The sequence below is a fragment of the Xiphophorus maculatus genome, chromosome 10 (assembly GCF_002775205.1).
Source record: "Xiphophorus maculatus strain JP 163 A chromosome 10, X_maculatus-5.0-male, whole genome shotgun sequence".
Classification (NCBI taxonomy): domain Eukaryota; kingdom Metazoa; phylum Chordata; class Actinopteri; order Cyprinodontiformes; family Poeciliidae; genus Xiphophorus; species Xiphophorus maculatus.
Genome location: NC_036452.1, coordinates 9,384,756 through 9,635,584, shown reverse-complemented (window position 1 = coordinate 9,635,584; position 250,829 = coordinate 9,384,756). Strand labels below are relative to the sequence as shown.

General features: G+C 36.6%; 17 protein-coding genes, 1 non-coding gene and 1 pseudogene across 31 annotated transcripts; 9 read left to right on the top strand and 10 right to left on the bottom strand.

The window, feature by feature from the left end:
• Positions 1-8,816: 8,816 nt before the first annotated feature.
• Positions 8,817-25,109, bottom strand: timp2 (TIMP metallopeptidase inhibitor 2). The gene is made up of 5 exons (XM_005794618.2): positions 24,652-25,109; positions 15,282-15,382; positions 15,092-15,200; positions 12,535-12,659; positions 8,817-11,225 (listed from the first exon to the last, which is right to left on the bottom strand). Exons 1-5 carry the CDS (start codon positions 24,782-24,784, stop codon positions 11,028-11,030), a joined length of 666 nt encoding a protein of 221 aa, XP_005794675.1. The 5' UTR covers positions 24,785-25,109; the 3' UTR covers positions 8,817-11,027.
• Positions 25,110-28,495: 3,386 nt separating this feature from the next.
• On the bottom strand, positions 28,496-43,455 carry sfxn2 (sideroflexin 2). 3 transcript variants are annotated; one of them, XM_005794616.3, is made up of 12 exons: positions 43,043-43,144; positions 40,029-40,255; positions 38,794-38,964; positions 38,610-38,708; positions 37,486-37,561; positions 37,212-37,297; positions 36,314-36,374; positions 34,650-34,716; positions 34,511-34,560; positions 34,378-34,427; positions 34,241-34,288; positions 28,496-29,164 (listed from the first exon to the last, which is right to left on the bottom strand). In XM_005794616.3, the coding sequence occupies exons 1-12, from the start codon at positions 43,142-43,144 to the stop codon at positions 29,065-29,067; spliced, it is 1,137 nt and encodes a 378-aa protein (XP_005794673.2). In that variant the 3' UTR covers positions 28,496-29,064. The 3 variants fall into 3 exon arrangements, with proteins under 3 accessions (XP_005794673.2, XP_023196920.1, XP_023196919.1); XM_023341152.1 differs by lacking the exon at positions 43,043-43,144 and adding an exon at positions 43,267-43,455 and having other exon boundaries at positions 29,065-29,164; XM_023341151.1 differs by lacking the exon at positions 43,043-43,144 and adding an exon at positions 41,837-41,881 and having other exon boundaries at positions 29,065-29,164.
• Positions 43,456-44,634: 1,179 nt separating this feature from the next.
• Positions 44,635-50,026, top strand: LOC102231216 (ADP-ribosylation factor-like protein 3). The gene is made up of 6 exons (XM_005794617.3): positions 44,635-44,730; positions 46,594-46,737; positions 46,818-46,934; positions 47,031-47,081; positions 47,800-47,985; positions 49,122-50,026. Exons 1-6 carry the CDS (start codon positions 44,650-44,652, stop codon positions 49,167-49,169), a joined length of 627 nt encoding a protein of 208 aa, XP_005794674.2. The 5' UTR covers positions 44,635-44,649; the 3' UTR covers positions 49,170-50,026.
• An 11,757-nt stretch (positions 50,027-61,783) lies between these two features.
• On the bottom strand, positions 61,784-77,036 carry trim8 (tripartite motif containing 8). The gene is made up of 5 exons (XM_005794615.2): positions 74,498-77,036; positions 65,754-65,849; positions 64,103-64,368; positions 62,751-62,866; positions 61,784-62,662 (listed from the first exon to the last, which is right to left on the bottom strand). Exons 1-5 carry the CDS (start codon positions 75,101-75,103, stop codon positions 61,959-61,961), a joined length of 1,788 nt encoding a protein of 595 aa, XP_005794672.1. The 5' UTR covers positions 75,104-77,036; the 3' UTR covers positions 61,784-61,958.
• A 3,423-nt stretch (positions 77,037-80,459) lies between these two features.
• Positions 80,460-80,573, bottom strand: LOC111609962. Its single transcript, XR_002753427.1, has one exon. It is a non-coding gene; the product is annotated as a U5 spliceosomal RNA (small nuclear RNA).
• Positions 80,574-91,390: 10,817 nt separating this feature from the next.
• On the bottom strand, positions 91,391-99,099 carry LOC102225672 (alpha-N-acetylgalactosaminide alpha-2,6-sialyltransferase 1-like). Of its 2 annotated transcripts, none has more exons than XM_005794769.2 (9): positions 98,951-99,099; positions 98,580-98,841; positions 97,477-97,639; positions 96,847-97,009; positions 93,891-94,029; positions 93,713-93,801; positions 93,148-93,231; positions 92,442-92,541; positions 91,391-92,331 (listed from the first exon to the last, which is right to left on the bottom strand). In XM_005794769.2, exons 1-9 carry the CDS (start codon positions 99,049-99,051, stop codon positions 92,158-92,160), a joined length of 1,275 nt encoding a protein of 424 aa, XP_005794826.2. In that variant the 5' UTR covers positions 99,052-99,099; the 3' UTR covers positions 91,391-92,157. The 2 variants fall into 2 exon arrangements, with proteins under 2 accessions (XP_005794826.2, XP_023196914.1); XM_023341146.1 differs by having other exon boundaries at positions 91,392-92,331; positions 93,148-93,234.
• A 2,903-nt stretch (positions 99,100-102,002) lies between these two features.
• LOC102225407 (alpha-N-acetylgalactosaminide alpha-2,6-sialyltransferase 1-like) lies at positions 102,003-111,417 on the bottom strand. Its single transcript, XM_014474472.2, has 9 exons — positions 111,105-111,417; positions 110,757-111,009; positions 109,160-109,322; positions 108,537-108,699; positions 106,114-106,252; positions 105,923-106,026; positions 104,020-104,103; positions 103,021-103,120; positions 102,003-102,687 (listed from the first exon to the last, which is right to left on the bottom strand). The coding sequence occupies exons 1-9, from the start codon at positions 111,206-111,208 to the stop codon at positions 102,478-102,480; spliced, it is 1,320 nt and encodes a 439-aa protein (XP_014329958.1). The 5' UTR covers positions 111,209-111,417; the 3' UTR covers positions 102,003-102,477.
• A 1,677-nt stretch (positions 111,418-113,094) lies between these two features.
• LOC102230432 (alpha-N-acetylgalactosaminide alpha-2,6-sialyltransferase 1-like) lies at positions 113,095-120,152 on the bottom strand. Its single transcript, XM_005794614.2, has 9 exons — positions 119,864-120,152; positions 119,497-119,770; positions 119,080-119,242; positions 117,184-117,346; positions 116,069-116,207; positions 115,886-115,989; positions 115,055-115,138; positions 114,620-114,719; positions 113,095-113,619 (listed from the first exon to the last, which is right to left on the bottom strand). The coding sequence occupies exons 1-9, from the start codon at positions 119,995-119,997 to the stop codon at positions 113,425-113,427; spliced, it is 1,356 nt and encodes a 451-aa protein (XP_005794671.2). The 5' UTR covers positions 119,998-120,152; the 3' UTR covers positions 113,095-113,424.
• A 2,576-nt stretch (positions 120,153-122,728) lies between these two features.
• Positions 122,729-131,062, bottom strand: LOC102229976 (matrix-remodeling-associated protein 7-like). Of its 4 annotated transcripts, none has more exons than XM_023341157.1 (5): positions 130,552-131,044; positions 128,251-128,340; positions 128,118-128,151; positions 127,896-128,032; positions 122,729-123,103 (listed from the first exon to the last, which is right to left on the bottom strand). In XM_023341157.1, exons 1-5 carry the CDS (start codon positions 130,810-130,812, stop codon positions 123,029-123,031), a joined length of 597 nt encoding a protein of 198 aa, XP_023196925.1. In that variant the 5' UTR covers positions 130,813-131,044; the 3' UTR covers positions 122,729-123,028. The 4 variants fall into 4 exon arrangements, with proteins under 4 accessions (XP_023196925.1, XP_005794669.1, XP_023196926.1 ...); XM_005794612.3 differs by having other exon boundaries at positions 127,896-128,004; positions 130,552-130,999; XM_023341158.1 differs by lacking the exon at positions 128,251-128,340 and having other exon boundaries at positions 130,552-131,062.
• A 2,577-nt stretch (positions 131,063-133,639) lies between these two features.
• On the bottom strand, positions 133,640-136,895 carry srsf2 (serine and arginine rich splicing factor 2). 3 transcript variants are annotated; one of them, XR_312662.2, is made up of 4 exons: positions 136,321-136,892; positions 135,542-135,914; positions 134,561-134,648; positions 133,640-134,094 (listed from the first exon to the last, which is right to left on the bottom strand). XR_312662.2 is itself a non-coding variant. In XM_023341155.1 (2 exons), the coding sequence occupies exons 1-2, from the start codon at positions 136,674-136,676 to the stop codon at positions 135,566-135,568; spliced, it is 675 nt and encodes a 224-aa protein (XP_023196923.1). In that variant the 5' UTR covers positions 136,677-136,895; the 3' UTR covers positions 133,640-135,565. The 3 variants fall into 3 exon arrangements, 2 of the variants coding, with proteins under 2 accessions (XP_023196923.1, XP_023196922.1); XM_023341155.1 differs by having other exon boundaries at positions 133,640-135,914; positions 136,351-136,895; XM_023341154.1 differs by having other exon boundaries at positions 133,640-135,914; positions 136,321-136,893.
• Positions 136,896-139,524: 2,629 nt separating this feature from the next.
• rnf157 (ring finger protein 157) lies at positions 139,525-165,105 on the top strand. 6 transcript variants are annotated; one of them, XM_023341140.1, is made up of 20 exons: positions 139,526-140,181; positions 143,485-143,603; positions 147,850-147,938; positions 148,856-149,005; positions 149,828-149,945; positions 150,037-150,103; positions 150,197-150,240; positions 151,068-151,115; positions 151,245-151,316; positions 151,451-151,610; positions 151,933-152,045; positions 152,126-152,361; positions 152,974-153,076; positions 153,201-153,309; positions 155,888-156,105; positions 156,193-156,255; positions 156,344-156,392; positions 159,957-160,067; positions 161,829-161,863; positions 163,270-163,357. In XM_023341140.1, exons 1-19 carry the CDS (start codon positions 140,094-140,096, stop codon positions 161,861-161,863), a joined length of 1,992 nt encoding a protein of 663 aa, XP_023196908.1. In that variant the 5' UTR covers positions 139,526-140,093; the 3' UTR covers positions 163,270-163,357. The 6 variants fall into 6 exon arrangements, with proteins under 6 accessions (XP_023196905.1, XP_023196906.1, XP_023196907.1 ...); XM_023341137.1 differs by lacking the exon at positions 161,829-161,863 and having other exon boundaries at positions 139,525-140,181; positions 152,129-152,361; positions 163,270-165,105; XM_023341138.1 differs by lacking the exon at positions 161,829-161,863 and having other exon boundaries at positions 139,525-140,181; positions 155,987-156,105; positions 163,270-165,105.
• Positions 165,106-167,047: 1,942 nt separating this feature from the next.
• Positions 167,048-171,722, top strand: LOC102224890 (5-hydroxytryptamine receptor 3A-like). Its single transcript, XM_023341220.1, has 8 exons — positions 167,048-167,087; positions 168,279-168,436; positions 168,523-168,567; positions 168,683-168,792; positions 170,213-170,382; positions 170,467-170,627; positions 171,226-171,436; positions 171,517-171,722. Exons 1-8 carry the CDS (start codon positions 167,048-167,050, stop codon positions 171,720-171,722), a joined length of 1,101 nt encoding a protein of 366 aa, XP_023196988.1.
• A 3,069-nt stretch (positions 171,723-174,791) lies between these two features.
• Positions 174,792-182,996, top strand: LOC102224624 (5-hydroxytryptamine receptor 3A-like). Its single transcript, XM_023341217.1, has 11 exons — positions 174,792-174,842; positions 175,693-175,850; positions 176,202-176,246; positions 176,384-176,493; positions 177,829-177,998; positions 178,749-178,909; positions 179,764-179,974; positions 180,058-180,216; positions 180,408-180,487; positions 181,163-181,273; positions 182,958-182,996. Exons 1-11 carry the CDS (start codon positions 174,803-174,805, stop codon positions 182,994-182,996), a joined length of 1,284 nt encoding a protein of 427 aa, XP_023196985.1. The 5' UTR covers positions 174,792-174,802.
• On the top strand, positions 182,980-191,589 carry LOC102224376 (5-hydroxytryptamine receptor 3A-like). Its single transcript, XM_014472906.2, has 10 exons — positions 182,980-183,061; positions 183,621-183,781; positions 184,909-184,953; positions 185,060-185,169; positions 186,276-186,445; positions 186,922-187,079; positions 187,664-187,874; positions 187,951-188,091; positions 189,558-189,640; positions 189,732-191,589. The coding sequence occupies exons 1-10, from the start codon at positions 183,025-183,027 to the stop codon at positions 189,975-189,977; spliced, it is 1,362 nt and encodes a 453-aa protein (XP_014328392.1). The 5' UTR covers positions 182,980-183,024; the 3' UTR covers positions 189,978-191,589.
• Positions 191,590-191,697: 108 nt separating this feature from the next.
• Positions 191,698-196,603, top strand: LOC102224117 (5-hydroxytryptamine receptor 3A-like). The gene is made up of 10 exons (XM_023341145.1): positions 191,698-191,802; positions 192,980-193,147; positions 193,332-193,372; positions 194,308-194,417; positions 194,630-194,799; positions 194,915-195,075; positions 195,634-195,844; positions 195,911-196,054; positions 196,133-196,191; positions 196,287-196,603. Exons 1-10 carry the CDS (start codon positions 191,715-191,717, stop codon positions 196,524-196,526), a joined length of 1,392 nt encoding a protein of 463 aa, XP_023196913.1. The 5' UTR covers positions 191,698-191,714; the 3' UTR covers positions 196,527-196,603.
• A 1,088-nt stretch (positions 196,604-197,691) lies between these two features.
• On the bottom strand, positions 197,692-207,393 carry LOC102223859 (5-hydroxytryptamine receptor 3E-like). Its single transcript, XM_023341216.1, has 12 exons — positions 207,357-207,393; positions 205,542-205,622; positions 205,197-205,256; positions 204,399-204,544; positions 203,949-203,993; positions 203,733-203,842; positions 202,500-202,669; positions 201,691-201,851; positions 200,815-201,022; positions 199,917-200,039; positions 199,659-199,732; positions 197,692-199,478 (listed from the first exon to the last, which is right to left on the bottom strand). Exons 1-12 carry the CDS (start codon positions 207,391-207,393, stop codon positions 199,251-199,253), a joined length of 1,443 nt encoding a protein of 480 aa, XP_023196984.1. The 3' UTR covers positions 197,692-199,250.
• A 1,415-nt stretch (positions 207,394-208,808) lies between these two features.
• LOC102223601 (5-hydroxytryptamine receptor 3E-like) lies at positions 208,809-218,051 on the top strand. Its single transcript, XM_023341159.1, has 14 exons — positions 208,809-208,866; positions 210,754-210,825; positions 211,598-211,654; positions 211,851-211,901; positions 212,385-212,456; positions 213,666-213,829; positions 214,230-214,274; positions 214,429-214,538; positions 214,807-214,976; positions 215,118-215,278; positions 216,278-216,488; positions 217,225-217,395; positions 217,494-217,567; positions 217,639-218,051. Exons 1-14 carry the CDS (start codon positions 208,827-208,829, stop codon positions 217,870-217,872), a joined length of 1,632 nt encoding a protein of 543 aa, XP_023196927.1. The 5' UTR covers positions 208,809-208,826; the 3' UTR covers positions 217,873-218,051.
• Positions 218,052-222,862: 4,811 nt separating this feature from the next.
• On the top strand, positions 222,863-229,414 carry LOC102223344 (5-hydroxytryptamine receptor 3A-like; the record flags this gene model as incomplete). Its single annotated transcript, XM_023341215.1, has 11 exons — positions 222,863-222,908; positions 223,546-223,691; positions 224,406-224,450; positions 224,590-224,699; positions 225,981-226,150; positions 226,362-226,522; positions 226,914-227,124; positions 227,462-227,587; positions 227,699-227,772; positions 228,839-228,961; positions 229,367-229,414. Coding segments are annotated over 11 exons (1,260 nt in total), but the record flags the coding sequence as incomplete, so codon positions are not given.
• Positions 229,415-236,769: 7,355 nt separating this feature from the next.
• LOC111609917 lies at positions 236,770-240,174 on the top strand (annotated as a pseudogene).
• The last annotated feature ends 10,655 nt before the right edge of the window (positions 240,175-250,829 follow it).

Here is a 250,829-nt window from a genome sequence, read left to right as displayed (position 1 = left end):
AAAAGAAAAAGATTGTGGAAGCCACTTGAAGTTTGGCATCTACAATCCCATTTCTACAAAGAAAAATGATTTCTTGCTTAATTTGATTAAACAGGTAAAATGTTCAGTTTATGTTAAAGTAGGGAAAAGGTCACTCTTTTTGAAATGATATACTTTTGAGCTGACAATTTTGACAATAATTTTTGATGCTCACATTGAAGGAGTTTGTTCACCAGAACATGATTTTTCTTAATTTTTGCTCTCATTAAATCTATTTAAGCCTCCTCTGGCCTCCTCTCCCTCTCCAGACCTGACCTCTTCCTCTGTTGAACTTTCTGTGCCTCTTATCCTCCCTGCCGTGTTCATCCCTCAGCAGGTTACACTCTGAACAACCAGGATCACCTCTTTGCTTTGTGTGTCTAAATCTGGAAAGAACAAGAGCGCCACTGAAAAGAAAGAGAAAGAGTAGGTGTTGTGATGTAGGCAGCCTCTGTGAACTTTTTACAAGATTAGCATATGGACGGAAAAATTGCCAGTCAGGGTATATATTTTTCCCCCCGTCTGTGCTGGAATAAATCCATGTTTTGTATGGAGGATAAATACCGTCGGGTTAGAGTTGAAGCGCCTGTTGCTGAGGATTTAAATTGTGTTTTATGGAAGTGAACAGCTGAAAATCAGCGGCATTTTATCAGTGGGTGGTAAATGGACCTTTTTTTCTGCAAAGCTTTCCCACTCAGACAGTAAACGCTACATTCACAAACACATTTGCTCCAGCATGCAGGCAGGTTACAGCTTTGAGGGGAGAGGTGTGGGCAAATTCTGAATAAATGCTTTTTATTTAATGTACTAGTTTAAAATGCATCCTGCGAACCACGTCCTGGCTTCGTGTGAGTCACTGCTGGAGGGACTCTGATTGTGATGGCTGTTAAACGCTAATATTGAAGCAACATGAATAATAAAATCAACCCAACAACCTACGTCTATATGTTCTCTTTATCCTTGCAGAGTTGCATCACAGAGCAGCGCACACACCCAACGAGAGAAAAGGCTTGGGGGGGGTTGACACAAGAAAATGTTGCGTCATGTAACATTAAGTTCCTCGAGGTTTTCTGGAGTATGTTTTTTAAAATAACATTCCCAAATGTAATTTAGTTTTTTTTTTCAGCAATTACAAACTATTTCAATAATAGTGATATCAAAGTAAAACTACTACAGAAAATGAGAATTGAGCATGAAATAATTTGGATTTTTTTTTTTTTTGCAGAATACACTGTATAAATATTTTAGAAATATCATAAGTAAGGCTACACATTTTTGGAAACAATAGAACCAGCTGTGGACATTAAATCTACAAAGATTGACACAGCTGAGGTAAATTAAAACACATTTATAGACGTTTTAGTTTAATAAATATATATATATATATATATATATATATATATATATATATATATATATATATATATATATATATATATATATATATATATATATATATCCAAATATATATATATATATATATATATTTGGTCTGTACTGTATATATATATATATATATATATATATATATATATATATATATATATATATACAGTACAGACCAAAAGTTTGGACACACCTTTTAATTCAATGAGTTTCCTTTATTTTCATGACTATTGACATTGTAGATTCACACTGAAGGCATCAAAACTATGAATAACACATGTGGAAATATGCACTAAACAAAAAAGTGTAAAACAACTGAAAATACCCCTTATATTCTAGTTTCTTCAAAGTAGCAATCTTTTGCTGTGATTACTGCTTTGCACACACTCTGCATTTTCTTGATGAGCTTCAAGAGGTAGTCACCCGAAATGGTTTTCACTTCATAGGTGTGTCCTGTCAGGTTAATAAGTGGGATTTCTTGCCTTATAAATAGTCATGAAAATAAAGAAAACCCATTGAGTTAGAAAGGTGTGTCCAAACGTTTGGTCTGTACTGTATATATCCAAGTGTTTTGTCTTTGGCACAACTAGGCAAAGGCAAGCTGTTTTTTTATTAACTAAACCTAAAGAACCTATTTTTACATGTCTAAGTTTTTCTTTAACATCCACTTTTTTAAAAAAAAATTTAATTATAATAAAACAATAACTGAAGTGTTCTTTGGCGATTTTTTTGTTGTTGCTGCAAAATTAGAAAAATCTAGAAAAATTCCAACAAATTTAGGCACATTTTACAGATTTTTTTTAAGATCACCAAAATGTATACGCGGTCTTTTTTCTTGGCTCTATCAGAGCTCCATACAACGTCTGTCTCACAGTCCTTGTGCTTAAACTCCAATACAACATTTTTCTCCAAAAACAAACCATCTATCCCACAAAATAAATAACACAAGCTGAACCAGAAAAAGAAAACTAAAGTTTGAAGCTCTCAACTTGACCCTAAACTAAAAAAAGCTAATTTGATGCATTTAAGGAGATTATTTCTTTCAACTTAAAATTGTTAGTTTAAAAAAAGAAAACATAAAATGAAAACACAAAGACATTACTCGCTTTACACAAAATGAAATAAAATTACTCCTTGACTAAAAACTGAGTCAAAATGGTGACAATGTTCCGCTAAAAGAGACGAAAGTTGTTTAAAATCACTAAGTGAAGGTAATAAATTTATGTTAATTTATTCCACACACAGAGTAAATGTTTGGAAAGCAGTTTTTCCTACTTCCTACACTAGATAATTGGTGGCCTTATTTTTTTTTTTTAATGCATTTTTATCAAACATTTACATCTTCAGTGCAATAGATATCTGCTTTGTTTTTAAGTGTAAAGAGTTGATTCCTCTGCCAACACACAGAGATTAATCACTTTGAATCAGTCATCAGTGCATCACAATGCATCATATTATCAATAATTAATAAAGGCTGCAGACATAACAACAAATAATATTGATTATAAACCCTTTCGTTTCAGTTTAAATGTAAATTTTCAGAAAATGTACAGCTTTACAAACAGCGCCAGAAGATGTGTGTTATATTAGGCAGAATGTTTTGCAGAACATTAAAGTGGACTGGAAGTTAACACAGGAGCCATAATAATGGCTGTCGCAGTCAGAGGACAGATCGAGCCTTCTGAAATTGTGCCCACACTTTCAGAATGACCGTTATCACCATGCAGAGTCACACAGACATATTTTTAGAAAGAACTCAGTTCCCTGGCAACAGATTGAAGTTAGCTTGAAGTCTTTTAAGAAGAAATTCACCTGGGAGTGTCAGAGAACAAGCGGCGCCGTAAATCTCCGACAGGGTTTCAGACACGAACACAAAAACGATCAAATCTGAGCTTTAAATGAGGAGGGAATTGAAAAAAATGTGGAGAATAAACGGCTAAAGAGTGAACTGTTCTCAAAAGCAGAAAAAAAGAGAAGAAAACATCTGGAAAAATAAAATTTTCGGACTCTTTTTGTTGCTTTAACTGCAGAAAATACAGCAAAAATTAAAAAGTAGAAAATTAAGGTGTATTTTAAAACACTTAAGTGCTTTAGGCCAGCACTTTTTGGTATAAATTGAGTGTTATCTTATGTATTTGACCGACAGGAGTCAGTGAAATACCCAACAATTACATAAATATGTTTGTTTTATAATCTTATCCAAGCAAAACCAGTGAAATTCTCACAAACCTCAAAGGGATGATGTGTTTGGGAAACGATGATTTTGTTTTTCCTTTCTGCCTTTCTGTACAAAACACACATGGCCTTACAGAAGCATTAAAACCACTTGTATTTTTTGCTAGGCTACAACATTTAATTCAATTTATTTGATTAGGACAGTGCACATTAATCAACATTACTGCAATTTATGGCTGTCTTAATATGCAGGACTTAGCACAAATACAATAAAACACTAAATAAAACACCTCATTATGCAAATCATAGGAAAGAACACATATTTCTATCAAAACAAGCAAAAAAATAAATACATTTATTACAATTTTAATGTGACAAACCAACATGATGCAGTGTGTAATTGAGGAGTAAAAGGAAAATGGCTTAATTTGGTTTAATACAACTTAAAAATTGAAAAATGTGGTGTGCATTTGTGTTTAATTCCCCTGAGACAACAGCTGTAGTTGTAGAAAGGTGGGGGGGTACGTCTCTACCAGCTTTGCACGTTTATAAACTGATTTAGGTGTAGACTTTGACTAGGCCATCTATGACACGAATATCGTTCAATCGGAACCATTTCGTTGTAGCTCTGGCTAGATGTTTTGGGTTGCTGGGAGATACATTTCCTTTCCTGTCTAATGTCTTTTGCAACTCCTTCCATCCACATGAACAGCATGATGCTGCCTGTGGTGTGCTGAAGGGAATTGTAGTTTTACGTCTCTCTAGTGTTAGAATTTAGGCTAAAAGTACGACATTGGTCTCATCTGAAATCTTTCTTCCACGTGTTTCCTGTGTCCACTGCAACTGGAGATGTACATAAAAATAATGTGAAGGTTTTTGTTGTAATGTAACAAAAGTGAAAAGCTTAAGCGGGTGTAAATACTTCTTCAAGGTACTGTAAATATGTGATCTGTATATAGTAAAATAAAGTTTTACATTTCTTTACACTTTGGTTCACTATTTAGATCAAGAAAAGAAACTTAAAACAGTTTTTGTTTCTTTACATTTTATTTATTTAAGTGATAATTAATCACCACTGCCTTTCTTAATCAATTTATTATAGATATTTTAGATTTAGCAGGTTTTAAGTGGTATAAGAAAACTGATGTGTCGCCTAGAGGCCACTAGGTGGCAGTGAAACTAAAGAAAACAAATCGTTGTTATTTTAACCACCGCCATTCAACCCAAAAATCAAACTGCTCTCATTTAACTTTATGATACAGGATTATAATTGTTGTAATATTTATATTGAATATTAGTTTATTATGATGGTATGGTTGTAATGTTGCAATTCTCGTCAGTTTTAATTTGGTTTTGTAGTTACGTGAGTTGTATAATGTTTTAATTACGATGTGAATCTTTTATTTGTTCTGTTATTCTGTCTTCTTTTCCAGGTCTCCCTAAAATAAAATTGACGATTTTATCTCAAGAGACATAAAATAACAATTAAATGAATAAATAAAATATAGAAAGTCAGAAAAAACATAATAAATTGATCAAACAAAACGTGAAAAACAGACTTTTTTTTTCTGGACAAGTGGGAAGCAAAATATCTGTTCACTAGGTTAATGACAGACCTGCGTCTTGTGCATGGAGCCAACATGGCTGTTACATTTTTCCTATAAAGCAACGCTGGCCCACAACTTTGACTAAGTCTTTAATTTTGGCCCACTGTGTGTTTGAGCTCAACACCCTGCTTGAAACCACCTGTCCGGTTTCTCGCCGTTGGCAAACCAGGATTGCACAGCAGAACGTGCAACATCATCTCCCCATCTATCTGGTTTGCCCAACAGCTTTCAGACACAAGCGTACCAGTAAAAGTTGAATTTATGTTTGAAAAAACGACCCAGAACAAACATAAAAAAATCTTCACATGCTAAAATTACATCCTGTCTGAGATATATTGACATGACCTAAAAATCCCTCCTGACTCAGGGTGATTGTGACAGTCCTGTTTGAAATGATCAAGCAGAGAAGGAACAAAGATGATAAAATCGCCTGATGTGGGCCTAGCCTCTACATTGCTCAAATAGTTTCCATGCTGAGTCGATTGCCACATCTACTGAATTCTCACAGGACACATCTCAGTTCTGCCTGGGCTCCGTCCCACAGTGGGAAACTAAAAGGTCAATTTTAACACCGTGACATAAGATAAATATATAATGTTCAACTTATGTGCACACCCTTCTGTTTTATGAAGGTTTTAATGCAAAACCTTCTTGCTTACAATGTATTTTAATACATAGACACAACTAAAAAACAGGAAACACATTTCATTTGGGATTTTTATTTCTTCTATAAGTTCAGTGGTTCTCTGCTCTGAACACTGTAAAAACACAAAATCTTAGTTCACTTGAAATAAGTCACAACTAACTTATAAGTAAGTTTTCAGCAAGATATCTGAGCTTGTTTAATGTCAAAAATACTACTTCCAAAGGCAGATTATTTAACTAGCACCTTTTCATTAGTATTAAGAAGCTATTGACTTAATCCTTTCATGCATAGTGGTCACTACAGTGGACAGCTATCTAAAAGCCATTTTCTTGTGCTTCCTGTGGATTTTTATGTTATAAATGCACACAGACCACTGAAGTGGACACTAATGCATCATAAAATATACCATCAACTACTGGCCATCAGCTGCAAATGCAAGAAATTATTTTTGTTAAATACAATATGGCCGACAGACAAAAAAGCATGAGAACCGACCCGGTCCCTCCTTCTACTGTAGACGACTCTTGCAAGTAAAAAAAATATTGTGACATCAGATAACCCCTAAGAAACAATACTACTGATGTATTTTTCAAATAACAACTTTGTATTTGGACAAAATTACAATTGATCACATAAAAATAAAAAATAAAATAAAAATTATTTTTACAAAAAAAATTTCCTACCTTTTTTATGCCTTAAGAAAAAAAATTTAAAAAATGGAAAAAAAATTCTGACACAAAGGATCATAATTCATGCATGAGAGGGTTAAAACAAGTTTATATTTTGTGCTGAAAAGTTACTTGTAAGTTTGTCTTATTTCAAGTATACTCTGATATTTGCGTTAGAAACTAGACTAGTCATATTTTATGTTTTTGCACTGAAGTGACAGTTTTAAAAGTTTCACTCATTCCCACTGCAGCTTTCTGAAAATTTGAAGATTCACCGCAGGTTGGAAAGTTTATTCAGTTTAATAGTCAGAGTTTTAAAAAAAATAATCCTAACACTTACTATCTTTAACTGATAAAAATCTACTTAAACTTTCGTGTTGTGCAAATGAGCTGAGAAAAATGTATTTTTCTCTAGAAGTGTGTCTCATCCAGGGATGGATTGTTCAAGATCCTTTTCAAGTTATTTATTTTTATGGTCTTGGGTTCAGGGGTGTCAAATTCATTTTAATTTTGGGACATATCAAAAAGCTGAATGTTCTTAAAGGGCAGGTTTTGCCAGAATGTATTGATAAAACCCGTTGAACTGTTAAAATATTAATAAATAGTTGTTTTGACTTTCAATAAGTGTTTCTTAAAATTAAATAATATTGAAAAGATTTTCACACTGACCAGTCCCTCCCAGGATTTTGTGATTGTTTTTGTGGGTTTTTTGCAATGAAAATCAGGTTTTCTTTAAAAGTTTGAAATATTTTTCAAGAACGTTTATGATATGCGCACTAATGTGACTTTTTATTAATCACCTTATCAATCACTTGACATTAAGTAAGACTGAGGCAGCAGTCACTTACTTAAACCATGTTTTTGATCAATTTTGAGAAAAATTTGTAGTAAAATCAGGAAACAAAAGTGAGGATCTGTTGATTTTATGTGAATTTTGCAGATTTGTGAAAAACTGGAGGGACTTATGGATGTAATTAAGCATCTAGAGGGCCACTTAAAATGTTGTGGCGGGCCAGATTTGGCCCCCAGGCCTCAAGTTTGATACAAGTGGTTTAGAGGGTACAATCTTGGAAGAACCGACCTTGACTCGATGCCGGTTTTTTTTTTAATCATCTATAATATAAGCTGATGAATTCAGTTCAAATATAATTGTATTAATGTGTGGCTGATTGCTGGTTTAATGCCAAGGTGTTTTGGCTGAGAAATTATCGGCTTTTCTATTAATTTTTGCATTTTGTGGTGTGTGAAAGAAACCTAATGTCCTGAAATACTTGTCATCCTCTAAACATTCAGTTTGGTTTTTATCTTTGAACGTCCATGGCCTCGACATCAATCTTTTCTACAAGCTTGACGTCTTTTCATGAGTTTACCTGAACATAACTGTACCTTTTGCATAAAGTTGTAGAAAAATTGTTGAGATGCTTTGAGAATATTTCAGTTTTTGATTTTTCTGAAAATCGTGGGAATTTGGCAGCATAATTGACACTAGTAAATATAAGCCATTTCATATTGTAAATGTTGTTAATTCAATAAAACTGTATATTTTTCAAAATAGAAGCGATACGAAAGCTTACAGGCGAAATGAGAGCGGTGTCGTTGTTATCCCGTGATGTGAGCGGTTCGTTGAGACGCTCTCTTTAAAAAGCTGTGAGACTGAGAAGGGGAATTCTCACTAATGTCAGCTTTTGCTGAGTTTTCTGGGTCAAGTCTGTTATATTTAAGACTCTCTGAAGTTTAGTTCTGCTGACTCTCAGCTTTGTAGTTTTATTGAGGTCTTAAGGCAGATTATTGTTCCCGCACTGACTCACTCTGCTCTGGTAGGATGTTTCATCCTCTTTTCGTTTTGTTGGAAAACTTCAACACCTCTTTTGTGCTGAATTTTGTAGAAGAATAATCGGTCAGCAGAGTAAAAGATAAAGAACTGAGAACACAGTCTTGAGGTACACCTGTGCTCATTTCTTGTTCAAGAAGCAAGCAGAAAATGCTTCGTAAGCAAGCAGCGAGTCTGAGCGCGAGGAGAAGTTTTGAGTACAAGCATTACAAGTTTTGAGAGGAAAGACATGAATTCCTGCTTTCAGACTGAAAATGTGTGCTTTTGGATTATGGCAGAAAAATTCCCCCATAGAAATGCTAATAATGCTAATTTGAGTAAGTATATACTATCTAGCTGCTATACTCTCATTCTTGTAAAGCTTTGACCTGCTTTTAAGCTGAAATTTAAAGAGCAAAGACGCTATTGTATTCTGGTCTGGAATATCTTTTGAATTAAAATAATGAAACAAAAGCAAAATAAAACCCCCACAGACAAGCAGAAGATACTCTTTCAAACTTGTGTTTTTATTTGATAATACTGAATATTCTGTCCTTTGCCTGGACTTACACAAAGCATCAAAAACATGCAAAGTCCTCTAATAAAACAATGTATACTTATTTCTCTACACTTCCGCTAAAAGGACTTGTTAACCGCACTCTCACGTTACTCCAGCGCAAGAGGTCCCTCTGTTTGAAGACAGCTAAAAACAATTGTGGACAATCACACAAAAATCATGACGGCTTTTATAATAACACTGAAAAGTACAAAGTAAATGGAAATAGAAAGAGTTTACTTTTAAATTATGCCTCTAATACTTCATCATACATATATTTTTTTAGTTATTGTAGGTTGAGGTGTATAAAACAGCACTGTAAACTTTGATTAGGTTGCTTTCTAGGACAGCGATAAAGCTTTTATTTAATAATAACTTGAAAGAGAAGTCAGAGCTAACATTAGGCATGTAGAGAATACCATTAAACCGCTGTTTGCATTTACAATCAACAGATAATACAAAGACACTGAAATATCATCTTGCGAGCTCGTCTCAATCCCTCTTTCACACATTCAATCTCCCCCAAGTTGCCCGATACCCAGAACTTTCACACGTCTACGGTTTTATTGTAATATTTTATTTTGTGTTATGACAAACATAGCGAAGATTTGCGTGTGTTCTTTCATCACCAGACAAAATCTTTCATCTGGTGCAGACACAATCTGCGCCAGAGGCGGATTTGGCAGTCTGGGCAAATGACAAATGTCACATCCGCGTGCTCAGGCTCTTGTCTTTACTGAAATTCATCCTCAAAAAGTGCAAATCTAGTTCTAACGCAGTAAATAATAATTATCAAGTAACACCAAAAGTATATGCATAGGTACTGTACAGCTACATAAAGATGAAAAAGAAAGAAGGGGACACAGTATTTAAGATTCGACTGCAGAGTAGTGAAGAGGAGTTGGCTTTAATTTAGATGAGTAATCTTCATCTACGCGCTCTATTTAAGGAAAGCAGGTTGCGGGCGTCTAACGTCACCAGTACTTATGGGGAGAAAATGAGAGAAGTGTAAATAAGAGATATTTAAGTCTTAAAAAAAGAAAGGCAACTTGAAATTTGCTTTGGAATAAAATAGAGAATGAGGTAATAAAAGTTGAAGCAAGATGGAGAGTAAATGATGGGCTGAGGGAGCAGAGAATGATTGACTGCCGCTCTGATGTCGAGTGTTTTTGGACAGGGAGAGCTCTGTCTCAGCAAGAGTTTATTACCTCCTAACGCCAGCCTCAGGAGGAAGTTGCACCGACACTCCACCAGTCTACAGTTGTGTTCAAATTGTCCACTCTGTCATTACTGAGTCCACTATTAGTAATTCGCCCATTTTGTAAAGTAGAATACAGGGAGGTCTGTATAAACCGCCTACGGTTTATGCTAACCGTTAGCATTAGCAAATGTTAACTGTAAATGGATGTTTTAGAATCAGAAACTGATTTCTAGGACCACTGTTGTGTTTTCACTTAAGGTCTTAAAAGACGAATCAAAGCTAATGCTAAGAAGTTACCTTATAGCTGAGTGGTGACCACTAATGTCAGCCTGCTAACTGCTAACAACAGTGTCAGTTATCTATGGGCTGACATGAATAGAACAGGAAATTACTTCAATTATTTTGCTTTCAAGAAAAGTAATCAACTTTTAATAACAAACAGATTGAGTGAAGGCTAATATTAAACATCTGGCCATTAAGTTAACTGAGCCTGACTGCTAGTATCAGTATGCTAGTATGCTAACTGTGCATGAAGTGTGTAAAACAGCGTCGCACTGCTAACGTCAATGCTAATTGTCTGATTTTCCGATTCTATCACCTCAAATTTGGGCCTCTATCTTGCAGGTGATTATTTATGAAATAAATAACTGTAAATACGAATTAGTTTAAAATGAACTTTACATAACGAGTGAGTGAACATTTCCAACACAGCCAAAGTCTCATGATGTCATGTTTTGTTTAATAAAAAAATGCTGCATCCGACGACAACTTTTGAGCCACTTCTGAGTTGTTTAATCATGGGAAACTTTAGCATGAAAAGTGGTCACATCGACAAGAGGCTAAAAGTTATTTTCAGAACAGCAGCTAATTTCTATCACGATAGCTTTACATTTTTAAATAGCCTATTTTTTTATTTATTTCAATTGCCTTGTTTCCGTTTCTCTCTGTCAGGTTACAGACTTAAGGGTCCTCTGCGTCCAGAAACTCCTTCTTGGGTGGGGCAACGCCACGGTACCAAGAGCAGGAGCCATCTGCCCTCTTGACGCAGGCATAGTGGTTGGCCTGGCGTCCATGCACCTGCTTCTCGATCATCAGGTCCGTCCACAGACACTCCTCAGGGGCTGAGATCTCACAGGGCAGAGAGGGACAGCGCACAATCTGCAGAAAAAACACAAGACAAAGTCCCTGTGAACTCTGTGCTAACATGAAACTGAATAATATTAGCAGGAAATTAAAGATATTGGTGATTATTTTTGTTATAAATGTTAAAAATGCTGTGAAGAGATTACTGCCAATTAGTTTATAAAAGTTCTTTGTCTTAAGATGACAAAAATAACAGAATGAAGTGTGATTTTAAACAGAAATGTGCATTTCAGTGCATGGAGTAAAACTTTGGATCAGTTTAGATGAGGAAAAAATGCTCCACTATAAATCAATTCAAAACACTTTAGGTCATACACTTCTGGAAAATTATATGTTGTTTGCAACTTATATTGTTCATTTAATGTCTACCGCTATGGAAATTTGTTTTGCAATTACTCAGAGCCACGTTTATATAATATTTGTAGTGAATAAATCGATAATTATTTTACATTATTGTAAGCTTGTCACCATTTTCTGTGAGCTCTAGCATCTCATCTACTAAAAAATAGAGAAGGTTTTGAGCAGTTTGAATCTCCAAACACTACATGCTATGACAACTGTAATGAGGGATGGCATTTTTAGAGAATGATATAAGCAGTAAAGTCTGGAAATAATGTTTTTCTTAACCTTATTCTTATTCTCCACCCAAATAGTCAAATCAAATACTCTTCAAGGCTTTTGCAGACTTGTTAGAAACTTTACTAAACCACTTAATAAGATGCTGTTATCCCTGTTGCTTGTACATCACTTCCTAACCCAGTTTTTCCTTCCACTTAAATTAAATTAAGATGTTTGGATACGACACTGTGCAAACAGCCAGCTTACTTAATAATGAACTTTATAGCTGCTTACCCTCCCTGTTGAAGCTGTTGATGACTGTCTACTGAACAACTATCAAAGTCAGCAGTCTTCCTTATTATTATGATAACGTAGAATTTTTGTGTTAAAAATATCCTTTTTGCTTGGTCTTATGTAATATTCTAAGAAATGCAATTGAGGGTTTTTATTCATAATCATCAGAACTAAGAGAAAAAAACACTTGAATCATGTCACTGAATTGAAAAGTTGCAGCTTTTGATGGATGTCGAGAACTCCTTAAACAACAATATGTTGTTTTTGCCTAATTTATTAAGATAAAATTAAAAACCAACCACCAAAAGTAACTAACTTTAAAATCCAGTTTGTTGTTGTGATGTCTTGTTTTCACCCAGCCTGCTCGTGTCTGGATTTTCTCTGCAGGAAGCGAATATCTGCTGCCTGTTTTGCTGTTTTGTTTAGTCATGCTGGGAGTTAACCAGACACAGATGGCCCTATGCTGCCTTACCTTGCAGTCACAGCCCATCTGGTAGCGCTGGCTGAGGCTCTTTTTCTGGGTGGCGCTCAAGGAGTCCCAGAGCATGATGTAATCGCACAGGGTCACGTGCATGCGTCCGCCCGCCTCAGCCTTGCCTGGAAAAGAGCGAGTTGTGGCGTGGCGCGTCAAAACAGCACATGTGAGAGAACATTTCAGACGAAACAAGATTAGGCGAAAAACAACAAGCCCTGGATGTTCTCACAGGCTGAACAACAGATAACAGATTCGTTGGTACACCAGATAAAAAGCTGTTGCTTTCCAGACTGGAGCCCGCAGGCATCCACACTTAACGACTGCGCCAGCGTCTGTGCAACCCACACAAGTGGCACTAGACAAAACAAGATATGTGGAGCAAAGTTGGCAGATTTCCTGAGATGTGTGTCCCTTCGTCTTCATCACTGTCTGTCTGTCTGTAAAACACCTCTCAGCATGTTGGAGTCTTCATGTGACTCACAATTCATCGCAAATCTTCCAACTTTTGACCCTTCCACCTAAAAAGAAGATGAATAATTTTCCAAAGATGCCCCACTCAGCAGAAAACTGACTGTTTTTTGCCACTGTTTGAGGCTGCGAAAGGAAACGCTGGCTTCAGCAGTTCCTCCTCTTACAACTCCGTGTAATTAGAGGGGGCGAATGATTGCGGGTGCATCTCTGTCTGAGATGGGGAAACCAGAGCATGAATGACTTCATGATCTGCTGAGTCTCCTCTGCTTCGTCTGCCGCCTCATTCAGATGCTCCTGTTCGTTGAATTCACAACATCAACCTCTCTCAACATGAAAACATTACAGTGTGGTGAAAAAGTGTTCGCTCTCCTGAAGCTTTCTCACATTTTGTCATGTTGCAGCAGCAAACTTCTGTGTATTTTTAGGAATTGGCTGAACACATAGCTGTGCATAAGTGGGAAAGGAAGCAAAAGAGACATGTTTTTTGTTGTTGTTTTGAAATAAAACTCTGAAAAGTCCAGTCATCCAACCAGACTCAACACTTTGTAGCACAATCTTTCTCGGCAATTCTCGCTGCAACATTACAAAAACATAAAATCCTACCAAGTATTTTTGGTCTTGTAGTTTCTACAAGCTCAAAATAAGACAAAACTAACTTATAAGTCAGCAAGATATAGGAGCTTGTTTTAAGTTAGTAATTTCTTTATATTGATGAAAAAGTTCAAGCTGTAAGTGAAATAACATGCCAGTGGAATAAGACCCGTTTACCATATTATAACTGTAAATGTTTGAGCTGCAGATTGTCTACTTTTTAAAAAGGTTTATTATTATAAATGTTGCTTTCGCAGCTCTATCCATTTGATACAGAATATTTTGTCTGTCTTTCCATGTTTAGACAGTCTAAATATCCTCCCCACTAATCCTAATATTTTGTCTCTTTAACAGTTCTCTTAGCTACATTTAGTCTTTCTGAATACTTTCAGAAAGAGCTCTTATAGCAACTTTAGATCACATATGTCAAACTCGAGGCCCAGGGGCCAAATCCTGCCCGCTACAGTTCTGTATGTGGCCCTCTAGACTATAAAGGGCCACTTACATATAATCTTCAAGGTAAACAGTTGTGTTAAATTTGTCATGAATCAAATTAACGCAGATTTTTGATGCACGCTGGCAAATTAAATCAATGTGAAAATATTTTAATTTTAAGAAATACTTTTTGAATGCAGAGTTAATAATTTATTAATATTTTTTAGTTTTAGGTTTGCAGCTGTGTCATGCTCTTTCCATTTTCATGTGATGGATTAAACATCACTCCATGTTCACACAGCTTTATTGTTCCTTGGTCCTCATGATGATCTTTGTTTCTGACTCTACAGAATATTCAAGAGTCCCTGATCCTTTGCATTTAGTTTCAGCCTGAACTTATTTTAAAATAGGGACACTCTCATCTCACTCTAAGGTGCTCAATATCGCCAAGTCTAAAAAGTTAAATTATTTCTATAAAACAGCAGCTATGAATAAAAAATGTAAGAGTGGGTCAAATATTAAGCCCTGCGGAGCTCCGTTTTTTCTTGAGTGATGCATTTCTCGTTAAAGCTACGCTGTGTGTTAACATAGAAATGATAATTACACCCGTTTGCAGTTTTTGAGCTGTTGAGAAATGCACTGTGGAGTAAACAGCTACTCAACCGTTCCCGGAGACTCGAAGTGTCTTACAGCAGACGAGGGCTCACTGGTCTCCACAGAGTTTAGACAGAAACGTATCATTATCCATAATGACATAAAGAGTTTCCTCCCCCAACATGCCCACTAGTCTTTATCTACCCTGTGTTTGTCTGCCTGGTTTAGCACACCTGCATGTCCAAATGTCATCTTTTTTAAAAAATTCCCGTTGCTTTCCAGCCTCTCCTCACTGTCTCCACAAAGTTTCCTAACTTTTGTTTATTACACTGAAGCTGCTGCAATCAAGACAAAGAAATGTTCAAATTAATTTCTACATATAGCTCAGTTTCTGGGTGTTTCTGTGAATTTGCTTTCTGCTTCATTAACACAATAGTTGTGCAACATTATTTAGTATAAATACCTGCGATTAGGTACTCCTTCTTCCCAGCTGCATCCAGGGTGACGCCACACACAGCAGAAACAGGTGCAGTGAAAACCGCCTCAATGTCCTGGTTGGGTCCTTTAAACATCTGAAATATCAACAAGAATATTTAAGAGTAAAACACTAAAACCTTTTCTAACATGTTGGGCATCTGTAGATTCATTTAAACCTTGATTTGTTTGACGTCATATTGGATCCTCTTGATGGGGTTCCCATAGATGTCATTCCCAGAATCGACTTCTCTTTCGCCCACCACTTTTGCACGGATCACTGGAAAACAGAGTCAGATGAAGATTTAACTCAGAAGCATAGATGTGTCTGCACAAGTATGGAATAGGATTTCAAGATTTCTATGTCTGGATAAACGTGGGAAGAGATAAGTGTAGGAAAAACATTTGTATTTCCACCTATTCGATTGTCTAAAAGTGGTGACATTTCCTCCATCCCTCCACATTCATGTCCTTTCTTATCTCATATCGTTTCTTATTTGTGTCACAGAATCCAGCCTTGAGGAAGTCCAGGTGTTTATTTGTTCAGATTTCAACTTGCCAACCCCGGTCCACCAAATAAGAGCTGAGCACAAAGTAAGAAGTGACCTTTTATTCAGAAAAGGTCAAATAAAAACCAGAAATGTTAGAATTTGGGAGTAAAAACATAAGGTGTAGGTATTTCTTCTTGATTTGTCTACCTTGAGATAAATAGTCAACAGTGTTTGTTTATTAAAAATAAAAATGTTCAAACTACTTGAAAATAGATAAACTAAAATCAAAATTAAAGATAGTAACTGGCAGATTTTATGCTTGACCAGCTGCGAGGGCTAATCATGTCATCAAAAGCTGAATTAAAGAAATCGAAATAAAATAAGTTACATATCTTCACCAGTGATTTTACAAAATAAGAAAAGAAGCTAAAAGATTACATCGGCCAGAAAATACCTGACTGGTGCAGCTCTAGCAAAAAAAAAAAGGAAAAGTAATTTTGTAAAGCAGATATTGAAAGAGTATTGATATTGTGCTTATGGAAGAATGATTGCAGCGCAGCTAAGTGTTACATGAAGCTAGAAAATAACCAGCTTAAAACTTTCATCCATTGATTGGTTTGAAATATTTGAGCAAATAATTGTACAGAAACTAAATGATTTCTAGCAATAATATTCAGGGAAAAGTTGAAGCAGCATCACCTTTTCGTCTCATAGAGATAAGATGTATTTTTATGGCATTAATTTTGGAGAATGTTAGCGTTAATCCTGCCCACAGTTCAATCTTTTATTGGTATAATTTCTTGTGAAGCTTCCATCAAATAAAGAACTTAACTCATCTGTTGGCTTTTCACCTGTAAAGCCAAAATAACCCAAACTACAAACTCTGCAGCTATTGCTGTTGTGGCTTAACAGAACCAGATAGCATCAAATGAAGGACACCTCCGCTAGCAGCCTGCATGCATCAGCTAAGGTTACAATCTGGGCTGCAAAATGTCTTACATTAAAGATGGACCTTGGTAACTGAGATGCCTAATGAGCCAACATGTCTCCAATTCATTTATAGTCCAATAAGAAACTTTTTCAACATGAATAATTTTACACTGGAGTGTAAAATCGGAGTCGAACAGAACTCTAATATTCAGTTTCCAAATATAAAATATGCATGAGAAGCTGCGTATTTTTAAACCTGAAGAAATTTAAGCCCTTGAAAGAGTTTCTTTGAAAAACAAATACAAAGTTACATATTTGCTGTGTATTAGATTGAAAAAAAATCTCAAATAAACATAAAAATTCTTAGAAACAAGCATTCACACTCTAACGTGTTCTACTTATAAACCACCATGTTTATAAGTGCAGCTAATTATGGACGCAGTGCAGCCAACGCATCCTCCTCTAAATTACCACCCAAACCTCTGATTCTCAATTCAGGCTAATAACAGAGCCTAAGCACACTCAAACCACAACAACACCCGCTTACAGCAAAACAGGAGCAGGAACCAACGACAGGAACAGATTTGGGGATTAAAAATTTGGACTCACAGGCCGCAGCTCGGAGAATGACTCGGCCATGAGTGTGTGTGTGTATTTTGTGTGTTTTAATGGCTTGACTGACTTCAAGCTTCAGCTATGCTAGGAGCATTTATTTCAGAATGGAAAATATGAGCAATAAGAGTGTGGGTGTACGTGTGTTTGGTGGGGGTGGCTACAATGAGCATGAACAGAGGACGTGCACAGAGATAAAGACACACACTGCTGTTCTCACCCCCCTTTGGCTCAGTTTACTCTATATTCTTGGCGAGCCCTTTGTATTCTGCCGTTAAAGGTGACCTTTTATGCTTCCTTGAACACGTTATGGGCTATACAAAACATGTTTGCTACATTTCTACAAAAATATTCTAAGATAATGAGATTTCAGTCTGGTCAGTTCAGCCTAATTTGATCTCCTTTCACATTGAGCTGTTTTAGGGCCTCGTGTCACTTTAAATCCAAATATGCTGCTGATGGCCGCGCCCCCCCTGCTCAACGTTTACTCTCACACAGGAAAATGGCTGGAAACAAATGCACAATTAAACAAACAAACATCTTTGAAAAGCAGAACTGGAGCCTACTTCACATCCAACAAGAATGCAGCAAGTGGTTTCTTGATGGTACATCAACATGTCTTTTCCAGCAGCCATTGTACAGCGCATACAGCGGTAAAACCAGCTGACCAAACGTGCTGGAGCTCTGGCTGGGTTGCTAGTGCCTGTTGATTGTGACTCAATCAGGAGATTTTTGAAACTGCTCATTATTCAGCACCAAAAAGAATGAACTTATTACCAAAACACTCAAGGGTGGGTGTCTTTTTAAGTACTTGGTCTGTTTGGAGAAGCACTAGAGACCTAAATGGAAGTATTAAAAATGTGCAAAATGTGAATTTTACATAATAGATCCCCCTTAAACACCTCTCTGGGTCTCCTTTCTTTGTTTTTTCATACCAGTTTGTATTCATTGCAACGTCATTGCAATTCTAGCACACGCACATCCACTTTACACATATTCACCACCAAAAAACAAACAGGCTCACATTTTATCAATGTAACTCATCTACTCTGATGATCTTGATTCCATAAAGTCAATCAAGCAATTAAGATTTCGTCTTCAGATATTCTTTGTTTCCCTGGCAGCTTCTCCATGTGGTTTGCCCGACATGCTGCAACAGGACAGCAACATAAAGTGTTGACACAGGAAGCAAAACAATGTATAAATATTCTGCTTTAGAGGAATCAAAATACCCAGAAAAACTTGTACAATTTAGTTACATTTGAAGCTTGTGCAAATGTGCAGCAGCATCAGCTACAGTGGACAAATAAACACAGCCTACACTAATTAATCGCATCATAAACTAAAATAATTGCGATAATTTACATTCTGATGGTTAATATTTGTGGAGAGTGAATTTGTTTACAGAAATAATCCATTTTATTTATGTTTGTGTTTGTAAGAAGATTTTGTTTCTCATTTTATTCACTAATTTTGGTTGTTTAAAATATCTTCCAGTTCCAGTGTTGTGGATTTTTTTTTTTTACTAAATTAAAGTTTACCAGTCTTTGAGAGCATCATTATACCATTTCAATAACATCAGCTATCGCAATAATTATTGGGACGATACATATATCGAGAACTAATCAGATTATGTTTGTGTAAGATCTGGAGAAGCGAAGGATTACCAGTAAGGCGGACGAGTTTGGGCGCCGGTTGATCCTGAAATCGTCTGATCAGTGAGCGTCCTCCAGCAGCCTGGACCCCCCACCCCCTCCATAAACCACTAAGTGACCCACATTTCAGTTGTTCCCTGATCCAGCCAGCTGAGATGACTCCTAATGACTTATACACATGTATCATTTGGAATATGCAATGATTTCCTCTCAAACACACCCACACACCCACCACAGAGCCCCCCACTGATTGTTCAGCAAGTCTGTCAACTTGTTTTTTCGCCGTCCAGTGATCACCAAATCAGCAGAGCGCCTTCTTTGGTCTGATTTAATCAGCTTCAGATGTAAGTGGGTCTTCTACTTCACTTGAACATTAAATAAAAATCCGACTTGCTCTCAGATTGTCGTGCAACATCTGTGTTAAAGCTCTGGATTTATCTTTCTGAACACAAACAGAACTTTATGGAAGGTGTGCGCCCAGTTACATCTGGTTTAAATGACCACAGAGTTTAAGGAAAGAAAATCCTGCTGACAGAAGGAGTAGGCTCTTATCGTATCATTTATAATTTATAAACAAGAATTCTGATTTATTATTGTTACAGTAAATTTAAATTATTTTAAAAACTGACTAAAATGTTAATTTTACTATATTCTGTCCTGTGTTTTTCCACAATAGCATCTAAAAATATTTGTAAATTTAAAAATATGATGATAAATGAAGTATCTATGTGCAGATTAGTGAAATAAATCACACTTTTTTTTTAAGTGTAATGTATCCTGAAGAAGCTTATTTCAAATAGAAATGTTGTTTTTCAAAAGCAGCATTTATGTTTGTGGTGCCATTGGTTGCCTAAAGTTAATAATTAACTGTTTTTTCTACCATTATTTTCATTTCAAAATATCGTCATAAAATCTTAAGTCCATATCGCCCATCCCTAACTGATAGTCAAACACGGTGGAGGTGGTGTGATGCTTTGCGTCTTCAGAAATTGGGTAACTTTCTGTAATGCATTAAAACATCAATTCTGCTGTCAAGCATAAAATAAAGAAGGAAAATGTCCAGCCATCTTCTTACGACATTTATGTCAAGAACAAAATAAGAGTTCAAAAATAAACAATTTTCAAAATGAAAGTTTCGGAGTGGCCTAGTCAAAGTCTGAATTAAATCTTATCAAGGCCCTGTGGCATGTGGCCTGAAACAGTAAAATCCTCTAATGTGGCTAAATTCTTACAAGAAAAGAGGGCTGAAATTTCTCCACGGTGACCAAAAACATTATTTGAAATTCTTTAAAACAGTTTTCACCATCAAGGGTTTTTAGGTTTAGGGTAATTTTTATTTTTAATCAAATCATTTAAAACTTTTATGTTAGATTAACTCTTTCATGTTGTATTTTTACAGGACTTGATGTCTCTCTGAAATTATAAATTTGTTTAATCATTTGAAGCCTTTAGAAATACTTCTTGAGACAAATAGTTCATCGATGAGATTTGTAGCAAATTTTGGTTATTTATCCCCATATTTGATCAAAACACTCAAGTCAAGTCAAAGTTTATTTATAAGGCACATTTACAACAGCCTCAGCTGACCAAACTGCTTCACAACAAACACAACATCACAAGTAGATACATAATAAAATAGAAAAATTAAATTAAGTCTAATAAAAATAATAAGTTAATTATAAAAATGGGAAACTAACAAATAAATAAAATAAAAACCAAAACAATACCAAAATTCAGCTGCAAACTATCAAGAGACATAAACTGGAACTAATTTGATAATTTTCTGAATTTGAGTTGGTTGAAGAAGTCAGCATTTCATTTTTTGTTTCCTCTTAGTGAATAAAACAACATACATGGAGGGTGGATAAAAATGTTAAGCTGAAAATACTGTTTGTTTGCTACTTCTGCTTCTGTGCAGACAGTTTGGTGACTCTGGCCTTCCAGACAATAAACCAGTCTGACTGGGCAGGGCAGTGGGGGGGAAGTCCCCCTCTGTGGCCAAGTGATTTATTTAAAAAGAGGATGTTTGCACTGCTAGTTGTGGAGTGGACGCATGACACGGCAGGACTCTTGATGACTTGCGGTCTGACCTGGAGCATCACTTTGGATGAAAACTGAAGAGGTTACACGCACACACTGAGTCAAACAGCTAAAGCCAGGCCTCGGTTTACTAAAACAAACCTCCACTGTTGTATTTATGCAAATTTCTCCATGATTTTTCCTATTTGAAGTCATCTAAACACCATTCAACCGCATCCCTGCCCTCCTCCATGCCACTGCTGTGCTTTCTGTGGGTGCTTCTGATGGCACGTTGCCGCTTTACCCTCTAAGCTGACGAAAAATTATGCGCCACCAATGAAACTGGGAATTTCTGTGGTTTGGTGGTCTGCATGACCATTAAAAATGTTTTTCTGACTCATACGCAGTTAGAAAAAAAAAACAACACAAGCACACCTATGCACCTCTGCTGCTAGACATCCTGTCTCTGGAGCTGACACCCGGCCGGCGAGAGATTGAGTCACACCTGAAAATAGAGCCTCCGTTTTGTGAAGCACACATACTTCTTGTGTGATTTGAGTTAAAAAGCAGAAAAGCTGAAGCCACAGCAATCCAGTTTTCCAACTTTCTTCAGGATACCATGCATATTTCAACTTCCACTGCCATTTTTTTATTGCCCGTTTTTCCCCCTCCCAGCACTGACAGCCAGATGTCCTACATAGCCAGTGAGTGGGAGCATGGCATGGACACACAGGCCTTCAGTTGTGTTTGGTTTCTGAAAGCCTGCACACGGGTGTGTTGTCCCCATGCAGCACCGGAGCAAAAACATAAGTTGGGAAAACCCCAGAAACATTCCTGCAATTCCTCCCCAGCACCACCCAGAAAAATGCACAGAAGTGGCATTTTAGATATTTTTTTTTTCTAATTGAGAAAAGGTTGTGGTGTTGCATATTCTGCGGTTGAATTTTACCCAGCATTCATACTCTCTCCGTCCCCTTGTCCCCTTCTGACAAGGGGTGCCACGTTGCACCGCAAAACCCAGGCTTCATCCTGGAGCTTTAGAGCTGAGCGCAGTGATGGGGCTGGATTTTCTCCTGTTATATCAGACTAAGATAGTGCACGTAAGGGTAGAAGGGAAAATAAAACCACAGGGGGAAATAATAACACCAACGGAGCAGTGACTGAGTGCAGATGCACTAAAGGCATAAATCTATTTTACTGGGAGCCACATGCTCCAAAGGATCCACTTTGAAAGATGGAAACTAAGTCTAAATGCTTAGAAGGAAAATTTAGAGGAATAAGAAAAGACTAAGGAATCATCCACAGTACTGCTAGTGAAGATCAGACTGCCATGAGAACATATACATCTGAAAGTGTGACTTTAGTATTTTCTGTAAAGGGGGACCTAATATGCATTTTACACATTTTGTTAGTTCCATTTGGGTCTCAACTGCTTCTTAAAACAGCTAAAGTCCTTAAAAAAAACACCCAGCTGCTTTTTGGACTTTAGTTAATGTCTTTGGTGTCTGGAAAACGAGCAGTTTCAAAAACCTTCTGAATGAAATGTCACAAATCAGCAGGCACAAGCCCAGCCCATTACCTAGTAACCCCAGGGAAGCCCAGTCCGTTACCTAGCAACCCCAGCTGAGCCACTGTGTGCAATGTACAATGGCTGCTGGAAAAGACAAGTGCTTTGTTGTTGACTTACCAACCAGAAACTACTTGCTACATTTTTGGGGTGTGAAGGAGGCTCTACTTCTGCTTTTCAAACATATATGGTTGCATAACAGCGCATCTGTTGCAGCCATTGCAAGTGTAAACATGGAAATGGTGGCGTTTCCAGCAGGAGTTTATTTGGATTTAAAGTAACAAGAGGCCCTAAAACAGCTCAATCTGAAAGGAGCTCGATATAAGCAGAACTGACCAGACTGAAATCTCATTATCCAAGAATAAGTTTGTGCAAAAAATTTAGCAAACATATTTTGTATAGCCTATAGATATATTCTAACCTGTTCAAGGAAGCATAATAGGTCACCTTTAGTCAATCTGCAAAGAAACATAATCTTTTCAAGGTTTTCGTGGACATAAGAAAGAAAATATCTGCACTATGTCATATAAATGCCTATATGTGCTTTTACCACCAAATTTCTCTGAGCTACTTCAGTCTTATGTTTTTTTCCCGGGTTGTGGCTTCTAAACTTTGGAACAACCTGCCCTCTGACATTAGACAGTAGGCGCTTCCACTTTTAATATTTATGTTTTCACTGCAGTTTAATACAGTTTGAGTTGCTGTTTTTCCTGATACTTTTACTCCACTTGTGTTCTTGTTGCTGCTTAATATCACTGAGTTTTTATTTTATTGTTTTATTCTTTTCTTTATGCTGTGATAGTTGGTGCAAACTGTGAAGCAATTTGGTCAACTGCTGTTAATTTAAATGGGCTGCACAAATAAATCGGACATAATACATTATATAATACATTTTAGATCTCAAACGTGTAACCACCTCTGACAAAATGATACACCAAAGGTGTCCTTGAACAACCTCGTGATTCGATTGTAGTATTCGATCTTTCACATCATGTTGGCAACATCTGCAAAAAAAAATCCTTAAAATGTTTGCATCTCTTCCCTATTTTCCCACAAATATGGAGAAAACGGGAGATTGTTGTTATTGAAGAAAACAACCAGACCTTGTTGGACATTCCTGCAGCTGCTTCATTGTTAGTTCAGCCTCTATGACCACTTTCCATTTTATCCTATTAATTTTTGATAGGGTTCGATTTTATATTTTCTGAAATTCCTCACGACTCTGGACCTTTTCCTTCCAATACTTTTTGTAAATGCTCATCACCTTCATCTTTACGTTGATTTTAATCCCTTGACGCCTCTCTGCAAACTATGGTTTTTGCTAAGAAATTAGCAAATGAGCTGAAGAAGAAAACAAAGAAAAAAAAGAAAGTTTTTTGGCAAAAAATACTCTTGAAGCTAGACTATAAAATCAGTTGGAAAGAAGGCAACTTTGTTTTTCATAAGCAATTTTCTCTGCAATGTGTTCTCTATGTTTTGTGTTTGGAGCACATTGATGTCATTGCTGATCCTCTACAGTAAATATTCAGTTCGATGACGTTGTGTTCAAAGAAAGACTGTTAATAACAAATCTGTAATTTGGGGAAAAGTTCATTTTCACAAGAACCCGGACTGAAAACTTCGAAGTGTAATCAACGATCAATCTGTTGAAATTAGGAGACTTGTCTGGGCAAATCGGACGCATTTCCATGACGCAAATGGTCCATTTCACCATATCTCAAAGTTAGTCAACTGGATTAAGATCTGGTGTCTGTGGAGGCCGATGGAGTACACTGGGCAGGGCAGCAAAACTGAACCCAAGGGCCCACATCCTCTTAAATCCGGCCGTGGCCTGGGATAGTTTTACATCTAGCAACCCCACTGACTTAGATTTCTGTATAAGTTAAAATTAATATAATCTTTTCTTGGAAATTTGTGTTTATTCCTTATTTAGAGATTACCTCATGCACATTTAAGCATATTTATAACCATTCTTTCTCCCAAAATATTGCTAAACTTTTGCTTTTCAGTTGGCAATTATTGGCTAAATTAAATCTGCGTAGGAATGCAAGTGTCGAGCTGGAATGTGGTGCAAACTGCCTGAGCCATGGCCTTGACTCTCACGGAGCAACACCCCCCCTCATCGTCAGGCTTTCCAGCGGTTTCCACCGGCCAAGGTCGCCCTTTCAAGCCGCCTCGGAGGCTCTGGAGCGCCGCAGCAGCTCCGGACAGCTGCCGGGCACCCTGGTGCAACACGTCAACAACAACAACACAACAACAACAGAGCTGCACTCACCTACATCGGCGTTGCAGAACGCCTGTTGCGGATGCACCGGAGCGCAGCTGCACGCTTCCGCGAGCTCCTCCGCGCGCCACAGCAGCAGCAGCAGCGCGAGCGCAGAAAGGATGCCGTTAACGGAAAACGGCATCTTGGTAAACACTGCAGCGGGGCTTCTTCTTCTTCTTCTTCTTCTTTTTCTTTTTCTTCAGCCTCTTCGTCTCCCTCTGCGCAGCTGCGTTGCGGAGTATTTCCAGAGGCAACACTTCCTCCCTCCGCTGGTTTCACCCGACACGCACGTCGTCAACAACAACAACAACAACCGGGCAGGACCTGCCGGTTCGGCTCCGTAATGACAGAGAGGCTACACGGTGAGACCAGAGACCCGTCCTCACACTGCTGTCAGCAAATGTCTGTCTGCCCGGAGTGTTTTGACTTCAGGGATCGAGGAGGTTCTATAAATCTGCGGCTCCTCCCCGCTCGCTACACGGACCACCGGCAGAGGGCGCTGTTTCCCACATGATGAGAAGAAAAGGTCCCTTTTTCCAACATAACTTGAATCTGACCTACAATATTAACCACTGAATGTGAACAGTTGGGTAGTAACTAGTTACACTTACTCGTATTTTTTTATTACGTTGTACTTACACACTACATTGTGTGTGAATTGGGAGACCGTTATTTTTTGTTTTTAAGCATATGCACTGACTGATGGCACTTTTTAAATTTCGTTGTTCTTGTGACAATGACAATAAAGAGATGTATCTACTTTTCACTTTTAGCTTGAGTAATTTTATTAAGTATCGCTACTCTTACTTGAGTAAAATGTCTGCGTTGTCTACCCATTCGCTGAATGAAGCAGTGAAGAACATTGTGAAAAGTTTGGTGAAAGTTTTATTCAAAAATTGACCAAACACCTGCAGTTTTTGTTACAGTTTCATAAGTTTTTATTGAAAGAAACTGATTTCTTTTGCTTTATTTTTGTTACTTGTATGAGTTATTGTTATTTTATCCTCAAAATACCAAAATTTTGCTCCGACTGATTATGTCATCTTTAAATATCAAATGATTGATAATTTGATTCATTACCAGTACTTCAGTATATGTTTTACCAAATACTTTTTAGCTTTTACTTGTTTCAAAAAGTAAAAAAAAAAAAAAAATCACCTTTTGAAACTTTAGAATAATTCTGAGAATAATCCCAAACATTTCTGATTTTTTAGTGAAAATTGACTTTATATATATATATATATATATACACACACACAATGTGACACCATAGCTCAGTTAATGAAGAATACATTCCTGCCAGCTAAATGAAAATCACCCAAGGCTAGGTTACGCGTAGCAGAAACTTAGTAGCAAAATAATTTTTAAAAAGTGCTTAGCAACCAATTATCCAGCCAACATCACCAACAAATGCGTCCAACAAATGACCTAATAACGCAAAAAGCACAAAAAACACAAAACTATCAAGTTTTATTTGTTTTTCAAACATATAAAATATGTAACAAATAGATAAGTACAGATACAGACGGGTTATTTTAATGTTTTGTACGCTGAACATGCAGCTTTGGCGCTCCCTGGTGGCTTGGAGGTCCTAAGTAGTTGCCATGTTTAACCATAGCAAGAAACTGTCCCTGTTTAAGGCACTTTTACAGGACTTGAATCTTTATTTTTCCAAGTCTAACAGAAACATTTAAACCAAAAGCAACTAAAGTTTAATACCACTCCAAAAACTTTCTTGTAATTCTTGAGTGGTCTTAACAATTTAGTTTCCCTGGATTGTAGAATTGTAGAAAACCTTTGTTGCTTTTCTTCAAATTTTCCTCCAAAACGTTTGTACTTAATTGTAACAGCACACTATTTTAAAACAGGCAAAATGTCCCTTTGAGGACAAAAGAAGTCATTTGTAGGTTAGATAATATGCACAGTATAAATCAAATGAACAGAAATCTAAGAAATAAGAAATAAAATCTAACAAACCCTGATAGATCCTGTAATACACATCGTCATTCATCCGACTGCAAGCCAAGTTTTAGGTTAATACCTCTTTGGGAATTACCTTGTTGGAGCCAAACTGTTAATTTTGAGAATGAAATAGAGTCTGGATTCTCAGCTACTTTTTCAAGTTTTACTTTTGGGCACTCCTGCCAAAGTTTTAGGAGATTCTGTTAGTTTTTTGAGTTCCCAAGGCACTTTTCCGAGATCCAAAGTTCCCTTGCAAGGTCTTAAGACGGAGAGCTCCCTGAATTACTTTGGCAAGGTCCCACAAAGGTTTTACAAGAATCTGAGTTATATTTGCATGCTCCTGCAGATATTTTTGCAATTTCACCAAGTTACTTTTGTGAAATTCTGAGGTACTTTTGTGAGCTCCAGAACAAACATTACAAGATTTGTTGTTATTTTTATGAGATCCAAGCTTATTTTTGCAAGCTTGCTCAACAGGTACTTAAGCAAGATCCTCAGTGAATTTTAAAAGATCTTACAAAACCTTTGCAGGAACTTGCAAAAAGTATTTCATGATCGTGACAAAAGCACCTTTATCTTTCCAGCAGTGACTCAGTAAATAAGGTTAATTTTATACGAAAAGTCCTCTTTATTATATAAAAGGAAAAATTTTCAAATAATGTAGCAGTTTCCACACACTAACATTCCCTTTATGGAGTCAACAGGAGTTAAAGTAAAAAGAAAATAAATTAAAGCAGTAAAAGTTACAAGAGCAGATAAAGCCATAATCAGATTTCCTGTGCATCTTTTTTCCTGAACGAGCATTACATAAATCTGTTTCAGAGATTGATTTCTACATTTTATTATAAGAAACTTACTCACTTAAACAAATAAATACCACATAAGATTACCTTTTTGTAATACTTTGATAAAACTGAACTGCAAAGTAGCTGGACCTGCTCCTATAAACTAATGAGACTTAAAATAGACACCCAGCAGCTTTTTTAGCAGTAAGTTCATGTTTTTTGATGTCTGAAAAAAGAGCCATTTCAAACACCTCCAGATTGCTAAGCATATGTTAAGTCACAGTCAATGGGTGCTGCACCGTTACCTAGCAACCCCAGCAAACTAACCTGTAACCTAGCAACCCATGCAAAGCTCCGGTATGTTTGTTTAAGCTGGTTTTATCGCTGTATGCTCTGTACAGTGGCAGCTGGAAAAGACAAGTGTTTTGTTGTCGGATTACCATTTTGAAATCAAGTGTTGCATTCTTGTTGGTTGTGCAGAAGGCTCTACTTCTGCTTTTCAAAGATGCACAGTTAGTCTCAGAAATGTCTCAATTTTGTAGAAAAAAAACCTTGGAAATTTCAGTGTCAAAAGTTGAACATTTTTGAAACTCAAACATTTTCAAAAAAAAAACTTCTAGAATATTTCTGAGATTACTCAGGCTTTTTTTCTAATATATTTTTGACTTCTCAAACTCAGAAATTAAAAAAAAAACCTTTTTGAAAACTTCTAAGATTAATCTTTTGGTGGAAATGTATGCATTTATTTTCTTTCTACAATGACCCTAATACCATAGTTTGCAGCCATTTTGTTGTGTGAGTGTAAATGTTGAATTTTGGGGCATGGCTAGCAGCAACGTATTTGGATTTAAAGAAACAAGACGCCCTAAAACAGTTCAAAATAGGCAGAACTGACGAGACTGAAATCTCCCCATCTAAGAATGATTTTCTGCAAAAAAAAAAAAAAATTAATAAACATATTTTATTTAGCCCACAGATATATCATAACCTGTTCAAGGAAGTGTAGCATAACAGGTCATCATTTATTAATGTATCTTAGTGCAAGGGGAAAAAAATCACACAAGAGTAGTACTATTTAAGCTTCTGAAAACACCACTCTGAAGCGCTCAGTTTTAAAACTGTGTGGGTTTTATTACAGTTCATGCCGAGTTAAACCGTCAGGTTGGCAACCATTTCAAATGAAACAGCAAATCTCCAGCATTACTCCTTTCTGGCACAAGAGAGCAGCAACTTCCACTAGAATGAGAGACCGTTAAAGACTCATCGTGTTCATAAAGGCATTTTATGGTTCCACAGCGAAGCCAATGCTTCTTAACGTAAAAAAAATAATAACTTGAGTTCGGCAGCGTTGCTCCTGTTGCTCTGTAAAAGGCACAGGGGGATCAGGACACCGGCGGCTCATTTTACAACAAAGAAAAGATCTACGAAGGCAAAGTAACACTGCGTTCCTGAGTTGAAATCGTTTGGTTTCAGAGCAGCTGTCCTCTCTGCAGAGAAGGGATTGGTGACAAAGAAAAGCTGAATACGACGGATAAGAAGCAGACTCTGAAATGAAATAAACCTATAAATTCTTTTAGATCAATGATTAAAAAATGGCGGCATGCTTTGTGAACGCGCTGACTGAAGCAGCCCATGCAGTGTGTGTCAGTAGAAACAGCAACCGGCTCTCTGACCCTCAGAGGCCTTTGTTGAAGTAAACTAGCTGGACTTTGTCTCCGTATTGAGACACGACGGCGTCTCTGAGCTCAGGCTCCAGCTTCGACACGGCCATGGAGCTGCAGGAGGAGAAAAAATACATTTAAAAAATAAAGAAAAAACATGATTAGTTAATGAAAACATACTGTTTAAACTGATTTACAACCATAAAATGTTTTAAATCAATATCAGTATTATAATCACCATTATTATTCATATTGTTGCATCAAAATGATCATTTTATAAATTACTTTCATTATCATTCTTATTATAATCAAAAGTATTGCTACTTATATTAATACATATAATAATATATATCATTTTATAGTAACAACTGATGACAACTTTTACTACATAATCATTGTCCTTATCTCAATTATTATTATTGTTCATATAATTCTAAGTAACAGACATTTGTTATGATTACAATTATTATATTATTTTTCTCATCATCAATATCTAAAATATATTTGTTATTGTTCCTATTATATTATTTATCTATGATATAATTAATAATAATGTTGTTAAAATAATACCTATTATTAATAGTATATTTTTTACATTACTGAAAATTATTATTAGAATAGTATTAACAATATTATTGTTATTAACAACAATACTTAACATAAATTAATAATAATATTATTAACAATATTATTATTAATAATAGTTATAATTATAATAGTAGCTATTATTATTATTTATTTATCTATTAACTTTTTGGTAACACTTTATTTGACGGGTTGTGAATAAGACTGTCATGACACAGTCATAAACATGACATAACACCTGTCATAAACATGACATAACACCTGTCATAAACATGAGTAAGTCTTCATGAATATTTATGACTGTTATCATAAAGTGTCATTCGGTAAATCATGACACTTTTAATACAAAGTTGACATTATTCAAAATGTCTTTGTTACGAAAACTTGACATTAACCAAGACATATTAAACTAGATTAAACTTTAGCTTTAGTAACATAAAGCTACATAATTTTTAAAGTGTTATCAGTAATACTTTTATAACAAATTTATGTCAGATCATGATTTCTTGGTTAATGTCAAGTTTTCATAACAAAGACATTTTGAATAATGGTGTTATGTCATGTTTATGACAGGTGTTATGTCATGTTTATGACAGGTGTTATGTCCTGTTTATGACAGGTGTTATGTCCTGTTTATGACAGGTGTTATGTCCTGTTTATGACAGGTGTTATGTCATGCTTATGACAGGTGTTATGTCATGCTTATGACAGGTGTTATGTCATGTTTATGACAGGTGTTATGTCATGTTTATGACAGGTGTTATGTCCTGTTTATGACAGGTGTTATGTCCTGTTTATGACAGGTGTTATGTCATGCTTATGACAGGTGATATGTCCTGTTTATGACAGGTGTTATGTCATGCTTATGACAGGTGTTATATCCTGTTTATGACAGGTGTTATGTCATGCTTATGACAGGTGATATGTCCTGTTTATGACAGGTGTTATGTCATGCTTATGACAGGTGTTATGTCCTGTTTATGACAGGTGTTATGTCCTGTTTATGACAGGTGTTATGTCATGCTTATGACAGGTGTTATATCCTGTTTATGACAGGTGTTATGTCATGCTTATGACAGGTGTTATGTCATGCTTATGACAGGTGTTATGTCATGCTTATGACAGGTGTTATGACATGTTTATGACAGGTGTTATGACATGTTTATGACAGGTGTTATGTCATGTTTATGACAGGTATTAGGTCATGTTAATGACTGGTGATATGTCCTGTTTATGACAGGTGATAAGTCATGTTTATGACAGGTGTTATGTCATGTTTATGACAGGTGTTATGACATGTTTATGACAGGTGTTATGACATGTTTATGACAGGTGTTAGGTCCTGTTTATGACAGGTGTTAGGTCCTGTTTATGACAGGTGTTAGGTCATGTTTATGACAGGTGTTATGACATGTTTATGACAGGTGTTATGTCATGTTTATGACAGGTGTTATGTCATGTTTATGACAGGTGTTATGTCCTGTTTATGACAGGTGTTATGTCATGTTTATGACAGGTGTTATGACATGTTTATGACAGGTGTTAGGTCCTGTTTATGACAGGTGTTAGGTCCTGTTTATGACAGGTGTTATGTCATGCTTATGACAGGTGTTATGTCCTGTTTATGACAGGTGTTATGTCCTGTTTATGACAGGTGTTATGTCCTGTTTATGACAGGTGTTATGTCATGCTTATGACAGGTGTTATGTCCTGTTTATGACAGGTGTTATGTCCTGTTTATGACAGGTGTTATGTCCTGTTTATGACAGGTGTTATGTCATGCTTATGACAGGTGTTATGTCATGCTTATGACAGGTGTTATGTCCTGTTTATGACAGGTGTTATGTCCTGTTTATGACAGGTGTTATGTCATGCTTATGACAGGTGTTATGTCATGCTTATGACAGGTGTTATGTCATGCTTATGACAGGTGTTATATCCTGTTTATGACAGGTGTTATGTCATGCTTATGACAGGTGTTATGTCATGCTTGTGACAGGTGTTATGACATGTTTATGACAGGTGTTATGTCATGTTTATGACAGGTGTTAGGTCCTGTTTATGACAGGTGTTATGTCATGTTTATGACAGGTATTAGGTCATGTTAATGACTGGTGATATGTCCTGTTTATGACAGGTGATAAGTCATGTTTATGACAGGTGTCATGTCATGTTTATGACAGGTGATAAGTCATGATTATGACAGGTGTCATGTCATGTTTATGACAGGTGTTATGTCATGTTTATGACAGGTGTTATGTCATGTTTATGACAGGTGTTATGACATGTTTATGACAGGTGTTATGACATGTTTATGACAGGTGTTATGTCCTGTTTATGACAGGTGTTATGTCCTGTTTATGACAGGTGTTATGTCCTGTTTATGACAGGTGTTATGTCCTGTTTATGACAGGTGTTATGTCCTGTTTATGACAGGTGTTATGTCCTGTTTATGACAGGTGTTATGTCATGCTTATGACAGGTGTTATGTCCTGTTTATGACAGGTGTTATGTCCTGTTTATGACAGGTGTTATGTCCTGTTTATGACAGGTGTTATGTCATGCTTATGACAGGTGTTATGTCATGCTTATGACAGGTGTTATGTCCTGTTTATGACAGGTGTTATGTCCTGTTTATGACAGGTGTTATGTCATGCTTATGACAGGTGTTATGTCATGCTTATGACAGGTGTTATGTCATGCTTATGACAGGTGTTATATCCTGTTTATGACAGGTGTTATGTCATGCTTGTGACAGGTGTTATGTCATGCTTGTGACAGGTGTTATGTCATGTTTATGACAGGTGTTATGACATGTTTATGACAGGTGTTATGTCATGTTTATGACAGGTGTTAGGTCCTGTTTATGACAGGTGTTATGTCATGTTTATGACAGGTATTAGGTCATGTTAATGACTGGTGATATGTCCTGTTTATGACAGGTGATAAGTCATGTTTATGACAGGTGATAAGTCATGATTATGACAGGTGTCATGTCATGTTTATGACAGGTGTTATGTCATGTTTATGACAGGTGTTATGACATGTTTATGACAGGTGTTATGACATGTTTATGACAGGTGTTAGGTCCTGTTTATGACAGGTGTTAGGTCATGTTTATGACAGGTGTTATGTCCTGTTTATGACAGGTGTTATGTCATGCTTATGACAGGTGTTATGTCATGCTTATGACAGGTGTTATGTCATGTTTATGACAGGTGTTATGTCATGTTTATGACAGGTGTTATGTCATGTTTATGACAGGTGTTATGTCCTGTTTATGACAGGTGTTAGGTCCTGTTTATGACAGGTCTTAGGTCATGTTTATGACAGGTGTTAGGTCCTGTTTATGACAGGTGTTATGTCATGTTTATGACAGGTGTTATGTCATGTTTATGACAGGTGTCATGTCATGTTTATGACAGGTGTCATGACATGTTTATGACAGGTGTCATGACATGTCCATGAGAAGGACTTAAACTTTAATCAGCTGTCAAAGTTTTATTACAGCCGAATTATAAACTCTGCATCACTTCTTTTGTTAGCATGTGTCCCGTAAGATAATCCAAAACATTTTAGCTCGCTGTTTTAAACTATTTGACGCTCACTTCTCTGCTCACAGCTGAGCTCCCCGTTATCATTTCCTCATAGACATTTTATTTCAGCATCTGAAGTCAGATAACCGGGATTTATAGATTTGTTTGCAGGTCATAAAAACCATCTGCTAGCCAGACAGCAGGAGCAGTTTTACGACTGTTTAGTCATCCAAGTAAATCAACATGAATGCAGCGAGAAAAACATCTGGACCGCGCAATAACATTTAGCAGACTTTTTAATTTGTGAGTTTCTTTGCTGGTCTGAAGACTTTAAGATGCAATACAGTTTGAGTGATGGAGAGATCAATTTCAGAGCTTCACAAAATACTGCAGAGAGCATTAAAATAAGTCAAAGTTACAGGTTTGCATACATTAATCAAAGAAGTGTTGGGGGGGGAAGAGGGATTTTATTGAAATTATTCAGACGGTCACAAGGATGAAAGAAAATAGAGAGTGAAAGAGCAAACGAGTGAAACAGTGAGAAAAAAGTGTGAAAGGAAGCAAAAAAGTAAGGGAAAGTGAAAGGACAGTGAAAAAGAATATGCAAAAATGGAAGAAAGGAATAAACTATATATTAGTATACAGATGTTTATATTACTTTTCGATATTTCTATATTCAGCGGGAGTATATTTTGTTTCTGCGCTGCTGTAACAAGTAAATTTCCCCACTCTGGCATTAATAAAGAAATATTTTATTCTATTCTATTCAAAGAAAGAATAAACTAGTCCAGATCTAGAAAATACTGCATTCAGATTTTTTCCCAGATTGCATTAGAAGCCTAAATATTGTCATTAAGTGACAATATTAAAGGAAAATCATGAGACTCAAGACTTTCTACAGCGCTGAACTTGCTTGGCATCTTTAACAGCTCACAGATTGCAATTTTCTCTCCCCATTTCCAACTCGTTTGACTCAATCAGACATAGAGTCAAAAGGGACAGCGAAAACCTGCGTGAGATGAGGCGTTTGAATGTGGCAGCAGGTGAAAGGACGGGATATTTTCATTACCATCGCTGAGGGAACAGGGAGCAGGCCGCCGGCACCATGAAGATCAGACTTTTAAAGGAAAGGAAATATACAAGTCACCACTTAAAAACTGTGGAAGCTATTAAAACTAATGTGACCCTGTGACCTTCTGTACTCACAAGACTCCCACCAGCATGACCTGAATTGGTCCGTGAAGAAACGTGATTCTCTGTTAACGGGCGGAAAGCGACGTGAGGCCGGGCGGACACATTTACCTGACATTAGCACACTGATGGAGACAAACGATCTGACCTGCATGAACTTGTACTTTTCCAGCCTCTGCATGATGATGGGGAGGATGACTAGGAGAGGAAGTAAAGGGAGTCAAAACAGGAAAGGGGAATAAATCTCAACATGATGGTGATAAAGAAGGAGCAACTGTGTTTCATACTCATTCCTGGTGCTGCCATGGTGATCCGGGAGATGACCACCTGAGTGATGCCTTTTACTGCTGCTTTCTGCAGGTGAGAGATGAGATTTCACGGTGAAAAATAGAAATTAAAGGTAACATGTTATGCTTCCCTGAACTGGTTAGGGTAGGTCTATAGGCTACTCAAAATATATTAATCATTTTATATATATTAATCAATATATATATTTTTTTTTTCACAAAATCATTCTTCGATAAGAATCTTGTCACTTTAACTCCACATAAGCTGCTGGTGGCCACGGCAACTCACCGCTGCAAACAGATGCACAGTTATATAGCTATACATGTTTAAAAAGCAGAAGTGGAGCCTCCTGCACAACCAACAAGAATGCAGCAACTGGTTTCCGTATGCCAAGTTATCAATAAAACACTTGTCTTTTCCAGCAGCCATTGTACAGCCCAGGCTGTCACAATAACAAATTTTGCCCGATGATAAATTTTCCCAGTAATTCTTCCGATGGATGATAATTTAGCTGTTTTCACACCATTTTCGAGTAATATATTGATGATAGCATAATAATGCAAGTTTGAGCTTTCAAAGCTCACTTCATTTAAATGTTTTAAGGAACTCTTAACACTGCCACTGGAAGACATTTTAAATGTCCAAAATAAAACATGGCAACCAAAAACAATAAATAAGGACCACGTACAACTGAAACCATAAATGAAACTGATTATAATGTCTTTGTAAATAAATTTGCCCTTGAAAAAATAACTATCAGGATGGAAATGATCAACCTCGTTTCATTTATCATGTGATTAACTGATTCATTTCTTACTGCAAACAGCGGTAAAACCAGCTGAGGAAATGTGCTGTAGCTCTGCTTGGGTTGCTAGGTGTGTTGCTAGGTGACGACCTGGGCTCAGTTGGGGTTGCTAGGTAACAGAGCAATGCTGCTGACTTTTGAAATGGCTAATTTTCTAAACACCAAAAAAGCAGCAACTTATTGCCAAAAAATGTCCGGGTGGTTTTTTTTTAAAGCGCTTTGGCTGATTTTAGAATCAGTTGGGACACAAAATGTGAAACTTACATTTCATCCAGGTATTAATTTTAAATAAATGTGTGGGACAAAGATTTTTTTCTTAGTTTTTCAGTCAATCAGTGGTAGCTAAAGAACAAGAATTGTCCATTTCTGATTTGAAAAAAAAAGGAAAGCAGCAGAATTAATTAGTTTCCCCTGACAATCCTGAAGAGTAAATCTGAACATTTTCCTTTTTCACAAGCCAGCAGGTTTACATGCTACATAAAACAAGGATGCTCAAGTATATAAAAAAGTTCTTAAAATGTGTTATTCTTTTAATCACAATTTTAAAAACTAAACTTTTTCTATGTTAACCCAACATTTATCATCCTTAGTTGAGCTGAAAAACAAAAGTATCTTAGTACAAAAAGAGTAAAAACTTGTGAAGACGTTTTAAAAGTGATCTATGTCAAAATCACAGTTAATTCCAACACGACTCTAATCTGTAAGCAATGGAAAGGCATAACAAAACGATTGAGGTCATTTTTTCTCAAATTCCAAAACAATATTACTATTATGAACTAATAAGTGAAGTCATAAGATTAAACTTAGTTCAAGCCTCTTAAATTCTACAGTTATAAATGTAGGTTATGATGTGCTGACCTTTGAGTGACCCAGTTTGTTGCCGTTTTCATCGGTGACAGCGATGCCATTCAGAATTTCCCTGAGAAATACCAAAAATGGACGAATTTTAGAGACATTCTCAGAATGTGATCCAGTTTTTGACTTCTGTGGTCTGGACTGAAGATGGTAGAGAAAAGCAATGAAGATCAACATGCCGATGAAGCAATAAATTAGTTAAATGGTTTATCAGGACATGCATTGTAGCTTTTAAGTCAGACAGCTAATAAGTAGATGTGTAAAAAGCGTTGATGAGTGTTTCCAGTAAAACAAGATATCCAAGATATTCAACCAGACCACAGGAGCCTTAAATTAGTCCAGAAGCATAATGTGGCCTGATGATGTGTCAAAAACAACTCAGAAATATGAGATTAATCTAGTCCTTTGTCAAAAACACAGAATCTTACCAAGTAGTTTTGGTCAAGTTTGTGGTGTGAATATTTTAGTGCACTTGAAATAAGACAAAACTAACTTGCAGGTAACTATTCAGCAAGATATAGGAGCTTGTTTTAAATAAATTATTGCTTAATATTGATAAAAATGTTCTAGTTCCACTCATAAATGCTTTATGTCATATGTGAAATAATCTCCCAGTGAAACTACTACTTTTTCGGTCAATATTAAAACAAGCCCATATATCTTGCTGAAAGCTGTAATTTTGTTTTGTCTTATTTCTAGCAAACTAAGATATTTGCACCAGAAACCCGACCAAAAATACTTTTTTGGTAATATTTTGTGTTTTTGCAACATGGGTTTTATTTCAAGTAAGGTTTTATTTAGGAAACTTCTTATGCAAATACATTAAAAAGCTTTTGGTTGTATGGCGGCACAATGTAGCAAGGATTTATGGGTAAAGCAAGTTCCACGACGGAGGACTCACTGCTGCCGCATCATGGGAATGTTGACACAGTTGGCTGCTGCCACGGCAGCAAACGGGACCCAGCGAGCCACGAGAGGAGGAGCTTTCTGCAGAACAAATCATCATAAACACCAATGATCTCCCAGGTAATCTACATCACATGATAAAATAACACTGATCTGTTGTAGTTTTAGGACGCCAGCCTGAAAACTGAACCAATCGGACTGCTAGCTTGAGGCGTGATGAGCAGAGGGACCAGTTCGTGCTGAATGAACTCCTCTGTGTGTGTTTGTACCTTTGTGTAAAGGTTGAGTCCAACTGCTGTTGCTAGAGCTGTGCTGGTTGCTGTAACGTAAGCCACTCCGATCTGCCTGAGGAACAGGACAAAAGCTCTTAAAACGGCCTCAACAACACATTTTCAGCCAATTCAAGAATCAAAGTTCGTGAAGCATTTCTGATCGGATGTTTATTGAAGTTAAAAGCTCATTTTGTCCCACAGATACATGCTCACTGCTGATACCAAAGCCTCCTATCTTATGAATAAAGCATTACCTGAAACCTCTTCGAAGACAAAGGTAGCTTTGCCTGTGTCTCATTTGTCTAATTACTTTCAAATTAAATAATCAGTTTAATTTAAGTCTTTAAAATTGCAATGAAACAGTGTTGTGCTTGTCGCCCAGCAGGTAGGTTTTTAGCACCAACAATGTAGCTTTACACTGTACATCATTTTATTTTGTTTCAAGTGTCTCTATAGTATTTTCTACATGAGCAATCTTACTGCAGAGCCAAACAGTTTTCCCTATAAACAGCCAACAGTGCACAGCTGGCCCTGTGTTCACCCACATACGACTGATACAGCCGAGCCGATCTAAACCGAACTGAGCTGGTTGAACCCGGGAGCTGATAACATTTGTAAGTTGAGCTTTAATGTTGAAGTGAAAGCCCAACAAGATCCTTTCTTCTTGTAATTTTCATGTAGGAAAAATAATATTTGGTGAACAGAAATATAATTTCAACAACAAAGTAGTATTTATTAGGTGAATTGTAGAGCAAAAGAAAAAAAATTATGTGGCCAGAAAAGAGCTAATTTCGTCCATAAATCATATTTACGAGAATAAAGTTTGATGTTTTCTAATGTCAAAAAGTTGTAAATATGCAGGAAAAATGTTTTCAATGATTGAAGGCAAAAATCTATAATATTAAAATATGATATGATGACATTATAAAGTCAAAGGTTTGGTAGATGTCAGGAAAACAGATTACAGTTGATGGATGGATGAAAAATGGATGATGGATGGATGGATGGATGATGGATGGATGGATGGATGGATGGATGGATGGATGGATGGATGGATGGATGGATGGATGGATGGATGGATGGATGGATGGATGGATGCGCAGCTTTATTCTGGTTCTCACTTTGGGGAAATGGGCGAGGCGGCGTTGCGGTTGGTGTAGTTGACCAGAGCGTTGAAGGACTGGTTGACCCACTGCCAGAACACCACAGCAGGAACGGTCCTGAAACCAGAGCAGCAGGTTCAGCTTCCGCTTCACAGCAGGAAGGAAAGATACATGGAGGTGGTTCCGGTCCGGTCCCAGCTACCTGTAGAACTGCAGCATGAAGCCCGTGATGGCCATGCCTCCGGGGACCTGGAAGGACATGCGGCCGATGAGGTTCATGCGGTCCCCCGTGTCCGGGTGGAAGGCTGAATCGTACAACTTCTTTGCATAGTACAGCTGCTCCACTGAAGTACCTGGGGGAGTGGATCCTGCCCTGCGCAGAACCACAGAACGATACCACTCAGGTGTAGTGCAGCAGATGATTAAATACTTCAGCAAATCGTTCACATACGGCGACAAGAACCCAACGTGGCACAGATCTTCCCAGAGGCTTGTCTTTTTGAAAAAATAAAAAAAAACATAAGATATTGAAAAATTCAAGATGGCCGCCATGGTCTTCAAGGAAAATTTATTTTTGTACTAAATTTGCTAATGGATGGTCAAACCATACTTAGTTGCACCCACAGAATTGTTTTAATATTTTCCAAGATGGCCACCAACATTTAATGTTTTTTTAAATAAAATTGATGATTAGATGAATGTGTTTGGTGTCAAAGTTTGAACATTTTTCACAAAGAAGTCATATGTATCTTCTTGTTCTTGTGTTTTCTGGTTTTCAAAATGGTCACTGTGGTTGTAATGGAAAATAAATGATGGCACTAAAATCTTTAGCAGTTATTACAAGTGAAGTGCACAGCTGACCAAAACATTAGGCTCACTGACCTCTAATTCGCTAAACAATTAGCGAATTGTTTACCTAAATAATTTGCTAATTGCTTAGCAGAGCTAACGGGGTTAAGCTATTGATTAGTAGAGCTAATGCTAAACTGAAAAACACAAAAATTTGCAGAAGGTAACACTAACCATTGAGACAACTGACTCTCAACCTGTTGCACATCTTCATCTCCTTCCAGTTGACGACAATGTCTTCAGTTTCTAATTTTGCGACATATTATTACTTTAAAATTGCATAAATAGGATGACCAAAGCAGAAAACATCTGATGTGACAAAGATCATCCCAGTCATGGAAATGGGTAACATTTTATGGCAATGATTGGTTAAAAAGGCTCAAAAATGGCAGCCATTTTGAAAAATGGTTGTCATCTTGAAATCCAAGTAGTTAATGGAAAACATGAAGAACAAACAACCTGAAGGGCGAGCATGCAAACTTTTCTGCTTGTGTCAAATAATGATTTCTATAGTAAAGTGCTGCACTGAAAAAAGAGGAAATGCTCCTCCCAGATGTTGCAGGTGGAGTTACCTTCATTTTTTCTCACCTGCAGCTTTCTACTAGAGCTTTGGCTTCATCCAGCCGTGAGTCTGGGAGGACCGCGGTTCTGCAGTCGGTGATGTTAAAGAAGTGCTTCAGCCGCCCCATAAAGGTGGACTGATCCCACCGGGGAGCATCGATGTCGAAGGAGCTCAGAGCCATTTTGTTTGTCAAAGTCAGGCTTCTTGCACCTTGTTCGCCCTGAAGGAGGTCAGCAGGAGCTCCAGACGAAACCTGAGGACCAACAGAATATTCTCTAATGAACAATATTACATATTTTTTACAGTCTGCATAACCATCAAACTTCTGCACTTCTCAGATCTGCTGGAAACATCCAGCGTACTCTCATAGCCCCGAACAAAAACAAACTCCCATTTCCCCTTGAAACAATTTGAAGGCCCAACAGACTTTCACTGGAAATCATTGACCACCTCCTGCTAAATCCTTCCATCGGCAGCCTTTTTGTGTTGCTGCAGCTGCTGCGCTTCATCTTAATCGCCAAGACGAACCAAAACCTGCTGAATAAGCAGTAGAAAATTAAAAACTATCCTCTGTATGTGAAATGAAACCTTAAAGTTTCAGGTTAAAACAGGAAAGAAAGAAAAGCACACATATATATATATATATATATATATATATATATATATATATATATATATATATATATCTATAGTGTCTGACTGAAACTGGATTGTTTCTAAAGCTGTTTGTTCAGAAAGTAGGTTAAAGGGCTGCAGATGCTGGTGGGAAACACAGAGTACAACCAAAGATTCAACTGTTCTGTTCACAGTGTCACAAAACTGATTTAAAGTGCAGATGAAAGGATCAGGAGGGTGCAGCAAAAATTATAAGCAGGGATAATTATCTCTTTAGCATAAACATCGATTATTCACTATATGTGGAACTTGCAATAAGGTCTGTTTTAACAGCATTAGTGATAATTACCCAAATATCCCTCAAAGATGGCCTTTTTTATTAATTATTTAAATTCTGAAGCAAAATAAGCAACAGGATGCAGCAGGGAGCACTTATAAAAGCAAATAAGCCATTTTAAACTTTATAAAAGCAAATAAGCCATTTTAAACTTTATAAAAGCAAATAAGACAAAACAAATAGTATTTTTACTGAGAAAAAAAATCATCCAGAAACAAATAAACCAGATAAAAACAGAAATATGTAGCTGCAACCAACCAACAACCAATATACAAGGTGCCAAATTAAAAAAATAGAAAAATACTTCAACAGTAACGTCAACGTCTTATTTTTCTGGAAAAGGAAAACCTTTGTGTTGATTAGTGATGCCAAATGGTTTAAGATTTTCCCTCTTTTATTTGATTTGGCAGAGATATTTGTTTTTGTAAAGACCCAGCTATGCGTGTACGAGACTTAAACTGTGGAGATTATGCCTTATTTTGGGGCTTTTTATTTCATACCAACATTAAACATAAATAAATGTTTATGTAGCCTTCCAAATGAAATAATCATAGATACAAAAGAAACAATAGTAACAAAACATCGGCATGTGAGCAAGAGAGAAAATGCTGAGTGATTATGATCCCATTAGCATAAACTGGTGACAGAAACGTAAGGAACTAAAATCTCCGATCTCTGACGTCTCATTCTTTAAATTCAAAATCAGACATTGTTGAGTGAGAAATAAAATGTCTGCAAATGGAAACAGTACACTGCTCATGCTATAGTGACAAAAATATTCTGGAGTGATTCTGAAATGTCTGTGAAGCCCTGCCCTGATGTCTGCCTGGTTTCTCCCTGCAACAAATGTCTTTTTCTCACCAAGTTACAATCTCTCCTTACCTGCAGACCCTGCATCATCGTCCCTGCTGCTGGCCTCTGGTCTAATGTCTCCTCCCTGACTTTGTTCTATCTATTGCAACAATAAAAAAAATCCTTAAATATGTGAAAAACTTCTGCACAGAAATGAAAGATGTCTTTTTCTAGCATTAAATAACTAGCAAATGATGGAATATTTTTCAGATGAAAGTAGCTACAGTTCATAATAATCAGGTAAAAGTGAAAAGTATAGCAGAATAAAGCTAATCTCTTGGTTTGCTTGGAAATGTTGCAAAGTTTTTGGCATTTTGCTGGTTTGTTGCTATGATTCTAACATACCAAAACCGACACTGCACATCACCACAGACACACCATCCCCACACATGGTAAACATGGTAGTGGCAGCATTATGTTGAGGGGATGTTTTTCCAGCACATATAAGGAAGCTGGACGGAAATACAACCTCCAAGATAAGTCCTTAGGCTGGAAAGTAGGATGGTGTATTAGGGCCACTGTATATAGAAATAATGACGAGTAAATTTCCACAATAAAGCTCACAAATTTTGAGATTAATCTCAGAAATTGTTTTAGAGAAATCAAGGAAAATTTAGCATTTTAAAAGTGTTTTTTCTAGCAAATTTTCAAAATCTGAAATTTCTTGTTTTTTTTATAGTTGTTTTTTTATATATACATTTTTTTTTAATTAATCTTAAAATTTCTGAGTTTTTGGTTTTTTTCTTGCAAATTTTCCACTTTTCATACTTAGAAACTTCCCTGTCTTTTCAAAAATAATTTCTGAGGTTTCTTTGGCTAAAATTTCTTTTTTTTTTTCTATCTAAAATAGCCACAATACAAGGAAAAAACATTCGAGACTTTAGTAGAGATTTCCAAAGGCTCGCTGTAGTCTATCCAGGTAGATCTAGTTTGCACAGATATACCGCAAATTTACTTGCGTGCATTTTCCACCTCTACAGCTTAGGATTTACTCAGGCTTGACAAACCAGATCTACAGGTCAGAGCACATCCAGCATATCTGGACAAATTTCCAATACTGATTTCAAAGACGTGCATCCAGCTTGGGTTAAATAAAAAACAATCACGTGTTTGGACCGGAATCATTTGGCTTGTGGAGTGTAAAAAGGGATCGTTCAAAGAAACACACCAGACTGAGCAGAAAGTGATGAAACACAGTTACCAGCTCAGTCTGACACCCCGGAACATCCAACATACCTGCGTTGAGATCTCCGCGCGCCACACGGAGCAACCTGGCAGGTAATCACAATTGCTCACGCGATAAGGTGGTAGCGAAACGCGCACGTGGCACGGCGTCATCCAATCAAAAGCTGGGATTGATCCCCCCCTCCACTAACCCACCTCTTGTAAACCGGCGAGAACCAAACCCAACACATGAGGAACAAACCGCAGCCTCAGCTTTACGGCCAGTTAAGAATTACCTCCGTGACGTGTTTTTCCTGCTGCCAGCGTGGGAGAGGAAAACTATGAACATCCACGAGCGAGTGTAGCTCACAATAGCCAAAATGTTGGGGTGTTTATTTGTTTTTTATCTGTAGGACATTTAGCACGCAGCTAAACAAACGTGCTCTTCGTACGTGAAACTGGTGCTGCGTTCAGGTGAAATGGTTTAAAAAAAATTCTATGGCAACAGCGGTGGTACGCTTTCGTCACCGTGCTACGTGGCAAAACTCTACACGAATCCCAAATAGGAAATACTGGAACATAAAACCAGAAACATACAGAGTAGTACAGTATAGGCTTATCGCAACAAATCGCATGATAAATGAAGACGAGATCATTAATTTCCATTTGCATAATTGATCGTTTTTCTCTTTTTTTCCTCCCTCTTTCTACTAAAAATTGGTGCTTTGGTCTCAACTATCCCTTTTTTAAATTTTGTTTCCAGAGACTTTATAATTAATTTTATTTGTTTTTTCTGTTTGCTTTGTTTATTTATTTAGCATATTCTTCCAGTTCCAGTGTTAAATGTTCATTAGAATGTAAAATGTATTTATCTTCTTACATTACTATTCCATTACTATTATATTACTTGGAAATGATCTTAAAACAACAATATTATCCTTTATCGCAATAACTTCTGGGACAATTTATCCTACATCAAAATATGTTCTTGTAACAGCTCTGCATAATGCAATATAAACCGATTTGTCCCTCAGCAAACAGACAGGAATATTCACACAAAGGTAAAAGTAAAAATATATAATGACAAATGTTATACCATAACACTAAATATTCTGTTTTATAGTATAAATAAATAGGCAATAAATGTTACATTTCTCACTTTTGTGTATAAAGTAAGCATACATACAAATGTGGAACTTAGTAGGATTATATGACCAGCTATTTCAAGAGTGAAATACTATCTCATAATTATAACTAAGCTATTATAACTAACTCATATCGATTATCTCATAATTATGAGATGCTATTTATTTTTTATGAGGTAATATTACATAAACATGAGATGTTATGATATAGTATCTCATGCTCTCATTTTGAAATATCATTATTATGAGAGTCTATCTCATAAATCAAGTGATACAAGTGTTTTTCATCGGTGCTGAAAATGGTCTTCCACAATCTTGCAAAGAAGAATGAGCAAATAAATACTGCCTTTGGACACATATACTAAAAGACTTAGCTAGAGTTGCAGTGTAACTCAGACAAAGTCGCTTTTCAGATTTCCAATCACGTAAAATCCCAACAAAATACTCAGAAGTGTGACTACAACGTGACAAAATCTGATACAAATCAATTCAGCGTAACTCTACGATATCTAGACATTTCCCCGAGGACCGTGAATGCAGCACGATCCCAGGAGTACGCACTGTGCGTCTGACGTCACGTTTAGCGGCGTCTCCAGGAGAGAATCCAGCAAGATGGTGAGTTTAATTTATCCCAAAAAACAGGCAATAACTGTTAAATGTCGCCCTTACTTTTGTGTATATTTATAGCACGTAGGTTTTACTTTTGTCAGGAGCTGATTTATCGGTTCTTGGGGTTTGGATCGTGAGGAGAAAACCCAGTCGGAGCCGTCTTGTTGCTCCTTCAGTTACCAGGGGAGATTAGCTCAGCTCGTTAGCTCGGCGCAGCTCCTGTTTGTGTTCCGTTATCTGTGCATCGCTGCGTGGGAACATCCCGCTCCACAGGTTCAGGAAACTCTCAAGGTTAACTGGTGTCGTCATGATCTGATGCGACTGGGGTAGAGTTTATTCAGCTATGAAATAAAAATAAAGTTTTGTTGCAGCTGGCCTGTTGGTGAGGAATCCAGGTGGGTGAAGGGAAGAAGAGTAACAACTCCTCCTGTCCCAAGGCCATAGACGGATTAGTTAAAAAAATAAAAAATAAATAAAACTGGGCCCAGGGCAGAACATTTAAACCAATTCAAAAATACTTTTTTTTTTTTTATCCCAGAGGAAAGTTAATTGTTGTAACTCATATTATCCACGAATCTTAAAAAAGTCTGGATGGTGATGCTGTGGGCTGGAAGGCTCTGGTAGCAGTCAGGCTTGCAACGAATCTGAAGAGGCCTCTGACTTGAGGCTCATTACTGACATGCTAACAGCTCAATATCTGGGCAGCAGACACGATATTCCACGGTAGCATGCCTTGGATGATGCCATTAGTTGTTGGCAAGAACTGTTAATCCACTTCATTTGCTTTTGCCGCTCGTCTTTAAACTTATTTTTAGCTGTAAGGTTAGAAACCCATGATAATCGATGGCAGAGATGCATTCATTCAGCCTCCATTTGTGACTAGGGTTTATAGTTCAGGTATTATTTGAGCTTTAGAAATGTCAACCAGCTGCTCCCAGTTGTAAAAACAATGTATTTGTACCACGGTTACATGTCCAAAAGTAAAACTCCTTTCAGACGCACAGCATCCAAAAATCGAGTCAGTCAAATAATAATAATAATAAGCTTCAACTCATGAAGGGTTTTTTTTCTGGTATATTCGTCTGTCTTATAATTTCAAGGTGAATTTAAGTTTAACAAAAATCGTAATAATTATAATTTCAGCTTGTTAGGTGACCATTTTGAGATATCTGTAAGGTGTGGATAATATTATGAAAACATAATATATGATAATATGACTTGCAGTAAATAAACAAAATAATTTTGAAGTGTTTCATAGCAAACTTGAACTCCAGATAATGAATAGTCTGTCTATCTACTGGGGAAAAATAAAATAAAATGTAATATTTCCATCTCATCCACAGGGTTTCTATTGGCTAAGTCTCTTTACTCTCAAAAACTTTTCAAGGGGGCGTCCTGTGGTGGCGCAGGGGGTTAGCACGCCCCACGTCTGGAGGCCTTAGTCCTCGACGCGGACGTCGCGGGTTCGACTCCCGGTCCCGACGACCTTTGCCGCATGTCTTCCCCCCTCTCCTCACCCTCCTTCCTGTCTGCCTACCGTCGGGGAAAAAAATACGAGTCACTAGCGCCGCAAAAACTCTTCAGAGGAAAAAAAAAAACAAAAAAACTTTTCAAGTGTCACCAAATATATTACAAGCATATAGTACTTTAATTTAAAGTGATATCTGCCAATTTTTCATCAAAAACATCCATTTTCTTTTTGTTAATTTGCTTGTCTACTCGTGGTGATGCTTTATTTCTGTCATTTTGTTATTTTAAACAAATAATTGTGAATTTATGAGTAAATTTGTTGTATGTTCTGTCATTTTCCCTGCTATTATAATCTCTCTATTCCCTTGGAAAAATGAACCTTGCCACTGTTTGCTGCAGGGATTGCTGTCCATCCTTCGTAAGCTAAAAAGCACTCCGGACCAGGAGGTTCGGATACTGCTGCTGGGTCTGGACAACGGGGGGAAGACCACGCTTCTCAAGCAGCTGGCTTCAGAGGACATCAGCCACATCACCCCCACACAGGTAGCGAAGCGCTGAAGACTCCTCCTCTCCCTGCTTTCCGTGCGGATTGGCAGCAGCTCTGTGCTTTGTGCTCCCTGCAGGGATTCAACATTAAGAGCGTACAGTCTCAGGGGTTTAAGCTGAACGTTTGGGACATCGGAGGCCAGCGGAAGATCAGGCCGTACTGGAGGAACTACTTTGAAAACACTGATGTGCTGGTAAGGAGAGCTCCCCCCCTCTGGGAGTTTATATTGTAGTCGCTGAATCAAATAAAGATGTTTGAGTTGATGACCGAAATGTTTTCCTCGTTTCAGATTTACGTTATTGACAGTGCTGACAGAAAGAGGTTTGAGGAAACGGGGCAGGTATGTGCAATAAGCAGATGCATTTCTACACTTTTAACATATTGTTGTAAAATTAAATGAAATTCAAATTTTAACAACCAAAAAGTATATTTTCGCTTTTTTTTTAAACCTTTCTGGTGACACCAAAAATTAGCCACTAATTGGCTCCTGCAATAGCTAATCAAATCATTTGTAATTTTATTGTATTATGCAGGAGATAATAACCTGCTCTTATTTATTTTTGCAATTTGTGTTTAAGTATGCTGCTGTAAAACTTATTTAGGTTTAGTTTGATACCTGGCGTTGTCATGAATTGTTTGTGCACTTTCTATTCCTGAGCACTCTGAAATGTTGTTTCTGTCACCCAAGAAAAACAAAAAACTTTTTGATAAGATGCTGTTTTCATTTTGGCTGCGCTTGTTTATTTATTGAGAAACACCAAAAATAATTGCACAATTATTCCCAATTAAGTGATTTAATCCAATACATTAAGAACATTTCAATAAGAAAACATTCTACTTTGATTCATTTTGATCCCTTTCCTTGAAAGACACATTCATTTGAGCGGATTATGATTTTTTAAATTTATATTATAAAGGAAGTTAGGTTAACAGAAGCCTCTAGTGAGCCACACTATAGCCTCTGTTTTTTGTTGTTTTTACTAGGAGACAGATGGATTCCCTCTGTTTTCCTCGCTTCGTCCGTGTGTCTGATGGACAGATGTGTGTGTTTGTTGCAGGAGCTGGCGGAGCTGTTGGACGAGGAGAAGCTGAGCGGCGTTCCTGTGCTGATCTTTGCAAACAAGCAGGACCTGCTGACGGCGGCTCCAGCCTCGGAGATCGCAGAGGGACTCAATCTGCACACCATCCGCGATCGGATGTGGCAGATCCAGTCCTGCTCCGCTCTCACCGGAGAGGGGATTCAGGTGAGCAGGAAGCCCAACCTCTGGCTCGTCACGAACAATAAACAATGTCTGATGAATTAGAACGTCACCGGAAAGTTAATTTATGTCAGCAATTCACAGCAATATCAACAAAATGGGCATGTAAATCCCAAATTAAAATTTTTAGAAAATGAAAATATTAAACAGTAACATTATCTTTTTTTTAAATACAGAGATGTTGGTCTAGTGAAAGTGATTGTACAGTAGATGCACTCAGCACTTGGTCAGGGCTCCTTTTGCATGAATTACTGGATCAGTGAGACATGGAGGCAATCAGCCTGAGGTGTTGAAATTAAAAAATACTTTATTGATCCTAAGGGGAAGTTAAATGTTGTTGTAACTCATATGAATTCAAATTCTTCAATGAGTTATTGTAAACAGGGATGGATGTTGGCATGAAGGATGTTGTAGCAGTCTGTGTTACAGCGAATTTGAAGAAGCCTCTGACTGAAGACGCTCTGGTTTCCCAAGACAGTTTCATGCAGAGGATGGTCAGGTCGCAGTTGTTGTACATTGTGTTGGGTTTAAGCATTTAATTTCAACACAATTTGTTTGGATTATTTCATTGTAAGGAAAATTTATTATTTCTAATTTCTCAAAAGGTAACTTATGGATCTGTGTAACTGAAATAAATGTTGGTTTATATTTTATGCATTTAATAACGTTAATAAAATTGGGAGATTTTTTTTTGTTAAAGTAGTGTTTTGTTCTTGAATCAATCAGGTGTACAAGGTGTGTGAGAAACATTTTAAAACATAAAATGTTGTTATACTATCACTAGACATTATTTATAACAATCATAAATTATATTATGTAACCGTCTTTTTTTAGGTCATTTGTGTTGTTTTTATCTCCAAAGTGTGGTATTTGGAAAGTTTGAAAAGTCCTTGAATTTTAAGTGTATGAACCCTGCACCGCACTTTTTTCTTCCACTAAACCTTCCGGTATTATGTTTGCCTACATATTAACACCCAGACTATTTCGCCCCCAAACAGATGTGTATTTCAACAAAAATGTATCACTATGTGTGTGTAACTTTATGACTTTCAATATTCTATTCTATTAGATTCACTTGTATTTCGGAGGCTCATCAAACTGTTTCTTCTTCTACTCCTCAGGAGGGCATGAATTGGGTTTGCAAAAGCGTCAACTCCAAGAAGAAATAGCATCTCTTTCACTCCTTCACGACTCAGGATGTGCAGCAGCAGCGTGCGAAACACACACTGACACACACGACACGTCCTGAGCCTCAGTACGGTGGGATTTACCTGTGAATGTACACGCACTACTAATCCGACGTGGACGTTTTCTAACCCCTCCCCCCCCAAAGCATCGCCACATCGCTGATGCGTACGAATCTCCGCGCGTCGTCTGGCTTCCATGAAGAAGAGAGGCGTTAGCCTTCAAAAGGGATCGACCAGCACCACCCGTGTGATTCTTACTGTCGTCTATTTGAAGCGTTTCCATTTATCTGCTGCTTCTTCTTGCAGGATCTTCCAGCACATCTCCATCTCATTCTTATGTATTCTTGGTTTTTTTTTTGTTTTGTTTTTGTTTTAATCATTCCACGGCAGCTCCCAGCCCATTTCCTGCTACTGCTCTGTTTGAAGTGAGGTATATTTTTGTAACTGTTTTATTTATGGTGATGTAGAACGAGAGAATTGCCTGGACTCTCCCCTTTAAAAATGATACTGTGTTAATATGTACAAAAAGACGAATAAATTAATGTGCAAGGAACACTACATTTTTGGATCAGTTGTATATAAATCGGCCCTTTTTTGTCATGTTGTAGAGTATTCTGCATCCTGCTGTACCGTGTAGTCTATAATGTTTGCATTTCTAACATGGCAGAGATAAATGTACTGTCTGGTTCGGTGCGTTTCTATGTACTCCTTGGGTTAGTGAGGGAATTCACTGTTTTAGCATTTTCTTTTTGTTATTCCTGAATGTAATCTGTCCGGTTTGAAAGAAAATGTACGTGGATGTAAAAGAAAAATTAAAGAGGTTTGAACAGTTGGCAGAACAAAATGGCTACCTAAGAATTCAACACATTCACATACAAACGGCATCTCAATAAATCACAAAATGACCAAGTTAATTTCATTTGTTTGAGGTCAGGGAAACCTCAAATTTATTTTTTTCCGTCCATAATAATGAACTTTCAAATAATGCATTTTGTGTTTACTTGTGTTGTCCCTGACTAATATTTAAATTAGTTTGATGTTCTGAAACACACAACTGAATATCCACTGATTATTGGACTGGGCTCCTTTTGCATGAATTACTGCATCAATGCACCGTTGCATGGAAGTAATCAGCCTGCCTGATGGATGGATGGATAATTTATACATAAAAACTCATATAGCTCAATAAGGGGACAAAGATTAACTGATTTACTTCCGATTATTGCAAAAACACAAAATCTTGCTAAGTAATTTTGTCTAGTTTCCAGTGCAAATATCTTAATGCACGTGAAATAAGACAAAACTAACTTAGAAATAACTTTTCAGCACAATATGAGCTTATTTTAATTAAACAATTAAAAATTATTATTTATTTTCTTTTCACATTGCTCTGTCCCTTCAGGACTTCAGGATTGTTTTTAGAATTTTTTTTACAATCAAAATCACAGATTTTGTGTTGGTAATTCATAAATATTTGAGAAGAATTTTTAAATATTTGCGCTTGTATAACAATAAATGTGACTCACGTTCGTCGCCGTATCGCTCATGGAATATAACTTCCTCCTGCAGGAAGCCGTGTAGTAGAAGTGAGAAATACCACCACCTGCAGGTGGGAGTCAATAGCTATGGCGGGCCAGATTTGGCCCACGGGCCTTGACTTTGACACGTCTTCTGGACATTCAAATTTATTTAGATACAGAAGAAGCACATTTAATCTTTGCGCCTGAAAATACACAGCTGTCCATCAGTGATTTCCTGCTTTGTGTCCGCTGGTCGTGCCTGGAAATAATCAGTAACTCTTGAGTTTCAACGCTCCGTTTCTGAGTCTGAGCTGCGGAATAAAAGCTGCGATCTGAGATCAGATTTGATTTGTTCGGACAGGCAGACAGGTGGTGCAGTATTAAGCTGCCTGTGTGAGAGCCTCACGGCCCAGAGGCTGCACAGGACAAGCTGTACAACTCTATTTTTCACCCGCAGATATCTGGAAACAAACACGGGCCTCGTCCACCTGGAAAGACCGCTGCTTCTCCCGAGACCACCCGCACGCTGCAGGGGATGCAGGGGTGAAACATCTGCTGGACGACATCGCAGTCCTGATCCTCCACCCTATGGAGGAATGTAAGGTCCCATAAAGAGCTAGTATTTGTAGCAGGTTTCAGAAAACGTTTATTTTTGTGATTCAGAGATCCTGCACATTTTTATTTCTGTATAAGTTCGAGCTTTCCAGACTAAACTTTCTAGAGTTTTCTGTTATTTTTCTTTTTCTTTTCTTCTTTATTTTTGGTCCTTTGTTGTTATAATAACTATACTTTATTCAATTTTAAAATATACTAGACGGAAGTTTAACATGAATTTATGCCAAATATATTTTACATTGATCGGGATTTAATTATGGAGCCTAAAAAATATACTTGAACGAAAGAAAACAAGAATTCATCAAAGGAATTATGGAGAAAGGAGAAGACAAGGAAGGATAGCAAGAATGGAAAGAAAGGAGGAAAGGAAGGAAGGAAAGGAAATAAAGAAAGACACACAAAGAGAGTAATAAAAACGTTAATAGCATTAAAGAAAGTATAACACAAGGAAGAACAAAGAAGGAAGAATATAAGAAGAGAATAAAATCTGGAAATACAACCATTTTTCCATAATTCTTTTTGTTTCTATCAAGACCTGGAAAATACATTAATATTCAATAAATTAGAACATGCACCTGATGAGTCCTGCTTGTCTGATTAAAATCAGACAACTGACATTAATAACCTTTAAGCAAGTATTAAACATACTTTCTGTTTTTAAATGGTCTGATGTAATATTGACAACTTTATTGCTGTAAGTGGAAAATCATCATAATTAACAAATTAATTCTTTCAAACATCCATCTCTGTTATTAGTCTATATAATATGTTTCACTTAGTGATAAAGTGACATGGCCTCTAATATTATTTTAATATATTGAATTGTTCTGTACTAAAATCATGTTTGTTACTTTTCCAGACTGAGTGAGTCTGAGTACAAATGTGCATGTGTAAATAAGCATATTTAAATAAACATCTGTAATATGATTTGGAGATTTTCCAGGTACTTCTGTTCCCATCCGGTTTGGGAATACCATGGGACTCCCCAGAATGAGCTAGTAAATGTCGCAGACACATGAATGTCTTTACCTGTTATTACTATTAATGCCACAAGTTTTATTGAGTCAAATGTGACCAGATGTTGGGTCACACACCATGACAATGACCTTAGGAACAGCAAAAAATAAAAAAACTAAATAACAGAAGTGGGGTGAAATACTATATTTGATCAGCAAAACATTAACAACAAATTCTACTGTTCTTAAATCCACTTAAATCTATTTATGAATAAACGAGAACATGATTTGGCTTGTCTGAAACATCTGATTTTAAAGCCGTCATGAGAAAGTTTGACTTATGTGGGCTTTTTGCAGAACACAGATATTTTCAGATAATAGAAAGCGGCCCAGTTGAGGACATTTGGAGGTGTTAAATGTCTAACAGAGTGCTCTTGCTGCAGGAACAGTGCACAAAGTGTTTTACTTGGCTTTGCGTTGAATAATACTGAGGCCCTTCGAGGTTTTTGAGCAGCCTCCTCTTCTCGCCTCACAAAGATTGTCATTGTTCAGCCTTCCTCTTCTCTCACACAGACAGAAAGTACGAGTTGTTGTTGTTGCTCCTCGTCGTCTGTGGCTTTCATCCGTCTCACATCATCACTATTATCACCTTTGGACAAAACATAAAGCACTAACAGATTCACATTTAGAAAGGTTTTATAGATTTTATATAACCGGAAGAAATAGCTTTTCAGGTTGGGAGTAGATAGTGTAGCTTACAGTTAGCTTAACATGCTAAGTGGTGAAAGAGTTAGCATGATCTCATTACGAGGGCTACTTAAAAAACCCCAAACTTATTTCACCTACAAAAGCAACAAAGTTATGCTACAGTTCCCTTTCTAATATTATTCAGTCATTTTTATGTTACTTTGACGCAATATGTACAGTTATTTGAGCTGAATGGATGCTAAGACCAGCTTTTGTGATTAGCTAGTAATGCTAGTCAGTATTCATCAGTGTATCCGTGAATTTGGAATAAAATATAGATGGAAAGATTTACCAATATTTTATTCAATAGAGTAACAGTGAAAGCATCCCCAAAACCCAGTATTCACTAACTATGCATCAGAGTGAAGGAGGCTAAATATTAAACACACAACATAGATTTTTTATTTGTATAAGATATGAAAATTGTATCCTTTTTCCTTTTGAGTTGATTTATAAAATAAAATCCCCTTCCACTTTTTTTTTTTTGGCAACCTTTCTCCTGACAGCTAATACAAAATGCAGCTACAAACAGATCATTCACTGCTGACATGGAGGAAAACTTGTAAATAAAATGTTTTAAATTCCATAGGTTATTTAGAACAAGTCTGTATTTGTCTTGTGAGCTCAGCTCAGGAAACGTTATCTTAGTTTCCATCTAAAGGCGGCACGTTAGGTTCGTTTGTAGATCAGTCTGTCATATGAAACAGTTCCAAAAGTTTGTTTTTATTTATTGAAAGCGCCATAAAGAACAAACTGGAACATAATAACTAGATGTCAAAGATTTCTATATATAAAGATATGTTTTGGTGCGTAAAGTCAAGCATTTGTTCTCTGCACAGCTGTATTTTTACTGAGATCAAATTACCCACAAGAATGGACTCTGTTGACTTACTGGTTGACATGTGAAGACTGGATGTTTTAAGAGATATCAGATTTGTTTGAATGTATCATTTTTGTTTAACTTCACAATTACGTGTTACTCTTTGTTGGTCTACCATTTAAAATCAAAATAGAATACCCTGAAACTTGTGCAGTGCAATTACCTTCAAAGTTTTCTCGATTTAATTACAATTTTTGCCAAATTTGGTTTGACTTTGTAATGTTTTGCACATTACAAAAGAACAAATTAGACAAGCTGTTACATTTTAATCCTTATCATCCATCAACTCGTTGAAGAAGACTATTTATGGTTTGAAACCAGATAAACTAAAACAAGTCTTACACTAAACTTACCAAGCTCTTTTTCTCACCATGGAGACAATCAGATATGAATATTTGTGTCCCTGCAAATGTTAGACTGTTTCTATACTACCAATAACTTCAAATATGGAGAGGAAAATAGCTTACAGTGTGACTAAAAAAGATCTGTTGCCTTTTAAGTTTCTGACCAAACCTTTAACTGAAAGAACAAACACTTCTGTGTTTTTTGTTTCAAAGTTGAGTAATTACTTTTCTTTCCCTTTGCTGTGTGAGTAATTTAAAAGACAGCGTGTGTTTGTCACAGATCCATATCTGAGACGTAGGCTTACTGTCTCTCTTGCGGATCAAGCAGCTGTTCAGCAGCTGTGTGCACAAGTGTGAGAAACTGCGTGTGTGTGTGTGCGCGCGTGTGTGTGTGTGTGTGTTTCAGGAGGTAAAAGAGGGAGTGTTTGTTAGTGTGTGTCAGAAAGAGAGAGAGAAAGACAGAAACGCGGCGCTGTAATTTATGCTGCACCTCCGACCCCTCGGCTCTTTGGCTGCCTGTGTCTCTGCTGAGGTTTGCTGACGTGAGAAAAAAAAAAAAATCGCAGCACAAGGGAGTTGTGCTTCATCTCGAGAGGGGAAAGAGGTGGGAGGAACACGAAGGTGGAGCGAGATGCAGAATGACTGAAATGTTTGGTTTTACGTGTATGTCAACCGCGACATGTTGTTAGACGGGAAGGAGACATGGCGCTCAGAAACTGACATGTAAATGAATGCCTGCCGAACAAAACCATGAGATGAAAATCCTATTTTTAAGGTTTGAAGCGCCGGAGGATCGCTTAGGTTTCAGTTGCAACAATACGTTTGGTTTTTGCCATATGAGACTTTTTGAAGTTGTTTTTCAATTAACTTGGCAACCAAATTATTTCACCTCCTGCCTTGCTGGTACTGCAAAAAGTATTTTTTGTCTGTTTTCTGGAGAAAAAAAAAGACAAACTAACTTAAAGGTACATTTTAAAACATATAAGAACATGTTTTAAGTCCACAATTTATTTAATATTGACGAAAAAGTACTAGTTATAAATGAAACAATCAGAAGCCATTATATTTGTCTTATTTCAAGTGTACTAAGACATTTGCACTAAAAACTGGCCCAAAACTATGTGGTAAGATTTTGTGCTTTTGCAGCTAACTAAACAACATTAGCATAGCGTTAATTAAACACATGGTGGCCCTGTTAATGGTGCTGATTGGACAGCAGATGGTGCTGGAAAGTGCACAGATTTTGTGCACTTCTACTTTCCACAGGCTCTGGGTAACAAAGTGGGTTTTTAACTGGTATAAAAATGGTGGGAAGAAGGACAATGCGCGGACGCTAAATGGGGATATTTGACCACAAGGATCTTCTTCCTGCAGTGATGCAGATCCTTTCTTTTTTTTGAGAAAGGATCTTAAAAAGATTAGATCCTTTATTAAACAATCAAAGCAGAAAAACATATAAAATAGTCAATTTATGTCACTTTTAGGTACAATGTGACTGTAGTAAAATCAACTTGTGTCAAATATAAAATATCTAAAGCCATATCTAAAATCACCAATTGGTGATTGAGTAGGATAATCACCAATAAAATCATACTGTGACTTTATTTTTGTAATATCATGACTTTATTCTAATTATTTTGACTTTATTCTCATACGACTTTATTCTTGTAATTTTATTATTTAACTTTTTTTCTTGGCGTGAAACTAATACTCTGTCGTATTTGTAGTATAAACTTGAGAGGTCGGGAAATATTAACCTAAAACTTGAACTGCGATGTAAATAAATGCATGCCTTACCAAAACGGAGGATTCTTAATCCTTGAGGATCATTTAGAAAGCTTCATCTGAGAAGTTAGTTTTTCTTCAAGACTTGCTTTTTAACCATCAACTTGGCAAATAAGAAAAACAAAACAATCACAAGAGGTTTTAAAATACTTATTTGGAAATGGAGTCATAATATCAACAAATTATTCCACTTTTTAAATGTTATTCCTAGTCTGAGACCCTCCTCCACACAAGTGGATCATCCCTGCTGTGTGAATGGGATTGAGGCTCAAAGTGCTGGGTAGGGGAAAGCAGTAATGCAACGGCTTAATCAGGCTGAAGGGAACACACACACACACACACACATACACACACACCCACGCCGACACACACACTGAGTGAGTAGTCATCTCAAGACTTTCCATCCTGTTTTGTCTCTGCAGGCATCCACCCCCATGCACTCCAGAGCCTTCTTTGCACTGAGTGGACACAGAAGTATTAAAGGTTTTGACTAAATGGGTTTTTCCACCATCAACGCGTCCTTTAACATAAACGAACACCCAACAGATCAAGCAGAACAGTGGAGCCAGGCAGATTACTTGCTGAACTAAGAGGGCCACAGTAAAACTTGTGTAACGTTACGGTGCAATTGGGAAAAGTTGTGTTTTTGTAACGACACGGTTTACTTTGGGGGGTTTACAGCACGGAAAGGAGAAAAAATAAATGTTATTTTGTGGGGAATGTTAAATCGGTTTACCTTTAAGGTGTTATTGCCATGTCTACATTCATTTTATGCTCAATTATCTTTTCGATCACGTGTTTGTACTGCAAAGACACAATCTTACAAAAGTGTGTTTGTCTAGTTTTTATTGCAAATATAAAAGTACACTTGAAATAAGACAAAACTAACTTACAAGGAACTTTTCAGCAAGATATAGTAAGTTCTTATGAATAAATAATTGCTTAATGTTGATGAAAAAGTGCAGATTTGTTTTATACATTATAAGTTAAATAATCTGCCAGTAGATTTAGAACTTTTTCTTCAATATTAAGGAATTGTTGAGTTAAAACATGCTCCTTTATCTTGCTGAAAAGTTACTTGTTAGTTTTGTGTTATTTCAAGTAGTAAGATATTTGCACAAGAAACTAGACCAAAAATACTTAAGTTTTAAAGTAAGATTTAGATTTTTTGTAGTGTATTTGGGTTAAACTGTAGAAGTTAAAAAACAAATTGTATTTAAACTCTGTAAGGAAATGAAACCAACACATTTGACCAAAAGGTAAAGTCTTTGAACCTCAATGCGAGTTATTCTGTTGCTTTAAGACTAAGAACAACAAATGTTGAGTTACCAATGCTGTAAGATCCATTCTTGTTTCTCAAATGCTAAATTATGACAGTTTCTGGTTTATTATGCCATAAACTGACCTATAACGTCAGGTGGTGTTAAACTATATTTATGTAATTACATGTAATTTGATGTATTGACACTTCAGTCCCATGTCTGTACAGAAAGTGATCGCATTGATAAACCAGACAGAGTTCCCATTACTGTCGGTGTAACTGGTCAAAGGGCTTAAAAATGTAAAATTCTGGACAATATGAAACAAATGAATCACAATTGGCTTTTCCGTTTCTTTCAAAGTGAATACTAAATATTAAACCACACACTTTTAACAAATAGAGCTTTTTCAGCAGTAACCACAAAAACAACCATCCATAGATGGATGATGGTTTACTGTATGTAATGGCACCTTTTATGTCAAATGAATGCAGTAAAGAAAAATTATTTCACATTTTCAAAAAAAGATTGAATATGCAAAACAGCTAAACTAAAACAGTCTCTCCACTGGAAAAGCCTTTAACCCAGGAATAAGAAACAATTTAACTCTTTAATATAAAGGGAAAGTTTCAATACTTTCCTTTAGCAAATAGCAGCATATTATTTTCTATTTCTGAGCCAAATTAGCCAAATGAAGAATAGCTATGTAGCTATGTAGTGCAGCTAGTGAGTAAAATGCAAACCGATTATGCGACAATTGCAAAATTCTTTAATGCAAAACGTCCTGGAGAAACAGGAGCGCTGACACCTGTAGCAGTCAACGTGACACTGCTGGACAATTACCTGAATGTTGTCAGAATCTTCTTTCGTGTTTTAAAGTTTGTTGTAAATGTTTATTTTCTACTGTGGTGAGTTAAAAGCAGTCGGAGCTTGCCAGAGTGCTTTTAAATCTCTGGATACGGTGCCGGTATATCACATCTCCAAGCTGCTGTACTCAGGCAACATTTCTCCTGACTTTACTCCTCTTTACTGGATAAATAACCACATACATTAATTTACATTAATATACATTAATATATGTCAATTTTATTAACAATTTCAAGCGGCAGACTTCACTATACCGTTGTCCTCGTAGCACCGGTGCTTTTCAGTAACTTTCATTTTGTCTTGAGCTAGCTTGGCGCATACGTCTCGAGTTTGAACATCGACTAACGTGAACTACAAGCCTGAACACAAACGAGAAACTCAGAAACTCTGCTTGAAAAACATTCTTGCGCTGTACGGAAAATTACCATCAGGAATTTGCAAGAAGTGATGAATTTTATCAGTCGTAGATGTCAAAGCAGAACATAACGTCCACATTGACTTGTTGCATTTGTACACCAACTGTATCAACTGCATGTAATGCATAAAAATTTTAAATCACAGTCTAACGCCTCCCTTTCCTACATTGGTCCATTTGTTTTCACTACAAAACAAATGGATGCGAATTTTGAGCAATCTGAAGCATCTTTACAAGCAATTTTTATGTTGTTGTGAGACATAAAAGTTAGCATAAGTGCTAGCCTCTATGTTTAATGTTCAGTTTTTTCTTATAAACTGAGCATAAATCTACATAATGGTAAAATGAACGGCCGTTTGTAGTTCTCTGCTTGTTTGCACCATCCAAAAGAAGTCCCCTAGGGAAGTAAGATAAAGCCACAGCTAGCACTGGTTGGTGGAAATAAATTGTCTGATTGCACAACTCATAGATTCATACCAGGGAAGAACATTTTTTTCCGGGTTAGTCAAGCTATTCCAGATTTACAAGCAATTCTTTCTGGAAACAAGAACTGCCAGTATATGTTAGAATAACTTTAATTCACACAGATTCTAAAATTTTGATAATATTCCCATGACAAGTTGCAGAATGTTTTGTACACTGAAACACAAATGTTACCAAATATTTTTGGTCTAGCTTCTAGTGCAAATATCTTCGCACACTTGAAATAAGATAAAGCTAACCTGCAGCTCCTATATCTTTCCTTATACGAGTGTTTTAAATCAATAATTCCTTATTATTGATGAAAAAGTACTAGTTCCATTGGCAAATTATTTCACTTATAACATTTTCCCATGTGTTCCAATGATGGTGCAATTATATTTCCACTGAAATTATCTTAAATGTATTTTATATAAATTTTCTTAAATTTCTAAAGAGATATAAAGCAAAAAACAAGTATATATTCTCGAGTTTAGATGAAAAACATTATTGTCTTGTGAACTTGATGGTAAAAACACTCATCCAATGTTTGCATGGGCAGTAAATAAGGGTGTATTTATTTTTCCAGAACAAATTGAGGTGTGTAGGTTGATGGTAAATTTGAAAAAAAAAAAGGCCTCTTTTCTATTTCTTTTTTTATGGTTATTTTAATTTCTTTTTACTATTTTAACTATAAATACAACTTAATTTAAATGTCTTGTAATCCAATTTTAACTACAAAAACAAGTGATCGTCCCCAGGAACAAACGACTTTCACAATGAGAAATCAAGGCGTGAAACAGGATGTATTTGAATACTAACACACTTCTTGGTTTGCCGTTTTATGGGATTTATTTACAGTAACAAAAATATAGGATATCACCACTTCTATCCTTTAAATGAGATGATGGGATTTGCACGTGAACAGTTAACAGCAGAGACCAGATTAAATTATTCGTTTATTTGGAACCCATCTCCAAATCACGTCGGCAACTTTTCTTTTTTTTTCCTCTTTTTTTTTAACTTCCCATTTCACAAAATATTTACAAAAAACGATACTTTCCCACCCCCCCACCCCCGCTATAATGTTAGCTGTTGTAACAACTCCTTTATAGGATGATGAATCATTGCTTACATCTCTCATCTTTGTTCTTTTAGAAAAAGTTCATGAAAAACTTCCTCCCGCTGTTTGTTTCTTTCATACAGTCATTTAAAACGGCATACAGTCCCCGCCTTCCCCATTGTTCTGCGTTTGAGTGCTTAAAAAAAACTGAAATTCTTCCTTGCATGCTTTCAGCTGCAAACAGGAAGCCAAGAGCTCATGTGCTTGTTTTTTTTTTGTTTTGTTTTTTTTTTTAGAGGAAGTGACATCTTTGCCCTGCAGGAAGTACAATTACAGCATCGTCAGATCGTCCAGATGCATGATTGGTTTGGTTTGTCCAGTTTCTGTCTCTACATGATTCCTACAGATGTACCAAATAACACAAAGCCATAGTAATCACAAAGAAAGGGGGAAAAAGTCTTCGTAGGTTTTTGTTTGCCCTCTTGTGGCAGCAGGAAGGGAGTTTAAGGAATTAGGGGGCTGCTGGTGCCCCAAAGACGCAGCTCTGTAGGCCCCTCCCCCCCCTCTCCAGTAGCAGGAAGGCGTCCACAAGTGCATTGTGGGTGTTCCATGGAAGAGCGTTTTGCGTTCAAGCTGTGCGACGCATCCCTGAACTTAGCAAATGAAAAGGAAGAAGAAGTGCAGAGTTGATAAAAATCAAAAAGAGACAGAGAGAGCGGGAAGAAGTGGCGGCCATCTTCTCCTCTTTTTAAAAAGGATCAAACAAAGTTGGCTTGTGGACAAAAATAATATATGAACATCATAAGGCAGCTGGGCCTCAGCATAACTGCAGGGGTGATTATATCAAGAGAAACACGAGCTGAAACCAGAAGCCTGTTATCTCCTTTTCCCTTTAGCCTCGGTGAAGAATTGTGTAGAAGAATGAAAACATTATTTCTAATAACAGTTCATTTTCTATCAATTTGATTCCTATTCTATAAATAAAAAGATTAACATCACCCTCTTGTCTCCAGATAAAGTTTTTTCTTTTTTTTTCCCTGTGTAGAAACGCAGAGCCGAGTTGTGCCAAAGTGAGCCGAGTTTGTGTTTTATCTACATGAAACACTGGTTAAAATTAAAGGAACATTAAAACAGATCAACCCTGCCCCCGAATGTGTGTGTGTGTGTGTGTCTTCTATATGTGTGTGCAGATGCAAACACAATTTCATTCACTGCAAAAACAAACTCTTACCAAATATTTTTGGTCTAGTTTCTATTAAAAATTTCTGATTTGTAGCAAACGTTTCGAAAGAATCCTTGTACTGAAAATAAATTTAATGTAGCGAGCCCAAAAAATTTAAAAATTTGAAACTAGATGCCTCTTAACACAGTAAGTGTGCAAAATTCTTTTTAATTTTTGAATCTAAAATGAATAACTTCCCTTTTTTATTAAAGAAATCCCCAATTTTTTTTCCTTTGGTTCATGTGGTAAAAAGTTAGGACACCCCTGTTTTTAAGTCAATAATTCCTTTAATATTGTTGAAAATGTACTTGGCATATTATTTCACTTATAACAAGACATTTTCTCCATGTAATAGTAGAAATAATCTATTGGTGGTATTACTAATTTTTCATTAATATTAAAGGAACAAACTTAAAACAAGTTCCTATATCTTCCTGAAAAGATATTTGCAAGTTAGTTTTGTTTTATTTCAACTTTACTAAAATATTTGCACTAGAAACCAGAGAAAAATACTTGGTCGGATTTTGTTTTTGCAGTGTTCGTGAGCTCAGCCACTATGTGTTGTTTTCAGATTTATAAATCTGTAAAGGTGTGTGCTATTTTGGTGCCTGTCTCTATTTTAAGAGCATAACCGCTGCGTTAACTGGTGACGTAGTGCTTGGTGGACGGTTGCCCGTACAGCCCGTAGAAATCAGCATGTCTGTGCGTCTGTGAGGCGTCTATCCAGTCCCTCACCGCCAGTCCCTGCATGGACGGCCCTCCAGAGGCCAGGCCGGGAGGGGGCGGGTAGTCTTGGGGGCTCACCCAGGGGAAGGAGCCCGAGCGCGGGTAGGGAGGGTGGCTGCGGTGGCCTGACACCGACGGCACTCCGGAGCAGTAGCAGTTATCCATGGTGCAGACCAGGATCTTCCTGCCGCCGTACTGCGGCAGCACGGCCTGCTGGGAGGAGTGGGAGGAGCCGCTGCCCCCCGGCGGGAAGTGGGAGGAGCCGAACACGGAGCCGGAGTGATGGTTGGTCAGGGAGCCGCTACCGCTTCCGGCGCCGCCGCCCTCACCGATGTGGGGTGGCGCACAGGGGCCCAGAGTCTGCTGGTTGGCGGACTGGCCCTCTCCGGAGGCGGAGCCGGACCCCAGGTAGGGCTGCTTGGCTAACGACGAAGAGGAAGAAGAGGAGGAAGATGAGGATGAGTCTTTGAAACCCGGAGTGGCGTTTTTCCCCGTGCTGCCGTTTCCCTCCGGGAAGGCGGTGGAATGTTTCCGTTTCTCCGCCCCGGAGCCGGAGCTCTGGCCACTGGGGAAAGCGGCGACTGTCTGCAGGAATGCCGACGGCGGGGTGAGAGGAACTGAGACAAAACATACAAATTAAAAAGATTAAAAACTTAATCACAGCGATCAGGTTGATTCTCCACGTGCCAATGTTACGCTGCCTACCCTCAAGCGTTCGCTTCAAGCTCTTCTCTCGCTTTGAGATCTCAGAAAGAAACAGCTTAGAGTTCAGATTCCCCACTTTGTAAGGAGGGAGGCTGCTTCCCACGCAGGCCTGAGACCTGCAACAAGGTGACAACAGCAAGAAATCATGATGAAGCATCGCAATAAAGTAGAACATAATCAAAATGTTTGTTTCTGTAATTCACTTCAGAAAGCTAAACTCATTTGTTAAAATTGATTTATGACACACAAAGTGATATCCTTCAAACACTTTTTTCCTGTTAAGGAATTTAGTTACAAAGAAAACTTAAATACTGAATAAGATTATTAAAAAAAATTTTAATACGGAAATGCCGAGTTATTGCCGCATCATCACTGACAAAAAGCTAATTTCTAAAGAAGCTGGCAATTCACAAAGTACTGCATCCAAGAACATTAATGGAAAGTTTAGTAGAAGAAAAAACTAAGATAAATACAATAAAAAAGTGAAGTGCCAGAAAATCCAAATTGCTTAAAGTCCAGTGTGAAATTTTCCACAGAAAGTGATTTGTTTGTGTTTCATTCATGTCCAAAGACAGAGCAGCCAATCAGCCAAACCCTGATTTAATGACTGACTTCACTGCACTTTATTGGGCTACAAACTTTGCCTGTGGCAGAATTGATCAGTATTTTTCATTTTTTTCAAGGAGAAATGATCAAATATGATTTAAAAGCCCAAGCAATAAAAAAACACAACAAAAACAGTGGAATCATCTTTCTACTTTAGCTCAGAAGCTAAAGGTTCAAATCCGATTCTAATTTCAGCAAAATTAGCCATCAATTGTTCTGACTAATCACCCTCACATATTAGGGTGATGACCCTCACATGACACCTTCACATATTATGACGGCCGTCTGCGATCTGGAAGATAAAATCAAGTTCCCTCCTGTGAACTGAACCAGTTCAGGAACTCGTGTGTTCCTGTTTCCAGTAAATTGCTAAACGACACTGCTAAGACAAAATGTGCAATCACCACTGCTGATCTCCTCCATGTCACGCTGCATCGATGCAACAGTTCGCATATGAGCCATATGGCTTAAAAGTAACATTTTTACATTTTTTCATACCAGAATGATTTTTCCTCATTTTGTTTTCTAAAAAAGAAATTACAAATGACAGAAAACATTTCTGAAGGGCGTGCTGTGGTGGCGTAGGAGATAGCGCGACCCACGTTTGGAGGCCTCGAGTCCTCGACGCGGCCGTTGCGAGTTCAATTCCCGGACCCGGCAACATTTGCCGCATGTCTTCCTCCCTGTCCAGGCAAAAAATGAGATGATCTCCTCTAAACCAGATCCAGATGCTTCAGGTCTCTCACCTGTCTGTGAGGATTTTAACGGGTTTTGTGTTCTTCATGAAGCTCAGCTCCTCCGCCTTGCTGAAGGCCGTGTGGATGGAGCTCAGCAGCTTCTGGGCCTCGTGCCGCTGCTCCCCCAGGGCCAGAATCTGCGCCGCGTTCTCCTGGAAGAAGCGAGCCTGTGCCCGGTCCAGGGCCTCCAGCGTGCGGCCGAGGTCCTCCTCCAGGAGCTGATGCATGCGCTGGTACTGCAGGCGCACCTCCTCTTTCAGCTCACACACTCTGTCCTGTGGGCAGTTTAAGAGTGAATTAAAACTGCTGTATGGATATTTCTAGAAAAAAATATATGCTTTTTATTTTTTAAAAATTGTCTCCATTTTGTGAAAGCATAGTACGAGACAGATAACACTGGTCAACAGCCAAAAAAATGTCTGGGGGTTTTTCAACTGTTTTAGGATGATTTTGATGGGCTGAATCCAAAAATCACGTTGGTTTTGCTCAATTGGGTCAACTTTCTGGACTAAATGCATATTAGTTTGGGATGCAGTCATGACGGCTGATTTCTGTTAGACTGAAGAGAGACATTTCTGCTGCTCAGCATACGAGGCGTTTGAAGAAACAGAAGCTCATGCCCTGAATTTTGCACAGTAAAGACGCAATGTTTAATTTACATTTGCTTACCATTACCTGTGTTTATTACTCAACTTACAGAAAGTTTGTATCATTTAATTAATATACTTTGGTATAAAACATTTTTTTCCTCCTAAAACCTTTCTTGGATGAGAAATCTTAACAGAAATGAACTGATAATGTCACAAAAATGTCATCAATTTAGTCAGAAGATCAGATTTTTTCTAAACCAAATTAGAATAAAAACCAGACATGACTGAGAAAAATGGGTGTCAATTTTGGATTCAGTGGTGAAAAACAGTCTTAAATCAGTGGAAAAAACATAGAAAACCTCCAAAAAATATTTTTTAGTAGCCCAATGTTATCCCTGAGCTAATATTGCCGTCTACTGAAATGCACAGCTCCCGATCAAAAACAACCAATCAGAGCCAGGAGTCAGGTCTTAGCGCTGTCAATCAACCTAATGTACTCGCTGATAAAAATGCTATTGGCGGAGAAATAACTTACAGTTACAGGAAAACCAGTTATCTGCCGTTATTGGCTAGTTGGTCATGCTAACTAGCTTTAGCATTAAAACCTACCTTCTCGCTTTCATTGTGAGAAGGCAGAGGAGCTAGATTTTGTTCACAGATTATCTGTCTCATTCCATACTCAGGGTTTCCCTCAGTTTATTATTAGCCTGGCGGGCCACCAAGCTTGACTTGTGCCCCCACCAGGCTTAACATTGCTTATTTGTTTAAGTTTTTTTTTTTAAATGTTTGCATTTTGTAAGACTTTATAGTTGGTGTTCAGACATTAACCTTCCAGTCTTCCAAAAATGCATGACTATCAAGTGATATATTCAAATCTCCTGTCAACTTTAAACATTTTTTAACTCAAAAACATGGCTGCCGGCTGGATGATTGACCTAGTGTCCCGAGCTCCGGGACACTACCGCAAGTCTTATACTGTATGTCAAATTTGCAAAAATATATATTGTTTATAAATGTTGCATACTGCAGCTTTACAGCTAAAATGTGTGAATAAAGTCCTTCATACTTACCTCCACTGTACACTTGTCAGAGTCAAGTTTGCAGAGCTGCTCTTCTATCTCCTGCACTCGCTCCTCCACGCGCTCCTGCTGTCTCAGCAGGTTTTGCTGGAAAAAAACAAAAAAAAGCCAAGAAAAAAGGGAAGTTATAACCTCCAGTTAGCCACAAGCATTCGCTCACCATACCAGAGATACTGGAACTCCTGGAGCTGGCTAATTTAGTCTCCATCCAACATGCAATCCCTGCTAGGGAGGAAAGGAGGGGGGTGCTGCCATGGCAACCAGCAGCTATTTAGTGTTTGCATTAGAGAATGAGGACCGAAGTTGGGGGAGCTGGAGGCAGAGAGCAGAGATAGATAAATGGTCAGTAAAAAGCTCCGGCAGCTCTGCTCTCCCCTTGGTGCACCTCCGCCTCTTCCTCCTCCTACTCCTCCTCTTCCTCCCCCGTCCAGCACTTTCCTCCTAAAAGACATTAGATCACCAACTGGAAGCTGCTCCATGAGCCGTGGCAATGTTTTAGCAACAGCACCTGTTATTTCTGGGAGGAGGATGGCATGTGAGCAGCGGCAGACGGCTGCTCAGCCAAACTATCTCCCTGCACGGCAAAAACAAAAACATCTTTTCAAGTATTTCTGATCCAATTTCAAGTGCAAATATCTTAGCAAGTCTGAAATAACACAAAACTAACATACAGATAACTTTTTAAGCAAGATACAGGAGTTTTTTCTAAGCCAATAACTCCTTAATTTTGATTTTTTTAAAAGTACTAGTTTCACTGGCAGATTATTTCATTTATAACTAGTACTTTTTCAAAATTTTAAAAGTTACTTTTAAGTTAGTAAATTTGAAATAAGACAAAACTAAGATGTTGTGTTTTTGCAGTGTGTTCAGCTTTAGCTGCAAATACACTAGACATAGGTGCTTATTATTATTATTATTATTATTAGGACTGGACAGTCTGGCTTACAAATAAAATCTTTGATTTTATTAAAAGATAAAAATTTATTTATTGTCCAGCACTAAGTATTGTTTTATTTCAATAATTATTATTACTATTATTAATATCATCATTATTTATTTTTAATGATATGTGATGATGTGCAACATTAAATGGCAGGAAAAAAACTGATCTTTAAAGTAACTATTTGGACCTGTTCAACTCATGGTGTCCAAAGTGTGGGCTGGGGGCCATTTGTGGCCCTCAAGGTGATTTTTTTAAGCCCCTTATGCTACTCTTATAGGGTACTGAATTTAATCAATAAGTTAACTAAATGCTTTGTATCTTTAATATTTGTGGTAGCAAGTAAAACTTAATAAGCATGTGCACAGAGTCACCAATAACAGAACTTTTTATGGTTCATTATCATTAAAAATTACATGAATAACAAAGAGGAGTTTCCAAAAGAATAAATTAGGCATATAAGTCTTATTATTGTCTGAATCTTCTTGCATTAGAAATACTATTAGTATTACTGTTTTATTCGTTTAGCTTTATACTTTCATATCGGAGCAAGATTTAGCAACCCAGAACCAGAATCAAACATGGAGAACCAACATTTAGCTTTGTACTTTACAACTCTAGAACAAACTTAGACAGTACCATCTACTTAGCAACCCAGAACAACTGGAGCCAACATTTAGTTTTATAATCAAACATGGAGAACCAACCAAAATTTAGCTTTATACTTTTAATATTGGAGCAAGACACAGAGAAACTCGCGTTAGTTTACTTAGCAACCCAGAACAGGAATCAAACATGGAGAACCAACATTTAGCTTTATACAAATCTAGAACTTAACCCAAAACAACGTTTAGTTTTATATCCAGAACAAACTTAAGATCCAGAGAAACCTCTATTAGTTCATAAATTACGCACTACTTTTGTACTTTTCTCTTTTTTGCTGTTACCCTCATCTTTTGGTCTTTCTTTTGATTTTGTTGTTTTGTTTGTATTTCCTTGTAATTCGTGTAAAGCACTTTGAACTGCCTTGTTGCTGAAAATGTGCTACATAAATACAGTTACCTTACCTTATCATAACTTATGAAAATACTTCTCTTTATTCAAAACTGCTCATCTATAAACATTCTGCAATCCTTATCGATTTAGTATTGGGGATAATCTGCAAACTTAAATATCCTCACAAGTAAAACAGAAAACATGCATTAATTTCGCAGCTAAGCCTAAAGAGAGAGAGAGAGTGAATCCTAAATGATCAGCTGCTCCCTCCAGCTGAAGGTTTCTTCACATGCCATCATCATCCTCAGCACAGAGGCATTCCAGCACAAAGCAGCTGATTTCACCATTACTGATCAGCTGCTTTAGAGGCTGATAGAAAGGAAAAGCTGCACAGTGTCGGGTCTCGGCGGCACATGGTCGGGAATCGCTGCCCTACATAGCTCTGTTACATGCACAGTTGGTCGGATCCAGGACGGTGACCTGGTTGTGCTGACTGATTGAGTTAGGCTCTGAGCAGAAGTCAGCGCAGGACCAGGAGGAAGAAGAGGAGGAGGGGGAGGGGGCGTGTCTAGCTACATGTATGGGATACCTTTGGGGGAGGGAAGCAGAGGTTAAAAAACAGAGGAAGGGTGCTCTTCAGCTGTCATTTCACTACAGAGCCCCTTCCATCAGCGCAGGAGAGGAGGGCTAGGGGGAAGGTCGGGTCTGGCTTTGGGTGGCTGCTGGATGGCGAGAGGGAGGTGAAAGAGGTTTGGGGGCTGACAGAGGTGGAGAGCAGGGCGAGGGAGGGGCTGCAGGGCGGTGAGTGCACCACCACCATCATCATCATCAACATGAGGACAAAATGGCAAATATCTAAATATACGGATGAACTGTTCCTGGTCCTACAACGGCTGACTAAAGTCACATAATTATAAATTTCTGATAAATATTGAGTCATTAAATATTATTACTATTACTTTGTTCTTAGTTATGTATGCACGTTTGCTTTTTGTCCTACTGATTTCTTGTTTTCAAAAACATGTTTGAAATAAATAAATAAATAATTACTTTTAATGTAATATTTACATTATATTAAAATTAGGACCAGGACTTTAAAGTGTCAATTTCAATCAATTAATTACAAAGATTTTAGCGTGTTAAAAATTTTAACACAATCACATTTGTTTTTTTTCTGCACCTAAAAGTCTTGAGCTGGAACCTTTCTTGTGTGTTTCTAGTACGTCCATAAATGTGACGTACTAGCATCTGCAAACAAATTTATGGATGACAAAACTGCTTTACTTGGACCATTTTATTTGCTTCAAAAAATGTTATTGTTGTGTTCAAGTTGTGCTAAAAGGAATTAGCCAATCACCAAAGTCATTAAAGCCTAAAATACCATGCCAATGCTAAACATGTTGCTGCAGCAGAGACGCCCCAACACTGTCGTCAGCAGTGCAGTGCACAGCACTCTTAGTATAAAGACCATGACAGTCTGGATAGATTTTAAGGTTTAAAATTTCAGAAAGTTATTCTGTCATTATTTATTTCAAACAGACAAAAAGTAAAAACAATAAAAAATTTATTGAAACAAATTATCATGCCCAACTGGCAAGCAATTTTACATTATCTGTTCGAATTTAAATCTTCAAACGTCAGATAAACTTAAATTATTTCCACATTACATTACATGACACTTAAATCTCATATTCTCAACCTTAAATGTACAATTATTTATACATTTTGATCCTTGGGTCACCCATTCTATGCAACATATTTCCCAATGATGCATTAACAGTTTTTTAAGCTGGTTTATATTTGTACTTTTTCTGTACTGTCAGTTTTCTTATTTCTACAGCATTTCAGTGCAATACAGTGCAAATAACATCTCAATATCAGAGTGTGCAATATCTATATCACAAACTTGCCTTTTACATGCTAATGTAATATTTAACCAGGTGGACAAAGTTTTACAGCAGAAGATGCTCCAATTGGACAAAGAAAGAAAATAGCAACTGATATTGGCATTGCAATAATTACCAGTATTGTGCAGCAATATATAGATTTTTCAAAACATTAGTCTTGGTTAAAACATGAGCTGTAGCTCAAAAAAAGTCTTGATCTCTAAGGAATTTATCTGGGAAACAAGAACAACACCTACATAACATTATTAGAGATGGAAAGCCACTATATATTAATCTCTGCAACAGCACCAATAACCTGATTATTTTTTTATGTGCAACCAAATATAAAATTGCTTGTCAGACCTGTTTTAACCATCTGGTATAAATTGTATAACCTGGATCAATTCAGCACAAGTTAGAATATTTAAAACTTAATCAGGGCCATTCGTGCTCAGTGTTATGTCTGCATTTATCTGAAAACATAAGAATGGAAACATGCAGGTTTTTTCCTGGTTTAGCACCTTTTAGTTGTTTTCCCTGTAAGTTTTAACTGCCTTTTAACACTAGAAATCAAAATCAAGATGTTAGTTTTAAAAGTTTATTGGGAAAAAAAAGGTTGATGGGGTTTTATATAGCAGGTATTTTAGACAAATAAATGTAGGGCATTTCAGAAATGGCAATAAAAAAGTAAAAGCAACACCACATTTAAACAACAAATGGCTTCCTAACCAAGGTTTATATTTAAAAACTAATCCATTAATCTCTTGGATTTGGAAGGCTGAGAACTTTGCTGAAGTTTGTTTTTACAAATGTTTTATTACTCACAATTCAAACCGCATGAAAAACACCAGATTGCAAACATAAACAAAAAAGTGATGGGTAGGGATCCACCGATCACAAATTGGTGGCCAAATTCTGTAAAGCCGTAACCTGCTGATACTAATTTTCCTTTTTAAAAGCTATAACAGCAGCTTTGAAAATATATTTGTTCCAGTCTTTCTAGCAGTAATTATTTATATTGGGAGCAGAGATTATATGTTAAAACAAGGAAAATGATAAAAGTGTAGATTTTAAGCCAATAACATTTAAGATGTTAATGCTGTTAGGGGTTAGAATTGTTAACATTATTAAAAACAGACCAACAAAGCTTTAGTTTAACAAAAGCTGTCAATATTTCCAAGTTCAGAGTATTCAATGCAGAAAGTTGAAAAAGATAAAACATAACACCTTTGCTGTTTCGCCTTCCCTCAGGAGCAACTTCCACACCGAAGTGTGTTGTTTCTATTAGCCCGACCTGGTAGCCTATAAGGGTTGTGCAATCATTGAACATAAAAAATATACCCTCAAAATTTCCATTTTTAAAATTATTTTTTAATAAATATCCAAAGGTAGAAAACACCAAAAGTAGTAGGGTTGAAACGATTAATTGTGATGAATCAATTATTGATATATACTGTCAACTAATTTAGTAATTGGTTAATTGTGGTTAACTGAAGTATAAAGATTCAAAAAAGTCCAATTACTGAAAGAACACAAAGCCAAAACTATTAAAAATACCCCAAAACATACATTTTCCACTTACGACACAAAATTATCTTGGTTTTGGCTTCACCTGGTTCAAATTCTGTAAAACAAAATGTATGCACCTTTTGCTGTCCATGTATCAGTTAATCAAAAACAATAAACAGATCAATGCTACACTAAGTTTTTTTATGCGTTGATGTTAGAAGTTTTTTTTTTTGCTTTGCTACAAATGTTTAAGTGTTCACTAAAAAAAATGTTTGTTAGGCAATAAAATCTTCATTTTCTAATTTTAAAAAAGGAATTGATTTGTTTATTTGCATCTTTTAATGTTTTTCTAATATTGTATAAAGAAAGCTTGAATAAAAAATCTGTAGATTGTGCTCTTCTTTTTCTTATCCAATAGATAGATTCATTGATAATTACAATAACCAGCAGTTACAGCTCTAAAAAGTAGTTTCTATACATTTCTTGTTTCTTGGGGTAAAACTGTAATATTGCGTGTTAGTAAAAGTAGAAGATTCTGTTCAGTTTTTAATAGTTCCACCCGACGGCCATGTCACGGACCCTCAGAGGATATTTAACTGTACATACAGCTGAGTCATAGCATTACCAACAGGAAAGGCAGCCTTGTATGTCATGGTTGACACCTAAAAATGTTTGGTGAACTATATGAGTCAGCGAGCAGTGACGCCTTCGTGTTTCTCCTCTCGGCCAAACTGTATTGTCACACCTTATTTAAACGTTTTTAAAACCGGCGAGAGCAACCGGTGTGACCCCTGCGCGAACCAGAGGTGGTGAGCACACCAGACCCCTCCCCCAGAAACCGAATAGGTTGAAAACAACAACAAAAAAGAGAAAAGTCCGCAGAGGCAAGTGATGAATCACTTTAATCCCTCTTTCCTTCGACTTCTCTCCAACTGCCCCCCCCTCGTCTCGACAACTGGTGATCCCTGTGCTCGGATGCACCTGTGCTGGGGAGATAAGGCCCTCTGAGGGGCCCTCATTGTTCCTCCCTCCACCGCATTGTTTGCCATTCCAACAGATGAGAATGGAGGCTTGGAAAGGGCCGCAACTGAAAACATGCCGGATAAGAGTGGAAGCACTCAAAATGCACGCATTTCATAAAAACATGAACATCTTATTTTGATTTTTTTTTTTTTCCCCCCCCCATCAGATTTTCATCCCAAATTTCTCCAGTCAAGTAATTTTAAACGACAGCGAGAGATCACATGTTGATGTTAAGAATATAAGGTAGATGTAAAGGACACTCTTTTGGTTAGTGAAGCGGCATTATCAAAACACTTGAACTTTCCTTTTTGATAACCGATAATCTGACAAACTCCAACAAGTCAGATCTGGAAAATTTACAAGTGGATGCCAGTTTGAATTTTTGGTCGTTTCTGGATTTAACTGGATATGAAAAGGAGTCGATTGCCACAGAATATTTTAGGGATGTTTCATAGGTGCTATGGCAAGTGATGATTTAAGGTTTTTTTATGATCTAATCAGTTAGCTGTCAGGAAGTGGTGTCATTTGGCTCCAATGCCTAAAATTGACTCCCAGGAGGTTGCTTGTGTTTATTTTTGGCCTGATTAGGGTCATATTTGTCATATTTTGCAAGAGCTAACTCGCCCAAATGGGCGTTAAAGCCATAAATAATGGAAATTGGGTGTAATATATGTCTTTCAGACAAACACATGAGATCAAATTTAAAAACAAAAGAGATTTGACTTTTGATCATTTGTTTAGAATTCAAAAGAAAACTTGAAAAACAAAAAAAATTAAATTCTAGATAATTATTTAGTGAGTAGGAGGTAGAGGTGTGAATTAGGGAAAAGAGAAACCGACCAATAGTCTGTTTAACTGCTTATAGCGGTGCAATGATTGGCTGATACCGATTTCTGTTTTTGTTTTTTTAGTGCTGACTGGCCAGCTCACAGTTTTTCTCCCATAAGGATTATAAACTGTTTTCTAGTCCAAAATGTGCTGCAGGCTCTTTGATGCAGCCATTTTTAATCCAACAAAAAATACAGAGATTCAATGGTCATTCCCATCGTTACACAAATAATTAAAAAATGCTTGAAACATATTTCAGAACCTAAGTGCAGTTCTGACCACAATTTTTAGAATTTGAGTTAAATTCAATATTTATTTTTAAGCTACATAATCAATCATCCTTGCAACATGTCACCCTCATTTGACTCTTATTATACGACTTCTTGTGTGTTATCTTGCAGCATTTGGTGAAAATGAATCCATTTTGACAAGGGCTGAAATGACTAACCAGATTAATCCTGATGAACTGACTACTGAAATATTTGTAAACTAATTTAGTAATCGATTAATTGCAGAAGTATCAACAGCCTGAGAGCAGTTAATTATACAAAACTGGGCAAAAATATACGCATTTTTTATTTAAGACAGGAAAACTTTGAAAATATGTTCTACACAAAACTCCGCAAGTGGCAGTTTTATCTTATCCCGGTTCAAATTGTGTAAAAACATAAGCACCTTTCGCTATACATTTATTAAACAACTAGCTGATGTATTGATGCCAAGTCAAGCACAAAGGTTAGAGCTTTTCATTTGTTGATGTTAGAACTTTTTTTAGATGCTACAAATGATCAAGTGTAAAGGAATGTAGTGTTATTGCATCTTAGGCAATAAAGTGTTTATTTCTTATGAAAACAAGAAAATTAACTATTGGTTTATATGTATAAAATGCTTAAATGAAATAAGCCGATTTAATGAATTGTTCGGTCGTTTAGTTGCAGCCCTACTTTTGACAGAATGTTTCTCTGTTGGAAGGGAGTGATTCCCTTCGACTGTCGCCACATGCTTGCTCAGAAGGAGCGACTGCAACTCGTTCAATGACTCAATGAAACTGGCTGGGCTTCCTGAGATAGAGACTCTTTAACCACCCGGCTTTAAAAAGTGAATCTGACTGGATTTAACTGGAATGTATGCAATTGATTTTGACTCAGTTATTAGATTCAATTCATTACATATTTTTGATCAGAAATTTGAGAGCTGATTAAGCCTGTTGCAATTAATCGTGTGATAAATTTGAATGAGTTTAATCATTTCCATTCTGATTACTAACATTTTTTGAAGGGAAATTTTGTTTACAAAGACTTTATAATTAATTTTGTTTATGGTTTCCGTTGTGAGTTGTCTTTATTTCAGTTTGGATGTGTCTTATTTTGGATATTTAAAATGTCTTCCACTTCTAGTTTGAAGAGTTCTTTACAAAAGTATGTTCGCTGTTTCAAAAACAACAATAATGAGGCAATTTATCTTCCAGGCCTGGAGAGAATAGAGTTTGTCTTTATAGATTAACTAAACATTAAATTGAAAGCATTGATGTGTGATTGATTAGTGCGTCTTACTCTGATGTCGTTGCGCCGCAGCTCCACGTCGGTGACGGCGTGGCCGTGGCTGGGGTGGCACCGGGCGAAGCAGCAGTACTGGCACACCGCCGTCTGCTCGGCCTCGCAGTGGTACAGCCGGTATTCGTCGTGCTGCGGGCAGGTCCAGGCCTTGATGGCCTCCGCCTCCACCAGCAGGTGCCCCAGGGCCGAGCACGGCTGCTGCAGGTGCGTCTGGATGTGGGACTGGCAGCACGGGGCATTGCAGCGCAGGCACACCTTGACCGCAGGGAGCGGCGGGCCTCGGCGGCACAGGATGCACTGCAGCGTCGGCGTGCTGGCCTTCTCCACGCTCAGGGCGTTGTACTTCTCCACTATGTTGGACAGTTTGTGGTTCTTCTCCAGACTGGGCTTCTGCGTGTAGGCATGATTGCACTCGGGGCAGCGAGCCAGCGAGGAGTCTTTGGCCCAGGCCTCGCTGATGCAGCCCCGGCAGAAGTTGTGCTTGCAGGGCAGCTGGATGGGATCAGAGAACACGTGCAGGCAGATAGGGCAGATGAGCTCCTCCTCAAAACAGTTCCTCCACGTCTCAGCCATGTCAGAGGCCATGGTGGTGCAGGCAGGCATACAAATCAGACCTTTTTTAGGCCGCTTTGTGCGTCTCTCTCTCAAAGGAAACCCGACACTCTCAAAAACCGAGTCCAGAAAGATCAATATTTGTATGCACACCCTCCCTGACAGATGACGAGTATTGCTTAGTAATGCAGCATGAAGGCAAATTCCCGGAAAACTGAGCTAAAGGAGGCTTCAGGCGAAATACCTAGGTGGATTTCAACACATAAAACAGACAGGGTGACGCTGTTCAGATTACAGGAAGCAGTGCTTTCCTTTCCTCCAAGTCACACTCGGAACCACCAGACCTGCCTTCAGTGATTCAGTGTGTGCTCACAGAACAGAACCAAACCCCGTCCGCTACAGGTAAAACCAAGGCACAGGGAACAGCGTACCATCACCCAGAGGCATGCATCTCCATGTGACACATGACAGGGATCTTGATCTTTCTTCCTGCTGCCACTCCAGGCCTTCCCCCTAACCTAACGACGGATTATGGACGACTATAGCAACCAATTCAGAATGAAAAAAGGGCTGTTCAGGTCCACACCCTGGTTCCTATTCTCTATTCACACAGAGAAACGCCTCTGAAAAATGTGACTGTATTCCATAGGAGCCTCAAGGACGCCTGATTCCCTCAATAATGAGTACGCAGCGCAATGCTTTTGTCCGCTGAATTATAAATAAGCATCCAGCAGCAATCTAATCACACACAACCTGCGATCGTTTGGCCGCAGGCTGAGAAAAACCCGTCGTATTGCTGAGATGAGAGGGGGGGAAAAAACCCAAGCACAACCTCCTGTCTTTTTAATCATACACACACACACACACACACACACACAAAGCAATATTTCTGTTTTGATGAATATATATGTACACAAGGCCTCTGCTTTCTGCCTTATCCAATTTTCTCTCTCACAACAAAAGGCCTTATAATCCAACTCTTCTGAAAATTACACCCAGGCCATCATGTCGAGGCTGTTTACTGCATAGTTAATCGTTTTAATGGTCCAGTCCAGCTCCTGCGCACAAAACAAAGGCTTTTAGGATCCGCAGGAATGTTGGCTGTCGTTGCAGAGCCGTTTGCTTCCCCCCTCCTCTCCTCTCTCTCTCTCGCTTTGACACATCTATCAAATGTCTCCTTTAAACAATGATTATTACCACCATTCCCTCCCCCAAATGTACCGTTTGTTTTGTACTTTGGTCTCAAATCTTATTAGCCTATCGATGCCTCAGCCTTTAGCTAACAACATATTCGTCCCACTTCCTTATCTCGATTAAATCGCCTAAATTACCTCAGACGTCACCTCACCATTTTCTACCGTAGCACAGGTACACACAAACACCGGATAGACTCCTTTCAGTAGAGCTACACTCATAGCTTTTTTGAGGCAGCCATATTTTTTTTTTATATTTAGCTAATAAAAATACAAAAATATACCCTCCTGTTCTTAAAGGGGACGTCGCGGTTTTCTGTCCTTGTTGGGGCTAGCTGTCATCAGCCATCTTGCAAATCCTCATTTAAAAAAAAAAAAAAAAACGAAAAGGAAAAAAAAAAGAAGAGAGAAAATATCCGCCGAGAAAAGGTTGTAGGCTGTCTCAACGAAGCTGCGTTTCGATAGCTGAGCTACGCACAAATACACGAAGGAAAGGTCCCGTCACTAAAAAATACAAATCTATGTCTTTCTTTCTGTTTTGTAGTCCTGAAGGAGCCGTCTGAACCGGAGGGGGGGGTTATGCTTATGCTTCGTGGCCTGATGTATCCGGTATGAGTCGATTCCGTGCTTCATAAAATCCTATACGGTTGTGAATAATAATGTGTGTTTTCTTCCCCCCCTCCTCTTCCTCTTCTCTCTTTTCTTTCTGTCTCTATCGGCCAGGCTGTGGGGAGAGAAAAGGAATGCAGACAAGCTGACTTAACCTGAGTCAAGACCGACAGCGTTAGCACACTACTTCCGGAAGGGCTTTTCAAAATAAAGTTCTGAGTTCTAAAGGTTTTCTCTTACTTTTTTTTTTTTTTTTCCCTACAACACACCTAAAAATAAACAGAAGCGGAGTTAAAACGTAACTAATATTTGAAAAAAAAAATTGACAGAAAGATTTATTAGAACATTACCTTATGAATGGTAATACTGAAGGATATGGAAGCAGATTAGAACAAAAATAAAAATAAATTTAACTTTAAACTCTAAACTATACAGAAGCACTTACCTGCCAGAGTAAAGGAACAAACTCTGAAACAATACCTCATTATAACATGATACAAAAATCCTTACAACTGAATAAAAGATAAACTTTCTCATTTTAATGAGATACTTTGTCAATGTAATAAAATATAGAACACATTATATGACAAGATTTATATAATAAAAACCAGAATATGTTCTCGTTGAAATGAGAATGTCATAAAAGTGAAACAGCAACACCTTTTTGAGTGCTGGCTGGAAGAACAGAGTGAATAAATGGAGACTCAGATTGGTCCCCTTTATGCACTTTTAGGAAGTCGTTACCTGTCAGATTTATATCTCGTTAAAGTGAGATATGAAAATATGTTCCTTAATGCCATTAAACTTGTTAAAACGAGAAACATTCTTGTTATAACTAGATAGTGCTTCTGAATTTATTTCCTATTTCTGGCAGTCAAAACCTTCCGTAGAATTACATTTTTAGCTCAGATATGTGACACAATTCCAGGTTATATAGATATGCTGCACATTTTACAAGCATATTTGCAGATGTAAGCAAGCCACATGCAATATTTTAACGAAACAAAGAAAAAATAAATCGTTGAAAGCCTTTAAACGATCTCAGACATATTTGCCTTGACAAATGAAAGGTGAAATTTTGAACTAAGGTTTTTAAGCTCATAGCAAATTAGCTTCCTAGCTAGCTAGTTAAAAATAAATAAATTTCTTTAATTTATGGCAAAACTGTAGCATTACAGTACACATATTTTCAAACAAAATACAATCAAAGATGATTTGCAATTGATTTGAATAAGCCATATTTTTAATTCAACATTTTTTGTACTTTTGCGGTTATTTTTTACAGTGGAGCTACGCATGCAGTTAGCTGCTGATTGGGGGGAGCTAGATCTTATAGATTAAAAAAATGTTCAAAAGACAAAAAAAAAATTATGCTGCATTTGTTTTTTTTGTTTTTTTAGATTTTTATGTGTAAAGAAAAAGAAAACCAAGCAATGCATACTTTTCTATTCACTTCACAAATATATTGGTGTTTTTTTATTTTTATTTTATGTAATGTGACAAAATGTAAAACAGTTAAAGGGGAAGAAATATTTTTATAACACAATGTCAGAAGTTACTCAAATTAGATGATTTAAAAAAAAAAAAAAAAAAAAAAAAACAAGGTCAAAAAGCATAGCCAGTCGTTCCTGAGCTTTATTTTGAAACCTAATGGCCGAGCTTCCTGTTTGATTTAGCGACTCTTTGGTTGACCTGATGCAGTTTCTCTTCAACATGAACCATATGAGCCGCCCCCTCTTTCCTTCTTCTACCTTCCTACCAGCTTCACTGTCACGTGATTTGGATAAACCACGGAGGAAAGGCCAGAATTACGCTTAATGGGGTTACTGTATGTGTCAAGAGACCGGGACCCTCACCAAGCAGTTTTTTTTGGAAAACGGTCCGGTACAGGTCGGTGTGTTAATGGTGAGGGAAATAGATTTGGGTATGCAATAAAATCATACCCAAATATCAGCTACCAGCAAGTTGGACCTAAAAAGATGAAGTTTAAGTGTCCATTTTGTAAAATAGAAGTAGAATTGATCAGTTATTTATTCTAACAACTGCTTACACCTTTTTTTTATTTGCTGCTATGGTTGGGTTTCACTGATTATAAATTCAAGTACAGTGGCGCGTTTACACACACTCATCATGAACATGGATTTTGAAGAATAAAAAACAAGATTGAATGAAAAAGTTTACTTTTTTTTTTTTTTTTTTTTAGTTTTCTATGCTCCAGACATAGTCACAATTACATATATAATCTAAAATAATAAAAATTTGGTCCAAAATCCTTTAATACTTTGATCAGAATTACTTTTAACTTGATAAGACTGAGGCCTATTAATTTCTGATAAATGATTGTGATTGATTAGAGCTTATAGTTTCTCTTTGACAGCATAAAAATGAGTTGTTTCACACCACTTACTGGATTGAGCAACAATAAGAACGACGGGAAACCAATAACAAGAAGATTATGTGAAGCTTTTAAATCCTAAATGTACTGTAATAACCTCTAAGCATGGTGGTGGTAGTGTTATGCTTGGAGGCTTCTGCCTGTTGGAGTCTGTGTTTTGATTCAAGAAAACCCCCCCACAAAAGTTAAACTTTCAATTGAAGATATAAGAAGGGAAAGTGAAAATATTGCGAATATTTAAATGCAGAATACTTTTTACAGAAAAGGGAAACAAGATTAAATCACTTCAAAATATGCATTGCATCTCTTGTATGCTGTGTCCAGAATGTGTGGGATCTGCAGACATTTTAGCCATATTCCATAAATATCCACCAGAAATTAATTCACTGAAAATGATTTAATGATAAATTCAATATAATGTAACGCAGAGGTTGTCGCTGGGTAAAAAGGCATAAAGTTTAAGAAATGTCTAATTTCCATTGCTTAAACATCTTTATTAAATAAAACAAAAAAAGAATTAAAAATGAAAGAAGCCCTTCATGTTTCATTTTAGAGCAGCCTGTGCCGTAACTGTGTTCACAACAACTAATTATAACAAGAAATAATGGATTGCTGCTATGTATTTGAGACTGTGAGAAAAGAATTTAATGAAATAAATAAATTACAAAGAAACCAAAGTGACAATAAAATAAATAAAAATCCACAATAATTCTGTATTTCAGAAACAGAAATAATTTTGATAATCTCACTGACCTAAAACAGGGGAAATTTAGTCTGATTTAACAACAAATTGCGACAAAACAATTTCGCATGCGTCTTTTTATAGTGTATCTTAATATTTTCTTCAACTTTATGTGAAAAGGTAACAAAAATTAAAGAATCCAACATCGTAAACAATTTCAATTTAAAACTAAGTTTTATTTTAAAAATCTGCATTTGTTTATAAATTATGATGTAATATAATTATTATGGTTGATCACATGTAATTACTCAGTTATAGTGAAATTATGTACGTAATTATGAGATTAAATTAAACACTTCCAGTTTTCATTGTCTGATTATGAAATAAGGATTTATACAATAAGCTTTATTTACCTGCTCAACCGAAACCTCGCGATACTTACAGTGAGAGCCCATGTATTACTCATAGATATATCTATAATATTATCTACGTGTAAGTAGATGGAGTTTATATATAACAGTGATAAGAAGCCCTACTTTCGCAGGGCGCTCAAAAATTGAGACAAACTCTTATTGTTCCTCTCCACGGAAATCTTTAGTAAAAGGCGAAAGATTTATACGATCTGAAGAGAAACAAGAGTGTACTGTTGTCATACAGCAGAGTCAGCCCTTATATTCAGGGATAAGTAGCTTTCAGTGACGGTCTCAGAAAGAAAAAAAAGAGGAGATGCATAAAGCAACGTACATTATATGAACACATCATAGAATATGTTTTCACTTCATTTTAATGAAAATAATTTGACTTTATTTGTCTTAGGAAGCCTTTTTTTTTTTTTAAAGATTTTGACGCAATGCATGATGGGATTTAACTGACTTCCCCGTCCACAATCGTTTTAGTTGAGCGGGTAAGGCATAACAGACTAACAAAAAGCTGTGTTTATTGACTCAAATTTAGAATATAATACAAAATTAATGCCCATAATCGAAAGAAGAATATTTGTTGTTGATTTTGTAATTAACATTCCAGATTTTCAGTGAGTTTCGGAAAGACACCTTGAAAAGCATTGCTAGTAGGGACTCAATTCATCCATCAGATGGTGCTATTTCTTTTACTTTTTAAGAAATCACATTTCTCTTGCCATTCAGTCCACTATATTCACTCCACTAGACATTCAATCAATTTATCATGTGGAAGAACTTGCAGAAAATGATAAATAAATTTGCAAATGAAAGAAAAAAGTAAAAGAGAACAATCTCTGTCTAAAATGTTTTTTATCTTCTCATTATGATCACAAATAACCTTATAAATTATTATGATACTCAAAAAACACCTCACCCCAAAGTGAATGTCTGTGGGTCCCTATGCAACAAAATTTGTAAAAAAAAACTCCAAAAAAAGCAAACAACAACAAACAAACAAACAAAAAACACACTTGTTTCTCGCTCTCTGTATCGACCAAGCCACAAACAGACTCGTTGCCATAGCAACTGACAACAACGTCACTTTAAGTTTCAGGATTCAATACCAAAAAACCAGTCAAATATTTCCCACACAAAACATTCAGTCTGTTGCAGTGGTGTGTTTTTAGGCTTAGAGTTTATTTTGCGATTATTAATAAGTGATCTCTGTGTCAGAAGCAAACCTTTCAGCTCCTGTGTTGGTCTTCCTTCAGTTATTATTCCCTGCTTCGATTGAAAATCCACTTCAGAAAACTGTTTTGAGTGTAAAAATGTAGTCATCCATGTTGACGTCGGAAGAGAGGCAAAAACAATAAATATATCGCTGCACTTATTGACTTATTTACTGTATCGCTAGCGCGCGCTGTCTCTTACTCTGCAGTCATGGAGTCACAAAACCAATGTCTGGGATCACGAGCGCCCCCTGCCATGAGGCAAGAAAACTGCCTGCTTCACATCGAATCTGTTCTCTGGCGTTTCTGATCGCTCCTCCGCACACGAAACTCGTTACACACACAGTTGGTGACAACAAACACTGTACATTATATACATAAGCTCAATTATGGAAAATCAGCTCATATGTTAAATGTTTTTAACCATTTTACTGTCGACGTACAGACAGGAGGAACATCATGCTCTCATCGAAAGGCAGCCAGAAAGTTAGTTGCACCTCACTGATCTATGGACTGAACGTTTTGCACATTCTTCTTAGCTAAATACCTCAAATTCAGTCAAATTGGATAAAAATTCTCAATTAGATTAATTCCTGGCCTTTAAATAGTTCATTTCAAACATAAATATGGTTTAATCTAGACCACGCATTTGTACCTATGCCTGCGTTTTACATATTCTCTGAACATTTTATGTAACACTGCTCAGAGCATGATGCTGCCACCGTCATGTGTCATCATTCAAAATTCAAAATTTAAATGGATTGTTTAGTTAAAATGTAACTTTAAGCACGTAACTGTAATTACCCTAAAAATACAACAGGTGGTGCTGTCAGTTTGGTCTTTCTGCAGAGAAATACACATTATGTCAGATGGTTGCTACTAACCTTTACTGGCTTCAAAAGAGTGGCAATTAACAATGGTGATAAGGCAAGTAAATAAATAAGTAAGGAAGTAATTAGTTATGAAAAAATAGAATTCTAATCACTTTGTTTTTCAGATAAAAGTTACACATCTACACAACAGAACATGCAGAATGAACTACCAGGCATTTAGAAGCGGTAATTTAAAACAATTATAAGCCAATCTTTATTTACAATACAAAGACAGAACCTTACAAGGAAGAATTCAAAGACATTTCTGATATATTTACTGTTTTGTTTTCTCTAAAATAACATCAAGAAAGCCCCAATTCAAACAGTTTTTATTCTGTTTCAATGTATCACCATGCAAACATGTTAAACATGAAGGAATTTACAAATATTTTTGACACAACCCCCCTCGCCCCCAGATGTTTCCTCTGTTAACCTTTAGGGAACAGCTGCATATTAAATTTGTTATTTTGGCGTTGCCACCTAAAGGGAAATTTACACATTTATGGGGTAGAGACAATAATAGAAAACCTCTCTGGGCTGCAAATGGCAGTTAATTTTTTACTTGCCCCACCCAAAAATAACACCGCTGAAAGTGGAGAGGAGAAGTTATTGTTTGAAATGGAGGAGGGCTGACCCGAGTTATGTACCAAAGGAGCAGAAACAGGATAATTAGTGAGCAACCAACAGGACACAATCAGATCTGCAGCTGTTTCTGTAATACCACATGTATCCCAGTCGCATTTGTTTTTGACTCAAAACCCCCTATGATCTTAGTTATGTAGTTAATAAGTTGCCATTTGAGAGAAGTAGAGAATAAAATAATATTTAAAGACATAAACGACAATGATTTCAGCTCTACTTGAATCAAACGCAGCTCACACACATTTAACACATACAAAGCAATCAGTTGTCATTCTGTACCACCCTAGAGGTTGTTGCACGTTTAAAATGGGTCATTTCACATTTAAAAGAAGTTACTAACAGCCTAAAAACAATGGAAACATTTAACACGCCAAAGGGAGAAGTAACTCCTCCTGACTACAACCTTTTGGTCAATAAAATCCCAATTTGTAACAATTTTGATTCAGGAGATTTCCAACAGAAGGCTGACCGTAAACTTGCTGCACAGCTCTCAGTTTTTCCTCAATAAAAGAAGATTAAAACTAAATTTTTGGTTGTAAAACTATATCTAACTAAAAGGCTGTGTCAAAGGAAATGTCTCCAACTGAGTCTGGCCATGATGTAAGGCTATGAATGTGTAAATCAGGGTCTTAAAACTGATGCTTAGCTTCACAGATAACCAAACAGGCATCATATGGGCCCTCTTTTGAGCTTCAGTTAAATCCTTGCAGTGGCGTTTTGAGCCACTAGGAGGCAGTCAAGCGCCTTCCTATTAAAATAAGTAACGACTGCAGCAATAATCAAGTCCTGAGGACATAAAATCTTGGCTGATAATCTAAAATTCAATACTTGTAATGAGGATTTTCAGGTTTGAAACGTTTAAGAGATAAAGTATAACAATCAGGGTTTATGTTTGATCAGAGTACACTTGTAAATAGTTATTTAATGAATGGTTGGAGGCAAATGAGCAGCTGGTTAAGGGAGAAATTTTTGACATTAAAGCTGAATATCATCCGTATATATATAAGAGGACACACCATCATGTTTGTTAATAGTCTGACCTAAGAGGAAAGATATAAAAAAAATTATAATAGCAGCTTTTGACATAACCTTATTTATGAAAACACTAAAAGTGTAATCAGGCAGTTATTGTATGAAATAAACTTTATAGAACCAACCCTGATATTCTACTTCCTATAAACCAGAGTGCTTCAAACTGTTGTGAACCCGAGCAGAAGTGAACACTACACCTTAATATTTTGCGTTTTAGCTTTAAGTGGAAGGCAAACAATGCTGCCTGACTAGAAATGACGTACAATAGAGAATGTGTACATAATGGAGCTCTCGTCAAAAATATGCTAGCTTGACATATTGTGCTGGGGAAACAACTGTATTCATATTTTGGAATGTGGAGATATAGTTCTGTTTCATACTTTTCTAAAATCACCGTTGCTGTGTGGTACAGATAAATTTATTGAGGATGTAATACAGGATATACATGGTCATTATTCCTAGTGCCAAAGTCAACGATTACACCATAAATATTTATATTTCGCATCTATATTGAACTTTATTAGCAAAAATCCAGTCAGCTCAAACTTTTTAATGAAGATAATGTGTTTTAAACAGTTAAACAAATTTGCCTCTAATACTAAAACTACCCTCTATCAGACAGAGGCAAGATTTAAGCAAATGAACAAAACAGAACAAATCAAAACAGAAACACAAATGAAACTAAACACACAGAGCCTAAACACACAAGCATACACCCCGTCTTGAAGACTTAAACTGGATGGCTTAAAACCTTTTGATTTTAAACTCCAAAGGTTTAAGGTCTTTAAACAATGTCTGAAAAAACTAGTTCAGAAGTTGTCTTTGAACGAGAGTCAAAAAGAAACGTAGTCAGCCTGGATGGGATTAAATTGGTCTCCGGTTGCAATGTAAAGAATCTCCGTGTTTTTCTTGTTTGTTGGTTTTAATCATCACTTGTCATGTAAAAATAATTTAACAAAAATTCTTTTGTCTCAACATGTGATTGTAGTAAAGACTTGACATATCAATACCATTTGTATATCATTTGTTTGTTTTGTTTTTTAGAGCTATGGTGTATAATAAGGGAAGAGAAACAACAAGGAGGCACACATTGTAAAACATTAGAAGGTGGTTTAGCTTGAAAATGAAACTAAACCTGCTGCCTTGAAAACACAACTTAAGTCAACAAGAAAATTGTTGTGGGTTTAGAAATTAAAGTTCATAAAGTTGATTTAATAACAAGAGACAAGTTGTCTAAACATTATTTTTTAAGTTCATTAATCTTGAATTGTGAGTTTTAACTTAATGCTGCAATTTAAACCAAACAACTATTTCACAATATGCAAGAAAAAAAAAACTGCCCTCACCTCGTTAAAGAGCCACATTTCTCTATTATTTTCAGAGAAATATTATAATTATGTTCACACTAAACACATTTAGTGTGAACAGAACATTAAAATAAACATTTACCTTAATAATGCAGTCAGATCAATGTAACGCACTTCCATCTCAGGATACAAAAACATGTCGCTAAGCATTATGGGAAATAGGTCCCTCTCCTGTCTTTTTCTTTGTCCAGGTTGTATTTAAATGTGAACCTAAAAACTCTAGTTTATTCAATTCTTTTAGGTTTGACAAAATGAATCAAAAGTTAACACAACTTACTGCTGTAAGTTTATCTTTCACAAACTCACACATTTAGGTTCAAAGTCTAAATCTTGATAAATGTGTTTGATTTAAAGAATAGAAGATATTAGACACAACTATGTGGCTTGTGGCACGCTTGTGTTTTATTAAGGTAAATGTTTATTTTAAGTTTGCAAAACTTAAATGTCCTGTTCACACTAAATGAGTAGTTATTTTAATTTGATATTGTGAGTAAAAGTAAAAGACAAATGTGTGCCCTTTAACTTGGTGATGACATTGTTTTCTATTAATTATATTAAATAATTATTTGGTTAAGTTAACACTCACAATTTAAGTTATTCAACTTAAAAAACAATCCTTAGGCAACTTGACTCGTATTAAATCAACTTTATGAACTTTCATTTCTGAGTTAAAACCAAAACAATGTTCTTGTTGACTTAAACCCGCTGCCATGACAATGCATTTTCAAGGGTGGACAGGTGGACTTTTATTTAAACCACCTTCAGATGTTTTACATCTAAAGGATTTGCAAGTGGATCTGTACAAAAAGCTTCCAAGAAAAGAAAATCTGAGCATCAAGCGCCATGAGCAGTCTGACCTCTTAAAAATAACAAACCTTAAAAAGCTGATGATTAATTGATGTACTTGCAGAAAGAATGTTTTGAAATCCTATTGTTCGACCAACCCAGCAAGCAAAACAGGTTTGGCCTCTTATTTTTGTTTTCCTTACCGGAAAACGTAGTCATGAGCATCAATTTCTGCTCCCACCTTGGAGCCGTTCAGGATGCCTGGAGTTCCCATCATGGCGCCGCGCACGCAGCCATCCGCAGCGCACGTAGCCATCCGCACCTGGTTTCGGGAGGAGCAGCAGTTCTTCTGGCTTTAAAATCATCTTCACTACAGACATAACATCTGCAAACAAAATGTGTGCCTTGATTTTGCAGATATAAAGGTGGAAGAAGGCTGTTTTTCACTGAAAGCAACTGCAAGGTTTTTCACATTGATGCTGGAAAACAAAAATAAACATCTATAGATATCAAGTTTTTGTGTTTTCTTTCGGAATAGAAAAATACACTCGTTTTACTCGATTCAGTGAAAGGAAGATACTAGATATCCAAGACTTATGCATTTTGTAGAAAATTAAATTAATCAAGCTTCAATGCTTTGATGACATTCAAAGCTGAATGTCATCAGTGTAGCAACAGCATTGGATATCAAATTTTCTGATAAGAGATACAAAGAAAGTACAAATGTATTTTTAAGTACAACTTTTGTATTATTTCTGCCTAGTGCAGAAATATAAGACCAGATGTTGTTTTGGTTTCTTTGTATAATATTTCCATTAATTGTGTTCCTGCTGATTTAACTCAGCAATCCTCAGCTGCAGTTTGAAATTACTTTATGAAAAAACACCTACAGTGATCAGTCTGTTCTTAGTTGCTGTTTATTTGTTTCATAGTCAACAGAGGAATTTTCTCAAAAGTGACCCGAAGGACTAGCCAAAGCAAACACGGTTTTCGAGGAAACAAACAAGGAAAAAAACTACAGCATACCCGAGTCATGCAACAGTTAGATCTGTTGTTGCTTACTATTAGACTAGTTGTTCATTTTTCATGGTTAGATTTAGTGTTTACTCCTTCTCTGCTCCTCCTGGGCCACTGCTCTCCCTCAGTCTGCCTACATGGTCCCCTCTCTCAGCTGCGTCCTGCTACTATTTGCCCCTCTGTATTTAAGATCCTCATTCTCTCCCACTTGTTGCTGGATTCTCCTGTTTGCTCAGTTCCCTGCCTGGTTACTTCCTGCGTGGCTTTTTGTTTCATCTCTGGTTCTTATCGAGATTCGTTTTTGTAAATTCATGTTTTCTCACATTCTTTAAATATTCAGCAACACGCCGCCTCAGTCTGGTTTGCTTACACCATGACAGTGTGTGTGTGCATGTGTGTGAAATAATGGTAATGTGCTATATTTAACATTTGCAGTCATCCAATTTTAACATCCATGAGGCCAAAGGAACTAGAAAGGAATTGTGGAAGAGCAATAAACAGTTTGCTGCCTAATAAACACAAGAATGTTACTTGCACCACTGGCTTTATTTGGAAATTGTATGCAGGGACTGTATAAACACACAGAAAAATGCCAAAGAATGTCTTTTATTAGCCTTTTTTTACTTGGAGATTTAAAAATCTGTAAAGTTTTGAAAGTAAACATTTGGCCACAAAACTTAAAGCAGTCCAGTTGAGTTTCAGATTAATGGGAGACCTATTCTGTCCTGTCATTTGAACTGTGGTTTTATAACCTTTTGATATACCATCACATTGAAATGAAAGACAATATTCCAGATAATCGCTCCCTGAAACACACCCTCCTTCTAGCTACTGGATTGTGTTACAAATGATTCACAATCAGGAATTTAACCAGACAACTTGGATGCCTTCTCTTCTTCTGAGCGTTTTAGTGCACCATAAAAACAAACAAAAAAAACAGACGGTGTCATTCTCAATAAACAGCTTTGTGACAAATTCAGTGGCCCTGAACACCAACATATTGTTAAGCTCATTCATTAATTTAAGTGTTTTAATTTTCACAAGTTTCACATTGAAAGGAGCCAGTGGAGATGGCTCGGATCTGGATTTAAAATTTGGCACTGAAAGCACATTCCACAATTTTCAAAGCTGTGTAGGAATTTTTAATACATACAAGGCATGTTCATAATATGCCTTGTATGTATTAGTCAGTACTTAGTCAGTACATTGCACTGACTAAGTGCATTGTACTGTAACCAGGAAATAAAACGAAACGATCCTTCCCGGTGAAGGAATTTTTTATCTCCTGAGTTATGTTTCTGGCACCGATGCGATGGGGTGCGGTTAGGGAAACGCTAAGATATCTGGTAACATTTACTCACATGATATACATCAGTCATCCCCAACCCCCGGGCCGCGGACCGATACCGGTCCGTGGACCAATTGGTACCACGCCGCACAAGAAATAATTAAATACAGTATTTCCGTTTTATGTATTATTTGAGTCTATAGGATCTTTTATTTTGAAAATTCTTTAACCGGATTCTCTTGGTTACGTCTGTCGCGCCAAAATTGAGCCCACAAGCAGCAAAATGAGTAAGAAACTACGGTGGCCGACAGGTGCAAATGCGCAGCAAAAGAGAAAACATGCAAACAAAAAAGAAGACACCCCCGAATGAAATGCAGCAAACAAAAAGAGAGACGCAAACACCCCCGAATGAAATGCAGCAAATAAAAAGAGAGACGCAAACACCCCCGAATGAAATGCAGCAAATAAAAAGAGAGACGCAAACACCCCCGAATGAAATGCAGCAAACAAAAAGAGAGACGCAAACACCCCCGAATGAAATGCAGCAAACAAAAAGTGTTGAAAACGGAAGTGCTCCAGACCACTAGGGGGAGTCAAAGAAAATAGTATTCATTTCTATGGGACCAGATGCAAGATTCAGAGAAAGAAATTTGAAAGAAAGTAAAGGTATCTCTCTGAATCTTGCATCTGGAAAGTGTGATTATTGTGAGAAGTCTGAAACAATAGAGCATGTTATTTTAGAGTGTTGTAAGTATGAAGAAGAGAGAAGATGCATGCTGAGAGAGTGTGTAGGTATTAAAGAAAGGTTTAATTTAATAGAATTTTTGAGGAGATTTCGGGAGTAGACATATTCAAATAATTATTCGGTATCTTAAAAAAACAAAGCTATTTCATAGGATATGAGTAGAGCAAGTTGGGTGTGAATGTGTAAAGAATATCAAAGAGGGGTATATAAAGCTATAAGCAAGTTGGATAATATAAGCAGGTGTGTATGTGTGGGGGTATGTTTAATCAGGAGTTAATGGAGGGAAAAGGTAGAAAGTGAAAGTTTATAGACCATCTCGAACCACACTCCATACTGGTAAGTGGCGGTAATGCTACTGTAAGTTTGTTGCCAACCACCAATAAATACCAAGAAGAAGAAGAAGAAGAATCTTGCATCTGGTCCCATAGAAATGAATACTATTTTCTTTGACTCCCCCTAGTGGTCTGGAGCACTTCCGTTTTCAACACTTTTTGTTTGCTGCATTTCATTCGGGGGTGTTTGCGTCTCTCTTTTTATTTGCTGCATTTCATTCGGGGGTGTTTGCGTCTCTCTTTTTATTTGCTGCATTTCATTCGGGGGTGTTTGCGTCTCTCGTTTTATTTGCTGCATTTCATTCGGGGGTGTTTGCGTCTCTCTTTTTGTTTGCTGCATTTCATTCGGGGGTGTTTGCGTCTCTCTTTTTATTTGCTGCATTTCATTCGGGGGTGTTTGCGTCTCTCTTTTTATTTGCTGCATTTCATTCGGGGGTGTCTTCTTTTTTGTTTGCATGTTTTCTCTTTTGCTGCGCATTTGCACCTGTCGGCCACCGTAAGAAACAGATCAGATGTCTTTGCGAAGTTTCTTTGCGAAGGGGAAAAGGAGAATGGATTTATCCCGGCAGGTGATTCCCACATTCCAAGCTCTGCATGATATGGTGACCGGCTCGTTAATGAGGCAATGATGCTTTGCCACTAGAGACCAAGAACCCTGAGCATAAGCAGCACTTCCGGCGTCATTGTCTCTCATCACTCCCAGATGGGACCGTCTCGTTGCAGAGAAACAAGCTCAGGGCTCCCATTAGTCGTTATCTTGAGTTACAATTTTCACAAAAGTAAAATGTTTGTTTTTGTTGCGCATTTGTATCTTATTTTGAAGGGATATATAAACGTTACCATAGCGACCAGAGTCAGAGACCGTTAGGGCAGCGATGGAGACGAGAGGAGAGGAGTTGAGCTGTAGAGGTTGTGAGTTTTAGGTCTGGTTCACACGGCACGATGTAAGGATTGTCGGCCGATTTTCCAAACAAGCAGCAGTGATAGTCTGTGGACTCATTTTAAGCGATAAAAGACGTAACAAAAAGAAGAGGCGTTTGATAAAAGACGGCGGTGCTGCACTATGATTTGGAGGTGAGTTATTTTTTTTGTAGTTAACATTTTTAACTGAATAAACATCCATGTTTATTGAGCACATGGTAGTTTCCACATATCATCTCCGATGTCCACCGGACTCTCAGTTGCGCCATGTTATCTGTTTGGGATTCCCCTCCGTTCTTACGTCACCGCGTTTTCTGATTGGCCACCTGTCATATTCAACATTCAACAGGTTGCGTTTTCGCTCCCAGTTAGGGAAACCAGGGCAAAAAATGTAAAACTGTGCCATGTGAACTAGGCTTTAGCTTACACACCAACATGCAGAAGCCTTATCTGACGATAATAAACTCTCAATAAATCAATAAACAGCTTTGTGACAAATTCAGTGGCCCTGAACACCAACATATTGTTAAGCTCATTCATTAATTTAAGTGTTTTAGTTTTCATAAGTTTCACATTGAAAGAAGCCAGTGGAGATGGCTCGGATCTGGATTTGAAATTTGGCACTGAAAGCACATTCCACCCTTTTCAAAGCTCTGTAGGAAGTTTGAATACATAAAAGCTATGTACGTAATAGGGCTGACTAAGTGCATTGTACTGTAACCAGGAAATAAAACAAAACGATCCTCCCCGGTGAAGGAACATTTTTATTTCTTTAATTATGTTTCTGGCACTGATGCGATGTGGTGCGGTTAGGGAAATGCGAAGATGTTTTGACGATATGGTTATAATATACACATCACTTACGCACACATTGTCTTGCAAACAATGCTGGGTGGTTGATGTTGAGGTGAACAGATTTATTTTATGACTAAAATATGTAGTTTCTGAGTTTTAAGGTGCAGCGCTAAGCTAAAAATTAGCTTTGTCATTAGCACATTAGCGAAGTATGTGCACTGCTTTATGGTGATTAAATATTGACCTTGGGTTGCTGGGTGGCTCAGTTTATGGAGCTGAAGCAACATTTCAGAGGCTATAAACCTCGATGCAGTTGTTGATTCCTGGTGGCTGTAATTTGCTGCAAGTCTTCCCCTTCTCCACATTGTTTATATTATCCAATAAAGTCCACAAAGTGCCAAAAAATCTGCAAAAATAATACTGACCTGATCAGTACATATCACAGAAAGTCCTAAAGAAGAAAATAGAACCCGGTCTCATTGTTCTGCAGTAAAGAATAAGTTCTGGGACATTGTTTTGCACAAATCTTATAAATCTAAATTTGCCACATATTTTCTGGGAATTTGCAGATTAGACACTGAAATTAAATCTTAATTTCCTTCAGTCACACAATGTTTATTACATTTCTTAACATCAAATGCAACATTTATACCAAAAATCTTCACTGGTCTATACATTTCACATTTATTTAAGCCATCGCAAAAGCATGACACAAACCAGAGTAACTACACTCTCCGTATATTTTGTTTTTAAAATCATCCTCAGAGTTTCAGAACTGTTTGTTGATCCCATCTTGTGATCAAGTTCTTTGGTAAAGCTTCATTATCTTTTTGTCGTGAAGCCTCTTCCATAAATTCTTCTCCATGATGTAGTCGTGGTTGCTGTAGAAAATCACGTTGGTTTTCAGGTGCCTCTCAGCGTAGTAACAGGAGTATTTTTTGTAGTCTTCTGTGATGAATCCGTAGGCACTCACCTGAAAAAGAACGTGGAGGAAAGGGGAAGAGTAACGAATTAAACAAAAGCAACAAAATGGCACTAAGTAAAAGCTGTATTCATAAATAAAGTGCAGTTTGATGTACTTACAGTGTCACAAGCGTGCAGAGCTGTAAAGACAGTGAATGCCCCGTTGGTTGGACGAACGATTGCCCAGTATCCTCGATTAAGATTGTTTGATTTTAAAAACCTGTGAGTTAAGGAAAAAGTTGTTTTTAAAGGTATGTCCAAAGGCTTTTTAAAAATATTTTATTAATATATATGCATCAATCAGAACATTATGACTGATTTCTAATCTCCATTTTTGTGTAAGTTCGACCTTATTATACCAATGTTTGACGCGCTACTGGAAACTTATACAGTAAGAAATTATAGGTGTAACATGGTTTTATTTTAACAACATTATTGATGTGAGGTTTGTCAAAACTGGATTATTTATTCATCAGATTTATTTTATTTAGTCAAAAAGTTATTTCTCCTGACACATTGATATGCAAGTTATGTTATTTAAGATGTTTTATGCATTATTTACTAAAAGTAGAACTGAATATTTTTAATCTTGCATATAGTTTTATAATTTTGTTTTAGATGTTAACTTTCATTCTGATGAAAAAGTTGTGTGCTCACTTCTCTGGACACTCAGGAAACTATTTTACATGTTTCCATTAAAGCTAAACAAACAACTAAAAAGACATAAATCTACTCAGAAATGACATTTGAAATAGTTGTCACTTTGCATAAACCAGCTGTAGCCTAAACCGTAGGCATTTGAATAGGATTATGATCAGAGACTGACCTGTTTCGTACGTATCGCAGGAAATCCTGGTGCAGAACATAAAACCGGCTCTCATTGTACTGGCCTGAATAGTAAGTTCTGGGGCTGCTGGGTAAAAACACAAAGGAAACATCACGAAAAAAGAAACGGTGAATAGAAAGCAGCTCGTGCTTTCTATTGACAATGTGAGAAACTGTTTTTGTAAATCAGGTTGAAAGTAGAAAACCTTGTTCAGTAACTTTGGTACCTTTGTGTTTATTTAGAACATGAACTGGTCTGACTTAAACTTAGTAGAACATTTCTGGAGTTTTTTCAACAGGAAGATAAAAAGACACTAGAACTAGCAACAGAGACAATTTGGACAGATTTCCTCAAAGAAACGAAACCTTTCTGCATCAATTCAAGCTAACGAAGCCTCCACTAAATGTTGAGTAAATATACCGTACAGATTTTTTTTAATAACCAGATTTAGCAGATCATTTGAAGCTTTTTCATCTGTTATTACTTGCTTAGTGCGGAGTATTTCGAGGTTTATCTGCATCCTCTACAGATAGAGAATAAATAAATGAAACAAGATGATAGTCACTTCTTTCCAGACTCCTTGTCTTCTCTGATCAGAGCCTTGAGCCACTTGTAATCCCTCATCCCCTCAGGAATCATGACGTACTTTATACCCTGTAAAAAAGAGCAGAATATCAGCTGGGATCTTAATGTTTCATGAACACAATAACCAACACTTTGTGCTGATGTTGTAGCTTCTGTACCTCATCATGTGGAGCCGATTTGTATCCGTACTTTTTGAATATATAAAGGGACGAAGAGATGGAGAAAGATGTGTGAACATACACCGATGTTCTGTTCCCCACGTCTTCCTCGTAGCCTTCGATCACCGCGCCGTTCATCCTGTCACAAAAACAGCTGTGATTTGATTTTAAAATATATTGTTTAGTCAAAATGGGAAGTTGGCAGAGTTAAATCAACTCTTAAAGAGTTATTTCAACAAGAGATTGAGCATTTCAAATGTTAAAATTACTCAACAGCTGAATGAGTTAAATTAACACCAATTCTGAAAAGGAAAATGCTATTAAAATTAGATGCATTTTACCCAAGTCAGAGCTAATGTGTTGTTCTGTGGTATTCAACTCTTTAATTTAATGCCAACTAATTCAATATTTAATAATAGTAAAAATTCAAAGGACAGATAAAACAATATTTTAGTGCACTGCAAGTAATGTAAGCTCAGAGTTAATTATGTATTTAACCTAAAATGACCTGCATTCTGCCATATTTTTCTTTTTTGGTTTTATTTAATTTCTAAAAACGTGTTTTATTGGTGTAATGAAGTGACATGTGGAGGAATCATTTCTTAATAGCCACGGATTCAGAAACATTCATCTGCCTCGTTTGAGTTCAAATGAACTCAAACGAGTTCATTGTCATTGAAGAAGAAATATTGTGCCAGACCTCCAGTGGAAATACTTGTTTAAATAAGTAAACCACAATGCTACCGCATTCCTTTTTGTCAAGAGGTATTATCTCAGCAACCTTTCAAAAGCCAGTCACTCTTGTTCATATAATTATCCTGTCACAAAGTTCAAGCCTTATTTGGCTAGAAGAATCACATAAAGCCTGGAGTGGAGCTCTTTCAGCTTCGGTGAGCGATCTGACGGAGGTGAAGTTGGTGGGCAGATGTCTTAAAATAATCTAACGCATGAATTCAATTTTGTTCTGAAAAATGATAAACGTTTTGAATTTTTTTGGCCTAATAACCATTCCCACTTTGTTGAAGTCAATGCTGATATTTTTGTGCCAAAGCTCCTGCTTTTTATAGAACGACTGGTTCTTTTCACATTTTTTATTTACTTTTTTGGGACATACATTAAGTGGAACGAATACTCTGCGTTTTAGATTTTACCTAAAGTAAGTTGAGATGTTAGGTTACATAAAAAATTGTTTTACAAATACAAAACAGTAACAATTAAGACACAAACGACACATTCTTGTGTTGTTTAAGTTTTGGTTTTCATTTGTGTTTGTTCTTCAATCATTTCCTTGTTCTTTATATTTGTGTTCCTCATCTGTAGCTGTATTTACAAGCGCACATTTGAAATGCATTCAAATAAAATAATCCATATGTATAAATTTATTCAGAATAGAAGCACCGACACAGTTTTTATGTTCAGTCTGCGCTGAACATAAAAACATCTCAAACAGCAGTCTGTTTTGAGATGTTACTGTACTCTGTCATTAACCCTTTCATGCATGAATTATGATCCTTTGTGTCAGAATTTTCTTTCCATTTTTAAAATTTTTTTCTTAAGGTATAAAAAAGGTAGGAAATTTTTTTTGTAAAAATAATTTTTTTTTATTTTTATGTGATCAATTGTAATTTTGTCCAAATACAAAGTTGTTATTTGAAAAATACATCAGTAGTATTGTTCCTTAGGGGTTATCTGATGTCACAATATTTTTTTTACTTGCAAGAGTCGTCTACAGTAGAAGGAGGGACCGGGTCGGTTCTCATGCTTTTTTGTCTGTCGGCCATATTGTATTTAACAAAAATAATTTCTTGCATTTGCAGCTGATGGCCAGTAGTTGATGGTATATTTTATGATGCATTAGTGTCCACTTCAGTGGTCTGTGTGCATTTATAACATAAAAATCCACAGGAAGCACAAGAAAATGGCTTTTAGATAGCTGTCCACTGTAGTGACCACTATGCATGAAAGGGTTAAGCTGCAGGCAGGGCAGGTGTGAAGCTGCTGGTTTTCCTGAATGAGAGATTAACAGCTTTCTTTGGATTCCCTGCCATATTTTCTTGCCACTGAAGTTGTAAATGTCATTCTGACAAAAGACACACATTCTTGGTCAGCTCAGTTTGCCAGAGACACAATGATGCCATCACATAATCAGAACAAGTATTTACATGCGCACCGTTTGGATCATTAATCGGCATAAACCATCCCTCTCATTACGACTATAGATGTATTCCAGTTGAGGTGTTTAAATTACACATTTCTATTCTGATCGTATTTATTCCAATTACATTTGTCCATATAAACGCGTCTATTGCTCAACATGCCCTGCCATATTTAGTTTCAGTATAATTTATTCCAGTCTTTTTTTCCTTTTCTTATTATCATCCTTTTAAGGACGATAGTCCACTTTTAGGATGATAATCTGATGCCACACCTTGAATTGATCAAAACCATTTAACCTTTTTTACAAAACGCTGAGTTAAGATCAACTTTATTGTCCTCAGCGGTCATTTTGTTCGGCAGCCAGCAAAGAACAATTGCAAATAAAAGTACAAACACAATGGAATAATAACAATAACCACAACATCACTGATGCATTGCACACGATACAATTATAGACTACCACAGTCTCTATTTGGGTTTATTATCATCTAAAATTATTGATGAGAAAGACACATTTTAGGATAAATGAGCATTTGCAACTTTTAGAGTTGCATTTTATCACCATAAATTGTAATGACAGTAATAAAGGGGATTTGGGTCCACAAGAATAGCTTTAGCTGTTCTGATTCTGCAGAACTGGGGAGGCTCTGCCAAGCTTTTGCTGCACATCCTTTCAATGATGAGCTTATTTTTCAGGGCGAGCGACTCCAATAAATATCTCAAAATCAGTAAATAAAATGTTTAAAATACCTAGTGCACAATTATCTAAAGCAGCCAGTTTGCTCTGCTCTTTTCTTACCTAAAGACGTAGTCATGAGCATCAATCTCAGCGCCCATCTTGGAGCCGTTCAGGATGCCTGCTGTTCCCACCACAGCACAGTGAATGCAGCCGTCCCCGCCTGGTTTTGGGCGGAGCAGCGGTTCTTTGGGCTTTGAGATCAGCTTCAACACTGGCATTACATCTGCAGACAAAAGCATAATAACATAACTCAGTTCCTTTGGTGGTGATTTTTAAAGATACACTCAGTGGCAGCATGTGGGGGTGATGTGCCAATAGATTTCCTTTACTATTCCAGTACAAAACGTCAAATGAAAGATTAAATTCTGCAATAAAAGAACATACTTCACCCAGCAAAATAAAGGCTTAGATTAGCTAAAAGTATGTTCAAACTTATTCCAATAGTCTTTGCAAAATTACTTCATATTTTTATACAATTCAAACTATATGACAAACACAAAGTTCATCGTCTTTCATCTTCTTGGAAAATCTGTTTTAAGTGATTGCAACGAGTAAACTAGCCACATAAAAAGTCACTGCAGAGAAAGGAATCGACTTGTCGATTAGTTGGTGCAACCCCTTTAACTAAAACCTTAAAATCAAGAGGTATTGTAAGAAAATGTTTCTCTTACAATCTAAGCAAACCCTTACCTTCATACGCCATATCCATAAAGCCAAAGGGATTGTTGAAATGTGAGAGCCGGTTCCACTCTCTCATGTTGATGTTATCTTTATGCAGAAACATGCGAATGTTGGGAAGGAAAGCTTTCTGAAAGTCCTCGTCCTTGGAGTTGCGCAGAGACTGGGCACATTTCTGAAGGGGAGACAGTAGTCATATTTTTATTTATCAATGAGAAAATGCTAAAAAAAAATGTCTTATTTATTTTTTGTAATCTTAGGGAGCATTCATATAAATTCTTTTTAGTCAACTTGAATAAAACTCTAGTTCATTTGCCTACAAAGTCCGGTTTGTTTGGGGAGGTGTGAATGTGAAATCAAACTCTGATGTGGACCGAAAAGCAAAGTTTGGTCCGCCTAAAAACCTACATCTCAGTTCAAGTGAACTCTAGTGCGGTTTAAATGAATATATGAATGCAGTTTCTGAACTGCATTCGTGGAACCGGCTCTCACATTTCAACAATCCCTTTGGCTTTATGGATATGCATTATTTACCCAGAATGCACTGAACTGTAGCAAACTAAGGTTCAGGGCATTCTGGGTAAATAAAACCAAAACAAACACAAGACTCTAACATTAGAGGGAGAAATAGCTTGTGGTCTGTTGCCAAATACAAAAGATTTTTCCATTCCATTTTCCATTTTCCATTTTCATTTACATTTTGTGAAGAAGGAAGTTGAGTTCATGTCTTCTGAGGTTTTTTTGCCGTTTCCTTCAATAGTTCTTGGAGCAGCGCCACCACAGGCGAGGAGGAGAACAGTTTATTCAATTAGTTTGGATGGTTGACTGCAGTAAAGTGAACAGCACCAGGTGAAAATGTAACATTTTAATTTTGATCCCCAATCAAAATGAGTCTACCGGACTATCAGGTGTGAAAACAGCCTGTCAAACGTTTGTTTTGGTTAGAACCACAGAGGCACACAAAGGCAGGTAAAAACAAAGTATATGAGGAGGAAAGTCAACAGGGCCACACCAAAAGCTAATAAGTAAACGAAAGACTTACCAGACCTGGGAAGCCCTATTATAATTCTACACTTTAATTTTTTTTTTCCCCTTTTGTGTCTCACCAGACTTACCGTAGATCTTGGAGGAGCATCCAAGTTATAAATATCCTCAAAAGTCCACTGAGGAAGCTTCTTGAAGTATCTTTTGTATATTATTGGAATGGGATATTCAAAACGAGATTTATTCATTTGATCCATCTCTAACATTGTCAGTGAATCTCTCGTAGCATTCAATAAGGTCACATTTCCTTCATTTTGCCACAATCTTTCATTTTTATAAAAACTGTCCAGTCGTTTGAAATGTTTTACTGCCGACATGGCTATCCATCTATATCTGGGTTTGGATAAAATAACAACAAAAACAAAAAATGGTGATCACACAGCACAACACAAAACATATTAATATATATATACATTAAGTAAGAAATCATAAAAGCACTTACCTGATGTTACTTGGTAAATGTCCCTGAGACATTATGAAAAGAACAATACTGAATAAAATCACCAACACAAAAAAAAACAGCTTGACTGCTTGACGTGCCATTCCTGAGGAATATAGGCGTGAAAAAGGTGGATAAGGATGTGCCTGATGAGTAAATGTTTTGTGAAGGAGGTCTCACACTTCCTTAAACAGGTCAGAAACAAAAACACGCCTTGTAGACACATCAGAGGAGTACTGCCTGTAAGATCAGGTGAGGAATTTGCTCCAAGATAGTGAAGTCACACACAGAAGTAACTGGGTAGGACTGAAATACTTGAATTTGAATTTACTGCACAGCAGCATTAAGACAAAACTGAAACCTCTAGTTTTTTTTTATTAACATTTGGTATTTTAAGTCTCAACAGAGACAATACTCCACTGTCTTTTAATGGCTTAATGGTGCAGAATAACCGGATTCATTCAAGTGTGCATGGATGACATATGAATGTTGGATTTAAAGGAATAGTAACCTGTTGCTGTGAGTGCGAGGATGGTAAAATGTAGTTTTGTAATAGGACAACTTAGTACAATTCAGTTTTACTTAGATTGCACTTTTAATGTAACCTAAAGTGCTCAGCAAAAAATAAAAATGATCAGATGGTAAACCTGATTGTCAATTTGGTAAAATAGATTTGTTTTTGGATAAGTCAAGTTTAGTTGTACAGCACATTTCAGCAACAAGGAAGTTCAAAGTCCTTTACACCATAAAAACATGAAGCAAGCAATAAACATTATGTTTTGTCACACGACATCCCCCGAATCATCCAATATACATCCGATGTACAGATCAATGTTCTGGTTATTATTAATCAAAGGCAACTCTAAACAGATGGGGTTTTAGCTTTGCTTTAAAGGAACTCGGTGTTTCAGCAGTTTTGCCGTTTTCTGGAAGTTTGTTCCAGATTTGTGGTGCAGAGAAGCTGAATGCTGCTTCTCCTCGTTTGGTTCTGGGGATGCAATGCAGACCAGAACCAGAAGACCTGAGGGGTCTGGAAGGTTGATAGAACAGCAGCAAATCTTTAATGTATTTTGGTGCTAAACTGTTCAGTGATTTCTAAACTATCAACAATATTTTAAAGTCTATTCACTGAGCTACAGGAAGCCAATGTAGGGACTTTAGAACTGGGGTGATGTGCTCTATCCACCTGGTTTTAGTCAGAACACCAGCAGCAGCGTTCTGGATCATCTGCAGTTGTCTGATTGACCTAGAGTCTAGACGCTGTTGCAGTAATGTAACTAAAGAAAAACGCATGGATAACTTTCTCTAGATCTTGCTGAAATCTTAGTCCTTTAATCCTAAAAATTTTCTTCAGGTGATAGAAGGTCGACTTTGCAACTGTCTTCATGTGTCTCCAAAGGTTCAAGTCTGAGTCCATCACTACTCTGGGTCTGATCACCGTTTCTGTCTGCAATAACTAAAGTTTCGTGTTTACATAATCCTACTCAAACATTTACAGTTTCAGGTAGAAATTAAAAGCATAAAGAGCATTTTCATTCCAGTCCCAGGAAGGGAGCTGATGTTTACATACTGTGAGAGAACGGTTTGATACAGATGGACTAAGTTGTTTTTGTGCAAAGCAGGGCAAGGCCATTGAGGGTTTTGTAAATGGGAAGTCAAACAATGGCCCTGCCCTGCTTATTCTAGTCTAAATAGATGACTGACAGCTTACCCTGTTGACTAAAGGAAGAAAGTAAAATACACATGTTGATTATGCTGCAACAAGTACAGCGTACTGCACAGAGGAATGCACACCAGCTAAACACTGCTCTGCTCCTATCGATCAATCCAAGAAGATTTGCACAAAATGGAGCTGGAAGATTCCCAGCAAATGCTAAAAATGAGAGAAGTTACTCTACAAACCCAAACGGTGGTCTGAAAACAAAAGCAGTGAAGTCTAAACTTTGTGGCCAATTATACAAGTATAGATCAATCACTTGGCAAAACATTTTAAATAAAGGGGCAAAGTTCATGATGCAGGAGAATGAATTACCCTATTAATTTGTTCACATGCAATTAACTGGAACCAAAGTAAAATATGTTCAAAGATAAATTATTAATGAGTCAAATCAAAGCAGAGCACATTAAAAATGACATTCAACTACTCAAAATAAAACCATTCTCAGCTAAATTTGAGTCAGATGTATTCTTTGAAACAGAAGGCTGTTAAAAAAAACCCCAATAAAAACAAGTGCAAATGTTTTCATTCTGATTGAACCTTATTAATCATTGAAGTCTTTGAAAGTTAATCCTTTAATTTTGTGTGTGATATATTTTGGTATTGATTACATAACCAGTAAATGATGGGCCAGTACCAATGCCGATACTTTTTATTATTTAAGTTTGATATATCATCAAACTTCTGACCTTTAGGAAATTTGTGTTTTTCCAATCCTTTCAAGATTTTCGACAAGTTTATGAATCTTTTTTTTATTAAGAATAATAAACAGAAACAATAAAAAACAAATGTGTGTACATTTTGTCCTTAATAAACTAAGTGCAAAATATTACTATTTCAGAGCAAAACAAAATCTTTTTGTTGAGCCAAGAAACTCCAAGACAAAAAATAAAACAAAATTTTAAGAGGGAATCTGAAACTGAAGTATTGATCTGGTATTGATCAAATTCTGTTGCAACTTGGTGTAAATCTGATTTACATCAAGTTGGTAAATTGCCATTGTGCACAACCACTTCTTGACTTCTTCATATTTAACTTTAAACAACTTAGATTATAATTAAAAGCCACTATTATCAAAAGTTGTAAACAGACCGTATTTATTTAGACATCAAAGTATTAAAAAAATCCAAAAATTACATCCATTTTTCTCAATCAGATTGGGTTTTTATTCTAATTTGATTCAGAGAAATCCAATCTTCTGATTAAATTGATACAATTTTTGAGACATTACCAGTTCATTTCCATGAATATTTCTCATCCCGAAAGGTTTTAGGAGAAAAAAAAATCATTTTCTAACAGAGTGTATTAATTAAATGTTACAAACTTGGATTTCTGTAAATTGAATAATAAACACTGATCCTCGTGTTGCACCTTTAGTTCAGAAAGTTGACCTGATTGAGCAAAACCAATGTGAGTTTTGAATTCAGCGCATCAAAATTACCCTAAAACCGTTGAAAAAACCCCAGACAATTTTTTGGCTGTTGACCAGTGTTATCGAAGCAATAAAAGACATCAAAGCTTAAAAAAAATAATAAATTCAATAAATGGCTATAAAATTGAGAACATTTGATTCCCTGAAAGTTTTAACCTGATGCATACAAAAACATTTTTCATTTAATTGCACAGTGTGTGTTCCTTTATTGCAAGTCTTCTCTGTCTGTACTCACATTTATCTTAAATATAAGACTATGACTCCTTAAGTGAGGCAGGATAAGTAACTAAAACGTTCTTAAAGTGCTCATTCTGCAGCAGAATTAACTGTTTTTAATATTGCTGATCAGGATGGTAAATGGTTTGACTCGTTTTCAGCGTGTCATGGCGGTGGAGGCTTTTCTGTCTTTTCCTGTGGTTTAGTCTTTTGAAACAGCTTCATTATTTTTTTTTCATGGAAGCTCTTCCACAAATTCTTCTCCATAATGTAGTCATGGTTGGCGAAGAAAATTACGTTGGTTTTCAGGTACTTTTGAAAGTAGTAGTTGGAGTATTTACTGTAGTCATCAGTCATGAATCCATACGCACTCACCTGGGGATGACAGAACAGGGAGAAAACAAATAAAAAATAAACTACTTAATGTATTAATACTGCAAAATAACCTTATCAAAATAATTTATTGTGATGATAAAAAGGGTGCATATTTGGTGTTTTGCAAAATGTTACGTTGGTTTTCAGGTACTTTTCCTGGTTTTCAGGTACTTTTCCTTGTCAGGTTCACCCTGACAAGGTCAAAGTGAACAGGTGAGAGCAACAGTTTCTCAGAAGTACACACCTATATTGTGTGTACAATATAGGTGCAGAAGACTGCACGTTTTTTTCCATATACCGGTACAATGTATATTATGATAAAAATAAACCTACTGTGTCACAAACATGCAGAGCTGTAAAAATAGCAAATGCCCCATTAGTTGGTCGGACGATGGCCCAGTAACCTCTATTCAGATTGCCTGATTTTAAAAACCTGTGGGCAAAGAAAAAGGGTTGAGAAACAACATGTCAGGTTCATCTACGTAAGCATTCTCAAACTGAAAAAGAAGAGAGAGACAAGTGAATTTTAGATTTACTTGCAAGGAGAACGGACAGGAGCGTGCTTCAGTTACAACCTCCTACCCGCTCTGAAGCAGCTCCTCCTGCACCCTTTTTTAAAAAATTTCCTTAGGGTGGTCCTAGTTACATAGCCTATTTAATTATCTTGAGTTAATCACATAGCATAGCATAGCATAGCATAGCATAGCATAGCATAGCATAGCGTTCTTGTGTTCTCTTGAGTCGCAGGTGTGTTACACCTATGGGCTGCCGTAATGTAGAGTGCAAAGTTCAGAGTTCTTGTTTCCTTCCTTCCTAGAAACAACACAGGAACTGATGAACCCACAGAACAATGAGGTGTCCTGTGTATCCGTGGCCTCATGTACAGTTCGTCTGTCTCTGGTTCATAAACTTCGACTCTTAATCATCCATTGTTTATTCTGCCACGTCAGTTATCACTCTTGCTGCAGACCATCTGGTATCAGCTCCCAATTTGACACGCTTAAATGTCTTCCTGCATGCATCTCTCACAAGGCACACATTCCAGAAGCAAACAGACATAGAGTATTTAGATTTGTAATTAATTTAAACGTATCACAACACTATAAACTACATGCTAGGAATGATGACATCAAGTTGGATACATTTTGATTTAACGCAGCCAACACTGAACAAAATCTCTATATGTCGTTTGTTATGTTGAATATGGACTCCATGTCCAACAAAACAGTTCTAGTTCATCTTACTGAACCTTCAGGTGAGGAAAAGCTACAACTCATGTTTACTGTAGAAAAGAGAAGTTAATTTACTGGATGTTTGTTTGGAAACACTGACCTGTTTCGTACATATCGCAGAAAGTCCTGGTGCAGGACATAAAACCGGGTCTCATTGTACTGGCCTGAATAGTAGGTCCTGGCGCTGAAGAGCAAAACAATATAAAACAAAGATAAATATCTTCTTTTCAAACTTGTCTGGGTTGAAATGGTTTCTAAAGTGACAGGATTATGAAGAACTCCTTTTTGCTGCCTTTAATCCCCATGTATGGCATCACATTCCTGCCAAATACCCTGAGGAGTCCACAAAAAACATTCACAACAGTACATTTCTTTTTTCCACAGACTGAACGCAACATGTCATTCAGACACACTACCTCCACCCATCTATTCACTCCTGCCAGAAACTGGAGCTCTCTGTTTTATGGGTGTGTTTGTCAATGGGGGAAACACATATTTCATCCTACGTGTCATATAAAATGATTATCAGTCAACGTCACGCTACGTCAGCACCCGCTGGACTGTGGATGCCGCCTGCAGAAGGCAAGCAAGAATACATTCTTATAACTATTTAAACCATTTACAGTTGGGCTGATGAAGTAATTCATGACTCGCAGCCAGTGCAGATCACCTTTCTTCACACGAGGACGCAGCTCTGCGTCAGAGGTTTTACTTGTAGTACAGCATCTCTGTATCTCACACTGCCTCCTGTTCAAACCTGTCGCACTTTGAATTTCTGATGGCTTAGTTTACCAACTGCCTTAGTGGCTACAGCTACATGTTAATTTTTCCACTAAATGTGACCAAAATAGAAAGAAATGCTCATATTTCATTTGTCCTTTGTACAATAAAAATGAATTTGGTTTTTTTTTCTACGAAAATTTAAAGTTTTAGGAAAAACTCTCTCTCACCATGGATCGAGCTGATGATTGTACCGTGAATAAAATTGCTTTAATATTCCAAGTTAGTGATATCTGGCGGCCACTGAGGTTTTGGGCATTTTGTCATTTATCCACTCAGCTGCTTATGACTCGTTTGGGTCATTAAAACATCTCCCATTCACTAACGTCAATTTTGTAGCACAACTTATTTTATCATGCTGTGATAAACAGTTGTAGGAGCCGGCAACATGCAGGATAATGTTAAAACAGCAAGATAAATGTGAGTAACCATGGCAACTAGTAACAACCGGCTCTTTTTGCAGTCAACTTGAGCGCATCCGCTGTGTTTACAATCAAATAATACTTTTTGTGGTAATTTATGGTAAAGTCCCTGAATCCCTGAATTGTAGAGGGAAAAAAATTCTAAATGATAATATATCATGAACGTTGTAATTTAATTGTGTATTTTCCATTAAAAATATGATCCATCCATGATTGGGTCAATTGACCTATGACCCCTGATCCAACCACGGTTCTTGAAGCAGGAATTCACACTGCAGCCTGAAATGACCCAATTCCTATTTTTCGTCAAATGGGATTTTTTTTTGTCGTCCAAAACATATGCGACCTGTATGTGTTCTGCAGTGTGAACGGGCAAACGACCTGAAAGTGTCCCGCATGCGCAGTAGAGGGCGCAATAACGTCGGCGTGCTCAGTGTTTCGCTAACCACCATAAAGAAGAAGAAGTGCCCAGTGTTTGCGGAAGTAAACGTGGATGCTAACGGTGGAGCACAGCTTACACATTTGAAGTTGTTGTCCGACCGGAGCAGCATATTAACAACTTAATCCTCATAATAGTTCGCCATGGTTGTTGTTTTTCTTCCCGCTTGAGCGTATGAGGACGCAGAATAGTGACGTTGGTCGAGTATCAGTGACGTTCAGGCCGGATGAATGCCACCTGGACGTTCGGTCGCATTTCAATCGGATAGGTATCGGATACCCACGTTTTTCATTCCTATGCAAATATGCAGAAAATTTCCCTAATAATAATAATAATAATAATGTGTAAAATATGATGCTTACTTCCAGTTACGATACTGCCCTTCAGAGACTCTTTCTCCTTTGATGACGGCGTTGAGCCACTGAAAGTCCCTCAAGCCCTCAGGAATCAGGACGTATTTTATACCCTGTCAGACGAAAAAGCAAGACAAAGTCATTTTAATTTTTTTTAATACAATATAAACACAATATTACATAAATTGTTGGTTTAATACCTCATCATGCGGAGCAGCCTTGTATCCAAACTTGCGGTAAAAAATAGGGGATGCTGTAATGGAGTGAGCAGTGTGAACATAAACTGACGTTCTGTTTCCGACGTCTTCCTCATAACCGTCAACCACCGCGGCGTTCATCCTGTCACATAAATTATAATTTGAAATTAAATCTGGTCAGCAAAGTAAATTTAGAGCTGTCCACTGGGATACTGTCAGGTTGTCAAAGTCTGACAAATTCCCAGGTGTTACTGAAAAAAGCTGACGGATTGGTTTAAACCAGTCATTTTATTTGTTTATTTTGGTAAGTTGCACTTGAAAAATGTGAGATTTGTTCCTGTTTCATTTTGTGAACTAACACAATACAAGAAACAAGACTAAAGTATGTAATGGAAACTTTTCTGTCTTAGATAAATTTAAACAAAAAAGTCTGCTACTGCAGTGGTTTTTTTTTTTTGTTACAATGCAAGAAAGAAAAATAAAAAGACACATTGGTTTATAGTTGCAACAGCTAAACTTCAGTGTTTAGGTTTGTTCTGTTTAACCAGAACCAGAAGGACAAAACTCTTATTTCACTTTTTCATTCTCTGCAGTGAGCCAAAAACTCCGGAAACATTATGAGAACTATAAAACACCCACATGCGTGGGTAAGTTTACAATCACCGTTTTATTAATTTATGTTTGTGGTTTGCTCATAAACGAAGCAACGAAGCTTTTATGATGTGCTCACACTGAGCCAAAGACACTCCCTCTGAGTTTGAGAAAATAAAATGTGTGCAAATATTACTTGATATAAATGTGCCACCTTGCTGAAGGATAACTACCAGAGCAGCTGAGGAGGCGGCTGCTGGTTACATGCTTCGGTTTCAGATTTATTCCACAATCCAGATGTAAGAGTTCATGCTGCTTCATTGCAAAAGTGACTTTGTGTTACATGCTGCTATGCAATTGTTATATAACTGTAATAGATTCAGTAATTCTGTCTGCTTCAACAAATGTTAAATCTTTTTATGTATGTTTCAACTGTTGTCAAAGATTTTACCAAGTGCTTTGTTAAAGTATTCATAGCCTCTTAAATATTTAAGCATTTTGTGGCTTTAGATGATTTTAATTTAAACTGTTTGTTATAGATCAGAACATTATAGCTCATCATTGTGAAATGGCTGCAAAACGATACAAGGTTTACCACTTTTTCTTTACAAATAAAACTCTAAAAACATGTCGTATGAATTTACTTTCAATACCATTTTCTCCGATACCCTTAAATTAAATCATTAAATCAATAATTTCCACCTGAATTTTCATTTTGAATAGAGCTGAAACAATTAACCAGATTTATTGATGAATTGATTATGTGATGTGATGCACTTCAGTGACCAACAAATCAAATTATAATTTCATAATTATAATTTTCAGCCATCGTGTTTACGTCTGGATTTGCCGCCATTTCTCTCTCCCTCAGCCTGCCTCACTGGTCCTCTCTCTCAGCTGCACCCGGTTCCTAACCAGCCAACTGTTTCTGATCCAGTAAACAGATAAAAGTTACTAAACTTTATTAATTCCCTTCTCGATTCTTTTGTTGCTCTTTTGTTCCTGGTCCCTGTTCCCATTTTTTCCTTGACTTTTTTCGTTCATTTTTTGTTTTCCTTTTCATTTTTATCTTCATGTCTCATTTGCAAGTTGTTTCTTTATTTCATTAAATCAATTATTCCTCATATTTTGGCTGTCACTGCTTCACACATTGACAATACTGATATTAAGTTACACACAGGTGGACTTAATTTAATAATCATGAGGAAATGTCTTACCCTGAACCTTGTTTTGAAATGTCAGAGTAAAGGATGTGAAATCAAAATTCATGTCACATCTATCATTTTCCTTCAGCTGTATAATAATCTGTTTTTTTGATGTATCACATGTGAGCCATGGTGAGGTTTGTGGTTGTAAGTAAATCACAACATCTTGAAAATTTCAAAATACTTTTGCATATATTTGCTATACATTCCATGTTTTCTTTGCCTATGTTTGATAAAAAAAAATACTCTGTCACATCCATGGAGTTCTATTTTATATAGTTGATAATGGATTTAAATAATCTTTGTAAAACTAAAATTAATTCTGTATCCCATCCTAGAACTGAAACAGTGTTTTCATTTTGCAGATAAAAGGTCTTTGAGTTCACGCAGCAAGATGAGTGCAGAACAGCTTCCTTCTTAAAACTAACAGTGAAAAATAAATACTTTGCTAAATTACTATTTAATACCTGACCTGTTAATAAATAGGTCACATATTATTATTCATTAAATCTTTGAATGTGCAACAGACTGTGAAAACCTACACTGCCGTGTCGACCCAGTTTAACCAGCCTGCAGTTTGTTAGTCACTGAGCTGCTCAGCTGAATCAACCAACAGGTTTGGATTCCTACCGAAACACGTAGTCGTGAGCATCAATCTCGGCGCCCATCTTCGAGCCGTTCAGGATGCCGCCCGTTCCCACCACGGCGCAGTGGACGCAGCCGTCCCCCCCCGGCTTCGGGAGGAGCAGCGGCTCTTTGGGCTTTGAGATCAGGTTCACTACAGGCATTACATCTGCAAACAAAACATTTTTACGAATTTCAGTTACAACTCAAACAGTTACAAGCATACTTTTTTTTGCAAATATTAAAATATTTTAATAGATTGTGACTTAAGACCTTGAGTTTCTTAATATTTACACTTATTTTCAGTTTTTTTTTACACAAATATTGGTTTCTACATTGTAAAGATGTAATAATCTAATTGAAAGATGATGTGGGCGAAATACTAAAAACATCCATTTTTGATTAGTCTTTTCGGAGACACCAAATTTTGAGTTTTCTTTATCTGAAACCTTTATCATTAAAATTGCAAAACATAAAAACATGAAATATTATACTCATTATTTAACGAATCTCTATAAAATGACCACATATTGAACTTTTACGCAACATTCACATTTTTGAGATGTACTAACATCCTAGAAGAAAGATTATAAGTATCTTTCAGTTGCTATGTGTGAGAAAACACGTACCATCATGCTTCATTTGCATAAAACCAAACGGATTATTAAAATGTGAGAGTCGGTTCCACTCTCTGATGTTGAAGTTGTGTTTGTGCAGAAACATGCGTATGTTGGGAAGGAAAGCTTTCTGGAAGTCCTCGTCCTTGGAGTTACGCAGAGACTGCGGACACGTCTGAGCAGAAAAAACGTTGAGATAAAGCACAACTAAAACTGGAAATTCACACAGTTGTGATGATGTGTGAATGATGATGATGTGGCACAAGATTTCACAACATTTCAATGACATGTTTTGTTTGTCAAAGTGAAGTGTAGACAGGCAGTAGATGTTTTAAGTGATGGTCACCAAACGTTTTAAGCGTTGGAATTTGAAAAAGAGAGAGACAAAAATTCAAAAGAGGAACCTTTCCGCTGGAAAGTTTCCTGGCCGTAAATTCAAAGTAAGGTGTAACAATAGCAAAGTGACAGGCAAGTCAAAGCATGTAGATTTACACAAAAACAGAACTAACAATACCAAACTGTACAACAGGGTTAAATCAACAGCATGAGAAAATACCGTGCCGTTATTAAAAACAGCATCATTTGATTCAAAGAAATACACAAGTTAGTAGGTGAAAGAACTTTATTTTACTTTAAGTATGAAAAAAATTAAATAAAATATATTTTTTTTAAAGAAGGCTTTAATTGCTGTAATCGCAATAACGTTTTTTTTCATTGATTAATTATGAGTATAAATAGTTTTCGATTTAGCATTTTTTAAATGAAAATCTGAATTCATTAAAAATAATTCCTCAAATTGATATTCCTTTTATAGTACTTTATTACATTTTGAGAGACTCCTGTCTCATTTACAGTCAGAAGTAAATTTATTGATTTCATAAAACTTCCTTGAAATCTAAATCTGCCAGGGATATGAATATATTTGGGTTAAATCGTACATGTGATATTTGGACACTAAGTATTATTTTTTCATAAATATATTGACCCAATGATATGTTGAAAAATTACTTTGCCTTCAGTTTTCCACAGAAGACATGCAACCGCAATAAATCCAGTTCCTAGAAATCGTCTATTCAAGTGGTGGTGAAGTTTCCCAACCTTTTTACGGCTGTATTTGATCCTCTCTGCTGCAAAATAAAATAATCTTACACTGATCAGATCCAAGGTAAATAATCTGTCATTAACCTGAGATTTTCTAAAATAAGTTTTAGATTTACAACATTTTTGGTATATCCTAATAAATTCAAAAGGTTAAAGCGTTAAATGCACTAAAATAAGTCAAACCCCCCCAAAAATTACAATTTGCTTGAATCAATGAAAAGATTCTAAAAAAAAAATCATTTGTAAAACCTCAAATCTGTTTGTTACAAAACGCAAGGATTCTTCATTTTCATTTTAAAAAAATTGCTAGCAAAGCGAAAACCTGTCTAAAAGATTTATGACACAAGATTTATGCAGGATTCAGAAGATGACAGCTCAGCACACAAGGAAGATGTCAGACATGGTGATAAATCCACACCAAAGGCAAACAAGCAAAAACAAGCCCAAGCTGTTCTGCTGGCAACCACAAATGAACACTTATTCATGATTTTTACCTTAAAATGCTTACCATAGGTCTAGGAGGAGCATCCAAGTTGTAAATATCCTCAAAGCTCCACTGAGGAAGCTTCTTGAAAAAGGATTTCAAAATCATAGGAATAGGAGCTTCGGAAGAAGCGGTGGTAACTGGATTAGATGTCAGCGCTGTTGTATTCGTTGCAGTCAACTCTCCCTTCTTTTGCAATAAATCACCAGTGAGCAGCAGCTTGTCTTCTCCGCTCACTTTGTACGTTCTTGACATGGCCATCCAGCTGTAATTTAAACTTGGTGAAATTGAAAGAGATATTATCAAAACTGTGAGCTAATTAAGCATATGGCAGTTTTAATCTCCTGTTATAGAAACTTCAAAAGCACTTACCTTTTTTCTCTTGCTGAGTTTTCCAAGAACAGAATAAAAAAGATAATAGTGGCCGATATCACCAGCACCAAAGACCAAAGTTTAACTGATCGACCCTTCATCATTGCTGGAAAGTGGAGGATTTTTTTCGTTTTTTTGTATTTGCTGCTCAGCTAAACACCAAAGTCGACTGTTGGGAGGTGCTGTACAGAGTCCTTGTTGAAGCTGACATGATGCGCTCCAACTTATGACAGGAAAAAAAACTGAATCATAACTTTTAGCTATGCCAGACCAGTAGTGCAAGAAAAGTCACTCAGGCATACTTAGGCACCCAGAAGCATAAATTACACCGAGAGAGAGAGAGAGAGACGGGGGTGGGCGGGGCAGGGCTACAGCAGGGTGCAGTGACTAAAGGCCATTTGCAATAAAATCTATAAAAACACTGCCAGTAAAATGTTATAATTTCACAAAAATGAACCTGAAGGAAAAGAGCAAGTAATAAAAAAATCCTTCCTTCATGTTAGTTTTGAAAAGCCACCAAGCAAAACCTGCTTAGTGCAGGTGTGTGCGAGTATTAAAAACAAAATTCAAATGGGGTTTTTGAGAGAACCTAATGTAAATAGGCAAACATACCAATGGATTGGTCCTGTAGTCAATCAGCAATCTCTCTCTCTCTCTCTCTCTCTCTCTCCCTTCTGATCACCTGCTTCTGACCCTGCAGCCATGCGGTACATGTTGATGATATGGCAACACTTAGAATTTTGCAGTTTTATTTTTGCATTTGCAGGAGTGATTATTTATTTTTCCTTTTAAACAACAGGTGGCATAATTTCCAAAGTAGGCATCTACTAAAAGCTACTAATTACGGTTTAATGGGTGGGATACGGACAAATGAGGAATTAAACCAGCAACCCGTCCCACCCTTGGCAGCAAATGAAGCCATCCAATCACATGATAATTAGGAAGCAGTGTTATGCATGTAATGTATATATATATATATATATATATATATATATATATATATATATATATATATATATATATATATATATATATATATATAAATAAGAGCAATATAAATACATGTATAGTAAGTACCTACAGATAAAATTTAATTTAAACCTGAAAATCTGGGAGATTTTTAAATAAATAAATACAGACCATGTTCTTTTGTGTGTTTATGCACAGCTTCACAAAGGCATGAACAAACGGTTTGTTTGGATTTCTAACAGGCGGAGTGGCCGCCTGCTGTGTGGGTCCTGCTGTGGTGGCTGAGACTTAATCACCGACCTTTAGACTTTTGCTGCATGAGTTTCATTCTTTCTGTCTGTTTCCTGTCTTTCAGCTGTGAGAGACAAATAAATCTCAAAATGAAAATTAAAGTAGTGGATTTCCGTGTGGAAAAGTGAATCCTGATGACAGTGAATACCTGCAGACTCCTACTTTCTGAATTTCTTCCCAAATCTTTACAGATGTTAGCTCCATGATATCTGAATCTCATCTATACATATTATCGGGACTGTGCGCTTCAACCAAGAGAGCAGCCATATTGGTGGAGAGCAAGGATCTTACCCAGTTTAACCACAAGGTGGTGCTGTGTGTTTAACATCAACATATGCAGCGCGAAGCAGAAAATAAACTCAGGAAATGTTGGTAGTGTAGTTATTGCGTCTGATTTTCTGTACTTTTAACATAATTTAGTGATTTGCTTTTATTTTAAGTGGTACCACACGGAATTTTGTTGTGCAAAGTTGAATGACAACAAAATTCTGAGTCTTAATTTAAAAGATGAGCATCAACTTCCTGCTTGTCGCGGGTCTGAGGCGTTGAAAAGGCTTTCATTATCTGTCGTGCAGAGTTCTTCAACCTGGGATAGGTGGCGTGAGATTTCTGATAACTTGGACGTTTTGTGTATTTTATTTAAAAATTCAAAGTTATGTCTTGAAACACCCAAGAATCCAGCAAGTAGCAACATAAAAGAAGGCATAAAATAATGAAATTCAGTCAGAAATAATAACAATAATACAATTTTATTTATATTGCACTTTACATGTAAATGTCACAGTGTCGTAAAATAAAAATAAAACTCATTTAAAACATTAATCACAAGTAAACACATTCAGTGAGCAGAAATCTGGTCATAATAATGTATAAATGTAAAAATATTCTTCATTTCAGCATCCAATACAGTCCATCTGTAGGACATTATTTTACAATAAATATTTACACAAGTCTTTTTGTGTACATAAAGGTCATTTAAATAAGCTTAAGGTAAAGTACAGTCATATAAATAATTAACACCATCATATTTTTTCAGGTCTTCTTGACTCCTGATGCTGAATCAGGGACCGGTTTGCTTTTCTGACCCAGTTCTTTGATACAGCTTCAGCACTTTTTTGTCGTGAAGGCTTTTCCACTGATTTTTCTCCAGAATGAGATCATGGTTGATGTAGAAAGTTACTTCGGTCAAACGCTTCTCCATATAATAGTTTGGGTATTTGCTGTAGTCTTCTGTCATAAATCCATATGCACTCACCTGTGGAGAGCAAAAACAGTATATAGTATGAGTTTTAAGTTAAACAAAAACAAAAAACAGTTGAATTTGAATTTTGATACATTTTAGAGCTTAAGAAAGAGATTAGCTTAATGTAGAGTCAAATAAATTATAATCAAGTTTGTTGATATAGAAATATTGTTATTGGTATGGATGCTCATGATTCGGTACATTTGACTCTATATAAAGTGAATTTATTTCAGTAACTCATTTAATTTGTAGTGAGTGATTTCAAAGCTAAAGAAAAAAATAATAATTTCAACATAATTTACAAATACAAATCTGAAAAGTGTGGCATGAGTGTCTTATTCAGCGCAATGAGTTTATTCAAGATAATATGGAAGATTTGGTTTTTCCCCAGACATTGTTGGCCAAAAAGTAATTGTTGGTTCTAAATCATTAAAAGTATTTTTCAATTCTTTATTGCGTAAAGCAGCTTGAACCGCCTTGCTGTTGAAATGTACAGGGAAACTTGATTGATTGATTGATTGATTGATTGATTGATTGATTGATTGATTGATTGATTGATTGATTGATTGGTAAAGCTCACAGAATATGAACAGGAAACTGTTACCACCTCTTATGGAAACAGATTCATTACCTTGAAGCACTCTTATAAAAGTAAAGGACACATACAAATCCCTGAATTTAACTAAGAAATCTTTATTAAGAAAAAATGCAAATCCAAAACTGAAGAGTCAAGATCACTTGTTCCAGTTTCCTTTTCTTCTTTTCAATAAAACATGACACACACTTGGTCAAAAGCTGCGTTGATCCACGTTTCTGCAGTCTTTCCGAAGTCTCTGTTTTTTCTAATGCGGCTCAAACAGGAAGTGAGCTTTTCAAAATAAAAACTGAATTTCAAAATAAAGTTAACCTAAACTAATATCCCTTTTACATACTGAGAATGACAAAAACATAAAGACAAAAAGCATTGCACAAAATATACAGTCTAAATATTAATTTTTTATGACTAACTTACCGTGTCGCATGTGTGCAGAGCCACGAAGAGAGTAAACGCCCCGTTGGTTGGTCGGACAATTGACCAGTATTCTCCCCTAAGGTCATTTGAACTCAAAAACCTGTTGGCAGTGAAAATGTTAGCCTGACGCAATCTAATCTATGCAATTAATTATTATATGGAACCAATTCACAATACAAGTGTCAGTTTACAAAACAGAATGACTAAAGTTGATTTAATCCAATAACATAGATTCAAAGTCAGTTATATGTTATTCAGATTTAGTTTATCTAATTACAGCTACTTTATGTTCTTAATTGAAATGCATCCTCCTTTAATAGTTTTTTCTTCTTTTCGATCCCTAAAGTTATAATTCAGAAATACCTACTGATTTAATTTGACTGAAAGCAGGAAATTTTTAGCAGGATGGTATCGGATCTTGGTTCAAACACTGACCTGTTTCGAACGTATCTCAAGAAATCCTGGTGCAGAACGTAGAAACGATCCTCACTGAACTGTCCTGAGTAATAAGATCTGGGTCTGGAGGGAGAAAGACAGACTTTGGTTATTTTGGAAGAAGAAGATGATAAACTCTCTCAAAATGTTTGTTCGCAAACAACAGACAACAAAACCACAAACTACTCCACATATTTCTTCAAATATTCTGTCTGGTGTTTAAACTTTTAGCATAAATCCACCAGCTCAGTGTTAGCGTTAACCTTTCCAGAATCATTTCTGATGTGTGTTTGGCATCATAATCCTCCTGGAACTATCAATCCTGTCTAAGTTTAAGTCACATATGATTTTAGTAGTAATTTTGTGGATAATTGTCATCATAAAGATGCAAAATTTAAAGCTAAAAGCCAGAAAATACAGCTGTGGAAAAAATTAAGAGCCCACTGCACTGAACCGCATTTAAAACCTCCTGGTTATTCCACCAAATATTGATTTCTGAACTTTTCCTGAGTTAAAACATTAGTATTGTTGTTTCTAAATGAATATGAACGTATTTCTTTGCATTATTTGAGGTCTGAAAGCACTGTGTCTTTTTTTGTTATTTTGACCGTTCCTCATTTTCTGCTAATAAATACATTTTACTCAAACATAAAAAGGAATATCAGAGAAACTGATCATTGTAAGGGGTCGTTTTAAGTGGTCTCTTAATTTTTTTACAGAGCTGTATATGTTGTTGAAGAAGAGATGTGATCATAAAAATCCCTTGTTCCATTGATTGTAATAAGTATAGAGACAATAAACTTCAACATTAAACACACAAACTGTACTCACTCATGACCTGTGTATTCACCGGAGGAAACTTTTTCTCCTTTGAGAAGACCCTGGAGCCACTCGAAATCCCTCTGACCCTCAGGAATCAGGACATACTTTATTCCCTGTAAGGAAGAAACACTCTGTGAGAAAAGTGCTTCTAATCTACTTGTTTTTTTTATGGTTTCTGTGTCATTTTAATACTTCGTCATGCGGGGCAGATTTGTATCCGTACTCCTGGAATATTGAAACGGATGCTGTGACTGAATGAGCGGTGTGAACATAAACCGACGTTCTTTTCCCTACGTCCTCCTCGTAGCCGTTGATCACCGCACCATTCACCCTGTCACACAAACGAAACACAGAAACACAGCTTCAACATTTTTTTATGCAAATATCAATTATCAAGGTTACCATAATTTGTAATTGAAATCACCTAAAAAATTCTTCAAATGAAAACAAAAATGACAAAACGCTTCTAGATGTATTTATTTTTTTACCACAACTCCTATTTTTGGTCTCCACTGCTAATCAATTCAAATTAAATAAACCTTTTAGTGTTTCTGTTTGAATATTTAATTAACATAATGCAGAACTTTTATACAGCATGTTATGCAGAGGCTGTAGCTCCAGATAAATTTCTTTAGTAGCACAGTAAAGTATAGCTTACTATCCCCTAACATTTTACAAGTATGGAAGCCCTGAATGGCAAAATGTTCCACAAAAAGAAAAAAAAAACAACAGACCTTAAAATATTTTAATCTAGGTTGTTTCTTACTCGCACATTTCTTTTAAAGTCAAGAGAAAAATAAAACGTAGTCAGCTTTAGAAAATGGATCTTAAAAAAGTTTCTTTCAAAATATTTTATATTCTTCCTTGCCTTTCAGGGCTTCCATATAAAGGAAACATTCAGTTAAAAGTCCTATAAACAAGACATAACATTGTTTTATGTCTTGTTGCTGATTAAATAACATGAAATAAACATAAAAGAGACAGTATTATATATTATTTGTAAATGTTCCTTGATACTTAGACGCTGTCAGAACAGTTAATGTTGACTAAATTAGAGGGATGTAATGATTTTAACACAGTAAAATCTATTTTTATTGGTCACACATTTTACATTTTGGACAGTGTAGATCACACTGTCCAAAATTTAAAATGTATTTTGGTTGCACTTTGTGTACAAATGTGCTTTGACACTTTGGTATTTTGTTGTTGCTTTGCTTTTGTTGTTGCTCTAAATGACTTTAGAGTCATTTCTTTCATGACTCTAAAGGAAACTCCACCAACAGGTTTGTTTTCTTTTGTTTTCCTACCGAAACACGTAGTCGTGAGCATCAATCTCGGCGCCCTTCTTTGAGCCTTTCAGGATGCCGCCCGTTCCCACCACGGCGCAGCGGATGCAGCCGTCGCCCCCTGGCTTTGGGAGGAGCAGTGGCTCTTTGGGCTTTGGGATCTGCTTCACTACAGGCACTATATCTGCAAGCAAACATTTACCATGGATGGTTAGAGCTGGTTGATTTGCTCCAGTTGAGCCTACAAGCACTTATTAACTTTGTAGAATTGCGTCAGTTAATATGCTGCTGCTAAATTTCCTCGTTGTTCCAACTGCTTGGCTGAGAGTAACCCGTCTACAAAAAGCAGAAGTGAGTACAAAAGGTCTTTCTTTGTTTTATTTTCTACCTTTCAAAATGGAACAATATGCAAAATCAATTCATGGGAAACCCACCTATTTTAAATTCTGGGCTGTAATGAATCGAGATACATTTACGGAAGAGGGAAAAATGTACTTTTTCTCAGAATTGTGACGTTAATCTACGCTCACTTTCCATATCAAAATCAGGACTTTTCAAAATCAGAATTAAGATTTTAATCATAGAATTTAGACTTTCTATTTTACAAATTCAGACTTTTTTCTAAAAATGCTCACTTTAATTTTTTATCTTTTTTTTGCTCAGAATTATAACTTTATTTTTTCTTTTAATCACTTCAATCTCAAATTTATGCTGTTTGTCGGATAAACCTCAGAAAAGCTACTGCTGGTACATCAACCTAATAATAATAATAATAAGGTGATTAGTCTAATTAATAAGCCATGATTACCACAATGAGAAAGAATTTTTCCAATACCCAAAATTTAGGACGTTTATTAATCTTCTCATTCGTAGATGTCTAGATGAACTCAGCCAAAGTTCAGATAGAGCAAGATAATAAAAGATTGTGGCAGAATGACAGGTTTGACAAGAATGCCGCAATGTTTTGTGGACAGCTAAAATAAGAATGAAGATAATTACAGCCTTGTGGTTCGCAATATCTGGATGATATTTTATTTGTGACCCAAACAGTAAATCAGCCAATTACGTGTGAACATTTGGGCATCTAGATTAGATAAAGACGACCTTACGAAAGCTGAAACCAAGCATCCGAACTGGGAAGAGAAGCGTAATGCAAAGCTCAGGTTTCTTGAACTTGACTATCATTAGTCATTAATCAACTATCCTCTAATAATCTCCACAGTTTCCAGATTCCCTTTTAGCAAAGATCAGGGGTCTGCAACCGTTATCATCTAAAGAGAGGTTCGGCCAAAAATAATTTAAATGTCACATGACATTTTTTCTGTTTTGAAGTGTAATGGTTTGAGATACATTTACGGAACAGGAATAGTGCCACTTAAAAACTGTATTATAATTTGTTATAATTTTTAAAGAAACACAATTTTACCTCTATTTTTTTAGGATTTAAAGTAAAAATAAACATAAATTGTTGCAAGAAGAACATTTTTTTCTGTGGGATGAAAAATGACAAGAAAAGCAGATCTAAAAAGATATTGCTGGTTCTTTTACTATCATTCTTTGTGGAAATTCATTGCAAATAGTGCATTAAAAAAAATTAAAAACGGTTAAGAACCTGCATTTATTACCAACTATATTTAAAATGTGAGCTGGTTCTTTTTTATTTTTCAGCCAAACTTACTGGACTGTCCAAAGAGCTTCAGGTTACAGACTTCCGGTTTTGCATAATGGGTCTACATCCAGTAAATCTGCAACTAATGTGTCAAATTCTCCTACAAATGTTTCTGGCAGCTTGCTGAATATTTACCAGGAAGAAAACGACGAAAAAGGGGTCCATTTAGGTACTCACAAGGTGGATGTGAGTACCACCTTGTGACCTTACATCCCATTTACGTAAATGGGGAAAAAAAAGCCACCTACCGCTGTATTTCATTCCCATAAAACCGAAAGGATTGTTGAAGTGCGAGAGCCGGTTCCACTCTCTGATGCCGAAGTTGTCTTTGTGCAGAAACATGCGAATGTTGGGAAGGAAAACTTTCTGGAAGTCCTCATTCTTGGAGTTACGCAGAGACTGTGGACACGTCTGAGTATGAAAAACAAAGAGTCACATTTAAAGATAGCTCTAAAATTGCTGTTTTCGTCCAAACCGCTGGAAATGATTTGATTTTAAGTGCCAACTCAGGAGTCAGCAGCTTCGTCAGCTAGTGGCAACACATGCAAAGAGAAAAGCAAACAGAGAACGGAATAACCCGAAAAGCAAACATGTATAGACACAGCCAGCAACTCTCCCCAAAGTTAACTCATTAGGTTCCTGTTCAGTCTCACAAAAATACTCACTGTTGTTCTTAGTGGAGCATCCAGATTGTAAATATCCTCAAAACTCCACTGAGGAAGTTTGTTGAAGGAACTTAAACCCATGATGGCGATAGGATTCTCAGGGTTTCTGCTTTGAGTTTTAACGTTTCCCCGGGAGTAAATGTCGGTTTTATTTATTTTCTTTCCAATCTGTGTCTTCAAACCAGATAATCGATTCAGGTTTCTTATCCTTTGCACAACATTAATCAATGTATCTTCACCTCCAGGAAGTTTTTGTCTTGAGAAGACTTTCCAACTTTAAGTGAAAAAGAAAGAGTATAGTGAGAGAAAGTTATTAGAATAAATAAACAGTTAAAAGGCATCAGAGGAATCTAGTGGAAAAACTTACTTTGATTGTCCTTCGTAGTTTTCCCAAGAAAGAATAAAAAGAAAAATGCTCACTGCCATCACCAGCACAAAAGAAAAAAATGCTATTTTTTGCATCCTGAACTGGTTCTGCTCTTCGGAAAATACGTTTCCCATGAAAAGTCACCTGCTTTTAAAGAGAGCACTCAGTCTCTCCTTTGTAGGTGAACCAGAAACGTAGCGTCATGCACTGGGCAGGGAACTTACTGAAACCTATGTAGGTGAGCTGAAGCGTTTGATATGTGGAAACAGAAGTGACGGAGCAGGGCTGCACCTGTTTTCTGAGAAAAGGACAACAATTCCAAAAATACACCCAGAGCTCACATTCATCTCTGAGGTATGTGAATCAGGAAAAGGAAGCGTATCTGTTCATTTGCATGTTCACCTGCTCTGCGTAGATAGGTGGGGCGTGTTCATATAAATAAGACAGTAAAATGTGAGAAATCAAACGACACTGTCTGTGTTGAACAGGTAAATACACGATTTGAATTTGTTGTCCAGGAGCAAAGAAACGTTCTGGACAATCAAAACATTAGATCAGGTAAATCCAAGGGTTTAAACTATGGAGAGCGTTATTATAATACCAATTATGCATTAAGTCTTTTTGCATTTTGCTATGTTACAAACAACAATTTTTATCGTATTTAATGGGGGTTTTAAATGAGCATACTGTGCGTATACATCTGGAACCTTGGAAACAATATTTTATAAAACTACCAGTTATTCCGGGTATATATCTATATTTTCACATGTACAGGCTGATTAATATGTTTTTTTTCTCCTTTGCAAAATAGTTCAAACTCAGTCCGCCTGGACGGAAATAAATAATAAGTGAATAATAAGACTTGCAACAAGGTATGAAATACTTTAGCATGCCACTATACACGTGTTGTTTTCCAGTAAGTTTTAAAGGATTAATCTCATTAATTTTGTATCTGGAACATATTAAGCATATTTTACAACAGTTGCATCCAGACGTAGACTTAAATGTTTTAAATTATAGACTGAAACTACATGTATTTAGTTGGACTTTCCCCCTTCATGGGTGGAATAATTATCTAATATTCCACTTTAATGATTAAAAGGTTGAAATTATACATAGAGGCAAACATATTTTCATGAATTCAGTAATAAATGACTTAATAATATAAGCTAAATATATGCTAATAAGTTCAAGTCAAATGTGGTGCTAAATTATAGTTATATAATCAATATAAAGGTGTATTGATCAATTAAAGTCTTACTTCTTTCCTGAATTATAACATCTGAGGAAGAACTAAACTGTGTTGCCTCATCTGAAGGTTTATAAATCAGATGATCTCTAACAGGCAGAACATGTCTGTCTATTGCATATTAAACATTTCTGGGTCAGGTTTGGTATATCAGAGTTACTATATGAATCATGCTTCTATCATGAGACTATGAAACATAATTAAGGTTTAGATACAATGCAATGTTGCTACATAATGTGGTAGAATCAAGTCACAATAATGATGTTAAGCACTATAATCATCCAACAAAGACCATCCTTACCAACGAGGCAGGAAGGGAATTTCCCAAAGATTAAGCTCAACTACTCTAAACAGAAATTTAATAATGAAGAATAAATGTGGCTTTTATCTGCTGAGAACAATAACCTTTCCAAATTATCATAATGTCACCATCGTCATACACGTTCAGAAGACGGTGTTAGGCTCACCTGGAGGAAAGGAATTGTGGATGTTGTTTTTAGTGGATTTCTTTTCATTTTCTATTACAGGATAAAGTTTATATGTTGAGAATAAAGTGACAATTCGATTTTAAAACTTACGGGAAAAAATATTGAGGAAAAAATGAAACTGTTGAAGAAAAGACTGGAGGCTGAAACTGGTTTTTTAGGCAGGTGTGGGCTCACCTGTATGTGCTGACTAAGCAAATACGTCCAGACAATGTTTACAAGCTAAATCCTATTCTAAAGCATGACTACTCTCATTTAGAGAAGACTTGGTTGTGACAAAGATTTTTGTTTAATCTCAGAATTTCAACTGTATTAGTTTATGTTTTTCTGATTTTATAGGGGGTTTGTTAGTACGGCTGTCTGCTCTGGTAGCCAGCCTGCAGTCTGCTGCTTTACAGATATGGTCCTAGCAAAGTAGCCTACAAGCTAGTTTATTAGCAGTGGTTCTTGGCGCTCATGTTTTGACTCCAGAAATCTTTCAGAACGTCGTCTATACCCGCTTACTCTTGCAGACTTGGGGTTAGGCTTGTGTAAGTTTCCTCCATCAATCTTTGAAGATGGAAACAATTCTGTTCTAAATAAGTGTTGAAGTGACCTTTCAGCCAGCTGACAGGCATTGCTGGGTAACTAGCAACTGGAGACACTAGTCTGTTCACTTCAGCTCTCCCTGTTTTAATTAATATTTCTGTGGTCTTTAAACCTTTTGAACATGTGGGATACCTTGATGCCAATAACAAGTCCAAGAATGGAAAATTATTTATTTTAGTTGCATGCCCTGTAAGTAGTTGAATAAAACTGTTTTATAATTTCTTTCTGACATATTTGTTCACAAGTTTATTACAGTTTTTTTAAGGGCTGTGCTCTGTAAGCAGAAATGACTAAGGGACTCGTTTTGAGATGGTATGTCACACTGCAGCACGAAACTAAGCTGCTAAATATTCTGACCAGGCTGTTTTGTTTGAAGGAAATAAATAGAAGCTTAGAATAAAAACCAGTTTAAAATATTTTTAGACCTGCCCAGCAAGTGTGGCAGAAGCAGCAATGACAAGGAAGTTTTTAATCAAATGAACATAAAGTCCACGGCAACAGTTTGAAAAGGAACAGGTTGTACTAATCATGACTACGCACACAAAAAGTTACACAATGTTCTGGTTTATTATGCAACAGTTTGAAAGTTATATTCATAGATCTAATAGAAACAATGCTCCATTGTGATTTTCATAATTATCTGATCAATGCAGGTGTGTGAGTGTGCTTAATACAATTTAAAAATGAAAACAATAAGCCATTGTTGTTGGAACGGACAGCCATGTTGAATACTGCAAGGGAATTAAATGAAATATTTGAAGTCCTGAATAAGTCTTTGGAGCAGATCAGGTTGTAGAGGCGTCTCAGATGGAGTAGAGCCTGAGCTGCTCCTCCAAGTCTCCTTCAGACACGTCCCCGAACGTCTCCTTGTTGTCTTTCAGCAGCTGGAAAATGGCGGCCAGCTGCTCCCGCTGCACCCTGGGAGAACAGACACAGAATAAAACGTTCATAAAGTTTTCTCCAGGTACATAGTGAATGCACTTTCTTATAAACTCTGCACAAGGATTTCTTCATATCTGGTCTGGAAAATTTGGGCCTAGTGCTCCAAATGCAGAAAAAAATATCAGAACCTATAGTTGAAGTAAACATGTACTACTGCGGTGTACAGTGTCTTGCAAAAGCACATTCACATTTTGTTGCATTGTAGTCACAAATCTCCATTTATTTTATTGAGATTTTTGTGATACGCCAACATATAGATGCACGTAATGTTGATTTAGAAGAAAAGTGATAAATGGTTTTAAGATGCCATTACAAATGAATAACCTAAATTACAATCTTCATAAATAAAATAAAGCAGTTATTTTCAGAGCCTTTGCTACAATGAAAGGCTGATCAGGCAGAGCGTTAATCAGAGACGAATCATTTTAGCTCTGGAGGAGTCATGAAGTTTTGCTGGACGATAAATTGTCTCAGAAATGATTGCAACAAACAATGATATTGTTATTTTGATTTTCAAGTAATATCATGTAATGGCATAGTCATATAAGTACATCCTCTCAATGAACTTTAATTTTTAATGAATATTAACACCGGAACTGGAAGATATTTTAAATATATTTTAATATATATATAATAAATAAACAAAACATCTAAATCTTTAAATAAAATGGACACTTTAGTCTCTGTAAACAAAACATGCAAATGGAAATGATCAGACTCATTTTAATTTATGTGATTCATTGATTAATTGCTTATTACGATACTGATTGGATAAGAAAACATGTTTATTGGACATAAAGCTCCAGCTTTGGAGCTGGCACAGACAGAACCCAACAGGCTTGCAGCTGTAATTGCAGCAAATGATGTCCTCCAAAGTCTTAATTCAAGGGTTGCTGAATTAAAAAAGCACTCCACACTTTTCAGATTTTTATTCCTAAAGGATTTTGATGTAGGATTCGGTCCCGTGTAACACGTTGAGAATATTTCGGCTGTTCTAAATGTGTGTTATATTTTGTGGATGTTATCTTTACTTGCTGAAGTGAAGTTTGAGTATTGCTATAGGCGAGTGTTGATTTTGGAACATCACTCTGTTCATATTGACATACTGGCTTCTCAGAGGTGCATTAAGTTTACAACTGACTATAAACCTTTACTCAGATTTAGTAGCAGACAAGTCTGATTTCAAATGAAAGATTTAAAATACTTTACTCAAGTATAAGTAAATGTTCAGGTTTCGCTAACTACTTAAAAAAGTACAAAGTACAGCCACATCGTACTCAATTATAGTAACACAAGTAAATGTCTCAAGTTACCTTCTGGTTTTATATATGAACAGTCTTTAAAGCAGAACAGATTGAATTTTTTTTAAAGCAAATGTACAGAAATAACTCCTTGTTTGGAAACTGTGTGATTGCCTATTGAGAATTGATGTAATTAAACTAAATCCTATCAACATTTCCCATTACATTTAACGATATATTTCAACATATTTTCAGAGCAGTGTTACTGGATCAAACTCCTCCCAATTCAAGCAGATGGGAAATGGGCTGGGATGGAAAACGGTTGGATGGGATTTGAGGGAAAGCAGCCTGACTAAATGAAGCCGACCGGCTGCTTGGCTAATCAGTGAAAATTAATCAGCTGAAGTCAGTGATAACTCATATTATTAAATCTTCACCTTTTAGTCCCACATTCTGCTTTCAGCCTAGCTGATCAGGGCAAGATGCAAGAACATCAGTAAAAAGCTAATTCATTAGAAAAAATTCAACTCAGAAAGTAAAACTTTTATTGCATACATGTAATGTATTGTATTGTACACTTCACTGCATACAAAGTGGTTTTATTCAGGGGTTTACTTCTGTTAGATTTATAGCTTATGACTAATAAAAACCCAAAACTCAGTTTCTCAAAAAATAAATAAATAAAAATAATTATGCAGTTAAGAAATGTTACGGCCTACACTTTTAGTGAACAAGCAGACTGTCATTGACAAGCTTCACAAGAAGCTTAAGCCAAAAAAAAGGTTGTTGTTAAAGAAGCTGGCTGCTCAGAGTGCTGAATATTAACAGAAAGTTGAGTAGAAGGTAGAACTGTGGTGGAAAGAAGTTTATATGCAATAGAAATGACTTTTATTTTAAGAGTCTGCATAATGTCTCTAATATATCTCCTTCCAAAGGGGCTTAATGTGAGGAATCTAACAGATTCAGCTAAAGTCCTAGATATGTCTGTAAGTTATATCTCTTAAAGCACAGACTCCAGCTCTTTCCTAAACTCTTCAACATTTTTTTTACCACAGTTCTTCCTTCCACTAAACTCTCCAATATAAATATTTACATACAAATAAATTTCCGGGGGAAAATTCATTTTAGGTTCATTATAAACAATGATCATCAAAATTAAGAGATACATGCGTGCAATGTATATAACACTATCTGGAATTAATTTTCATTTATTTTCTGAATTACTGAAATAAAACGGAACTTTCCAATGTTATTCTATTTTTTAAACGCTTCTGCATTTGACCGGACGGCTCCCAAAAGCCAAAGTGTCGTGACACTCTAACCCCCTCTTGTGGCAGAACAAAGAAAAACGCCAACAAGGGATACAATCAACACCAGCTGAGGCACACCTGTGGACCGCACTTCTAATGGAGGAAAACAGGAGGAAGAAGTGGGATCAGATAAGCAACACTGCACTGTCACATCCGTCGCTTCATGGCCACATGAGGATAAAGAGCCGCTGAGGTAAACATCACTGCTGAGGTCAAGATTGGCTGATTGCTAATTGGCTGGGAGTACGGTAGTTTTCACCCACTGGCCAGAAAGGGACTCTTTTAGGACAACTAGGTGAGGATAACTCATACTTTACCACATATCTGCTCCTTTCTCAGCTTAACAGACACTTAATTTCTGCGTTGCATTTACTCCTGCAACGATAAGAGCAGGTTATGCAGAAATGCTTCAGAAAAAGAAAAAAATCCCAACAACTTTGGGGTTTTTTTTCAGGCAGCGCTTTGGATTTGTTTCTTTAAATCTCCTCTTATTCGTCCGTCAGACAGATAATGGTGCTTAGCAGAGGCTCAGTCTCACCTTTACTCTCTCGCCCGTCTAAAGCTGAGCCCTGATGCAGCAGACAAACGTGCACCGTCCAGAGTCACACGTGAAGCAGCAAAATGGAAGATGGCTGCAGTACTGAGGTTAGCGATAATAATAGATCTGACCATATGGACTTTTAATGGAAAGTTTTATTGCATCTTTTTTTAAACTTTTTGTTTGGTTTCAGTGTATTTGAGTAGAGTTTATACAGATATGTTTTAAGCTGGGATTTTTTTAAAACGCTTTTTACAGATCGGTTATCAGAACTAGTGATGGCCTGTCGAGTCGTACACACACAGTACAAAACTCAACAGAGAGAAAATGTCTGACAAATCAAATATTTACAGCTTTTGGTCTCTTTATCCACCTTAATCTTCTCAAATGTTGCTATAGGACTGATTGTAGGGGAAACTTTTGGTGAGAGCACAAGTTGCAATGAAGTAATTTAGTTTTATATAAGTACAAAGTTGATTATTTAATTTTTTTTCAACTTTTCTGTTTCATACAGGGCTAACTTACAGGTTAACTTGTGGCTACAGCAGATGTGTGTTGAATCAGAATCAACTTTATTATTAGCAATTTGACTTTGTTCACAGTTTCTATCCATCCATTATCTTGTTTTTCTTAGGTATCCCAAGGCATTCCCAGGCCAGATGAGGAATTATACAAACAAGGATAGAAAATATTGAATTTGAAGTTATTATTAAAACTTGCATGTTTGCCTCCATCACTTTGTCAACAAATGGTCCAGGGAGGAATATTTTTTTGTGGTTGGTCCAAGAAGAATTGCCTTCTGAAAACGACTGAAAAAGAATGTGAGCTATGATGTTCAGTATCAGAAATAAAGAGTAAAGCAGTGTTTGTATTTTATGATACACAACTTTTAGAAATGCATCACGTCCAACAGTTGTTCACTAAACCCCTAAGACAATGGTTCTCAGTCCTCAGGGTCCAGCTGCATGACTGAAAAGACCAAACCTGGTCTTGCAAACACAAAGAGCCAGTGTATATGTCTCTCCAGAACACAACACCGGTGTGAGGCGAATAAAAATATGCCCAACCTCATTAAAGAAAACATGACAAACTATATGACCGTGTCAGAAAAAAACTCTGGTGCGCCGCAGGAGTTTTAAGCATCTTCATAGCTGATTTATATTGACAGAGTTGGAGAAGCTGCTAAAAATGAGAGTATGCTTAGATGCTAATATTCATAATAGGCTATTTCTTCAGCTCAACCTTCCAATCTTTCAAAGATAAAGGTACAGCTGTGATTACATTATCCTGTTTAAGTTGTACAAGTTCAGGTTCCCACGTGTCTTATCTGTATTTGCTTAAATCAAGTAAGCAACGCGAGTCCTCGACTGCCACTGTCCTGCTACTTTTGGTAGCATCCCAGGTCCAACATAACACAATGAAAAGCCTAAAATGCATCTTTAACATGTCAGCCAGTTTTGCAAAGACCTGCTCATTAACTATTTATTTGATTCAGATGTACTGGAGCAGGAATGAATCCAAAAGTTGCAGGACAATGGCAGTTGAGAACTGGAGCTGCAGACCTCTGGTTTACATGTAATTAGGCTGCTTATCCACAAAGCATCATGGGTCATGTAAGAAAAGTGAACAAACGGTGACTATTCTTCTAAAGGTTTTTCCAGTTTGTGTTTTTCACTAACCTCTGCTCCTCTGCCAACTCTTCTTTGGACATCATCACCTCTAAATGGTGCGATCGTGCCTTTCCAGGAACATATTTCAAGGAATTGTTTGCATCCGATTCCACTTTCGCTGTTCAAACAGAAAACAAGAGTACATGCTGATGAAACAGAAATAAATCCTGCCCGTCTGTTTGGTAACATTAAAGTGAGAATGTAGCAAGAATTTCAGGTGAAAAAGCTTACTGTTGTCCCCTGGGCTCTCTGTGGCTCCTTCAGTCTGGGGATAAGAGAAAGCACACTTTAGGAGCTCCGTATCAGAGAGCCCAATGAAAGACCTGCGGCCCATTGCTGACGAGACCTCGGACGACGAGTCTACCTCTAAACTGGGGACAGAAAGGCTCGATGTGGAGGAAGAGGACTCGACTGCTGCACCGCCTTCTGCGTGAAAGTGAGGGTGTCCCTGCTCCTGTCAGAGAATTATTAAGTCAGAAATGACCTACCCCTTAAATTCATCAGATAGTGACTGTTTGCTTGTTCTTTACATCTGATCCAGGTGACTAAGTTTGCAAAGGCTCTTAAAGTATGCAAGTTGTTTCACTGAGAGTTTCAGGTGACATTTTGACTATGAATGGTAAGCACAAATCAGAGACGGCCTCCGTGGAAATTAAGGTATCTCCACAGGTGTTACCTTACTAAACAAAGACAAAACTTAACAATAAAAAAAACATCAGACTATAAATCTGACAGATATGTTACCTTTCTATTGTACTGTTCTGTTGCACAGTTCTTTCCACAACTTGCAGGTTCAATACCGCCTGTTCTTTACATCCATTTCAATCATTTGTTTTTATGAAATGAAACCAACAGTTTTTAATCTGAGATGCTTGGAACTGTTGTTTTTTGCTGCAAAAATTATTTAAAATAAAAATGTTTTCCATGTAGTTCCTCTGGATGCTGTAATTACAGAAAAATAACACTTAAACTGATATTATTACTTCAGCCTGGTAGAAATAATCAGGAGGGCGGTTTGTTCAAATCCAGCGTCCTTCCCTATCGCACATGAGTTTATGACTGGGACTGACTGAATACAGTTTTAGTGTAGAGCACTTTGGCCAGCACGACTAGAAAACACTTCATAAATCCAGTTCATATATTTATCAATGTTAAGTCTTCTATGAATATTTGTACATTAATAAAAACATGTCACCCTTCTGAAAAGTGTGTCCAAACTGTGTATCCACTCAGTACTCGGTCAGGGCTCCTTTTGGATGAATGAATGCATCTTTGCAGTGAAGCAGCATGGAGGCTATTAGAGTCTTCTGATGTGCTAAAAAGCCAGGTTGCTTCTATAGCAATCTTCAGCTTGTCTGCATTGGTGGCTCTGGTCCATATCATCCCTTTCAACAGATTATCTGAGGAGTTTAGGTCAGGGAGTTTGTTGACCCATCAACCACGGTTATAACATGGTCATTGTGGTACTTTCGGCACTGTGGGCAGGTGCCAAGTTCTGCTGGAAAACAAAATCAGCATCTTCATAAAGCTTGCCAGCAGAGGGAACGACAGCAACCCTGACTTTGGTCTTGATAAAGCACAGTGGACCAACACCAACAGATGAAATGGTTCTGCAAATCATCACAGACTGTGGAAGCTTCACACTGGACCTCAAGCAACTAGGATGCTAACTCTCCACTCTTCCTCCAGTCTCCTGGGTCTTGATGTCCAAATGTTGCCCTGAACAGAGGACTAGGAACAGCTAAGATGCTTCTGACGACTTCCCTGGTTCGCTTGACACAAGAACTCTGACAACTGCAGAACATGACCTGGACACATCTGTGTGTGGTGGCTCTTGAAGCCCCGACTCCAGCTGCAGTTCACACCTAGTAAATGTCCTCAATACTCTTGAATAGGCTTGGCTTCATATTCCTCTCACACAACTTTTTTCTTCCACACAATGTCCCATAAAATATAAAAAATGACTTCTTTATAATTTTGTTTTAGCTTAGTCTCCTACCATAGTGTTATATCACCCATCTTCATTCATGATTGTGTATGCCATTAACATTTTTGAGTTTTTATTAGATGCTAGACTTCATTATGAAAATAAGCAGAAATAAAGGCACGGATTTACAAAGATGTGGACTGCTGGAGCCAGTCTGGGTGTTCTTTCCATTACAAAAAAAATTATTCTAATACAAATTACAATAAATTAACAGGTAAATTGCAATACATTACCATGCACCAACTCCTATTGGTGCATGGTAAGTTGTTAGCCAAAAATTACTGTAACTTAATTTTCAAAAATGTCAATATTGTTTATGTTCATGAAAAAATGTTATACACATTCATAAAATGAAAAAGGTCCTTGGGACCCTATGTTAATTACTCTGTAAGCCCTGTCTAAAGTCCGGCCCTATACTACATTGTGTGTGTAAAATAAATATCCCAAATTTAGTCACAGAAAAATAATCTTTTCAATAATATTCTAACGTACTGAGCTGCATCTCTACATGGCACTTTAGTTAACCTTTATTTGTGGATCTTTTAAAGCATCCCAGAGCTCCTCCGGGCTGCTGTACATCCAGACACTATCTGATGACTTAAAACAGATTAAGGGAGAATTACGCAAAAACACCAAAGCAAACAAAACCCTTTCCTGCAGCATGCCAGACCTACTCACAGATTTCACTACATCCCAGTGGTCGTGTGAGCTCCCGCTGATCTCGCTCCAGTTCTCGGCGTCCTTCTTCCTCTCCTGCCCGGCTACATGGCCGTTCAGCTTCGCCTCGGACGTCGCTGATCCTCCGTCTCCTCTCTGGCCGAAGTAGCTGCGCGCATTGGCGAAGTCCGCCGCGGGAGACGAGCCTTTGAGCAGCGACGTCGCGACCACCATGGCGAGCAGCGTGAAAATGATAGCGGCCAACGCGAGAGTCGCTTCCATTCTTGTGATTTCTTGTAGCGTCGCCGCCCCGGCGTCCACTCAGTCGGCCATCCCGCTGGCTTGCTATAATCCCCCCCGGCCAAACATCAACGCCAACTGCCGCAGTTTATCCGATACGGGGACAATCTCCCAATCTTCTCTCCGACCAGAACGTCACATCCTCTGGTTACAGCCCCCAACTCCTAACCCCGCCCTCTCCGTCGGCGGACTCCGGGCGGTTGGACCGGGCCGTTGGGCTGGCACGAAGCAGTGCAACGTGCTCGGCTCTGCGTCTGCAGATAATCCCATCAGCAGGACAAACTGGCGGACCCAAATGGTTTCTGACAGAACTCGTGTACTGGAGGTGTAGGCTGATAAAGTAAAGCCGTCAGCTGAAGGGAAAACACTCTTACCTTCTAGTCAACACCTGAAGTTAAAGGAGGATACCTGGAAATACACGATCAGGGTTGATATCATGACTATAGGCTACCTGCATGAATGTGCTGCTGAAACAGCTTTTACATTTTGAGGTGTGCTGCAACTTTTAGATCTTGCGAGTTGTATTCTTGCACCTCGATGGAGCGGATTTGATTGCCCAGTACATCCCACAGAGGCTTTGATTGGATTGAGATGTGGGAGTTGGAGGTCAAGTCAACACCTTGAACCTGTTGTTGTGCTTCCTCACAAAAAAGGAAAACCAACACCAGTGGAGTACACTGTCCGGACGCAAGAGGCAACCGTCCTTAGGCCTAATCCACAGGTAGACGGAAAGCTGAGAAAACAAATACATTTTGTCCATTGTTTTCACGACAACGCGTCTTTTTAAGCAGGTAAATTTATCTTTTTATAAGCGTTGGAGACTTTTTTTTAAGCAAGCAACCCAAAGGTTCACATCAAGAAGTGTATAAAGGGAGGTGCTGTGTCACTTTGTTCTCCAGGAAAAGAAAATACCTCTGATTGTACCACTTTTAAATAGACTTTAAACATCAAGAACAATATAATGGAACATTTTAGTTGATTTTAGAAAACCCTAACTTTTGAAACTTCTATAACCACCATGTACCTAGTTTGGGCCGACAGTCAGATTCAAATAAAGTCTGCATTCTGGTTCAGGCAAATTCATACTCAATTTTTTAATCAGTCTTTAAAAGTCATATTCAGGTTGAAAAAATGCTGAGTTGTTTCCAGTTTAAGCCAATTACAGTTGATTCCAACAAAATCAGATTCACGTTTACTCCAGTTTAGGCCAATTAATTCTACTTTAATGCAATTACAGCTCAATGACATTATGATTTCAACCTCGTTGAACACAGTTTACATCCAGGACAGTTATATATCACAATGCTACACACTGAAACCATATATATCAATTTCTACATCTAGGCTTTTGCATTTTTGCTCAGAAAAATTATTGCAGACAAATTAACATTTTCTTACAGTGGAAAATGTTGCAATGTCGCAACACAAAGAATTTGCATTTAAAAACCACAGTATTTGCATTGTCCACAATTTTATTGTAGCTATAGGACTACATCTATCTAGTGACTTTTACTCGGGAGTAAACTTTTTAGCACCCATTTATGGTTTTAATTGATTTACTGAATGCGACTACATACCGCAACATATTTTTTGAGATTTTAGTTTTCTGTAAAATTAAATTTTTGTTGTAACTTCAGTATGTTTTAATTGACAATGACACTGTGGACAAAACTAATGCCTCACCAATTCAAGTCACCTCAAATGGCTTCATTTTTGGCTCAATGCGTTTAACAAAAGCTACATCAAATCTAACCTAGTGAAATTTAGGTTAGATTTGTTGCAATTGTACAATTTATAAGTCATAAAAAGTCCTTTCTGAAGAGAACAGACAGGATTTAAAAACAAACATAAAACACTGCTGTAATCTTCAACTCCCTGGTTTGCGAGACAAAAAAAAAAATAAAATCCAGATAAACAGAAAAGTAAAGGCAGGACTAAGACTTCCCCTAATAAATGAGATGGTTTATTATTTTACAGCAGCTCAGTGAACTCTGCTAACAGTAAGGCAGTGATATACACAGCACGGTGTTCATTGCTGATTAACAAACAATTGAACTTTTTCATGGAAGAAGTGTTCAAGTGTGTAGTTCTCCTGTGAGGAAGTCAGTGATGATGTTCACCAGTTGGATGCACTTTTCCTGCCTTTAAATTCCAGCTCTGAAATACAAGTGCAGGATATCACTGAAAAGTTGTTTTAAAATAAATTTAATCAGTATTCATTCAGAATATGTTTGCAAATCCTGAATTGCTGCAACACAGGAGAAGCACTGAGACCACCAGTCTGTTTCTGCTGAGGTGCCAAGAAGTCCAACTTCCTTTATTGCAGCCTTCAGCAGAGTTGGGTTTGGTGTCTCATCTTTATATATATATTTTTTGTGAGGGTGAATTTAGAGGCCAATCAAGCAGAGATGCTGTGGTGTTAAAATCCGGCATTGATACATCTGGCGTTTACATAAAGCTCATCAGCAGAGGACAGCATGTAGTGTTTAAAAACTTTCAGATGGATGTACTGACTCAAAAGTAATACGAAGTTTTGTAGACCTGCACTGATTTTCGACTTCAGAAAACACAAATGAGCAACACAGACTTCGACCATCTTGGATCCTATGCCTCCCCCACTCTTCCTCAAGACTCTAGGAAACTAATTTCAAAATGAAATGTTGGGGAAAAATATTACTGTTCAATATTTAAGTCTTATGGACATTGCAGATCACATGTAAATAAAACTTTATACAAGCTAAAATATGCTGAGAATCATTCATATTTAACATGCTACACTAAGATATTGAAGACAAAGTTAGACAATCAATTCCAACAAAACCCTTTATTAGCATTTATTTGATGCAGTTACAAGACATTTGAGGTACACAGAAGAATGCGATTCAAAAGATTTCATAAGAAGCCATTAACTGTCCATTAACCCTTCTCTTGGTGTCCCACTGGGCTAGATTTTCAAAGCAAGCAAGACCAATTCAGTGGATAAACCACAGAAGGAAGGTTGACGCTGGGACACAGAAGAGAAGGAAGGGTAAAGAGGATAGAAGACAATATGTACAGCACATGTAGGGAAGTAGAGGTCACAGACAGGAGAGGATGGATGATCTGCCACACCTGTGAGCTTACAAACCGGCAAACGGCAGCGAAGGGTCGAGCCCCGGAACTGCACCGGGCACTCAGCACCGCAACACGCCACACCATGTCACCACCGCACTGCACCGCATCTTAACAGCTAACCAGCATTACTCAACTGCTACACAACTGCGCCTAGTGCACAAAAGATACACAAGAAAGAGGGTTAGAGTCATAGGAAAGCAACTTGAACTAGACAGAAAAAAGCAGAAACAAAATGTTGCTGGATTAAGCAAATCACAAATTTAAATGGCTTTTATGTCACATTACACTAAGCCATTTCCCTCCCCCAGTATGAGTGGCAATACAGCTGTAAATACTGAAAACAAAGAGACATCATTTCCTACATCAACTTTTCAAATAAGTTTCATATTCAAAAAATGAACAGAGCCTGCTGAAAATTATATTTTGTTTCAAAGGAATTTATTACTTACAAATTCAATGAAAAAGCCCACCCCAAAAACAGTAAATTAAAAAATACCCCATAAATCCCTTTCAATATACTCAGCTTTACAAATGATGTCAAAGTTACAGAATTTGTCTCAACAGATTACAAAGGAACTTAAACATTTAAAACATTTTAGACCAAGATCCAATTAACCTTTCAGTCTGCATTCAGTGGCAATAGTGGAGTATTCTTGCCAAAAAGTGAGGCTGTTCCGGATGTCCTCCAAGGCTCAATGCAAGATCTGGAAGGAAAAACAGAACTCAAGTCACCAAGAGCAAAAATAGACGCTGGTATCAATTCCTGCAACTGATCTGAATATTTATTGCATGATCTCTGTCCTGACAGTTAAGAAATCTGAAGTTAACATTTTACTCAATAACTCACTTCCTTATTTTACATGTTTCCTGGCCCCAATTCATCCCACACTAGCTCTAACAAGGGTCTTGCACCCGGGCATATTGGGAAAAACAAACCTCGGGGTCGGCTCCCTTTATGTGAGGCGGCGGAAACCACAGGCACAGGTGGGTAAACTGCTCAGTGCATCTGCCTGTGTGCCCCGCGAGAACGTACCTCACCACACCACCTCATACACCAATTGACAGCCCGAACCACCGCCATGACGACCTGCTTCATAGCAACCACCGTTGCCTCGGTGACCTGCTCCTTAGCAACTGCAATGGCTCTCAGCAACAGGCAGGTCACATGGGCGGGTCACACACTAACTGCTCTCACACTGCAACACCCCCATCTCCTCCTCCTCTCTTTGCAAACAGGACTCAGCAGCTTGGAGGAAAGAATTCCACATTTAGGTGAACGGTTTGAGTAAGCATTCCACATCCCAACCACCCGCCTCCCACCCCAAACACATCAATACAAATGTGAGCACCCCATTTTTATCATGATGCTTTTTAAACCAAATCTCCTACTGCCTGTGTGCGCTTTAAATTGGCTGGGGAAAAAAGTTTCAAAATAAAGCACACACAAAGCTAATACTAGACATGTAACAAAGTTCTAACAGTATTCTGCAGACTTTGCCACTTGATTGAAGCGTAAAAACTGCAGAACACAAATTTAAGAAATAAACAACATTTCAATACATAAAGAATAAAATAAATCAACCCTTCCCCTGAATACCGTCATATTGCGTCCACATTTGGGTTAAGGCTCTGCTTCGTTGTTTCCTGGTGATTTAGGTCCACTCTTGGACTTAGACCTGGATCGGGACTTTGACCCCCTGTTGGAACCTGGGGTTCGACTCCTCGACTTGGACTTGGAACGGGATTTGGACCTGGAGCGAGACCGTGATCTGGAAGGAGACTTGGACTTGCTCCGCCTCGGCGTTCTGGACTTGGATTTGGACTTCGACTTGGACCTGGATCTCGATCTAGACCTGGAGTAGGAACGAGACCTGGAGCGGCTGTAACGGTTACGGCTCCTGGATCGGGAACGGCTTCTGCTCCTGGAGCGGCTGCGGCTTCGTCTGCGACGGCGGGGACTGGTTGAGCGACTGTGGACACACACAAAACCACAAGGCGTAAAAAAGTGAACTCAAACAGCAACAGGAAAGCAGCAATGCTGCAATCTGGCAGCTACACCTTTTGCTTAATATTACAATTATATATCTCCTAGCTTTGGTTGTACATTTTTATTCTGTGCCCTGAGAGGAATGACTTAAACATAGTTTATTTATTAACATTTCAACGTTCTCAACTAGAGACTTCAATATAATGTAAATTAATTTAAATGATTTGAAGCATGTGATAGCCATTTTATATGCTCTTGATATAATTGTTTTTATGAACCTACTGGAAAAAAAACTTGGAGCCACACTACTTTGGGCTCCGTGACCACGTGCCCATTAGAGCACATGTTCAAAAACATCATAGGCCGACTACGCCTATATTCATCATTACCTCCTGCTTCTTCGTCCGTAGCCTCCGTACCTGCGCGGTGGAGCACCTCTCCGACTATACATCGAGTCCGGTGGCCGTCCGTATCGGGCCATCTGAACCCGCAGCTCGCGCCCGTCGAGCAGCGCGCCATCCATGGCGTCCATTGCGTCTTCAGCGTCGCGCTTGTCGAGGAAACGCACGAAGGCGAAACCGCGGCTCTCTTTGGTGTACCGGTCCCGGGGAATGTACACGTCCCCCACCCGACCATACTTCTCAAAAACTCGTCGGAGAGTCTCGGGAGAAGTTCTGTAAGTCAGGTTGTCCACTTTGAGGGAGGTCATCCCTTCGACGTCTGGCGGCGGCCTACCGTAACTCATTTTTTCTTGGTCGTTTCCAAGCAACGGAGCGAGGCTGCTAAGACTGAAACTGTGAGGCCTCTATAGCCTAATAAAAATATATTTGACTTCAAAATGGCAAGAAGGTTAACCTTCGCCAAATAAATCTAAATTATGAAAATACAACCACTCGGTGGTAGTCTAACCGCGCTGCTTTTCACGTGAAATGGCGGCAGAGCAGCTTCCTTTTCCTTTTTTCTTTGCGCCCGTGTTGGCCTCCTCTGATTGGCTATTTAGCTCTCCGCCTCTTTTTGTGTAATTGTTACACTGCCCCCTGTTGACTAGGAGTGCATAACACCAACCGTAGAAGTGTACCACTTTTTAGCCCTTTTTCGATTTTCTTGTGTATCCTTTCTTATCCTGTTATTTTATTATTATTTAGTTTTAAGGACTGCACAACTACAATGGTATTTCATTCCCCGTGTTTCCTATTTTATACTTAAATAAAATAACTCAAGCATTTTACTAACACCTGGCATTTGTAGTAAAGTAGGTTTAAATGTGGTGAATGATGTTTCAATGAATGTTTATAAGTTTAGATGTTCTCCATCCATCCATCCATTTTGTAACACCCTTGTCCCTAGTGGGGTCGGGAGGGGTGCTGGTGCCTATCTCCAGCTAACGTTCCGGGCGAGAGGCGGGGTGTTTAGATGTGCTACTTACATAAAAGTAATTACTTTTAGGATTACATCTGTCTGATCTTACCAGGTTTACCTAAAAGGTCCCCGTATAGAAGAAATGACCAAGTGAGTTTTGGTTTTTATTGATTTTTGTGAACTTACACTAATAGACCACTAGGTGGCAGTGTAGGAATTAGTACACTAGATTCCAATGAAGTGGTTTACATGCAAATAAATTATCCACGCACTCAGATCCAAGATAACGGTTTTTGATTATCTGTCCACTGTAGCCACCTCTAGTCATTAAGGAGTTAATTATCGAGTGAACTCGATGTGATTTTATTAAAGTGTTATAAAATCACAGTAAATCATTTTAAACTTTGCCTGTGTGATATGGCCACTGACCTTTATAGAACAAATGAATTCTGGTTTTTCAAATCCATTTTAAACCACAAAAGCACATAGGTAAAGACACAATAAAAATGACAATGGAAAGTTGAGTGGAAGGAAAAAGTGGGGTAGCAAAAAAGAGCATACGTAACAGCCGATAACCGTAGTCTAGACTATGGGTCAAGAACCACAGGAAGCTGTATCCAGGTCTTTGTGGTGTAACTGTTGCACCCATATCATTAAGCTAAAATGGTTATCAGCTTCTTTTCTTTTGATTGACACCCATTTCAATCAATTGTGTTGGCCTATGCTCTCTCCATATCCAACTAAATTCACCATATCCAATTAAATTCACCTCCATATCCAATTAAATTTACCTTGTACTTGATTCACTTTGTGTATCAAATACCACTTAAAATGTTAAATATTCAGGGTGTTACCTTCACACAGAGAGATCAAGCTTCTGCATATGCTCCAAAGAATTGAAAAAAATGCATCTAATCTAATTTGGGTATGCATTTTACAGGTGTGTTTAGGGGGACGGGAATGTTAGGAGGTTGGCCACTCCACAGTCAGAGCTCTCAGAAGCTCCTTTGTTGCTTGTTTGTTTTGTTTTTCAGCTCATGTAAAATGCTGTCAGAAGCTGGACAGTTTCTCAGTGGTCCTAGGCCTGAATAGAACCCCAAAGGGTACTGTGAAGAGGAATTTGACACCAGACACAACAATGCTGACAAGCTGAAGGTCACTGCAAAAGCACCCTGGGATAATCACCTCCATGCAATGCCCTATAGATGCTGCAATTCTAGCAAACACTGTGAATATGTATTGAGTACATATACTGTGGATTACATGGAAATGTCCATGTTTTATTCATCTATAACGATAACACTGTGTTACATTTAACATTTTCAGTAAAGACCTTCACATCTTTCACAGTGTTCAGATCATAAACTACATGTAATGTCCTAAAATAAAAGTAAAATAAAATAAAAGTACATCTATTTTAACTCTTGAGAGCTATGATCCTGCGACCTTTAAATGCATCCCTTCTACAACACAGCTAATTCAAATAAATTGTTCATTACTTGGTCTCTGTGGAGTTTAGTTGAGCAGGCAGGAATACATGCAAAATAATACTCAGGGTACCCCCTAATAGGTTCTGCGTACAGTCCACTTAATTGCCCTCTTTTGGATTGACTTAAAGTTTCAACAACCACTCAGTAATTAATTTGAATTAATTTTAACCTTTGGTGTTTATTTCAATTGAGAATTATTGTCTTTTTTTGCTACCTCTCAAAGCGAAGTTGCCACTCACAACATGGTGGACGCGCTGACGTATCGCTACTAACCAGCAACGACGCTCCTCACTCCCGTGTTGGGAGGCTATTGGCTCCCCTGCTAACCGGCTCCGCCTCCCTCTGGTGCTTGTAACCGTTACATCGCCCTCTGTTGAACAGGAGTCCGTCATAAACCACAACCGTAGCTCTCTGTTTCTCTTTGTTTTTACTTAGCTAGATAAAAGCGATCGAGATCATCGTCCACTTGCAGCTCAGGAGTTTTTCTTTTCTTTCTTTTTTTTTTTTTTTCTTTACAAACTACCATCTATTTTAGCGACTTTTATTTCATTGTTGGACAAAACTAAGCGCTCTGAATGATCTGATTGTTCTTGTTTTAAAGATCAGACGGCTTAAATTAGAGAGCTTTAAATGTCTCTCATCTGGTTTTAGGCACGGAGCCACGTACTGCAGTGCAGCAGCCGTTAGCCGCTAGCTGCTGCTAGAGAGAAAGGGGGGGACTGCGCAAAAAAAAAAAAAAAAAAAAAACACGGTTAGGATTTGTTCCTGCGTGACGTCATGGGGATCCAAAGGGCTCTCTGACAGTATCTAGCACCGATGGAAGAAGTGTGTGTGTGTGTGTGTGTGTGTGTGTGTGTGTGTGTGTGTGTGTGTGTGTGTGTGTGGAGGGGGGATACATGATCATCATCGTTCAGCCGAGGTGTCGAAGAGCGACTGTTTGCCACACACTGTCCGGTGAAGAAGCGATCTAGGCTCGGAGATTTTGGCTTTGGTCCACCATGAGAGCGCTTCCCATCTGTTAAAGCGACTGCTACCTTTATTTTTTATTTTATTTTTTTGTTAGAGAGAGAGAGAGAGAGAAAGAAAAAACACTCATACACTGAGAGAGAGAGACAGAGAGAGAGAGAGGACGGATAAGCAGCCAGACAACAACTATACTAATCCCCGGGACGGTCACATTCACGGCGGAGGCTCGGAGCCGACAGAAATGTACAGGGGCCGCACGAACCGGATTAAATGATAGCGACTAAAGAGCCGCAGCGCACAAAGCGACCCTGAAGTGTTATGCCCGTTTGGTCTTTATTTGACTGGAAATGGGAGCTTTAACAAGCAGACAGAACATAGGCGTGGAAGAAGTGGACATTCCGTCCAGTTCGGTGTATCGTTATCCGCCGAAATCTGGTAAGTCAACAACAGGTCGGCCCGGGGTGGGTTCCTGCTCCCAAGATCACTGCAGACGCTTTATTCTGAGCTCCATCAATAAACCTGGTTAACGAACGGGCCTGCAGAGCACCTCCTAAACCATCTTCTCTCACAATTGATGCTGCAGTTTTAGTTCAAATTATTCGCAGGACTTAATTATTCTAGTTTATTTCTAGAAGAATAAGATTAAGATATGGGCTAGACAAAAAAAAACTATCCTTTAACACTGTTTTTCTAGCAGCGGCGTCACCATGGGGTGGGCAAAGGGGGGCAATGGCCACTCATAAATTGGATTCCATTCTTGTCAGATAACGACATACGCATAAATGTTATATGTAAATTTGTGAGAATCTTTGATAAGTTGCAACATTAATTATTTCACTTATTCATTCTGGTTTTGTCCCTTAAATTATACCATCCATCCATTGATTCCATTTTCTAACACCCTTGTCCCTAGTGGGATCGGGATTAAATTATGCCATAATTGCTTATTTTGAATAAAAAATAAAAAATAGGACGTTTACTGTCTTTTGAAATTTCGGACATCAAATTTCGCAAAGGCTGACAAGAAGAAAAAACACAAAATACACAAACATAATATTTAGCCACTTGAAGCCTGAACCTACTGACAGGTTCTTTAACTTCTAAGGAGGATCAACAATTTTTAAGGAGAAGAAAATTTCTACCAAAGTGACATACCTTACTAAAGATTGTGAAATTTATATAATACTTTCTGATGGCACTTTTCAGGTCACCGGTGAATGATAAGCTGTACTAAATATGGAATAACAGACTTAAAATGTATGATTTTGCTGGTATTTTTTAATAGCAATTTTGTTCCATCTTTTGATTTATGATTGCTGGTGTAAAGCACTTTGATCAAGCGTTGTTTTTAAATGTGCTATGTACATAAACATGACATTGACATTACACAAATTCTCCCAAATCAATCTTGTGACTGTGAAAATGGCAGAGGGAGCATCATGCTTGCAGTTCACAATTCTGGACTTCTTTGCACGGGTCCATCAGAACAAATATGAGTCGTATTGAATGATGCAAATATCATTGAATTGATGACATTGAAGTTTGTGTTTCTAATGTGAAAAATAAAGTTTAATGAATACTTTTGGAAGGAATTATGTGATTTAAAAAAAAAAAAAAACAGCATAGCAGTTTAAATGCCATGTGGCTTTTTTTCTTTGCCTCATCATGCTTAGCTTCTCCGTCCTGATTTAGGTTTAATCCTATTTTAGCCTCAAAAACGAGATTGTGTCTGAACACGTCAGGAAATTACTCTTTGGACCTAAAGCTACATCAGGTATAAAGTAACATGACATTTTTCCCCAAATAGAGGTCTGAAACCTCAAGAGATACATGTTGAGTGCTATTTGTTCGTAAACCTGATTGCATAATTTTGTTCTAAAAAAAAACAAAAAGCGAAAAGCAGTGAAAGATAGAGGGAGAAATGTTGATTTTGTGGATGCCACTGTTGCCACGGCAGCTGTGTGAATTGGTAGCCTGAAGCAGAAGGTGATGGTGGCTGCAGCCGGTGAAACCGATCTGTCAGCCCCAGTTCCTGTCTGTGGGATCTGGTGACAAGGCCACTTTTCCCACCTGCTGCAAATAATAAGAATGTGATGAAGAGCAGAGACAGGCTGCTTCGTCAATGAGCCTTTTTCCCCCTCCAGTGTGGAAATGGCTGTCATTGTGTGGCAAAAATATCCTTGAAAGAAGCAATAACTTCGTTCCCAGGTGGAAACCTGCCTTGCTGGCTGCTTGTCATGAGTTGAGACGATGAACCACCATTACAGTCTTATGGTATTAGCCTGACCTGTCATTAGAAAGCAACATGTCCATTAAAGTTACTTGTTGTCCACCTTGAGTTTCTAAACATCTGAAAGGCTGCTTACTGACTTTGTTCTAACTTTTCTACATCAAAGACGGATTTGATCTCCCCAGCAATTAATTTTCTGTTTTTTTTTTTACCAGTTTCATAATTTAATTAATGGGCTAAAATATGAATCTGTATTTTAGGCCGTTTAGACTCATTGGATCTGCTTTATCAACTGAACCATGTCTTTCATATCATGTTTTTTTTAAATTTTTTTTCTTGCACATCAAATAAATTTTTTATTAGAAGGGGACCAACTATATAAAACAAAAGCACACCTCCCTTTAGATGTGAAGGTTTTACTGTTTTAACAAACTCTCTCATTTTGCCTTCATTTTGTGGTTGGTAAATTATAGCCATATAGGATTTCTGATCATTATTATTTAAAAAAATATTTGTTAAAAAATAAAAACAGTCTGTACTGGGATTTCCAGATGGTGCCGTTACTTTCCTGTGTTAGTAGTAGGTGTGACTAAACAGGCTCTATTTATGTCAGAAAAAAATATTCTGACACAAATATCACCTGTTTTGTAGGTAAATATAAAATTATTTACCTGCTTTGAAAACCAAATGAAAGGTGTGTTTCTTGTGATTGTCATACTTTCAAAATTTTTGTCTTTTTTGTCTTTGGGATATGAAAATCTTTTCACAAAATACTTTCAATATGGTGCCAAATAGAGCAGGATTCAGAAATAATCCCTCCAACAGTGTTATTTGTACAGTCAATACAAAGTTGTACAGAAATTTGTTAATATATACCGGAACACTGAAGTTTTAGCTTTAGTGACTAAAAGATTCTTGCTAAAAGTAAAAGCATCTTACTTTTAGTAACTTTAAGTAATATGTGCCGTTGTAGTTATTTCAAACACTTCAGTTGTTTTTGTACACTTTAAATTCTAAATTACTGTAGGTGCTGGTGAAGACTTATGGAGAGCCATTTCAGCCAAAATTAAATAAATAAATACATAAATCTAGAATTGAATATAATAATTTAAATATAAATAGTAGTAAAGAAGCCGGTCACTTATTTATTAATTTTCCTATTTATTTAATTTTAGCAGAAATGGCTCCCCAATACTGACCAATTGACATAATTTTATTTTTTTGTTATTTTTAAATTTTTTTTAACCATGGCTATAGTTTCTCCTTGGATTTAAGTTCATAGTTATTTCTTAAGGTATATGGGTTTGAATTTTATGGTTTCTTAAAGAACTGCAACTCCCCATCCTATTTAAACAAGGTTAAAGTACCACAAAAACTAACATTAACCAAACAATGGGGACATTTTCACCCTCTCTAACTAAGGCACTTATGTTCTTATCATGTTTTTTTTTTAATCTTGTATTGTTTCAGATTGGTCTAAAAGTGATTCTCTCATTCTCTTTTTGCAGGGAGTTACTTCGCCAACCACTTCATCATGGGAGGGGAGAAGTTTGACTCCACCCATCCGGAGGGGTACCTATTCGGGGAAAACACAGATCTCAACTTCCTGGGGAGCAGACCAGTATCAGTAAGTTTCTTCACACTGCCGATTAATTATATAGTCTACTTTGAGTGAGATCTTCAAGTGAAAAATAGTCTAACTTTATCTTGATTTGTGGTTGTCAGACTTTTTGTTAGTGCCACCTCACCATGTTTAATATTAATGACCATTTTTGCTCCATTTAAGCACATCTGTTTCTAATAATATCAAGCGCTGCTGTTTCTTAAGATATTAGCACTATTTTACCACTATTTTAGCCCTGTTAGCTAATGTATTCATATATAGTTGAATACATTAGCATGTACAGTATATACATCTATTTTTTCCCTCTGAAGTTAAATCCGACCAAACCTCTTTTGTTTTTAGTTCAATTAGAATGACCAAATTTATTCCTACTGGCTAAATTCCACATTAATGAGAGAATATGTCAGAATTATGTATTAATATCTGCAAAATCATTGTACTGACTAGCATATTGATTTTTTTCCTGCTGTGATGTCAAAGGGAGTTGCTGACTTTTTGGCTTCTTCAAAGTCAATTAACAGCCTGTCAAACCGTCACTGATTGAAATTTATTTCATCTCAATAAACTAATTAAGACAGGAAAATCGTAATCTGCTGACTCCACATGCAATGAGACCGACAAGCGACACATTCACTGGAGAGTTTGTTCAAACTCAATCAAGAGCCTGAAGGTCAAACTGAAGAGAGCTGCACAGTCAAAGCGCTGTTGCCTGCAGAGGAGAGGCAGAATTTGCCACAGACGAGCAGAAGCTGATATAAAAATGCTTCCCTCCATCTCTGCCAGCACCAATCTCAGTGCTTCTGCTGTTTCTGACTGCGGGGGCTAAAATTAGGCGAACAGTCTTCGCTTGATTTCCTGAGTGTGTAATCCTTCTGTGGGCACAGGATTCCGTATTGTTTTTGTTAAATTGAATTTTATTTTTTGCATATGCGTTTTTTTTTGGGTTTATTTTACTGCTTTACCAGCATTGTATAATGGTGTTTGGTTTCACAGACTTTAGCCGCAGTTTTGCTTTCTGCCTGCTGCACCACACTGGCGCCACAAGTATGACAATGGCTCAAGCTATATTTATGGGTTCCTCAGAAAGTCATTCTCACACGACGCACAAAGAAAATGACGCCACAACAAATGAAATTGCAGAGTGGTTGATAAAAAGTAAACTCTTAGACGTTTCAAGAAGGAATGGCAATAAGTTTAGGGAAGCAGTTGTTAAGGTATATTCTACAGTGAGGAATTTGCTTCATAACATTCAGAACAATTTTACAAACTGCTGCCATTGACCTCCTCTGTATAACAACATATTCTGCACACCAGGAAGCCTGCAGCAGAAGATCTGAAAATATCAATAAATCAAGTTTTTATTTTTATTTTTACATCCCTGTCAGTACGAACGGGTTTACTTCCTCCATGTTATGACTAAAAAACATTAGAACAATTGCAAAAAGTGCCAATAATTTCTCAATAGACTCATTGTTCTCGCAGAATGGATTTTACCATCCACTGCTGATATTTTTGGCTTTATATTCCAGGTCAGCAAGGTCAGCCTGTTTGGAAAATGGTCAGTGTCAAATGACCTGAGAGTAAATGTTCAAGTGAGCGTTACATGAAGACTTGTCCAAAAGCTGCATGTTACGAGAGATTTAAAATGTATCCCGTTTAGTGACTGTCTTCACAATGAGAACATGTACAGAAAACTCATGATGCATTACATAATCTGTAACTGCAGGGTAAAAGGAGATGTGAAAAACCCAAATCAAAATGGTTCCTGACAAAAAATAAAAATGATTTAAGACGTGTTTGTGTTGCCGTATAAAACTAACAAGACAAGTCTGTAAATTTGATCTTACTGTGAACACAGTACAAGTACTTAACATTTCACAAGACCAGACGACTATTTTAGTTTAGATCTCACAAGAAAAAAACAAATAAATTTTTATAACATTTTGCCCAAGTTCTAACAATGTAATCTTAGTTTCACAAATCAGTTTAAAACAAGTTTAATTAGAAAAAGAAAAGGTTTAACTATTCACAAATCATGTTTGTATTGTTCTAATTAAAAGGTATTTGTAATTCTTGTGTTTTCACAAGTAAGTTTGTCTAAACATTCTGGTCTACAGGCAAAATTGAGTTCTTTGAAATAAGCCTTTAGATTAGCACTAATATGAAGCCAATAGCTGCAGATCTCTAACAGAGAACTTGTGCCATAAGATCCTGTTATTCTCAAAAAAAAGTAACCAGCTCCACTGCGGTAATTTATTGTTAGGATAAGTTTTTTTATTTGCTCGTAATGTTGGGAGCTTTATTTTTTTTATCATCAAAACTACTGCAGACATTCATGTTCTCTCCACCAATAGGTTTGGACGTTTACTTCAAATGCCACAATGTTAGTTATTGCAATAATGTAGTAAAATTGAGTTAAAAACAAAAACAGAGCTGTAGGTTGTTGTACCGTGAGTTTTGTGACGTACATGGTCGCCTGTGAGGTTTCAGTGAATGGCCCGTTTCAGCACCAGCTCCTGTGTGTGTGTGTTTGTTTGTGTGGTTTGCAGGCGTGACTCCCGCTGAGCCCAGATGTGTAATAGTGCTGAATATGGTGTTATTCTCAGCCACACAAACACCGTTAAACACACGGGAGCTCAGATGAGGGGTAGTACTGTCGAGGTATCCCGACCACATCCTGCACGTTTCTTCTCCCGAGATCCTCAAACGACCTCAGCTTTCCCCTTGCGCTTATTCAGCAGCTTCAAACACCCAGGGAAAGAGTTGCTGGGAAATAAACCAGAGACCAGAATCCAAAATAAACGATATGTGTGAAGTTTTACGGCAAGCCATTTGAGTTAATACTTTATATCCTTGAAGTTTTGCCTACTGTTTCTTAACTTCTTAGCACTACTGCAGTTTGAAATTTGCTCACACTTATTCAGTACTTTGTTGCAATAGTAAAAGAAAGCTGTTACTAGTAACTTAACGTCACATCCCTGGGCAAGTATTGAATTTTGAAATCTAAACTGTATAAGAACTTTGACTAGTGCAGCTAAAAAGTGTCAAAATTTAATTAGCACATATTGTGGGACTTTATAGTTATGCAACAGACCAAAATGAGCTTTTAGTGAACTAGCAAGCTGTTCTAGCCATTAGGGATGGGCAATTATCATATTATTTATCATTTATTGTGGTGAATTTCTTATAAGAATTTTGATTCATAGTTGTCAGGATAAACACCAATTAATGATGTTTTAAGAAAAGCAAAACTGTCTGTATTGTCAGGATTGTTATTTTTACTATTTTCTCCACTGTTTTTTCAATGAGAGAATCAATAAATATCAATAAATATAAAAATATAACTTAATGCATTTCAGTGATGCAAATCACGCTGCTTCATGTGACTTGTGTCCTAAAAAAGAATATATAACAACTGGATTTTTCAAGAGCAATATTTGTGATTGCTATATTATGCTGTCACAGCCATGCAGTAGGCTAAAAATGAAATGAAACAGTTCTTTTTGTCAATTTTATTATCACAATAATAGAACAAAATATTGATAAATTTTATTGTGATAAAAAATATCACATATCGCCCACCCCTATTAGTAACTTGGTATTCTCCAGGTTTACCAATAACTAGTAAGAGTATAAAAGCGTTGACTAGTTGACATTTTGTGACACTTGTTGGAAAAATTGTAATTACTAAGCAAGTTTTGCCATTGTGGTTTAAGGTAAATATTCTGGCTGATATCAAGACTATGAAGACTATGTACGCAATTGACTTGCCATAGTATTTATACTAATTTTACATTTTGTTAGTAGCTAAAGTCAATCACAAAGTCAATAAGTGGAGCCAGTTGAAAACGGTGTTTTTACATTCTTATCAAAGACCAATTTAGTGCTGTAAGAAACTCTGTTCGACCCTGGAATGTTTTTCTATACTCTGGTCCTGTTTAGTGCAGAAATAAAAGAGAGAGAAAAAAGAAAAGCTGACTTGAAGTGTCAGCTTTGTCCCTGAAAAGACTCAATTTGAGCATTTTTTTTAGCCCAGACTCAGCACTTGTCAGCACCAACTGCATCTGTGCTGATCACCCAAAGCCCTTTGGCGTTAAGGTTAAGTCGGACAGAGGTCATTGTGCAACCCTGAATTTGCTGCGGTCAAGAAGAAGAATGCTGGTTTGGCTTAGGAGAAAACAAAGTTCTCACCCTCTTGTCTCATAACATGTATTTTACATCTAAAATGTGTTTTCTGTTTTGTGTTCAGTTCCCGTATGCAGCTCCTCCACCTCAGGAACCAGTAAAGACACTACGAAGCCTTATAAACATTCGAAAGGACACGCTGCGGCTCGTGAGGTACGCGCAGGTCATTAACTTGTTCAGGGTTTGGTCAACGTTGCTATTTTTAGCAGGGTTGACCAACGTAAAACTGATAGTTTTAGAGGTTGTGTTGAATCATTCATGCTTTTTTGTAATGCTGACATGCACATACTCATGTCAGAGGTAAGCACAAGCTGTTTGTCTTGTTTTAGAGCAGAACTTATAATGAAGAAAATACTCATTAATATAAATATGTTAAAGACAAAATGTTGTTCTTCATCTCAATGGATTTTTTATTAGTTTCTTTTTCGTAACTATATATTGCAAATTAAATCCCAGTATTCACACCCTTTGATTTTTTTTTTTTTTACAAACGCCCACAAACTAACATTTATTTCATAGGGGTTTAATTTGATTAATTTGATACAAATCAAACTAAACCCCTATAATGACCCCCTGTTGCTGCAGGAGTTGAGGCACTTCTTACTTACACTGTCACAATGCAAATTCTGCTGGACAATAAATAGTCCCAGAAATTATTGAGATGAACGATAATTGGTACCATCTTCAAATAATATATTGACAAAGGCATAATAATGCAATTATACCCTCTCAAATATCAATGAACTATAATTTCGAAAGAACACTTAACACTGGAACTGGAAGACATTTTAAATATAGAAAAATAAACAAACAAAACAAGAAATAAAATTGATTATGAAGTGCAAATTAGCCACTTTGTACTGTGTGTCAAATGTGTGCAGCATTTTTTTTAAATAGCAACTCCTCAGAAATATTAAAAAGCAGCATCTCTTTCAAGATCAAACAAACTAAACAAACAAAATTATCACACATTAATTTAAAATGTGATTAATTGATTAATTGCTTATTGTGACAAGCTTAGTCTTGACATTTGTAACTTTTATTTTTACATTTTTCCCACCTTCGTCCAGGTGTAGTGAGGACCTGAAGTTGCCAGGCGACGAGGCGGCGGGAAAGAACAGGGCGTGCTATAACGTAGAGTTCACCTTTGACGCCGACACACAGGTTGCCATCACCATTTACTACCAGGCCATTGAGGAGTTTCACAACGGAGTGCCAGTGTAAGTAACAGTGTGTGTGTTTCAGGGAAGCTGATGATAATGCTCTGTAACAGACCTGCTTCCGCTTTTCTTTTTTCAAAACTATTAAATATTTTTAGCTTTGTGTGTTCAACTGAAAAAACCCAAAAGACAAACAGGTCTATGATTTGGACTGTATTGATACGTTCAGCTCACAAAACAAGACACTTAAAAGTGAGTTTTCAGTGGAGAATTATCCAGTCCAAGCTTGGTTTGTTCTTATGTTGATGTTTTTATGATTGTCTAATTCTAAATGCTTCAAAAACATTTAAATTGTTCATTTTAAATTAATTTGTCATAAACAGTTTCCTGTAGAATTATCCAAATTAGGCTAAATCTGTCCATTTATTTTTTTTACTCTGTGCTAGAAAGGACCAAAAGTAGTAGATTCATTAATAAACTGTGAAACATACATTTAGTTTAATACTGTCAGAACGCTGCCATCTTTAGATTTTCATATTCATGCATGTTCTGCCAACCAGGTCCAGCTTTGCTTAAGAATGTTATCCCTCTTGTTCTGAGTGTAGGCGTTTGCATATTTTGCATAAAGAGCCGTCTTGTGCAAAATAAAAACGTTTGGACGATTTTTGTCCAAACGTAGGCGGGTGTTTCCTAATCTCGTCTTGACATATAGAAGTAAAATCCCTTAAATGCATCTTTCCCTCCTTTGATGGGAATGTATTTAAGCAGAGTTTCTAGGACATTCATGCAACCCGATGGCTTCTTTAGCAGCTTCAGTGTACAGAAGCAGGGAGCTTTTTTTCCTGCTGACCCGTTGGTCCTGCTCTTTCTGCCCCTCTGCAGTTACCTGCCACAGGACAGCTCGCTGCAGTCGGAAACGGTGCATTTTAAGAGGGGAGTTTGCCAACAGTTCTGTCTGCCCTCGCACACCGTCAACCTCAGCGAATGGGCGGACGAGGAGGTAAGCCGCCTCATACTGAAAACAGGCTCGTGTGAATCTGCAGGAGGGGGAAGGCAGCCTGTGCAGAATAACAAATGCTCCCTCTCCTCAGCTGCTGTTTGATATGGACAAGGAGATCTTCCCTATGGTCGTCCAGGCTGTCGTAGACGAGGGAGAAGGTAAAACATCTTACCTTGATGCTTGATAGATGGCGTGAAAGCACTGCAGCAGAATTTGAAGCTAAGGTGATCCACTGTGTTTTATCTTTCCAGAACATTTGGGCCACTCTCACATCCTACTGGCTACATTTGAAAAGGTAAAGCCAGGCTGTTTTATGAGTTAGAACCAGTGAGGCTGCAGGAACATAATGCTCTTACAGCTAAAAATAGGCTTTTGATTTTCAGTTTTTTAATGTCTGAGTGCTTGAAATCCTTGAAGAGAATTTCAGTCAGTTGTTTTCAAGGTTTGGAAAGTGCTTAATATACAAAACTGCACAGTTTTGTAATAAAGTGCAGTCAAATGTTTGATTTGTAAAAAGCTATTTGCAGCTGAAACCAGATATTTTAACACACCTAATAAAAAGACAGACGTATTTTTTTCTTACTGTCTGAAGTGAAGTTAGAGTAAGCTTTTATTGTTTTAGGTCTGTTAGAATTACTAAAATAATTTCTATTTGCAGAGACTTTTTTGTGTGACTTCTTTTGTATATTGTGTTTAAACATTTAATTAGAGCAGGAAGATCATTTACCTTAACACAATCTGTCTGGATTGTTTCGTTGTAATGAATATTTATTATTCCTAATGGCTCAGTGACTTATATTTTATATGTTATTTCAGGACTTTTTGTTAAATTAGTGTTTTGCTGTTGGGCCAGTCAGTTGTAAATTGTGTGTGTTAGAGAGACATTTCTAAACATATAATTTTATTGTATTTTAGATTACCTTGTCTCTGCTGTAGAGTGTTGAATACTGTCACAAGATGTTATTAATAACAGTAATAAATAATATTTTTAACTCCAGTTTGTCATCTTACCTTGAAAATGTTTGAAAAGTGGTTCAATTTTGCTGAAGGAAAAATATAGGAACCCTGCACTGTAACATCAACAAACTCTTAAATTAACACAATTCTTTGCCATTTTTTCAGCATATGGATGGGAGTTACTGTGTAAAACCTCTGAAGCAGAAGCAAGTGGTGAATATACTTGTTTTTTCTCCTCCCTTCCTTTCCCTTATTGTGTTGCTGTTTTTTAATACAAAATATAAGTTCCTGTTTATGCTTGACCCCTGAGACCATCTGACTTTATTGTGTTTCTTTTCCCAGGTGGATGGCGTTAGCTACCTGCTGCAGGAGATCTATGGGATCGAGAACAAATACAACAGTCAGGAATCAAAGGTAGAAATAAAAAACAAAAAGAATTAAGCCGTCTTTCATCTGAAATGACATGGCAGAAAAATACAGCAAATTGACGCAGCTGTCTCCTTTGTTAGGACGGCTCTTTTAAAAGTCTCTTTCTTTTTTGCCTGCAGGTGGCTGACGACGAGATCAGCGACAACAGTGCCGAGTGCGTAGTGTGCTTGTCTGACGTGCGAGACACCCTCATCCTCCCGTGCAGGCACTTGTGTCTCTGCAACGCCTGCGCAGACACGTTGCGCTACCAAGCAAACTGCTGCCCTATCTGCAGGCTGCGTGAGTTCACCTCCCTAATGCTTTTTCAGAAAGTGGCTTCAACTGGCAAACTTCAAAATTCACCCTTACAATCAGCTTTTTATTTTTTTTATTGCAAGAATTCAAATTGGATTTGAATTCTATCAATAGATTGATTGATTGATTGATAGATCTTTAGATATATATTGATAGGCAGACAGATATTTAAAGATATATAAGCGTTGTGTTCATTTCTGACAAAATCTTTGAGTGTGGGAGACTATTTGAACAACTCTACAGAAGCGCAGTTTTGCTTACATAAATTTTTGACGTTATTGTTGTATTGTTTTTATTTTCCTGTTAGCCTTTAGAGCTCTGCTGCAAATTCGAGCAATGAGGAAGAAGCTCAGTCCTCTGTCACCCACCAGCTTTAACCCCGTCATCACCTCCCAGACGTCGGATTCAGAGGAACATTCGGTGAGACGTCGCTGAAACAGGAAGAAGGAAATAATATCTTTGTCCTCCACTTCTAGCAAACTTTCCTGGTGTTCTTGCAGCAGGCGTCCGAGCATATCCCGCCTGGTTATGAGGCCGTTTCTCTCCTGGAGGCGCTGAACGGCCCCCTGAGCACGTCCTCGGTGGTTCCCCCTCCTCTCCATTCGGGTCCTAGCCACGTCACCGGGGTGTTGCCACCGTATAGCAGCGAGCCCCACCCAGCGCCGACCCGTTCCCTTTCGCCTCTCGACCAGTCCAACTCCAGTCAGGGATTAAAACTAAAAAAGAGCGGTTCAAAGTGAGTCCATTAAAAACCTAAATCTTTATCGTTCAGATCTTTAAGACATCTTCAGTCAAATTCATCAGAAGATGCAGTTAAATTTAGCCTGAAAACAAACCTTGTTGCAGAGTTGTTGAACTTCAAACCATCAAGAATATCATTCAAATGAAAAATTGTGAAAATTTATGCAGGGGAAAAACTAATACACATTAATTTAACATATGTTTCCAAAGACTGTATAACAATATTCCTATGCAGACTGACAGACTGAGTGTTTTTCATGTCTGGATAAATATGAAAAAGGAATAAATAACGATGGAGAAATCTGTCAACTTCAGCCCATATCACATATGCATCCTTTCTCCCTTCTTTTTATCCCCTTTTTTCATCTTTCTTTTCTTTCTTTCATTGTTCTTCTCTTGCTTACCCCCTTCATCATTTGTCTCTTATATCCATTCCTTTAGTCGATTTTTCTTTCTTTTCTAAAACAAATATGAATCTCAAAGTCCAGGAGAAAAAATGTTGCACAAAAAGGGCAAAGCTTGTACTACCAGTTTAGGTAATCACATATACAGTATCTCGTAATAAAAAGAAAATATTCAGAATCTGATGCAACCTTGTTTATCATAGATCACTTTCCCAGAATTCCTCTGTGCTTCCGGAAGAGGAGGACGAGAAATCTTGCAGTGAATCGGATGCATGTCGTCCCAAACTGGCAGTGGACCAGCAGGAGGTGCGTTTCTGTGTCTGCATGTTTTATAAAGAATGTGAGAGGAACATGAGTTTGCACTTTTACTTTTGTGTGTTTTTAAATATTGGATCATGCAGCACTGTAAGCTCACCGCTGTGTCTTCCAGTGCGGAGTGACTCCAGACAGCGAGAACCTGACTCTCTCCTCATCGGGAGCCATCGATCAGTCGCCCTGCACCGGCACCCCTCTCTCCTCCACCATCACCTCCCCTGAAGGTACGCAAATACACAGACAACTCCAGCCTTATCTAAAGCTGAACCAACAAACAGAAACACTCATATTATTACCTTTAGTTGATAACAACAAAACAGCTGTTGTTCATCAGAGTAATTCACATTTTAGAAATCGTTGCTGCTTTGCACCAAATATTATGTAAAAATCATTTATCAATTAATTTATTGGTTGTTCTGACAATTATTTGATTAATCTGGTAAAAAACAATAATATAGGCACATTCTGCAGAATTTTCAGTTAAGCTTATTTTATACATTCTTACAAATGCATGAAGGTAATTCCTTCAGTGTATGCATCATCATTTGTAGAATAGGACACATCTGCATCTAAAAAACACTTCTAACATCAACATGTAAAAAGCTCAGCCCTTTCTGCTTGACTAAACATCAATTTAATTGAATCAATTATCAATTAAGACAATAATGTAATAAAACATTGCATTGCAAAAGGTGCTTAATAGGAGATTTAACAGGAGAATTTCAACCATGTTAAGCTAAAACTATGCCACTTGAGGAGTTCTGGGTAGAACATATATGCAGACAAAATTATTTTCCTTCCTCTTAAATGCAAAATGTATGTTTTTTGTCTGGTTTTGGCTTAATTACTGCTTTGACTGTGTTGTTTCTTTCAGCAAATGGCTCCTATCAAACAGTGCATTAAGCTCAGTCCATTATCTAAATTACTTCAAGTTTTCTCTCTGGCAGATTTCATTGTGTTATTACCTTGCAGCATTCACTCCTCCTGGATTTGGCGGCAGTAGAAAATCGCTTGTGTTTTTGACTTTACAGCAATCCCTCATACAGAGCATGCAAGTAGGAACAGAGATGAAAAACTCCTCTTAAACAGGAAGAAACCTCAAGTAGAACCTGGATCATCAGAATCGACTGGGGGTTTGAGAAGACAGAGCAGAAAGACAAAAAGAAACAAAAGAACGGATGGAAAAGTACTTTTAATGAAAAGTGAAAAGCTTTAGCAAAAAAGGAAAAAGGTTTAGTTTTTACCAGCAGTATCTCATCCGATACTGAGAAGGCACCGAACAGAACGCCAGACCTGGTGTAGCTTCCTTGGAAAGAAAAAACATACAATTATCAGTTGAAATTACATAAAATAATGCAAATTGGAAAGTAGTTGAAAAAATGGTAAAGAACAGTTATTAGGGATTTCTCAGGATAATCTTAGAATGAGGCATGAGAGAGGCAGAGCCAGGGACAACAGAACTGATAAAAAAAATTAAGATTTGATGTCCTGGAATGATCCTACCCTTAACTTATTTAAAATACTGCGGTGGGACCTTAAGAAATGCCCACAAACCCCAATGATCTGAAGTAACATTGCAAAGAGGAGTGAGTCAAAATTCCTTCACACCAACGAGAGAGGCTGTTAAAGTCAGACGGGAAATGAGAGGGAGTTTGCTAAAGGTGGTTTTACAAGCTGCTGAATCATGTGGTGTAGCAATGTTCCCCCACGACTGCATTTAAATTTCAGCTGGTTTTGTGGCAGACGTTAAAAATATCACAGCAGGACAACAATACAGTAATGACAGGTGACATTGGCGGAAGAAGGTCATGAACAACAAAGATTGAATATTTCAATCTTTTGACCTGTGCTGTACAAACAGATCGAGGGTGGCTGAACTCAGCCTGATGGTGCTTTCACACCAGCCCTGTCTAGTCCGCTTTAATCCAACTGTAGTTTGTTTGCCTAGTAAGTCTGGGTTCGTTTGGGGAGTTGTGAATGTGCAATCGAACTCTAGTCCGCCTACAAACCTACATCTCGGTTCGGTTGAAGTTAACTCTTGTGTGGTTCTTTAGCGACTGCATATGTGAATGCAAGCAGACTGGAGACTGATCCAAAAGCAGGAAGCAATACATTGCACAGTGCATTCTGGGTAAATTTAGTCAAAACAAATGTAAGGGTCTAACTCTAGTGGGAAAAATTGCTTGTGGTCTTTTACCAAAGATAAAAGAAATTCTTCCACCGCAAAAATTTGACGCCACTGCATTTTTGTTTACATTTTGTGGAGAACGAAGGTGCACTCAGTATCTTCTTTGGAGGTTTTTGGGTTGTTTTCTTCAGTGGTTCTTGGTGCAGCGCCACCACAGGCGAGGAGGTAAACAAGTTTTTCAATTAGTTTGAATCGTCTGTCACAGCGCAGTGTGAAAATGAACTGCATCAACTGAAAATGTAACAAACAATGCAGTTTTGGTTCCTACTTGGATAGAACCTACGGGACTATGAGGTGTGAAAACATTATTAGAGCGAGGGTGAGTGTCTTCATGATCCGGGGGAGCTCAAAGTGGAGCCGCTGCTTCTCTGCATCAAAAGGAGTCTGTTAAGGTGGTCCAGGCATCTGATCTGGATGCCCCCTGGATGCCTCCCTCTGGAGGTTTTCCAGTCTCTCTAGGTCCAGGACAAAGGCATTTTTTGTGTGTTTGCTGTTCAGAGGAAGAAGAGATCCTTATTTTTGTTGAGGTTAAATGAAATATACATTGGATATAAAGTAGAAAATCATCCAAATCTTGAGCTGGTCCATCACTTGTATCTCCTTCTATCCATCAGACCCGGTGAGCAGCAGCCTGGCCCAGTCAGTAATGTCCATGGCCTCGTCCCACTCGCAGCACTCTCACATCAGTGCTGACACCATGTCCTCCATGTCAGGGTCCTACCTGGTCGGGGCCGAAGCAGAGCCTGTGGGGGCCGACGAGGTGGGCGAGGTGGACGGCGAGGAGGACCGAGACGCTCCCATGGAGAGCCGAGCTGCACCGCAGCAGGACGGGGTGAGTACAAAAAGAGGACAGAAATGGCTGCATGATGATCCTGCTTATTTGAAAGAATCTTGAGATTTTACTTTTTCCTTTATTCAGGAGTTTTCTAGGGAGTCAAAGGGACACAATTACTCTATGGCTGTAGAGGAGCAGGATTCAGAGGTCATTATAGCACAAATACAGGCAGAGTCACTTGAGCTCATTTTCAATTTCATGTTTTACAGAATTTTTCTTTCTCGGTTCCTTTCAGGGAAATGATGTAACAGAAGAGGATTCCTCCTCTCCATCCAATGGGAAAGGTAACTATGAGACTAATCCCTCACCTTTTGCCCAAAAGTGGGTCACCTCCCTCTGCATTTGTTACTCTTCAGTCATGAAGACAGCGTATGTTCTTTCTGATTAAATATTTGTGTATCTCTAAAAATAATGAGAAAAAGAACGATACCCATGCAATGGCATAGTTTGTCCTGTAGATGGTGCTATCTATGTTTTAATGCATTCGGTTTTGTTTGAATAAGTCTAAATCATCTGAGCTGGGGTGAATATTTAGGTATTATAATCACAATAAGCTCTTTCTTTGATCGTGGTTTTCATGTTAAAAACAACAATCAATTTAATCCCTGATTATATTTAAATCAAATTGATTCTAACAAGGCTAATAAGGGACAAAAGGGCTGCTTTAGGTCTGCTTTAAGTCTGCTGTCTTGCTTTTTTTCTTTGTTCTGCACCTTCATGATTATGGAGGGACAAAAGTGCCATCACTTTTGTTTAAAAATTAAAATAAACACCCAGGTAAACTAGGGTGTTTTCACACCTGTTTGATTGGGGACCAAAATTGAGACATTTGTTACATTTTCAGCTGGTGCGGTTTGCTTTCACAATGCACTGCGTCAAATGATCCAAACCCTTTGAACAATTTGTTCCTCCCCTCACCTGTGGAGGCGCTTCACCAAGAACCATTGTAGGAAACAACATGAAAACCTCTGAAGAAGACACTAAGGGTAACTTCCTTCTTCACAAAATGTAAACAAAAATGCAATGAGATTAGATTTTAGCGGTTATAGGATTTCTTTTTTTGTCTTTGGCAAAAGACCAAGAGCAATTTTTCCACTAGCGCTAGACACAGAGGTTTTTTTGGTTGTATTTACCCAGAATGCACTGTACTAGAGTCTGTTTCCTGCTTTTCTGGTCCACTTGCTGTTCACATATACATTCGAACCACGTAAGACACAGGTGTCAAACTCCAGTCCTCGAGGGCCAGTGTCCTGTAGTTTTAGATGTGCCACAGGTACAAAACACTGGAATGAAATGGCTTAATTACCTCCTCCTTGTGTAGATCAGTTCTCCAGAGCCTTGATAATGACCTAATTATTCTAGTCAGGTGTGGTGCAGCAGAGGCACATCTAAACGTTGCAGGACACCAGTCCTTGAGGACTGGAATTTGACACCCGTGACGTAAGACTTCACTTTAACCGCACTGAGATCTGGGTTTTTAGGCAGATCGTAGTTGGATTGCACATTCACACTTCCCCAAACGAACCGGACTTCCAGGCAAATTAACTAGAGTTCAATTAAAGTGGACCGAACCTGGCTGGTGTGAATGCTTCCTATGTTTTTTTTTTTACAGATTGTTTTCTTTTAATTATTGCATTTACAAAAAGTATGTATATTAATTTCATTATTGATTAAATAAATGAATAATGATTCATTTATTTGATGGTGGGCAGCAGATGTTCTATCGTATCCATCCGACTTTCACACCAAAGTCAGAGTGCGGGTCCAACACTGCTACAGTCAAGTTGATTGGTCTGAAGTGAGCTTGCTGTACATCTAATGTTGAACCAGTAATAATTTGAATTATTTTGTGGTGAATTGTTGCAGAAAGTATGTAATGAATTAAATAAATTCTGAAATAACATGAATTTCACATTTATCATTTGTTTTGCAAATTACTGACACGTTTATATACAGTAATTATGAAGAACTTACAATTATTTCAAAATTTCTTCAAAATTATATGTATAAAATGTAAAGATTCACTCATCCATTGGATTCTTCTTCTTCTTCTGGCTCTCTGTGCTACATAGAATTTTTTATGTTTAACAAAGGTGCAATTTGTTTGCATAAGTTGTGCCAGTTTGTTTCAGTGTTTAATCAGAAAACTTCTCCATGATCTCTGCTCCTTGTTTGTGTGTGTTTGTGAGTGCTGACAGTGAGCGACTGAAGGTTAATCAAACGGTTGGTGTGAGTCAAGGGTTCTTGGAGTTTAATGCAAACATAACGAGGTTAGCTGTCAAACCGACAGCATAAAACATGTTTATGTAAATTAGTTTCTCTGTGAATGGTGTCTTTGTGGGTGTCTGTTAGGACCTAAAGACCTTCCACGTTGAGTGCACCTGTGCAGCCTCTAACAGAATGTGTGGGTTCGAAATCGCATGTGTGTGTGTGTGCATCTATGTGAGCTAAATCCTGAATGGTTTTGGAAAATGGACAGAAACATTTCTGTTTCTGTAACCTTAGTCAACTTATGGAGGACTTATGGAAATCCAGTAAGCATTCATTTATAGAGACAATAAACTGAGGATGTGTGTTTAAAGGCAGTGAATGCATTCTCAGTTTCGTATCCATAGGTGTATTCATGGTCACCATTCAGGACGAGAACAAATTGAGTTTTTTTTACACTTTCTAAAGCACAAATATCCACTGACTTTTAGTCAAAAGCAGACTTAGGTTCTGCAGCTGTTAAAAAAACAAAAAAGACTAATCTGTCATTTTTCTAGACCAGAAGCCTTTGCATGTTGTAAGTCTGAAGTCCTACAACAGTCCTTATGACTTCTCTGAGAAAATCTGACTAGTTTGTTTCATTAAAATATTAAGTGTTTAGTAGCAAGAGGTAAGAAAAAACTAATAAAGTCTTCTGGTTCTCTCACATCCCTAATGAACCACAGGTATGACTCAGCATGTTGTGGAAAATACATTTTAAATAGCTGCTTACATCTATTTATTATTATTGAAAATTGCTGATCCTCACTTAGTAACACCATCCACTCTGAAGAGTTTAGTGCTTAAAAAAACATAGGTTTCCAGTTTTCCCAATAATCAAGTTGTGAATTGATTGACTCTGATCTACAGACTATCTCTCACACATTTCTTGTTTTGTTCAAATAATTTTAAACCCCTTCAAAGTAAAACCTCTGAAAAAAAGGAATCACTTTTCTTGGAAGAGCTGTCGGTTTTATCTTTACGGGGGGGGGGAAAAATGACATTATTTTATTTAACCAATGTAATATTTCAAGCCCAGGCTTGTATGTTGAAACTATTTGACCAGAGAGAAATAAAGTAGAAGGAAATTGTGCTTAAAACTTTCAATGTAATTTGAATGTTTAGTCAGAAAACAGTCAGCTGCTGCAGCATGATGTCTGCTCTGTCAGTAATGTGTTTTCATATTGCATCATATTCATACATTTTCTTGTTCTAATTAAATCTGACACCCATTGGATTCATTATGAGATCCATTTTAGAGTGTAAATGCTTTGTTTTCCCTGTCGTAGAGGAAAGCTACTGATATATGACGTAGTGTGTGAAGCAGAAGGCCAAACTTAAAACACATTTGGTCTAAATTGAGTCCACAATCTGTGATCATTTAGCAGAAAACCTTCTAAAGATGGCTTTTAGAGATGTAGTTTATCTCCAGTCTCCGTATTCACCAGATATTCTTCTGATTGTTGTTTAATCATTCTCCACTCCAGCATGGCCTCCTTCCTCCTCCTCCTCCCTGCTCGACTCACCCCTCTTCCTTCCCGCCTCCACCCCCTTCGCGCTGTGCCTGGCTGCTCTTGTTTGACCTTTGCCCTCGCTTGCAGGTGGGCGGAGCAGGTGTCCAGAGTTGGCCAATAACAATCAGGGCGTCGCCCACTGTGACACGCCCTCTTTGGGGTTGGATAATGAGCAGGCTCCCGACAGCCGATTCGCCGGTGAGTGGCAACCTGTCGAACATGGACCAATGAGAGCTTGAGGATAGAGGAAAGGAAAAGTGAGAAGTGCATGACTCGGCAGCCGCAGTCAAAAGTGTGAACTTTAAATAAAAAAGGAAGTTACTAAGAGGGATTTTATAGCAAAGCATGAAGATTTGGTGCCTTCCTTCTTCTCTTCATCCCTATCAGTTGGTGTTGTGGTACTCCAGTGCTTCATTTTGTGCCAGCTGTGCACTGTTTCCTTCCTCTTCCTTTGAGCCCTGTGTGTTTGTGAGCGAGAGCATCTATCGGGTGTCCGATGAGTGATTTCTGCATGCAATCATAAAAAAAGAAAACATAAAAAAACATATGTATTTGTGTGCGTGTATGTGTGTGAGTGAAACTGGTATTTCTCAATGATTCAAGTTCATGTTCGGTGTCTGCCAGCTCCAAGCCGCTTTGCAAAAACATCTGCACATCCCGTTGTCATCCATCATTCTGACCCCTCCATTCTTTCCCCCAGCCCTCCCTGTTGGTTCACTGTGAGAAGAGCTGAGGGTTCTTGGTTGGAGTCTGACTTAATTTACAAGTGCTTTATGCCTTACAGCCAATGATCAGAAATTACAATAACAAATAAAAAATGCACACAAATGTTGGTTTTCTGAAAATGATGTTTAGTACATGGATCAAACACTCTCTTGTGTCTCCTTTTGCATGAATTACTGCATCAGTGCAGCGTGCCATGAAGGCATTCAGTTTGATTTTCAAGTGAAATGTAAAAAAGACACTACTTTCAAAACGTTTGGTCAGTTCAGACTCTTCTGACGTTGCATAAGTGGCCTAATACGTACTAAGTAATGTGACAGTTGTTGTCCAGTTCCTAGATACTTGGGTGTTATGAGTATCGAAGCTCCGACTCAGCCTTTTAATTCTCCAGTAAACTTTTAAAAAAGTTCTTTTTTTTTCTCCTCCCTTCCCCTCCAGGGGGTCTTTTGTGGGCTCTAGTGTCCCTTATATGAAAGTAGGCTGACAGGAAAGGGGGAAGAAGAGGGAGGGAAGTCATGCGGTAAATGTCGCCGGGTCCGGGAATCGAACCCGCGACAGCCGCGTCGAGGACTCAAGACCTCCAAACATGGGTCGCGCTATCCGCTATGCCACCACAGCACGCCCATTTTAAAAAGGTTTTGATCTACTTTCAACTAAAAGCTCTACTTTTTGCTGTTGCTTGCACAGCTTTTTACAGAGCAGTTTTTCCTTCCACTGAACCTTCCTTCATTATAGTGGGTTGCAGTACTCTATGTAGAGCCTGCTTGATTAAAAATAAGTCTCATGACCTTTCAACTAATGAGTCTTCTCTGTGATTGTCTAGGCCAATATAATGTAAAATGATAGCATTTCTGTAGGCTCTGTTTCAGCTGCTATATGGATTAAATGTTTTTTTCCTTAAACATAAATTTTGATTTGCGCTGTACGAGTTCAAACTTCCCCAAAACCTTCAGCTTTGCATCTTTCTTGACTTTTAACCCTTCCGCTCTCAAGCTCCCAGATTCCCCTCATCCCCACGATGATGTTTTATGCTGAACGTTGTTACATGTTTCCTACTCGTGTGTCGTAAAAGTTCTGTTATTTCTCTGTTTCTCTCCTTCTTGATCCTGCCATCATTGTTCTCATCCTCTTCTGTTTTTTCCTGAACATTGTTTCCTTTCCTGCCTTTCCCCACCCATCTCTCTGTCTTTCCTTCGCCATCTTTATTTCCACTTTGCCTCTCTTTCGGATGGACAGATGAGGAGTCGTGCCCAGTGCACATTGAGGACTAGGTATGGAGTCATGGTTAGATGAAGGATTAAACATCAGGGGGACAAATTTTATTTTTCCTATTTGTACATAGAAACAAAATTGTAATAGGACTAATAATCACAACCCTGGAACTTCTTCACATTTTAACCTGATTTTCTCTCTTCAAAATAGTTTGCTGGTCTCCATCATCCAATTCAACTGCAAAAGATGGTTTTATAAAGTAATGAAAGCATTTTTTAGGTGTTTTTTTATCTATTTAAAATCAAAACATACTTACTTTTCTATCCTTACTGGGTAAAGAAATTAAAGGATATGCCGCACGTTGTTTCCAACTGATTAAAGTGATTTTAACGAACAATTGCACAGTGTGGGTCTGAATGTCAATAAAACATGTATCTTTAATGTGTCCCCATAATGTGTAGCATGTGTTTAATAGGGTGAAAAATTTAAAATTCACAGTTTTCTGCTGCATCCTGATGCAAACACCACTCTTTATGTAGATAAAGTTGAAGTAATGCGACCATTTAAGTAGCGCTCACATTGATTTTGTAGCATTTTGGGCACATGACTGAAGCTGAAACAATTAATCAAATTAGTCGTGATAAATCAAGTATTGAAATTATCGGCAGCTAATTTAGTAATTGATTAATCGTTTGCTGGAGTATACAAGCTAAAAAAAAAAAGCTAAAACTTCTATAAAGCAGGTTTTGCTGTCCAGTTATTGATCAAAAATTCCAACAATAATCAACAGATCAGTCCAACACTGCATAGATTTTAAGTCAAGCACTTCTAACATGCTGATGTTAAAAGTATTTTTAGCTGCAGATGCATCCCTTGGTACAAATGATCAAGCAAACATTAAATGAATGCTATGTTGATGCATGTTAGGTAATGAAATGATTATTTTATTATTTTTAAAATAACATATAACAGATGTTTATTTGCATTTTTTATATTATATCTAATTCTGTAAAAAATAAAAGGTTCAAGTGGCATAATGGGTTCAAGTCCCATTATGAAGGGAATTTTAAATATAAAATCTGCAGAATATTTCAGGCGTTTTATCCGATTAATTGATTAATCATTAGAGTAATTGATTACTAAAATAATCATTAAATGCATCCATACACATGGTTGTATATTTGCGTCTTCTTGCGTCGTAATGCGAGGCTCATATGTAATGGTGCTGGAGGGAACGACAGGGTTAGTGTTCAAGTTAAAAAGAACTATACCGGTTTAAATTATGCAGTAGTCTCAGACCCTTTCTCCTGTGAGAAATCAGTCAACTTTAGAATTAAAATAGGTTTTTCTTTAACAATCTTCAATCTGTTCTGTCTGCATTGATTATTTAGTGTAGAAATTTAAAGAAAATTCAACACAGTATGACTAGGTAATGGAGTAATCGCTCTGTTTCTCTCTTTTTCAGACTTCATGTATCTCAGGGGCTTCCGGCCTGCTCTGGATCCGCTCTCACACCACGTCTCCACCAGCAACATTAACCTGGCGGAGCAGGGGGCGGAGAACAGGGACGGCCAGAGTCCCAAACATCCCCGCCGCGGACCGCTCATCGTGTAACCAGTATAAACCGCCCCGCCCAATCAGCCCCACCCACCCCGCCCATAGGACTGTGGGAACCCGACCATCCGTCTCAAGATTTCTGTCGCCGCTGGAAACCGGCTGGAGTAAAACGAGGAAGGAAGAGGAATCACATTTTACATTGTTGGTGCACTTTTATCACGGGTTTTCCTTGTTTTATCGTCAGTGACTATTTCTGGGAATGATTATCCTTCTGCTATTTTATTATTTATTACCTGTAGGGTTATATGAGAGCTCTGTATTGTGTTGGTGTCTTTAGAGAAATACATGCTGCTCCTCTTTCTCTACCTTCTTCCTTCCTACTGATCTACCAGCCAAACAGTCAGGGGCTACTGTGATCGGCAATCTTATTACTACTAACTTCTTCCTCTGTGTTAGAAACTGTGCTATGAGTGAGTGGTGGGACACTTAGACACTAAACATCCGCTCTCACTGGATTACCTTACCGAAGTCAAACAACGCTGACCCCTCGCTTCGGACCAGGGAGCTTCATTCTCAACCTTCGCATGCAGCTTTTCACGTTTTTCCTTCCATTCCCGCCACGCTTTAGAAACTCCTGAATGTAAATTTAGAAGAAGAAGAACATTTTTGATGGCTGAGCCAAGAAACGATGGCCAAAATAACCTGGAAAAATAGACATATAAGGTAGAATGTAGAACAGCGACAGTGGATTTCATTGAAAGGGGAATATTCAGACCGTAAATCTTCACTTAAACTGGAAATAAATCCAAACTTTGATACACAACCATCCATCTCCATCCTCTCCTTCATTTTAGCATGTCAGTATTAATGTGGTGCAACAGCAAGTACGACCAAGCAATAAAAAAACTTGCACCTCCATCTTTTCACCTCCTGCACTAATTCTTAGAGCGGACTGTGTTTGCACTGGCCTATTACACTTCAAACCTTTCAGTATGTTCTAATTGTCTTCTCCTACTTTGATGTTGCCATTATGAAGGGAATCATGGTGAGGAAAACCTCCTGCAGGGCATTTGAAAATGATGTAGCAAGGATTTTCCTCCACCCTCGTCCTCCCCCGAAACCTCTCCGATCTTCCCGATCCGCCCGCCTCCTCTCATTTGTGAGCCTTTAGTTGTTTTTGGTTTTGTAAAACTTTTGATGTATATCTCACCTGTTGTCAAATCGTATGTGTTTTAATTTGTTGCAGAACACTGTGCTGTTTCTTAGAATGTGGATGAAAATATATGAAAATTTCATAAAGAGGTTTACATAATCGTGCAACCATAACGGATAACACAAGAGGAACAATATCTACAATTAATGCACTATTAGCTGACTCCTAGACGACACTTTTCGGTGCATGAGGTGATGACAGAAGTAAGCATGTTAGTCTAGGTCAGCCTGCACCCTCCTGTAGACTTGATAATGGACCACTGCACAAATCTGAAGTGGTACCATGTCTTTCTGTAGTGCTACATTTCGATTGTTGGCGCCCTGTTTCTATTGGCCTGCTCAGGTCAAGACTTCTGCACTACTATAACCCAGCTGCAAACAGTCATGTGATCACAGTCTGAATGTGCAGACAGAGCTGCTTTCTGGCACCAGTCTCAGTATGATATCACAGGAAATTCACAAAACCCCACTTTTCTAGAGTGAAAATGAGAAGTTGACTTAAACAGACAATAAAGATTTTGCAACTAAACGACCCGAGTGATTTTCTGTTTCCTTTTTTCCTTTCTGAAACGTCTTTTATACTGACCCTGCACATGGAAATTCATGTCAGTAAATTAAAATTGAGAAGTTAATTTATTAAATGAAAACTACATATATAGATTTATTATACATATAGATTTTTTATTGTTGGTTTCTGTTAATTTGAAGTAGATGACAAAATTTGTTTCTTGAAAATCAGAATAAATCAAGTTTATTTGTAAAGGACATTTCAGCAACAAGGCAACTCAAAGTGTTTTACATGATAAAAACACAAAAATCAACAACTGAAACCTTTATGTTTAATACATAAATGTAATATTATGGAGTGACTGCCAATTTAACTAGCTCTATGAGTAGTGGTGTACACTACATAAAATGATCAATGTTGTTTGTTTATAGACATTGTATTGAATATATTATTGGAAAATTGAGTGGAAGAAAAAGCTTGTGTAAAAAATGTGCACAAGCAAGGTAATACCGGAGCTCTACTGGATTTGCTGTGCAAACAGTCCACTGGTTTTTCCTTTTGCATATCTTCCCACTAATGTCCTTCAAAACATTTTTTAGCATTGAGCTCTCATTCTGTAGACTTTGACATTGTCATAACATAAACTTTCTGTATCATAAATCTTATTAGTGACTTGTCTGCACCTGCTGTCTGTTGTGACGGTGTGGGTGGCGCCGCAGAGACGGTGAGGGTCCTTGAAAAGCTAAAGTCAAGGCAGAGAAATTAAGCTGAACCTTAACGCTTCCTGTCATTTCGAATTTTCCTCTGACGTATTTAAAAACAATCAGGATAAATCAGAAAGTTACCCTGGGAGGGTAACTTCCAGGGTAACTTCAGGGGTGGCTGCAAATAAGAACATTATTCGCCATAATTAGACCTTCTTTTTTTTTAATTGAAACTCACTGTCTCATTTACAAGAGAGACGTGTAACATACATCAACAACAAACAGCATTAAACAGTAATAAGACAATCTACTTAACACTTAAAATCAATACCATATTATCATCTGAAGGGTTTTAACTAATAACAAATACAAGTGCCTTCAACGTACTGAGTACTTATACTGGATAGTATGCACACACACTTACCAGCAAGCTAATATTTCTGTTTTAAAAATCACTTTTTACTCGTATTATATAAAATCCACATTTTCTAAAAGATTAAACTTTGGTTTTTAATAAGTTGTAAAACATCGTGTTCATAAACGCAATTATAAATGAAATTGTCTGTGTAATAAATCTGTATAGTATATAACTTTTCATTCAATTTATTGACAAGTTTATACATAATTAAATTCATTGAGTTGCTCCTGCGTAATGCTTTACTTGCAGATTATTTTAGTGGTTATTAATCTGTTCATGTTGATTATTAAGAGAGATGTGGTGTTTAAAGTTAAACGGGTTCTTAATGGCGAGAGGCCGACAGGAGACAATGACGACATAAGTGGGTTTAATTGGGGAAAATGTTCATAATCTTGTTGCCTGGGTGATCAAGTTCTGTTCAAATCAAATTTCTCCTTCTGTTTTGCGGTTGGCCGCTCTCCAAGCTTTGCGTCATCTGTCCCGTAACTGCACTCACATTCTGCGTACAGAGTCCAAATTTGCCATATTCCTCCTCTCTGTGACAGGAAGCTGTAAAATCATATTATCTCTGCCTCTGCGCACACAACCTGCCGTTCTACTGAGTCTGGATTTTTGTCACTTTCCACCCAAAACAATCATAGCCATCGTTGGCTGTCAGGGAGATCGAAGTTAAACCTGATATATATCAAATAGTCTACTGCTCCTCCCTCTGTAAGCTAATTATGTGCCATATATGTCTACATAAGAAGTTTTTTCCCATTTCAGGCAGGAGAGGAATCGTTTTCTGTGAGCAGAATAAAAGACCCTCAGCTCAAACAGCAGAGACGTGCAAAAAGCTGCAGAGATGACCGGCGCCGCCTTCCTCCTGCTGCTCATCTTGACAGGCAAGTTTCTTAAACCTGCACACCTTAAACATAATCACATAATGTTCCTCCCATTTTGTCTGGGGATTTTAGTTTTTAAAATTTCAGTAAGAGATCTTCTGAAACTTTAGGAAAATAATTACTGAAACCGGAATATTATGTGATCAAAGGTTTCAAGTTACTTCTGGGCAACACTTAAACTCAAAATGTGAATGAAGTAATTTACCAGAAACCTATAATCTCTGCATGATTTTATCAAAAACAAATAATAAAATCACCCTCAAAAAATGGTAGTTGTAGATGAAATTATAGTTTTCTAATTTAATTTTAAATTGGATTTTCAACTAATCTAATTTAAGTGAAAATTGATTTTTATCTTTCTAAATAAATAGTCCATAATGTCTAGTTAGTGTAAATATCTAGATTTCTTTAGAATATATTTCAAATTGTGTAATAACCAAAAGACGCCTCTAACCTTTGTATTAATGTGTTAATAAAATGTTAATAAACAATAAACTAAACTAAATGTACTTTTATTAATTTCTTGAGAGTAGATACATGCATTATATTGATTTCTAGCTAAAATCTCTAAACTCAAATTGTATTTTTTTTAAATGTAAACACTTTATAATTTTAATTATATATGTTTTTAAAAATTGCAGAAATCCTCGACTGTTTCTCTTTAGTCAACTGTAAAATGTAGAAAAACAATTGAAAACACATAAAGAGTACTAAAAATAATGAATCATGTATATAAATAAAACTTAACAAAATTTAATGTAAAGAAAATTTCATCTTCCAAACAACATATACATAAAGACATAAAATTGTATATAATATATATATTGATTATGTGCTATTTCTAATATTGCTATAAAATGTATTTTTAAAACCTCCTCCCAAAAAACCAAAGCACAGCTAATATGATAACACAGTACAAGGCAATATAGGGAATAAAATGTTTGTTGAAACAAACAACATATACAATATTTTCACAAATGTAACATTTGTCTTATTTTAAGTTTAACATGCATGAAATAACTAGATTTTACAGAACTAGATTTAAAAAAAATCTGGATTAACAGTAAATTTTGAAAATAAAAACTACTTTACTAAATATACAACGCTTAGGAGCAACGTTTAAGCTATAAGCCTTTAGTTTGTACACAAGATTTCCAAATGAAATCCTGCAGGATATCTGTTCCTCTGTAGATGACGGGTCCTGCAAAGTGTGCAGCTATCAGGACGTTCTGGACTACCTGAACCTGACAGCGGACAACAGCGTGTTTAAACTGACCCGGCCCGTTCGGGACCACACACACATCACTGTGGTGAAGCTGGACATTATCGTCTATGCCATCCTGGCGGTGGTACGGGGGCCGCACTGCAGCTTACAGGATGTGTGATTTCTCAGTTACCTGAAAGGTTTTTCACATGTCTTTGTCTTTATCCTCAGGTTGAAAAAACACAAACGTTTGTTCCTTTCATCTGGGCGTCAATGGTCAGTCAAAACTGAGATCCGGAAACGTCTAAAGTGCATAGCTTGTATCGTTATTCACCTTCTTGTATTCTGCTTGACTCCGTTGTTCAATTGATTTCTGCTCAATTTACTGCAGCAGTGGAACAACGAGTTCATCTCATGGGACCCGGCTCAGTTTTGTGGAATCACTCAGATTTCGGTTCCTAAAGATCTGCTCTGGAAACCAGATCTTTTCATCTACGAGATGTAAGCCTACATCACACACAGACATTTACAACAAAAGAAAAACAAGCAGATTATTTAATTTAGACACATAAACATTAAGATTTCAATGCATTTTCTTTGCTTTTTATGTGACAAACCAACAAAAAGTAGTGTATGACTGCAAAATGTTAGGAAAATGATGCCAGTTCACTTTTTTTTACTGTTGAAAAAAGCGTAATGTATACTCCTAAATAAAATTCAGTGTTATAACTTGCCTTCAAAACATTGCATACCATCCCCACAGTAAAATATTAGTGGTGGTAGCATCATGCTGTGGGAATGTGAAGTTAAATATAGGCTAATCCTGAAAGAAAATATGTTAGAGGTTGTAAAATGCTTACAAAAGAGGTTGAAACTTCGACTTCCAGCAGGAAAATGAGCCTAAACACACACCCAGAAATAAAGCAAATTGGTTGAGATCAAAGCAAATTCATGTGTTAGAATGGCCCAGTCAAAGTCCAGACCTAAATTAAACTGGAAATCTGTGTCAAGACATGAAAATTTATGTTCTCAGATGATTTCCAACCAATCTGACCAAGGTTGAGCTATGACATAAAGAAGAATGGGCAACAATGTGAGTCTCTTTTAGATGTGCAAAGCAGGCAGACACATAATGATGGCTGAATACGACTCTATGTGAGACTTTCCAGATATTTTTATTTAAACCAAAATATTGAAAAACATGTCAGGGTTTTTTTCACTTTACAAATATACAGTACTTTATTTGAAAGGTGCATTTAAGAATAACAATGCCAATAACAATAAGAATACCACATATGGTTGCAACTTGTTAAAAAGACATTTCACATTTAATCATACTTTTTATTCATATAAGTTGAAAACCAGTTTACGAAGACTTCATAAAAATACCAAATAACAGATTCAACAGAACTTAAAAAATACCAAACAGTTCCCAGCAAAGTGTCATATGTTGGGTGGACACTCTAAATTTCTCTTAGATTTGAGTATTTCTGTTGCCCTTTGATGGACTGGCAACCAGCTCTTCCATGACCTTGTGAGGAAAACCCCCATGTTTATATGTATGCATTAATGCCTGGAGTATATGTGAAGTTAAAACCACTTTAAAAAAAGAAACAAGCTAAAAGAACCAGCCTAAAACAAGAAATGTAAACATATGCAACAGATTATTAAATTACACAAGTTTCCTTATTGTGCATTATTTATCTCCTCTGTTTGATAACTAGGTCAGTTAGTTTACTGTGTTTTCATTTTTATTAAAGTATGCACCGCTATTTACAGAATAATGATAAGCAAACAGTTATCCTGCAGCTATAAGAAGAAAACCAAGCCTCTGTTGGTTCAGTTTATTTCAGATTTTATGTAAATGCTCCCAAATCACCCCATAAAAAGAAACATGCTGTACATGTGTGTTTTGCATCAGGATAGAGAAGGACGACTCGCCTCAGTACCTGAACATATTGGTGAATTTTGATGGCACCATCATTGCTGGTGACGACATTCGTGTTGTCAGCACCTGCAAGATGGACGTCCACAAGTTTCCCTTTGACACTCAAGAATGCAGCATATCGATTGGTTCTGCAGTTTACTGCGGTGCGTTTCTGCCAGTGTTATGACTGCCACATGGCTTTTATGAATTGCCTTTCATTTGTTGCTTTGTGTTTTCTCTGCCAGCAGAGAAGGAAATGCGAATTCTTGCCTCTTCGAACTCGTCTCGAGTTACCCAGTTTTCACAGCAGATCATGAAGACGCAGGGAGAGTGGGAGTTCCTGCGTCTGTCTGTCAACAACTCCCTTCTTACCTACGAGAATAGAAGCTGGGACATGCTCATGTATACAGTATGTAACACACACTTAACACCAGGTCTGTCGCAATAACTCATTTTGCTGGACGATAAATTAACCCAGAAATTATTTTGATAATCAATACTCTTGTTTTTTAAACTAACAACATGATAATGGCATAATAATGCAAGTTCACCCAATCAAGGACCAATAAATTTCATTTTGTACAAAATACTCTATACTGGAATACATTTTAAATATCCAAAATAAAGCACAACAATCCAAAACATAAAATAAAAAGGAAATAAAAACTAAAACATAACTAAAAACGTAAATAACATGACTTATGAAAAAAATAAATAATCACAAGAGTGAAATTTATCTAGCTCATCTTAATTGAGTAATTGCTATTGCGACAGGCTTATTTAAAACCTGCAAAAACAACAAAGTGAAGAAAGGCAATTATTATAAAGCTGTTTCTGGAAGTACGTCTCTGCTTGATAAAAATGTCTGGACAATTTTAGATGCTCAAAAATCCAGTAACATATTTTTCTATAGCAATAGTCTTGGAAAAATACTCTAAAATGAATAAAGCCAAGTAAAACAATCTCAGTTAAATATTATGTTAAACAGTTTATATGTATTTCCTCAGGTCACCATAAAGAGAAGGCCCCTCCTCCATGTCATAAACTTCCTGTTGCCCATCCTGTTCTTCCTCTCCCTGGATCTCGCCTCCTTCTTCATCTCGGACCATCGAGGGGAGAAACTGGGCTTCAAAGTCACGGTTCTGCTGGCCATTTCTGTCCTCCTGGTCATCCTTAATGACATTCTGCCTGCCATGTCCAACAGGACTCCACTGATAGGTACAAACTGTGTACTAAACACAAATCTATGTTAAACTTCTCAAGCAAACAATACTAATACAGTTTCCCACTCCACTTAGCAACCTACTGCATTGTGATTTTTGCTCTGATGCTGCTGAGTCTTTTGGAGACGATCCTGGTCACGTATCTGATTGAAAAAGATGAGTTCAGCCCACAGGAGAACCAGGAGAGCAAGCAAAAACATACCAAAACTAAGAATTGTGACAAAGGTGAGAAGCATCAGATCAGTAAGTCTCACATCAATGCATTGTTGCCCAACTTGTAGCGGCACAACAATAGTGTCAAACTTTACTCTTTCACATCTCCTCTTTCTTCCATTATGTACATTAGGTTTTGACTCCCAGTGCCTTAAATAAGAAGTCATAAAATTCTTGGTCATAATATTACTTCTCCTTTTGGATTTTATGAAAGGAAAGTTACAAAGTTTGTTGTTTTATTCCTTCAGTTAGAAGAACAGTCCAAATAATAAATGCAGGCTATGTCCCGCAATACATAAATATTTTAAACATTTACATGCTAAATTCAAGTTTTTAAAATGTCCGTAAAGATGTTTTAGCTGTTTGTTTCTATAAAGTCCAGGGCAAGGTGCTTACTCTTTTTGTGCTTGTCCATGCCTTTTTATTATACTTAATGTCTGCAGACTAATTCCTGAAAATAATTATTTTGCTTTTAGAAGATGAGGAGCATGCCATCTGTAAAAGCATCTGCAGAGATGCAGAAAAGGAAAGGCAGCATGAGATTCTTCCTGTACTTGAAGAGGTATGACATAATATGTATGTAGAAACTCATATTTTGCATTAAATTTGGCCCTGAAAACTGTTTGCATGTTCCAGAAACAAATTTCTACCCAGATGCAGTAAAACATAGAAAACTGAAACACTGTTGGGACTTTTCAGAATATTTTAAATGTGATAGGACAAACAGTGGCCTGATAATTATCATACAAATCTAGAATATAGACAAATTAACATCCATAGCCAGTTTTTACATTTCATTTTTTTTTAAATTGAGTGCTAAAGCAGGTGTGTTATGGTGTGACTTTACTTATTTGTTGGTATTTCACTCTTGTTTGTACTATTTTTTACTCTAATGCCACTTTAGTAGTACTAAATACAACCAGAAGTTTTGAGATTAATCTCAAATTGTCTGAGTTGGTTTTGACAGAAATTTACTTCTGTTTTTTTCTATCTACAACAACCCTAATATGCTAATGTGTATAGTCTGCTTCAAATAATCTGGCCCAGGTTATTTGTGCGTTCTCACAGCCCAGCATGGTGATAGCCAGCTACTCTTGTTCATGAGTGAAGTCTCAGCAGTCTTGCAAATTTGTGCCAAATAGTGTCCAATGCAACAAGAACAATACTAGCATCTGATTATCTCCAGGTGAACAGCACTATTCTGTCAGGAGAATCTCATATGCTGCTGTTGATCCTGGATGAGCTGAAGAAGCTGCAGAAAGCCGTTTACGTCCATCTTGGCTACAGAGAAGAAAAAGTAAAGTTGGTGTCTTGGGCAAAAAGGATCAACAGATCTTTCTTTATTTGCTACACCGTCACAGTTTTACTCTTTCTCTACCTTATGTTCAGAGAATGGAAGTCGTAGAAACATAAGCTAATGTGTTCAAGTATAGTTGAATTCCTTGCTGTAAATCGAACTTGTTAATATTAAAATGTGAAAGTTGTCCAGTTTTCCCCCATTTTTGGCAGCTGTTTTACACATGCAATCTGCGTTGTTTTGGCCGGAAGTCACAAAGCAGACTTCACTGAATACATCCACAGAGGCACCTTTAATTCACAGATGTCAGCGGATGTAAAAGTGATCAAAGAGAAAGAAAAAATGTTTTCCCAGAGAAAGCTCCAGCTCCTTGAAGATCACGGGACCCTAGATACAGGGAAGTATTTGATTTACATTTTTAGTGTGTGTTTTTAAAATGCAGCTGCACATTGTAAAAGACAAAGTAAATAATTTACACACAGTTTAAAGGTTACATATGTACCTGATCATAAAGATATCCCAGTAGAGTTAATACAGGTATTGCACAGACATATGTGGAAAAGTATTAATGTGGGGTCTATTGTCAGAAAAAAAAAATCAAATCTGTGCTTTCTTGACTGAGTTAACATGTTATCTGTAATAAATACATGAAAAAAGGTCTTGCTTGAATTAGTCCTGCTTTGCGTACTTAACATAAAGCCGTAGTCCAGATCCACATTTTCTTTTTATTTATTTCTCTTTGGGTTCACACTATTAACTACCTTTTAAATATAAACATTCACTCTAGTATTCTGACTTTGATGTTGATGTGTCCCAAACACGAAGGAAAACATGAATGCACATGAAAATAGAGGAAAAAACAAATGATTATTACCTTTTTGCTAATAAATTTGTGGACTAAATCACAGGCTTTGCATATTCTTCTATACAACATGATCTTATTCCAATTTTTAGTTGAAAAATTAATTTTAGCAAACAATTGACTGCTTATAATTCATAATAGGACATTAATTGTCCTATTAATGATGGCACATTTTTCAGAAAGATGATGTTTGTGAATTACAAACTTTTTGATTTATGATCTGGATGTAAATGGATTATTATCTTTTGATGTAAGCCACATTTATTCAAATTAATTGAGGTTAACGCTTGAAATACACTCTGACTGTAATGAATCTATATACATGTTTCAAATGTCATTAGTTTCAAATTTTCTATTTTTTCTTTTGACAAACCTCCTTTTGGCATCTTTAAAGTTCTCTGCGTGGTAATGGATGACAGGAGACCATCCGATGTTAATCCCAGGCTTTTAGCAAACTTTGTCGTGAAGATAGATCTCCTGCTGAGAAAATTGGGTTTCAGTGCTCAGCCGCTCACAGTGAGACTGGCAGGAGACAACAATAAAACAAGTGGCTTTAATTGGGGACAGAGCTCATAATGTTGCTCTCACATTGTCTCGGTTCCATTCTAATCAAATTGTACATGTTGCATCATCTTCTCTAACTGTGTGCTCAAGTCACAAGTTCAGAGCTAAATTGGTCCTATTATTCTTCTTGTTGACAGCAAGCTGTAAAGTCGCATTATCTTTGGCTTTAAGCTGATGAACGTCTTCCACCTGCCTTTTATATTTAGTTTGGCTTTTTTTAAGTCATCTGTTGCAGAAATCTCAGCTGTCAGAAGTATCAAAGCCAGATAAATAGCAGGCAATGAATGTCCACTCCCTCTGTAAGCTAATTATCTGTCACACATGTCTACAATGGAGGGATAGCTCATTTAAACGTGTTTGGTTGGACTTCCCTGATGAGAATAAAGGACTGTCTCAGCAACACTAGACTGCAAAAAGCTCCTGAGATGATGCACATTTCCTTTTTTCTGCTCGTTATCATCACAGGTAAGTTTTTTTGAATATGCATTTTTGTTTTAGGAATTTCATTTGATAACACTTGTTTGTGTCAACATTTCATATCCTTGTTGCCTCTTCTACGTAGAGATATAAACTAACTTTACGCACTTTCAAAATGTACATACTGTACGTATAATTTCATTCAAGTACTTTAAATGTATAACTGGGGTAATTTTGAAGTACAAATGTATCTACCTCTCAAACTACAAAAGTTTTGTTTTTATAAATAATCAGATTTTAACTTAATGATTCACCTTAGCAGCAGGACATAGGCTTCACAACAAATCAAATTGTTACCTGACAGAAATGTTTCTATGGGGATTGGTTAAAAAACATAAAACCAGGAGTCTATTACTTACAGGTGCATCTTTTGTGTACATATTTTCAGTTAGATACATTTTGTGTCAAATAAATAAAAACTAAAGTGAATGAAGGATATAACATTTCAAAGTGATAGTGTTCTTAATGACCCCATTTGTTATGGCTCTATTAATGTTATTTTTGTGATGTTATTTAGCTTATAAGCTTGTTATTTCTAACTACTCTCAGAACTGAAGAAGCGTTTTGGATGAAAAGTGACACTTAATCAAGAAACAAGAGAAATCCAGTGGTTTTCATCTTTAGCATGAACTTGATGACAGAGAATCTAAATCAATGCGGTTCATTCTCAAAGTAATTATCTGTGTAGAAAGCAAAAGAATCATTGAAAATTTCCATTCAGCAAGACGTTTGAGCAGTTAATTAAGCTCTGCTTATAGGATTTAATAAACCTATTTCAAAAGTGCTGTATTTCCGTTAAATCCTTCAGTAACTCTTGTTATGGATTGTTCTCCTGTAGGTGGGGTGTCCTGTAAAGTTTGCAGTTATCAGGATGTTCTGGATTATTTAAATATGACAGTGGACACCAGTGTGTTTAAATTGACCCGACCCGTTCTGGACCACACACACACCACAGCGGTGAAGACGGACCTGATCCTCTACGCCATTCTGTCGGTGGTACTGTATGCTTTCTGATGTTAGGCTCATCCGTACGGATGTCCTGATTCTGATATTTTAATGGACAAAGGAATAAAGCAATATGCAAAACTATTTATGAGTTTTTACACTGAAAATGGGTTGATTTTAAAATCTGTCTTTGCAATGGGGAGCTGCAGAGTATATTGTGGGAAAGTTGATAAAATCTCTACGAAAACAACAACGAAGATCAGTAGGTGATTTCAGCCACTGACTTCGAAATAGAACACTGTAGAACCCAAACCAATACTTAGGATCAGATTGGGGCATCCCTACTCATCAGATAATTAATATTGGTCAATTTTCTGAAAATGTTTATGTCCTTATTCTTAGGTTGAGAAAACCCAAACCTTTGTACCTTTTGTCTGGGTGACAGTGGTGAGTCAATTAAATTCAGTTTGACAACTTTTTACCTAATTTTTATTAATATCTCAACCAATATTACCATTACAAGTGTTGCCTTCCTTTTTTGGGCAGATTTATTTTGTTACTTTTTGCTATCTGCTTTTATGTAGCAATGGAAAGACGAACGCATCTCTTGGGATCCAGCTCAGTTTTGTGGGATCACTGAGATTTCAGTTCCTAAAGGCATTCTTTGGAGACCTGACCTCTTCATCTATGAGATGTAAGCCTTCAGCACACAGATATTGACTTAAATATCTGCACAAATTTAGAAAATCATATACATAATGGCTGAATATTTCAATAGCATTATTGTTAAAAACTAACATAGACTTTACAGATTCTCTTCTTGTTTTCATTCATCACAATGTCTCAACACCTTTAGTAAATTTCTCCATCTGAGGCACTGAAGATATACATCCAATGTGGCCATTGGCAGCAGTCGAAATAGGTCAAACGCATAATTGGCATACAAAATGTAAATGTATTGTACTCCGACTTTAACTAAAACATTATCGTACTAAATAATGTTTTAAGTTACAAAAAACAAGAATAAACAGCACATTGGACCTAAGCATCAAAATGAAGGTTAGAGGGAATATTCTGAGCAGGTTGGGTGTTACATGAGATATCTACAAAACTCAAACCAACAAGAATGAAAAAATATGGTAAATAACTTATAAAAGAACCCACTACATGTCAATTTTTTTTCACTTTTAGAAATGAAAGATAAAAAATAATTTATCAGACTCACTATGCAGGTTTGAATTTACTTATTTTTTTAAATTTATATTAAAGACGTTTGCTGGATTCCCTTTTAAGGTATATTTTTTTGCTACTGTGTTGAAATTCAACCTGACAAAGTTAATCTAGAGTTGAAAAGCGAAAACATACAATGAATAAATCTAATTTTTAAATCTAAGTTTAACTAAAAAACATTATAGAAATATCATGAGTAAATTGCACATTTAGTTTTGTGGCTTCATAAAAAGCTATAATTTAATATTTGCAGAGGTAAACAACTTTATTGTGTGTTAATTTTTATTCAAATACACACAACCATATGGATATCACTTTCAGTATAATTCTTGGCCAACACAGTTCTATGACAGTTAAAAGTTTAACATCTGTTAATCGGTTCATTGTGAGCATGAAATGTGTCATCTGAATGTTCAGCATATATGTGTATGTGTGAAAAATCATGTGTGTGTAAAGATGGGTCTCTTACACCTTGAACATTAAAACCAAGCTCCATAACAGACTAAAAATGTCATGTGTGTAGAGGTGGACCCAGCAAAGCATGAATGTTAGAGGCCCCACATGTGACTGAAAAGCTAACATGTAAAATAAAGTTTCAAATTGTGTTTATTGAAAGTGATTTTTAGTATCAAGAGTTTTTGGGGCACTAGCCTGATTTTGTTCATAGTTTTAGGCCCTCTAGAAAGGGTCGTCCCCACAACCCACTGAGCTACTTTCAGGCCTCCTGTGAGACATTAACAAGGATCTGTGTGTGTGCGTGTGTTTGTCCATGTGTGTGTGTTCCTGAGTAATGTTTCAGGGTAGAGAAGGATGACTCTCCTCAAAATCCATACATCCTGGTGACTCATGACGGGACTGTCTATTTTGACGAGGACATGCGGGTGATTAGCACCTGCAAGATGGACGTCCACAAGTTTCCTTTTGACACGCAGGAGTGCAGCCTGTCCATTGGTTCTGCAATACACTGTGGTGGGTATCTATGAGTTGCCCCCATATTTATACAGTAAGCACTTTTAAAACAATGATACTAATGAGCAATTAGTACCTTTATTGCTAAACTATGCAAATAAATTTGATTGATTGATTAATGCATGTTGAAAAAGAATAATTAACTGTTTGGAACTATAGTTATGCATCTTCGATAAATATCGCTTACAGAAATAAGTTACTTATACTGATCTTAGTTTGAGCAGTCAGGAGTTTATTTTATTTTGAGTATATCTAATAAATACCATGCAAAGAGAACCAAATAGATAAATTTGTTTCAGAAAAAAATCAAAAGATTTCTTTGGGTTACAAGATAGATTGGGATGAAATGATGATGGATGGCCAATAAATGGAGGTACAATTTGGTGAAGCATTTAATTGATCAAAATCCATAAGATTTTAAAACTCTAGATGGAAACATAATAGACTTTTTGAGAGCTTGAAATAGCTACTAGTAGCACCATTTTTTTCCAATAAAAGGCTCTATAGGTCTTGTAATGTAATTTTTCTAAAGATAAAGTTATTGAAGTTTTTTAGCAGTCAGTTACTGTCCGAAACTGGTTGCCTAGCAACTGTTGCTAAGGCAATTACTTCTGCATTTGATAGATATCTAATAGGGAACAATTGTGAGAAGTTTCATGGTTATATCACCATCCGAATGATTACTACACCAATCACTCAGACTACTTAGCAGCTTGGACCCTCATTTAATTTTCTTTTATCTCCCAACAGTAAAAGAAATTCGAATTTTTCCTTTCTCAAATTCCTCTCGGGCCACGCAGTTTTCCAGAGAGGTAATGAAGACACAGGGAGAGTGGGAGTTCCTGAAAATGTCCGTCGAAAGCTCCAACATCAGCTTGTATGATAGGCGTTGGGAACTGCTAGTTTACAAGGTAAACAACACTGGAAACAAAAATAAGTCAAGAAAGGGGTGCAATGATAAAATAAGCTAACTAGATTAGGCAATATCTAATGAGTTAGATTTAGATTTTGTACCTTTATAAAGACCAAGTGTAGCCCTGACTTATTAAAAACAGTGAAATATTGCTTTGGTTTAGTCCAAAAAATATCTCCTCAGTAGATGTCCAATTTAGCATGATTAGCGACTAACACTTAGCTAGTGACCTGTAGAAACAGCGCTTACAAATTGTCCATATTTTGCGTGACATTAGGTTACATTTTCTTTCTTTACCTACTAACCACACAGTTGGTAGATTTAAAAGAAGTTGAGGTTTTTTTGTGACTCAGCAGGTTGACAGCAAATCATCATTATACCTGTTTTATGCTAGGCTACATCACTTTCTGTGTTTTATAAGTCCATTGAGTCTATTTGATCAGTGATGTCAATTCTCACATTTTTGGGGCCAAAAACTATATTTACATTTTTTCATCATAAATATGGAGACAATTTTGATCCAGAACTACTTCCTCTCATAGAGTACTCTATGTAATATTAATAGCTCATAATATCTTATTTACTTCAAAGTTATGTTTTTGTTTTGCTCTATACATCTAGTACTTATGAGAACAAATCAGAAAATGATTTGGGCAAACATCTGCATTATAAATACCAAATGACAGTTGCCAAAAATGCAAAACAAAATTTCAGAGGTAATGATTATTTGTACCAAAGAACATAAAAAACATTGTTTTGTGGTTTGAATGTCTTACTAACCTCCTTTGTTTAAAAAGCTCCTCAAGAAGTTCAGAAAAATAAAAACTTTTCTTTGTTTTTAAATGTTGTCAGGTCACCATAAAGAGGAGACCTCTACTCCACGTCATAAACTTCCTGTTGCCCATCCTGTTTTTCCTCATCCTGGACCTCGCATCCTTCTTCATCGCTGACCATCGAGGGGAGAAGCTGGGCTTCAAAGTCACGGTGCTGCTGGCCATCTCTGTCCTCCTGCTCATCCTTAACGACATCCTGCCCTCCATGTCCAACAGGACTCCACTGATAGGTAAAACGTTGGGAACTGAAGGGTTTCCATTTGACTTGAGATACTCAAACACATGTCACTAATCGCCTGTTTCTGTCTCTAAGCGACCTACTGCATTGTGATCTTTGCTCTGATGCTGCTCAGTCTGCTGGAGACAATCCTGGTAACGTATCTGATAGATAAAGACTCTGAAGATGAACTCAGCTTGTGTGACAGTGGCGAGGAAAAAAACAAACAAATGAAAACAAAAGATTGCAGCACAGGTGAGACACCTTATATTATTGTTTGCGTATTTCCACTCATATAAAACGTGCGGTTTTTTTAGTTCATTATGTATCTACAATAAATAAATCCCATGCAAAGTTTTTAAAAAGAAAAATCCTGCAAAGTTTGTATGTTTAAATAATAAGATGCATCCATGCTCCTCTTTCTAACAAATATGTTATTCTTTTAGGAATTAAAAAACAAAATGGCTGCAGCTACAAAGTCTGTGAAAGTGAGAAGAAGCATGAGCTCCTTACTGTGGATGACGAGGTAACAACAAATATTTTTAAATTGATGTAGCAAATACAAGTCTTGTAAATTAAAGCAAAACAAAAATAAAATCTATCCAGCCTCTTTTTGCAAAAGTTTGTTTTTTTTAGTTTCAAAAACTAAAAATAGAAATAAAATGTTGTGTTTTTAAAAATTATGATACATTTCCTAAAGCAGACATTTATCAAAAATTAAGAGTCGTCTTTATTCAAACGATCAGGTAACATTTGCAGCTCAAAACAAGTTTTATTTAGCTGGGCTGTGAACAAGAATGGCTCTGGATTGTAAAGGTTGTAGACCACTGGGTCCAAATCAAACTCCAGAACTCAACCTAATTAGTCTCACATTATTTTATTAGTTTAATCTTTGTTCAATATAGACTGTGAAATCTGTGGTCATTGAAATAATCTACGATGTAAATAATCTTAGAACAGGATAAAGTCACGATCAGAGCAAAGTTTATTATGTTGCTATATATGAAGCCACTTCACTTCTCACTATTCACAGCCCTCTGCACATTAACATATAGAAAGACAACACTAGGATTTGAGTTTCGTGTGTCTCGTACCACTCGGATTCCTCAGAATAAGAATCAAGGCAGAGATGAGTAAAACAAAGTTGTAAAACGCTGATTCAGAAAGTAAAATCCAGTGAACTGACTGCATCTGTGTGCAGGTGAACTACAGCAGCCACTCGAGGGACACAAACGCTTTGCAGTTGATCCTGGATGAGCAGAAGAAGCTGCAGAACATGATGCATCGACATTTTGGCCCCAGAGCGGAGAGAGTGAAGTCTGTATTTTGGGCAAAGAGAATCAACCGACTTTTCTTTATTTTTTATGTTTTAACTGTTTTACTCTTCCTGTCCTTCATCTTTATGGAGTGGTACTCTTAAAAAAAAAAAAAGTTAAATCATTCATGATATCACTGTATTGTACAAAGCCGATCAGTTTGTAGTGTTCTATTGAAAGCTGACGTTTTGACTAAGGATAATGACCGGAGTGGAAATGTCACTGTAAATATTATCTGTGCTTTTAGAAGCATTCTATTTTGTATTATAAACAAAGTTTATGCAAATTTGAAATTGAAGCAAAGTTTGAGAATCCAGTTAACAAATACTTTACAGTTGGAATATTCCAATCCATGTGGGTCTCAATAAACTCAAACAGAAAATTAATACATTCATGTTAACACATGGAGACAATACAGCATAATTAAATTTCCCCCATTCTTAATATCTAGACTCACTTGGTGCAATTTTTTAAACATGTAACATTTCCTTCCATTTGTATGCAGATGCCTGCCTGGTGTATTTTATGCAGCAACACAGTGGGTGTTTTGTCCAATCTGTCCTTGAATATCTGGCTGACTTTAGAGTTTAGAGCAGGCCTAAAATATTCAACATCCATTGGCTTTGTAAATAAAAAGTGTGTTTAGGATAAATGTTTTGTACAGAGCAGCAGTATCAGAAATTGTCACATGGACTGAGATAATAAAGTTTAAGAGATTATATATTATGTATGAAACAGGAAAAAGCTACAGTAATAAAACATGTTTTTTGTTTCAGTCTGACCTTCTTGTCTTATATCATCCTTCTTTCACCTTGCAACTCATTTTACATAATAAATTAATCATATTTATTGTCGCCAGCCTGCTATTTTGTGCACCATAATCATATTACGCAGGATGATGGACATTCATTTTACTCATTTCAGGAAGGATCTGATCTACTTGTGCTGCACTCCTGTTTCATAGATTCAGGACGTTTAGAGCGTAGTCGACAGATTTGTTGTGTTTCCTACAAAAGTGAAAATATGTGAAAGGTGTTGAGCTTCAAATGCACAACTAACCAAACATTTATGGATATTGAACTTTTATTTTATCAAATTAAATCAAATGGTTTTGTTTCATTTTGTATTTTATAAATACTACATGAATATACCCTATAAAACATTTTTAAATGAGTAAATATATTTGAATGTCTTATTCAGTTTTCAAATTTGAAAAGGAAAGAGTTCATACATTTCAAGATAAGAACATTTAAAAGAGGCTGTGTGAATTCTTTTGCAGTGACTCTTTATCATATTGATTTACATGCATTAAGAGACTTTTGAATTATGGTGCCATCCAGTTCACAAATCACCCTTTATGTAACATTTGCTTACAGCAAAAGCTTGGGGAAAGCGGTTCAATTACAATCTCGTCCTGCAGAATCTTAAATGTTTTGCTTTGGGAATTTTTCACCAAAACAAAGAAAACAATCCAGACTGAATATCTAATATACCATCGGGGCACGTTTCCATTTCCTTTGTAACTTGATCTGCAAGTAAATTTATACATTCATGCAGGACGTGTGGGCGTGGCCTCTGTCTGAGAATGGATGTCAGAGTCATGGTAATATGAAAAACCAGGAAAAAAAAACCCCCACCAGACCTCCAGCTATAGATGTGACTTGAACCGCCCCTTTCCAGTACTACACCATGCAGTCATCAGCTCCAAAGAGACGCTGAAAGGACAAATACGCATGAGGGAGTCAAGATGCTGGTTGGTTTCCTTTTTCTGCTCCTTATCTCTGGTAAGTCTCAGGAATATTCAGCTTTATGAGTTTCAAATTATTGTTAAAAAGTGGGGAAATGTAGATTTAAAACCTTTTTAGGAACTGCTTTTTAACCATTTTTATATGTTGTCTGCTTGGTAATGCTGCTGGAATAATTATGAGCTAATTAGCTGATAGCATTTTTGTTTGAAGATATTTATTCATTTATTAAACTACAAAATAATCCATTGCTTCAAATACGTTTTCTCACAAACATCTTTGAGAGATAAAGACATAACTTTTCCTGGGATACACATTGACATTATTAAATAATTAGTGAATTGCTTTTATAAAACCCTGTAATGGTGTCAGCGGCAGTCTCATAATGGCCACTTAATGCCCACAATCAATCCTAATAATTACTACATGTATCTGTGAACCGGTGTTTCTGATGTCCTCATTATAAATTCTGTAGCAATGAATACAAACCACACAGACGCTAATGCATTTGTAGTCAAAATGAAATCAATCTCATTAATGATTGACAAAATGTGACGGCTGTTTTTGAAAAGTGTTTTCCTGTGTTTATCGTCTGCAGATGAGATTAATTCTGAGCAGAACTGCAGTTATCAGGATGTTTTGAACTATTTAAACCTGTCAAGTAACAACGAGCTGTACTCCATGACCCGGCCCGTCAAAAACTATAAAAATCCCACACTAGTGTCACTGGAAGTTCTGCTCTATGCCATCCTAGATGTGGTAAGTAATTATTTTTAATATCTGATAGGTATACCAGATTTTTTTTTCAAAAGTGTTTGCGATTCAGCTACATGTGAAAAATATAGAAATATGCAAAATAAAGAAATGTTGTGAAAGAAAACAAAGGCAGACACAAGGCAGCAGAGAATGGAGCCAAAAACTATGATTTTATCTTCAGAGAAGAGTAATGATGAGCTCATTAGCTCAATAAGTCTCAATAGGCTACAATAAGGATACCTAGTAGACCGGCACCCTACACAGGGATTTTTATTCCCTAGATTGTAAACCCAGTCTGATTAATAAATGCTGGTGACAAAATAGCTTAAAAGAACAAAACTACTAACACTACTTTGGATTCTTTTTAATTTGCTTTTTTCCACAAACCAGTTTATGCTTCATTTCTGATAACTGTTGCAGCTGGAGCATGATGCCCTCTCCTTCATTTAGCTCAGGCACAGCGTAAAAATGAGCCACAGGGACAGCAAATGATGGTGTGATTCTTTTTAAAAGGTGACTTCTTTCCAGACATTTCATGACAGAAGAAATAAAAACAACCTCTAAATAAAAACATAATCATAACTGAGAAACTTTATGCTCACAAACAACACCTGGCCATTCCTTCCAGTAAAGCTTAGTTTTTAAGTGTTTTAAAATCCTGAGGCAAAAACTGCCTCCAGTTTAATTCCTTTCTTCCATAGCTGTACTTACTTTTGCTGAGCTCAACTGAACTATTTAGGGATTTAAATACTCAAAATTGTTTAGAAATTGTTTATCTATTTATTCTAAAGTCAAGAATGTTATTTTTAAAATTGCACCTAAATCTTGACAGACCAGGCTGCTTTTATAAGTTTCTCCAACATTTTCTGGAAAACTGTAATAGCCTGCGGTTCTCCACAAGTACATAATAGCTTTCCTCAGAAGGAATCTTGTGCATGAGCCATACATTAATATCAACTGTGATAAGAAGACGATTTAGAGTTCATTAGAGGAACTGAGTGGAAACGTTTCCTGTTTGTGTCCGGGTTAATGCCCAGTAATGATATTTTAATCTAAACGTCACACGTTTAGATTAAGTGTTGATGGACTTTGCATTACGTTGTGGTTTTGTGACGCTTTATTCTCTGCAGGTTGAAAAAGACCAGAAATTTATTCCTTATGTGTGGACTGTCACAGTGAGTTCTTCTGAACAAATCAACCGTCTGTTAGAATGGAGACTCTCAGATCTACTGAGAAATGTGTCTTTAACACTGTGCTCTTTTTCTTTATTTTTCTTTTCAGAGGTGGAACAACGAATACATTTCTTGGGATCCAGATCAGTTTTGTGGAATTGATAATGTTTCTCTACGTACTGAAATTTTATGGAAACCAGATCTTACGATTGTAGAAATGTAAGTGTTTATATGTGAATTAGTGTAATCCTGCATGTGGTGTAGAGACATCAAGAGACCCTCACACTTTGGCCTGTTTAATCTTTAGGCTGATTAAAAAAACAGCAACTTGTAAGTAAATATTACATGCCTTTCTGAATCTCACATGTGCCGCTAAATGCTAAATATTTGTCTCTTAAGATTTAAACATAAGGTGGTTTATGCAAATTGAGAGCAGCTATAAACATTTGGTGGAAGATTGTGAACTTCTAATTTTCAAGGAAGAGGTAAAGTGCAAGCTTGTAATCTTGCAGGACAGAATAATTGGCTAAGCCAACCAGATAACCCATTTATTCACAGGAAACTGATAAAAAGATAAAAGGGGTAAATACACTGATTGGTTGGTAAAGCTCACAGTCATTGTTGGTCTGTCTTACCTACAGAGTATGAAACAGACGATTATTTCTTTTGCTCCACTGCAAAAAGTGTTTTACTTTACAATCTATCTTGGACCAGGAACACAGGACAAATAATTTGCAGAAGAAGTTTGATCTGAGGACGATGGAGACTCATGTTCTGATGATGGCGCTGCTCACAAAATTCTGGAAAAGATAACGATAGTGCAGGAGAAAAAGGCTGTTCCAGAGACAATGAGGGCTGCTGTACCGGAGGCTTAGCAGGCGGGGATAAATGAGATGCTGGAGGTGACAGGAATTAAGAATATGGAGGTGTCAAGGGTGCACCCTGTGGAGAAAATAACCATTAAGACAGTTAGAGGATGACAGCTATAGTGAAATGATGTATCCAGACATGGTGCAGAAAACCACGATGCCTGTGACAGCGCAGGATATTCTTTTAGGGAAAACGGACAAGCAGAATCTTCAATAACTTTACCGGAAAGAACCCTGCAAAAATCCTCTGTAAAGGAGGATTACAATCTGTTTAGATTTTTTAATCTCTGCAAAATCAAAAATTAAATTACTTATGCTTATTATAAAGCTTAGAACCTGTGAATATTAGTGGCAATATAGCGCAATATTTATCATCCATTGCTTTGTCATGTGTGAATCCCAAGCTTTTCAAACCTCCATAATCACTTAATTTGTTTGTCTTTTTAATTTATGCAGGACAGAGAAAGACAAAGCCCCTCCCAGTCCTTACCTCACCATCAACAACAAAGGAGACGTTGAAGTTCAGAACGACCAGGTGTTAGTGAGCACCTGCAGGATGCATATATACAAGTTTCCTTTTGACATTCAGAGCTGCAACCTCACCTTCAGGTCCATCATACACACGGGTGAGAACACGTTTCCAACATATCTACGAACGTTTTCCACATGTGAAATGCTAAGCTGTAATGGGATCGATCAAGTTAAGGACAGTCCTGATAGAAAATAACTGTTGACTGGCATCAACACTACCTGACTGCAGTAATCGACTGCTTCTTTGTATGTTTATGCTTCCCTCTTTTCTAATTTCCTCATGTTAAATGTGTAATCAGGAGGGTAAATGAAATTAACGAGCAAGCCGATGTGGAGAACAGATATATAGCCAAGGACGTTTAACAGGAAATCCTGATTAGAAATATTCAGCTGGCTGAAACTAATCATCAATCCGTGTTACTTTTGTTACCTTTGCTATAAAATGCATAATGATGTAAATAAATGGAATAGAAACAAGCATATTTCCCAAAAGCAAGCGCTAGAGAGACATTTAGAGGTTTTTCTGGGAAAAATCCAGGACAGCTTTTACAGCATTTCCCCTCTTTTTCAGCCAGAGAGATCCGTCTGCAGCCGAGTGACAACTCTTCAGAGGCCACAGAGTGGTCTCGGGAAGTGATGCGGACTCAGTATGAGTGGCTGTTCATCGACATGATCGTCACTGCAAACAACGCTACCATTTTAACTGATCAAGATGTCGTCATTTACACTGTAGGTATCATTAGTTTTACATGTACACATCCGATTACTGCCTGGAAAAGTGAAATCTTCTTTCCTTTTCCATATTTAAACTATGCAGACAATTACATTTTCACTGAAGTCTGATGCGTTTATATTTTCCACACTTTTAAAGCTGCATGACCCCTTAGAAAGGCAATTAACGAGGCGTGCTGTGGTGGCGCAGGGGGTTAGCACGCCCCACATTTGGAGGCCTTAGTCCTCGACGCGGACGTCGCGGGTTCGATTCCCGGTCCCGACGAACTTTGCCGCATGTCTTCCCCCCTCTCCTCACCCTCCTTCCTGTCTGCCTACTGTTGAAAAAATACAAGCCACTAGTGCCGCAAAAACTCTTCGGAGAAAAAAAAAGGAAAAAAAGAAAGGCAATTAACTAATCTTAAATCCCACTAAATGGCAGAAAGTTGAAATTTATTTTAAAAAGTTCAAAGTTCTATAATAGATACTTTAAAAAAAAAGTAGCTGAATGGCATTTCAAGAAGCCAAATTTTGGTAAAACATTGTCTGAAAAGGTCAATTTTCTGCTTTTGCTGAATATTAATCTAAATCTTGTTTCCCAGATCACGATGAAGAGGAGGTCTCTGCTGTACATTGTCAACTTCCTGCTGCCGGTTCTCTTCTTCTTGTGTTTGGACTTGGCCTCCTTCATGATCTCAGACTACGGTGGAGAGAAGCTCAGCTTTAAAGTCACCGTGCTGCTGGCCATTACAGTGCTGCAGCTCATTCTCAATGAAATTCTGCCGTCCTCCTCTGACAGAGTCCCACTCATAGGTAGGATAAATCTGCTACTTTTGTGCAGGAAACGTGACCTGACTTCATTCATTTTGTCATGTCTGATCCTTTTCAGCCGGTTATTGCATCGGGATTTTTGCTCTGATGATGCTCAGCCTCCTGGAGACGATTTTTGTGATGTATCTGAGACAGAAAAGCTCCCAAGATACAGAGAGAGACGGATGCATGATCCACGAATCTATCAAGTCCAACAAAGGCAACTTTCACAGCTGCTACACAGATAGGAGATTAAATGTGTCCAGATACAGGGAAACTGGGATCTTTTTTGAAGTTATTAGTTGTTTGTCTGCATCTTAACATTTCAAGCTTCTTCACTGAAAGCCTGAAGCAGTATTAAACTCCATTTCTCAACCTCAAAGTTTAAAATGTGATGCTGAGTGAAAAATCTCCTCTATATTACATAGTTTCTGGCCATTATTGGTCTAAATGTTAATATATTATCTCTTTTATAAGCAATTACAACAATTATAACGACAGGTGTCTAATAAACAGCTGTTACATAATAAACATCTTTATGGGTTTATCAATAAAACAAATAAAATTCCATTAATGAATACTTCCACATATTTTATAAGAACATTTGCAATTTTTAAAACATTATTATTTTAAAACAACAAAAAATACCTTATAGATGGTTTATGGAACAGACTGAACACAATAAAATCAACATTAAAATCACAGATTCAAAGCTTTGCATGTCTTGCTGGTGAAACAATTAAGATTTTATGTTTTCTTTTTGTTATTTCAGCTAATTTCTCAATTTTAGAGAAGCAAAGACAATCATACTTAATTTGGAAATTTTCTGTAAATTTATTTATTCTTTCTAAAAGAATAAAATCTTTTAGAATAAAATATTTTTCTAGTGAAAAAGGAAAAACAAACAGGTTAGAGTGAAAGTAATGAAAATGTCCAACATCGCAATAAAAACTGCTGCTTTGAAAAATGGTGTATCTGCTGCCCTCCTCAGGAAATCTGCTGTAATAGCACTCAGGAAGATCAAACACTGTTTATTACAGTCTGTTTTAATTATTATAAATGACACCTACTTTAAAAACAGCTCCAAAGTATATGCTGTTATATAACAAAAACAATCCAGGCATAATAATAGCCAATGAGTTTAGTTACAGTCAATGTGACCCTAATTATAGTACAATAATTTTGTTTACACGCCGTTGGTAAACGTTTTTTTTTTTCTTAAAAATATTTCACTGCAAAAAACAAACAAAAAAATCTTACCAAGTAATTTTGGTCTAGTTTCTGAGTACACTTGAAATAAGACAAACTAACTTACAAGTAACTTTTCAGCAAGATATAAGAGCTTGTTTTAAGTCGATAATATTTATTGATAAAAAACAAAACAAAACAGGTCCACTGGAAGAGTATTTTACATAAAATAAGACATTTTTCTCTTGTTATAAGTTAAATAATCTGACAGTGGAACTAGTATTTTTTAAAAATCAATAATAAGAAATTATGAAACAAACAAGCTCTTATATCTTGCTGAAAAGTTCCTTGAAAGTTGCTTTTGGATATTTGCACAAGAAACTAGACCAAAAATACTTGGTGTTTTTGCAGTGGATGAAATTATATGCAAACTAATGCAGTATGAAATACTGCCATTTAGTGTTGATTTTCAGGATTAATTTAGAAACTCTCTTTCAGAATCACATGACTGGACCTCAGGTGGATTTATCTACAACGTGTCTTCTAGTGAAACCGGTGAGATCCTGCCTGGTGCCAAAGAGGTCAGCAGTCAGTCACTATCGGTGCACAAAAACCAAAATAACAAAAGACATCCGTCCTTCTGTAAACTGATTTATTAAATCACTTTTTCAGGACAGAAGCAGCAAACTGCTGGGGGAGTGCTACACCCTGGAGAGGCTTTCAGATGAGCTGAGGGCGATGGAGAAGATGTTAACTCTGCTCTTCAAGTCCAACAAAGACGAGGAGACGAGTGGCTACTGGAACAGGGTGGCTACAAGAGTTGACAAAGCTTTCTTTGTTTTCTACGTCCTTGTGGTCATCCTTTTCCTGGTTTTCATTTTCTTAGAGTGGCAAAGTGATTCCATTGATACTACATAACACAATTCAGGTCTACATTTATGTAGCCATGATCCAAGTCATCTGAATAACTGCATCCTGATTTTGTTGTACTTATTATAACCTGACTAATATATCTATCTGTTCCATATTAAAGCACAGTGGCATATATGTAAAGCTATTCATCAGAAGTTGTTCAGCTGAAAAAACATATTTAATTTAGTAGCAGAAAAGAAAGAGGAAACGGTCTTAGTAATTATCAAACGCTCACTTTTCCCTTTTACGTCATTAGTTAATTTTGAAGTTATAGTTTGCTGAAAGTGCACAAGCCAGCACAGTAAAATAACATGTTGTGTAATAAAGCTGTTAAAATAAAGGAGCACTGCAGGTTAAAAGACAAATTTACTTTACAGAGTTATGCAAAAATCAAATACTTTCAGCTGCACAATAGATCCCATTAGGATCCATCGTAACTTTAACTTTATTAGATTGTTAGCATGATTTATGGGTTTTTTTCAGTAAACTAAAGCAATTCAGTCACACCAGTAATATGTGCTTCTGAAATATTTATCTAAAAGTAGAATTTTTTATATATATTTGTTTGTCCTGCTGCCTGCTTAAACTGGATGGAGAACATCAACGCTAAAAATGTAGTGACTAAGTTCAAAACTTCACCAGACCTCTTTGGATTTTCAGAAAACAAAATTGTTGGTATAAAATAATTTGATCTGATTACATTTTTTTTAAGTTTTGGTGACAAATGAACACCAGTCTTCTTTGGTGTTGTATAATAGTTTAAAGTGAAAATAGAGCCAGAATGCTGGCTCAGCGGATATTGGGATATCCAGTATCCAACTCGAACCTAACTTCACTGCGGTCGGTAACAATAAAAACACCGGGACAAAGTTTGTTTTGGTCTGTGGCCTGTAAAGATGGCGCCGAGCAACTGCGCGAGATGTAAACGCCCCACAACGTCTTACGCAGTGACGTTGGATCCAAAGCTCTATTGGCCAATAGTAGGAGAAGGCAGCTCTCCTCATTAACATAAAGATGCACACGGAGAAGCAGAAAAAGGACAAACAGAAAAAGGAGGGGAGGCAATGACAAAAGGAGAGCTTTTATAAGGAAAAGACAAAACAAAATATCTACTTTTCTTGACAAAAACGCGTGTTTAAAGGAAATGAAAAGAAATAGATACATTTCTTGACGGAAACTCATGTGTAAGGACAAGGAAAAACTAAATATATATTTATGCTTTTATTTCTTATTATGTCAGTTTTGGTCCTCCATAGAGAAATAGCGCCACGACTGAATTATTAATATATTTCCTGTAACAGTTGACATGATTTTTAATGACTGCATGCTCATTTACGTGTTTTTTGGATGTTAGCAGAATATAGACCATCATTTGTAATGTAAACGCAACTTCTGAGACCAGAGCAATGGATATTATATTACTACAGTCAGAACTTTAGTCACAATTTTCATATCTTCCAAAGCATGTTTGTGTATTTAAAAATTATTTTAATGGGCGTTCAAGCATGAAGAAATAAAAGATCAAGTTTTGTCGTGTGTTTCTACAAACAAATAAAAAAAATCTGAGCACTAAATGTTGCAGATTCCACTTAGTGGTTTTAGAAACCTGTCCAGATAAAATCAATGCCACTCAGATATTGAGAGAAAGTATAAAATATATTTTTATTAAGCAAAGCCAGGCATTAATCAGTGTCACAGTGTGCACCCCTCCCTCCAGTGAAGGCAGGGCAGCGACATAAAAACATGAGAGCACAGAAAGAGTCAGCAGAGACGCTCACTAATCTCACAGCGATGATACTTTTAGGTTTCTTTCCTCTTCTTCTCCTTACAGGTAAGAGAAAGAAAACGCATGAAGCTGTAACAGGACATTTAAGCTAAATTTAGCATTTTATGAAAAGAAAAAATATTTTGTAATTAAGTTAGGATCTGTTGTTAAAAAGAAATGTATTATATACTGTAGTTCAGCAATGAAAAGTAATAAAATATTCTTTCCATGTAGATTTTCTTTAGGAACATTTTTTGTTTTCCTAAAGATTAAATTTTTCTGTTTCTCTTTTGTAAGCTTTTATTTGGCCTAACTGTCATTTGCAATAAGAGTCCAAGATTTGGATGCATTTACAGTAAGTTAAGAGATAAGTTTGATTTAGAACAAAAAGTGTGATCTTTATGATTTAGATGGATCTAGAAATTTGACAAAGTGATGGGAGTTTCTACGGTTAAAGAGTCCATTACATCAGTGATATCTTATTACAGCTCTGAGACCAAACACCTTCTTACTCAGGCAGGAAATCCTTGGATGTTGAGAGCAAAATGTCTGAATGTCTTTTACTTGATGTGATTTGAGCTCAATCATGTGGGGAAAATGATCTGTTGTTATCTTACCTAAATAATCTATGCTGTGCGTTTGCACGGCAACATGAGAAACAGGTTGGGGAAGAAAATGCTGATGCACCAAATGGGATTATGCAGGCAGTTACTAAGAAATGTCTCAGCAGTGAAAGGATGTCTTTCATAAGATACATAAAAGCAAAAGACTATGGTACTTTAGTAGCTGTATATTTTGCTGTGTTTTGTTTAATTATTTACTATAAATGTTAATAGATTCCTTTGTTTTCTTTCTGCTCTCCCAGATGCATTTGCTGAGAGGCTCCAGCAGAATCTAGAGCACAAAAACTTTGCTGAGATCTTTGAGCAAATTCGAGGTGGAAAACTTTTTTTTTTTGTCATATCCTTCATTAACATTGTGCTTATTTTTTTATTTTTTTTTTTGGAATATGATTCCAGCACATATTTTCTAGTTCTGTATATTAAAAGTAGAATAAATGCAGTCCTGGATTAACAGCACATTAAACGTATTTATGAGCCAGAATCCCTCAGTAAACATTGTAAATGTTCATCTATATCTCGACTGTTATCACATAACAAGTTTGATAAGATTCTTCATTTTCATGGGTGTCATTTTTTTTCTAACTGATTTTCACACACTGTGTGTGTTGATCCATTTTCAGAAAATGAAGTGCCAGCTCAGGAGGAATGCAGTTTTCAAGCCGTCTTAAACTACCTGAACATGACCAAAAACAGTGAGAAGTACACTTTGACCCGACCCGTGAGACACCACAGGCACTCAACATGGATCTTCCTGGAGATGAAAGTTTATGCAATTCTTGATGTGGTGAGTGGTCTGCAAATTTTCACATATATTTCAGTTTTCACCGTCAAAGCCAGAACCACTTTATTGATTAAAACAAACACAGGATATTTGAGTCGGGTTCTGTCCTTTATTGCTTCTTTGTGGTCAGCATAGATTTTTGAATAGTTTGTTTTGTTGTTATTTAACAGTTTGTCTTTGCCCACAGAGAGAGACGGAGCAGTCTTTCATTTCATACATTTGGATTTATTTGGTAAGTGTTTTGCTTGTGCCTAGAAATACATAATATAACATAAACCCTACCTGGAGAAGAAAATCTGTTTACAGTGCTGGGACAAATTTTTGCCTGTTTCTTTGTCACACATTGGTTACTCATCCAGGAGATCTCAAAGAAACCAAATGGTCCAGTATGATTTTTGGTTGCACTGCAAAAAGACAAATCTTACCAAATAATTTTGGTCTAATTTCTAGTTAAAATACCTTAGCACACTTGAAACAAGACAAAACTATCTCTTAGGTAGCTTTTTTAAGACAATAATTCCTTAATTTTGATAAAAATGTACTAGTTCCATTGGCAGATTACTTTACTTATAATAAGACATTTTTCTCATGTAAATAAAATTATCTGCTAATTGAACAAGCACATTCTCATCAAAATTAAGGAATTATTGACTTAAAACAAGTTCTTATATCTTGCTAAAAACTTACTTGCAAGCTAGTTTTGTCTTATTTCAAATGCGCTAAGATATTTTAACTAGAAATTTGATCAAAATTGCTTGGTTAGATTTTGTGTTTTTGCAGTGTGGCGTCTCCAGGGAGATATAACAACTATCAGCTATTACAAATGATTAATGGCATCTGCTGTCACTAATAGCAGAAACTACTTACTCATTAGGTTTAGGATCAAATTACTTTTACAAATTATCATCGTAGTTGGAAAGCTTTTTTGCATCATCTGAAAACTTAAGTTTTGTAATTACTCAGATTATATATGAATAATGTAAAAAAAAAAAACAACTGAAACATTTAAGTATGATACAAAAACCATCAAAATCTGTAATGGGGAAGATACTTATCTACAGTACTATGTTTGTTTCAAATGGCTCTTTCTTTTAATCTTGTAACTCTCCTTGTTTGTATTCATCTGACTCATTTTGAACTCCCCTGCTACTTTGTTTTGTTGTTTAGAGATGGGACAATGAACATATTTGGTGGGATCCAGAGCAATTCTGTGGGCTTGATCACATCTTAGTTCCCACTCAACTTTTGTGGATTCCTGATCTGACCATTGAGGAGATGTAAGTTTAAATTCACCCAATATTTTTCTTTTTCAAACAACTTGAATGTCATAATTATGTCATCTAGACGCATAAGAAGACAGTGTTTTTGCCTTTATTATTTAGATTTAAAAGTAATGAAATTCATACTAAGCCAGATGAAAACTAAAACTGAGAGTAGATATATACTGTCCAAATCTTAAAGTGAGTATTTGTTGCGATTTGCCATTCAGGACAGAGCAGGACAAAGCCTCTCCAAGTCCTTATCTCAACATAAGAAGTCACGGCTGGGTCGAATTTAGAAATGACAAGGTGGTGATCAGCTTCTGCAAGATGCAAGTTTACAGATTCCCTTTTGACATCCAGAGCTGCAACATTTCCTTCAAGTCTATCATGCATCCCAGTGAGCCTCCAATCTGTTTTCCTACCTATAATGCTTAAATACCATCAGGTATGCACTGTAGGAGTTAGATAAACCAGATAAAATAAGTCAACTGTTTTTCTTTAACATTTTACAGGTGAAGAAATAACATTATTCTACAACAGCAATGACACAGAGATCACAGAGTGGACTCGTGAAGCCATGCAAACGCAGCTAGAGTGGCTGTTTGTCAGCATGACGGTCACAAACGAAACTGTCAACCACTTTGGCTTCAACCAAACAATGATTATCTACACTGTAAGTATTTATCCGCAGGTGTTGAGCATAAACTTCTTCATATTTATCTGTGACAAATCATTGATCACTAGTTTTCACTGCAGTGTCAGTTGTGCTTCACTGCCAACACTGCAAAAAAAAAAAACACAAAATCTTACCAAGTACTTTGTGGTCTAGTTTCTACTGCAAACATCCTACTTGAAATAAGACAAAACTAACTTAAAAGTAACTTTCCAGAAAGATAGAGATGCTTGTTTTAAGTAAATAATTTCTTAATACTGATTTTAAAAAGTACTTTTTCTATTAGTGGGTAATTGCCTGTGATTTGTTTCCTTTTATTGGGATTTTCTTGCATTTTATGGGCAATCTGACATGCTTTTAACCTATAATATTACTTCCAGTCAGAAGAAACATGTTAGTAAATCTAATAGATTACTTTAAACAGAAATCTGCCAGGGTATTAATAATTTTAGGATTATAGAAATTTCATTATCTGTCAGCCATAATCCATAAGTATCACTTTCTGAAATAAAAAATAAAACTTAGACTTTCTTACAAAATGTAAAATTTCTTTGACAGATAAACATGAAGAGGAGGTCTCTCCTCTATATTGCAAACTTCTTGCTGCCGGTTTTCTTCTTCTTGTGCCTGGACTTCGGCTCCTTCCTGATGTCAGACACCGGTGGAGAAAAAGTTGGCTTTAAGATCACATTGCTGCTTTCAGTCACAGTGATGCAGCTCATCCTCAACGACATTCTGCCCTGTTCATCAGACCGGATTCCCCTCACAGGTAGAGAAGATTTTAGTTCCCAGCTGCATCACCATCATGCTGATGAAGATGCTTTTCTTTCACCAGTGGCGTACTGCATTGGGATTTTCTCTCTTATGTTGGTAAGTCTCTTAGAGACAATTTTGGTGATTCATCTGATTGGTAAAGATGAACAAGAGGAAGAGAAGCAAAGAGAGAATGATAGTCGGGAGGAGAAAGGCTGTTTCACAGGTGAGACTAAACTCTCTACAAAAATATGGATTTAAAATCAATCTGTCATATGAAGCAGAATTAAATTCACTGTTTCAGTGGTAAAGAAACAGAGCCGCTTACCATCGGTTGAAAACATGCCATCTCCGAACAAAGAGGTAGGAACTACTCGTTTTCCAATTCAGCACTTTTACAATCTCTACTTTCTTTACTTTCCAGTTTGGCTCTAATCTGTTTTGAACCACATCTGCAGGGCAGCACAAGCAGAAATACAGATGTGTCCCACACAATAGAGAAGATTTCAGATGAGCTTGGAGAAAGCAGGAAAACAATAACTCTCCTCTGCAGCAGAAGTCAAGATAAGAAACCAGGCTACTGGACGGGAGTGGCTCAAAAAATCAACAAGGTGTTTGGTTTTATTTACATCATATCAGCCATCTTGTTTTTGTTAACTATTGCTATAATGTGGTATCCTGCTCATGTGCAGAAATAAGACATATTCAGATAAGTTCACTTTTCAACTTGATATTTAATGTACGTTTAGTGTCCTCCAGAACATAATCTCTGGTTAATACTGGATGTGTTTTTGACACCAGTCAAAAATCTTTGGCATTCTCTCTATATATACAGAGAATGCATGTCTACTGTTGAAAGACAGAAAAAAAGGAATTTGTTTTTCATTATTAAGATGGATCCAAGCATACATCCAACTCAACACAAATTTGGTCTCATTAAATGTAATTTATAATTTGACAGTGAAAGAACAGAGCTAAATCTGACATAAAATCTGTGGGACCACCTGATGAGAGCCGTGAACAAGAAATGTCTTCATTTTATAAATTAAGCAAATATTGACAATCAAAATGTGGATGGAAACAAAAAGAAGGTTGAATGCTGAAACTGAAACTTGAACAACAGCATTATATTAAGATTGTGAGCACATTAACAACGCTGACAGATGTTTCCTTTTCAGTGTAATTGTACATATTACAGCTATATTACAGTTACAACTGAATTCATCAGCATTTTCTCACTTTTCTTTATGATAAAAAAAAAAACCCTGGTATAATGTGTGAAATTACTTCCTGTCTGTATTTAAGATGTAACTACCGTTCATGTGTACAATAAAAATCCCGAGAACTTGGTTATTTTACTGTTGTTACATTGCACACAAATGCACACACACACACACACACACACACCTTCATGCTGCAAGGACCGTAAGGCTGGTGATACACAGCTGATATATTCTTTACCCCCCAAAATACATTTGGTCTTATCTGTAATTACAAGTAAACTTTTTCCTTTGAAAACAAATAAATATTTATCACATTGTATCATCTGCATACATATTAAGTAGTAAAATACTTACTAAAATACTTAAACGTCCAGAGGATACTTACTTAAACTTATTTAGCAACCCAAATCAGGAGTGTCTAATTTACATACTTTTAGATTAACATTAGATTTGTTTTTTCTTTGGTTTCTCATTTTGTTTGTATTTCCTTTTAATTCATGTAAAGCACTTTGAATTGCCTTGTTGCTGAAAATGTGCAATACAAATAAAATTACCAAACCTTACCTAAAATTATTTTTAAATCATATAAAACACCACACAAGTCACACATTTAATTAGTTTTATGTAACGGGCAGTTTCACATAAGTTACACCTTGAAAGCACAACTTTACTGCTGTAAAAATCAAGTGATCCTTATTTTATTGTCTAATAAACATGTTTATGCTGATTCTAATAATTCATGCAGGTGTTTGTCGGTGTATATTACATGTATGACCTTAACAACATGCAACAACAATGGAAGTAATTAAGTAGCACCACCAATCTTCAGTGTGTGAATGGAGCATCCAGGTTGCAGCTTCTGCACAGTTATCATTAAAGTCTTGAATGCTTCGTAAAGAACAGTTATATTTATGCTGAGGTTACATTAAACAAAGGTTAACTATTTACAGATTAGGTGGCCCACAAAGGCAACAGCTGCAGAGGGGTATCAGATTAAAAGGAACTAAATACTGTTGCATGCCACACTTTACAGTTTTTTGTCACCAGATTTTGAAAAAATGAAAAAGCATTTAAGAAGCATGGATGTTTTTGCATGGCACTACATTTTATAATAAAGTGAACAAAGTTCTGACCTTTTGGATGCATTTTAAGATTATGTATAGATTGTAGAGGTTTTTGCCAAAAGTTATAACATAATTAATAAAGCAGCAGCAAAGAGTTCTGAGAAAACTCTGAACTTGGACTAAAACTTTTGAAGCAGCAAACCTTACATGTCCCTCCCCTTTGCTCTCTGCTGCACTGCAGCCTCCCCCCACAGCGGAGTCTGCTGCTGTGAACGTGACAATTTGGCAATTTTCCTGTAACATAATGTTAAACAACGATGAGTGTGATTAACACAACTAACGCTACGTTCACACTGCAACCCTAAGTGACCCAAGTCCGATTTTTTTGCCTTGATGCGGCCTGTATCTGATCTTTTCAAATGCGACCAGGTCACTTGGATTTGTGGTGCCAATTCCAATATAAATCGGACCTTTTCAAATGTGACCTGAGTCTGTAAGCCAGGTCATATTCATCCGCCTGGCATGTCATTGATACCTGACATTCGTCACTATTCTGTGGCCTGATACACGCAAGCGGGAAGAAAAACGACAATCATGGCGGACTATAATGAGAATTAAGTTGTTAGAGACGCTTCACCATTAGCATTCATGTTTACTTCCGCAAATACTGAACACTACTTCTTTTTTTCTGGTAGTTGACAAAACACTGAGAATGCCGACACTGCGCCCTCTACTGCTCATGTGGGACCATTGCAAGTTGGTAGCAGTTCACACTGAAAATAACACATAAGTCATATATATTTGGAAACGTGAACAACCACACCAAAAGGAAAGAAAAACAAAAAAACATAATAAATAAAATCGGATTTGGATCACTTCAGGATGTAGTGTGAACATGGTCTAAGACTCTCCTGATGTTTCTGACGAAGAGCGGTTTATTTCTGCAAAAGGCAGCAGGAGGAGACAGAGGAGCTTAATTTTTTCCACAGATTTACATATTTGTTTTAACTTTGCCTGTTTTTATGTCACTAATTGTAATTGTTGAGTTTCAATTACTTTGTTAGTCAAAGTGAACCTGCAGCTCCATGATGAGGATATGTTGCTTTCTCAGATCTGAACAATATTAATATCTGCATCATTTTGGTAAGTTTGATTTGAAGAGCCACACTGAGAAGACGACAGACAAAAACAAAATGGCTGTTAAGACATATAGAATGGAAAAAATCTTGTCTATTTTCTTGGCGACTCCGGTCCAGTAGCCATCCTTCTTCTCTTCAAACTCTTTGTCAAGGACAATTTTTTTAATCTCTCCAAGTTCATCTGAGACTTTCTCCATGGCCAGGAATAACTGGCTGCTGCTGCCCTGCAAGAATCAGAGTCAGAAGTTATAAACCAGATAATGGGTCATCACATTGCTTATTACAAGAGAGTATCTGATTATCTGTTTTCTTTTGTTTTTATACAAACTAGATGCTTTGTAACTTGTGTTATGGGAAGTTGAATATCATATTTAATTGTCAACCTTTAAAAAGCTTACACTAACCCCTTTGCACATAGATGGTGTTTGATCGGTCATCTCATCACAGGTGGAGGCAATGGAGGAAGTTTTTATTATTTCTGAAAGAAAGTGGAAGACAGCTGAGGGTGAACACAACAGCTTCATGGATCTGTGTTTGTCTATTAAAAGATGTTTAACAAATTATGAGAATCTATAATTAAATTGAGATTAGATTGAATTTTATCTAATCTCTGAGATAGCAGTGAAAATTGTTTGCATCTTTATAAACATCTTGGTTCTTACGAAGCTTGTCACTCTCTTTCTTATCTTCCAGGGATGAAGAGTCTTTTTCCATCAGATAATTCACAAAAATGGTCTCTATGAGGCTGGACAGCATCAGAGCAAAAACCCCAATGCAGTAAATCACTTGGAGGAACAGAGAGCACATTATGGTGAGAATGTTGGTTCATATAGTTCATTATGGAACAAATGCAGGTTGAATTTAAATCCATGATTTTTTAGTTCATCTTTTGAACTTAGTTTGTAGCTGTTTGAGTTAATGATTAAGTCTTCAATTTAACATGGAACAATAGCTTAGGAAGTCAAACAGCTGAATTGATATCTATTAACATTTTTACATTTTGCCTTCCATAAATGCATTTGTATTTAATCGTGTTATTAGCTAAATCATGCAAAGAGGCACCTAACTGAGAAAAGGAAGAAAATGAGTTTTCTTAAGTTAAAACATTTTATGAGCAGCTATGTTAGTGACTCTACAAAGTTAAACTCAGCTATTAATCATGCAGAAAGACACGATCTGCCAAAAAAGTCATGAGAAGTCTTATTTACAGCTTGCTATAAACCACTGTTGGCAGGAGACACAGCCAAGATGCTGAAGAAGGCGCTGCGTTCAGATGAGACCAAAATGAAACTCTTTAGCTGCAGAATGCTGTCTGTACTGGGAAGCCAACACTGCACATTGTGTGACATGCTGTAAAACGCTTTCTTTAGCAGGGGATTCATTACATATGCATTTACAATTGTACATGTTTTAAATGTTGAAAACTGTCACAATTATGCACACATTTGTTTATCACATTAAACATTAAAGTATGTGACATGACTAAATGAGGAAAGATTTGATGGGTAGGAAAACTCTGCTGGTCACTGCATGTTACCTGGAGACTTGTGAGATTTTTACCTATAAGTGGAATCCTGCTTGAGGTAAAAGGTAAAATTTCAATGAGAATCAGCTGCATCACTGTAACAGCAAGTAGCACCGTGATCTTGAAACTAATCTTCTCTCCACCAATTGGCATCAAGAGAGAGGCAAAGTCCAGACACAAGAAGAAAAGGATAGGCAGCAGAAAGTTGACGACATAAAGTGCAGACTTTCTCTTCATGGTTATCTGTAAAAATGTATGAAACATGGTTAAAATCACTTCTGTATGATTATTTTAAATTAGCGACAAAGTAGGTAAAATAATAGCAAAAATTCTTAAAAAAATATTATTCATTTATTATTTTTGAAGGTTTTGTCAGCACTAGAAGCCTTTATTTGACAATTGTCAGACAGGAAAGAGAGCTATGAAAGAAGAGGAAGACATGTGACAAAGGTCAATGGTCCTTGATTCAAACTGGGTTGCACGCTCTATCACTGTGCCACCTCCCATCCAATCAAAATGTATTTTAAACAATAAAAGTGAATGTAAATTACTAAAAGTAAACAATTATACATTGATAATCTGATGCTAATGTAGACTGCAGCTTTCAGCAGGGAAAGCCTTACTGTTTCACATGTCTGTCAAAAGGCAGTATCTCTACAGAATAGTATCCACTGAGGATTTTTTGTGATCCTGGCAACAGAAGGAATGAAAAAATTTACATCATGAACTAAAAATAACATTTCAGATGGATCTGATCACTTTTATTGCAGGGAGACACAAATTGAATTTGTCTCTTAAATCATCCTAAATCAGGTAGAAAACACCTTTGCTCAGCACAGAGTAAGTAAAATAGAAGAATAGAATAGTAGAAACATAGAAAACCTTATGTAACCTGTCTTTGAAATACTTACAGTGTAGACAACAACGGTTTGGTTGGTGTAAAAGTTACAGACAGTTTTTTCAGTGACTGACATATTGAGAAACCTCCATTCGTATTGCATCCGGATATTGTCATTAGACTCCTTCGTGATTAATGTACTGTCTTTTTTCATGTAAAAGAGCAACTCTTCGTCTGTGATAAAAAACCAAACAGCAGATTGATTTAATAATAAATATATTGCATAATTCACATTCATGTGAAAACAGCTTCTGTGACAGCTGCCATGGCTTCGTGGCAGATCCCACTGCTTTAGCGACAGTAACCTGCCAGTAAACGCAACGGCTTCGATGGCAACTGCCACAAAATCAATGGTGACTGCATGTACATACATATTTGTATTCTTGCTTTTTATTTTTTAATATAGATTTTTTTTCTAGATATATTTATTTATATTCAAAATTCAATCTGCCATAGAAGACATGGCAGTTGCCACAATTGCCGGAAGCTGTGCTGCTTCAGGCAGACGTGGCAACTGAAACCAGAAGGGAAACTTGTAGCTGCCACAATTTGAGGCCCTGCTGGAGATGAGAGCATCTGCTGGTCTTCTTCAGCGCAAGTCTTTCCCTCACATGCCACTACTCCCATCTTTTGGAGTTAATTGTCATTACGTCAGTAATTTAATGTCAGTGTGACACAGTATAAATAATTAAAATACAGATAACAAAATAATTGCTTAGGGTTGACTTAATAGCTCACTAATTCTAGGTGCCACATGTCTGATAGAACACCTACACGGTCATAAAATGCTAATATTTTAAAGCACATGTAAACAAGGCTTACCAGAGTATGAGATTGACCTAAAGGTGATTTTGCATCTCTGAATGTCAAAGGGGAAATTAAAAATGTTCATCTTGCAGGTGCTGATCACAAACTTATCATCCCTGTAATCCACAAAGCCATTATCATCAACTGTGACAAAGGGGCTCGGCACGTTTTTATCCTTTTCAGTCCTGTAAGTAAATAAAAAGGTTAGGTCCAATGTTACTTCAAACCATTTGGTCAATAGCCTCTTTCAGACCATGAGATAACTTGACTTTCTAAAATGTTTATGTAAATTGTGTTTGTGCACCACTGAAGTTTAACAATTTATGTCTAAGTGGAAGTAAAAAAAAAAAAAAAATCTAACTTTAAAAAGTCAGCGCACTTATGAAGTCACATTCAAAACACTACTTATATAAGTTTTGCCCTAATCCTTTGCCACTGAACTGGTCTGATGATACACTATGTGGTTGGTGAAATGTATAATCCAAAAGAGAAATATTGTGTTTGTAATCTGTTTTAATGCCTACATGACTGAGATCACTTTTTTTGTTTGTTCATTTATTTATTTTGGTCTGTGGCAGTAAGACCAAAGCAGTAAGAGCTTTAACTGCTTTGACACAGTTTGAGATGCCGCTGTGAACCAGGTTTTAAATTTAACATTATCGTGTTTATGTAGGTCCCTCTTGAAAATGAGATCTAGATCTCAACGGGGTTTACCTGATTAAATAAAGGAAAAAAAATAAATAAAATTATAATGTAGTAGTGATGATGGATCCAAAAGCAAAAGCGGCAAAGGAGGAGAGTAGATCAGATATTTTTAGGAAAAATACAATAAAATAAGAACTTACAAACAGCCAGGAGGACACAAAAAGCAGCAATACAAAGAACCAGGCACATGAAGGAAGAAAGGAGTGAGTTGAATATTGAATGCTGGACCAATAGTCTGGGCTGATTGGCTAACAGACTGCAGGTGTGAGAAGAGAGAGAGAAAAAAGAGAGAGAGAAAAGAAAAGAGACAGAGAGAAAAGGTACAGGGGTGGAGGGAAAGCACACAAACAGGGGAACAGATAAAATTAATTTAACTGCAACATAGAAAAACTAGACACAAGGAAGAAACATAATAAGAAAGACTGAACTAAAGTAAAGCAAAACCATCTAATCAAAAATAAGGAACTAGTGGACACAGAACAACAAACTACAAAGCCAGAAAAAAAACTCAAATAACCAAAAACATAAGATGAGCAGATTTACATTTCTTCAATTATGATATCAGGCATCCACAAAGATTCTCGTGGAACCACTACTTTGGAAAGTCCACAAAAGTCCTTTTCATTCCACGAGATAAACTCATTATCCCACTCCTTGGGAGAGAAAAACAAAATGGAGTCAATAGACTGATTCTTAATCAAACATCAGCTAATTTGTTATGTCTTCTGAGAAAAGATTAACTTCTCTGAGAAAACTCACCAAAAGAATCCAAATATATGATATAAAGGACTGATCGGCTTCTCTCTGGATAAAGAAAAATGAGAAATTTTACCAGTTGCTAGACATTTAGAATAGATTGCAATTAGTGCTTTTAATTTTAGGCCAGAAGTTAAATTAGATTTTTATACTAGATCTTATGCTACATGTAGTTAATAATACATTCTTAAATTTGTATGCAGCAAAGCCATTATTTGACATACAGATTCTGTTATCAAAAAACAACTTAAGATCTTGAAAACAGTTATTAATATTCCACATTAAAAAACTGGCAACATGATAACAGGAGAACCGCAGTAAATATGACTTCAAACAATTATATGAAAATAAGATAACTAAATCTAATCCACACATTCAAAGCTAAACAAACTAAAATGAATTCAAACAAAAATAAAATGACAACTTAAGATGAGAACAAGGACAAGAACTTACCACATCTAGAATGGCATAGATCCTCATTTCAATGTAAACTACAGTTTTACTTTTATGGTGTCTAACAGGTCTGCTCATGGTCAACGCATCATTGCTTTTGGTCAGGTTCAGATACTCTAGAACATCCCGGTAGCTACACTTAGTTCCTGCAAAAACACAAAGCCCATTATTCTGCACCAAATTCACCAGAAAGGCAGGATGTTTGGTAAAATTAGAAAATTGTATTATAGCATTCTAGTGGTTGGTCATAACTAATAAACTTTTACAGTAAAGACTTATTCAGTTTTAAATTATATTAACAAAAGATTTCAGATTAAGTCATAATTATCCATTTAGTATTTTTAAACTTATATTTAACCAGTGTTGATTAAATTCAAGCCACTTTTCAGACAAATCCAGACTGTGTATTAAAATCTGTGTTGCTTCATTGAAATCTGTGTCTGAATTCTGGCTTTGAATAAAAGTCTAAATGAGAATATTTCAATGGATCAGCTGGAAAGAATATTAAAAATATGTTTCATGTCACTCTGGGGAAAAATGTCACCTTAAACCTGGAGTTTTTACAATGTCGTTTTTCAGCGGAATAATAAACAGATGTAAGCAGCTGTGTGTTCATCATTCAGAATAATAAATGGGATGTTTATGTTAATTTAATGCCATGTTTGAAAATATGAGTCACCAACACAATAGTCTTCTGCCATGAAGACTGTTGGCCAAAATGTTTTGAAAACAAATTTATCTAGTAAAATCTAAATTGTTTTTGTAGCTTTGTGATCAGAAACATTATTTTTTTCTCACCAGTTTTATCAGATGTCTGGTTATTATAATCCGATATATTATAACTTGTGGTATTCCCATCTGTCATGGAAAAAACACAAAATTATGCATTTGTAAATAATTTCATAATCACACTTTTCATGATTAAATGGTTCATAAATATATTAATCTGTGCTCAGATATAAAATTGCTAAGCAGAGGGCTAAAACAGTAGCAGCCGCTCTTTTGTTGGCCAGATGATGACAAATTTATTCAAACTTCACTTAAATAAAGAAACAAAATGGCTGCAATGAATCTTACAGTAGGAACATTCATTGATGATGATAATTACCGTTCAGAGAAAAACCGTTATATTACATTTCCTACCTGACAGATCTGTGTAACTCTGATTAGAGTTCAACTGGTTGTCAAGATCATCTTGTATTTCCAAACTGGATGTTAGTCCACCTGAAAACAGAGATCATATAGTGTTACTTTATGTTACTGTCCATTTAAAAAAAGAGAGAATGTTGAGAATGGATTTATATAGTGGTTGAATACAAATGTACAACACATTTTTCAAAATGATAGGTAAAGAAGAATCTGAAAACCAAGTAATTTTTCGCATTACTTCACAATAATGCATCACTTTGTGTTGCTCTATCACACAAAAAAACCCCAAAACAAATACAATTAAAATTTCCATTTGTATAGTGACAAAACTGTCATGAAGTGTTGAGTGGACCCAATTGGAGCAGGCAGGAAATGTGGTGAAAACTTGAAACTTTAAAGAAAAACAAGAATCCAAACTTACAGGAAAAACAAAGTCCAAGGCGTAAACATAAATCCAATGCAGAGACATGAGGAAACCAAGAAGCAGGGACAAGGAAAGGTGACTAGAATATCAGGGAAGTGATGAACTGACAAGTTGTGACTGAAATAGAGGAACCCAAATACTGGGAGGTAGAAAGTCTAAACAATGGTCCTGGTTTGTTGAGGTAACTGATTGCAGGTGTGAATAGTTGGAGCAGGAGTCAGGCTGAGGGGCAGGGAGAAGGTGGCACAGGGAAGCAGGGAAGATATACAGGGGAACACAAAATAGAGTGAGGGGGAAACACCAGGAGCTGGACATTATTTTAATAATAAAGAAACATTAAGACTAAAGGAAACATAATAAACTATAAAGAGACAAAGGTATAAGGGGTAAGAACCAAACAGAAACAAGGTGGATCTAAAATTAATAAGAACTAAGGAACATAGAGCTAGAATAACTAGAAGGACTAACTAAATAACCTATGTAGAATCACTACAGAATGATAGATGTAGACTCAGACATAAAGGAATAACTAAACCCAGAATGACAAGATAACTGGAAACAGTATGATGGACTGAAATAAAGAAAAACAAAAATGAGAAACATCTACAATAATCAAGAAGAATAAATCAAAGAGTGAACTAAAACATAATTGATAAATAAAATGAAAAGCAAAAACAAACCCAAAAACCCAGAGTCTTGACAAAAATGTTCCAAACTACAAAGTGAAGGAATATGTTTGCAAGGCATATTCTAAGCCAGAATATAAAACGAGACATTATTGCAAGAATCTCCCCAGACTGCCAATTCACTGAGGAGGGTTAAATTCAATCATCTTGTATTAAACGCTGGAAAATGGGTCACAAAAATCAAACAAGTTAATTTGTTTGGTCATGACTGAAAAACCAAACCAAAGAACCAAAAACCAAAAAGTTACAAAGGTCAGAGTGCATCCAGTTGCTTTACAACTAATTTCATCATTGAGGTTCCATGAAAATCCAAACAGGACGACCACATTTCCTTCCATAAACTAAACAGCAGAAGGAAAAAGGTAAAAGCCTTCTACCTTTTTTATCCTGATCCTGCTCTTTTCATAGACATTCAACAACAATCGATTGTTGGACCAAATCTTAGACTTATAAAAAATTACAGAATAAAAATTAAATTCTCTAAATCTTTGGGGCCTTTGAGTTTTTTATTTTTTATTTTAAGTTAGGCCCCAGAAATTTCTCAGTAAACTCCTCATTCATCGTGCAATAGATGCAGCAAATAGCAATAATTAAAAAAACAAATCTCACTTTAATTACATAATGAATAAAAGTACAACATAGTTTACATTGTTAAGAAGCATATGAGTCTAGCCTGGAACAATAATCATCTTAACTTACCTGCAAAGAACAGAAAACAGATGAATACAAGAACCATGGCTGTGATCTGAGGGCAGCTTTCTCTTCTCTGAACTATTTAAAGCTTTTTGTGTCCATATGACTGCCATACAAGGCCAACACCCTCAGCACTTATATCTTGTCAATTTACCATCAATGCTTTCTTTCTGAAAGTGTTCATTTATAATTTTCATTGTGGTCAGAGTCAGTAGCACTTTGCAAAGTCAGAAGATAAACAGATGTACGGTTGAATGTTAAAGTAGACACAAACTGGGAGAAAATAATACAAAAAACCAAGTATTCACAATATTCAGAGATTTATGCAAGATTTATATATATATATATATATATATATATATATATATATATATATATATATATATATATATATATATATATATATATATATACAGTATATATAGCTCTGGAAAAAAATAAGACGTCACTGCATTGAACCCCATTGAAAACCTCATGGTTCCACCAAATATTGATTTCTGAGTTAAAACATCAGTATTGTTGTCTCTTAATTAATATAAACTTGTTTTCTTTGCATTATCTGAGGTCTGAAAGCGCTGCATCTTTTTCATTATTTTGGCAATTTCTCATTTTCTGCTAATAAATGCTAAATGTTTGCTTGGAATTTTGGAGACATGTTGTCAGTAGTTCATAGAATAAAAGAACAATATTCATTTTAGTCAATCATATACCTACAGAAAGGAAAATCTGAGAAGTTCACAACTTTAAGTGGTCTCTTAATTTTTCCAGCGCTCTATATATTTATATATACACATACAGACACAAACATAAACACATTTGCGACACAGACATGTATTCTTTGTAATCCCATTGTCTTTTATTACTATAAACTTTGGTTTTGTTTCTGACATCTTGCTCTGGTAAAAAATGACTGTGTTCATCTAAAAGCTTTGTTTTCCCACATCCTGCTATTAAAAAACCTAATGTGGAAGTTTGTGGTTACTGGAGCACTTAGCTCTTCGATGTAGTACAACCACACACAAAAAATAGATAAAATAAAAGAATTGGTCATTATTTAATCTTGATACAGATATTAGTACTTATTGTTTAGCTTAGAAGATCAATATGGTTTTTAATTGTGGATTTCACGTTTATATTGTTTTTTTAATTGATAAGAAGCATTTTCTGGAATGTTCTTCCTTTCTTGTGGTAGCAAATGTTTCCTGTTTTCTTAATCTCATTGTCATTAAATATGTTGATTAAATGACTGTGTTGGTTTTGAAAACATACACCAGACTCAAAAAAACTCTAAACTCACTGCACCAAATATTTTAAATTCAGATCCTACAATTAAAAAAACAACATAATGTAATTTTCTGTGGGAGCTCTATATACGCTGGAAGCCCTGCCCTCCCTCCAGTACAGGCTGGGCAGTGACACAAAAGCAACAGGAAACATTTTTCACTGTCAACAGAGAAACTCACCAGCCTCACAGGAATGATTCTCGCAGGTTTCTTTACTCTGTTCCTCCTCACAGGTAAGCAAACATAATGTATAGAGGTGTACTATAAAATAATGTGATTTAATTTTTTGATTTTATTGCAAAGTTTGTGACATATTTTAGAGTTTCTAGAATCGGAGTAGCATGAAAGAAGATTTTTTTTAGAAGGAGTAGAGGAAGCATTCAGGGATCAGTAACAAAATAATTTACTTTAATAAAGGTATGTTTGTTATAACGTTTGAGAAGAAACATTGAAAATCAAGGTATTTATTTTAATAGTTCTGGGTTAATTTTATAGCAGTTACTAAAGAAAATAGAAAATGAAAATGATTATATGCATAATTCCCTTTGCTATCTGTAAACCATTGAGAGAGGTAGTTGTAAATAATTAAAAACATCAGTTTTTAGATCTAATGCAGTTTAAAATACAAGGATAAGCAGTAATGGAGATTGGGTAGATGGATTTACTAACATTCTGCACAAACTATATAAAGAACCTATTCTGAGTGGATTCACACTGTCCCTCTGTGGTACTCAACGTGAACCAAATGACTAACAGAGATTTTATCCTGTAATATTGTACGTTTGGGAGTAGCATCAATCTGTCTGACTGACTTGCAGAGCAACAACAGGAGTAGACAGTTTTCTAATGATTTAAAAATAAAAAATCAAGCGCACTATGTGTCACTATCTATGGTTGTTGTTTGGGTTTTGATTTTAATCGTTTCATGATTGTTATTCTGTGCTATAGAGCTTGCCATACTCTGGTTATTTCTCTGTTTCTGTTCTAAAGGTTTTGCCACATTTGTTCATTTCCTTGGTGTTTAGTTCCTTAGTTTATTCTTGCGTTTGATTTTTGTACTTTTGACTTAATTTCTCTTACATTAATGTCAGACCTTTCCTAATTGATTTATAATTCTTTTTGAGCTACAGTTCATCTCCTTTGTGTTAATTTGTCTTCCTACGTCTGTTTGTAATTTTTCTGCCTCTGTCAGTTTAGTCTTACGGAGTTATGATTAATGAGATTAACTACAAGTCGTGAGATTCTGACTTCCCATTTGGAAAAATCAACCAGAATGTCCAGAGAAGTTGGAGGAACCTCCACTAACCCCAGTTACAACTTGTATGGGCTACTTTGTGTTTCAATATGGCCGCCCCTCTCATCAACAGTAGCAAACTGGGGTGGAAATATCTGTATTTTACAAGACACCCTTCTAGTACTGTGTCTAAAACTAATCTTACAGTTACAAATTAACAATCTATAAGTGTTGTTTGTTTATGGAAAGTAATGTTTAAATCCCATCTTCTGTTGAGACCTTGCTTTTGGAAAAAGAGGCTAGTAAAAGTAATAAATAAATTTATGGATGATACATCCATAAATTTGGAGGAAAATAAGGAAAATGGCAACTAAAAAATCAGAGGCAGGAGAAATTTGTGATTTCTTTCTGTCCTGTTTTTGTTTTATTTTCTCAACTGATTCTTACTTCTAAATGGTTTTTAGCTTCTCTGCTTCATCTTCCATCTTATTTATTTCTAATCACCATGTTAAAACCTCAGCTAATGGCTTTCCCCTCTGCTCTTCTCTACAATTACATTATTGCCACTTAGGCAGGAAAACTATTTAGCTGATGTGACATAAAGTCAAATGAATTGAACATTGTCACATGTATTTAGCTCTTTTAAGGTGATTGAATTAATAATTTATATTAAACCGTTTTACAATAACTAAACCTGAACTTCTAATGGACACACTCTTCAGTTTGTGGTAGAGAAATGTTTGAATGTCTCTGCAAGCTGACAAGAAACATAAAAACACCAGACAGTAAAATCTACGTTTTTAACAACAAATATCCCAGTCCAGTCATTTACATCAAGATGTTTTCATCACAATTTATGAATGTAATAGTAAAGTTTTGCTTTCAGATGGAAATACTTCATCGTTACAACAACTTGAAGATCTTCCAGGATCATCCAGAACGTTTGACAAAATGTCAGGTACGAAACTAATATTCTAAAAGTTCTTGAAGATTGAATTATCATACTATACATTATCTCAAAAGCATACTTTAAAATGTTGACATAAATTGTAGAAATGCTTCTGTGAACATTATGTATTTGCATCTGTCACAGTTAATTGTAAAATGTTTGGGTGAACTGAAAATATTTCTCACCTAAGTCAAATGGAGTAAATCTGAAAATATGAGTCTTTACTATCATATATTTTTCTGTGGAATGTAACTCCCAATTACTCATGGAAAATTTGCATATTCACAGATTTTTTTTATAGTACGTATCTAAAATATTCAAAACAAAATGCAGCCTGGGAGCAGAATTTATTTTTTCTCGTGCCAATTTTACCCTCTAGAGCGAAAATGAGGAATGTGGTAGATATTCGTTTTTGTGGTAGTACTAAGACAGTTTCCACTGTGCACATTAATGCATAATAAGGTATATTTTGTGTTTGAATTAATAACATAGGTAGTTTTATGTTTTTGGAGGAGGTATAAGTATTTGCAAGTTTTAGCTATGCACAGGTAACCACAATAAACCTCTATAATATCTCCCATTTAAGGAATTGTTGTTTGGAAACTTTAGTTCAGACTCTCCAATCTCTGCTGTGGAGGTCATCAAGGTGGTTCAAGGTTCCTATTTAGCTTGTGGATGATTTAGGGTATATTACAATGTTTCTGAATTTAAAAGATGCACAGGCATGTCTACATAGAGATAACATTGGTGATATTTGTGAAAAACTCTCTTTTTCTGTCAGGTGGAAATACCTCTGATCCAGAAGTTTACCCGCCTCCATCAACAATCCCTGATATAGGTTGTATATTATCTCAAAAATTACATTTCAAATTATAAAAATATTTCTGTGAATATATTTGTGTGACCGAATTGGATTTACAAGATATTTGGGTAAAGTTTGAGTCTTTGAAAACATTTTTCACCTCAAATCAAATAAATATATCAGAAATGTAAGTCTTTATTATTGTGTATTATTGTGTCTCTCTTTCTGTCAGGTGGAAATACCTCTGATCCAAACCCTGATGAATACTTGGTCTTAATGGCTGGTACAAAACTCAATGACTTAAATCACTTAAAATTGGATAAATTTAAAAACCAAACCCAATGTACTGATAATAATTAATCTCATAATTAATGATCTTATTGTTGTTACTCACGTTGTCTAAAGGTAAAAACTATTTTGGGGAATGTTAATAATCTCCTGAAAGGAGAGTCTGTTTTTATTCTTTAACCAAATTCAAACCCATTTGTGCAGACAAAAGAATCAATAAATGAATATATCATTTCATGCTTTACAGAAAATTATTTAACAATCATACTAATAAAATAGAGAGGGGCAGTCTGTATAATTTGACAATGACATATGGCATTTACCGAGCTGTATATACCAAATATAATGTGGTACTAAAATAGATATGTTTTTATAAATTTTATTTACACAAGCACATATAACATGATGGAACATTTCTGTATTATTTTTAAAGTTTACCTGTGTTTTTACTGTTAACAAACTGTCTTCTCTTTATCAGCAAATATAGATATAAGTTTAATGGAGTACCCAAGTACAGAAAACATGAAGCTGGTCTTTGAACAAATTCGAGGTAAGTGGATATTATACCATATATATTAAAAACATAGATACAAAGACAGATATATATGTTTAAAAAGTATCTCAAAACACAGGTACTGTTGAAAGAAATCCATTTTAATTTCACAGGAACATTTAAGTGAGAGTATATTTATATTTAAACTATCTAACAAGATTTGTATGTATAAATGACAATATTTTATAATGCAGAAAAATGCAAAAATATCTCAATAAAATGTGATGTTAAATAAAAATCATATGAAATAAATACACCCTACGGAAAAACAGGAAAAATAATGACACAAAAAAGGAAATTAATTAAGCTATAAGATAGAAAATAAAATGGAAAACTAGATAATAGTGGAAATAATAAATTAACATTATTATTAATGATAAATATTAATTTATGTAACACATAAACTAAAGTAGAGCACACAACCTCAGGACTTAAAGAACCTAAGGAGCAAACAAAGCCAGGAATTATGACTGAACATGCAAATCCAGTGACTTTTACACTTATAAATTTAGATAATGTGTTGTTTTTAACTATATCTGTTTATTTAACTGCAATGTTAATACTTTATTTTATACTTTGTTTTCTGTCATACTTGACAACAAAACTCGTTTGCTTTGTTTTGGACAAACAATGTGAAGTTCTATCTACGCTTTTTTGGGATGCAAAATGTGGCAAGTGATTACTTCAACAAGCAGCTTATTTGTTTCTATGCAATTTTGTTAAAAATCCATCTTTCATAGTTCTGTGACCGCAGTCACATTTAAACAATGTTGTTACTGTATTCCTGAAAAAAGAGGGTTTATCTGTTCATGATAGAAGTTGGCAATGGGCAGTGAATAATTAAATGTTTCGCACCGTATCAGCATGTTGACTGAAAGAGATTTATTGAATTGTCTTCATGTTTTAAGTGTAAGTCAATAATCTTAGATCTTGAAGTTATGTCCAAATTTGGAGGGGAAAAAGATCTGGTTTAGTTGAGTTTTACTGTTAAACTGTTTGGTTATAAATACTGAAACTTTAAATATACTTCAAAACATTGGTATGTAATCATTTTTATTCAAACAAACTTTAAGTAATTTTGACAAGTCATAACAGCCATGATGGAGAAAACGGTGAAGGTACAAAAGTTAAAACAGGAGTGAAAGTCAACATTTCATTATTGTTTTTGATAATAAGTGAACTCTTTCATGCTTCCTATAACTTCAGAACATGAGGTTCACTCTCCAGAGGAATGCAGTACTCGGGCTGTTTTGAACCACCTGAATCTGACCCAGGACAGTGACAAGTACACTGTGGGTCGGCCCGTTAAACACCAAAGTCATTTGACGTGGGTACTTCTGGACATGAGGATTTATGCTATTCTAGATGTGGTAAGTTTTTAAAACGTCCTGCAATGCTTGGGATAAATAGTCATGACAGCTGGACTTTTCCAAATTTTGCAGAGGTGTGTGATACTGCGTATTTTGGTATCGATCTGAAAATGAATATAGGACTGATACCAGTAACATTACTTGTTGTTTAAATATATCATCAAACTTTTGACTTAAGAGGAAGTATTTTCCACTGAATGGAAATTTTTCCTTTGTCTTTGAGAAACTTCTCTGAATATATTCTCAAAAGTTGTAAATGATCACTTCTAAGGCAGGACAGGCTTATAAAGTGTCATAAGTTATTCATGATTTAAGCGCTTTTTCATATAGTGTTGTTAAATGTCAGATGCCATTTTGCTGATGGAAAAAAAATCCCTCAACTTCTTTCCTTTCCTCATAGAGAGAAAGTGACCAGACTTTCATTGCATATATTTGGATTTACTTGGTGAGTTTAACTTACCTTACACATTTGCCAATTTTGTGAAGATTGTTTTTTACTTTCCTTTTAAATTAGACTTTTCTTGGTACTTTAAAAAAAAAATTCATTCTCTATCCCTACGTTTATCTTTTGATTGTAACATCAACCCCATCTTTTGTAGAGATGGGACAATGAGCACATCTGGTGGGACCCGGAGCAATTCTGTGGAACCACACATATCTTAGTCCCCACTAAATATTTGTGGATGCCAGATATGACTATTGAGGAGATGTAAGTTGGTGTTCAGTTCATATTTGCTCACATTCCTAAGCAGATTGGAGTGGACAAAAATGACCAAACCAAATCGAGTCCATTAGAGAAACTCATGTTATAAAATGCTGCAAGCTCAAATTCCAACAGATCCACTATAATAATAAAATTATATTTTTGCCTCCAACCAAAGCACTTGGTAAAAATGAGTTTTTTGTCTAATTGCTTAACTGAGACACACCACAGTGGCTTAATTTGAAGGTCATTGTCTGTGTTTATTGTTCTGTAGGACAGAGCAGGACAAAGCCTCTCCAAGTCCTAATCTCAACATCAGGAACTACGGCTGGGTTGAATTCAGAAATGACCAGGTGGTGATCAGCACATGCAGGATGCGTGTTTACAAATTCCCATTCGACGTTCAGAGCTGCAACATCTCCTTCAAGTCCATTATGTACTCAGGTAAACTCCAAAACATGTTTTAACTGACTTTATAGCTTGTGTTTGCATACCAAAAGAAATATGCCACATGTGCATTTTCCATGATAACATGCTGGGATTAGTCTATAAAGCCGTTTTGGTTTGTCTGTTTTTCCGACTCAGATGAAGAAATAAAGTTATTTTACTACAAGAACAATTCGGAGATCTCAGAGTGGTCTCGAAAAGCTATGGAGACGCAGTATGAGTGGCTGTTTGTCAGCATGACAGTCACAAGCAAAACCGTCAACCATTTTGGCTTCAATCAAACAATGATTGTTTACACAGTGAGTATTTTTAACAGCTCAGCTTAATGTCTTAATGTATTTTTTTCCTTTACCTTTGCATGAATGTAAGTACAGACAAATTTAACGTGTAAGACAAATTGGTTGTTTTCCTGTGGGAGCCAGAAGGAGGGTTTTAGCGCTGTTAATCACACTCATGTACATGATGCTCACACCTTTCTCTCTGCTGGGCTAAAAGCTCCACCTCCACAGTGGAGGCTGCCACGAATGCACCGATAAGTAAGCAGTAACTTGTTTCTTCACCATTTGCACAGCCAGAGCTTGTAAGCACTGACTGGGAGGGTGTGAGGTGAGCAGTGCATACAGGAGCATGACTGGCAGCGCTAAGGCCCTCCTCCTTGCTCTGACTGGTTGTTTTTGGCCATTTGTTTTGGTGTATTTCTGCAGATGGCAGCAGGACCACAAGAAGGAGGCAGAAGAGCTTGATTTTTTCACAGATCATCTGTCTCATATTACACTGTCCCAATATAGTGACAGTTTTAACAAATATGCAAAAACATATTTACATAAAAGTTACTGCAGCTTTATGGTCAATACATGATGCAGTTCTACCCCCTCAAATGCCTCTCAACTGGTGATCACTGAATGTTTTGTCTTTTTCTGACTATACTTTATAAATCTGCAGTATATCAACAGCTTTTGAGATACTCAGACTGAAATCAACAACCATGTCATTTAAACACAATTTTTCAGCATTCTGGTTACTAGTTTCAACCTCTGAAAGTCATATTTACAACCTCTAAATATTTAAGCTTGTGTCGTCCCTGATTCACTATTAGTATGAACCACAGATTAGACAAGTGTTCTCACTGAAGTGGCCTAGATGGATTGCATTAGTCCATCTAATGCAATCAATTGTTTTTTTGCATTAGAATGCTGAACTATACCATTTGTTTTGCTTCAAATGCTTTCTCACATTGTATATGGTTACTTATGTTTTTGTAGAATGGAAGGAAATTAATTTCTCCCACATTTTTTCAGATAAACATGAAGCGGAGATCTGTTCTCTACATTGCAAACTTCTTGCTGCCTGTTTTTTTCTTCCTGTGTCTGGACTTCGCCTCCCTCCTCATGTCAGACACCGGTGGTGAGAAGGTTGGCTTCAAAATCACCATTCTGCTTGCCGTCACAGTGATGCAGCTCATTCTCAATGACATTCTTCCATCTTCCTCGGATAAGATTCCCTTAATAGGTTAAGCATTTTTCCTTTTACAAATACAGCTGAAACCAGATATTTATATTAAAAGATACAATCACGTTTTTGTTCACTGGTCTGAAGTTAAATCAGACCAAACTTTTCTTCTTTTAGCTTAGTTAGAAATACTAAGATTGTTTCTATTTGTTAAATGTCAAAACGTTTAGTAAGGATGTTTCCTAGAGATGTTTTTTTGCAACTTTCTTCAAATTCAGAAGCTTGCATAAATTTGGTCATTATTAGAGCTACTTTAAACTGTATGACTTGGGTGAAACTTATTAGATTTCCTTCCACAAGCTTCTAATAATAGTTTGCTGGAGTTCTGGTCTGTTCCTCCTGACTGGTCCAACTCAGTCAGGCCTTACTCTCTAATGTCCTTTCAGATTCCATCTATTTTAGGAAGTGCACCAGTTCCTCCTGCAGCAAAGCAGCCCCACAACATCATGCTGTCACCAGGCAATACTAGCAACCCCTGTTTATACTCCAAACGTAACAATGCATGTAAACTTCTGAATTTAAAGAACGTTACACAAGAAGCCCTAAAAATGCTCTTTTCAGAATTGTTGTATTAAATGTAAATAGTTTTGGTAATTCCAACTGTGCCAAAAACAAGAGAGTTGCTGATTTAACTTCAGGTAGTGGGAATAACATGGATGTGTCTTTATACTTGGTGTATATAAATATCTGATTTCATTTCTATTTATATGTTTGTTATCTGTTTGCTCCCCCTCAGCGGTTTATTGCATTGGGACTTTTGCTCTTATGCTGCTCAGCCTGTTGGAAACAATTTTGGTGATTCATCTAATTAATAGAGACGCATGGCAGGACAATGATCAGGAAAAGACAAAAGACCCAATTGAAGGTCAGGAGGAGAAACTGACCAACTCGCACACATGTTTTATTGGTGAGATCAAACTTTAATCAGTTCGAATGTTCACTCAGTCATGTTCTGTTTTGATTCAAATGCTCAAGCCTGAACAAAATGTACTTCATTTTTTTCAGGAATCAAGAATTGTAGTAACTGTGCATCTGTTAACAAAAACTCAGCTAATAGAAGGCTTTCTATTGGAAAAGAGGTAAGAACTTTAAAAGTAGCATCTTTCTGTATGACGTTCATATATGAGTTTGATGACAAACATGTCTGCAGGGCAACAAGGGCGGAGTTACCGAAGTCTCCATTGCACTCGAAAAGATGTCAGATGAGCTTGGAGAAATCAAGAAATCAATAACTCTTCTCAGTGGCAGACAGGCAGAGGATAAAGTTGGTTACTGGACCAGAACTGTACAGAAAATAAACAAGACTTTTGCAGTTTTTTATGTCACAGCAGTTGTCCTGTTTTTACTGTTTGTCTCTATAATGTGGTATTCTGCAGACGAGTAGTGATTAAACGAACAAATAGTTACTTTTTGTTTATTTTGAACATTGGCATGTTTGACTTTTGCGCATTAAGTGTTTGTGTGTTGTCTGATCATTCATTTTTTTCCCCCACTGCATAGTTTTGCTTTGCTAAAGCTGGTGATTTGTGCAACCGTGTTAATAATCAACTTTGGGCTCCACCGAAAAATAAAAATGATCATACATGTAAAATGAATTAGTATTTGCTATCCATAATTCAGCAAAAAGACTTGCAGTATGAATTATTGAATCGTGTGGTTATATGTGAAACATTACTATGTGCATCTCTTTTTAAATAAATACACAAAGTGTTTAAGAAACTGATGGGACATTCTAAAGTCACAAACACCATTTTATGATCTTGCATGTTGTGCTAGGAGATAAACATCCATTTCATCTGTCTTGGTAAATTAAAGTCTTTATGGTTTATCCAGAGCATTTAAGCCTATTCCTAAATCTGTTCTATTTGTTACATATTGTACTAATATACAGTTGTGTTCGAAATAATAGCAGTGCCTTTAGAAAAATGAGTAAATGTCAAAATTCTTCAAAGAAATTGTACTTTAATGAACACAGATACATTGGGGACACAGTACATTCTATTCCAAAGCAAAACAATTGCGCAAAGTCATCAAAACTTAAATGATAATAATAATATTTCAAATAAAGTAAGAAATGGCATGTTCAAAAGAATAGCAGTGTTTCCATCTTTCCTTGGAAACTCAAAAATGTACTGTACAAACAAAGAAATTCTTGATAAGTGAACCTAGCTGAGTATCCTAAACTAATATTTTGTTGCAAAACCACGGTTTCCGATGACTGCTACACATCTGTGGTGCATGGAGTCAACCAACTTCTGGCATCGTTCCACAGGTATTGCAGCCCAGGATAATTGCACTGTATTCCACAATTCCTCAGCGTTTCTTGGTTTTGCCTCATGCACTGCACTTTTTATGTCAGCCCACAAGTTTTCGATGGGATTAAGGTCCGGGGATTGTGCTGGCCACTCCATCAGTTGAATCTTGTTCATCTGGAACCATGCTTTTGCTCGCTTGCTGGTGTGTTTGGGGTCATTATCCTGTTGAAAGGTCCACCTCAAAGGCATTTCCTCCTCAGCATATGGCAGCATGACCTCTTCCAGGATCCTGATGTACTGGAACTGATCCATGATCCTTTGTATGCGGTGAATCGGACCAACACCATAGTATGAAAAACATCCCCATATCATGATGCTTGCACCACCATGCTTAATGGTCTTCAGTGAGTACTGTGGCTTGAATTCTGTGTTTGCAGGGCGTCTGACATACTGCCTGTGACCCTTAGACCCAAAAAGAACAATCTTGCTTTCATCTGTCCACAAGATATTATGCCATTTCTTTTCAGGCCAGTCAATGTGCTCTTTGGCAAATTGTAAACGCTTCTGCACATGTCTTTTTCTCAGCAGTGGGACTTTGCGGGGGCTTCTTGCTGGAAGGTTAACCTCAGTAAGACGTCTTCTGATTGTCACAGTACTCACTGTCAACTGAAGGTCTTGCTTGATCCTCTTGGATCCCATCATTGGCTGAGTCTTCGCCAGTTTGGCTATTCTTCTGTCCATTCGAGGGGTTGTCTTTCTTTTTCTTCCTCGTTTTTCAGTTTTTTGCTCCCATTTCAGGGCATTTGAGATCATTTTAGCTGAACAGCCAATGATTTTCTGCACCTCTTTGTATGTTTTCCCTTCTTTAATCAATTTTTTTATTAGGAAACGCTCATCTTCAGAACAGTGTCTGGAACGACCCATTTTCATTGTTTTTTCAGGAGAAATGCACAGCCAGCATGCCAGTTGTCTTGATCCTTAAATACGGATCACCTGTTAACACCCTTTTTTCCCAGAATACCCTCCCTAATTGATGCCCTCTCTAATTGGACTCACCACTGCTATTTTTTTGAACACACCCTTTTCAGTTAATCATTCAATTTCACAGAATCCACAGTATGCATGGCTGTCCTGTTGGGTTTGTTGGTTTTCTATACCTTTATTTTACCCCCCAGAAACTTATCTGGGGTATAGAGTTTGAAATGTTAATAAAACCAGTGATTTTCTTGCTGCTGTTGAGGCACTGCTATTATTTCGAACACAACTGTATATCAGAAATTTGTTGACTGTTAAACTGAATAAATGGTAAAGAAATCCATTATAGCATGTTGAAATGTGTGCTTTTACTTTGAAAGTAACGTCTTTTTAACGCTCAGAAGCTATGTCTCATGCTATAGGTAGTATAACAAGAATCACTGTTTCTTGTCTGACATTTAAATAAAATGCATGGTGTTGCTATTTGAATAGTAAAATAGCAACATTTGAAGTTGCTATTTCAAATGTCAAACAGTCCCAACAAATAAATAGTTTAGAAACATTGTTTTTACATCTGGTTTCTGTATTTTTTATGCATGCGTCTATCAGAACATCAAAAATATTTTTTTTGCTAAACAACCTTAATTGATAGAAGCAAACAGTCGCATATATTTAAGGCAAACCTTCCAAAATTTTGTTTCCTTTGCATGGCAACAAATAAAAATCAGCCAAGACATCAGAAAGAGATTTGTGGACCTCAGACAGTCTAATGTCAACCCATAATGTTCAGGTAGAAATGAACATGACATGTGACTTGTCCAAATCACCAGAACACAAGCAAAAGACTTTGTGAAAATGGGTCACTATCAACAAGGAAATGGGCAGCCATGCCACTCAGTGAGAGAGTAGTGATTACTTCAGAAAAAAGTATAACAAGATAATGATTAGTGTTGAAGAGCATTAATTGCTGTTTTTAACCTGCATGATTAGTTCCTTCCAAATTCAAAATGTTTGGACATTCACAATTGTGCTGGTCCAGACCAAATCAGGATACATTTTCTGAATAAATGCTGCACTTTTCATTTTCAAGCAAAGCCTTGCAGTGAGTTAGTCCATTACTCTTGGATCTTTGCAGCAGTTGTTGTCAAAGAATGGTGATCCCACTGCTCTAGAAAACTTTCTCTATTTCCAGTTTAAAACTAAAATATCACAATCCCACATAAGTGAGGCATCTTCTTTGCTAGTTTTAGTCACACCAGTCAGGCTTTATACAACAACAGAGCACTTTAACTGCAATAATCGTTGTCATAAAACATAAAGATCGTCAATTTTTTCTCTAATAAAATCTGAAAAGAGTGCATTTGTATTGCAACCTCTAAGTCAACACTCTGCAGAACTGCCTTTAGAAAAGTGTTTTTCTTTATGTCCAACTTTTCACATCTAGTACCTTAACTTTTTATAATATATTAAGACAAATAGCCCACGCTAAGTTGAATGAGATGAAGGGCATCTGTTAGCATAATTTTCGAGATTTTCTTTTTAAAGATTCTCAATTGAATCTTTAAAAATAATGTATCAACTTATTTCCACTTATTTTCAAAAGCTTTTAAATCACTGACATCTTGCATTGTGGTCTCAATACTTTGCTGCCTGTTGCTAAAAGGACTTTTTATTGGAGTTATTTTTCCTCTAACTTCCTGGAAGAGAACCTCTTCTATTTGTCTTAACTTTTCACAAAGCATTACTCATCCCAAACCACAACGGAAATTAGAAATGCTGTTAAACAGACAGACTCTAAGTGCTGAGGAGGTTGGCTTTTCTTGGTAATGATTTTAACACATCACATCTTAAGATTGCTCGAACAGGACAGAGCTGCAGACTGACCTCTCAGACAATGATTTTTACTTTAACTTGCTTCATGTTTCTCCTCACAGGTAAGATGAGATCATTTCCTGCAGTGAATATTTCTATATTCTGAACATCTTTAGTTGTTAGAGTAAAAATCCCAAAGCCTTATTGAATATTAATTGGATTGAACTTTGTATGTTGTGACCACGATAAGTAACTGTGAGATTGAAGTGCATGAATTAATATTTTAGAGATGCTGTTCACATGGGGATTTTTGACCCCCATTCACAGGTAACATTTGATTAAACTGAATAATAAATATTTCATAACAATCTTAATTGCGTGCCCTGATAAATATAAAAATACATTTATAATGCTCTAAAAAAAACAAACGGTGCGATTTCAGATAAAACTTTAAATCAGCCACAAGGATAAGTGCTACTATAGTTAAAAGTGCATTTCCAAAACAGCTTTTACCTTAAGATGTGGACCTGTAGGACGGGATGTCATCTATGTATTCAGATTGTTTTTTGTGTGTTTGTTGCCTATCTGACCAAATATGCAACAAAAAAATAGCTTCACTATTTTTTCTGTGGATTACTAATGTAGAAATGTCCATATTTTAATCAAACTCAGTGTCAATACACTGATTTGTAAATTATGCCATAAAAATGAGAAATACCAAATATTTTTTATAAACTTTTAGATGTCTGAATGGAACCAGTTCAAAATGGATCACTGGCAGCCACAGCTTGGAGCTCTGACTGTTGACCAGACATCACTGATGTGTTTTTTAAACACAAAATAAAATGGGTGAATTTTAACACATTTAGAGCTAATAAAAAATGTAATGACACGCATTATAAAGACTCCTTTTGAAAAAAAAATAAAAATAGAGCCAAAGAAAGGTTGTATATCATTTTAAATCGAGTGGACATGCGAAAAAATGTCAAGTGTTTGTTGTCCAACAACAAATTTTTTTTATTCATGATGGTATAAATGTGTATTCAGAAAATACTGAAAGAAATATGTATTCCACTCTGTTAGGCAGCTGTGTGTCACCAGATGTTCATGATGACCCACTGATGTCAAATCAGAGCTTTAAGGACGTTTCAGGTAATCCAGTTTCTGTTAATTGATCTGTTCTGATGGATTTTTTTTTTATTGTACAAATTCCATTCCATTATTGTTGTCTTGAAAATATTGTAAAAGTCTAACATGAAGGATAAAATCTATAACCAATTTATGCTGTGATTTTTTTCAATGACAGTTGAAAATGCAACAAATTATGTATTTACACATTTTTCAAATTCAACATCAAACCAGACATCTGATGACAAAGGTAAACCTGACTTCTTTTTTGTTTGGAAATTATTGTGTTTAATCTAATCATGGGTTAATCTCCATTTTTAAACCTTTTAGTAGGAAATGCATCAGAGCTGAATATCTTCTCGTGTTATAATCACAGCATTCAATTGATCTTATTTCAAATTTCCAGTAAAAAAAACTCCATACAGTAAATAATAATTGGGAAATGAAAGGAAATTGAATGGATTTAAATATTTTTTTACAAATAAAAAAGAGAAAACTGTCTGGTGTGTATTTATTTTGTAGAACTGCAGTAACAGCAGCAGGTCTTTTTAGATAAATCTTTACCAGCTTTGCACACGAGGAGACAGAAATTTCTTCCATTAATTAATGGAGGAATGAGATCTGATGAAGCAATGCTACTTTCCAGCTCATTGCTTTGACAAAAAAGTTTACCTTTCACTTTACAGCCATGCACTAAAAATCTTCTAAACCAAATGAAATGGAATGATGAATGGAATGAAAAGCTAAAGAGGAATTGACAATTTTACAGCACACAGTATATAATTAAACTTAAAACTACAATTTACCCACGAAGCATTACATGGTGGCTTGATTGCATTTTGTGATTTTCCTGTTTTTCTCTTATAAAGTTTTTGTTCTGTTCGCAGCATCCACCTGCAGTTATCAGAATGTTCTTGATCACCTGCATCTGACCAAAGCTAATGAAACTTTCACCATGAGCAGACCTGTTAAAGATCATACAAATAAAACAGTCTTATACCTTGAAATGATAGTCTATGCCATCCTGGATGTGGTAAGCCATAATGTTCTTTTTTTTAATTATTTTTTTTATTTTTACTCTTTACTTTTGACAATGGGCTTTTGAATTTCTGAGTTTCGATTTTTTTCTTTTACTTTGATTCTCATGTTAAATCATTATATATTGCTAAGTCCTAAATAATATATATATATATATTTGTTAGATTATGTTTTACTATAGCAATTGCCATTTCTGTAAGGAATCCGTTTTATTTCATCATAATTGGCAAGTGGTTGCTCTTGAAAAGCAATAATTTCAGCAGTTTGTTGGTCCAGAGCATACAAGTGTGTGTTGAGACAATGCCAAGTCGGAAAGACATTACAATGGACACTGGAGAGGCAAATGTCCATCAGTCTGGGAAATATTATGAGACATGAGACATTTTTAGCAATAATTTGCAATACCATGTCTGTCAATAATTAAACACAGAAAATCAGCACAAATATCTCAAAGTAACTGCTGAAGACGGTCATGCCTGCTTCACGTTGGTGCTGCTAAAAGTTACAGCTATTGAATCACAGGATGCAGTTTTACTTTATGCTTACTATTTTTTTCCATGGCTGTAAACTGGAGCTGCAGTTATGAAAGACTGGCATAAAAGTTAAAGTACATAAAGTAAACAATTTACAAGTTTCATTACTCTGTTCATAACTATACTTGTATTAACTTTCAAACTGAAATATATAAAGTTTATTTCTTTATGCACAGAAAGAGACAGATCAGACATTCATTGCATATGTTTGGATTTACATGGTGAGTTATTTCTGAGAAAGATGCATTTCATAAATGGCTATTTAATAAAAAACAATTTAATACTTTTTAAGTTGCATCCTTTATTTAACCATGCTCCATGCACTCACTCTGCTTGATTTTATTTTATTTTTCCATCCAGGAGTGGGGAAATGACTACGCTTTATGGAATAAAGATGACTTCTGTGGAATTTCAGAAATAATTGTTCCCACAGAGGTATTGTGGAAGCCAGACTTAACAATTGAAGAGATGTGAGTATACATGTAGTGTAGAGTCCTGAGAGACTTAGGTTTAAAGTAAGCATTTAAATCACCAACTGGTTTCTTCTACACTGATGGGTGTTTTAACAGCCACTCTTTTCCCAGTAAGATGGTTGAACACCCTCTTGTTTCCCACAGTTTTGCTCAAAATCAGTGTGGCATTATGTTTGAACCACACTGTAAACATTTCAGCTGCATTTAGTTGCATCCACCATCTTCTACTCATTAAGTCAAATAAATCTATCAAGTTTTGAACCTAAATGTGAGTTTGTGAAAGATAAATTTACATTAGTAAGTTGTGTTAACTTTTTATTAATTTTGTCAAACCTCCAACAGTTGAATTAACTAGAGATTTTAGGTCAGCACTTAAAAAAAATCGAATGAAGAAAAGACAGGGGGAGAACTATTTCCCAGAGTGCTTAGCGGCATGTTTTTGTATCCTGAGGTGGAAGTGCATCACATTGATCTGACGCTTGTGTGAAGACGAATGTTTATTTTAAATTTGCAAAGCTTGAGGGTAATGTTCTATTCACAGTAAATGTTTTTGAGCAGAATTCATTATCAGATCAGAAATTTTGTTCATGCAATTTGAACGAAGAACTTAAATTATTCTAAAGTAAAATAAGTAGTTATTTTAACTTGATATTGTGAGTAAAAATAAAAGAGAAATGTGTGATCTTTAGCTAGGTGAAGAAATTTTTTTCTTGCATATTGTGAAATAATTATTTGATTTAAACTGCATCATTAAGTTAAAACTCACAACTCAAGCGTAATGAACTAAAAAAAATGTTTAGACAACTTGTCTCTTGTTGTTAAATTGACTTCAGAAACTTTAATTTCTGAATTAAAACCAATAAAATTTTCTTGACTTAAATTGTATTTTCAAGGCAGCAGGTGGACTTTCATTTTCAAATTAAACCACCTTCATATGTTTTACAGTGCAGCATTCTGAGGTCCCAGTAAGGCTGACAGGATTTAAATCTCAGCACATGCTCTGGCACAGTCTCCACTAGGAAAATCTCTCCACTCAGACTCCTGTGCTTCTTGTCTATGTGCTTCATGTTCGCTCAGCCTTGTGTATCCTCTGTTTGTTTACACAAGCAAGGAATTCGACTTCAGTGTCAGTTTCTTCTTGATACAGACCTTTAAAATATAAATGTGTAAAAAGATATATTTTTTTTGCTATTGGCTGTTAAAAAGCAGTGTTCCTAGAATATTCAATATTTGAAATCTACCATTGCAAACTTCAAACAATCATCTATTCTTTCACAGGGTAGAGAAGGACAAAGCTCCTCCAAGCCCCTTTCTCAAAATACACAGTAATGGGGTGATTGAATATAGGAATGACCAGATTGTGATCAGCGCCTGTAGGATGCATGTTTACAAATTCCCTTTTGACATTCAGAAGTGTAACATCACTTTCAAGTCCTACTTGTATGCAGGTGAGTTCAGTTTATCTATGTATAATTAAACTAAAGCAAAATTTTAAATGTAATTTTCAATGGTACGTCAAACAAAACACACACCAGAACAACTTTCTGATTTGGAAATCTATAGAAAATTAAATCTAAAACACATGTTGTATTGACATTGACATTTTGATGCCTTGTTCTAAGAATAACTGTTGTTTTCTTGCTTTTCTGTTCGTCTTAGAACATGAACTAGAAATTGACGTAGAAAGAGATAGTTCAGTAATATCAAAGTGGTCTCGTGAAATAATGGCGACAGAATTTGAGTGGGTGTTTGTCAACATGTATGTCAAGAGTTCTACAGTGAACCATTATGGATACAATCAAACCGTTGTTGTTTACACTGTAAGTATGTTCTACAGACAGAGATCTCTCTACATTTTTTATTGTCTTAGTTTTGCTGAGCCAAGTTGTGTTGGTTGTTTTCCAGTGCAGTTACTGCTGCTAAAGCTCCTGTTGTTGCTAACTTTTGCATTCCTACTGCTTATGATGTATACTGTACAAATAATTTTGAAGTACTACAATTAAGTGGTTAATAAAGAATTTACTGCTAATCTCTGCAGCTTGGCTCAGCAAATTTACCCTTCACTTTTGGTATATTCATAAACTTCACAGCCATATTCCTTTTTGTACAAAGCTTTAAGCATGCCTAATTTACTTACAAAAAGATGCCAATATTGCTGATTCTTAAATCAAAAAACAAGTATTTCAAACCATGTCCCACATCTTTTTACAGGTAGAAATGAAGAGAAAATCTGTTCTCCACTTTGCTAGCTTTGTGCTGCCTATCCTCTTCTTCTTGTGTCTGGATTTTTTCTCCCTCCTCCTGCCACATGGTGGAGGGGAGAAGATCGGCTTCAAGATCACTGTGCTGCTTGCCGTCACTGTGATGCAACTTATCCTCATCGAGATCCTACCTTTTACATCAAGCAAAATTCCCCTTTTAGGTAAAAATAAATAAATATGGGAACTTTCCCCCAGATAACATCTATATGTGTAACTTATGCTGTTAAGAGAGTGTAGCAAAGATGGTGGACAAGAACACAAAAGGGAAGCAGGTACAGTACCTAAAAGGTAAAAATCAACTTAAACTTTTAAATTGTGTTTGAATGGCATGGAAAGACAGGAAATAAGAACACAGTACCAAATAGAAGAGAAAGGTTAACAATAGTAGAGGGTTTGACTGACTTTGGTTAGACGCAAGTAAACAGGGTCCCACTATTTTGACCAAGAGCAGAATATACTGACCCAGTGTTTTATTAATGTGTTGTTGGCTCCTCTTAGTGGTGTACATCCTTGGGATTTTTGGACTAATGTTGCTCAGCCTCCTGGAGACTATTGTGGTAAACAATCTGATAGAGAAGGACTCAGCGTCCCAGGACGATGCCCAAAGTTTGAATGAAGAGCATGGTAAAGATGAACATATATTAATCTAAACACAGCTTATCGTTCTATGATTTAATTATATGGCTGTACTGTATTTAAAACTATGTCCACTTATTTGTCTTGACTTTTTTTCAGAGCTAAAGAAATGCTTTCATTGTGCATCCAAATTTGATGAAACTGCTGATCAATACGCATCTATTGACAAAGAGGTTAGTGTTACAGCTTCCAATACAACATTTAACTCAGATTGAACAAGAAAAATCGATTTGGGTTTGAAAAAAGTATTGCTGTTGATGTGTTTATGGGATTTAGCTTATCAATCAATATTCATATTTAGATGTAAATATTGAAACTGGTGCCTGTCTCCAGCAATCATTGGGTGAGAGGCAGTACGCACCCTGGTTATGGCAACATGGAGACACAAGACAAACTACCAGGCATATACACACACACACACACACACACACACACCTAAGGAGAATTTAGAAAGCCCAATTAACCCAACAATCATGCAAAGCAACAATGTTAAAAAATTGCCTCACTGTGCTCTCTCAGCAAACATAAAGAGAGAGCTCCCTGCATTTTTTTAGTTTTAGACTAAACATTTGGGACCCAATGTTAGGTCTGGACTTAAATAAAGACAATTTATAGTTACATATTTATCCACAACTGGAAAATACATAAGATAAACTCCACACTTTTCAAGATTACGTCGGAAACCTGCAACTAAAAAGCTAAAAACAAAAATAAATTATTTAACAAAACAATAAATTGCTTATTTATGGAATATATGTTATAACACTGTAGAAACGTTTTCAGAGGAGCTTGAATTGGAGAGTTTTGGATATACAGCTCTGGAAAAAATTAAGACACCACTGCACTGAACCCCATTGAAAACCTCCTGGTTATTCCACCAAATATTGATTTCTGAACTCTTCCTGAGTTAAAACATTAATATTGTCTCTAAATGAATATTAATTTGTTTTCTTTGCATTATTTGACGTATGAAAGCATTGAAACTTTTTGGTTACTTTGACCATTTCTCATTTTCTGCAAATAAATACAAAAAGTTTGCTTTGAATTTCGGAGACACGTTGTCAGTAGTTCATAGAATAAAAGTGTTCATTTTATTCAAGCATATACCTATAAAAAGTAAAATCAGAGAAACTGATTTTTTAAAGTTGTCTCTTAAATTTTTCCAGAGATGCATATGCCACTGTTAATTTTTAAAATGAATGTAGTTAAACTTGTCCACCAACTGAATCGCTCTTGCAGGGAAGCCACGACCTACTGACTCAGGTGTTCCTGGCTGTGGAAAATGTCTCTGACGAACTGCAGGGAATGAAAAGATCTGTGACGTTCCTGAGCAACAAAATGGAGAAAAAGCCCAGCTACTGGGCAGGAATTGCAAAAAAAATTGACAAGATGTTTACATATTTTTATGTAACCACTGTGTTTGTGTTTTTATTAGTTATCTTCACTGTGTGGCTCTCATAATCAGATAAATGGAGGAAAGCTCTTAAACATGTTCACGTTGGTGATGTATAACATAAGTGTGAATTTGGGTGCAATTTTTCAAACAATCAGTCACTCCTATTGTTTTTAACTTGATTGATGAATTTGATGAAGAGCATTTCATTGTCTTTTATTGCTGGTTGTCATGTTGAGACGCCATTTGCTTGATAGCAGCAGTTAAAAAAGTTCATGGAGGATAAGAGGAGTCTGACAATGTTCAAAACTGTATTAATGCAATGTCTTTGAATTAGTTTCCAGACTATTGGATCACTCCTGTTACATTATCAGGTAATCTGCAGGATCCTTCTGTCTGCCGTACTGAAGCACCAGGCTTAGATGCAGGACATATTATTTCAAACTGGAGAGGGAAGTTTGATGTGATACTTCTCAATTCAAATTAACTTAAACTCTGGTTATGCATGCAGCAATAAATAAATAAACATTATTTAATTTCCCTTTATGATCAGTAAAGTATTTTTGACTTCTTGAATCTCAAGAAACTTTTACAAATATGTCAGATTCATACAGAGTTACAGTCTATGTTTCATTTAGCACATATTCAGCTAAAAAAGTCTCTGCAGATGTATTTAGAGTTTTAAAGCAACACAATTGTGTATGTATAACTTACTGGGTATCATTTTGAACTGTTACCTGCATGAAAATACCAATATTTTGCTCTACCTATTTCTTATTACATTTTTTGAATATTTTAATCATAATTTATATAAATTAAACATCTACGTAAGCAATTAGATCATATAAAAGGTCTAGATATGTTGTGGTAACTGTTTATCCAACTCATAATAAAATACACGTGTATAAGATAAATTACAGGCATGATTCAATTTAAGCCATGAATGTGAATTTAGTTTATGACCATGAAACTGCAATGAAGGGCAACTGAGAATAAATAAGCAGGCAGACAAAAATATATCAATATAATAAAAGTTTGTTGCAAATGTGTACATTTTTGAATTTGAAGAGAATGTTGTCTGATCTAAGATAACTGAGTGGGAAAATCAATCAATAAAGGTTCATTCTCAAATGTTTGCTTTAACACTGGAGTTTTCATTTGAGCAGTTTTGGTTTAGTTACACTGAGATGAGAGAAAAAAAAAACTGGACTTGAGTTTAAACTAGCTTTAAGTTTTGTACTCTGAATAGAAAAGAGCAACGCTTCACAGGCATCAAAATCCAAATAAATGAATATTAGCAAAAAATAAATAAATAATGCAATGTTGGTCTTTGAAAACTTGTACAATGATGTTTCAAATATTTTCAAAATTGCTGTCATAAATGTTACACACTTGGATAATTTTGTGTTCCAAACTTTGATATGTTTTCCTTTTATTGGTTATAAATTTATATAGATGCTGCTGTTTTACATTAAGTTAAATAAACATGGTTAAGATTTCTAAGTGCTTTTTGCCAACATTCATCAAATACTGTTCATGTAGAATGAAACTTGTAAGCAAATATTTATATATATATATATATATATATATATATATATATATATATATATATATATATATATATATATATGTATGGCCCTCTAACAAAGTTCAAATTTCTCATGTTGCCAAATATGGAAAAATAATTGCCCGCCCATGACTTAGAGAATATAATAGAAACATTTCAATTTATGTATTGTACTAATTACAAGAAATAAAGGCTTGAAATATTTCACTCTTTGTAATGAAGCTACGAGTTTCAGTTTCTAAAATTAGTGACAAAAAACTTCTAATATTTTCAATATATTTTAATTTTGTGTCTGTATGTATCACTTACATTGTTTAGATACTTTATCATTTATCGATTATCTTACACTGACTATGTGAAATTACATTATTGTGATTAAGTTTTTAAATACAAGGTCACCACATTTGGCATGCAGACGACATTTGAATTACAAGAGTACACATTTTTGCTATTAGCAAAGCATTATCCCTCACTGTTTAGCTTAATGGCTTTTCCATTCGTGGTCTTAATGCAGTTCCATTTGTTGTATACATGTTAAAACCTCTGGATGGGTTGTTAAATTGAATAAAACGTCATGCTGTCCATTACAGCATATTAAAAGTGTTGCAGACTGAGAGTGAATTTCTGCATTTGGAATAAATGCGGTAAAATGACTAATATATTTCTGTGGTTATTTAACATCTAAATGTAAAATAATTCCTGGAATCATGTTGCTGGTGAAAGCCTTGATAGACGGTCCAATAAAACAACTGAAAGGAAATACCGAGAGGCTTTTCTTCTTTGCTTTATTGTGTCTGTGAACTTTGAAGATGAATAAAAATTGGATTTCTAAATGTAGCTTTTTTTTAAATTATTTGTATATTTAAGGTAAAAGTAATTTTTTAAAAAGAAGAATGAAAATTGTGTTCAGATACTTTTCCCATGTGAGCTTTATAATAATAATTTATCTGGTTATGTGGCCTGAATTATGGAGTCCTCAAGAAAGAAAGTGTTGCAACTTTATTTGTTTAATTAATTTATTGTGGTTTGTGACATTACCAGCTCCTATACTTTTTTTTGTCACCAGCCTATTATTTTGGTTTCCTGCTAAATTACCATTAAAATCAGCTCTAATGGACGTAGCAATACGTATTGCTACATTGCTAATAGAGCCTAATTAATCATAAAAAATAAATAAATAAATAAAAAATCTCATTATAAAACACCAATTTTCATCTTTGTATTTAGGTACTCAACAATGAGTTTATGACAAACTTACACATTTTTCTCCAAATTTAGCATAATGAACTGATTATTTGTTGGTGCTGCCATTAATATAGTATACAGAAGTGCATTTCAAAAACAAATATTGAAATTATTTCAGTAACATAATCTAAAAACTAAAACTCATAATCTCCATCCAAGTATAACAGAATTCAGAAAGAGTAAACTAAAAGTATTTATATGCCTCGCCAAATATTACACACAGGATGACATGTTTTAAGTGCCTACTTACATTGATTCTGATTAATATGGCTTACAGCTTTAGAAATACACTAATTGTAGTTTCTTCTTAAAAATACCGTAATAGACCAACAAAAAATGATTTCAGTAAAAACATTTAACATAATCATAGAGAGGACTATGGACTTCAGTCTGGAAAGTTTCCGGATCTCTTGAAGCCTCCATGGTGTGCCGCACTGAAAAATGATGATCAGTATTGAGACTTCATTTTTTATTGATTTACAGATGGGAAATAGGGAATCAATAGAAAGTTAGATGTAAGCAATTAACATAAAATTAATGGGGATAAAACCCTGAAGTATGCCACTCTGTGGCTGAAAACTTCAAAACTTCATATTGCGATTTGAGATTCATTTTTTTCATAAATAAATCTGTTGTGCCATCTCAGATAATTTATACTTAAATGGATCCCAGATATATACAGAATCTACTTCCTGGACAAAACTGTTAATTTCTGTAAAATTATGATACACCAGAACACAGCAATTCATAAAATACTCTCAATGTTTCTCAAAATATTGTGATTCTTTAGAGAAACTGAAAACAGCTACATGAGCTGTTTGTTGTGGTACACTGGCCTCGTGTTGCAGTTGTACTTGAGATCCTTCGAAAGCTGTTTTGCATCCATGAATCTCTATTCAGTCTGTTAGAGATTGTTTGGTATTATCATTTTATTATTCCTTTAGATTACATTCAGTCTATGATGTTTGAACAGTAGCTGCCAATTAAAGCAAGCAGATATTGTTTTGACAACAAAATTGAAGTTGTTTGAACAAGCAAAGAACTTTGTGAGTCAGTATTCAGTTTGTATAAACCTTTCAAAGTAAAATCTTTACTTTCAACGTTCATGTGATTTTAAACCAATGCCTGCATTAAAATGTCTCCATTCACTTCCTCCTGAAAGGGCAGTTCTGGTCAATAAACTGAATATTAATTTTCTTATTTCATCTTGTGGCTGCTCATCTATCTATATTTTGTCTTGGCAAAGTGCTACTGACCACGACCACAATGAAAATGATAAGTGAAAGTTTTCAACGTAAAATCAATGATGGTCACTGATAAGATATAAGTGCAGAGGGTGTTGGTCTCCCATGGCAGATCACAGATCAGAGAAGAGGAAGCTGGTTCTCCCATTCATCTGTTTTCTACTCTTTCTTTCAAGTAAGCTGAGATGATTTTTGTCTGAGAGGACTCATATGCTTCTTAACAAAGGCAGCCATATTGTACTTCATTCTATTCATTTTATTATTATAATTATTATTATGATTTTTGAGGTGACAAAATCAAAACTTTTTGTCCCCCCCTCTCCATCACTCTCTTGCTCTGTGATAACCTGCAGCTAGCAGAGCTTCATAAATGCTTGGGCTAATTTGCACAGCCACCGATGATGGTGGATAAACAGTTTTATTGTATCATTAAGTTGTTTCTCTGCCATTACTGCATTGAAAAGCACATGAGGGTGATTGACAGTGCTAAGACCCTCCTACTGGCTCTGATTGGCTGTTTTTAGTTGGGAGTGGTGCATTTCTTCAGACAATAATAGTAATTCGGGGAGGAGGTGCAAGAGATCTGTCTCATACTATACTGTCACAACATGGTGGCAGTATGGAACATTTTTTAATTTTTTATAAAAGTTACATACTGCAGCTTCAAATGGTTTGCTTTGAGAAATTGGACATTTACGTTTAGTGCACTTTGAATAAAAATGTATTCTGTCTTTGTGTAAGAATCTTTATCTACTTTATCTACTCACCTCATCGATAAATGAGATAGCTTTTAATAAAAAATCATAAAGAATCATAATCATAAACAACTTCCCGACCAAACAACTATTTTTGTCTTGGTTTGACCTTGTTTTATGCATAGTTGCCTGAGTTTGGTGTTCCATGCTTGATTCAATGCCATCACTCTGTTTTCGGTTCTCACTTTAGCACTTTCAGAAATAAAATCCTGGATTGAACTGGAAAGGAAAAGTTGTCTAGTAGATTTTGTGTCCTTTTAGCTGCACAATATAAAAAAATGGAAGAAAAAAAAACTTTTTGTCTTACAAATACATTAAGAACTGTTCCAACTTAACTGATAATATAAGAATAAGTAGCTCTGTTTGAAGGCAACAATTATTTGACCATCAGTACTAGAGTGTTTCTCAGCAATACTTTGTCAATTAGTTGAAACATAAAATGTAAAAGCTGTGGCTTTATCATTTTATCTGCTCGAATGGACAGACGTCCTTTTATGACAAACAGCTGAGTGCTTAGGGTGTTGGCCCTTTCCGGCAGCTTCTGTTCATTTGGAAAGGCAAATTTAGCATCATTACACTTCCTGCTCTGTTCTGGTTGTGTTCAGACACAAGAATCCCCTGATAACTCATAGGACAGATTAAGACACATATTGAAGCCCAACAGCTATGAGGTTCACAAATCTGTACTTTCTGCTCCTCCTACTATGTAAGTTGAAACCTTTTCATAGAGTGCTTGTAAATGTTTGTTGTTTGAAATGTGCTTTTTTTTAAATATAGTGGTATGGCTCACTTTCAGGATTTTAAATGACATATTTCTACTGTGTGATGCATAGAAGATCTTAATAATTATTGCCCAGTTTTTAATATTAGATGAATGAGGACTTTTAAAGCTGCTCTAAAGTGTCTGTCATTGAGTCACTGTAATTGAAACCATTTGATTTTGTTGAATATTGACATACCCTGTCTGTATCAATCAAATTCTGATTAATCCTACAGAGCCAATACCTGTAAAGTATTAATAATGTTTTTCTTGGGATGTTGAATCTAAACACATAATTTTCAGGGCCACTTTACCGGCTGCTATATTATCTGAACACAAAAATCTGTTTTGAATTAGGGCTTGGCTTAAATTGAGATTGTCCTCTTTGCTTGCGTCAATTTTTATCTATTTTCTGTTAATTTTGTATATGCTAACTCCTGAGTCTAGTTTTAAAAAAAATCTCCACCTTCATTCTTCCAAAAAAGACATCACTGCAAAAACATAAAATATTACCAAATATTTTTTGTCTAGTTTGCAGTGTAAATATTTTAGTACAGTTGTAACAGGACAAAAGTAACTTATAGGTAACTTTTAAGCAAGATACAGGACCTTGTTTTGAATCCAAAATTCCTTGAAATTGTAGAAAAAGTACTAGTTCCAGTGGTAGATTATATAATTCATAACATGAGGAAAAATGTCTTGTCATAAATGAAATAATCTGCCAAATAAATGTATACGTTGTTGAAACAAGACCAAAAGTACTCTGTAATATTTTGTGTTTTTGCAGTGTAGATCTATCTGACTAAATTTGGTAACAAATATTCAGTGTAACAGCTATTGAATTTTATATGTGATATTAAATCACAGATGACATTGAACTTTCTTAGCCTTAATAACAATAAGATTAATGCCATTCAGTTTGGAGCCTCCAGATCCCTTTGTGGTTCTGCCAGAGTTGGTTCTTTGGCTCCTAGAAGCTGTTCTGTGTTTAAGTGTTTTGCTTTACAAAGCTCTGAAGCTGATTAACTAGATTAATGATGTTCTAAAATCAAGTCTTCTGATACAGAAGATAATAAACTGTATTTTTATGGCATTGAAAGATAAGAAAATGTCTGCTTTTCTTTTCTGACAGGTGGAGTCGTTGCCAGGATGGCGGGAAAAAAGCAGCCACAAAGTACAAGTTAAAGCTTCTGTTTTCGGGAAAACTGTCTCTACATTGTTGTTGCAAATGAACTCAGATTCAGTACATTTAGCTATATTTTTACTAAAGCAATCTTTTCTATCCCACTGGTTTGGTGGGAGAAAAAAAAAGACTTGCACTAACATATTTGCAAACATTATCTCAGGCCAAAACATATTGGCGTCCAGGTGAGGGATGTACAGATTATGACATTGTGAAACACCTTAACCTGAGCAAAGACAATGCTATGTACACCATGGCACTGTCTGTCAAAAAACATAACCACCCTCTTGAAGTGGTTCTCACAGTAAATCCCTGGCCCATTCTGGATATTGTAAGTTATGTTTTTTTCTACTATATTAAAATAATCAAGAGAGAGGTTGTTACAACGTTTCCTCCACACGTACAATTTGAAAGTCAGTAACTAACTCTTTTAGCTTTTTGAAAAAAACATTTAAATTATGTATTTCTTATGATAGATAGCACTGCAGTACAACCTGTTGGTTATTATTTTATGTAGCTGCTTTGTAAAAAATTAAACACATTGCATAGTTTTTATTTTATCAAACAACCTTAGCTCCTGCAACATTAGTGTTGACATCAAAGGCAATCTTGATAATAATAATATTTACTTTATTCACCCCAGCAGGGAAATTATTTCGCAGTTACAGCTGTGGCTGCAGGCAGCCAGCTGAGCCGGCGCCATTTTTTGAAGGAGGACATGCGGCAGAGGTCGTCGGGACCGGGAGTCGAACCCGCGACGTCCACGGGTCTAGGGCCTCCAAGCGTGGGGCGTGTCAACCCGCTGCGCCACCACAGCACGCCCCAAAGAACTATAGTCTAGGATTATAGTCCAGGAAGTTCTGCTGCCCTGTGGTTATTCCTCCACATTTGGCTTAACATCACAATATAAAATGGAGAGATCTGAATTGCAAAATGCATTGAAAGAAAGATGCAGTGCATTAATTTCTAAGCTGGAAATCAAACCAAAAGCAGATAAATAAAAAACTGCTGTATTAATAATAGATGTCTTCCATTGAGAGAGGTACTTTCTGGATAACTCTCGCAATCAAAATAATCCTACTTGCTGATGAACATCCTCCACTCTTTGGGAAATCTGACCCTCTTTGGCTCAGATTTCAAGCTTCCATCACAAATATCTTGTTCTCATTATTGAACACAGCTTCTGACAATAAAACTTCCTCCCTTCATGGGTTAAACCTGTTCCCTCAGGTCTGTTTTTTTTTCCAGCTTGCACATTGTTTTTCCTTTTTCATGAAAAGAAGCAGTAACTCTGCCTCGTAACATTTCCAGCCAACATAATGAGAGAGTGTTAGTGTGATACTGTGATTTGCCAACCTTTAATTTCCCCTTTCTTACTAAGGTCACCCCAGACAACAATTGAATTTAATTATAAAAACTGTTGACGGACATCGGTTACACACACTGCACTCATGAGAGAAACATTTTTTTCACTTCTCTAAATACGTAGCTTCTCAGTATTTTTGCAGAAAAAGCTGATGTATTTGTTGTTTTAGTTCTCCACACCTGCCACTAGAAGGCACTGTGGATAACAGAACATGGTAGTAGAATGGACTGAATTTGTCTGCAAATCCCCCTAGAAATGTTGTGTATCTACACCCCAATGTGAATTTGTTTTATATTAAAAGAGTGCTGATGGTTCTTTAATGTTCAGAAATCAAAAGGGAAGAATCCTCAGAGCTTAAGGAATGTGTTACCTTCATCTTTGCACTGTCTTGATTCTGTTGAAATAACTGAATACTCATTTATTCAGCCTGGCTTTAAACAAGATTTAGGCTATATCTTGCATTCATGTTTTATCTTCATGTGTTTATGCTTGTTTTTACATTAAATTGTTTTTTGACATGTGAAAAACAATACACCAGTACATTTTAGCCTCTTTGCTACTTTTAATATTTCATAACAGCTAATTTTGATCACATTTTCTTTGAGTGTTGTACAGTAAGCTGTAAGCAACCTCTTCACTCATTCTGTTTCAATTTTGTTTTACCAGAAAGAGGTTGACCAGACTTTTGTGACTCATCTTGGTGTTAAAATGGTAAGATTTACCTAAAAGATATGTTTTAGAATATGAAGTTATGACTGTTAACCTAATCTTGCCTTCTCTTTTTTCCTCTGTAGGAATGGACCAACGACTACATCAGGAGGTCTCCAGATGACTTTTGTGGAATCGACAAAGTCATCGTTCCAAGTGAACTTTTGTGGAAGCCATATATAACTATTAAGGAGATGTAAGCTTATCCACTCAGTATATAAATGACATATTTATTATTTAACAGTCAAGCACCTTTGAGACAGAACATTGTATGTGATGACTGAGATACATTTTTCCCTACAGGGTAGAAAAGGAAAAGTCTCTTTCAAGTCCCTAACTCAAGATTAATTTCAATGGCACCACAGAGTTTAGCAACAATCAAGTGGTGATGACTAGCTGCAGGATGCATGTGTACAAATTTCCTTTTGACATGCAAACCTGCAACATCACATTCCTCTCAAACATGTATGATTGTAAATGGTTTTTTGGCAACTTTACACCATGTTTTATTGTAAACATGCCACATAAATTAAATTTTTTCTTCCTGCTGAGAAACCTTCTTTTCACCTCAGCAGAAGATTTATACCTGAAAAGCCGCTATGGCCATATCACACACACAACGAAGATCCAGAAGAGAATAACACAATATGAGTGGTTGTTCTGCAAAATGACAGTCCATAACTGGAAGATAATTGGACATTTATATTTTCCTGTGAGTATTTTTTATTTTTAGTCATGTAATAGGAAATTGTTTACAATGCGTAAAGAGTGTTTGTGATGCAAAACAGCTGCAAGTCTGTTTTGGGTAATACTATCATGGCTCATGTAGGGATGGACATTTTTGACAATTCACCTGGGCAAAATCACTTAAGCTCAGTACATTATATGAAGAATGTGCAGACAGATCAGTTTTATGTTTTCCCACATATTCTGCACTAAAATTAGATCTGGATCTTTTTAACACATGAAAATACTTTGATCTAATCATTCCATTATAGCTCTTTCTATATATTTAAAGCTGGACAATGAACCTCCACCTAAGTCTCAAGTTTTTTGTAATCTCTAAAAGTTTTTCTGGAATTATCCCAGATTAAGCTCTCTTGTCCTGAATGAAGGAAAGACTCCCCCAGTACGCCTGCAACCACCATGTTCTACCATGATGTGCAGTGTTAGTTTCACACCATTTAGAGAATTTCATATTTAGGCCAAAACTGTATACTATGGTTTCATCCAATAGGAACAAAGTCTACATGTTTGCAGTATCACTTTCAGTACATGGCTCCTGTGGGTTTCTTCAATAATAGTTTTCCTCTCGCCACTTTTCCATTAAGACTAGATTTGTGAAGTACCTGATTAATAAATATCCGATCTATAGATTCTTTCACCTGAGCTACAAATTCCTTGCATTCCTTTTGAGTCCTGTGAGAACGGCTGCATTTATACCAAGATAAATTACACATAAATGTAGTCTATTTTCTAATGTGATTAACTTGAAAGCATCCGGTTAAGTTTTAAGTTAATTTGTACCACACATTTCACCAACACTACATGTCGAATTCATTTACATGACAAAAACATGAAACAACAAAGAGCAGGAAACATTACATTGCAGTGGCAAAATGCAAGAATCGATAAAGTTGGAATACAGTACACTTAAAGATGTTCCCGTTTTTATTAATCAAAGGCAACTCTGAGCAGATTAGTTCATATCCTTCATTTTAGCACTAAATTTTACTTATTATTAAAAGTAAAGGGGCTTTCATCCAACCAAGTCCAAGTCTTTCATCCAAACAGTTTCCCTTCTACTTTACAGGTACTGTTTTGTGTTGAAAAACAGTATGCCGGTACATTATAGAATACTGTAAAAAAAATAAAAAAATAAAAAAATCAGGGGATCTGAATATATTTACAATAAAATTGAGTTTCATTAGGTCCATTCAAAAACATTTCTGAAAAACCTCAACTATTTCTGCAGGATACCAGAATCCGACACACGGAGGGTCCACTGACATTGGAGATGTTTTCACGTGAGCTGAGGGAGATGAAGAAAGTGATTCCTCTTCAACACAACCAAACTGGCTGGAAGAATCAACAAGATTTTTGCAATATGCCATGTCATATCCATCATTGTGGACAGGACATGAAGATGTAATTTGCTAAAGTTAAACACTTCCAGGTTAGATAAATGTGTAGAGATTGCTTTGCCTCTCTTTTATTAAATGAAACATTTCACAAACTGAAGGTTTATACATATAAAAACAGGTGCAAACAATGCGACTTTTTAAACAATCAGATTGTGTCTTTATTTTGCATATCAAGCCATTGCAGTTATTAAATGTTGAGAGATATTAAAATAAAAATGAAAGTCATACAGTGTGATAAGTCATAGAACCATATGTGTGTGATGGGGAAATGAGGATGTTGTGTGCGCTACACTGTACTGTTAAAACAATTAGCACATAGTACCATACAAATACAAAACTATTAATCCTAAATGTTAAATAAGTGCCTTTGTAACTCAAATTGTACTTCATCCTGTAAATATTCCTCCTCTTTTGTTGTGTGTTGAACTCACTGCGTTTCTGTCTCTAGCACCATTTCCATTACAAATGTGTTGTCGTGGAAAAAATACTATTTCCAAGCACTGTTCAGGTGAAATCACTCAATCAGGTTTATTCATATATTGTGCACAATACCGAGAGCTTGTAGGACAATCAGTAATGAAGCAGGTCTGGGTGAAAAGCTCTGCCAGGCAGAGACAACACATGAGTTTTATACCAAAGATAAAGAATTAACAACAAAGGGTGAGACAGTCTGGTTCTGATGCAGCTGTAGAAAACAACTTCCAACCTTCTACATGAAACCCAAATAGTTCTTTTGGTGAGAGTTCACAATCATTCATATAACATGACTAGCAGAGGTGACCTTAATGTTATTTTTCCATCACATTTCCCCCCTTTTGATTATAAATACATATGATAATATTTAATATTAATCAACACACATTTCCCTCCTCAGTCATAAGACATAACATAACACTATCCTGGAAGACGTAACAAAAGAAACGTATAGCAAGATACGAAAAACCTACCGGCATTTCCCTTGTCTACCCTGCAATGATATCACTGTGTTTGGTAGGAAAAGTTATCTTGCAACCCCTCCTTGCCAGGGAGGCGGTCCTCTATATGTTCTGTCCAGGAAAAGTGAGGAGGTATCATACCAATGATTGAAGACATAAAAAAAAAACAAGAAACAATAAAAAAGAAAATAAAAATGTAATACAAAAGCTAATTAAAGAGGAGAAAAAAATTAACAATAAAAAACATTTAAAAAGAAAACAAAAAATCAGCGTCAAAACAACAAAAAAACAAAACCCAAGCTTCATAGAAAACTTATATCTAATCGCATAAATCAATCTAAACCAACATCACAACAACAATCCATAATAATGAAAATAAGAGAAAAAAAGTAACATATTTCCAGATGAAACAAAATGTTAAATCAAATCATAAATGCATATGTAGAACATGCAGAAAGGACAGGCATTTGTTTTTGTGAAACATAGACATTTCTGTGAATTGCAAAGCAGTATAGGAAAGCTAGGCTACTAGCCTGAAAATATCAATGATTGAGGAAAATAAAAACAATTTTGCATTTGCAGTGTTTCCATTAAGTATGAAATTAAAATCACTTGTAAATAAGTTTGGTCAAACGATGTCAATCAATATTACGGCAGCTACAAATGTAAAAGGTTACTGGAGACAAATTCATAATTCAGCCATTTAGCACTCATCTATAAATCAAGAAGAAGTCAGTGTGTTAGAAACTAAACCTTTTGTTTTCTCAGTTATTTTTCTCTCCATAGAAGCTACACCTGGTCTGGCGTTCTGATTAGCTGTGGTTGCTTCCTGGAAAAGGGCATTGGCTGGCATGATGCTGCCATCACCTAACTGTTCTCCCTCTCCTTTTCACTTCCATGACCATAGAAAGTTCTCCTGATCAGTTGACCTGTTGTTGTCGTCACTCTGCTCTGTCTTGTCTCAGCACCAGTCGGTCATGGTAGATGGCTGCTGGTACTGAGCCGGGTTCTGGTTCTGCTGTTGGTTTGTTTCTGTTAGAAGGGAGTTCTTCCTCTCCACTGTCACAATATGCATGCTCTGTATGAGGGCCTGCTGTAAAGTCGACAACTCAACATAAGTGATTTGCTGTCGCCTCCTGCTGGCCAGGAGGAGTGAATACTGCAAGTCATGACTCCATACAATCTGCTGGGTTTTGTTTGGTACAAACTTTTTAAACTACTTCATAATTAACTGAACCCAGTGAATCAGTAACTTGGATCAATAGTAATCTGACTAAATTGAAATGACTTTTCATAAAATGCCTTGACAACATTGTTGTGAATTAACTTTAGAGATATAAGCTTTTAACCTTTTGGTGTCTATTTTTGGGGTTTTGAATGTTTTGGTGTCTACTTTTGGGGTTTTGAATGTTTTGGTATCTACTTTTGGGGTTTTAAATGTTTTGGTATCTATTTTGGGGTTTGAACTTTCTTGTATTGGTTGTTGAGGTTTTATATATTTATATTGTTTATTGGTGGGGCTCATTTGTTAGTTTGAAAGTTCAATTTTATATATTGCCAATTCACAACAAATGTTGTCTCAATGCACTTTGAAATAATTTTAGTTCAATTACATGTACTCCAATTGCTAGTACAATACGCTCAGCTGATTATGAAAGGAGTTTAAAAAGTTTGTACTAAACAAAACCCAGCAGATTGTATGGAGTCATTACTTACAGCATTCACTAAATCTGATCAGCAGGGGGCAACAGCAAATCACTTGTGTTGAGTCGATGACTTTACAGCCGTCCCTCATACAGAGCATGCATGTAGCGACAGCAGAGAAGAAGAACTCCCCTCTACCAGGAAGAAACCTACAGCAGAACCTGAACCCGGCTCAGTACCAGCAGCCATCTGCCATGACCGACCGGCGATGAGAGAAGACTGAGCACAGAGACACAACAACAGGTCAACTGATCCAGGAGAACTTTCCATGTTTGTGGAAATGAAAAGGAGAGGGAGAACGGTTAGGTGATGGCAGCATCATGTCAGCCAATGCCCTCTTCCAGGAAGAAACCATAGCCAATCAGAACACCACACCAAGTGTAGAATCTATGGAAAGAAAAATAACTGAAAAAACAAAAATAGTTTAAATAAATAATGTAGTAGAGACAGAAAATGAAAAACGGCAGCATAAATACAGACAGATCACAATAAACCAGTCTAAGCCTTTTCATAATCAATGCCATAACCATGGCAACGCTAAAATGATACAAGAGCACATTCTCAAAAATCAATAAACATTAAATTCTAACATTTGACACTGAAATTTTAAGATATTTTAAATATCTAAAATAAAAATGAAAAATTATGAAGTGTCTAAACAAAATTGCTCATTAAAAAGAAAGAAAATAAACAATGTCTAGATGAAGCCAAAGTACCAGACTGAAGACTTAAAAAGGAAAAAAAGAAGATAAACTGAAGTCATTTTGATGAATGTTTTAAGTTTGATTAATGTTTTTGCTCTGTGGGCTGATGGGGTTGGGGGGCAATGAAGGGCGAAATCCAAGACAAAACCAAGATGATCCAGGAGGGTTTCTGAAGGACAGCAGAACAGGTGCAGGTTTAAGGTAAAACCCTCAACTCAGAAGGAAATTGTCACTTTTCAAAAACACACCACTATCACTTGAACAACAGAAAAATACCTGCAGCACTTCTTGAGGAAGACTACTGAACATGATGGTGGGGTCACTAAGGTCATCCATCAGCAAGGGGATGGAGGAGATGATGAGAGCCTTTTCCGTTGTCGTCGTCGGGGCGATGAGGACCTTTTCCGTCGTCGTCGTCGTGGCAATGAGGGCCTTTTCCATCGTCGTCGGGGCGATGAGGGCCTTTTCCGTCGTCGTCAGGGCGATGAGGGCCTTTTCCGTTAGTCAACTGGGGTCCAATGAAGGGTGAAATCTGAGATGAAAAACCAGATGATCCAGGAGGATTTCTGAAGGAGAACAGGACAGAAAGACAACAAGACGGGTGCAGGTTTAAGGTCAAACGCTTTAACAACTCATCACTTTTCAAAAACTCAAAAGACCTCTTAAATAACAGCAAAATACCTGCAGCATTTGTTAAGGAAGGCTTCTGAGCCCGATGGTAGGGTCACTGTAGTCATCAATCAGCAGTGGGGGTGATGAAGGCCTTTTCCAGTGGTCATTTATGGGAGCAGTCGGGGAGGAGGTGGGTCACTTGAGAAGAACCCATGTTTAGTTGGTTAGTTTTCACACTTTTACCTGTCAGTAGGGTTTGTTTTCACATAAACCCGACCGAAGGGTAACTAACCCCCTTGCCCGTCGGGCGAGTTCGTTTTCACACAAACCCGACCGAAGGGCAAAGCTAACACCTTGCCCGTCGGAAGGGTTCGTTTTCACACAAACCCGACCGAAGGGTAACTAACCCCCTTGCCCGTCGGGCGAGTTCGTTTTCACACAAACCCGACCGAAGGGTAACTAACCCCCTTGCCCGTCGGAAGGGATTCGTTTTCACACAAACCCGACCGAAGGGCAAAGCTAACACCTTGCCCGTCGGGAGGGTTCGTTTTCACACAAACCTGACCGAAGGGTAACTAACCCCCTTGCCCGTCGGGAGAGTTCGTTTTCACACAAACCCGACCGAAGGGCAAAGCTAACACCTTGCCCGTCGGAAGGGTTCGTTTTCACACAAACCCGACCGAAGGGTAACTAACCCCCTTGCCCGTCGGGAGAGTTCGTTTTCACACAAACCCGACCGAAGGGCAAAGCTAACACCTTGCCCGTCGGAAGGGTTCGTTTTCACACAAACCTGTCCGAAGAGCAACGCTAACCCCTTGCCCGTCGGGCGAGTTCGTTTTCACACAAACCCGACCGAAGGGTAACTAACCCCCTTGCCCGTCGGGCGAGTTCGTTTTCACACAAACCTGACCGAAGGGTAACTAACCCTCTTGCCCGTCGGGAGAGTTCGTTTTCACACAAACCCAACCGAAGGGCAAAGCTAACACCTTGCCCGTCTGGAGGGTTTGTTTTCACACAAACCTGACCAAAGGGTAAGTAACCCCTTTGCCCATCGGGAGAGTTTGTTTTCACACAAACCCGACCGATGGGCAAAGCTAACACCTTGCCCGTCGGGAGGGTTCGTTTTCACACAAACCTGACCGAAGGGTAACTAACCCCCTTGCCCGTCGGGAGAGTTCGTTTTCACACAAGCCTGACCGAAGGGCAAAGCTAACACCTTGCCCGTCGGAAGGGTTCGTTTTCACACAAACCTGACCGAAGGGCAACGCTAACACCTTTCCCGTCGGGAGGATTCTTTTTCACGCAAACCCGACTGAAGAGTAACTCAAGCCCTTTACCCTTCGGTTGGGCTAGATTTCACACCTTTACTCTTTTGTAACTCAGATTAGAACTACCATTCCAATATCCTACCGTGTTCTTCTTGCATGGAGCATTGTTCATGGAATGGCTCGATCCCTTTGTTGTTCTCGTTTGCTACCAAATTCCTTGAACTCATACGATGACTTCATAGCCTTGAGGAGTGGCTACTGAAAGTATCAAACCACATTTCCTGGCATTGGATTCACAATCCTTCCTTTCACAGTCCGAGGCCATCTGGTGTCTTCAGAGTCATCATTCCATCTCAACAAAAACCATTGATCAGCTTCCATATCTTCCCAGTCCATATACCATAGCTTCCAGGTCCATATACCATAGCTTCCCGGTCCATATACCATGTGGTGTTGACAAGGCCTTAAATTCTCAAACATTAGCTCAAAACTACCATCCACCACCATAGACACTGAGGATGCAGGTGGTGACAGTGGGGGAAAAAATCCCTTTACAGGAAGACTTCCTGAAAAGAAAAACTTCCCTTTAACAGGAAGGAAAAAAACTGCAATTGTCAAACATTGACAATGTTTGACAATTGCAAACATTGTCAAATGTTTGCTGAAGCTTACATAACTTCAGTGGTCATGAAGATGTATGTTGTGACAGTGAATAGGTAAGCCTTCCCTCTAACAGGAAGGCTTTCCAATAAAAAAATAAAAAGTGAACAAGGTACCAAGTAAGTAAGCTGTAAACTTAAGCAATGCCTCCTACTGAGGATCCACGTGGTAGCAAGACTTTCCAAAATAACTTCCCTTTAACAGGAAGACTTTCCAAAAAGACTTCCCGTTAACAGGAAGACTTTACAAAATAATGTTAACACTGCACCAATTATTTAAATGGGTTATAGTTAAGCTATAGCAATGGCTCGGACTGATGACCCCATCTGGTGACAGTGGAAAGGAAAAACTTCCATTTAACAAGAAGACTTTCCAAAAGAAATTAACATTGCACCAATTTAAATTTGTTAAGTTATACAAGTAAACTTAGGCAACGCTTCATAGTGAACATGCATGTAGTGACAGTAGAAAGGAAAAGCTTCCCTTTAACAGAAAGACTTTCCAAAAAAATATTAAAATAAAAACCGGTTGTCAAACATTGGTTAAAAGTTATGAAAGCTTAAGCAATGCCTCATGTTGAGGATACATGTGGTGACAATGGAGAGGAAAAACTTCTCTTTAACAGGAAGATTTCCAAAGATAAAAGACTTCCCTTTAACTGGAAAACTTCCCAAAATATTTGTAATTATTTAAATTGGTTAAAAGGTAAGCCAAAGCAATGACTTGTACAGGAAGACTTTCCAAACAAAAAAAATTAACACTGCACCAATTATTTAAATTTATTAAAAGTAAAGTAAGCTTAAGCAAGACCTCATACTAAGGATGCAAACGGTGACTGTGGAGAGGAAAAGCTTCCCTTTAACAGGAAGACTTTCCAAAAAAAGGCTAACACTGCACCAATTATTTAAATTGGTTATCAGTTAAGTAAGCTAAATCAATGCCTCATAATTAAGATGCATGTAGAGACAGGGGAGAGGATAAACTTCCTTTTAACAGGAAGAACCCTCCAACAGAATTATAAGTTGGCTCTGTATGAAAGGCCCTCTGTCACTACCCCCAGGGGATTTGAAAGGACAGAATAAAGAGAGAGAGAAAAAGAAAAGAGCTGCTCCAGGAGTGTTTCTATTGGAGAAATTATAGTTAGTTGTAGTAGAAGCTCCTTTGGTGGCTTTATCTATGAGAAAAAAAAGTTATTTGCAACAAAAGGTCCACCAGTTGCTGCAACAGACTGGCAACCTGTCCAGGGTGTACCCCGCCTCTCGGCCGAAACGTTCACTAGAGATGGGCACTAGCACCCCTCCCGACTCCACTTGGGACAAGGGTGTACAGAAAATGGTTGGATGGATGGATAGTCCACCAGTTGCTTAGTCTAGGAGAGAAAATGGGTTAAAAACAAACTTAAACACTGAAGGACAAGTCCCAGTCGATTCTCCGTAGAAGGAAAACATGGATTTCAGTGGAAAACCTGCAAATAAGAGATGGTGGATTACAGTGTGCACATTACCTCTGTGACATCTGGCCTGCAGCTCCAGGAGATCTCTCCGTTGCCGTCCAGAAGAAATGAAGTCAAATGACGAAATTGCACGAGGCCACGCATTGTTTCGGCGCAAAAATTAATCGGTTTTCACATTTAAATTGAACGTAAATTGAATTTGTTTGAGTTATTGAATTATTAAAGTATGAACCCTAAATGTCAAACTAAATATTAAGTAGGTATATAAAAAAAAATAAAAAATGTTCTTATAAAGACCTCATCTTCACCCAAAATATTTGATATTCATTGGAAAGATAAATATTATCCTAATGCAGCTATAACAATGTCAACTTTAAGCCAGGAACTTCAGATTCTAGACATCAAACTTTAGTTACACCTAAACCTCCACAGGTCACAAGACCACAGCAACTGCTTCAAACAATACTAAAAATCCAAAGACAGAAGGATTTAAAACTGCAGAATCCTTCTCAGCTCATTGACTCTCAGCAGAGAATCAAACCAAACCAGCACAGCAAGAGGCCTAGCGTTGGCCTTCAACAAACAACGTTAGCATCAGCAGCGTAGCATAGCAAAACCCGCAACAGCTCCTACCCTGAGATGTCTTCTGGACCCGCCATTGGAACAGTTCTTTGAGTTAACCAACCTTTGATGGGTCGGGCGGATCCGCCAGTCACCTTGTAGGGAATCCTCAGCTTGAGGGAAGCGATCCTCATCTTCATTGAAGGGAATCCTCAGCTTGATTGTAGTATGTCCATAATCTGCTATCCATCCTCAGCTTGATTGTAGTATATCCGCTAGCTCCAGATGCCATTAGATCTCCTCACATGTTTCAGGGACGCCAGCAACTAAACAAACTGCCGCTGAGAGGCCATGGTCGGGTCTCTCCTTGTGTGCTGCTCTGTTTAGACACAAAAAACGGCTTCACTAATGTCATCGGCAGAAAAAGACAAACTAAGGAGCCTTGCAGGGAACATGGGGAAAATGTTTTCTTTTGCGTTACCTCGCAAAACTTTTACGTTATCTCGCAATATGCTTACTGCAATATTTGCTGGTCTATTTTGTATATAGTCACAAATGTCAATTTAACATTTCAAATATATACATATTTAAAGAGCCTAAATGTGCAGCAAATGGTGGTAGAGAGAGAGACTTAGACTTAGACTGACTTTATTGTCATTTTGCATGCACAGGGTGTATACAGAACGAAATTTCGTTGCATACGGCTCAGGACAATGTTTTGAGCTTTCAATTGTGAGGTTACTCCAGAATAAAATACAGTATAAAATATGAATATAAAATATAAAATATAAAGTGCAGGAGTGACAGTAAAATATAAGTTATTTAGCTCTGTACATGTGCAAGGTATAAAGTGGAGACCAGATTTTAAGTGCAGTCCAGTTAAGAGTTCAGCAGTCTGATGGCAAGTGGGAAAGAGAAAAGAGGGCCGCACTGGGTTAACTCCGGGAATCTCATCTGTCTGACCCTTGTGTCAATCATCTCCAGGCCACTTCTTTGTTCACAATTATCGATTTATTCCATTTTGTTTATCATGCTTCAAACTGTACAAGTACTGCGATACAGACTGACCAGGCCAAACTATGCACAAGTGCCACCTCTCCTCATACACACAAAGCCAGAACGCCAGTAACCTTCCCAATCATACCACCACCCAAGTTTCAAAGCCGCCTGTCATATCAATAATTACTTATTTCATTCATATGGCTCTTACAGAGCCTAAGTGAAAACGTGTTTATTGTTATTAACTCTTTGGTGCAAAAAACTGATTGAAACTCGATTCAACTGCATGTTTATGTCTGTCTGCGTAAGGTTGAGATGGAACTGCACATGAAAACGGCCCTTTAAACCATTCAGACCAACGCAACAGAGACACAATCAAAACTGTCAGATCACTCATGACCCCGCTATAATAACTCAGAAATAGTCCAAATAGTTTAGATGTATTTTTAATTCTTTCCTACTTACGGAAAGTTTCTGTTTATCATATATATATAGGTTCAATATCAATATGATAGGTTTGTGGTGAATTTTTATCCTAAAGAAAAAGATATAAGACTTCAGATATTCCACAAAGAGATATTAAGTTCATGGAAAAACCATACATAACCTTAGGATTAAAGCAGAAAGTACAGCGGCCCCCGTAAGAAATGTTTACAGTGCTCAATTATGCTGCATGAACTGATGGTAGCTACAGTATTGCGAGAACGCAAACCATTTCCCCAAGTCCCGTAAAGGGCTCCGTAACAAACAACTTAGAATAAGGTTTCCAAAAAATAACTTACCGAATAACCAACGCAGCAATTTCAAACATGGCGCTCCCGAGGCCTTCTTGTCGTCACTGCAGCCTATTCTAGGTCAAGTACAAGGCGTCAAACTAGGTAAACACTGACACGATTTCAATCGGATCCACAAAAATTTCAGTCATAAGGCTGGCCGTCCACTCGAATTCCGCGTCGTGGGAGATCAGAAAATATCATTTTTTTAATCCAGGTCCTTCAGTCCAGGAATATCAGACGACAGTTTCTTGTCTCCGTGAGGCCAGGTGTTAGCTAGCCCCATCTTTTTTTAAAAACGCTCACGCGGAAGCTGCGTCATATTTCAATCCAGCATGGCGCATGCGCGTCACGCTCATTAATAACAAAAATGGCGCCATTCGCCACTGTTGCCAGATTTGACATTTTCCAGTCCAAACACAGGTAACTAAACCTGAAAAACCTGCCCAACTGCAAAGACAGTATGAATCTAAACCTCTAATAAAACTAATGTTAATAGCACTATATGTTTTATTTATGATCTATCCCTAATATATCTTTAGAATAATTTAGAGAAACAGCAAAATTGTATATTAATTTTTTATCATGTATAACTGAAGAATGTTTTTTAAAGTTTCCAAAATGTAAATTCAACCTAATACAGTTTTAGAAAAAATAAGAGAAACGGTATATATATATATATATCCTAACTCTTATGGAGAGTGAAGAGTGTCAAATGACAATAAATAACTTATGTAATTATTATTTAAGTGTGTCATTATTTTATCACTGTCTTTTGATCTGCCTTTAAATAATATAAGTTTATTCATAAATTGCTCATTTAAAAAAGTACAATAAAGCTTGGTAAAAAAAAATACATTTTTCTTTATCTTTGATTAATTTATCCAAATATAAGTCAACAGATCTTAATTAATGTTCAGCTTGGATTTAATTGAACTGTAAATCATGAACATCTTGTCATTTTGATGTTTCTGAACTAAATAAACTTTATTTACTGGTGAGAATCCAGAGCTGTGCAGATCATTACCAACTTCAACTGTGATCTCTACAGAAACAGAGATGCTTGGTCTTCAGCGAAACCACCACTCAGATCCACTTGTCTGTCAAAAATAATTATGTAGTTTCAACCATATTTATTATCTTTCAAGTCCCTTACTTAACTATGAACCATTTACTTAAAGAAAGTTGTAGAGTTG

Coding starts and splice junctions, on each gene's coding strand:
- timp2 (XM_005794618.2), bottom strand. CDS start 24,784: ATGCCGTTTTCCGTTAACGGCATCCTTTCTGCGCTCGCGCTGCTGCTG. Junction 15,383..24,651: donor GTTCTGCAACGCCGATGTAG/GTGAGTGCAGCT, acceptor TCTGTTTTCCAG/TGATCCGTGCAAAAGTGGTG. Junction 15,201..15,281: donor ATGACGTCAAACAAATCAAG/GTTTAAATGAAT, acceptor TTGATATTTCAG/ATGTTTAAAGGACCCAACCA.
- sfxn2 (XM_005794616.3), bottom strand. CDS start 43,144: ATGACGCCGTGCCACGTGCGCGTTTCGCTACCACCTTATCGCGTGAGC. Junction 37,298..37,485: donor GACTCAACCTTTACACAAAG/GTACAAACACAC, acceptor TTTGTTCTGCAG/AAAGCTCCTCCTCTCGTGGC. Junction 34,717..36,313: donor ACAAACTGGGTCACTCAAAG/GTCAGCACATCA, acceptor TCTCACCTGCAG/AAAGCAGCAGTAAAAGGCAT.
- LOC102231216 (XM_005794617.3), top strand. CDS start 44,650: ATGCAGCACGATCCCAGGAGTACGCACTGTGCGTCTGACGTCACGTTT. Junction 44,731..46,593: donor GGAGAGAATCCAGCAAGATG/GTGAGTTTAATT, acceptor TGTTTGCTGCAG/GGATTGCTGTCCATCCTTCG. Junction 47,082..47,799: donor GGTTTGAGGAAACGGGGCAG/GTATGTGCAATA, acceptor TGTTTGTTGCAG/GAGCTGGCGGAGCTGTTGGA.
- trim8 (XM_005794615.2), bottom strand. CDS start 75,103: ATGCCTGCCTGCACCACCATGGCCTCTGACATGGCTGAGACGTGGAGG. Junction 65,850..74,497: donor TGCGGCGCAACGACATCAGA/GTAAGACGCACT, acceptor GTTTTTTTCCAG/CAAAACCTGCTGAGACAGCA. Junction 62,867..64,102: donor GTTAAAATCCTCACAGACAG/GTGAGAGACCTG, acceptor ACCTTGTTGCAG/GTCTCAGGCCTGCGTGGGAA.
- LOC102225672 (XM_023341146.1), bottom strand. CDS start 99,051: ATGGCACGTCAAGCAGTCAAGCTGTTTTTTTTTGTGTTGGTGATTTTA. Junction 98,842..98,950: donor CATTTACCAAGTAACATCAG/GTAAGTGCTTTT, acceptor ATCCAAACCCAG/ATATAGATGGATAGCCATGT. Junction 92,332..92,441: donor CTCTGCACGCTTGTGACACT/GTAAGTACATCA, acceptor GTTCTTTTTCAG/GTGAGTGCCTACGGATTCAT.
- LOC102225407 (XM_014474472.2), bottom strand. CDS start 111,208: ATGATGAAGGGTCGATCAGTTAAACTTTGGTCTTTGGTGCTGGTGATA. Junction 108,700..109,159: donor TATGCAAATGAAGCATGATG/GTACGTGTTTTC, acceptor TTTTGTTTGCAG/ATGTAATGCCTGTAGTGAAC. Junction 103,121..104,019: donor CTGCGATATGTACGAAACAG/GTCAGTGTTTCC, acceptor CTTTGCCCACAG/GTTTTTAAAATCAGGCAATC.
- LOC102230432 (XM_005794614.2), bottom strand. CDS start 119,997: ATGGGAAACGTATTTTCCGAAGAGCAGAACCAGTTCAGGATGCAAAAA. Junction 114,720..115,054: donor TTGAGATACGTTCGAAACAG/GTCAGTGTTTGA, acceptor CACTGCCAACAG/GTTTTTGAGTTCAAATGACC. Junction 113,620..114,619: donor CTCTGCACACATGCGACACG/GTAAGTTAGTCA, acceptor TGCTCTCCACAG/GTGAGTGCATATGGATTTAT.
- LOC102229976 (XM_005794612.3), bottom strand. CDS start 130,812: ATGGAAGCGACTCTCGCGTTGGCCGCTATCATTTTCACGCTGCTCGCC. Junction 128,152..128,250: donor TTTCTGTCCCCAGTTTAGAG/GTAGACTCGTCG, acceptor TCTTATCCCCAG/ACTGAAGGAGCCACAGAGAG. Junction 123,104..127,895: donor GAGTTGGCAGAGGAGCAGAG/GTTAGTGAAAAA, acceptor CTGTTCTCCCAG/GGTGCAGCGGGAGCAGCTGG.
- srsf2 (XM_023341154.1), bottom strand. CDS start 136,676: ATGAGTTACGGTAGGCCGCCGCCAGACGTCGAAGGGATGACCTCCCTC. Junction 135,915..136,320: donor TACGGACGAAGAAGCAGGAG/GTAATGATGAAT, acceptor GTGTGTCCACAG/TCGCTCAACCAGTCCCCGCC.
- rnf157 (XM_005794767.2), top strand. CDS start 140,094: ATGGGAGCTTTAACAAGCAGACAGAACATAGGCGTGGAAGAAGTGGAC. Junction 140,182..143,484: donor TCGTTATCCGCCGAAATCTG/GTAAGTCAACAA, acceptor CTCTTTTTGCAG/GGAGTTACTTCGCCAACCAC. Junction 152,046..152,125: donor CGGATTCAGAGGAACATTCG/GTGAGACGTCGC, acceptor GTGTTCTTGCAG/CAGGCGTCCGAGCATATCCC.
- LOC102224890 (XM_023341220.1), top strand. CDS start 167,048: ATGACCGGCGCCGCCTTCCTCCTGCTGCTCATCTTGACAG. Junction 167,088..168,278: donor CCTGCTGCTCATCTTGACAG/GCAAGTTTCTTA, acceptor GTTCCTCTGTAG/ATGACGGGTCCTGCAAAGTG. Junction 170,383..170,466: donor TGGTTCTGCAGTTTACTGCG/GTGCGTTTCTGC, acceptor CTCTGCCAGCAG/AGAAGGAAATGCGAATTCTT.
- LOC102224624 (XM_023341217.1), top strand. CDS start 174,803: ATGATGCACATTTCCTTTTTTCTGCTCGTTATCATCACAG. Junction 179,975..180,057: donor CAACAGGACTCCACTGATAG/GTAAAACGTTGG, acceptor TCTGTCTCTAAG/CGACCTACTGCATTGTGATC. Junction 180,488..181,162: donor TCCTTACTGTGGATGACGAG/GTAACAACAAAT, acceptor ATCTGTGTGCAG/GTGAACTACAGCAGCCACTC.
- LOC102224376 (XM_014472906.2), top strand. CDS start 183,025: ATGCTGGTTGGTTTCCTTTTTCTGCTCCTTATCTCTG. Junction 183,782..184,908: donor TCTATGCCATCCTAGATGTG/GTAAGTAATTAT, acceptor TATTCTCTGCAG/GTTGAAAAAGACCAGAAATT. Junction 184,954..185,059: donor CTTATGTGTGGACTGTCACA/GTGAGTTCTTCT, acceptor TTTTCTTTTCAG/AGGTGGAACAACGAATACAT.
- LOC102224117 (XM_023341145.1), top strand. CDS start 191,715: ATGAGAGCACAGAAAGAGTCAGCAGAGACGCTCACTAATCTCACAGCG. Junction 194,800..194,914: donor CAAGTCTATCATGCATCCCA/GTGAGCCTCCAA, acceptor AACATTTTACAG/GTGAAGAAATAACATTATTC. Junction 195,076..195,633: donor AAACAATGATTATCTACACT/GTAAGTATTTAT, acceptor TTTCTTTGACAG/ATAAACATGAAGAGGAGGTC.
- LOC102223859 (XM_023341216.1), bottom strand. CDS start 207,393: ATGGTTCTTGTATTCATCTGTTTTCTGTTCTTTGCAG. Junction 204,545..205,196: donor CCAGACATCTGATAAAACTG/GTGAGAAAAAAA, acceptor GTGTTTTTGCAG/GAACTAAGTGTAGCTACCGG. Junction 202,670..203,732: donor GATATCATAATTGAAGAAAT/GTAAATCTGCTC, acceptor ATTTACTTACAG/GACTGAAAAGGATAAAAACG.
- LOC102223601 (XM_023341159.1), top strand. CDS start 208,827: ATGATTCTCGCAGGTTTCTTTACTCTGTTCCTCCTCACAG. Junction 215,279..216,277: donor AAACAATGATTGTTTACACA/GTGAGTATTTTT, acceptor ACATTTTTTCAG/ATAAACATGAAGCGGAGATC. Junction 216,489..217,224: donor GGATAAGATTCCCTTAATAG/GTTAAGCATTTT, acceptor GCTCCCCCTCAG/CGGTTTATTGCATTGGGACT.